The sequence below is a fragment of the Ptychodera flava genome, chromosome 21 (genome assembly GCF_041260155.1).
Source record: "Ptychodera flava strain L36383 chromosome 21, AS_Pfla_20210202, whole genome shotgun sequence".
Lineage (NCBI taxonomy): Eukaryota > Metazoa > Hemichordata > Enteropneusta > Ptychoderidae > Ptychodera > Ptychodera flava.
Window position 1 is genome coordinate 13,422,920 of NC_091948.1, and position 227,074 is coordinate 13,649,993.

The window sequence follows — 227,074 nt, forward strand, 5'->3', positions numbered from 1 at the left end:
TCGTCAGAATTATGCAAATTATTGGTTACATTCAAATGTTTGATCGACATTTGTATGAAAAAAAACTGTACATAAATTGCAAACCTGAAGTTAAAAAAAGCCACTCAGACAAAAAGGAAAAGTTGATGATTGACAATACCAGCACCACCAACGTGCCCGCAACTGTTTCAGACGCCGCCGTACAGGTAAGTTCTAATGTACTTTATGTAAATTAATTTTATACATACAGTCACTCATTCGCCTTGAGTGTCACTCACACCTTTTAAATCCCATCGGGATACAAGGAAGTATTAATATAGTACCTGTCATTCTATCGACAGGTTAATTTCATTTTACGGTTTGAAAAGCCGTGAACGCAAAAGTGTGCCTTGAACTCGTGGGAACTCGGACAGGGGACCCCCGGCTTCGTTGCTATTGTTCGTTTCTCTGCAGAGCAGCCACAGGTCAGAATGTTTGAAATAAGGTAAGCGTCTTCATTCATCTTGCCGTATCTAAAATGATTTGTTTTGTTATACACACTAAACTATTCCCAGTTATCTGAAGGCAGCATTTGCAGAATAGAGCCATGAGTTCTCTCCTTACCGGCGTCAAAATGTTACTCAGCTCGGAATTCTATAATCTTCATTACGCTATTCCACCGACAAGAAAAACAATTTCTTCAGACCAACCCAGGTAAAATTTATTTTGAAGGTTTTTAGTCTGTCACCCATAAGCATGATAAGACGACCTACTGACATATATATATATACACAATAGTTTCAGAGCAGATGCTAGTCAACAAGTCATGCAGTGATGCAGTTGGATAGAAATTCGCTGTCTTTTTTTTACATGTCAAACTGGGGTGTACTGCGATATACAGTCAGTGGTTTCTTATGAAGGGTTATTTTTAGACAGGGTTAACCGATGTCGTCATTTTCCCTGTTTTTCTTAGCCGATATTCTTTCATGCCGCACAGCCTCAAATGTCGGTGAAACGGCTGGCTCTTTGCAACGAGTTTAACGAAACTCTTCACGTTCTGATCATGCATTAAAGCACGACCTGGGCGTAAATAACACGTTTTAAAGGAGGCAGAAAACCCGCAGATTAATCTGGTATTCCCGTAATAGTGACGCAAGTACCGGCAAAGCAGCCGTTAGCAGATGGTTCACGTTTGTATTAATGCAGGGCATGACGGCATGAGAGCGACATAGTAGCGAGATTAGAGATGGAGATTAGCTCACTTCTCCAACAACATCCAAATCCTTCCTCACTCACTCACTCACTCACTCATCATTCACGACAAACACATTCGCCTGTTTGAATACAAAGAGGTCCGAGATGCGGTAAGAAGTTGACTTCCAAGTCGGAGCTCAACCGAGACGGAAAGTTAATGAAAGCAATTAGCGACCAGATCACCGTGTATGCCTAGCTATGGTCCATCGGAAGAGAAAACTATTATATCATTATAGAATATAAGTGCTGATAAAATCGATCAAATTAGTAAGCGAATTATAAATTGACATTTAGCTCAGGTTTTTCTAAATGTTGAAATATGGTCGTCATGACGTAGTTATATCAAATTAATCGAAGATTAGCTGTCTCGATGACGTCACTAAAGCAAGATAAAAGGAGTGATGTGAACTTGTCAGATATTTAAGTGTATCACTGTACTAGTTATGTATGAAGCCTTCTTTTTCAGTTTACAAAAAAATACGCCTTCTATTCGTGTCAAGCTCGTGAAATTACATGCTATTTTTTCATGACAAATTTCCAACTTAAAGGTTGAAAAATTGAAGCACAGGAAAACGGGGAATACATCGACTGAAAAACAAAAACGCTCATGGATACAAATAGAACAATTCTTCGAGTATATGAGTTTTTCGAGGAAACCACAAAATGTACGTGATAACCCATAAAATGACGCCATAATATGTTTTGGCCAAATTTGACGTAATTTGCGATGCCATAATGAGATTAAACAAAGCATTCGCCCTGTCTAATAGCCTACAAATAGAGAAATATATTTGTTAAAACTAAATCAATTTATTGAGCAAATGTTGTGAGATATGAGAAGACGCTTTCTGTAAAATAATAGCGTGTGCATCAATATTTAATATTTGCATCGACCCAGAAATGACAGCTACACCTCTTAGTTATCTAGATCCCTAAAAGGCGGCAACAGTTAATGAGAATACTTATTTCGGTCTTCTGGGACCAAGGTGTCGGTCATTGGCTTAATTCCTGGCATCGCCACTTCTCTCGATCGTTTTAGCTTGAATTTTGTATTCATGGCCAGGGCTTAAAAGTGTAACAGCATATCAATCGTGCATGAAAAGCGGTTTGTCCGAGTAAGTTATCGGGCGATTTGTCAGCGACGATGACCTTGATTGTGGAGGTATTTAGTGTATCGATCTCTCTTTCTATCTGCAGTCTTCTCTCTCTCTCTCTCTCTCTCTCTCTCTCTCTCTCTCTCTCTCTCTCTCTCTCTCTCTCTCTCTCATAATATCACCGGCACAATTTACTGCGTTCTGATGGAGTGATGCAGAGCGCAATGTCGGTCAATTCGGATAGGCTCGCCAACAGACTGGGGATAGATAGGTTGAGTTTGTTGACATCTTGAAGGGCTTGTATGCAATTGATTGATCTATCCGCCCGGGGATTACTTTTCCATTTGCGAATCAAGTACACGCTGAATTTCCACTTTTCGTTTTAAGCCTATACGATACTTAATCATTTCCTTCTAAATGAGACTTGAAGCGTGACTTTGATCATTGAATTCCCTGGTGAACTTGCATAGGATTGGTGCTATACTGAAGACATCATGAAGAAGCGGAGGAGCTGTGCGTTCAGCGAGGCATGCAGGGTTTCATGTTCACGTCTCAGATTATAATATTCGTGTTATTATGATCACAGACATTAGAAGCGACACCGTCTATGTTTTGATATATCTCGCGCAAGACCGGTAAAAGGGTTTTCTTCGTGTATACTGAGAACGAGTGCAGAAATGCACATGTCCCGAATGGCAAGTCGAAACAGTGTCGGCTTGCCGTATCGATTCACCTTGTACATGGAAACCTAGCTCACACTTTAAGCATCACATACTCGTACCGCATTTTCAACGTAGCAAAATACCTATTAAAATGGCATCAGGCGAACACCGCTGTTGCAACTTTCTCAAGGATGCTGTCAAACGCAAAGACTCTTTGTACCTGAAAAAGAATCTTATAAATAAGACATAAGAAATTCAATGCTCATCGCCAGTTTTAGTTTTCACATACAAACTCACACGACCAACAACCACACAAATACGCGGCATTAACGAGAGAGAACAGAAAGAAACAAAGCAAGGAAACATTTCAGAAATGGGATAACTTGCGCATGCTGTCGGATTTTTAAATAACTAGATGGAACGAGGTAATGAGCTACAGTCAAATGAAGTTACTGGAATCCTCTGATCCTGACGTATAGTATGATGAAGTTAAATGTTATAATTTTCGAGTAGTATAAATAAACAACGGTTCTGGTGACACGTTCCATTTTCCTGGTAGTACCAGAGTGGCACACGACAGAAAAATGAAAAGACCCAGTGTCGGTTTCATCAACAGCTAGGCAACAAAAACGGTCGGACGTGAAACGAAAACCATCCTCTGAAAGCGTATGCTAATCGCTGATGTTCCATTTTAAGGTTTGTGATTTAAGGCGGTACAAGCTTAAATCCAAGCAGCGTGTTGCCATTCAATCGTGCTTCATACACAAATAACTTTAACTTTTTTCATTAATCTTCTGACAATTCTGGTCAAGCGTTGACGGTATAATGGCTATGCAGAACATTAATACAGCTGCTCACTTTCATCAATTACGACATCAAATCGATGTACCCACGGTACTTTCGAACACTGATCGGGAATATAGGTGTCGCTGTCTGCAATAAATTGCTCGATAATCGTGCACATGAGACATTTGTTAGCGTTGAAAAAGTGGAGCATTTTTGACATTGTAGACAACGTGATCGGCTCAGACGTCCACAATCAAACCGTTTTCATTCCTGAATCACACGCATTTCTTTAACGTTTTACACCTTGGCAAATATCTGACGTACATGGTAGGCAACGTCATCTGTTCAAATGTCCACAGATGAACCGCTATTACTTATGAGTCAAGGGCATCAGCGCTCGCTTCAGTGATCTCTTTGAATGCGGAATGGATTCGTTTTATCTCAACAACCTGAAAGCAAAGGGATGTGTTCACTGAGTATCACTTAAACAACCTACATCATTGAAGAAATAGTCCTTTACGACTCGCGATGGCTTCAAGTGATTGATTGATGACGTGCACGGTGCTTGGATGTGTGCCCGGCCATTATCTGTTATCAGAGCACTCTGTGCCAACGCTAAAAATAGCAATGGCACAATACGGTGACTTGATTCTATCATGGTCCTTGTTTTGTATCACAAAGGCGACCAAGAAAGTCCTTTTCACAACTTGCCACTTTTGATCAATCGTTTTTAAGCCCTGGTCGCTTTGTTTAGTAATGTATGCACGCCTAAATACAGCATATTTCAACAGAAAATCTTTCATATGGTGACTCAATATTTGCTATAACCTATGACCTCCTTGAATGACGCACAGACGGCCACTGATATGAACCTCTAGCATCTGATAACAATTTTAGAGAGACCCTGATTGCAGTAAATAAAGGCAGAATCAACTCGACTTGAAAGCTGTAATGTCTGTCAGATGAACTCTTAGGTTTCAATGGTTTGAAAAAGCTTAAATCTAAAAGATTCAAGATTCTTCATAACGATGCATGTGCACGCATAAGCTACCATTAAATCGGCGAAACTGTTGCCTCGCATTGGTTTCTTCTTCTCCTTGTGTCCCTCAGGGATGTAACAGGCTATGATCAAAAATATCCCCTGCGCCAAACCATTAAAATCTTTCAACGCGCGCGTTGTCTTAGAAAGCTAAACGACCTTTTACCTTGTAGACGGACTTTCTATTGTTTTCTACTATTGTACGCCGGAAATGTTAAATGAAAATACTGTGTGTGTTTGACATAAGCAAGATAAGATTTGCGCATAAGAAAGAATTTTTTTAGGTTTTCGAAAGTCACGCGGTATCGATAGGACGAGGTGGTACCGTCACGCATACCCCGCTGCCGGGTGTCAAGTTGAAGCCTTATTCACTGCCTATAGTAGCGCACGTTGGATTTTCAGTGTACAATGTAAACGCAGTTCAGGGAGAAATATGACGCAGTGACGTTCCCTTGATGTCAATCACAAAAGGTCATTATAGAAGAGACTGTATTGCACGTTTACAAGACTGTCCCACCTTGATTGGTTTCTTGTCAATCATTTGAATGTCACTGTCCGTGATTTACTTGAATGTGAAACCACCAGATTGTATTTCTCCATGGAGTTGTACGTACGCTGTTCGGCGATTAGTGGGGCTTTAAGTGGATTCCCAGCTATATGCGTAAATTTAGGGAAGGACAGAGTCAGCGTAATGAGACAAAGAGCGGAATATTCTCACCTTCAGTCCTTCCATGTACTCCCACTCTGTGATCTTGTAATTGACATTGACAATGTTTGGGATTGTGATTGCATACTTCACATGTTACCGATAATACACGTAATACGGTACAGAAAAAGTGCCAGTGCAGAAGTGCCAGTAATCATGTTTGATTAAGCATGACATGATTGAAATCATGCTTAATTTACTGATAAATCTCGCTGGATTTTCTTTCAAGGGGAGAGAGAATGTTTTGGGTCGAAGCTTAAACCATCTAAGAGTAGTCAGGTTACTAGGTAAACACAAAGTTTTTTTCTAGACTAATATGATTTCACTTCTTTAAACCTATGATATCATACAAAAAGAGTTGCTTGATTCCACCTATTATTCCCCAGGCTACACGAAGGGCATTTATAACTTAAAGCAGCACGCGCCTCGAAAGTGAAAGACTTCAGACTTTTGCTCAAAAGTAAGGCAGTTTTAAAAATGTAATATTTTACGTGTGATTTCCTAGTTCCTACGTTCGGCACAAAGCCCTGATCTGACATATGTAAAGTTGTCACCTAATCTGGCCTAAAAACTCTCTCATGTTAGACGTATTTGATTGCAAAATGCTAGTAATATAAGTTCCGTAATCTATGCAATTTGTTTTATCAGATTCGACGAGGGACTGTGTTTTTATGAAATGAGTACTTGTTCTCCTTCTACCCATAGTGTGTTTGAATACAACGTGGTATAATTGTGTACCATATTCAGGTGCTAAAATAACATTAGACGTTTTACAGTAAACACATACAGGCAGTGCGTTGACTGTTTGAACCCTGGCGACATGAATAATTACTTCGGGGTAGAACGAGAAATGGTGTTTACAAATAGGAAAAAGACTGGAAAATCCATTAAGCGTTACAGCCAATGTAATATAAAAAAACACACACCTTTCAGCTTCCTTTTTGATAGAGCCGTACCACAACAAAGTCGTGTAAAGGTATCACTGCCAACTGCAAAATGTGTTTGCATGTACGTCACATTATGAAAGAATACAAAAATTTGTGTGTATTGTTGCTGAAAGTGCTGGTTTCATAATCTCTTTCGTTAATCCACGATGGGCTACGCATTGATCCATTGCTTCCTTAAAGAATGATTTGTTTGAAACTTAGATTATCAGAGAGGAAGCATAACAAAAAAACGTCACATTTAGGGAACAAGAACATTGAAGGGTATCACGTGATTGTCCTGGCAATATATGCGCTCTTCGGGTATCATTACCATTTTACAAAGACAATGTCAACCGTATAGCTGACGTATTATCATGCTAAAGTAGGAATTGTTTACCATCTAATTTTTCAACTCGTTTTCAGTGAACTCAAAATTATTTATGTTCGTCGCGTCGCTATAGACCCAAAGGATTATTGTAATCGGATATTTATCTCATAATTTTAGGAAGATAAGTCTAACAGTTCCTGTTGGGTGTGAACAATCGACAATGAGGGAAGATAAGATCAGCACCCAGGAGGTGTCAGTTTCTATTGATAGGGAATTTCTCCCACAAGAGAAGAAAGGTCCATGTACTCTCACGAACAGTAAAACGCCCTCGCTCGTCGTGAGACGCGTGTCTGTGCTCCGTCGAATACCAACGATTATAACAAGCTTAGAAATAGAAACAAATGTGAGGTCATTAATATTTATTATGCCATGCTCAGGTCCTAGTATCTTCCGTCAGCACCTCCAAGAATTCTAGCTAAGATAAATATAATTTATCACAGCAGAGTGAAAGAAAATGCATACGAAAGATAAGTCGTATCTGGACGTTCGAGGCGCCCTGTCGAGGATTAAATACTTCGTATACTTTCTCGACTGTTCATGATATAACAAGATGAACGACTACCTTCGTATATTATTTGTTTGTTTTGGCCTGCTACAGTCAACGCATAGCTTTTCCTACGCTTCTTGTCATTCTGTGCCTATTGTGTGCTTAATATACATACCGTTCTAGCTTATTGAATTCATGCTTTGCATGATGAGATTATAGTTTTCAAACTCAAAACTCCGAAAAGATGACGCAAGGAGAGGAAAGGGGAGAGATATCAACTATTAGGAAATACAAAGACCGAGACACAAACAGAAAGAATGGTCGTGAACAAAACAATCACCATATGAGTGAGTGAGTGAGAGACAGACAGACAGACAGACAGACAGACAGACAGAGACAGAGACAGACAAAGACAGAGACAGAGAACAAGTGCATCTGTAATCATTCTGTTATAAGTCAACGTTTTGCTGAGACCCAATTTTATAGACTGAACAGCGAGCTAGGTTTAGGCACTTCACTATGTGTGGACACAAGAGCTAATCGGAACTTCACTTACACTGATTTTGAAAGAGTGCGTAAAAACTCAGATAAACTGGTTGCCTGGGCTAAAGTGCAATGAAGTACCTGAACCGATTATTCATGACTGTAGAAAAGCCCTTCTGTCCTTGTAGCTGGAAAAATACTTTTCGAAGCAAGAGGAAGAAGGTAGAAACATTAAATCTGCACAATCTAGAACAGTGCCATCTCAGCGGCTACTTCCACGACAGACTCAATTGCCATTCGACTGCACTTGATTTAAGAGATGATTAATTCAAATCCTTGGAAAAAAATAAACCTTTCCTTGGCAGTTACATGAATTATTCAGCCAACGACATGTCCAATATATCTAGCGATGCGTAGATTCACGTTTTAGGCGCTTATAATACAGTTAATTAAGACTGTCCACTGGGGCTTAAAACATTTGAAGTATGTACATTTCCGCAAAACATCGTGCAAAAGAACAATACACTATGTTATGCGTATGATTTCGTTAGACACCGTAGTCTCCTAATGCAGTACAGTCTAAGAACACCACAATTGCATATATACATATATATATATATATATATATATATATATATATATATATATTATACATATATTCTCTTTATTCGAGCTTTGAGGTGCGAGAATACATTGGAGGTCGGTGACAAAACAGGCATCAGATGTAACAGTAAAGCATTTGAGACAAAGATTCATTATTTTCCTCGTGAAATTTGATCCACTGTTCAATCAAGAAATAATTATTGATGTGCCATCGAATATCGATGAAATTAGCCATAGATGACGATGGTGTAAGTTATGGGTAGTCTGCTAGAATCCCATATTGCCCTTGTTGAGTTAATTTACGATTTTCATGATGCCCTCTTAATTTTTCTTTTTTCCTTCAAAGTTTAAACCTCCCCCACGACCGAATTCCATAGTTCCACGACTTGAAAAATCGCTGTTGTATCACATCCAATCAGGGTATTTTCCATTGTCTGCTTGAAAGCGCAGGGGGCGGGAGGCGGGTAAGAAGAAAGGGTGGTTTGTTACCTGTCGCCCACGTTAATTACTTGTCGTCACCAGACGTGCTGGTATGATACACTTCGCAGTCACTCAAACAAAGAAAACACTTAACATACTGCGCCGAAGCAGACTAGGCATCGTTGGTCGTCTCCTTGTCTGTGAGATAGGTCAAGCAAAGGTAAGCGCATCTTCGCTGTCATCTTTTGTTTGACACGAAGATGTTTTTGATGTGCTCTTTATCTCTATATGATATGATTCCTTTAATTTTATTGTACACTGGCGTGGCAACCCTTATGCATCTTCCATTCAGCTCGAGTTGACAGCCTAGGAGTCTGAAAGGAGATACTGAGGGTTATCATTTCTAGCACATTATAAACACGCAATTTTATCATCTTCCGATAAACGCTCGTTTACATTTAGTTATCTTTTAAATATTTACAATGATTTTAAGTCTCTGTTATCAATTGTTATTATGTTGCAACAAATATATTGTCGCAAATCTCAGACAGACGAGCCAAAACCAACGAACAGAATTGTTCAGGAGTGGAGAAAACAAAACACAAACCTGAAAAAGATTCAGAAATACGAGGTGCCGTCTTGGTGTCGTACTTTGCACTAATGCTCAATGGAATTAAGATGAAAATGTTGCCAGCATGTTTGTTGGTTGTCCAACCAAGAGGACAATTAACTTTTCTAAATGCGCAAATTTGCACTACCGAAGGTAATTAGTAAATTACCCCTGCCTACAATTAGCTTTTATCGGGACGACGTCCGTAAACTTCGGAAATTTTCTGCTGTGTTGTTATATCATTGTTATACCATTGTTACCTTGAAAAGTTTAGTATTCATTCCTACTGGCGGAATAATCGAAAATTATCTTAACATTCGGCATGTTAATGCAGAAATGTTCTGGAAAATGAATCCACATCCAAACTCCTATTTAGTAGAAAAATGAAAACCCAGATGATGAATAATTCGTGTTGAAAACCTGAGCACCCTGTATTAATGTGCTGTTGGGTAGACAATAGAACGCTGTGCTGTTCGGTTATGCATGCAGACAAAATTGCCGATGACAAATGTCTGGCAGTGTAACACCTCAGATTTTCTAAGGTTGTGTGAAAATAGACCATAGATGCCATTTTAAAACAAAACCGTATTGAAAATTCCTTGAAATTTTGATGTACGAGTAGTGCAGTCATCGGTATGTTGTTCAGTTACGGTTTGATCGGTGCCCACAGTTCGACCATTCGACATTCAATATTTGTATCATATCAGTATATTGATGGCGCAAATACTGCGATCTTGATTGGTCGAGACTTGAAAACACCCGCCCTATATTTGCAATGTAGCATGGTTGGAACAGGAACGAGCTCTCAGCTAGCGAAAAATTCCCTTTTTAACGTTTCACGCCACACTTATTTTTCAATATTATCATGTTATAGCGATAAATGACCTCTGCAGAGAGTACTTTATATCACTCGATTTTGACCAGTTCACACCATATATGCACTCGCTGTCGCTCGTGCACATATGGCGTGAAGTCTAATGGTATACCGTCGCTTAGTGTGTTTTGTTGCTTTAAATAGAACATCGGTTTGTGCACGCTGGATAGGACGGAAAGATAGCTTCAACATCAGTATAAGTACTTTCTGCTCTATAAATGCCGCAGTACTGGGCATTTGGACACCCTATGAGAACATCATTTTCTCCATCTCGACTGCGTTGTTGATAGCAGGTACGCTTTGACGGAGCAGTAAGTGCTGCTCGTCTACAAGCAACCATACCTTCGTATTGTTACACTGCTAACGACTTACTATTCGACCGATAATTATTGACTGGAGGGACGTTTTAATAAACACCATCTGTAAGGTGCATATTGCCTTCAGGAAATAGGTGTGCAACATCTCGTCGGACTGTCTGCCACGTCTGGCTAATTTTGTCACAGTGTTTGAGAATTGATATGACGTAACAATATAAAATCTTTGCATATGTCAGGTAGAATGCTACTTCCATGATCGATACAGCAGTCATTTTTATTCTGGTATGAGTGTGGTGAGGAACTCAGCACCGTATCTTGCAAGTTGCGTTCATTTCGGAATTATTGATTGGTAAATACTACGGCTCCAGAGGGATTGAAATTACGGTAAGCGCAGGTGTGCCACAGAACAAACTTTAATATCCTGACGCTAAACCTTTACGACTGTCTAACCCCGCCGCTATGGATGTCACACTATTTTCAACGTCAATAAATAAATTATGAGACGGGACTCAAGTGAGCATCCCTACGGCACATCATCGACCTTGTCGAGTCGTTTTTCCCCGAATCGCTCCTATAATTTGGATACAAGCAGGCGCCGGTGGCACAGTCGGACGGATGCTTACCTTGTACTTCTTGTAGAATGCGACGACATTTTGTCTTTGATTCAAGGAAAAAATGCCACGCAACCAACTTGCTTTGACTGCAAACTCAAATCACGCGTAATAGCCTAAGGTTTCATTACGGCTAACATGTTGCAGACTGATTAACAATTTCGTACAGAATCGCAAAATACCGTCCTATACTAATACAAAATAAAATAAGATTTTATCGTACTTTGCAATGTAATGTTCATGCTGAATCTATTTTAGCAACGCCAGGCTAGAAAATGGTACAATGATACTTGACTTGAGATCCACATGCCAGCGATGAAAATAGGCACGGTTGCTATGGTCGTTATTAAAGAAAAATGTTAAAATTGTCTTGAGCTGATAGGCTGTATGTCTTGAGCTGATAGGCTTACTCTCATCACCGACGGCGATTACACTGTATTTTTGTTGCTGATGGGACCATGCTACAAAACGTCAAGTTATTCATAGCGTCAGCGAGAACAATGTATGGGTAAAACTTAAAACCTAGTGTGCATGATGCAAACCCGCCATTGGTTTCTTACAAAGGTTGTAATGGTGCATTCTATACAGCCCTAGTCAAGGTGTTTCTAGTTTTCAACAGCGACCTTGTGAATGTGAAAGTGTAAAAAAGGCGTCCAACTACACGACACCTTATGTGTTCTAGTCGATAATGTGTATAAGGGGTATTACATGTTCACAAGCGACCAAACAGACGCGCGTTGCGCGACTCCAACCCTCTCGTCACTAGCTGGTGTTGACACATATGTCCCGAGTGAGTGTTTCGATAATTGAGCATGTGCAAATTTAATCTATCTTTTGAAAAATCAAATTACAGAGTAAGCTTACGCAAAATACTTCAACGAGACAAGTGGACAGTGGCCCATACTCTATCGGGGACCCTCCCAGAAGCAGGTGTGCTATTATCATTCAGAGGTTGGGAAACAGTCTCCTGACAATCAGCGAATTGAATTGAACGTTCTCCGCTGTTCGGCTATACTTTCTCATAGTATGTCATGATGGCCAAATATTGTTGCCCTGATCATGAGTTCTAATGTCTGAATGAGTTAGATTTGACAATTCAGCATTCCAATCAATATACATGTTCCAATTTACAATTTAACAACCAACTTTTATCATGGTTGGATTTTATCACCATGCAGGCTTATGAAAGTTTATTTATTTGATTTTTATTAGTTCCTCGGGTTGTTATCGTTTATTGTGTTCGTTTCACAGGAAATAAATACATATCTGAAGACACATTATAAAAACTGAATTCCTAACGAGGCTTTAATATACGCGGATCGTCGTCAAGATATGATATATAAAATAAAATACATTTTTTTCAAACTGGCGCAAATAGAACAATTCAGTGTGATATGCATATGCAAGATTGACGTCACGTATATAGGGAAGGTATGCAACGATAAATTTGAAGTTCTGAAAGCATATTTCCACTTTTTGTTTTCTAAAATAGTTTAGTCGAGTTTCTAGAATAAGGCTACGCAAGGCTGATGGCCAGCACCCTTGTCATCTTTGTCTGGCTTGGACTCAGAGCGAAATTTTGGGAAGCCAAATTTTACAAGCGGAAACAGAACGTGTAGGATTCGGACAGGAGCAACCATATATCGGAACAAACATTGCGGCAACCTGCACTGTGCTTCAACGATAAAACAATGATGGTCACAACGTGACTTCGAAAGTTTAAATGAAAAGTCTACATAGATCAGCACTATATGAGAAAAAAAGTATTCTTATTTCCATTCTTAAACAATTAACCTTCATTACGCACAAGAGAAGCCTAGGACATACAATTAATAACCAAATTACAGGTTTTTCCAGTTTTTTTCCGTTGTCGTTGTTGTTGTTGTTGATGTTGTTTCTTTCTCTAATGTGAAGCTATCCTCTAAAAGCTACAATACTATAAATATCAGCTTTAATATAACTATTATTATCTACATTGCTTGTTTTCATCGCTAGTATCTGCATCCATTTCAGGTGAGGTTCTATAACAATTCGATTTCGATTTCATTAATCGTCATACCTTTGCTTTTAAACGAATTACTTAATTACTTAAATGTCGGTACAAAACCCATATTGTCAAATTAAATGTCAATAAATTGAATTCAGGACATTTTTGTTTTGCTAGCATCAATACTGCATACCCCTATGATTAATTACCAGGGAGAAGTTTGGACTGGCCTAGAAAACAAGCTGAAAGTACACAATGATCTCGAATTAAAGGGAGTTTAAATCCATACGAATTTGATATCCGTTGTCCTCAGCCCTCGAAACATAACAGCAAGATAAAAGCAAATAAAACAGCCCCAAAGGAAATATCCGGAAAGGTTGCAATATCGATATCTATGACTAACTTGTACGTTTTTAAAGAAAGAGCTTCATGAGTCCGCAAGTTGGTCCGTTTACCTATACCCGTTGCATTCATTGAATGGAGACAGAAAATTAAAGGGAAATTAGAAAGACATGAAAGGTATGGAATCTAAAGCTTGTTCGTCATATGATCTCCTTGAGAATTATTACCTTTCAGGTAGTATGCACCTCGAAAGTGATTTTTTAAATGTTATCTCAAACCTTCCTCAACGAAACTTTCAACAATTCTCTCACCAAATCGAAAAAGGGTAGGAGTTACCGCGCAAAGTTTGGTATTAGAATAATAAATAAACGCTTCCATGTAAAAAAGACATCTCAAGGCGCCTTACAACACAGTTATTAAAATGGAGTAAAAGAATATAGTTAAAAATCATACTAGTAACTGTCTAATAAAGGTAAGTTTTAAAGCCCCTAGTATCTTTTAGCATTATTTTTATGATTCTACTTTCAAGCTAAAATAAGTTTGAGAGAATGTACTAATTTAAATGTGTGAGTACTCTTATTATTAACTACCCGCCAAGACTGAATATGCAGTTTTTAACATGGTAAAGTTTACACTGCGATTAAATGTTTGCTAAAACATTAAACCGCAGCCCCATGCGGAAAAGCAAAAACCGTGGATACTGTGCATATCTGCACTGAAATCTTCACATAAAATGCATATAGTCGAATGTAATGCATGGGGGTGAAAGTTTTGAACTGTGACATAGCATGTTCTGTTTCCTTTGTGATATTACAATTTTTTTAAAAAATGGCAGGAAATCAAAATGATCTTTAAAATTTGAATTACTTGTCAAATGTTTCACAAAAGAATGGTATCCTAATGGAATAAAAGCCCATATCCTTTCAGAGGGTAGAATTCAGAGAAAACCAGGAGAGAATAGGAAGATGTTTTGAGGTCAACAAAGTTCAAGAGTTACAGCTAGTGGGGCTTTAAAATGAGACTTAAACACATCAACATTATCAACACATCGGAGTTTAGATGGCAGTCTGTTCAACAGCCGCAGGGCACATACAGAAAATCGCCGTAAAACACAACGTTAGCGATAGACTGGTGTAGACTGATCGCTGCACCCTCAGCTGTCGACCTAATAGCGTGCCTTAGATCACGAACGCATAGTTCATAGCATTGCCTGATATTTACCGATATTTGAAAATGCAATATGGCCGCCATTACTGTATCAACTCTATGCGGAAAAATTAAAATTTCGATTTCCAAAAACTAAGAGTTTAAAATTTATCTTACTCTAAGAGCTTTAAAATGAGGCCTCATAAAATTTAGACCAGAAAAGTACTGATCAAATATGAGAGTCCGAATATCTGTTCTTGTATTTTTTTAGTATACAAATGATATGACTGCAACTCAAGGAAAACATTACAATAACTTGCCCATTACTTTCTGTTGTCACCTCCTTCTCATCCTTTCCCCTTCCTGGTTGTCATATCTTTGACAGTTCATTCACGTTGAGGAATCATGTAGAAAACAAACAAACAGACAAACGAACAAACAAACAAACATAACAAGCAAACAACAATAATTAAATAAATAAATAAACAAATAAATAGATATTTTTAATCTCAAAGGCATTGAGCCAAGCATTTGAAAGAGGGTATCCACATTTATCATGGTGGAGAATCCGGAGTTGTCACGTCTTTGGTGAATGTTTACACGGTGAAATTACTTCTCGATATCGCGATTTGATTTGCATTCTGTTTGACGACAGTTTTTACGCTTTCGTGCGTATAATATCGAAAAACACACGGATCTGTAAAGACAATACGGTCGGTTCTTTACCATTGGGAATTCCTTAATTACTCTGTAACTATGCAACAGCCTCTTTTTCCTTAATAGCCATGTCTGAAAATATCCAACGTTCGCATGAGATGAACTTTATGCTCGTTTAGGGATCCTTGCAATAAATAAAGCTGGACCACTTAAAAGCCATTTTTATGAAAACAAATTCTACAGTCAAATCCTCCTTAATACGGGGTAAAGTAAAAATAACGACCATTTATGAAGGACTTCCGGATTGTCCATCACATTTTTCCTGGAAAACTGAATGGCAACTGTTCCTTATAGTTTAATTCGCCAGACAAATTCGCCATGAGATTGAAACTGTCGAAAATTACTCGTACTCCTCCAATGTTTCGTCTTGGTCTATAAAAGAGATCTGTATACGAATGCTGATCACAGGTGTCACAGAAAAATTACAAATTTAGTTTTCTTTACACTGTGTGATATACATGTACACAGGGTTGAGATAGAGTCTGTTCACAGATCAAATTAAAACAATGCCTTTGTAAGTATTTTATTCTTACTAGTCACGATCGAGTCTGGATCGTGTACAATCGGTGACACGGAGCACTATTTTAAAACATCTCATCGAAATTAACACGAGCAATCGGAAATAAGTCGCTATAGAACATTTCAAGAATAGACCATCCAATAGTCGTGACGATATCGCGCTCTGATGCTGCAAACATCTCTTTCATTTTGATTTTTAACCGATTCCTGTGGTTTTCTTCAAGTTCGGAAAACTTTGATCAGCAATTTGAATTATTTGATATTCCTTTCAAGGGACGAAACGTTAACACCGGTTCGATCAGTGACGATGCGCTTCCCCTACATGACAATTTCCTGGCAACATTTCAAGAAGCTCTAATCACATAAGTGATCACGGAAGTGATGAAATGCCCAAGGCTGTGAATAATTGATGTTGGGAAAGATATTAACTTTTCATAGACGTGTTTGCCGGTTCCTTTGTCTCGTCGCGGTGATGGATTGGTTTAATGCGTGTTTGCGTGTCCATTTCATGGCACGCACGACGTGTTCAGTTTGTAGACCGGGATACATAATAACGAGCTGTCCGGTCTCTCCACCAAAATGTTGACATGTAACCAAACACGATAGCACTGTTGACTGGGACTATTGATTTTCAATAAACTAATGACTATCCTATAAAGGACGTCGTCGGTGGCGGTCGCGATCATTCAGTGAAAACATAGTTCGAGGAACCAACGTATTGAGTCAGGCACGTTATGTGGTTTATGGGCCTGAATATTGAAACGCAAACGTCATAAGAAATCAATTATTGGCGATATGGCTCCTTTTCCTCGCTAACACCCTGGCTTCTTCTGTAATTAATATATATATATATATATATATATATATATATATATATATATATATATATATATATATATATATATATATATATATATATATGTATGTGTTATATATATATATATATGAGAAAGACAGACAGAAGACAGAAAGACAGACAGAGACAGACAGACAGGCAGACCGACAGACAGGGGGAGTGTTTCACTCGTTCCTCCTTGCTCTTCCTGTCACCTTTCCTCTCGTCTTTCTCCTCTTCCCTTTTCCAGTGAATAATCATTTCTGTCAAATTTTGAAGACTTCAAAATGACAGTTCACATCATTTCTCAGGATCAAATTCAGAAAAGGTGAAGCGACGGCGACCTGTTGCCTCAACACAGCGCTATCTAATAATAAGGGTTTCAGTACTGTGACTTTCTGCCCAATTACTTACCCTATTAAACCACCCTAACCATACATGATTGTGCAAATGCCCAAGTTGTTAAAGGAGTATAGCGTTTGTTTCTTGTTCTCGTAGATATTGCCTTCTCCATAATATTGATATCTCTTGCTGTGCTCACACTGTAGACTGGAGAAACTCGAATTCTGAATAAACTGAAGATCTGATCTAAACTCATCGACTATGTTCAATATCAGACTCACAGAATATGAATCAGTACAAAGGAATTCAAAGATTTTATTGTCGGCGATGTGTCTTTGACAAAATGGAAACCTTGCATTTAGCAAAGTCGGCCATGAAACCTCTATATTACAGTATCCTGGTCAGCATGAAAACTTCAACCTGGTTTAGGAAAACCAACAAAAAATGTGCTGCAGTCAGCATGATTGGTTAACTGATAATCAAGTCCTGCATCTGCCAAAAAAAGAAGTCAGTGGTCTGTCCTCACTGATTTACATGTATGAACTTCGTGTGGCATTTCGCTCGTGTTTTCATTTCTTCTTGAAGTTTTCTTTGTACACATCCAAATGACACAAGAATTGTAGGGTCATATTTGTTTCCATGGTTTTCAGACGCAAAGCGTTTATGGTTTCAGTACTCACTGCGCTACCTTGTGGGGGCGCACTCCAGTAAATGAACCACGTTAATTTACCGAATTCTTAAAAGACCTGCATCTTAATAACCTCCAAAACATCTCAGCAATTGCATCCTTTAAGTCATGTTTTTTGAGCATTTAAGTAGCTTATGTCGGCATGTGAGGCACGTATGGGTATATTCTATCAAGGTTTAATGTTTTCACAGCCATACTATGATGCATTATTTTCATCGTATGGCACTTGCACGTCTTTTCGAGTATTCGTGTGTGTATTTGGAATAACATTACGGATGAATTTATCTGAGCATCGAGGGCAATGAAGCGTGGCATGGCGCTTGTATCGAAGCAGGCCGTGATGATAGCGCCAGATGATCAATAGCGCACTGGGTTGTTGATCGACCATGTTGAGATCACACTAGTACTATACTCAGGGACCAAGGGTCTCCACAAATTCTGGTGGTAATAACAAGAGCAATACCAATGAGAACGTAGGCGCAATAATGACCGAATTACTTCCCACAGAATTGATGTTAAGTCATTGGTTTCATTCAATATCAGAAAGGTTGCCGTAAAAATGTGGGGATGAGCGAACGTGTACAAACTGTCGATCAGTCGTGCTTCGGAAGGTTGCGTAGTAACGTTGCTGATTAGGCCTATGCTTTTAATTTCTGCAAGACTACATACCCGTATGTTGGTTGGTGGGTTACGGTTTAATGCTTTACCACTGAAAAGGCTTTCTGAACGCCCCGTGGTAAAATGTCTAGACATAGGCAATCGTAAGTACCGCCAACACTAGCCAAAAGCCCAGCCCCTTTTAGATCGTCAAACCCCATCCATGGAACACAGCGAGATTTGAAACTGTTGTAGATTTGGGGAGGGTTGCAGAGGAAGTCTTGTTCTGGAGTCAGTACTTGATTTGAGAGGGACAATTATGTACACTAGTAAGTGAACGGGCGAGAACAACGGTTAAACAAAAATGATTTTATCGTTATCATTGTAAAGCAATATTTAATTCATAGACATATTCCCAATATCTCTCGTCACGCTTATTACACGATGCGGGTATCGAATAATTGAACAAGTGTCTAGTCATGAATTGAAAATGTCTATAATCAAGACCATTTTTCTAATGAATATAATATTTTAAAATTTAAAATTTGGAATTTGAGGTTCATTTTGTTCAGATACTTGGGAAAGCGTTCCTTTTATCATGGGAAAACCCTAGAAGTAGGAAAATGTACGGTTTTACGTGATGACCAACAGACTGAGGGTCCGTCGGCATATGTTTTACGTTGAGCTCTCTGTGCTGTTGTTGTATCTCTGCTTCATATCAGGGAGGGATTCGTTGCCTCTCTCATCTAAATATTTCGTTTGTCGACGCTGTCACGGTTGTCCGGAGCTCAATCCTTGAGCCGTTCATCAAGTTTGACGATGCTTTCAATTGCGCAGACGCGTATTCCACGTCATCTGAAATGTCTGAAATTTAGAAGCACGGTATATAAGCCTAGTGAACTGTCGTGTAAGGACAGGTGTTAATTTTTACTTCGAACATTTTTACTTCGAACCGATCTACAATGAACACTCGGTGACGCATAAATTACGTTACTACGGTGGCCCCTACACGCCACGGAACTCTATTACTTTTGAATATAAACTCTTATTTTCTTGACAATATCTTTAATATTTGTAAGAGATTTTATTTCTCCACCGCAAACTTTTAATTTTGTATGGGCAACTTTATCTTAACATTATCTTAACTTTAACTTCTCGAAAGTAGTTTTAGTTTTAACAATAAAGAAAATATGTTTCTCAAAAGTATTTTTTATTTTGTAAAACAAAAGTAAAATTTTTCAAGATAACAAACTCCCCTACACGTCATGGAAATTTATTACTTTTGAACATAAACTCATATTTCTTAACAATATATTTAATATTTGTAAGAAATTTTATTTCTCCACAGCAAATGTTTATTTCTGAACGGAGAAACTTTATTTTTGGGGTAAACTGTTTTTAAAAACTTTAAACAAAAAAAACTTTAACTTTTAAATTTAACTTCAACTTTAACTTTGAACAAAATATTTATTACTCAAAAGCGTTTTTTATTCGAAAAGAAGCAAAAATTGTTCACAGCAAGAGTTGAAGATTTTTGCTAAGCGCGAACTGAGTTACTTAAATGACATAACCTTATGTCTTAAGAGCAGAAAACTTAAATTCTTAAAGAAAAGTTTATTTTTCCAAGAGTAAAATTAATTCTTTATGGAAAAAAGATTTTCTCAGAGCAGCAAATTGAAATGCAGAGAATAAAACTTTTTCTCAATGGCGAGAAATTATCTTCTGAAGACAACAAAACTAATTCATTCAAGATATATTTTCTACATATGAGTGTGGTTTAAGAATTTGGTAAAACTGAACTGAGAAAGAACGAAAAAGGAAGGATGAAGTCAAACTTACTTTTCTTCAGAGCGAAATTTATTTCTGAGAGGAGAAATATTTCATGTGAGGGCGCAATTACCTATAATGCATAGCAAACTCTTTCTAGCGAGAGTAAACATATTTTGGGGAAGAGTAAAACATTTTTTCGACGAGCAAAACTTTATTTTAACGGCGGCGGAAGTTAAAGTATCCCATCATGCAACACCCAAGTTTGATGACCCAGAGTCTCCGAGACAACCATGACTGACTTCATCGGCGATACAGGCACACTAGCCCGGATCTAGCTGCAGTTCAGTACCTCGAGGTTTTACCTGGGTCGGACGGTTTGCCGTACTGTACTGCAGTTAGCTAGCCCGCGCCCGGCCTTACCCTGCGTGCGTACGATGCTGTGTGTTGGGGCCGTATAACGCCGGGAACACACAGCATCGTACGCAAGGCTATGGGCACGGGCACGTTAACGAGTCATTTCAACAGTTGCCACTTGTCTGAGTCCCCAAAGAATGGTTTTGTGTTTGAGTGATTCGTCCTGACTGCAGACCACAGGCGTGATGTTTTCTTGGTAGTTTCTATGAGTGTAGTTTATGCTACGTTCCGACGTTCTCTTCCGTAGCCTAATCACCCTGCCATGCAATGATGCATAGCCCTGCGTACAGGTCTGATGTGTTCCCGGCGTATAACGCCGGCAACACACAGACCTATGCCATGCAGAGCTAATGAAGAACCCCAATGCGGTCCCGTCGCACACCGTCTGCCGACAGGACGAATCAATCAAACATAAAACCGTTCTTCGGGGACTCAGACAAGTGGCAACTGACCCGTTTGCGTGCCCGTAGCCCTGTGTACGACGTTGTGAGTTCCCGGCGTTATACGGCCCAAACACACAGCATCGTACGCAGGCAGGGTAGGGCCGGGCTGGCGTGCCCGTATCGCCGATGAAGTCAGTCATTGTTGTCTCGGAGAGCAGATCGTCCATTTAGCCGACACAACACGAACTGTCTGATACCGGCTACCAACTCGGAGACTCCGGGTCATCAAACTTAGGTGTTGCATGGTGGGATACTTTAACTTCCGCCGCCGTTAAAATAGTTTTGCTCGTCGGAAAAATGTTTTACTCTTCCCCAAATATGTTTACTCTCGCTAGAAAGAATTGCATGCATTATAGGTAATTGCGCCCTCACATAAAATATTTCTCCTCTCAGAAATAAATTTCGCTCTGAAGAAAAGTAAGTTTGACTTTTTCATCCCTTTTTCGTTCTTTCTAAGTTCAGTTTTACCAAATTCTTAAACCACACTCATGTGTAGAAAATATATCTTGAATGAAATAGTTTTGTTGTCTTCAGAAAATAATTTCTCTCCACTGAGAAAAAAATTTTATTCACTATATTTCAATTTGCTGCTCTGAGAAAATCTTTTTTCCATAAAGAAATTAATTTTACTCTTGAAAAATAAAACGTTTCTTTAAGAATTTAAGTTTTCTGCTCTAAAGACATAAGGTTATGTCATTTAAGTAACTCAGTTCGCGCTTAGCAAAAATCTTCAACTCTTGCTGTGAACAATTTTTACTTCTTTTTGAAATAAAAAACGTTTTTGAGAAACAAATATTTTGTTCAAAGTTAAAGTTATTTTTTAAAAGTTAAAGTGTTTTTGTTAAAAGTTTTTAAAAAAAGTTTACCAAAAAAATAAAGTTCCCCCGTTCAGAAATAAAAGTTTGCTGTGGAGAAATAAAATTTCTTACAAATATTAAATATATTGCCAAGAAATATGAGTTTATGTTCAAAAGTAATAAATTTCCATGACGTGTAGGGGAGTCTGTTATCTTGAAAAATATTTACGTTTGTTTTACAAAATAAAAAATACTTTTGAGAAACATATTTTCTTTATTGTTAAAACTAAAACTACTTTTGAGAAGTTAAAGTTAAGATAATGTTAAGATAATGTTGCCCGTACAAAATTAAAAGTTTGCGGTGGAGAAATAAAATCTCTTACAAATATTAAAGATATTGTCAAGAAAAATAAGAGTTTATATTCAAGTTATAGAGTTCCGCGGCGTGTAGGGGCCACCGTACGTTACCTATTAGCTCCTTAAACAAATTCATTAGACAATATTCGGCGTTTTTACTGTTCGTAAAGCTATTAAGGTGTTTTATGTCATGCAAATGTTTTATCGAATGGGAGATATAATTTTCTAATTAAAAACGTTACTCATAGGGAATATTTTGCGAGGCTGTGCTCTACAAATACGAGGTAAAGAAATATAATGAAAAGGAAATAAGGACTTCTCGCGAGGTTCTTTCTTCGTCACCGTCAGCAGTATCATCATCGTGAACAGTCGGGTAAAATTTTGGCTGCTCTGTCTAAAGAAGTTCCAAGGAGGTCAAGGGTCAACGACATATCTTTTTATGTTACCATCGCAAAATACTGAGAACAAACAAAGAAAATGATCACAAGAAAAAAGGCACAATCTACTTATCAATTTTATACGATCCGAATGTAGAAGCTTGAATTAGGAAGAGACCCAGAGCCACGTTGCTCATCACTGTGGTATTTCAAACCAAAAACACCAGGCTATCACATGTCATCACCAAATTTATGACTTTTTAGCGTTTCACTTTTCAAAGCAGATGAGGCATTTTTTAATTGCAGTACCCTCATATTGTCTGTTTGGATGTACAATGATGCAAAACTTCGACCAGGGTGTTAATACTTGCCTCATTCAGGGATAAATTCACTGATTACATTCCAAAGCTGGACTGTTTAAGGCCAAGCTCCGCCATATATTGGTGACTTTGTGGGTAGTTAATTTTAGATGCAACGTACAAAAATAATAATTTGAACAGAAACTTAAGTTTTTATCATATATTATTTTATCTCTGTAGTCTGGCTACGATCCTAAGAAAATAATTTTTTGCATATCACGTATTTGGTCATCTGATCAAGGTTGCTGCTTTACTTTTGACTCGTGTAGGTACGTGTGGTGCAAATATGCTTCCATTTATACTCAGAAACAATGTTCGACACGGTCTGAATTAGTAAAGTGACTGAAATAGCCATCTTAATAGCCGATCATAAAGCTCAAATATCCTCAACTGACATTTGTTACAATTAAACATACTGTTCAAGTCCTCAAAGGTTCTATAAGGCAGTGGCAACTTGATAAAAAGTATCAACAAGCTCTATTAATTCAGGGACTAATGATACAATTTTGCTTATAAAGGTAGGAAATCAATCTTCCGCAGACAATAGTAGCGCCTGCATATTTGTTGCTGCGTCTTGGTGACCTGCGCGTGACCGACAACTTGAAGTGAATATTTGTCATAGCAATAAAAATTGGATGAGGGTAGTACGCGCGCAAAAGAGTAATGCCACGTGGGTGCAAAATTATACCATTTGGGTATTACATAATGCCAAACCCTAACCCCTTGAGGATGCTTGGCCCAAAATGTTGAGAGAGAAGTAAGGCCTTTTTAAAAAGAAATCCCTAACCCTAACTTGCAACAGTGACGCACACTTGACTTGGCACTTTGGCGCCCACATGACAAGTCTAAGAGACGCGCGTACTGATTACCTGCAAAATGGCGATATATATATATATATATATATATATATATATATATATATATATATATATATATATATATATATATATATATATATATCCTACCTTTATATATATATATATATATATATATATATATATATATATATATATATATATATATATATGTTATACATATATGATATTAGAACACGGTGACACAAAGATCTCTCATTTTATGTTTTTTGTTCATGTCAGCAGGTATGTCGACTTCAAAGATATGCATGTTAGACGTCCTTCTAAAGAAAGTGTAAATAGATAATTATCCATATTTCCTTTTCAATTAGAGCATATCACACATTTTTACGGACGACTGACATATTTCACATACGTCATAACGTCATAAACTCGGTTTGACATATTTCCGCTGACTTTTCAGAGAGACATAGCTCCAATGCCTGGGTGGACAATTTCATAAATTACAGTAGTAATGTTGTTATCTTTAATATGAATATTTTACACGGATAAAGGCATTGACCCGTAGATGGTGATTATAACTTCAACGCAACTCAACAGATGAAAAGCTGACCTTTGACTTTTGACATTATTCTGTCAGCACATTATTGGCAGGACTCTGTCTCACCTGACGCATTCAAAATGAGGTCATTTATTCACGCGCTCTTTTTATTTCTCCTAAATACATTTTTGCTAATTGGCTGTGGGTAATTACATGGGGGAATCGAAGTGCGTGTCGTCACTCCACTGGATTGATAAGCGTTCCTTCGTTTATATGCTGTTCGATAATGTAACAGCCACGCTGGCTTGGGTTTTGCTGAGTTCGGAAAGCTGAATATTCGTTGTTTTCTTCTTTGGTGAATTGGCGGGGTCACAAAGCCAGCAGCATGCCTTTCTCCGACCATATGAGGTAATGTGACTTTTCATCTTTCAGTTTAATTGTTCTCCTTTTTCCTCAACAAACTACACAGGTTCAGATAAACGACGCCGGTATAAAGTGCATTGACCGCGATCAAACAAGTATCCACAATAGTTGAGCAAATGGATATTTATATAGCGTTTTCCTGTCCAACTCGCGCTTTTACCTCGACGGTACCATTCATCAGAGATTGTTCATGAACCAGTAGCCATGGTAAGAGCACAATGCAAAGTAGAGCAGGCGAAAGAGAGACAGAAAGAAAAACTGTGCCAGACTAACTGCCCAACCGACAGACAGACAAAGAGACAAACAGACAGACAGACAGACAGACAGACAGACAGACAGACAGACAGACAGACATATAAGAAGACCAACGGAAATTCAGACATACAAAGAAAGTGATCAATAGCTAGTCATGTTGCTCACGTACTATTTGATCTTTCAAGTGAATCCAAATTTACGAACATTCTTTCAAATATTTGTTGTGGATCGCTATGCAGTCGAGATAAAGGACATAATACATGCATTGGCTTCTCGTTGCCAGTATGAATAATAGATATGATAAAATGCCGCCATGACGACCCCATATAAACTACCGTGAAAATTGTTGTTAAACCCACAAAATGCTAACCCCAATTTGCGATATCGTTAATTACATCTGGATGAGTAGTGTGATATCATTTTAGAGAGAGAATCAGTCAGTTAATTAGTATATGCGTTAATCAAAAGTCATTATCTTAACCAGAGCCCAGGAATGTCTCCGAGGAGAAGAGACGAATTCCAGACTTTACCCAGTGGAGAACGGAGATCAGGCAATTAATAGGTCTCATTGCACAGGGTATTTAATTTTCCAAAGTGCAGAGTAACTTGAAATGCGTGCAAATCATGATGCCATTACCAATTCTGGTGTGATGACAATACGAGAAACTCTACACGCGATGTTATATGAGTCAAGGACTATACCGTCACTGATATCAAAAATGAGATTAGAGTTTTAACAATTTTGTATGATTGATTTTCTTCTGTACGTCACAAATTATTTTGTTCTCGCGTCGCATTTTCGCTCATGTGCTTGTAGGGATTATGATATTGTTAAACTTTTTCGTTGCACTTTACAAGACCGTGTTTGTACTGTAGGTCCGGTTCCCATAGAATCTATAATTATGTTACCCTAATACATACACACACACACACACACACACACATATATATATATATATATATATATATATATATATATATATATAATATATATATATATATATATATATATATATATATATATATATATATATATATATAGGCAGGCAAAATATAATACTCAATGCATTTCTGTAGGGCGGTAATACTGAGAATCTAGGAACTTGTAGTTGTCACTCTACAGGCTGTTTCATGCGCTAAGCAATCATCAGATGATTGCTTAGCGCATGAAAATAGCCTTTAGAGTGACAAGTAAAAGTTCCTAGATTCTTAGTAATATATATATATATATATATATATATATATATATATATATATATATATATATATATATATATATATATATATATATATATATATATGTAACACAAATTACTTCGAGTACAAAGTAATATAATAATATCTGTTACTTAATGTCATGCATCCTGCAATCTTCAGACAGAAGATGAGCTTCTACATATGAGTCTTTTTATCAACAGAATGAGTTTAAAGTCAAGTCAAAATATGGCATCTGAATTTTGCCCTTCATAGTTAGCGTAGAGTTTTGGGCCTTCCGAGTACCGGTACATATTTTTAGTTACAGCGATTTGCGTTGAACCGTTGACAATACAGGAACTATACTACCTAAATTGAGGTGTTGCCAATACTTTTAGATGTAAATATCATCAAGTGCTAATTATAGTCCAACAAGAAGAAATCAACACTGCCAAGTTAGAACCATTGTTTGGAAGGAGGTCAGATGAGGTCAAAACTACACGACCAGATCCGAACAAACTGCACTTGGGTGTGTGTCTGTGTGATGTTGCTTTGACTACGTGACCCCCTTCAAGACAATATTTCAACATTCGCAGAGTTGAGTTCTATATTATTGATTGATATTACCGCCTTAACGATAACCCTGACAGTGATAGCAACTCCTCTATTTATACAGTATGTCTATAATTACCGTATTGCCAACGGTTCAACGCAAACCACTGTGATTTCCAAGGTTTTTATTCGCACAATCAACTAAGCCAAAACAAGATGAAATGTCCTCTTCCCTTTCGAAGGTCACGTGAAAAGTATTTGTTTTTGTTGTTTACTAGTATACTGTCGGTTTATGCTTATAACTGGCTGAAACTCCAAAACTGTAAAACTGGCACGCCATGCAGTAGCGAGCAAGAAAAATAAACCATTGAAATTCTTCAAAAAGCCTAGCCCTGGCGTTGATCACTCAGCAATAGACTACAGACCACAAGGGTCTTCGAATACCCTCGCGCCATTTGTCGAGCAGTCTGCCCTTGTTAATGAATATTCTTCATTATGCAAATATGGTGCAATTACACTGATAAGAAATTGTAGCTATTAGTTCAATGCCCTGTACGTTCAATTAAAATGACGTACCGCAACAATTGCGATTGACTGACACGGGGCAATAAACAAAACAATTATGAACGGCGGGACAAAGAAGTTTTAATCAATGTAAAAAGGCTTAATAACAGAACATGCAAAAGGTTTAGGGCTAATTATTGTAATGCAGACAGCACCAAGAGATCATCCGTCAGAAGATGGCTAGACAGCGGTGAGTACAGGATAAACCAGTTGTTGTTATTTCTATGTCCCGTTCCCAAAGAAACATCCAAACAGATCATGTACATTTAGGAAAAATAAAAGTCTAGTTGCCCCATTTTGTCAAGTAACAGTTTCCGTCGTTTCGCTCTTATTGATGGGATGTAACCTTGAAGTGGTAATTGTTTTTTCCCGTTTGCCTAAAGCCAGAGGAAAAGCTAAAACAAACTAAAACAAGATTAACCTGTAGTCATAGTTATAATTTTCATTGTCTGATAAACACAGTGCTTCAGCTTTGCCCCGGGTAGCTGTCCCGATACAAATGCTATACGTTACGGCACGCCCTTGGTTCGTCTTTCTTGTAAATCATCCTTCTTTTTTATGAACTCTGAGCAAAGGGCGATCGCAATGATATTAAGGGACGTGTCTCTTATTGTCCTATTACCATTCGTACAGTTACAGTGTTATGGTTAATGAAACCGAGTCAGATAACGCAGTATTGGACATCAATGTACACGCTTATTTCAATGCCACACGGGCAAGATAAGCAGATAACTGAAATTACTCATTTGCCTTATCAGTCGTCAGGATCGTATTTTCATAATTCACACTGCGCATACCATAATTTCAATTGATAATATTGTTTCACTGTGTCTTCATTACGCCATTGAAAAAGCTAAATTATTATTTTTGTCTTCTTTTTCTTGTCACGCCGCCATAGAAATTCGGTAATTTTGTACTTATAAGGCGCATCATGTCAGGCGGTCACATTGTTTTTCGGGTTTTGTTACTTTATTGTTTTGCTCTCTTTTCTTTCGTTACGGAGAAAAGATAAAATATGTCTTGACGTCAATTATTGAAGGATCATAATTAATAACTTGTGCGATTCAACTGTTTTCAAAATGAGATGACAACTCCTATTTGATCAGGGTGTAAGGCAAGTAAGGATCATCGAAATGACGCATTCAAGCGGTGACGGATGCCGAGTACGGCCCTTGCGATAGAGGTGTGAACTTTTACACAAGTCTTCCTTCAATGCAGTAAGCCCCTCGAAAGTGAAAGCCTTAAACTTTTTCTTAATCTTTCCTAAATGAAACCTTCGACCATTCTCTTACCAAAGCAAGAATAATCAAAGTGAGACTTGAGTGGACACCGTGGGTCATCAGTATGTATTAGGGAGATGGTGCAGTGGCAAAGAATGTGAAATTTTCAGAAGAGTTACTTTCAGAACGTGCTTAGGAATACAATTCAGAATAACATTCAGACACTCACTATGTGAGATAATATTCTGTATATTCCAGAAGAGTCCTTTCAGAATGTGCTTTGGAATACAATTCAGAATAATATTCAGACACTCACTATGTGAGATAATATTCTGCATATTCTAGAAGTAACAAGTCATTGACAATGACATAGTCCCCACTTGTAATAGGAGTATTAGTCTTGATGGGGCAGGGAAATGAGGTCATTAAGAAGTATCACTGGAGTGTATATGTTCAGATCTATGGACACATAGGTCTATGTCATTGTTCCCATTTTGAAACAAGAGGCATGTCTAAGTTATGGTTCTAAATCGGGAAAAAGATCAGACCTCTAGCTGTATTGGCCTGCCAAGAAATACATATGTGCATAATAAAAGAGGTACAAGATGTGACATCTTAAGGTCTACTATCCTATCAAATTGAAGCGTAAAGAACTTGTGGTTACTGAGTTATGCATATATATGCATATTCAAGGTCAAAGGTCATCAAGGTCACGTGACATTTTGAAAAAACCCATTGTATTGCTAATTAATCCATATATGCCAAAATTCAGACCTCTAGCTCTATTGGCTTGCCCACAATTATATATGGGCATAATTAACGAGGTAAAGCATGTGTTGTCATAAGGTCTCCCATCCTACTAAATATAAAGGACATAGCACTTGTGGTTACTTATTTATTGACATAATCGTGTATTTTAGGTAAAAGGTTATCGAGGTCACATGACATTTTGTCAAAAATTTCTATCCTATAGTCTGTCCCTATATACTAAAAATCATACATTTACCTCTATTGGCTTGCTCAAAATTAGATATGCACATAATTAATGAGGTACAATATGTGGCGTCATAAGGTGTCCCATCGTACGAAATATGAAGGGTGTAGCACTTGTGGTTCCTGAGTTATGGACAAATATGTATACTTGAGGTCAAAGGTCATTGAGGTCACGTGACATTTTTTCAAAAAAATTGTATTGCTAAGTTATCCCTACATACCAAAAATCAGACCTCTAGCTCTATTGGCTCGCTCAAAATTAGATATGTGCATAATTAATGAGGTACAATATGTGGCGTCATAAGGTGTCCCATCATACCAAATATGAAGGGTGTAGCACTTGTGGTTACTGAGTTTTGGACAAATTGTACATTTGAGGTCAAAGGTCACCGAGGTCACGTGACATTTTGTCAAAATAATTGTATTGCTAAGTTATCCCTATATACCAAAAATCAGACCTCTAGCTCTATTGGCTCGCTCAAAATTAGATATGTGCATAATTAATGAGGTACAATATGTGGCGTCATAAGGTGTCCCATCATACCAAATATGAAGGGTGTAGCACTTGTGGTTACTGAGTTATGGACAAATATGTATATTTGAGGTCAAGGTCACCGAGGTCACATGACATTTTGTCAAAATAATTGTATTGCTAAGTTATCCCTATATACCAAAAATCAGACCTCTAGCTCTATTGGCTCGCTCAAAATTAGATATGTGCATAATTAATGAGGTACAATATGTGGCGTCATAAGGTGTCCCATCATACCGAATATGAAGGGTGTAGCACTTGTGGTTACTGAGTTATGGACAAATATGTATATTTGAGGTCAAAGGTCACCAAGGTCACATGACATTTTGTCAAAAAAATTGTATTGCTAAGTTATCCATATATACCAAAAATCAGACCTCTAGCTCTATTGGCTTGCTCAAAATTAGATATGCACATAATTAATGAGGTACAATATGTGGCATCATAGGGTGTCCCATCATACCATATATGAAAGGTTTAGCACTTGTGGTTACCGAGTTATGGACAAATATGTATATTTGAGGTCAAAGGTCACGTGACATTTTGTCAAAGCGTCTGAGATATCTGCGTGAACGAATGGACTCACATGAATGGACTAACGGACTGACATGACCCAATCTATGAGCCCCCTGGACTTTATCTGTGGGACTAAAAACTGTGTCACTGCATCCTTTTTGCAATATGAATACGATGAGAAACTAAATTTTTATTTTTCTTGGCCTTATACATGGGAGTCTATGGACTACCTTATACATGGGAGTCTATGGACTGCCTTAAACATGGGAGTCTATGGACTGCCTTATACATGGGAGTCTATGGAGGTGAAAACTAAAAAGTCCTCTAACACGGCCAAATTTGATCGCATTGTGAAACAAATCAACGTGCATCTGTATGAGGTAGAGTACTATCCTTGTACCAAGTTTGAACGAAATCGCTCCAGGCGTCTCTGAGATATCTGCGTGAACGAAAAAAGTCATAAAATATGCAAATGAGCAATTAATTAATAAGCCACACCCACCAAAATCTAATCAGATCTAAGTCTCATCATGATAATACCAAATACCAAATTGCATGACATTGGACCTAAGGGTTCTTAAGTTATGAGTGGAACAAAATCTGTCTACGGACGGACGGACAGACGGACGGACGGACAGACGGACACACACACAGACATTGTGGCGACATAGGACACCTTTGGTGCTTCGCACCACGGTGTCCAAAAACTGGGGGTCACCGTGCAAAGTTTGGAACTCGCTAAACAAATTACCCAACATTTAGCGAGATTTGAATTTCAAAATGGCCGCCATTCCTGTGATAACTGCATGGCAGAAAATTAAATTTTATATTTTCGAAAAACTAAGACTGTATAAGTTTTTCTCTCTCAAATAGCTTTAAAATGAGCCCCCGCAAGTGGTAGATCAAAAAAGAATTGTAGAAATTTGAGTTTGAATATCTGTCCGAGAGATGCGTTCTACCTTAAAAGGTCCAGTATCTAATAGATCAACTAAACCAACCCCGTCGTTGCATTCATGATGTATCATTTCCTCTCGGGGTCGTTCAGCTTCCCTGTTTGTACGCAGCTTTGTTTCATCGTAATTCTTTGCGATGAATATCGTAAAAAATAAAAGTATCGTCGACACCGACAATCGGTCAGTATGAATCAAGGCCCGGCATTTGTATCATTAATTTCGCCCACCGCCAAAAGATAAAGCTTCCATTCATGAGGTTTTAAGTAGCAAGGTAGGGTGGTTTGAGATAAAATTCAAGTTGAGTAGATACATGTACCCCTTCAGTCGTCTCCGTCGCATTGAACTCCACCGTAACACTCTGTCTACATCTCTGACATCGATCAGCGCCTTGAATTGAACACAAGAGTATACTGTTCTACCACAGGTACAGTAGCTGCGAACACTTGAAATCACAAAGCAGCAAGTAAATTATTCGTAGGGATACTTTAAGATGCAGGTTGCTCATCATTCTATCTCAAAACAGTCAAACTGATAAATGGACTTAGCCTATTGACAGTAAAACAGCAGGGAAGCAATATATATATATATATATATATATATATATATATATATATATATATATATATATATATATATATATATATATATATATATATATATATATATACATACATATATATATATATATATATATATATATATATATATATATATATATATATATATATTTATTTATTTATACAAATAAATAAATATAAATAATAAACAAATTTTTCAGTTTTTTACATGAAGCGCGCCGAATACACAGATGGTTTTCAACAGGCTCAAAAGTAGGAAAATATACAAAGTGCATTAAAAGCAAAAGCGATGTGAAAATACAAAACGGAAGATTTGAGATTTGATATTCAAAGGTCGGGCGGCCAATGGATGCAAATCTGATCTGAGAGCTTCTAGTAATTAATCATGAAAACCGTTATACTTACGAGTTTGCTTTCAATGTACTGATAACGGGACACAGCAATGTCTTCAAGTTCATGCAAACTTCTCAAACATAGGTCAAACTATTTTATTTCAGACACAACAACTAATACGATGGATGATCTAAGTGTGTTTCCTCTACTAAAGCTTGGGAGGGTTAAAGCCCCTATAGCTGCGAATTTTGTGCATCATTTTCATGATTTCATTTTCAAACTAAAGTCGGTTTATGTAAACGTGCTAACTGAAGGACTGCTCCCTGATTTGGACTGTGTCTACGCGTTTAACAGGTTAAATAATAAACGAATATCGCACTCATAATGGCGCCCTCACGGAAAAGTACAAAAAATGCACTGTTTCCTGCACAGACATATCGTGATCATAATGGAAACAAGCATTAAGCCATGTTCACCCGTGGCCACTTTGGTGTTGATCAAGGCTACTTGATACAGACAGAAAATCTGCTAGTAGCCAATAAAGACAAAACAGGCCCTGCTAAGGGTTGTAAATGAGAGCTAACGGTTGGCACCCCGTGTTATTGAGACACAAAATACCACTTGCATTCATGAAAGCTTCTACTTGATAATTAGTTTATTGAGGCAACACACTTTTATGAGCTCACTGCTATAGTATCAAGTAAAATTGTATGTCCCATGCAGACAGTGTGTCAGGGGAAAGTGAATAAACAAGACTTGTACACATGGTACATGGACCAGTGCATGATAATGTTATATTGTATCTCGATCTTGAACATAGGGTGCCAATCGTAAATTCTCATTTACAACCCCAAACAGAGCTAGTTTTGCCTTTGTACAAACAGAATTTCTGTCTGTATTAAGTAGCCTTGATGAACACTAAAGTGGCCACGGGTGCATGCACAACACACAATGGCCAACATTTTGTTGTTGTAATCTTTATTTTTTCTGACACATAATTAGTTTTTGAAAATGGCGGGAAATCCATTTACATGCCACGTTCACCACTTATGACATTGTTATACACTTTTCAGCTTTTAATGGGTCTTATTCAAAGAAAACTCTTGACAAAACTTAGGATATTTGGAGATCGGTTTATTACACATTCGCAGCTATTGGGGCTTTAAGCCAACAAGCCCTGTGGCGACTGCTACAGTACTTTTCATAATTAGGTTATCACATGTAAAATGATTTCGCTTGAATGTGTATACATTTCTCCGCTAGCACTTCGTCCGTAGGATCTTGAACCCTCAGATATGTTCCTAATTTGTAACATAGTTATTATATCATAATTGGAACAACCACCGTCAGCAGGGAATACAACACTTACAGTCAGGAAAGTGGCTTGCACAACGGCGACGACAAGGACAAAACCATACGTATTACTGATATGAATGACACCATCCCGAGTAAACCCCATCCATCCAGTAACTTTAAATTATCAGCGGGTGTCATTTTCCACCAAGGGATTTAGGGCAGTCTTGATAAAAAGTCGGCCAAATAATTCAAATGCAGATATTACTTTAATAATTTGCCATCAAAATTGAAAGAAAAAGAAGTATTGAATCGCAGCAATGTTATAGGCAATTAATTTTCAAATGACAAGACACTCATGTAAGATGACAATATAAAAAATTATACTTTTCGTTGACCTGTTCAGTAGTATGGTAGATAGGTAGAGGCCTTAACTTGCCAGGGACACAGCTTTAACCAGTCCAGTAACGACTTAACACTCTTTCAAACATCGATGATTTCTTCGCACTTTGTGTCACTGCACGCACCGAGTGGCATCGCCAGGATCGTAAGGCTTATGAATTTAGAATTCCATGACCAAATTGTACTGTGGCCCAGACGCCTAGTTTATTGATGATCACAAATCGGAAAGAGAATCACTTGAAACCTTTAACACAGGTGACTAACAATATTGGAAACATCATTTCAAGGGCAACTAACAATCGATTAGTTAGACAGCCAGTCAACGTCCTAGGGGTCACACTTTCATTTTCTGATCGCATCTGCGATTTGAAGTGGACTTCTCCGTCCCACGGAGAGTCGTCAACGAAACGTCATTTCCGGTGTTAGTACTGTAATCACACCAGGTCCAGTCGACTGAGTATTTGCAAGGCGCGCAACAGGTCACGTGACTTATCCAAGGAAGAAGCGTTCGTGTTGGTTGAGTACAGTTTCGCGTTCAACTCCCAAACAATGTCCGATACCATGACGATTCAACCTGTGTGTGAATATGCAATATGCAATATATTTTAACAACAGGACTTTTGTCCGAATCAGACTTAATTATCAGCACATTTTGTATACAATGGGTTATACTTGCCGCCGGCTAACGATTTGTGTTTCAAGTATGTCAACATACTTAATGAAACAAATGAAAAGCATGTTCTCTATCATAAATGTAAAAGAGTATTAATAAGAATATCATTAAAGTCACAGCTATTGTTCCCTTTAATTGAAAAGGCTGCGCCGATGCCAACCTCACAATGGCAATTTTTGAAAGATAAATTGATACATGAATTAACAATAATTGCGGAAAACAAGGCTTAAGGAGACCACACATTCTTTTATCACATGTATTCTATTGAGCATAGTAATCATCGTCTTTGGAAGTATTACATTTTCCGATACTTGCGCCGCGGGGTTGATAATTGTCTGAGTGATTGTGTGTTGCGAATGGCATAGATAGATTGTGGCAAATTTGACGAGGGAGATCAGCAATCGGCGATCTGCAAGGCCTTCCAATTCGTATGTCTTAAAATTTTACGGAAAGCTCGCAGTCTGCATGCAGCCTACTACAGTAAAATATACCCGCTTAGGTAGCATACCTTTAGTTAATTTAGGTAGGGTTCAGGGTTCGTTGATTTAAGACGAGATTATTGAAATATTTCCCCACATCGACGATGGTCATAGGGTCTTTGCTAGATATGGCTAAGTTAAGAGCCCACTAATTCAAGTCCTTTTCGCTGAAAAGCCATGCAGCTAGTATGTGGCAGGCCCTTTAATTCTGTGTGCGGTGGTTGGGTAGGGGGGGGGTGGGGGTCAAAACGATAATGCATTCCAGCGTACGATAATTAAGTACAGAAAAAAACAATGGTGTCAATTACAGTATGTCAAACCATTACACATATTTTCGACAAGTAATTTCTCTGAGTGCCCCAGTGTTTGTCTTAATAAACATGATTGCAAAAACTGTCTGTGGACACACATTTTTAATCAACATAAATGCAAAATATCAAGAGTAATGAGAAATAGCAAATAGAAATTTGAAATGGAGGTTCTCGACAAGTCATATGTCTCGGTCTGTCGCTGAGAGATCATGCGCACTGGGGGAGTTAATTCTCAAAATGGAAAACAAATTTGATATTATATTGGAGATGTTTTTGACGACCCATCGGACAAATTATACTGTTTCCGATCCGTTGTTCGATGATTGAGGCTTCTTTGCCCTAGTCATTGTAAGACGGTTGCAAAATCCCATGCAGTCATTTTTGTATTTGATGAGAACATTTCAAATTTGATCCCTAGCGTTAACAATGTAGGGTTATTCTGAATTTATATTTTCTCATAAAAATTGAGATGAAAATTCTAGGATAAAGAAGTTCAGACTTTTTATTGACAAGTCACATGTCGCTGTACTATAATTGGAAAAAAATGAAACTGATCGTTAGTGGCAGATATACATCAAACGGAAATCGGACCCGACTCCCACTGTGAAACCTGCCAATTTGATGACGCTGAACAAACAGGGTGTCACTGGTTTTCCCAGTGAAATTACTACACGGTGCAGCCACAGGGAAAGTCGGACCGAAATAAGTTAAGTGTTTAAAGTTGAGAGTAGCTCGTTTTCGCCAGGCTTTTCGATGGGATTTCACCAAAATTGAAAACAAAACTTCTTGTTAAAATTTCCTTCCTTGACCGGTGTATCGCAAAATCATACCCTGGCCTTTTACTTCGTTTATGGTAATCGGGTTGAAACCATAGAACCATCAATCAGTGTGAGGACTTATAAAGTGGTGAGCTCTGAGAATTCTTTGATACGCACTTGCTGCACTTCATTCTCTATCGCTCTTCAAATTGAGAAGTCAAATCACCCGCATTTGATCTTCCTTCCTTTTCAACTGCTCAACTGATACCTTATAATTTCAAAATATTGATTGAACGAATGACTGAGATTTACTTGTTTTTGGTTCGAAAAGCGCCCGTCATATGCGACAATACGATGACAAGAAAGGTTAAGTATCGGGTTTGGACACAGGGAGGTAGAAAGCCAGACAACTTTGGTGTGCTTTATGCAAGGGCGGTATAATGGTCTTCAATGGTATACTGTCACCTGTTCCAATTTTGCCATACTTACCATAGGAAGAGAAAATCTAACCAATCACAGATTTTAAGCGGATGGCCACTTTTTAAAAACAGCACCCTCACATGGGCATTTTAAATACCAAAGAACCCCCTTCGACCATATAGGGGCATATTAAGATTACAGGTGACTGTATACCTTTAAGTCGCCCATACGTTTAAGATTTACTTCTATAGGTACTAGGTCATTCCTATTTTTATTTGTCAGGTAGTACGCGCCTTGGAACAATTTTTCGAAAACTTTAATGCGTAATAATAATTTTCTTGTTTACTTATTATGTGGTCTAATTATAAAAACAGGAAGTTTTCATCGTTACAGTGCAGTGAATCCCGATTTTTTTTGTCTGAATTATAGAATGATTTAACGTTTCCTGGGAAAGCTTAAGGAAAAGATTTAATCTTTCTGTTTGGACGCACTCGTTACCTTGGTAGCAGATACTTCCCCTGCTCGTTACAGTCTTTTTCTCCTCTCTCCTAAAACTAGTGCGCCATCAACGATGTTAATAGAACTGTATGGTTCATGCATGGTGTTGTAACATGCTAAGAATGTTTTGATATCCGTCATCGATGTCGTTTTTCATCGTAAAAAATGTAAAAAACTCAAGGCTAGGCATAAGATTAAAAGTTCATTTAGAGAGAATCATTCTGAAAGGTGGATAACCTCTTACGTCATTGCCTAATCATTTTGAATAATTTGCCTCATTCTACAGTGAAGCGTTGTTGTAATTTTTGTTTATTTTACAAGAAACTCATCCCGAGCATTATAAATTCAAACTAAATCAGTATCCCAATATGCTTCCTTCAGTATGTTCTCGCTCCATGCTTTAGCATACAGAGTGTAAAAGTTGAATCAAATATCGGGCAGCACAGAGGAGAAAATGTTTTTCCGGTAAATGGTTATACGGAGATTTGTAAAAAAGGTGCATATCTGTCTTTCTCATCATCCCCCGAAACCGACTCGGAGGTAATTATTTAAATGCAATGCCCGCTTGCAGAAGATGATGAAGGCAATATTCTGCTTCTATGCAGTCCACGCAATAGCTACTGAAGGATGCCCTTGCTTTTGGGTAGTCTATGGCTGGCCCCAAGAATTCCAGAAAGGAGTGTTTCTGCAATTGGACTTCTGAACACCCTTCAAACAGCGCCGACAATGGAATCATCCGGAGAGCCTCGATTCATATGTTTTATGGCTTGAATTTAACGATAAATTGGTTCAGTTTAAGACACAAATTAAAATCATATTAATCAACCCTCGAGGGACACAAGGAAAATTTGATGTATGATGTCTGTCCGAACTCCAGCATACAGACCATCAAAACCACCTGTCACAGTTTAAATTGTGCATTCGCCATTTTCTCTTTCTAGATGTGTAAGATTCTTTTATTGACAGAGTACCTTACCTAGGATTGAGCCAAACATTTACATGTGTTACGTTGGTGGCATCAGTGCGAAATCTCACAGGTGTCCTCGAGGACCGCGTAAATGGCAGTTCTGACTAAGAGAGAGATAGAAGCCACCTGGACGTGTGATATTGGATGAGATTTACACAAGATTCGCAGCCTTCTCTCTGTATAATCTAGATCCACCGCGGCCATGGTTTTGCCCTATGTTATTGATAGCTCCCTGAACGTTTGTAAGTCGGAATGAAAGAGTCAACCTTGGCGCATGACATTGTCAGCTAATAGTCGACGTCGTCATTATTGCATAGAATGATTATTAATTGATAAATTGATTTACTGCAATTTGCAATTTTTATTTTCAGCACCGTAAGAGCAGCTGCGTAACAACCCTCGATCGGGTGATATGTATATATATATATATATATATATATATATATATATATATATATATATATATATATATATATATATATATATATATATATATATATATATATATATATATATATATATATATGATATATATATAAATTTGAAGTAATTAGTGTAAATATTAATGATGCTCTGGCATCGAGCACTGTAATTTCCCATAAGGACATTTGTATACTTATATATAAGTATATATACATATATATATATATATATATATATATATATATATAATATATATTATATATATATATATATATATATATATATATATATATATATATATATATATATATATATATATATATATATATATAACACCAATAACCAATATATTTAACCGCACTCTCTGTGACCAAGTTCAGAGGTTGCTATGAAGCCATTATGGTGATAACCGGGAGGGCACATTGTATACATTTTGTGTATATATATATATATATATTATATATATAATATATATATATATATATATATATATATATATATATATATATATATATAATAATATATATATATATATATATATATATATATATATATTATATATATATATTATATATATATATATATATATTCCGGTTATTCATAGTCAAAGCTAGTTCAATTTTCTCTCACGGACAAAAAAGATAATACTAACAGGAACTATCATCTCCATTGACACTGATTAGTTAAATGCGACAATCGGTAAGTGAGTAAGTGCAGTCCCGCACTGTGAAATAGTCAAGAGTAAAAGTATCGGGTAAATTGTCTGTTAATTGTTTAAATATTAGGTTGGCTAACATTGTCTGAAAAGCATTTTATTACTATTAAGTAAAATGGTGTTATTGCTGATTTGAAAATGATACTTTCATGGCTCGCACAGCATTGAATTCTGTCTGATATGTTTACTATGTACTATCTGAGAAGGATTGTTATAGAGTCGGTAAGGCTATTACAAAATTCATGATGGGCAAAGGCAGAACTGTACATACAAATGAGATGTGTCAGAGATCCAGTTTTCTGGGTGTATTGTCAAGTTAATATCAACATTACTGGCTTTTTCACAGATTTTTCCATCGGAAAACCAGGAAACAGGTCTTTTAAAATTGCACAATCAAAATGTTTTAGGAAATGACCGATTTCCTGGGAAGGAGATGGCAATTTTTATCGGATCTTTTTTGAGATCCATAATTTCTATACCCTGCGAGGTTTTGTAATCTAAAACGTAATTTGTAACACAATCTTGAACGTTAATTGTAGGCATAAACATGTAAAGATATACCTTTGACAGACTGTCATCTCGATTAATTGACGTCCGATTGCACAAATCGACGAGAATTGTGGGTAATTATCACTCCCTTCGTAATTCAAGTATCTGTTAAAACTCTAAAAAGGAGATTTCTCGTGAGCAAAGAGTGCATAAAATGGTGGATTTTGAAATATGTCCACGATTGTCCGACATTTTAACATATGCTAAAAGACGTATTGAAACAGACATGCGGCAATTTATTTCATGGATTACGTTAAATACAATAGGCCTACCCGTCTTTCGGAGAAGGTTAAGTTGGAAGCTCTGGAAATAGAAAATAATTTACACGTATTGTTCAATTTTAAAAAGCACTAATGATGCAACATGCCGTTGCATCATATTAAATCATTATCATTAGGGAGCTATCGTAATTTACGGCCGGGGGTCGGGAGAATGGGAGGATGGTAATGAACAGATGCTTATGTGAATGATAACTATTACTAAACAAAAAGTGCAGTCTTGGGAAATACTCACGTGTGAATTTTGTCTTGATTATCACCAAAACGCGCTATTTTAATGTCACATTTTCTTAAGTTTCTGATCAGAAGGGGGACCCTCTCCTGAACTCCCCACGTATTCTCTGCTTGGCAGCTGCCTTGTCATCAAACACACATACCGGTATATAATAATGCAGTTACCACACATCACATCAAGCTTCAAACTGTCCCTGTATACTTTCATGCAATAATATGTTTACCTTTCGTAGCATCCTACTGCTGGAGGATACTGGGTAAATTTAAATTGATATAGATTCACTGTATATCAACAAAAAATAATCAAATTAATAAATGTCTGTTTAATGTACAGCTCTAACACCTATCCCGCCAGGTAGCATTACTTCCCAATACGCAAATTAAAGTCAGGGAAAAGTAGTAATATTAAGTATTTTCTCCTACTTGACATAGTATGCGATCGCAGTCTGTAAAAAAGGCTAGTTTTCAATCGGGTTCGAACCCACAACATACGGCATCAGTCGCCTAGCGGAGAGGCCACAGAGAGAACCGCTCGTGTAAAAAAGGTTTAAAGTTTACAGTATTTATGTTTTCACGGACCTTCTGATTTAAGTCTATTCAAAGTGCAATAAATGGGATATGTTATGCCTCAAAGTTTTTAACCAGTTTGATCTGATGATGACATGAACATGGCAGGATAGTGTAAATTTGGTGTTGTACCTTACTTTAACTGAGGTAGGGAACTGCCCACCGATAGTTCAGTATCAGCCGATTCCATTGGTTTGCACACTAATTGGGTTTTTTTATTTCATTAGAAACTTTCATTGAAGACTTGCAAAAGAGTCCCTGTTTTAGATTCCAAAAAAGGGTTGATTATCCCTTCATGTACCAAAAAACCTGCTGACTCAGCAGTTTTCTTTACTCCGTTGATGAATACATCACTAGTTACCTTCATTGCGGGATCGCAGTTTTCGTCATACAATCTTAAGATAAATAAATGTTTTAGAACTCAACTCTGCAGGAATACTTATTACTCTGCAGGAATACTTATTTCAGTCTTAATTCGCTGCTTGCATGTTTTAGGGATGAATTCTTTTCTTATAAAAACAGTGTGAACTGCATAAAATCAAAGGGTACGAACGGCATATTTTTTAAGATGTGTCTCCAATAGTTGGGGACACTACAGTTTCTCATAAATTCGTGTCTACTCACAGTGTCATACACAACTTAATTCAAAAATCAGAAAAATTACATTAATCTCCGACAAGTTTTATGTTAAAGTCGTCAAAACTGAGAATAAATGTTTTTTAAAAAATGTCCTGTCGACAGGGAGTTGGTTCAAGTGGAAAATTCGGACGTGAAGAAGGGGGATACTGAAGATTTCGAAATGCCTGGGGCAGTTCTTCAGACCCCCGGCCGTAATTAATGACGGCTTCCTTACAATTGAGAGAGAGAGAGAGAGAGAGAGAGAGAGAGAGAGAGAGAGAGAGAGAGAGAGAGAGAGAAGAGAGAGAGAGAGAGAGAGAGAGAGAGAGAGACTCTGAAAGGATATATCATGACGTGTCAGTTTCCAGCGCTGAGCAGACAGTCACAAATACCAATATGCTTAACGATGCTATAAAATTCTTTTATAACCAGTTACGCCACTTTCATTGTACGCACGCGTGAATTTGTCAGAAGGTGAATGGAGCATGCGACCTCAGAGCCTTTGTGAATATTTCGTATAAAATAAAATCATGTTGTCCTTATGAATATGCCAATCACAATAATCCGTATGAGCCCATGGAAACGGAAACCTCCAATTACTGCCCTTGTAATCAAGGCGCATTGTACCATATGCTTGTCACGTGACTTTGCTGGTACAAAGTTTGGGGTGTTAGCCATTAGGGAAGTTATTTTGGTATGTAAATTGGATATATTATGCGTGGTACTGACAAATACAGCTGCATTTACTGAGGTCCTGGGTCAGTCGTGTGATCCGTACCATTCCTCCACAAACGCTGCGAAATAGGTCAGTGATCTGTCTCTTACCTGAAAACGTCGTTGTAGAATCTGAAACGGTCGACTGCCAGGTAAGAACTATGTCTTTGTGTTTTCTCCTCCCCCTTCGGTTTCTCTTCGTTTATTTTATTTAAAACAACGGTCGAATTTCGAATTTGTGATTCATGTCATTTCGACATCTCGGTTAATTCGACTGCAATTTGACGTATATTCGGATTTGCCCAGTACCAGCGCCTTCAACGCCGCTTTCATCAAGCCATGGCGCGATTTCATCTCTGCAAAATGCTCGCCACATGACGAGTGTGCCGTGTACCATTACACGGTCTCCTGTGATTATCATCTGTTTTGTTGGATGTTAATAACTAGGGTGCAACCGCCGCAGGACTAAAGATTTTTACAGTATGAGTCGTAATTGGCAATCTGCTGTAAGATTAAATTAAGGGATAGTACGCATAGTACGCGATTATTGGGAGTTATGCATACAAATTAGGAGAGAGAGAGAGAGAGAGAGAGAGAGAGAGAGAGAGAGAGAGAGAGAGAGAGAGAGAGATGAGGAAGGAGAGAATAAGAAGAACAGATAAAGACAGACGAAGACTGACACCTGAGGAATACTAGATACAAAAAGAGACACCTTTTCCAAAACTGATAATGTATTCAAAAGACAAACCATAAGAGAGAGTCGTCTATTTTGTTCCCTATACTTCGATTCGACGATTCCAATTACGATATTCTACTGTCGAAAAGGTAGAACTGTTTATTGCAATATTGATTTGAAACTTTTTTCTTTTAAAAAGGAGCACGGGTACGTCGCCCGTTGTACTTGGCATGGCAGACTATGACAGAGATATGTCTTTTGAATGTCTTTCTTTTCTGAAACTGCCAGGACAGGTGCTGGTGATAATTGAAACTGACTGTACGATAACTGCTGACATTAATTTGGTATCTTGTATAAATACACCTCAGCTCTTCTAAAAGTTGTAGCATTGATGAGTTAATGGCAGCAATTTTGAACATTTTTTATTAAAATTCTTAAAAAACTTTTCACTCAAAAACAGACGGATACTAAATTTTGTGTTCAGACAGATGGAGGCGGGACACACAGGTAGGGTATATAGAAATGTAGATTATCGGGTTAACAGATACATGACGGAATCAGTACAAGTTTAATTTCAAGGCTATTGATCTATTTTTATGCGTTAAAAGAGTATGCAAATTTCAAAGATTTATCTTCATTTAAAGGTCAGAGTGATCTTCAAAAGAAGCCCGAGGACAAATTTTAAAAAACATGAATCTCTCTGTGATACCTTGTGAACATGTCATGCCGTGCAACGCGACGGACGGTTAGCCTTGTGTAACAATCGTCAATTACTTTATCTGCGACCTCGTTAAACGTATGTCATTTGCGACGAACTTAATTTGGAACATTTGTTTTGTGCCACCTGCCGATGTCATAATCATAGACGTCCAACTGCCTACTATAATTAAGAGTGTGGACGTTCGACTTCAAAATTCAAAGGCGTCCAGGATTTTAATTGGTGGCACAGGTACTGCCGTGGGTAATTAGTGATAAGCAACTTTTTTAATGTCATTAAAAACAAATGAAGGTAATTTGAAAATTGCAGGACAATGTCGAGCCTTGTAAACGAGAAAATTTTCGGAGCATTATTTTTAGTGTCATTAAAAAACAAATGCAGGTAATTTGAAAATGGACAATTTCGAGTCGTACGAAGGAGAAAACACTTGACTGTGAAATGTTCCGTATCGAGAGAGCTGTAGCAGAATCCACTTTGCAAAATCCATTTTGATATACAGTATATAATAGATAAAATAATGGATTCACTCAGTTTTCAGCAAAACTGCCAAGTAATCTTGTAGAATCCAAAATGGAATCCAATACAATCCTTTGTGGACTCAGCTCTTTTGGCACAGGGGAATGGAAATTTTTGAGAATCGTCGAAACAATCTTCTGTCATTACTGTTCGGGTGACGAAAAAAGCAGATTGATACACGTCGCAGTGCACACTCGGCCAGGCTCTCATGAAACCCATAAATAGATATACAGTATGACGTAACATCATTGTCGTCTGAAATCATAATTACACATGTGAATTTTGGTAAGTCGAACATCAAGCAACGTAGCGCTAATCGGCAGGACCATAAAAGCAGATCGGCTCAATGGATTCGCTTAGTATTCTAACATCCATAAATGCTAGGACAGGAAAAATAGCAAAATAATTTTGATGCAGCGTTATTGTTGAATTTAGATTATGCCACTTGATAATGATAATTGTGGATGAGATTAGTCACAGCTTAAAATATGTGCATTTAAAGGGAGGGATCGTCCCGCGTGCGGCTGCGCAACTTTCTTGTAGACAAACATTGCTTCAAACCAGAAATTGGGGCGAATGTCGAGCAAAAGTGGGGGAAATTCAGTATTTGATGCATGTTCATTGATAATCAATTTTGTGGCTTCCAAATTAATGTGAGACCTTACGAAATAAACTCCGACCGTAGTCACCAGTTTCGGTGCAGCCGCCATTATAATGTTAAAAAAAGTCATATGCATACGGGATGTTGTGGTAGGCTGCGCATAGCAACAGACCTGTTGTGTGTCCCATGAGCGCAGCCGCAGACGGGAAGACCCCGTCCCTTTAACTGTCGAGGGTATCGCTTCGTTGTTGGTTGGGATTGAGTCTTTATCCCGGTCATTCTTTCTCCTAAAGCGCGCCTACCGCAGTCGCTTCTGGTGGTGAAAATATCACTGCAAAATCCTTCACAATTTGAAGTCGGAATCGATTCAGATGTTTTTACACGTCACTTTTCGAAGAGCGTATTAAAGAGGCACTCCCACTTGGTAACATTTTTAAAACACTTTTTTAATGCCAACGGTCGATATTTGACGTGGCAACTCCGCGCGGATCGCGATATATCGATAAAAGCATGTCATTTCCCGAGCGTATTTTTCACATCCCGAAGTTTTACGATCGTTTCTGGTTATGACCCGAAATCCCCCGAAAGTGTGTTGTTGTGCTGATTGACGATATTCTAAGGAGTCTGAAAACGTTCGAATGACGCAATTAATTCACCTCCTGCTGCGATGACTTTATATACATCATTATCAATGCCTTTACTTCTGGTAATTCTGTTTTAAAACTTCTCCTTAGTTTTTGTCGTTTTCATTATTTTCAATCAGTTGTAATATTATATAGGGCTCAGCCCTTGGTGTCGCGCCAGGGGTTATTAAAGATTGGCAATGTTATTTGTATTGATTCATGATAAAATGTAATTAATTGTACTTCATAAACGTTTATATGACAACTATGCCCAGTTTCCCTCTGATGAAAGCAGTTCACGTACGTACACGACGTCAAACCCTGCAGCAGTGCAGGTATAGATTTTCTGTAACGTGTAAACATTTTGGACAAAAATTGGCAATTTTTACAATGATAACAGCCTATTGCGTTAAACAAGGGACGTATTATGCAATCATTATCATTGCAATGGTAACCGCACTGCCCACCTTCCACTTGCAAGCTGAAAACTACAGCGTTCCGTCTAAAAACTGGCAATTTTTGAATCTAATTATTGACACAGGGGGCGCTCTTCTATAATTCAATCCCAGCATTCTTTGCGTATGCCCCCGTTCATATGCACGACAGTTTCTCCCTTTATCTATATTAACGATACTTTGTATCAGCAACAAGGTGCATAATAACTTACTGGCTAATAAAAGAGGTATATTTTATAAAAGGCATGTTATATCATAGTAATTTGTTTCGTATTTGTTTATTTACGAGTACTCAAAAAAAAAAAACATGGTGGCGCCCACGAAAGAAGGGTACACTTCCGGTTACTCGCATAGTATATTATGAATAAGCGCATGCGTAGTCAGTAAGCCGCTGGCGCGACTATTACATTTTTAAACAATACCACATAGATATCAGTTTTTACGTGTAAAATATTAGTTGCCTCTGATGACTACATTTTGTCGTCTGCCACACAGTTACGCGTGGTTCGATACATAGCGGCCGCCGCGTGTGGTATGCGCGCATACCACGCGGCGCGGCGGCCACTGTGCATACTATGTATCAACCGCACCTATCTGTGCTAGTCACCTATGCGAATTCTGGTGGAATCAGCAAACTTTGTTTTTCATTTTTTTGCCGAGTCAGTAGGACTCGGCTTTCTCCCATGGGACATGACCGCTCACCGACGCGAGTGGTACTGCTGTGGCGTACAGCAGCGTCAGCGTAGACTCGTACTCCATAGCTTAGTTGACAATGGCCCCAGTGTCGAACGTTCTATGTTCGGAAGCTGAATTCAGGTGGGCCACCGGAATTCAAACTTTAACTTTTTTGAGGACATGTTTTTATCGATATCTCGCGATCCGCTTGCAGTCGCCATGTCAAATATCGACCGTTGGCATTAAAAAAATGTGTTTTAAAAATGTTACCAAGTGGGAGTGCCTCTTTAATATTTGTCTTAATTAGAACCCATTACAGTTAAACTTTGAATCCATCAATTACGCAGGTGTGAAAAATAAGTTACGTAAACAGACATGTACGCACCCTTCTCCGCCGGCCTTGGTGTACATACACAGGGGCATTGCGGACCGAAAGTGCAGGTCACTTTGTCAAACAGTAAATTTGCATAAATAAATCTAACCTGACCAATTAAGACTTTAGCGGATGTCTATGAGTATCGGTTCAAACCCTCCTCACGCATCAATATGAATCTGACAATGTGCAGCGGCTCGGAAGCTTTTATCAAATTGGTAGACTGTCGGTACTTACAACCTGCAACATAAGGAGTCTGAAACCAGGGTTGCTGTCTACCTGATTTTCTGTTGGAAATAATTAAATAAGAATAATGACTTTCAGCTTGCTAATTGGATACAGGTTTCCAATACGCTGCACGGATGGATCATTTGCAACGCTCTTCGATTCTTACCTGTATGTTCGTTTGTTTGTTAGTTTGTTGCTGAAAGATTTACTGACTCGTATAACATTCTACAGGCTCACAATACGCGTAATATAACTGTGTTTTACTTATGTACCGAAAAAATCTGTATGATTAGACCAACACATATAGTAACGTTCTCTTTGCACTAGCGACACCAATACGTGGTAATCACAGTGATTCGAACTAGAAACCACTGATGACATTTTCGCTAAACAACTGTTTGTGAGCCGAAAATATTATACACGCGCAACGGACGACCGATGCCTTTTGGGAAATCAAAACTCTTGATTGAACCGACTAAAACTATCAAGGACCCTTTTTGACAAACTATGCATTTAGCTAACGAGACTACTGTTTGTGGCTGTAGATTATCAAGGGCGTTACTAAACAATCGATAAACTTTTCTTAAATGGTTAATGGAAAAAAATAATGGTCTAATTATAGTCATTTGTGAAAATTGACCTTACAATTTTTTCAATGTTTGTCCTTTCACGCCATTGTTCAGTGTAACCTTTCTCAGCCTATTGTCATTCGATTTCTACAGAATCTGGTTCATAGACGGACGTAAACACAAACCGTCTGTTGTCATTGGGCGCCTGAAAAAAAACAGGAAGAAAATATCATTAACATTACTATGTATTAAAATGACCTTTCCCATTCATCTGCTGGGCACCATGGACGTTCGCTTGTTCTTTCAATCGTTCCCTTTGTTGCCATCTTTGAAATTTTGTGACCTGGCTTAAAGGACATTTGTTATCAACATTTTTTATTATAATCGACATTGCCTTCCACGTGTTGAAATTTTAAAATTTCTATTATGGCCTTGATGCCATGCCAATCACAATAAAGTTGCTGGTTTTTAAAGAGTACACTGGGGAAAAAAGCATATTGTTATCACCCGTATCATTACAAAATGATTGGGATACGTCTATGAAATTTTAATCTAAACTGGTGAGACTTTCATTAATTTTCCGAACAAAAACTGTATTGAACCTAAGAAGCAAATGAAGAAGATACAATATAATTTATGTTTACGCATATTTTAACATATATTTGGCAAAATAATGAAGTTGTTAATATTGTGGAACTATACATTTTGTTGGTCCTGACAGCATTTTGCTTTATGACTATGCTTATTATTTGGTTTCAAATTGATAAGGTTACTATGTCAGTAACTTTCCCTGCAAAATTCCCACTTTTTGGGACAAAAAATATCAGTCAAAATTATTCCAACTCCCTTGTAAATGAAGTTTGTTCGTGCTATGCCTAATAAACACCGTCGCAGTAAATAAAGAGCTGTTTCCATATTTGTCAGGGAAAAGGTACATTACCTAGCATATGCATATTGCATTACTTGAACCTTATGCGCGTTTGTGTCCAGATCAGGGCATGAATTCAATACCTATAGCAAAACTTTCTAAAGTGCGACGCATTGTACACACCAGCACCGCTGCACGGTGAGAAATATAATGTGCTTGAAGGGGTGACCAGCCAATGTCGGCTGGAACCCCTCAGCTCCGACTCTGAGCTGAAGATAAATGTTTCAGTATTGCTATTAACAGGGTAACATTAGTAGAAGGAATACAGTATTCGTCAAATTGCATAAGCTTTCATATCGACATGTGACCCTTTCAAAGGTAAATGAATAGGGAGTATATGTGAATGCAGAATGATGGCGCTGTTTTCGCACGCAAAACTTAGTGTGAATAGATGTACAGCCGGCTCAATAGCAAGGATGCCGTCATAATGCCCTCGGTGTAACTGTACTTTTTAATGAAAACCGTTGAATTCAACATCACAATCCTTGACGTCGGCAGGATTAAAAAGTGTAGGTTTCCTCTATTCAAGATGAAACTGATGAAAGAAGGGAAAATGCGCAGATGCGATGGAGCCTTTGTAAAGCCTGGTAGGGATTTATAACGGCAGATTTTAATATCAAATGAAATCGATAGCAAAACTGCGGTATCTTTTTTTAGATGGACATATGGCACATTGATAGCTCAATATTCATACTGTTGGTGTTGAATCATATCTTGTGATAAAAATAGCGGGCAACCTTCAAAGTACCAATATATGTAATCGAAAAAATTGTTTCTCAATTAAAGTGCACATGCAATTTCCATGCGACCAGGGCCGTCACTGTCGCAGCTGTATCTGTGATGATGCTGACCTACATATCTAAACGTTAGTAATCGTTTCAATACATACAGTTGTAAAGTCATAGAACGCAACGATTAGTGTTATTTGATTGCTGTTAATAAATCGAGCATCGCGGCATGAATACAATTTTATATCTGTTGAATCATTATGGTTGTAATCAGTTTCAAATTTCGGGTGCAATCATGCATAAATTTCCAATATGATTATATATATAAATATATATATATATATATATATATATATATATATATATATATATATATATATATATATATATATATATATATATATATATATATTGAAATGAAGTCGTATCTTCGCTTGGCATTTACTGTGCTCGATGCAGTCTCGCAGAGCGATTTAGAGTTTATTTATAGTAGAGTACATAGCATGAGCTTGTGTTCCCCGCCTTTCGCGCTGTTAATTAAACGACCATTAGACAGAAAACAGCACCAGACTCCTCAAATATAGCTTGGACTTTTGAACAAAAGGGTCACGAGTTCAAGATTATCTGGTCTATTGTCTCCAAAGCAGCATATGATTCTACACCAACGAAAACAACCCATGCAACTTGCATTGTGCCTCAGAAAAAAAAAGTCCAGATCATGAAACATTTAATTACTTAACAATTGAGGACATAAATGGTGTCGAAATGTCGTCAGGAGAACAAATGGCTTCATTAGCTTCACCTACGTACCTCAATAACAATAGACATCTGTGTACAATCTCCATGTAAAGTACGTTATGTGCTGACAACAGAAACACCAGCTTTCTGATGATCATGTAATAGTTTGAAACTCGGAGTCACAATTGAACAAGTTAATGGTTATTACTTGACTATCAGGATATATATATATATATATATATATATATATATATATAATATATATATATATATATATATATATATATATATATATATCATAAATATCTTCAAGAACAAAGTAATAATATATATCACTTAATTTCCATGCATCCGTATTTATCAGACAGACAGAAACAGTACAAGATATATAAATTTGCGTATCACATAGTTTCAAATCATTTTTGATCGTTTTTATAATATCCTTCAGATCTCAGTCTTGACTTTATTGGTATTTTTTTCAAATCTGATTTCTTAGCCTGAAAATTTATACACTAAATAGTCAATTTTAGGGGAAAAACACTAACTGTGATATATATATATATATATATATATATATATATATATATATATATATATATATATATATATATATATATATATATATATTTTAATGAAATTTTATGTATTTTATGAACGTTGTCAGTTTGAAACCTCCGACAAAAACAAATACAACACTTATGATGGGTCATCCTTGGGGAATTGTATGCACAGTGCTCGATGCAGAATTGCAGAGCAATATAACGACAATAATACAATAATGAGAACAGTCATACACTTCATGTCTATTATGTACATGTTCCTCGAGTTTCACAAATTTACGATATCATCCACAATACAGGTAATTTTTTTCTTCCGTCTCTCCAGTGTATATACCTAAATTTTCAAGTTTGGTCACCCATAATAGCTGTTAGGACTGAGGTTCGACAGGTAAAATTTGTTTGAATTCCCTGGCGGCATGAAGAGCCACATGTACTTAGAACGTCTGTGTCATAGGTTTGATTTATCTGCAGGATTTATGAGTACTTTCTCGGTGACACAACTAAAAGGACAAGATAGCCGTGTTAAGAGGTCATTTTTAGAGTTAATTAATTATGAAAAGGATGTTCATTGTTTCGGTATACAAGACTTGTCCACGCCGCAAATATAGAAAGTTCGTTGATATTTTCTTGCCGATATGAGGGACCGGAGGAAGTGATGATATTCCAGTTGTTTCCGGTTTACATCAGAAATATCTCTGCATGAGTTAACGACTGGAAGTGCTTCAGAATACTGAAAACCTATGTAATCAATGGTAGTGTTCCTTCGAATGCAAATGAGCCCCCCCCCCCCCCCCCCCCCGACGACACGGATTCTAATTTACACATGCGTGTGCTGTTATCCACAACAGGCGCATAGAGCCGCAGTTACTTTTGGAGTAGAGTTACCTTGCCACGGCTTATATAGATCAAAGAGCAATTTTTTATGACGTCATATTTGAATTTAAGTGATATCTGTGTTTTAAAATGAACTCAATACATCAGTACAAATTGTGACACGTGTCTTCCAACCGGAAGTTGAATGTTTCATACCTTCATTTACAATGCATGAGTTTCGTAAGTAAATATTTGAACGCCCCTTTTAACCCACACATGCACTCTATGTGCTCGCCTGTTCGCAAATATTTGTCACATGAAGTTACATTAGGAAAAAAATCAGAAATAAGAAATTCTTGCATATTTAATGACACGATTCTTTCTGAAGTACAACTTTGTAGGAATGACCTTATTTTAAGGTTACTTCCTCGGGAATCTCTTTGACCGTTGAGGCATCGATGGTTTTTTTGTTTGACTGCACGAATAATTAGTCAGAATCGCATCTTGTTATCGTCACTAGGGTGAATAAATAAGTACACGTTACCTTTATGAACTGAATTAAGTTAGCAAAGAAAAAGCTGGTAGACTGTGTGTAAATCAACCATGTTATTTTAAGGTTAAAATGTTGAGTCCAATTCATGCCAATGCTCTCGACAGTATAGATGAGTGGCAAAGATAGTGCATGTACAAATTTCGACTTACAGCGTCCATCTGGTAATTTATTTATACATCTCTATATAAAAAAGATCAGGTGTTTTGCTACAGTCAATCGTGACCTTAAATCATGTAGAAACATGCTGTGATGTGTGTCGACATTGTGAAAACAGCTCTACTCGGTACCAAAGTTGTGGTCTGGTACAACAGACGATACTTTATTAGCATGTATTACTCAGGCATCGAAAAAAAACTTAATATTATTTCCTTCATCTTGTCTATATCGAAAAGTAGTCATGAAAGTTTATTTATCAACGATCAAATTTTAAGATACTGAACAATATAAACGACGTGACGTGACGATAACGCCGGAGGGGAAAAATATTGTTCATCAGATATTTTTGGCATTGCTACAACGCCGGCGATGATATATTTACAAACCAAGGAAAGCTCCCTTTAGTTACGTAGTTACTGATGATCTATAGGTTCTAGATTTTAGAAACTGTCTACAATAACAGAGACATTGCATAGACACGCAGTGGCATGTTCTGAATAAATTCTGAGCACTCCAACATACATTGTACTCCCAGAAAAAAACACTGTTAATTTTTGCACCACAAAATGTAAAACAAAAATGCAAAATGTAAAAGTAAAGCAATTGCAACATTGTCTTTGAAATGTTCTCAAGGCGGGGTCTAAACTAGCGCTTTTCCATGTTACTTTGAATAGATATTTTAAGTTCTTTACGACAGCACTAAAATAATTACAATGCGAATGTATAAGGTTGCAGCTATTTAAAAAAATTGAAATCTGCTAGAGCAGAAGCGGCGATTCCATGACAACTAAATTATTCTCCCTTGCATAATGATCTGTAATTCTGAGACTGCAACTTCTTCCCTCCAAGATTGGCATCCAGGATTAATAGTCCGGCGGCCAAATCCACTTTCTTCCCTTGTTTCAGCTTCTTCAGTGTTTTTATTGATTTTGCTTGACAAGCTCATCGAATGGGAAAATACGTCTGCTAGCACTCTGTGAGCATTGGACAATTTGAGATAATTAGCTTAAACAAAATGACCGCCAAATTGTTATAGATTTCCAAAGGAAGAAATACAAATAGACTTCATATGGTTCAACTCTGCAGTAACTGCATATTTCTCTTACTACTTCAGTAGGAACAAATTAGTTATCGAAAAGTATCAACTTTGAATTCTAATTTGCATAAATTAAATATCGCTTACTTGATATGCTCGAAACATTTTTGACAGAATAGCGCGAGCAGATTAGAATAAGTTTTCTTAAAAATGTTTTGTTTTATGATACGAGTATGTCACTGAACATGAATATTTATTCCATATCACTTAGAGAGAAAACAAAATTAGCCTCCACGAATTCCAAGATGGCTGACATTTCCAAATATGGCCGCCTTGCAGTAATTTCAACTGGATACAGTAAAATGACTTTGTCCCGATTTATCCGAACGACATGTCATTTTTATGTCACGGTGTTTTATACTTATACATCCGATTTTGTGATTTTAAAGACTTGTCTTTTCATTTAAGTTATTTATTATACTGCCGAAAACATTGATTTTAGAGGAACCTCCTTAGTTGAAGGCAGCATACACCTCGCAACTGAAAAAAGTAAACCTTATTAGTGTGCATTTTCTTAGATCAGTCCCAGACTAAAAAAAAATTTAAGGCTCATGGACCAGACCCAGATTGTTAATAATATAATCTCGGATCAATTCCGTTTGTGAAAAATAGTACTTTTGGACCAGCAAAAAGAAACGTGATATTTCAGTAGTAAACTTGGTGTCCAGGTTTAATGTCCGAGATTATGTTTTTAGTGCCTGCATACTGATAAACTAAATGTTAGGCACATTATATGAGTACTTATCGAGTTGAAGGAATTAATTTCTAACCTATCTTTAGCAAAATCTTGGCAAAAAAGAATAGAAACGAATGTTGCGTTACTCATTATGCAGAAGGGAATACAGCTGGCCGCCATCTTGAAATTATGCAAATTTGCAAGTCATACAAACAATTAAATGGTAAGTTATAATTTCATAATTTCAAAATTTGTTCTGGCAAGATCCTGGTAATAAAATGAAGGTGAAATAATGAAATAAACCGACTATTTCAATCCTCTCTCTGAGACAAAGTGTGACAAGTAGGCGGCCATTTTGATTATGCTAATTAACCTATAATGCCCAATGCTAACAGAGTGCCGGAAACTATATTTTTTTTTGTGGTGGGCTTTCCAAACAAAATCCAGCGAGAAAAAACTTAAAAAGGCAAAGCCAGGCTTACCCAACCGGCTGTTGGACTATAATGGGGTAAAAGTTTGTTAACAAAGAAGAAATACGCCTTTAACTTTGAATGGAGTTGTTTGAGCGATGTTTAATTTCCGGAATGCTGTGAGGTCGTGGTACACGTATGCGTGCGCCGATGATAAGTGTAGGAATGGGACTGTCTGCTGAAATCAACAAGTGTTCGGGCAGTCTTGTCACGGATACACGAGGAGAGGTATCAGTCTGCAAAAGGGACACATCCAATACTGCCTATTGTCCTTCTACGCCTCTGCAGACTGACTGCATTATCTACGCGCCGCCATGGAGGATCGTAAATCGTACAGGTATGTTCTCAGATACACGTGGCATTGGATATGCTGCGTACACCTGATAACGGTATAGTATCGAGAATAGCTGCAGTTACGCGCCTGTCACCTCCAAGGCTGTCACCCGTGTAAAAAGATGTTATACATGTCGCTTGGACAACAAAAACAGAGTAACAGTGAAAAATGTAACAAAATCCGTGAGACGACTTTGTGCCGTTGAAGTGACTTCAAAATTGACTTCAATGGCGTGGCAGCAAACATCCACGTTTAGAAAAGACCCCCAGGTTAGCGGGAGGGTACTACAAGCTGATCGAGTTTGCATCCCCGATATAATATTGTAATTGCATTAAAAGTTAAGACAATGTGTGCTGTCATTGGTATACTGACAAGATACAGCGCATCTCCAACCAACGTGTCATCTGAAAAATGTTTTGTTGTAGAATTTCAATGGAGTCCAGTGTACAAAAGCTTTCAAAGCGAAATCCACTCTCCGTGGGAAAAAGTATGACGCCAATCGACTCACTAACCACCGTGCATATGTTTGAACTGACAATTAATTAGAATGAAATGAAAGATGTCTTGTTTTTGTTTTGTTTGGCCGAGGATAACGCGCAAAAGGTGACATCCGTTGGGCTCATTTTTCAATTGCGCCATTATGCGTGACCGTGAGAGCTTGTTATTCGTCATTTCTATTCAAGGTGGGGGGGGGGGGGGGGGGGGGGTGAAGTAGTCAGACACTCGATTGTTTCGTGTGACTGTCGATAAAAACGGGAAAAAAGCATTGCTGGAAGACGAATGACACTGTACTATAATAGCTCCTCGAAATTGATGAGTCAAAGAAACACTCCATTCATCGTTTTCATGAATTTTCTTTGGAGGGAAATCTGTGCGTACACACAGAATGAACACACGCATTGTACGTTTCAGATATCTGCAAGACGTGCGGGGAACGGGGGAAAATGGCGAAATCATTGACATTCACTGAAATTACCGAATATTACTTTCTGCCATTTTCAGCGTTCTGATGATAATCGTTCTAGAGGACTTCAACAGCTTAATTAAACACGTATGATGCATATTTGAATACAAATTTGATTTTTCATGATAATCATGAATATTATTCATAACTTTCAATAAAAACTATGTATTTGGGTTTTACAGAAGAAAAGCGCTGACAAAACTATTCATTGAATTTATGTTGCCTATGATAGGCATAGCACGTTTTGACTTCCGATCTTACATGGACGCCTTTCTCCTTTGACAATTCCAGCATATAGTCTAATCGGGTAAATGAGATTTCTTGTATCGCTGTCCAGTTTTATAGACATGACTATTTTCGCAAGTATCAAAGATAATTTCAAGTCTACAGCCCTGTTTGAACACACATACAAAGTTTTTGTGGCAGAGTGTCTCTCAAGTTATTAATGTTTGACTGTTTTTAAGTTCTATAGCAATACTTCTTAACCGTCTACGGGCGAATTCAGCGACTATAATTGTCTTCGATTGCATTATGGGACTTTGCGTGACAACGTTTTTTTTCTCACGCACTGTTTGCCTCCCGGGTTTGCATGAAACTTCTAGTAACACCATGGCCATTGTATGTCCGACGACGTTATCCTAAATCACTCAATCGGCGGAATTGGTACAGAATGTACAGTACTGAAAGGGTTCCGAAAACACGCTCGAAATCCTCTGAAATCGTAGTCTAGAAGGGATATCTCTCAAAACCGTCGCGATATTTTCTATGCAAATCGGCCGTGATTTGTTAAAATTGGTTCAGTGAATAAGCGACGCTTCTACAGTGTCTATGAATATACATGTTTAGAAATCGACATTTTAGTAGACGTCAGGAGGCGTGTTTAAACTTCGGGCAACGGTCCCGTCATACGATGCACATTCGCAATTTATCTGATAAAAACCCTGTGTTAAATCAAAATAAGGCAAAACTGAAGTCAGAAGGCCTTTAAATCATTCAAATTGTGAGAGAAACCCGAGTCGTCTTTTTCATTCCGACGAAGTAGGTTGGGTATACACTTATCGTATAGACGAGCAATAACGTTGTTTGACACAATTTGAGGGGGTGATATAGCATTCAGCTTTGGTACACCTTCACTGTCGATGAAAGAATCAGAGTGATAGTAAAACCGTGAATGGCAAAAGAACCTGCCTGAAAAGATCACGACCTGGCCAATGTGTCTTACTAAAATGTCTTGTTTTGGCGTAGCGGGTAAGACCGGGCTTTAACTCTGTAAAATAGACCGTGTATTAAACTGCAGTTTCTGTTGTACAAGTGCATCGAACCAGAAATAATGTCACACCGTTAAAATGCGCCTCTCTGTGCACCTATCAAAAGACTGCACAGCCCAATGGGCGATCATTGCGTATGCTATTTAGTTGTCTTTCTGATCTAAAAGCGCGAATCATCGACGCGTTTAGTTCCGGACACAAGAAACCAATTTACTAGCTATAAATCAACAAGATAACGTGCCTTTCCTTTTTCTCATACGAAAAGCATTGCCAACCTTTAGCAAGCAACACTAGGCACATGGATTGCGTTAATACGTTTCTTTCACTGGAAGGGCCCGAGAGCCAAGGCCGTGTCAGGCCGTGCCGTGTGATCATCTTAAAGCTATACAGAGATAGACTTCAAAGTTAAACTGGAGTGTTGAAACATTCAATTCAAAAGATTGTCTAGTTTGAAGTAACCAGATATGAACTGAAAATGCTCACGTGTTTCATTATATATTGAAGTTATGTGTATATTTGAACCTTGCCACATGTTTGCAACTTCATTGGAAGTGTTATGATCAACATAATGAACAATATTCACCTCAGATTAATTCTAAGAGTCATTAAGTATTCAAATATGTAATTAGCTGAAATAAAGATAATTAATTTCTTTGACTGCTGTCATTGTATCACCACTTTATATAGCAAGTGTAATTCCCTTTGGTCAAGTCTATCAAGTTATATATGCCAAACTGTGAAAGCTCATTAGACATGCAAATTATAAATTAGCTGACATGAAAATACGAAATAACTTTCAATATTGTTATAACCTGGTATAATCATCAATATACATAGCATGTTTTGCCAACTTTGATCAAGTAAATCCAATTACATATCCCAAATTTAGAAAGTTCATTAAATATGGAAATTAGCAATTAACTGAAATGCTCTCATAAAATATGCAAATTAGGATTTTGCTAAGTGAAGTAAAAGTTTTAAATCACTTTTAGTAACGTTGAATCACAGTAAGTTTCATCAACTTTGGTCAAGTCAATACAAATAAATATCCCTAATTAGGAAAGTTCATTAAATATGCAAATAAGAAATTGGCTAAAGTAAAAAATGCTCAATTGCTTTCAATGATGTTGAATCATAGTATCTTTAATGTACATAGCAAGTTTCGTCAACTTTGGTCAAGTCAATTTAGATAAATATCCTAATTAGGAAAGTTCATTAAATATGCAAATTAGGAATTGACTGAAGTAAAAATGCTTAATGACTTTCAATATTGTTGTATTATAGTATCTTCAATTTATGTAGCAAGATTCATCAACTTTGGTCTGGTCCATTCAGAGCATATCCCTAATTAGGAAATTAAAGTTCAGTAAATATGCAAATAAGGAATTGGCTGGAGTTAAACTCTTTAATGACTTTCAATAATATTATATCATAGTATCTTTAATGTACGTAGCAAGTTTCATGAACTTTGGTCATGTCAATTAAGATATATGTCTGTAATTAGGAAAGTTCATTAAATATGAAAATATGGAATTGGCTGAAGTGAAAACAGTTAATGACTTTCAATAATGTTATACCATTGTTTCTTTAATGTACATAACAAGTGTCATCAATTTTGGTCTTGTCAATTCAGATATACATGTATATCCCTAATTAGGAAAGTTTATTAAATATGCAAATTAGAAATTGGCCGAAGTAAAAATGCTTAATGACTTTCAATAATGTTAAATCATAGTATCTTCAATATGCGTACCATGTTTCGTAAATTTTGATCGAGTCGATTCAGATATATATCCCTAATTAGAAAAGTTCATCAAATATGCAAATTAGCAATTATCTTTCATGTCACCCCTATATGTCTTTCAAGGCTGATATATCTTGGTGTGATCAACATTTGTAGCAAACCTCATTGAATTATGTGCAGTCGTTTTCACTGTATATCCGTTTTTCCTAAAATCATTAATTATGCAAATGAGCAAAAAGTAATCAAGTCGCACCCATTAAAAACTAATCAGTTCTTGTCATTTGCAAACTGAATCTATGTACTAGATTTGATTCTGATCTTACGAGCCGTTTTTGAGATATCGAGCACACAGACAGACAGACAGACAGATAGACATCACTGCGACATTAGCTCACGTGTGTGAACACGAGAGCTTAAAATAGCAGGTTGTGTGTACCCTGCTGTGCTGTGAATCCCAGTACCGCAGGGGCAGCCAATCAAGCGATATGAGAAAATGCAATGAAATACGTATGAATATACCCTTGTAAAGTAGTATTTTTAACTTTTAGATTTTGGATTGGAAAGTATATGCATTTCGTTATAGTAATTTTCTTCAACTATAGCTCTGAAAGTATTTCCTCTGACTATTTCAATTCCCCTTCAAGTTCCCAGCGAACACAGTAACCCTCCCGCTAGCCATATCCCCAAGTTCGCACCTCTCCGCCCCATGACTTTGTTTTCCCTGTCATCAAACCCTCGCGAAACACTGAATCTCTCTCCCCTGCCCCTTTGGGCTTTATTCATAGTTGCTCGATGAGCGAAGGAATAAATTTACCTGACATGCAAAAATATCTGTCATTCCGTTAGAAGCCATTGTCAAATACTTGTTTCTCTGGAAAGGAGCTGATATCAGGTGCATCATAGTGCTAAATATGTTGCGAAAGTTTCATACAGTAACAAAATATTAACGAAAGCTGCAGCTTCGATGTTTTACTTTACGGATGAGTAAGCAGTGCCATACAACGGCATGACACAGAACAGCTGTTAGGCATTTTGACGACGGATTTTCGAATAGAGTAGTCTTGCGTTTTTTAAAGCAGTCGGTAGCTTGGAATACTGCAGCTTTTCATGCCCGGTGCCGTTATTGGTCCCTGTATGTCAGTGAATATATCTCACAAAATGTCCTAGAGGTAGAGTCTTTCCGTACGTGGCCTGCGAAAGCGCAGTTGGAACGGAACCCACACACTTGTTGTTCCGAAGCTTCTACACCCACTTTTCACACCCACATGTAGTAATAATCAATACGCAATGCAAATGAAGGGCCGCTTATCCATTACCAAAGCCGGGACTCGTACTATGTGTGGAAGTTAAGAAAACAAATAGAAATTTACAAAGCTTCTGTCGAGACACTGTGTTTACACTGATTCTTATTTTTTCAACCTTTTGCTATTTTATTCTGGAAGGGGATTGGTTCCGAAATTGTACATCAATTTCAGACATGAATGTCATTCGCTTGGACTGATGTTCTGAGAAAATGGATGTAAACCCCTTGCTGTGTTCTCGCTCAAGTCACTTTACGTCTTATGAAAGGAGTCATGGGCTAACGGGGTCAAACTTTTTTTGCGTAATTTCGCGCCGAATGCAGTTCATTCCTATCTTCTGTTGACCGTGGACCAAAAAAAAAAATAAAACGAATACGAGTGTAGGAGGGCAAATCGGATTGTTCAATGCTCTGAAATCGTTAAATGTCACGTTAAAACTGTCGCTACCCTGGACCAATCTAGACACCCGCACGTTATGGCTTTGTCAACTCCGACCTAGCCCGCAGATAATCATCAACCAAAGCGTTAGTGCAAAATGTTGTTCCACGTGGGCGAGTACTTCTGACAAACAGTAGTAAAATTTAATTGCATGTATGCATGCATCACGTGGACTTGTTTCCCCGGGAAGAGCAATTCAGCAATGAACTGTACAATATCGTGGCAATAGCTGTGACCTTCATAACATTTCATTATGTTATTCAGATAAAAGTAGATATTTTTTGTTCTCCACCCGTAAGTGTTTTGAAATGCAAAACATTGACCTTGTCGGCACAATACTCTGCGTACAATATGCAATGTTAATTTTGACAAATAAATCATACTACTCGGGACTGGAATTAACTTGTAAGCAATGACTCTGGACATTACATGCATATAAGCCGCGTCGCCAAATAGGAATTTTTACATGGTTTTTTGACTGAAACAATAGCTTGTATTCATACTGAGAGTTACAGTTAATAGAACTTTAATTACCTACTTTACTTTGTATTATGCCAGAAAGAACTGTCTGTCCGCGTATAGATTAACTGTCGATCCCTGCAGGATACTACAACCATTTTCAGTAATAGAGCGCGAAGCCACTGCAGTGAACTGCAATAAAACTGCCAACACTAATTAGTTTCAGCTGTAGCCGTGGCCACTTTGGTGTTGAACAAGGCTACTTGATAAAGACCAAAAAGTCTGCTTGTACAAAGGCAAAACTAGCTCTGTCTGAGGCTCGAGTTGTAAATAAGAGTTTACGATTGGCACCCTGTATTCAAGATTAAGATACAATGTAACATTACCATGCACTGGTCCATGTAAAAATCTTTTTTATTTCAACTTCCCCAGACAAACTGTCTGCATGGGACATACAATGTTGTCGACTTTGCCAGCTAGCTACAGCTGAAACTAATTAGTGTGATCAGTTTTATTGCAGTTCACTGCAGTGGCTTCGCGCTCTATTACTGAAAATGGTTGTAAGCCAATGTATCTGCGAAGCAGCACTGACGGACACAGAGAGTTACAGCTGTACGTAACTTTTACATTTTAGCATGTGCTGGTACCACAACTGTTAATGTAGGTTATATATTAGCATGTCAAATTATGTAGCTATTTTTACCAATTTTAAATTAATAATAATAAGAAGAAGAAGAACAAGAACAAGAACAAGAACAAGAAGATTGTTCTTGTTGTTGTTGTTGTTGATGATGACGATGATGATGATGATGATAATGATGATGATGATGGTGATGATAATGATATTGATGAACAAAATGACCTATAAATATTTGGTTACGTAAATGTTAGGTTAGTATTACATATCGGATTAATTATTTCACATTAGGGTAATATGCAGGATAAGCATCTTAAGCAGATATTATTACATACAAATATAACTCTCAAGCGAAATATTATCCCCTTGCCATGTTTTCAAGCCACTTCAGATCCGAGCGAGCAATGATACTGAAAGATCTGAACACGCGATTCAATCATTCATTATCCGACTTTCGATAGGAAACGTTTAGGCTGCGTTCTCAAAAAAAAAGTGAGGGGGCTGGAGAAATTCAGGGGGATTCGGAAATTTTCAGGGTAGTAGAGTGGGGACTTAAAAGTTTTGCTTTGCCTAAACTTATAAGGGGACCTGAAAATATTTTGGTTCCCTGTTTTTTACAAATCAAAGGTTTGCAGGGTAATTAAAGGAAAATTTTATAACATTTTAATGTCATCCGATTGTTCTTATGTTGGTAATAATCAAACAAGATGCAATACCATTTTGTCACATTTCATTACTTTTGTCTTGAAAAAATTTGAAAATGTATGAATTTTTGTAAAAACAAACAAACAGGGGCGGAAGCTGCAACTGTTGATATTTTTTCAATATTTCAATGCAATACATCAAATACAGTTTCTTGCTGTCTCCCTACAGCATGCTAAAACATAGAATTCAGTTTTGTCAACAAAACCTGTACATGTAAACACTGTTAGCGTTAATTGAATTAGAATCCAGACTGAAAGTCTTTTGTCAATGATACAAATGCGGGGCACATATTCACAGGCTGTGTTTGCAAGCTGAATACTGGACAGTTCAACATGCTTTAGGGAGAAGAACAAGAATGCAGTTTATAACCTGAACAAAACTATTGTCAAAATTATCAAAGTTAATACAGCTACTGACTACGGGCAGTGTCACTGTCACTGCAGACCGGTAGTTACAGAGATAGCTCTGACTATGAAGTAGCTGAAGAAGAGTTCGAGTCATGTGACGCCCATGACAGTGAAACGTACTTGTACACAAGCTCAGGCCAGAAAGCAACACATGAAAGACTAGAACACTTGAAAGTTATCAGGGATTTTTGAATTCCCATATGAGAATAATCAAATATTAAAGGAAAAAGACGGGGGATCACCATACTTGATTTTCACGTTCTCATCGTTAAATAAAGTAAAACTTTTACTGTGAAGACTCTAATTTAAATGAAAAAATGTGTGACTAAATGGAATTATACATTTATTTGATGAAATATTTTAACGTTCCAGTATTTTCAATTTTGTAAAACTTGCAAAGTAGCATCTAATGTAGCGAGGAATTCACAATTTGCATACTCTCTCGTGATCTTCATTTTGTGAAATCTTCAGCAGGTGCCATTACCTGACGAGGGTTGGATTCACTGAAGTTGGCTTAGACTGATAAATCCAAAAAGCCACTGATACATTTGAAAATGAATCAATTTAAGAATTTGACTCTACAAACTACTAATAATAACAAGTAGTGTCGAACATCTTGGAGCAGAACTGCCCAATACATATTTATTTTTACTTGGCGTGCTTCCCTAATAAATATGCGGCTATATGACAATTTGGGGGACTTCAATTTTTTTTATCATAAGCTTATAGAATTGGGGACTTGAAAATTTTTGAGGGTATTGAGGGAGATCTGAAAAAATAGGATTTCAATCGCAATTCCCCTAGAACCCTGACCGTCATTTGTGAACGCAGCCTTAAAAGCTATTTATCGTTTGAAGACACAAAAACAGAACGTTGAGACGGTTTGGAGAACATATACAGAAGGTCATGTACAGAGGAGATGAAACCCAAAGAGGACTCGTTATTTGTCAAAGAAAATTTGACGTAAACATTGACCTCACGACAGCGCCACTGTCCTACCAGTTAATGTACGTGTCGTTCTATAATAACATAAAATAGAGCTCTTGATTGTAGGCATCTGTATTTGCAAATATGACGATGAATATCACACTGGATATCCGCAACAACACATTGTCTCTCATTTCACTTATAACAATACTCCCGGTCTCCGAGCTCTTTTTTTTTTTTTTTTTTTTTTGAAAAAGATAAATTTATTTCAACATAGTCACAAATAAAACAAATCTACATAACTGTGAATGCGTTAAAATTACAATGCGTCTTGTGTGAAAAAAACAAATAATTATCTGTTTGATTACAAAGATCATCATATGAATGCATTCAGGATGCATTCTTCTCCTTCCAGTCTTACAAGGCTTGAAAACTTTGTGATAAAATCCTCACTTTTGTTCATCATCTTATAAATGAAATACAATGTATTCATCCATGAGGAGAGATGACATTTCAATTGCATGACATAGGATTGAAGGGAAACTTTAATCCCATCAAGAGTAACCGAATTTCGAATATTCCAAACTGTATATTTTACAAAGGAAGTAATACAGTAAATAATGTCAGATGTTGCATTATTATCATTTTCGATTCCTGCAATTGCTAATCTTTTGATATTGATATTATTATCAAAGTTGTGGTTTCTGACAAAGAAAGAAATACATTTCTGCCAGATTTCTTTAACATATTTACACTCAAATAAGATGTGTTCCAGTGTTTCTTCTTGGCCACAAATATGGCATTTCCCATCACTTAAATTGAAAGTTTTGGCCAAGCTTCCTGTGACTAGGCCTCGATGGAAAATCTTCCAATTTAAATCATTTACTGAATTGCTGACAATTTCTGTTGAATTAAGACGGCTGAATAGAGTAGCTTTGTAACTGTCAGTAAGACTTAGATTCTCAGCCCATTTTTGACCAATCTGACCTCTGACTGCATGCCATTTCTTATCAACTAATTTCCAATAAAGTGACTTGGTTTTGACCTCACGGTTGTCAGACCATAATTCTCTAAGTCTAAGATATCATAGTTTTCTTCATTTTGGATGTTTGAAGAAATGATTTGTTTCCAGGAATCTGGAATAGCATTGAGGAGTGTTTCATACTCTGTTTTGATTTCCTCTTGCACATGTCTATTTGTACCTCCTCTAATTTTTGCAATTATTTCCCATTGTTGAAGCCAGTCATTTCTGTCATCATTCCAGATGTCCCTAAGCCTTAAATTCCACTCTTTGACCATTTGTCATAAAAGAGGACACTTCCTTCATTCTTAATATTGTCGATATACCACAGAACTTCTCTAAGAAGATTCTGTTTTGATGTTGGCAGATTCACTCTTGTAAGTCTAAGTGACTTCCAGGTATTTAACATATCCCCATACACCATTGGGGTTGGTTTGTTGTTGTCTTTGAAATTGAGATGGAGGTAGTGATAATCACTATTAAGTTTATTGTCATAACTCGCTATGAAATATTTTGATAAGCTGGCCCATTTAGGGGTCCCCTTATCTGGATTTTTCTCAAATAGTTTCATAAGCCACTTTAATTGGAGTGCATTAATTTTTTCTTCAATGTCGACAACTTTTTTGCCACAGTCATCATATCTTTGAATGAAAATACTCCTTTTTATAACTTCTCGTTTACCTCTCCAAATAAATTTCCATAATTTACTATTTGCTTCATTAATAATTTCCTTAGGTACGTGATCAAATGATGCCAGGTACCATAATTTTGATGCAGCCAGCATATTAGCTACTATTGCTCTGCCTTTAAACGACAGATTTCTAGTATTCCAGATCTTAAGGCAATTCGTAAATTTTTCCATCACTGTTTTCCAGTTTTCTCTTAGATGTGTTACTGTTTCCAAACCCAACTCCCAAGATCTGTAAAACCTTGTTTGAAAAATCGATCCCTTCCACTGAATCAGTGCGGTTTTTAAAACTCCCAGCCATAAACCTTTGGATTTCTTTTTGTTCAGCTTTGCACCTGTTGCTTTTTCATATTTGTTGAACATTTTCAATGACTGAGTAATGCTTTTCAAATTTCTCAAGTAAAGAGTCGTATCATCTGCAAAACTCTTAATTTTTTCCTCTTGTTTGTCTGGTAGTATGAATCCTGATATGCTGTCATCTTTACGAATATTTTCGGCTAGCACTTCTGCTGCCATGATATACAGTAACGGTGATAAGGGGCACCCTTGTCTCACACCCTTCTGAAGTTGAATACTGCGAAAAGAAAGCCATTACACTTAATTTGCATGTAGTATTATTATAAAGAATTTTTATCCACTTGATAAAGTCAGTGCCAAAGTTGAATTGTCAAGGACTTGAAAAAGGAAGTCTCTGTTTAACCTGTCAAAAGCTTTTGTTTGGTCAATACTTACGACAATAAGAGGTTTATCAGTAAAATTAGCGTATTCAATAATATCTCAAGTAAAGACAATATTATCACCTATCTCCCGCCCGGGGATGTATCCACATTGATCTGGGCTACATATTTTGCCAATTACCTTCCGCACCCTATTAGCAATTACTTTTGCAAGAATCTTATAGTCTACATTGAGGAGACTTATCGGTCTCCAATTGTTTAAGTCTGCCTTATCTCCCTTTTTATAGAGCAAAGAAACTAAACCAAGTTTCTGGCTGTTCGTCAATTCCCCTGAATTAAAGCAAGCGTTAAATGTTTCAATTAGGTCAGACCCTAAAATATGCCAGAAGCATTTATAGAATTCCACTGAAAGGCCATCAGAACCTGGTGACTTATTGTTGGCCATTGACTTTAAAGCGTTAAGAGCTTCTTCCTGTGTAATTTGACCTTCACAACTCTGTTTATCTTGATTACTTAAAACAATGTTGGTTTTATCTATTAATTCCCTCTGTAGTAGGATGTCAACATTTTCTTGTTTGTAAAGATCTTCATAAAATTCTGCTTGTATGTCTAATATAGAATCAATATCAGTGACTATTTTGCCACTCTTTTCTCTGACCTCCTTGAATAGTGTTTCTTTACCTCTCTGTTTTTCTAGATTGAGGAAATATTTTGAAGACTTCTCTCCTTGTTCAAGCCATTGGGCCCTTGATCGAATTTGCTGTCCTTGTATTTGATTTAATTCGTATGATTTTAACTGGTTTTTAACCTCTTCAATATCACTTGCGGATTGATCTGATGTCATCATATTGTGCAGTCTTTTTTCCAACAGATTACGGTGTTTCTTATTACTTCTGTTTTTCTGTAAACTATACTTAATGGCCAATTCTCGAAGTTTATCCTTGCCTTTGTCCCACCAAACTGAAATGTCATCAAAAAGGGGTTTCTGACTTTGCCAAAATTTCCAGAGGTTTTCTACTTGGTTTTTGAAATGAGTACATGACAGGTGACTGTTATTGAATTTCCATGTCCCTTTCCCACGTTTTACACCTTCTAAAGATTCCATATCAACTACAACTGGTTGATGATCTGAAATAACACAAGATAAAATTTCACACTTTTTAACCTCAGTAAACAAGTCACTCGTGAAGAGCCACCGGTCCAGTCTGACTTTTGTCTGATAGTTTTTTTTTGTCTTTGCAAAGTCTGTGCCACGTGTATTGGAGAAGATGTGGGTGTAATCTTCTCCAATCATCAGTCAGATTGAACTGATTCATCATAGCTTTAATCTCCTGTACACTACTATCATTACACAACCTAGCTGAGGATATCTTATCTTTGGATGTATCTACAACGCAGTTGAAATCACCGCCACATATTATGGAATCTGATTCATGATCTCGTGAGGCTTTTTCAATTTCCTCACTGAGTAAATTGAAATAGTTTTTTCGTTCTTTAACAGAGTTTGGAGCATAGATGTTCAGAAGTAAAATATTAACATTGTCATATTTTAACATAGCAATAATAGTTCGTCCTTCGTGAGCCATTTTAATTACCTTAATGTCAAGTTCGCAATCTTTCTTCCAGAGTATGGCTGTTCCTCTGCTATTGTTTTTATAGTTGTTCCATATTCCCTCACCACCTCATTCTTTTGTCCATGCGTCAGCTTCAATCTGTGATGCACAGTGTGTTTCCTGTAGAAATATGATGTCTGCTCTCTGTCTTTTTATGAATTCAAAGCATTGCTTCCTTTTTGTTGGGTTTCTTAACCCATTTGTGTTAAGTGTTATCAGCCTGTTCTTCATTTATCTTAGTAGTAGTTGTTATGTTGTTTTGCTTTATTCCACCATTTTCGTTTTCCGTATCCACACTATTCACACTTTCCACACAATCCATGGTGTCCTCTTCTCCTTGCAAGTCACCATCTTCCTGTTCATCATCACCATCACCTTCATCTTTACCGTCATCATCGTCACCTTCATCTCCTGATGACAGCAGGTCATATTTGTTAGATGTATGTACCTTAAATTCTTCTCCATTTTGTTTTCTATTTCTATGCCTGACTCTTCTTCTTTGACCTGGTGGTTTGAATGGTGTCATTTCTGTTTGTTCATGAGGTCTTTTTATCTGGGTTGTACTATCTTCCCGCATGGTTGCCTGCATGTTATCGGTTCTTTTCCCGGTCTCCGAGCTCTCACCTTGAAGACAGACAGGGAGCGCCCTCTACGCCAAAACCCGACATTTTCTCCCTCCATAGTTCAAGACTCAAAATAGATTGCAATAACTGATTGAGGCAAGCAAACCAGTTTATTACATGTATCTGTCCGTCAATCCAGCCATAAACAGAACGCATTGAGTAGATCAACATAACAGTCCGGCGATGGCATACCCAGGACTGTTTGATGTACATTCTCCTCTGCAAAATTTCAGGATATCCCCATATCCTTGGAATTTTCAACAAAACAATATCCTTTGCTCGAGAAATGTGGAAGAAAATTAGACGAGAACATCGCCTAAATTAAAGAAATCTAGGAGGGCGAGATATAACATCACAATATCCACAGTAATGTAAATGCTAACCAGAGCAATGAGATATGTGAACATATTAGTGTAAAGCACTGCTGTGCATTAAATTTCGAACCCCAGGTTTGAACCAGCTCATAGGCGACTCAAACTTAAGCTTTTTCGTGAGCTTGGGGTATCCGATAGGTAATATAATCCTTCCACGGGCCATGGGTTTGGAAACAGTGCCCCTCTTTCTTGTTTTAATGGACCGTGTGACAAAACAACACCGTCTTTTACGTGATTTGGATACTCGTTTTCTCCAAGAGCGCCACGAACGGGATACGGAGTCAAGCGAAACAGTCAGACAAAAGAACATTCATCACCAACGAGTAGAAGTTGTAAAGGTTTGCTGACGTTGCAACAATCTTCGCCGAACCACTTCAAGTGTATCGTGAGACGTTATGCGCCGTGATTGCGCTCCTTCTCCGCCGGCGGCGGTGTCAATAACTTCTCTGAAGAGCGAGAATGTCTGATTGCGTAGCTATTTTATTGAGATGTCAAGCACATATTGATCTGCGGATCAGTCGAGGGTATCGTGCTGGAGAGCGAATAGTCATCTCGAAAGCGATAGTGCCTGGAAGAGTAATGATTTTTACGACGCTTGAATTGTGCGATTTCGACTGATTGGGCCATGAATATGCACAGCCATACATCTCTGTCATTCATTGAATAGTTCCCTGAAATTAATAAGCATCCCTGTAAATATTTGAAGGGACAGCATTTATAACTTCTGATGATATTTCATAAATGTTGCTCCAGCACACAAGTACATATTATTTCATTCTCCTTAAAGTAGCTTGAAATACGCTTTTCAAACACAAAAACGAAAGTGTGCATATATGTCATGCAATTGTATTGTTGACAACGGAAGACGAGCAATTGTCGGTAGTGATATGGACATTGCACTCATATAGGCAGTGTTGACATATTCAAGTTGACATAAAAAGCATTTGAACTTGATTTGGGAGTAGAACTCACACCAGCGATTGGCTTGCGTAGAAAATAACTCAAAGGTTAAAGCTGATGGAGTTAAGATGAAGATGTGATCTATACATTATACATGTAAAGGGTTGACCTCTGACTTCGTGATTACTGAATCAAATAACGAAAGAGAAGCTACTTCTCAAAGTTAGCTGTGAGCGACACAGTCGTTTGGAGCGAACATTGTAGATTGTCTGTGATTAAATTGACTGAGAAGAATTAGCTTGCCAGTGTAAGCAGTGCTTCGATAATTCACCCAAAGCACAGAGAATCCAAATCACGTGCAATGATAGTTTTAATTAAATATGTCAACGTAACGTTACGTTGCGTTACACGCCAGTACGTCTGTGACTTCTGTCGATAAAGCAAAACATATACCATACTAGAGCAGTGACGTCACGTTCACGTCATGTCGTCTGCTTCGCCCCAACGTAACAGTAGAGCGCGCAGGTTCTACTGTCATTACATCTCTTCTTTTCGGATAAATATTCGGCAAATTTCACCATAATCTCTTTCATGATCGCTTTCCCGAAACAAATTAAACCAAAATATTGAACAATATAATGTAACGACATCATAAGGGATGTGTGTTCAATGTTCACTTGCACGTATATCTTCATCGAGACACATATCCTCGGGGTCACGACCAGGACAGCACACGTCATACACTGTATTCATATATTTTGGGTTCAAGCAGGGGTCATTATTGCACACTGTGTCACCATGACCAATGTTATCACACAGTCGCTGGAGAAAACAACTCACTAACAAACGAAAACCAGTGTCTTATCCCACAAAACCGATAACGTCATCTGTGAAGAATGAGAAAGGTGACAACGTCGAGCGCTATATCACAGCAAATAGAGGACGGTCATTAATATAAAAATTCTTATGATACAGCATGCCTCTTCCGTATTTTTGTCAGGTTAGATTAACAGTGTAATGTAAGACAGGAAATACCAAATGATCATATTAATATGTTTACAATGTATCATTGAGTGAAAACATTTCATTTCACTTTTCCATCATGCACTGCGTCGTATGGTATCACTAATGACCAGCTTGTCGCCGTATAGACAATATACAAATAATCGGATCACATCGCGACAGTCTTACCACAGATACTTTGTAGTCAATTATCGCGGTGGTGTGCTTAATTAAGATTACAAATATGCTATTATCAGCCGGCACGCAATCGTACGGAATGCCTCCCTTGGTGATAATAATTTATTTGCTTCAAGAATTTAAATTTACAAACAGTAATATTATAAATCAGGTTTGAGCAGTATCTCCACAAAAAGTCATGATATCAACTATTGAAATTGCTACTTTCATGACGCTTTTTTGATTCATCCTTTCCTCTTTGCAAACTATAAGCTACAATAAACTTAGATCATATTTAAAATGGGGCAAGGCCTGTTAATAAATCATAAATCGCATGCTTTGTGACTGGGATAAGATAAAATTTCATGTTGTTTTCAAAGAAGTATCTAAGTGGGGGATTTTCTTGCTGACAAACCAGTTCATGCTTCGTGGATGTCGTTCTATCAAGGTAAAACCTGCTTCTCTATGACAGAGTTGACGAACTGAAAGAAGATGTAACAAACCTGCGAAGTGAGTTGAAACAAAATTTCCAGGACTGTGCACGACTAGCAGAAGAAAAATAGGAACTGAAAGATAACGTCGATAATTTGACCAGATAATTGACCAGAGAAGTCCGACGACATCAAAGCGAGAATGAAACGTGACAACCTGATATTCTATAATATTGACCAATCTCCATCGAGACCTGGCAAGATTCAGAAGACAAAGTAAAATCTTTCATAGTGATCAACTGGACATGGATGCCGAATCATTGATTTGAGAGGGTACATCGTCTTACCAATGCCAGGACCCGTCCACAACCACTGGTGGCTAAATTTTCGCGATTCAAGCAGAGGGATCAAGTACTACAAAAGTCTCGAACAGCACTGAAGAATTCACAGTTTAGAGTTTCTGAAGATTTTTTCCGCCTAGGGTCAGAGATACTAGAAGAAAACTTGGCCCTTTCCTCAAGCAAGCCAAAGACAACGGTAAACGCGCCTTCTTGAACTATGATAAGATTGATGGAACTGTGTATGTATTTGACGAAGCTTCAAACGATATTCGCGCTGTAGACTATAACCGTAGATAGGTGCTCGGCCAAAGCCAAGATAACCAAGTCAGTGATTATTTAATCGACTCTTCTTGTACCAAGGATAATATTAAGTTCATTGTTGGAATATTAATGGTTTGAGTAACAAACTCATTGATACAGATTTTGTTACCTATTTAAATAATTTCGATATAATTTGTTTCACTGAAGCTTGGGCAAAGAATCCTTTACAATTTTATATACCCCGTTTCACTTCTATCAAATTAGCTACTATGGGTAGATAAGGGGTATGACTGCTGGGCATTGAGAATTAAAAATCTTTTGTACAGCTATGGTTTTGGTGTTGTTTGGGGAACTCAGAATGTAGGAGATGAAAATCAGTTCTTGTCAATTTTTAAGCAAAGGACACTCGATATCGGATGTCAGCACTGGTCAGCTAGTCTTACTGAATTTTCTAAGCTGGATACTTACCGTTTGTACAAAAATAGTTTAATGCTTGAGAAATATTTGTCAGTTATTGATATACAAAAATTTAGAAGAGCTCTATGTATGTTTAGAATATCTAGCCATAAACTGCGTATTGAATATGGTAGACGTGAAAAGCTATGTAGAGAGAGAAGAATATGTCAATTGTGTAACATGGAACAAGTTGAATTTCATTTTAGTCTTGTATGTCCTGTATATAAAGATTTAAGAAAGAAGTTTCTTCCATCTTACTGTCATGAATTCCCATCAATGATAAAATTTTCATCGCTTTTAAAGTCTCAAAACTCATGTACTTTATCTAATCTGTCAAAATTTATCTTTTATGGTTTCAAACTAAGAGATCAATTGTTAAAAAACGGGTAAATTTTCTGGCTTTTTTTCTCTGATTTGTATTACAAGAATTGCCTGCTATTTGTACAACCCTATCCCCCCCATTAATTTATGTTTCTGTTATGTAGCTTTAAATGTATCAGAGGCTGGAGGCCTAGCATACTAAATAAACAATGTTGTTGTAAAACCTGCTTCCAAGTTCTTTTGGTAAACTCAGATACGGCGCAAAAGGCGTTTCATGAAATTATTTACACAAAAAGTACATATCTATTCCATATAATGAGGGTTTCCTTTCGAGGAATAAAGTAGTCGAAATGACATACGACTTGTGATACAGATCCATCCGATCTGTGGAAACTAGTCTTAACAAGAATAGAGTTATTTCGTCGAACTTTGCACACATTAGGCTGTAATGAAACTTTGAACGTTGAATGGGCGTTGAATGGGCATTTCGTTAGATTTTGGACCCCAGTGGAAAGAGAACAAGAAAATAGTGATTAATACACCAAACGTTGCGGTTTATGGAGATATAACCAGCTTGGCATCACATCACGACTATTTTGTTGTCAATTTATTTCGATAGCGTGCTTAAGTTTGAAGAAAAATATGCCCCGATCACCAAGCACGCGATAAATGTTTGCTGTGCACGTGGGTATACAGCCATGCAGTTTGTTTTTTTACGGGAATGCTGGGTACTAACTTGGAAGGATTACAGCCTTGGTTAAATTTGTATTTTGCATCAATTTTTTGTTGGATTGCATATATCTTTCTGTGGTGAACATAATAAATTAAAAGTCAGTCAAAATACTGAATGTTTTAAACAATTATGAATTTATGACGAATTTTTAGAAGCTTTTATTCTGAGTAATAGTATCGGGAAATGCATGTCTCTACAAGCAACATGCGGTGAAAACATTCGCGTAGAACAAAATACCCATTCATCAGACGTGACCGCCTACTGCAACCTTCACATTCATCACCTTGATAAACATCTAATCAAATACGCAACATATCTCAGAACGCTGCACCTGAGAGCTATGAACAGGATTGTCAGCATACACTAAAATAATATCCACAATCATCTACAGTTGAAGTCACTGTGGGGCAATGCATTAATATGCTCGACACCGACCTATTTTTTTATTCAAACGCCATCCGCATTTCTCGATCAATGCATCATTATTCATGGCTAAGATTACATTTGATATGACCAGAACTACATCCTTATTGGTTCTTGTGCTCTGTAAATACCTGCCAGAAGAAGTTACGGTGAACCGGCACAGAGCCGTCGGCAAGTCGTCTTTAGAAAACTGTCTTCATCCGCGGCCGATTAAATAAATCCAATTTGAATCAGACGCGACCAGATTCACATCAATCTGTCTATTAAAAACAGAAAGACTAATTAATTATCCCATCAGTTAATTAATCTCGTTGATATTAACAAGACTAAATCAAAGCGTGATATATGTAACAGCGCGTGCACAATGGCGTGACATTCATTTACATGAGATGTTTTAATTAAGCAGAATTGCCTTTTTCGTGGAGTGTTCGATAACAGATGAGCAAGGACATTAAATCATTATTGAGATTTGTGGAGGTGTACTTAAGCTTGGCTAATGATGTAAACCATCCTACCGATAAACTGTGTTTTAGGTTGTGCTTGGAATATCCAGTTGATTATAAGTGTCATCCGGATGAGTGGATTGCACAGTTCAGTGCATGAGCTAGCTCTCTCAGTGATCAAGAATGCAAATGATGTCAGCAATTCTCGTTTCTGTGAACTAGGATGTATCATTGCAAATCTTGGGACCTCGGTCGTGCTGCCGATGACCTGCCGAGGCTACACTAGCAGGACGCCTGAGGCAACTGACTCTGTACAAACAGTTATGCAGTCGGTAGGCATTAATTTAAGTAAGGGAGTAACATTAAGGAGGGGGGACTAAGTAGGTATTTCAGTTAGTGCGGGGGAAAGAGGTAGAATACAGGGCTAATGGGTTTAACGTAATTTTTCTTATAGTCGTGCAGACAGACGGACGAATTTTATCAAAGTTCGTATATAGCGAATATACCATGGGTCTTTTCACGTATCGACCAATCAGATCGCTGTATTTGCGCCATCAATGTGCTTGTACGATATAATACGTAATCAATCAATCATGACGTATTTGAATTGGTGAATTAAACCATAGCAACTGCACAAATGCCATGGGCAGCATCAAGTTGTAGTAAGTGATAGAAGGAAGTCAGTGATTTTATTTTATAATCGTGTGGAGCGGAACGATATATATATATATATATATATATATATATATATATATATATATATATATATATATATATATATATATATATATGTATATGTATATATATAGTGCTAGAAGTTTCTAAATTCTTTCTTTTCTGTTTTTTATTTGAGATAATATCTTGTAAAAACAACAATAAATTCGAACATTGAGATAATATCTCGTAAAAACCATCATAAATTCGAACAAAGTCGATCATAAAGTGACTACCAAACAATGTCTCACTGAACCATACACTGAGGCTATCAGACTATCAGAGCAGCCTGGGGCACATTTCGGCACATACGTCTTGGAGATACCAGATGCTATGTCACTACACTCGCTGCTAGAAGTTTGAATCAGTTGACTACTCTTTTAGCATACTCCAATGTTCTGATGAAGAGAGATTAACTCTTAAACAATACCAGCGATATCGGCAACTATATTCGAAAGATGTTTTATCTAGACGTTTTTATCAAGGGCAGTTCTCGTGAAAAGAGCTTGCTAAAGCCTGATAACAGTTGTGTCAATGATAACCATTTTAAAAGTTGGGCCTTATTCGCCGGGACCCTTGTTTCCATGGGAGTGTCATTATCTCAGAGGTCATTCACCACAGTGCACGATGACATCAAGACACATTGAGGACGTCTCCGTTGTTTTACATGTGCAAGGAAGCTACTGGCCACTGAAGGGAAATATAAGTCGCCCATATTAAATTATCATGCAATTTGTATATTTTCATCGGTTGTGTTTGTAGAGTGAGGGTTGGTACCGCACGCTAAATTGGAGCTGAGGCTCGCCAGGGTCTATGACCTAGACGAGAATCGACCAGCATTTGTTGCTCCTAAGTCCGCAATTGACACAGCCGGCTTTATTTGCATGGAAACACGGGCAGGTTTCAAAGTTTTGCATATCATACTGTTTGATGCTGTAAGAGTGAAGTGCTAAGCCTATAGTAAGCCTTATTTCATCAAAATACGACATACATTGATCATTACTCACTCATTTGTTGACGGTACGTTAGGAATGCTGAGCACCGGGTATCGATGACGACTAAAATAAATGTTAACCCACTTGTCACTCTGTTCTGTTCAGTGCACAGCGATAAAAAGTGGCCCAGGAGCATCATATTAAGTAGCCAAAATTAATTGCTCATTTCCAATTCGACCTTGTTTTAATTTATGGAACGTACTCATATCTTTAAAAGCGCAATTAGGAATAATGATCCGTTTCCTGCGAGCTCTGTTTGCATAACCCCGAGAAGAAGAACGGAAAGAAATGTTGACGGAAGGCAATAAAACATCCAATAATTAATGGAATTAATTCAATCGGAAAAGATATGTACACAAGAGAGATAGAAATTCTCATGATTAAGGTAATGCAACAATAGTCTAGGGAGGGCATCGATAGGGGCCGCTTTCTTTTCTTTGTTTCTCGTGACAGTGGGTGGAGATCCGGGGTGGAGATGGCTCGAAAGGTCGGTTGGTTAGTCAGATAAAATACAAAGGAAAATGAAATACTTGAAATAGTACCACTTTGTTTTAAAGTTCAAAATTACAGTATTTAAATCGAAAAAGATGTCAACAGAAACGTAGAATATCTAAGCCTATCGTCTCGCCTGGATGAACGCAAAAGCAAGGCTTGAATGCGTCGACGCCATTTTGAAAACGATAGTTTGGAAAAATGCAAATTGTTTATAGCGGCCGTTGGGGGCGCTGACCTTTAACTTATTCTCATCTTCCATCGGGTCATGTGACATCACTAAACATTAAAATAGTCCCTATGAGGTTGATATGAAGAGAGACTTTCTGCATTCTTCACATAAGTAAATTTAAAATCAATAGGTAAGGCGCTGAAGACGAAATTTACAATTACATGTACATATTAATAGCAAAAACAATGAATATGATAATATGTGCTTAAACCGAGTGTACGTTGGTCTATAAGATATACTTGGATAACAGCCTGTCTCTATATCTTATTGTATGGTTACAGAGCTAAGTTCAAAGAATGATACCTGCAAATATACCTTTTTAATGTTATTACTTTTTGCATTGCGTTAGGTTATCTATGGGATGTATACCAAGTGAGAAAATTACCAGCACAATAGATAAGTCAAAAGAGAACTGTTTCAATGGTTTTGATACGCTAAGAACTTAAGCAGGATGGAGATAAGAAATAAAGCTTGGTTGAGAGAAGATAGTGCGCTTTTTGGAGTATTCTAAGTCGGTAAAATAAGAGGACGTACAGGCGCCAAATTTAAGAGAATGCGACAAAACTTGTAAATTTTTTTCTTGTAGGAGTAATACTGGACAACTGAAACCTAATGAACACTAATCTTAAGATTTTTAATCGGTGAATTTACAGAATTAGCTATTTATGGAAATTTTAACGCCAAACTACAATTTGACATTCATTTCCCGCTAGAGTGAGTTTTTGTCCCAAAGGTGGCGTGCAGTATACATTGAAGGTCCGAATTATCGCGAAAAATAAATGATCGACTCCAAGAAGTTTGTGGCTGGACATGATCAGTGCTAGAGGTTTATCTCGACATACGTCCAATCACGTGTTTGAGCTTGTTGATGATAACACAGGATGTGGACATGTGTGTACTGGAAACGGCCGGCCATCGTTGATGTCAGAATATCTTTACCAAGTATCATGAGGCATGCCTTAACTGTTTATTTCGAACATGACAGTGTAAGAAAATCATAGTATTGCATCATAATGTCTCATCTCTCATTTTATTAGGATTTGCGGTAGCCACACTCATCACACTACCACTTATCTTGGAGGTTATTACCCAATATCGCCTGTTCCTGTGCCGTATCAGCATGAGTGTCATTTGTGCTGTGTCAGACACGAGACGAAGTCGAGTGTCTGACGCAGCACAAATGACACGAATGCTGATACGACACAAGGAACAGGCGATATTGGGTAATAACCGATTTATCATATACCCATGCCCATAATTTTAGGGAATTGTTACTAATAGAACGAAAAACCTTTAATTTGTAGGCTTTACTTTATTACGCCTTGCGCATAAATATCAGAATGTTTATGTGAAAAGGCTTCATTCATAAAGTATACGAAGATGTCAACATCACGCGCGACATCGCTGCAAGTCGTCCATATCTCAATGAAACCCAAGAAGAAAGACACCGGGATACAAAAATCGTCATACAGAAGGAACATTTTAAGGTGCAATATGCTATTACAACTGTAACCGATCAAAAACTGCTCAGCTTTAAATCTATCCTGATTTCGATCGTCGTACGGCACGGATCCGGAGCTCGCGCGGAGAGGGGACGCCATTTTGTTAGTTTACCTTTAGAGTTGCCATGTCAACAGTCGTCGCGCGCGCGACATCGCTGTCACGCCACGCGCTCACTACCTGTTCGGTGGAGACCGTGCACAGTGCCGGCGCCGTGCGAACGGCAGAATGTTTGCTAGAACTTGACCAAAAAAATACCATGGGAAAACATTTCAAGACTCAACGTGATATTTCTGTATTTTGCAACCAGAAATACCCGTTTTCCTCGAAGCCCTTCAAGTTTTTACGTCGGCGACATCGCTTCGCAGACGGGGAGCGGCAGCCATTTTGTTGTTTACGTTGTTTACCAAGAAACTGCTAATGTAGTTCGGGAAAACTCTAAAACTGATGACGTTCATCGTGCATATCTCGACGTTTACCGTGAAATATCACGGCTGATATTTTACGGTGAACGTCACTATAGATGTAGCAATATGGGCATGGGTATATGATAATACCACTTATCTTGAATTTATGCCAGCTGTCCGCTGTAAGCGAGGGCACAGCACGGCAGAAACGATCACGATTTACATGCACGCATAAGGAAACATTCCTCCCGGCTGAATGTTGATATTACGCTGAGGGAATTGGTTGCATCAGTATTCGCGTTGATATTTGCTATATGTCTCCGGGGAGAAAATATTGACCGGTGACACTATAGTGTTACAATCACTCCAAATACTTAAGAAGTCAGACAGATCGATTTCCAGTGTAATCCTTGTTGGTATTTCTGAAAATATTATATCATAAAACATTGTATCAAATATGATTTATCTTCTAATAAGTTTGTGGAATAATTCTCCCTTTGGCTGCGTAGCCGTACTAAAAAAAAAAGAAATGTTTGTAACGAAGAAGTAGACTATGTATCTTGTCTTTCTGACAAACATGACCGTTTGTAGTTGGTGTTCTCTGTGGTTACAGTAGAATGCGCCTCGGGGACAGTAACAATATTCGTTCGGCCTATTACTTGTGGAGGCACATTTTGAAGCTTATGGATTGAGTAAATAAAGTTTTCACCGGCTTAGTTTTGTGAAAATCGGGAATCTTATCCCCCTCCCCCTTGGAGATAACCATAATTTTCACAATGACCCTCAACTTTTATTCTTAATAATGAAAGAGAATGATTGAAAGTTTGTTTGAGGAAAGTTTGAGCAAAAGTTTAAGTCTTTCATTTTCAAGGCGCAAACTACTACCTTTATATCATCATAACATCCACAATGCTCATAAAATTAATATATTAATTTTTCGTATAATGTCACACGAACGTTTCAAAGTCTTGGCAAGAATAATGTTTTTTATTCACGTTCAGTTTGCTTCGATTACATTTGAAAGTGAACTGTTTTATTGTAAAATATGTAAGAAGGATTACGTCACACTGAAAAAGCACATTTAAAAAAAGGTGGTTGGTATAAACACGGTCACTCAACAAATAGAACAAACTTGTGGAGTGACCGTGAAAAGGACTGACACCCTCAGAATCACCGCTAATGATGGCGATGGTGAACAGGTGGATTTCAATAGAAATCAGGTCAAGCTAGGAGAGGCGTCCTTCGCTGATTGTAGTGGTCAACAAGCCTGCGACGACCCTCAGTGCTTTCCTTGGAAAACGTGATCACAAATCAATGAAGCGTAACGCCGATGACTCAATGCATTGAATGAAAACAGAAAAGATGACACCAAGATGCTTCATATTCAACCATGAGAAAGTCTATTTCGATGAGCAAGCATCTCATTCCTTCTTGAATACTTCATTTTCCTCTGTGTCAGGCAACTTTATTGGGCGTCTGACCTTTGAGAGATCCATCAACACAGCTGTAAATTCTGGCGATTATTCAACCCTGGAAAGCTCGCCGGATGTCAAATACTTTTTGACTCAATACATGCAGGCAGTGTCTGTCGTTGACGACAGCGATAAACACAATCAAGCGAGATTCGAAGATGCATCAATTTTTAATGACATAGCTTTTGATGAAAAAGGGGCTACGACCTCTATTTCAAAACAATTTTTATCACTAAATCCCATTAATTAGCACGTAAATGACTCGGTAAATAACCGAAGACGCTCTAAAATTGCTTGCGTCATAAAGGTCAGTAGTCCCTATGGTTACTCACAATCGCACGTATTAATTACTGTAAAACCCGAACTTACAAAGTAAGCAATTAATCGAACAGCCGTAATATCGGACGCCAAAGGTAGACAGTCACAGTTTTTTCAGAAGTTTCGACACGTCGGTGCCTTTTGTCACAACGATAGTGGGCTGCCATTTTCTCACCTTGTCCGAGAATTCCAAGGACAATGAAGCGGACAAACACACCAGTGGCAAAAGGTGACGCACTGTTTTGCCTTGACTTCCACAGCTGTTATGCGCCGTACTCGAGCCAAACGATCGTTTTCATACTCATGGCAAGCAGAGACCAATACCCCTTGTTCCAATTTTTTGTTCATAAATGTAAACTTCGAAATTTCGCCGGAAGAGAAAAATATATATATATATATATATATATATATATATATATATATATATATATATATATATATATATATATATATATATATATATATATATATATATATTATATATATATATATATATATATAGGATAAAGCCCGAGTATGAGGGCTCTTCTGGTATAATAAAGTCCAACCCAACGATAAAATGTCGAGGCGCAGGCCGAGACATTTTATCGTAGGCTTGGACTTTATATACAGAAGAGCCCGAGTACGAGGGTTTTATCCGACTTAAAAACTATCGCCCCTAACTGATATATTTTCGTTTTCAATGTGTTTACGTCAACCGTCCCCTTTGTCAATGTAACATGTTTAGGACATGAATTAAAACTTTTATTTGTGAAATAGCCTTCCAATGTAATGGAACATCCAATAAATGCCCTGGGCACATTATATAAATGCCCTAGGGCACAGCAGATTTTGTGTTGCAGCTGGTTTCCGCTGTGTTACCTAATTTGAATATTAAAACGTACCAGATGTCTACAGAATATGACATGTTCACTTTTGATTGGACAGTACTTTACTACGGCGCTGTCATTCGTTTAATGGAATTTGGTGACCAAGGCTTTACGAGTAAATAAAATACCCTGAATTGAGCACTCTGATTGGTCAATCAACAGTAGATAGTTTTTAAATATATTTAAAAACTATCTACTGTTGATTGACCAATCAGAGTGCTCAATCAGGGTGTTTTATTTACTCGTAAAGCCTGGTCACCAAATTCCAGAAACGAATGACAGCGCCGTAGTAAAGTACTGTCCAATCAAAAGTGAACATGTCATATTCTGTAGACATCTGGTACGTTTTAATATTCAAATTTGGTAACACAGCGGAAACCAGCTGCAACACAAAATCTGCTGTGCCTTAGGGCATTTATATAATGTGCCCTAGGGCATTTATAGGATGTTCCATTACATTGGAAGGCTATTTCACAAATAAAAGTTTTAATTCATATCCTAAACATGTTACATTGACAAAGGGGACGGTTGACGTAAACACATTGAAAACGAAAATATATCAGTTAGGGGCGATAGTTTTTAAGTCGGATAAAACCCTCGTACTCGGGCTCTTCTGGTATATAAAGTCCAACCCTACGATAAAATGTCTCGGCCTGCGCCTCGACATTTTATCGTTGGGTTGGACTTTATATACCAGAAGAGCCCTCGTACTCGGACTTTATCCTATACAATAAAACGCTCTGCTATAGCATCGGGCACTGATATCCCACGGCGACCCTGTAAGCTTATATATATATATATATATATATATAATATATATATATATATATATATATATATATATATATATATATATATATATATATTCATTTCTTATAATAAGAGCCCTGTTGTAATTCTCCTTTCTTATTTGAGTGTAAAGCGGTTTACGGTTTCGCAGAACAAACTAGAAACGATAGATAAAATATTTGAAGTCGAACAAGTCAACCGTACAGCGTGTCCGGACAGTCTACTTTAAGTCTGCATACCGAATCGCTATCTGTTGACACGTATTAAAAAGTGCTATCGTTTTTTTATCGTCTGCGCCCAGCCTCCTTCCAACTAGGTCGCGACAGCTGTAACCTCACATGTATTCGGCGACATTGCGATCTGTTCTAACAATCCTCAGAATGCGAGACCGGAATAATTCACTAGCGATGGCACGAAACCCTGCTACCAAGATCACGACCAGGCCATGCATTGTCATGACAAAAACGGTTGTTTACAACCCCGGCTGCCGCAAAACACCTGTGTACATTAATAAAAGACTCCGCCATACGGCGTGACGTAATGACCTGCGAACACAAATTCGTCAGACGTTTTTAGAATGACTGTCAAAGCGCTGGTAATTCACTATGAACAAGCGGGCTAGGGAGGGATTTTTTTGTTGGACTCTTCAGCACAACCCCAATTAGTCCAGTCCATATATAAGAGTAGACAGAGCTAGGGTTGGGTATCATTCGACACTGTGACTACGCTGTGTGGGACACGATGGAAAGCGACAAAGTTTCCGACAAGCCGATAGAGTCAGATAAAGAGGACACCGAACAAACAGGTTCAGAGACAGGGAAAGATGTAGAGCGACCGACAGAAGAAGTTCAAAACACGGCGGGAGACAAAGTCAGTGAGAAAGAAATCGAGAGAGACGTAGAAGCCCAGGCGGACAAAGCGGGAAAGAACAATGAAGGGTATACCGGTAGCGACACAGAAGACAATGATAGGTATGGGTGGTGCGGTTTATGTTGGCATTGTCGCGTTGCGTAGCTTGCCCTATGGTTGGCCTGTTGGTAGAGAGGCGGTTAAGTACCTTATTTGATTCGCGTTTTTGAGACTACGTTATCATTAACTTACATTGCTCGCAGAAATAGCCGTTCCAAATTATGGTCTAAGGGATGGATCAATAGCATTGGAGGGGATAGTTCGAATGAGGGCATTCACCATTCGCTGGGAGTTCGCCGATCATACAACCCCCTCCCCGTATTCTACAATCTTTTCACTTATCATTCACGTCATATATTGTAGCAAAAGCATCAAGGGTGGGTTTTTCAATTAATATTAGCGTTGCAGGGATTTTTTAAAATATTTATAACATCCCTCAAAAAGTGTAATGGTCGATCCCTAACAATTCCAAGTGTCGATGAGACCGTGAACGTGTGTTGCTCTTTGCACATGACCACAAAAACTCGTGCTTGCGTAGAGAGTTAGGCCTGGTTTCCTTTTGATGTCACGGGGGAGAATCTAAAGGAACTGATCGTCAGAAAGCCGCAGTGTCAAGATTTTGAGGAAATCTTTCGACTTGGTCCATCGTTTCGACTTGGTTCATCGTAATTTGCAATCTCCATCTACACGAGAGAGCATCGCTATAGAATCACTGTTATTGCTTTAACTTCATTTTTGTCACTTGATTGATGGTGAAATTTGATTCTTTCTCATCACATATCAGGGTGTGAGATTGATTCTTAAAATAGCCGAAAGTCCTTGTTTACATTTTCCCAGGGGACAGCTTCAGGCCTCTGTTTCAGGTTACTTATAAGCCATCACAACACAAAAGTTCAACCTTAAAGTGTGCATATCGATGGTGCCATCATCATTTACAAATGTATATTTATAGCTCTGAAGATTTGGACAATAGGTACGGGCTCCTCCACGTCATCGTGATCGACTATCGTGTCGATAATGGTACATAGAAGCGAACACGAGAATATTTTCGTCATGCATTTTTTGAATAACTATCCTATTCTGTATGGACTGTCAGCACAAAATTTTCTTGTTTGAAATGGGACAGATCCAAGTGTCTCCCAGGAGGCACTGAACCAAATCTTGGGCAGATAATAAACAACGCTTACACGAGAAATGAAATCTAAAACCCCCAATCCTACTCGATATTAAGCACAGGGGAAAATGAATAAAATCAAACATTCTGTTTGTATCGAGGATAATATTTATTCTGTTTTAAGCAGTAGCCAAAACATGACAAGTATAGGAAAAGCGCGGTGAGTTACTTTGTAGATTGCTAAGATTTAGTCTTGACCTAAATTTGACATTGACACGGTCATTTAAAAAACTTGATGTGCAATCTATGAAATATATATTCAGAGGTCAAATTCTTCTTACTTGAAATGTCATAATTCCGCTAAGTGTGATCTCTGCGGATTGTCTTACCCTTAATCATTGCTAAACAAATTTAGCACTATTTCAGGACCAAGTGTTATCAGAATACGAATTTATCGTGCGATAATATTACCAATTTCTAAAAAATGAGAGAGAAAATAATTAGATAGTGAAAAATACTACCTTTAAACATGGTCTTTATTCTTCGGCAAACTGCTCACACATATGACTGTAAGCCGCCACCAACGCTATATATGCGAAAAATGCCGCCTGCAGTTTTATTTTAGCACGCAGTACCTTGAAGTAAAATCCCTGCAATTTTAATCATTAGATGCTGAACGCAAACAGCAGAAAGAAATGATTATGTCTGTTATTGAAATCCCCCAGACACGGCTTTCAAACGTGAAAGAGAGGGCGCATGCGTGCTGGCTCTGCAATAAAAAAATCACCTCGCTTGAAATCGTGCCATCTGATGATGAAGTACACGTTAAGCATGTGGAGGACACTTATACGTAGGTAATCGGTCAGTCACCGAATTTAGAAGTACTCCACACGCGCATACCAGGAAAAGGAGCGCAAGTGAAAATTTGTGGACACTTCACTTTCGAAAAGAACGAAAATGGTTTCCTTTGGGACCTCTGTCTATGTACCCGAGCCAAAACCCTAGCGATTCCCGGCGATTCTTGCGATGATTCGAACCGCTGCCTGAGGTGTCTAATACCTTGAACTCGTGTTTTTGGCCCCACTATTTTTGTTACTCATATACAGAGTATAGGTGCATTGTGGCGAAATTTGATGGTATCAGGCTATAACCGTCTGATACCATTAATAGACATTACCTGTGAGTTCTGATGTCTCCGCTCCGTCGAGCGAAATCAATTAGTCTGGGTAAAACACAAAGATAAGACAACCATGACGCTAACCCATTGTCGTCGTATGATGAACCCGCCTTTCATGAATTCAGTAAAATGTTGATATGATTTCCATTGCCTTCGTTTGAAAGTTTCTCTATTATTGTGCTTTCACGTCATAGGCGGGGGAGCAGGCTGTCATAACACTGCCCCAGGTTATACTGTTCGATTCGTTTGACTGTTGTGCTCCCAGGCGAACGTTCATTAATTGCATAAGAATGGAAGGAAGCATCAGCAAAGATGGGACTTTTGAAAAAAATGATTATGTGTAAACCTGCTAATCATCGGCGAGAGGGTAACCTTTGAGTCAAGACAGATCAAATTTCAGCTGACTGAAATTGAACATTATGTTACTTACACCTTCGATAATCCGAAAAAAAAGCCACGAACTGTGGCTTTTCAGATCTAGACAAGTCTTCCCGATTGTGAAATAAATTTAGACGCTTCATTCGATCGTCTTCGGGGATATCCTCTTGCCCTGTTGTGATGGCCTCCATGGCAACCGGCATATACAACAGATTGGTGATCGGAATGGGTGGGCCCATTCTTAACCTTGCACATGTCGATTTTGCGCGGAATCGTCATATTTATTGTTGAGCGCCCTTCGCGTTGATTGGTTACGAATAAGCAAAGACCTTTACATATATATTGCACATGGTGCAGAGATGTATAGTTGTACGGAGTGACGGCCTCAAATACCTCCCCGTCCATCGCACGTGAGCCAGTCAGAAACTGCTGGGATGCGGCTGCACATTGACAGACTTAAACCGCGACATTCGGTTTCCCTGTAACCGGTGATTGTAGGAGCAGACGGCCTCTCTGCATCGCCAACCGAACACGTATTATCGCAAAGGCACGTGTCTACTAACGTAAACGCACTCCCCTGTTCTAGTTTATCGCGTGTTACTGTAAGCTAGTATAATACGTTATCACTGTTTTTGCGTTTTCCTGTCAGAGAGCGCTCATCACTGACTGTACACTGTCGTCTCCATCAACAGGGCACTTTACCGGAACGGGCGGAAGCACTTCAGCATGGAGGATGAGAACACGAAGAGGAGATGCCGGTGTCGCTTCGGGCTGAAGTGTAAGTTCCTGGTGCTGACCATCCTCGTCATCGCATACGTCGTGGGCGGTGCCTGGCTCTTCGTCGGGCTGGAGCAAGAGAACCAAAAAAACCAGCAGAAAGAATTCGATGGCGCGAGGGAAAACTTATTCAAGAACTTGTCGGACATTCTGGACGGTTACGATGTGGATAACGCCACCAAGATTCACATCAAGAAATTGATAGACAACTATGTGGATCCTATGTATAAGGCCTCGGCACCGCTAATGTGGGATTGGACCTCCGGATGTTTTTTCTGTATCACAATCCTCACCACCATAGGTAATTCAACTTTTACCAAATTCTGTGATTCCCAGAAGTCTCCCCTCGGAGTGATATTATACACCTTGTAAAACGTTTCGCACATTTAGTATCAGTCAAACGACATCGGACAAATGATTCTTTGTGCTTAGTTTTCAGGGTTAAAATATATGACCCCATTTTCTTTTATTTCTTTTCATTCACGATTGGGTCTTTGGCGAAAGAAAGTACAATGCTCGGGCGCGTCTGCCGTTTCCCAGCATTGAACAGGTAGTGTGAGCGAGTTGAAAATAGAATACAACTATAAAGGCCGGGTATTGATGACTTTTGCATCTGCTACTGTTCTGCGTTCCAGAATACGAGGCTGCAGTGTGACGTGAATAGACGACCAGCTGACTGACCTCGCATGGTTGCATTTCAAATGCTACTATTAGGAACGAGAGAGAGAGAGAGAGAGAGAGAGAGAGAGAGAGAGAGAGAGAGAGAGAGAGAGAGAGAGAGAGAGAGAGAGAGAGAGAGAGAGAGAGAGAGAGAGAGAGAGAGAGAGAGAGAGGGGGGGGGGAGGGAGACAGACAGAAAGACAGACAGACAAACAGAGTGTGTCCACATCACAAATAACAAGATGTTAGCTTTATATATAGCATTGAAAGTTTTATTGCTAAATTTGCCGGGTAGAACTCAATTGAACTCTTCGCATAATGTCACCTACGCTGGCAAAGCGCCCATTTCATGTTTCTTCACCGTAAAACTTGTGCAGAGAATGGGTAAGACAGCCAGCTACATACACACCCTGACAGAGACACAGTCATCTAGGAAATCTCGAAGTCACTTGGGAATACCGACAGCATTTTCTTTTACGTTCTCCAAGATTTAATTTTCCTTTTGAAGAAACACGGAAGTCAATGGCTGATGCGATCACGCAAACGCGATTTAAAACAGCCCCAAAAGTGGGCGTTTTTTGTCCACGTCGCTGATTGAGACGTACCATAACACAGAGATTTTCACCGAATGGAATTCATATCTGACAACTCATGAACATGACATGTTTTTCGTAACATTAGTATCGCCCCATTTACCATTGCTGACTCGACAACACCAAAAGTGCTTTACAGAAATGATAAGGCAAAGGCAAAACTCTGACTCAATGACCATCTTTTCCAGTTCGATTCTAAGTGTAAGTCGGATATGTGTCTCGATTCTGAAGGGGCACGCGCAAAACGACTGCACGCGTTGATTTCGCATTTTTGTTGCTCTTGTCGAGGGTGGTTAGCTGGCATCGACCACGTCGAAAATGTCTTCGGATTTAAGAAACTAATCGTACAGTATTATTTGTTGGGTTATTTCTTTCGAAAAAGGTGACGTTAAAAGTATACTAGTGTGACATGTAAAGTTATGGAGCAGAGCAGGGATTACTATGATTCTACTCATCAGAACTGCACGAAGACGCTCGGGAGGGGGAGGGGCCGTGTGGTGAAGGAAACATTGTAGGGGTATTACGAGACCGTTTGAAAAGATAAAAACACAGAAAATGGATGTACGATTACACCTAGCCCCGGGACAGACAAAGACAAATACGAGAAGAAAATGAGATCGTTTTAAGATGCGCATTTCGCACGCGGGGATCAATGTTTCCGTGCCCAACGGGCTCGCGCGAACAGGAAAGCCGACGTTTTAGGCTCTTTATCGCTCTAATGAACTGCACGTCGATTGTAATACATCCTAGCTTCGTGAAAGTGTCACGCAAATATCCATGAGCATTACCCGATAAAAAAGAACATAAAATGCCATTTTTCCTTGGGAAAAGTAACGATTTCGTATAATTGAGATGTCTATCTGACAGTCTATACAAAGGAATGCATACAGTCGGTAAACACACACACCTATATATTATATATATATATATATATATATATATATATATATATATATATATATATATATATATATATATCTGTGAGTGTGCGTGTATGTATGTATGTATGTATGTATGTATGTATGTATGTATGTATGTATGTATGTATGTATGTATGTATGTATGTATGCATGCATGTATATATGTATGTATGTATGGGATAGATATATTGTCATATAAAATATATACCCATATCATCTCCCCTGTACCTTAGTCATTTTATACATATATTTTATCTGTAATAATAATTAATGACCTTTCCGACGTGATCGTATTTAGTTTCATTGCTCCGTCATTGCCATATTTCTGGCTGAGTTTTAGAGGTCAAAGGTTTACCCAACAAGCATCTGTTACGCATGTCTGTTTGTTCATGCCTGCAATAAGGAGGCTGTCAGGTGTGCAGGCTATTTTAGGCTTAAATGCTATCAATGTTCTCTCACCACACGAATGTTGTCCACACCCATATCGACGCGACGAAAAACCACAGAATAGCTTTCCGAAAAGCATTGTACGGTCACACGTCCGGGGCACAAAAACCCATACCTTTAGGTCCACATTGTAGAAATGTGTGGTATTAAGCATGGAAGCCTTGATTTAGATAAAGCTTAAAATTACTAATTATAATTTTAAACAAGATCGCTCGTGAAATATATTTTGTTGACCAGAATGAATCCTAGTTTACCTCTTAAATAGTCGTCCATTTACAAGCTCCAAAGATATCAGTTGCTCAATAACCTTTACCACATTTAAGAATGATGAGACAACATTCTTGCAGCACACACATACACACACACATACACACACACACACACACATATATACATATATATTTATATTTTATATTATATATATATACATATATATATATATATATATATATATATATATATATATATATATATATATATATTCGTGCACAGCTTCTCATTGTAAAGTACACGTGATCTCTACTTGTTCTCTCGTTTATCAGGTTGCTTGAATAACCGATGACATATAAACGATGACATAAAAAATAGCTTAACGTGCTTTTGAACTGTGCCGAGAAATTCAGTCGGACTGCTCTCTCCTTAGTGTCATTAACCGGTTTTTTATGCCAATAATTGACCCATCTTCTCGTCGTTATCTAGGCCAGCAGCAAAAGTAATCATAAAAGTACCTTTCTGATGGTTTTCCGACTGTTTACAAAAATATGTGGCTGCATATTGTTGTGGAAGGCAGTTAGCCGCGGCTTTTGTGTCCTTCTAGGCTTTGTCCTCTTGAATGGCCGACGCACTATTGCTTTCAAATAGAAATGGGCATAATAATGCAGGTATGCTGAATTTGAGGGTCGTTCGAACTTTTGTATTGCTTTACCTTCCATATTCAATCCACATTTTAAATTCACAGCCACGTAATATTGGTTTGTTTACGGATCTATGCTCTCCAACTTTCTGGTCGATGGGGAGACGATAGCGCCAAACATCTATACACATCATTACAATTTGATTTCAATGACCATAAATCATTCACATTCGTAGGTTTGAAGGAGCTTTGCGATACATATTTAACTATATCCTCTACGACCCTAAACTCACACATACATTTCTGTAATCGTGATCATGCGCACTTCCATGTTTCTGCTCATGTCCGCTCACGTAACTATAAGAGGCATAAACTGGTAATTCTTTCCGAGAGCACGAACTCGTCCCGTGGCATTGCTAAGGATTAGTTTAACCAAAGGGAGCAATAAATCCTAAATTAAAATCGGAATGAGGTCCGCTATGCATATAATTCGAGCATCAAATCTCTAAATAGAGAGAAAAAGATTGAGGCATTTTTCATTATGGTTAACTTTCGCTGCTGCTATGGCTGTTCTTTGCAGCTGCGCTTAGTCAAATGTGTTGATAATTTATCTTGTGGTAGCGACTTGCTTTGAGAAAAGAACGGAAACTTTTAGTATCAACCTCTTTGTCTTTTTTGTTCTCTGCGGAGAGCACTTAGTAGGCGGAAGAATTTAATTGTCAACGATTGCCCCTGAATTGTACCATCTCCACCTTTGTTTAATTCAATTTCTCTTGGAAATGACAGAGTCAGTGATTAACGTGTACGCACCCGAACAATGACAGTGACGTTGACTTTCCAAATGGACATCGATTTCACGTTGTTAGTCCGCAGACTTTATCAGTCTCATTGACTTGCACCGTTGACACAGAACAGATAAGAATGCTACAACTGTAAAGATAGTGTAAGAATAATTTGTGATACAATCGATAAAGTTAAAGTGGACGCCTAGTTTCCTCCTCAGGGAAAAACAAGCTCAATACTTTCTTTCTGTAGACGCGAAACTGGTTATTGCATCCACTCACTATGGAATAATCTTTCGCGTTCTTTATTGTTTGAAACAAGCAGAGAACTCGTAACTTATACGGTGGAGTCAAGCCCGATTGAATTTTTAATGGCTTTGTACCTAAGAGGTAAATAAAAGCAAGACATTTCGGCGGAAATCAGTTTTGTAGGAGGCATCATGGGCCAGTGCTAGAGCAGTGGACTCACGATCAAAGGATGGTGAGTTCGAGCCCCGCATGGCTGTGGTGTTGTGTCCTTGGGCAAGGCACTTTATTCCTCATTGCTTCTCCACACCAGGAGTGATGGGTACCTGGTAGGACAGAGGTTGTTATGTGTGCGTTTAGCTCTGCTGCGCTTATTGGCTGCACATGTGAGCTGTTGTCTGCTCCCCAGGGAGTTGAGTGGTATCATATTAGGTCCAGTGACCAGGGGTAATAATAATTGTAAAGCGCCTTGATCACATCTACTTGTGGATATGTGCGCTATATAAGAACCAAATATTATTATATTATTATTATTATTATTTTAATTTTCTCGATAGCGAAAATAGGTACATGGAGATTTGATATCGATGGCTAACGCTGTTGACGAAGGATATTTGAGGTAGTAGTGCAATAGATTTGGGTTAACCGTAAACCGTTGATAAACTGACATTGATTCGTTTATACTGCGATGTTATTCGCCATGGAAAGTCCCTCCAATCAACAAAGCTTGTCAAAGAGTCATGAAGTTAAATGTGTAATAGGGAACCGTGATCAGTCATCTCATAGCAATGTCATATTCGCGAGATGCGGTAGCAACAGAGACGTCATACGCCGGTGAAACACTCTCGTTGGAGAAATGTTTCGAGTCGTAATCCATAGTGATAGTTATTTACATGAAGAAACACGAGGTACATGAACAAACCTTTATCAAGTGCAGTGTTTGGTAGCATGACGTCTCATATCGTTGTAACGTAACGACTGCTGTAAGTGCGAACTTGGCAAATCGCCGGGGAATCTATGTAGCATAATAACACCGTTGGAAATCCGTGTTTGAAATATGAACGCTATCGGGATATACCCTCTGACACACCCTGACATACCCCAACAGCGATTTACAATGGATCTTTTTAGCCTAAATTTTTCTAGTGTATCAATCTACGAGCGAATAAAACATAGTACAATATCATAGTAGATCACCCGAATGCATATGCCTTCTGGAATTAGAGGTATGAGTAAACAACCTACTTAATTCCCTATCGATAACATTCAAATATAAATATTTGTACATCAATTTATTTTAAATTCGCTTATTTCAAACTCTGACCGAGGATTCTTATGACGTCAATCATTCATCTCCCTGTACTTTACACAAGAAATTTACGGCTGAGTATTTACATATCAATAAAAACGTGATTTGCATATATGCCAAAGGAGGCAGAGGTTCATGGTCTCACAGCCTAATATATAGGGGCAATGAGCACCATTACGTTAGGCAGAAGTAGAGGGTGCCTCTTTGTGACCGTGTAAAACAGTGATGATTCCAGCTTTATACTATATCGTGAAACAATAATTTGCGGTGTGCCATATACCTATTGACATCAAGATACCTGGATCGAAGGAAAGATAGAGGGAGATATATACAGACAGAAAAAGAGACAGTCGGTCACTGATTCAGTCAGTCCGTCGGACAGACAGGTTGACACATAGAGCTGCAGAGAGATGGGGCCCTACTAGGCACACACTAATGAACGTACGCAGAAAGACACCAATGAATAGTGCTGCTACATATTGCACTTGGAAGTAACGTTGAAATTGACAACGGAGTGAGTTACAGCAATGAAGGCGGGCGAGGTTTCTCAGTTATGATGCCGCTGGACTGTCTTCACGGTTGGGTCCGAAAACACTGTTACAAAAGCAAAATACCTGACAGTGATGGAAGCCCGAGAGTGCGGACGTGCCAAGCGACTCACATTTTTCAACCTCAGTTGATGTGATTTCCACGAGACGTCTTATTGAGTGTAGCATATCAAAACGTATATTTGATAGCTATCTACTCCAAGTCTAACTAGGTTAAATTAAAGTCAGCTATATTTTGCTCGAATCACATTCCATTCCATGGAGGGTGAAAAGTAGAATCAATTTGCAAGAATGGCATTCATTTGCCAAAGAAAGTGAATTATAACAGCGACTGGTTTCACCAGATATTTTTATGTAATTTACTGCAGGCATCTGAGTGATGTGTGTACTAATAATGACATTGTGTATTTTTACAGTCTTTCATTTGCGACCTTTTCTCCTTCTCGACTTGCTAACAAGACGAACGAGCAAATGTCTGCAATCTGTAGTATACGATCACGCGACTGTGTGTGAACTCAATTTGGGAAAAAAACAAAATTAATATTACTCTTGAAAGAGTCGTTCTTCGTGATGCGAGTCCCTTTTGAGTGTTCCATTGACCAGACGATCGAAGGTCAAAACTTTTTTATGACTGTTCCGATCACTACAGCCATCCATTTATGCGAGTACTTCACCCCAGGAACACTTGTCAGCAGGCCCATTTCGCTTGATAGCGCGCCGAGAACGACAGATATTTACTTTTAATTTCAAATGGAGAACACCAAACCAAGTCATGCCGTGCTTTTACCTGACGTAGAAGCTTGTCGCTTAAGTTACACACTCATAAATACCTCGACTTTTTCGCTCGAAAATAATTAATTCTGGCGGATTTTTCGCCTAGATATCTGAGTATCTGATAACATTATGTTGCTGGGTTTCACTTCATGCCATCAGCACCAATAACGGAGCGGCGTGCAAAGTAAACAGCTCTCATTCCACTGCATAAAAACTGACGACGCCCTCGCTTTAAATCCCAAGGTGTCCGCACCTATAGTTGATTTTCGATCTTAAAATCCTACCGTTCAAATCCCAAGGTATGAATGCGAGAGTCAGTGATACCAAATGCGTACATGCATTTTAATTGCATGACCAGAATTATCAGTAGTGCAGTACGCATTTTTGCTGAGTGACTCTGACAATAGAGTACATAATACATATTCATAATGCAAGTTTTCCGTGCAGTGTGCAGCGGCTCGAAAGGTTACGTCTGATAGGTAGATTTACATTATTAGCAGGCATCATGGAGTCTAAAACTAGGGCTATTCTCTACAGCTGATTGGCAGTCAGAAAATGATTCAATGCGAACGAGTTTCAGCAAACCTACTATGAATTAGCGAAAAGCTTCCGAGACGATACATATTAGTAACATGATGTTTTCATCGCGCAGTCTTGGTATCCGAGTCGGGCCTTTGGCAAAGATACTGTGAAGATTTTTTTGTGCCATATTGTGTATAATGAATGGATCAAACTGAGGCGATTGACAAGTACTCTTATGTCAGTTGATGTTATAATAAAGTCAAAAAATGACAAAAACAGTGTCTGACGTTCTTGAGGTGAATATTATGTCTCCTTTAATATCATTTACCGGTGCTGTTTTTAGATGACCTAAGATGATGAAGACCATTTAGGCATTGTGCTACACACCAAATGTTCTTCAAGACGTGTTTGACAGTGTCCTTAAACAAGGAAATGAGCCTGCAAGAATTTCACTTTGATATATTCCCTTGTCCCTTAGATTTGACAGAGAAGGAGTGGACAGAAATGGGCGAGTTTATGAAAAGGTCTTGACCGTATAAGCGGTTACTTGGTTATTAGAATGACAGCCATTGTTCAGATTCGGTATACGAGTCAGTTTTAATTTAACAATTTTATGGAGACCGTAGCTAGCACATTTGCATCCGTATTTACGTTTATGATAGTACAAATGATGCCATGAGGACGCCCATTACTTCGAGTTAATGGCTATAGCTTCTAAAGACTACGTCAGGCACCCAGGGTGGGTTTTTTTAACAAAGTTCACGAGTTTCATTTGCACACCTTATAGAGATGCAGACAATCCGCATGCAAGTTGGGTTTTTAGCGCTTTGTGAATTTTATTCGATTGTACTCGCATGTTCCACCTAGCCAGCAAGACTGCAAAATTTTCATCGTCTTGTTATACCCAGGAGCCGTGGTTTTGGGCTCATCGGCTTTCACAGTTCCATTGTGAGCCGGAACACGTGCTGTTTCTTATGTTATATTGTCAATTTCAAAAAACCGTGACTAGTCCTCTGTAAGTTTGGCCCATGTGCAATTCGATGAACGTTTTCGACGGACTCGGATTCCGGCGGCGCTGAACATCCGGACGCCCCGAGATGAACACTCCAGATCTCTAACGCCCGTACAGCTCAATAAAGGCCAATTACCCGACTCAACTGTGCCTCGATATTACAACTACAAACCCAACATGACAAGTACAAACCAAACATTCCGTAGCTACAGGATGTGTATTATGACACAATCCCAGTCTCATAACGCATCAATTGGCAAACATGTCGCGTTTTCTTTGAAAAGCCGAAAACCCGACGTGAATACAAAATAGGAAAATCTAATCATACGGTTTTTGCCCTCCTCATAAAATATGCACCGCCTTGAAAAATTATTCAGAATTTCACTGCATTTGAAGGAGATAAAGTCCCATTAACGGAATACTCAAATAGAGGCAGTTACAGGTTAACTTGACCTTGGCAATGTTTTGAATTTACCAAATAAAATGCACCGTCACATGCTGTAACTGTGCGTAGCCTGTATACACTTGTGCCTGGGGCTTATCGGGGTCGCATAAAACATTTAACCCCGTAACGATATAATGCATATTGATCTTGTAAATTAAGATATATATATTGATACGCTGTGCAGATGAAAATGATTAAATTTCTCAGGGGCTCATTTAGGATGATTAAATCTGCCCAAATGGAAATTAAAGTTTCTCGCCGCTGATAAGCCAGTTGATAGGCTTGGATGCTTTTGTCTGCCCACAGTTTGCACCGTGAAAGTTTTAGTAGCGTACATCGACAGAAGTTCAAGCAACCTGTTAGAATTTACCGCGTCAACTCGACGAGTACGCGAGGCACATCGCAGTTGGTATCCGTGAGCAGTCAGGATTAATATGCAGTTCTATCAACCTGAACCCCCCCCCTCCCCTTCCCCCGAAAATGGTAGAAATGACAAGGGGGTATCGTAGAACCCGAGTCACAGTACACGAGAAACACCGGAAAGTCCCAAAATCGCCCAAGCTGTTAAGGATCTATCCCTCGCAGAAGACGGAGAAAACGGCCGTGAAACGCAGAGCTGGAGGCACTCAGACTCTTCAGATATAGTCCATTAGAACATAATTTACCAAGGATTGAAGTAATACCCGAGCTGCCAATGTGTTCCTAAATAATCGCGATCAAAATGCTCTGGCAGATTACATCTGCTACAATAATAACATAGCTGCCAATTTTGCGATAAGCTACCGACTGGCTGTGCGGCGACTTAGCTTCTTTTACACACAAACCTTGCAATAGGGACTTTTGCTACTCGCCAACAAAATGAGGCTGTAGTCATGGTGACGCTCATTCAAACACTCAGAATGGATATTTCGTTGGTCGACAAAGTGAAGGCATTTTCACACCATAAAGGGTTTGTAGAATTGCATGAACGCGTTTATGCGACATAGTCAACGTCGACCCGACACAAAGATGGCTACAAACCCGAAACGGTGACTCCGCCGCCTTGCGTTCTTGCTAAGGAAGTAAGCCTTTGCTGTTGTGACAGGAAACCTCAAATGACCGCAATTTCGTTCTTCCGGTTTATTTGCGCGTATTGAATTTGAACCTTGGTGTTTTTTGTGGTTCGTCAAATTGTTAAGACAAAATCAGGTAGCGATTGTCAAAATTCATAGCGTTACTACAGAGTAAAGACAGGGTGTGATAATTGGCATAATCAAACACTATTTGCGGAAGGCGTATGGTTATTACGAGACATAATGATTTGTGTGTATTCAGGTTGCATGTGCTCATTCTAGCTCGTTTAATGAGCATGTTTTCCATGGTACCACTGAACAGATATTATGACTGCCAATCTCTTGTATTGTTTTCAGCGAATCCAACATTCATCGCTTGAAGTCCAGTGCCGTTCTCAAATAGTATAAATAGCGTCAGCTTCCTTTTCTGACATACATGTATACTGTACTCTGTGTACTGCAGCGTTGTAACGAAACAATGCCATAGACGTTTGGGATACGTCTTGTCGGGCATATCGGATAAACCTCAGCTCGCGATGGACGCTAAATCACCAAACAACAAGATAATCCAGTTGTTTTTCGCTTCGTAAAAGCCCTAAGCTTTATAGCGTGTCTCTCATTCATTTATCACCCAGAGATTATGCAAACGTCAACTCCTTGCTCATTTCTTGTTTTAATAGATTCCAGTGAAAAACAGAGAGGAAAATGAGTTGCAATTGTATATTTTACAAATCCCGATTTATCTCGGAGAAATATTTGCTTCAAATTTGTAACATTTGTTGTTACCTCGGTGTTAAAATTATAGTGTTTTGATAAAAGTTCTCGAAATGCCATATGGCGGATAACATAATAATCTAACAATATATTTTTTTCAAATGTCTATTTTATGATGCTAAATCTACCTTTTCATCGAACACACAAGGTTGGCTCACACCGAACGAGCGATTAATTTGCCGTGCTCGTAACGAAAGTATCACATATGGTTTTTATGGATCCGTACTCAATATCGGACAGAAAAGCTGGATTTTATTTTTACAACGCCTGATCCTATAGTCGATGAAATGCACAACAGTTGTTTGCGCGTTCAATAGTAACAAAAAATTGCGTCAATCGCACTGGAACGCTTGCAAAAATAATGAAGATAATGTGTGTTGTTGCTAGTGAGGACAAGTGGGTACATGTTTTCGCTTTTTTGTTGGGTTTATTCATCATGCCAAAAATCTGATTTCCATAAAAATGAAACTCGCAGCAGCATACGTTCAATTAATGTTAGGTCAATATTATTGACCGGAACAAATGTACGAAAAATACACATTTTCACTGTACAGAATGTTCAATGAAACTTGTTCTGTCGTATTGAAAAAAAAGATACAGATCATTATTCAATTAATCACAAACTGTGCAATGTACCGTTCCCGCACTTTCGTGATCGGGGACGTAATCAAGCTGCGGCTAATAATAGGTCGACCCCGGTAGGTGTGGCGCCACATCACCACTTTTCGTTTGCGTTACACCCTGCGAGAGCGTTGGCTATTTAAATCTCTGTATAATATGACGATTACACATATGACGATGTCGTGGTGGTTGTTCACTGAGAATTGGCCAAATCTGGGTCGTGAGTGACAATGTCGTCAGCTGAATTTCCATCGATTAAGATATGTTCAGATAGCCGAAAATACCAGCAAAAACTTCCGCATATTTACTTGTCTCAAGGGTATGACAGCTTCCATATTCGGAAAGCTTGATAATGCATGTATGTTATGTGTACCCTTGTTTATAACAAATACCGGCCTGGAGTGACATCTCGTTCCAATTGAGACTCTGTGGTCCATACACTTATACAAGTTTGAAATTAATTTCTCCCCCAACAAATACCGTACAAACCTGTACACATACGAGATACGTTTCATTTGTTGGAAGTTTTACATAGTAGTCTGATATATTATGAATCAGTACGGTTGTTCCATTGAAATTAATTTTCAAGGATTTCTGGGTATCACTCATCAAAAATTAAAGAAAAGTTTCAAAGAATTTCAGGAGACCTGAAGCTAACATAAAACGAACAAGCACGCCTCGCTTAAGAACCGGGCTTTTTATGAAAACGAAGAAGATTGAAAATTAGGAAAGGGACTGATCATAAATGGCTTGATCAGCCAGCTTACAATCCATTATCACCTGTAGGGATGTATGCAAGGCAATATTGCCGTCAGTGAGAACGCACTGGGTGGTTATGATTGACGACTCATACTTAATAAAACTGTCTCGGTTTAGCTCTGGACGACGCCACAACACTGGAATCCAACGTTGACCGCAATAGTCGTCACATGACGGCATACACTGTATGCAGTGATAAGATGTCCCCGCTATTGGGTTTTAGCATCGCAGCAGTTCTTCAAGGCTGTCAAGCACGTTCGATATACCATGATTTGACACCAAGATGAACAAAAGACGGTTCTAAAATCAGCAGTAGCACATATACACGTCATTGAAAACAGCTGCTTGGCATAGATATATAGCTAGGTTACATGTCGGATCCACTCAGCGTTGCAAACTACACAGCGCCTAACTGACGCATACTAATCTCTCTTCTGAACACTTACTGAAATATAAATCAAATGATTTTTTTGTGTTATTTAAGGGTTTCGAGATGAGCAAACAGCTCGATAAAAACAGAACTGGGTTGAATGACTCAAATTAGTCAAGCCAACTCTGGATTGTTGCAGTGCTGCACTTCGGTCTATGGTCGGATTTTTATTGCGCGTGGGAAAATCATTTTTAATACCGTATACCATCAATCAATGCAACTATAATACCCGAGCGTTCAATCATAGACATTAGCTTTCCCCCTCTACTGTCTATGGTTCAATACACTACTGCAGAATAATTTCACAAGCGGAGTTCACCTTCATGACATTTTTCAATTCTTGAGATGAGATGTCAGCGACCTGGGAGCTGTGTCGAGCTAACATCAATGGCTGATTCAAATATATTTTTCCATTAACGTGCACAATTCATTCTTACGGCTCTATGTTCCACGCATCCTCAGTCATGAAAATTGCCCGATAAATGCATTTTTGTTGAGAAATTGTTCGCGTTCCTATCTTTTTTGTTCGCGTTCCTATCTATCTTTTTGTCATGACAAATCTGCGTCCGCTGTGACAAATTACATTGGATTCATAAACGGGTAGATAAGGAAACCTGGTTTTCGACAGAAAGAAGTGACACTCTTAGCACGATTTGATTGTAAAAAGTACTGAAAAAATATGTTTCATTCTGTGAAAACATGGCCACATCCTTATTGCCGTGATTGGCTTAGGCTTTGTTTTTGGCTTTGTTTCGAAATTCTTCAACCACAAGAAAAGTAAAAATTCAAGTACAATTTCATTTATCGCAAAAATATCTTTAATATTTTCTGGAAACCTTCAACAAGTGTCACCAGATCTGACTTCATTCAGGTATTATGAAGGCTGGCTACATGACCTGTTTTAGCCAGATGTATTTTTGGAACATCGGTCGTATTTTTGGAACATCGGTCAAATGACCATGCACACTTGATTTAATAGCCACATGCTCCTAGGCCTGGCGGGTGAAAATTGCCATTTCCATGCAAAGAGACATTTCTTTCTTTTCGCTTTGCCAAATATAGGGCTTTCCTAGAGAAAGAAACGCACCTCGACCTCTGGTCGTCTCGGTCGGTGTTAAACTATGATCAAGGCTTAAATAGAGACATTAAAATTACCATATATGGTAAAAGAGGCGTGTCTGCCATTTTACATATTGGATGTAAGTATTGGTTGGCTAGAATAAATGAGCGAGGTCCTTTTAAATTGATCACGACGACTTGGCTGTCAATCATGTCAAATTAAATTAAGCGACTATAGGCTAAATAGAAGACAAAAAGATTATTAGCTGAAACTTTCATTTGGTAAAGTTGTTTTTTATGTCTCTTTCTACTCTCCACTGAATAGAGGTGGTTCCGTGAATGGCTTAGCAGTCATATTATTAATATGCATACATTCATCAAAGCAATCTTGACAAGACTTTCTAAATTTACGCGCTCAAAATTTGCAAAAATAGTTTTCTGTTCTTATGTCATAATGGAAACTAATACATTTGGTATGTTAGCCTTGTAAGGTACACGAATCGACCGCACACTTGACAATATAGAAGCGTAGTAAACGCAAGTTCAATATCATAATCCTACAACGAAAATATGTTCGAAATTTTATCGACATTATAAAATGTGCACACTGTGCTTTATTTAGCTGAAAAAAGTCATGATCGATATTTGCAAATAAATGGCCAGCGAATGCAGGTCTGAGTTTGGGAAACCAGTCTTTTAGCATCGTGCTAAATGTATACTACTTAAAACATTGATGTATAAGTATAATGGTGATAACAGTTTAAAGCGAAAATCGATCAAATTTACCCCTTGAGCGCTATTTTGTCGCTTATTGAAAGATGTTTCGCGCACTCATTTGTCACTCGAAGTTAATCAGTGACCTATATACAGAATAGATGAAAAAAAAGCTCGCGTGCTCCCATAAACTTGGTTTTGAATACGCGACAGATGATGAAGTTGCTTCATTCTTGGTATGGATAATGTCCCTCAGAATTTATGAATGAATGCCTTTGTCGTGACATTTGTCATTCATAGCAATGAAATAACAGTGAAGGGGCTAAAACTGAAAATTGCAATCACGTCAACTATCGGATACAGTGGGAAAAAGTGCAGAAAGTAATTATTTCTAAGGCCCGTATCCAAGAACCAAATTTTAGTAATGCGTTATATCGACCAATCAAACTAAAGAAATTCGTTCACACATTAGCCAGCTATTGATTTTCAGTTCGCGTTGCCACGCAATAAAATTGCACAGCCAACTGTATAATCAACTGATATGCCACAAAGAAACGTCTACGACACGCCTCTTATATCAAGTACAGCTTTATGCAAATTTGCGTTGATTGGTTAAGATAGACACACGTGAAGAGCCAATTCAATGGCAAATCAGAACCGGGTTAAGCAAGGTGCGTGTATATCTTTCAGATGTGTATGCAAATGGACGTGTAATTCTTTGACTTGTAACTTGGGAGTCGTCGCTCGAAGGTGCGCAACTGCGATGTCTGAGTGAGATACAAGGAGACAATTACGTCACCCTTTTAAAGATTACTGTCACGTGGAGGGACATTGCAGCTCTGTACAAAATTACATTACAGCTGACACAGCGCAAGTATAAAACTACCGACTTCTTTGAACTTAGACATGGAGCAAAAAACTTTTCATGAATTCAGATTAGACCGTCTTAATTCCCATAATGCAGTTGTTTTTTTTCTCCTAGTTTAAATAGTTCGATGGCAAATATTTCGGAAGGGCAAGGGCGATTAGAGCGCCAAACTTCAGCACATGCCAATCGAATACCTTTCTGCTACAAATCGAGTCATCACATTTGTTCGATAAAATGTGAAAACCAACGTCTCCTCGTCCACTTTCGCCCTCGGGGATTATATCACTAAAACTTTCCACGTTAAGACATTTTTGCTAGGCTATGCACACCACGTTATCGCTCTGGGCTGAGGAGACAAGAAGGTTCATTATTTTCGTCAAAATAAATTGTTTTTATGCATAGAAAATCCAATCTGTTTGCTTTGCTGGTCAGAATGACGATGCATGCATACTGACGTCAAAGTGGAGAACAACCGAGCCATGACTAAGACGCGAACCCGTACTTTCAGTGCAGACAAGATACAAATTACATTCTGTCTGGATTGATAATGTCACTCTGCAGCCGTCGGCATGCGCCTGACAAAATTTTGAAAATCAAGTTTGAGCATCAAAATGCTAGCTAAGGAACACACTCGACTTCGATCTTTATTTTAACCTTTGAACTCTGCTTTTATAGTAACCAGCACTTGACTTGACGCTATTTTCAGATTTGAAGGAAGTTTATCAATGCTTTGAATGCAGAGGGTCATTATGGGGACTAATTACACCACGCCGGAAATCAGCAATATTAATCCTAACCGCTTTGAACTCACTCAGCCAAGATAATTGACTGAGTAAGTTGGATCAAGAAGTGTTAATCCCTCGCACAATGCTCATCCCAAGTGTATTTAGCGGCGAGGTCGATGACACCGATGGTGAACGTGAACTGGCAGATGTGCTGAGAATACAGAAATCGGACCTGACCTGAGAACTCGCCATGTGTTTTGTGGATTCTTTCATAATCATTTCACACAGAAGTGGCCTGTAAAATTCAAAGTGTCTCTAAATGTTGTGTGGCGTATTACTCTATTACGACAAGCCGTCTGCATGAACAAGAGCGCCAGCACTCTTAAAGTTAGTGCTTATTGACACAGGCATAAAAATGGTATTAAGACACAGAAAGTCGTCTTGAAGGCTGTCACGCTGACTGAAGTTCATGTTGTAGTCAGTGAACAGTCGACTCAAAATTTTACACCTTTGAGTTTCGCATTTTCTGTAATGTGAAGTCGTTAATTTGTAAGGTCAGAATGCGCCTCTGGAGAGATATTCAGCCTCTTAAACGTTTAAAATACATATTTGGTCTTCCACTTGTGGGGGGTTCATTTTGAAGTTCATGGAGTAAATAAAGTTTTCATCAGCTTATTTTTATGAAAATCGAAAATTCAATTTTTTATCCAACAACACAGGAATGGTGGCCATTTTGAATTTTAAGTATATCCGGTAAATACTAGATTTTGCAAGGTGACCCCAAATTTCTATCCTCCATTTCGAAAGGAAATGGGTTAAAGTTGCCTTTAGGAAAGTTTGAGCAACTGTTTAAGTTTGTAAGGTTCGAAGCGCCAACTATCTTACGTCAACGGACTCCAGTAATTCGAGCGAAAGCTATCGGGTATCAAAACGATTTCTACCGTTATTGGTCGAGCATCGCCAACACTAAAATAGGAATCACACGAGATTATGCCAATATTAGAATTAGAAATGGAATTAGAACTGGCTAAGTGTGAACTGCCTTTTGGGGAAAAAAGCTACCCGAGGGCTTGTAATAACACGGCAGTTAAACGAAATGGGTTTTATCTGCGACAAGGCGCCGATGAATCACATTGACACGGTCCGTGCGGTCAGACGCTAATCTAAAATGCTGTTATTGGAATTTAATTTACGTCGGAATACTTATCAATACCTGCGGCAACCGTCGCTTGACGTCGCGAAGCAACAGGAGATGTTATTATGGATGAGATTCGAAAGTGTCGATGTATTTTTAATTCGATGTCGAGTTTGGAACACTGTATCAAAAAATATGTTGTACCTTCAGATATTTATTCATTTTCAAACACGAATAAAGCGAAAGAATGAAACCGAAACCTTGGAAAGATGTAATAGAAAAATGTAGCAGAAGAAGCTAATTAAGAAATCTTACGCTAGCTTATATGCTAGAAGCATGCCAATTATTGTATATTACAAATTGCGTGTAATCAGGAATGCCACAATAAGACTTCGTTAGCAAGATTAATCGGAAAACTCCCAGGACTGTGAAAAAGGATATAAATTAGAAAAAACATCATTACGAGCACATGATTGCGAATTAAAATTTAAATGCTGATTAGCAATTATTCAGACGAGGACATTTCAGAAACATCGTCTTAAGAAATACATATTGCATGATCATTTGCCTTCGAGATTATATTACTTTGGAAGGCAATCAATGAAGACAGGCCTTCAGAAAGCGGATGGTTATAAAAAAAAACTAATTTTCTTTTGAATGAGAAGGCGAGAAACATCGATCATGTTTCAATAGATACAGTTTGTCTGCAAGTTACGGTCGTATTGGCAGTAACTTCACCTGCGTTCATGTTCCACACTGTGACATTATACTTTTACGAACATTGAAAACAGCAGAGACAGACATATAGACCGCCCAGCAAGGGTCATCATTACAATCTGAGTCGCAAATGTATCCTGTGCTACAACCCAGGGCTATGTTGGCTTCACATTCACAACAGACATGCACAATCAAACAAGAAGTTCGAGGTTGCTCCATATTCACGCCATGAAAAGTATCGTTACAAGACGCTTTCCGAAATTGCCTGCACTTCACATAGCTCGAATATTGAAGCTTGCATTGATACCAACAGCAGCGGTATTCCGTTCTTGCCTTGCACAGAGGCACTGTCAATCAAAAACTGTTGCCTTCAAGGGCTTGGCGGTATACCACACAGGACGATCTAGCTTGTAATATCTGTTGAGGCTCATCGAATAGTCTGGACTCGTGGCATCATCAGTAATTCTGAGCAATAGCTATACCAACGTGACTAGAAACCCCAGGCAGGTGCACGCCAGAATTAAATTATCTTTAAATTCCCAAATGATGCCATGGACGTGAACTCCCAAGAGAAAATGAATTCTGATTACGCTTGCAACAAGGACTAAGCTAACGAGGGAGATAATGCAACCGAGGAATTATGTATGTGAACCCTTCGTCCATTTGTGAAAGCGGGGCATGACTGAGTTCAGTTCTCTTTCCAAAGATACCGACCAGCTAGAAGGCCGCAATTATTATAACTTTCGTTGAATCGGACAAAGTATTACCAAACAAACAAACCTTGATTTCACACATACACACGCGTCGAATGCCCATCCATACAGCCATGCATTCAGCCAGCCGTCCAGCCAGCCAACCTCAGCCAGCCAGCTACATGTTACGGCCCTTGTGTAACTTAATTTGTCTTCAACCAATGCAACAATATCAAAGCTTCTCTGAGTTTAGGAAATTCCAAGATGCACACATGGTAATTTTAAGAAATCTTTGCCAATTTTGTCAGAACCACATCAAGGGCACAGCAATAAATTCCCATTTGATGCACACTGATCCGTGAACGTTACATTTGCTACACTCCTGTACTCCATTGTATACCTATTATCTCATTACAGCTCACCTTGGACTTTGAAACACGCCGATAGCAGTCCACTTTTGAGCGTTTCTAATTAGAACAGCACCCGTGGTGAGCTATTGAATTGAATTCTGTGTACACAAATACGTCATCAGGCTATTTCCGACCTTGGGTATAAATCACTTCCCTATGGTACTGACCTAACTCGAAAGGAAAGAGGCTTTCCATTGACATTGTGGCAGGATAGGGATAGCGACGTTAGTTCCCGGTAAGAACAGTTGAAAAGCTCTCCTTTTCCTAACACTCTCAATTTGTAGAGGCAAATTGCTAACAAATGAGGATAAAATGAATAGGAAAATACAGTAACGCAAGTAGACTACATTAATTTCTCTGCAAATCGTGAGGGATTTAACAGTTGAGTTGACGACTCCCCCCCTCCTTTTGCCATTTTGATCGATAATCCAGTGTCATTGAACCAGCGTGAGATAAAGGTGTCTTCTTTCCAGTCACTGCGGCTGTGACACAAAGCTCCCGTACAACACTCATGACTTCTATCGCGAAGCTTATGTCATAAATCATAGGATTTTTACTGTCTATAGCGAAGACTTCCTCTCCTGAGATCACAATTCCGCTGTCATTTTCTTGCAAACGGGAACTAAATGATTGGAAAATCTCGAATCGCCTAAGATTTGACTTTTTTCGCTCGTTGAATTTCAACTACGAATTGCTTCTGGCGTTCCGCCACGTATTTGTCATCAGAAATGCATTTGCCGAGCTACATACTGACATTAAGGTATTGATGCTTAATGTTGGGAATAAAATCACAGTGAGAACATAAAGCAGAGAGCTATTACGAAATTCTCTGCCTTTCCTGTGACCCCAAGCAAAACCTGGGTTTCCTTTTTGGCACATAAAAGACTCTGCCATAACCATCAAATATGTGTAGATTATTTGACGCGCGACAGAGCGCCGCTCTCAATAGTAGTAAAATCAATTCTGAAAAGGCTATGTCTCTTCTGTGGGCATGGAATACAGACTCCCCGGAATACGCGGAGGTATAGCGACGTCATTCTGCGAAAACGACAGGGATTTGTAGCACGAAGAGTGCCAAAACCGCCGTTAGCAGTAAAATGGCAAGCTGGGCTGTGATTGCTACGACACAGCGTTCTGCAGCAATAACATAATTGACAGACCGGACTGATTTTCAGTAGAATGAACTTTGGTTATGACATTAAGACGCCAGAACACGTATAGGTGCATGAATATTGCCTTTAGGATCTGTGAGAAAGGTTGCTTTCTGATCAATCCCGCACGCCTCTTCTCGAGGTTACCATGTCCATGCCCCCAATTACAACATATTTTCGCTCTAAATAGTTATTTAAACATGTATGAGCATGTTAATTTAGTTTTGACCACATAATAATGTTATTTCAATCCAAACTGGCACATATTAAAATCAATGAACATCAGCAACTTGAAAAAAGGTAATGGAAAAGGGATCGGTGTCATTTAGCGAAGAAACATGGCCTGTGGCTATTTCTAGACAGAGTTTATGATTTTGCTTGAAATAGAAAAGTGGATATAATGCGAAGTTTTAGATTGGATGATAGCACACATATGTTCTTCATCTGCGTCAATTTTCGTTGCTGTTTATTTTAATCCCGATTTCTGTACAAATGTTAGCCATCCCACGGGAAAAAGTTACCATTGTCGAGATTGAAATATGTCTATGACGTCATTGTTCTTCGCGAAATGTGTTGTGAGGGTGCGGGCATACGGCTCTTCACTGCAGGTCAACTCAGGCAACTGTTAACTTCGTTAACTGAGTCGCCATACGACCTTTGTAAGTGTTGGAGTCTCTCGTAGGTCTGATCTAAAATTAACATAGTTGGCAATTTTTGGTTTCACTCAAGGTCTTCTGTGATGTTGATTTGTGACTTATTTTGTGTTTTTTCTCAGTGCATTGTGTGCGTATAGCTATCTAACGTCTTGCCGACATATTTCACCAGATTGAAGATAACGCCGCCTCAATAGTTTCTCAAGTTTCAATCTCAGCGCTCGGGGTTTGTTTTCTAATGGCGATGATGACGACGATGATGACAAGTTCTCCGTTGCCAACGTGCGCTTTTTGAGATGTAGTACTTTATCTGTGGACTAGAGCTGTCAGGCTGTACCCAATAAGACACTCGATGAAATGAAATGAAATGAAATGGAATTTGATAACATCTACAGAAAAAGAAAGAAACTTGATCGCATTTGTCGAGGAGCTACTTTGCATATCAATAGGCCATACATCATGCAACCAATGTGCCCTATTTTTTACCCAGCATTTACTCTTCAATATTCATTCGATTGATAAATTGAAGTGATCAAGTCAAACTTGATGCAATCACACTAATTGTAAAGTACACGGGAACTAGGCCGCGCAGGCGCCCTATCACTGTTCAGCGACATCAAACCACATCAGACTAATCGAATGATCGATTTGTTCGGTATTTTCACATGAAGACGAGATTCTTAGATAAATCATAGATATTCTCGTACAAAAAATGACATACTTTTTGAAAGAGTAGAAGGAAGACAATTACTCTTAGAAATTTGTCTAACCTTTCAATTGTTGAATTTGGACAGAGAAATTTGTTCAATCTTTCAAATTTGTATCTTGAGAGAGAAATTTGTCCAACCTTTCAATATTTTATTTTGCAAATGAGTAACAAACATGACATATTTAGTTTTATAAATCATGTCATCCGGACAAACACTGTCAATTTCAAGATCGAGTCTCAAGTGCCGAGATAGTTAATCGGGCGATTAAAAATGTAAATTTATATAATGTATGCATTTTTAAAGTGACGCTCTGTCAATTTAAGATAGCTGTAGTACGTGTCGCCGATTGTAAATGTTCTAAGTCGCTCTATTAAATATGAAAGAGCTGTATGCAAAATGTTCACCCAATGCTGAAATATATAGCTTCGAATGAAAGAGACTTGTGATTAGTTTTGCTGCAGTCGTATCCCTCGTTGCAACATAGACCCTCCAAAAAAGGATGGTTGCAAGGCGAATAAGTATCTACGTGTGAACACAGTAGTTCCCTTCGGCACGCACGTTCTAATGAGAATGACAATTCATGCGGCGGTTTGGTTGCTGCCTTTACCAACGTTTCGCTCCATTGAAACCGCGGAGGCCAACTACAGAGAATGGATGAAACGGATAGCTTTAGAACTCATTTACCTACTACAACCCCCGCCTACTCGAAAGACAGGCACTTGCAACCGTCCATGTGAAATTAAAATACCGTGCCATACATGCAGTGCTGACTTCGTTCATCGGTAGCGTTCGCGTACGGCTGACAAACGCTGCTCAGTAGCCACACACCACTTGACCCGTCTCTCTGAAGGTACGGCATGAACGCAAACTTACACTAAGCCGACCAAAATCGTCCAATTAACCGGCATAGTAAAAAATCAAATCTCTTTACACGGAGACTTTATGGAGTCAAATAGCCTCCCCAAAGCCAAAAGGCATCAACGACCATCCCAAGAGAAACCACAGTATAGTGCTCGAGAATATATCTTTGAAATAAAACGCATCATTTGGTGTTACGACTACACGAACTCTGTGCCTTTTCGGCGACACGATCAATAAACCTGTGGTAAGCCATCGCCGGTAAATAAGCCCTATTAGTACATTCAGTAATTCTAACATGTTCAGTTGCTGCTGTGACACGTTTGTGATAGCTCATTAGAGCAATCTGCAATCGCTGAACTGCTGCTAAAGATTTCCGCAGCATCGCTGGTGAGCCATTTCTTCAGCGTTCTTCAGACGTCCTAAGATTTTCACAAGTCTGTCCTGAAGACCTGTTCTAAACCTGTGCGCTGATTGATGACATCTTCGCCACGAGACTAGAATTCCTGATGAGTGATATCGTTAGCCACATTCTTCTAACCCTAAAGATGTTAGGGTTCAACCATAAAGTCGGGTAGCTAGCCGCGGACTTAAAAAGTTATTATCCAAAGAAAGGTGCGAGTACAATCTCCTTTTCTTCAAATTAAAAATATAGAGGCAATACTTTTTAAAGAGAAATTTCGTCTCATCCTGGATAGTTAAAGATGTACATGCACTAGATTTTACATTTGATTAATAATCAGACTGATCGTCATATTAACGATTCTCGTGAGAGTGAATACGAATCAGTGTCCAAGGTCGAGGCTGTTATGACAGAATCAAGCACAACGCCATCTCCATATATAATGAACTCCGCTAGTACTGAAGTGGAACAACTGTAGAAGGTTATTTTAAGCAGAATTGTCATCAACATTAGAGTGTCCCTGTAATCTATTAATATTAAACATTTCGTTCTGTGATTTTTACCAAAATGATAGGGGAAAGTGTGAAAAAAGTTACACCAAAAAAGTTACATGTGTTAAGAGGGTGGTTTAGATAAACAGCACTACTATAAGTGTGGTTATGGGTCTCTAGTTTAACAGATTTTATCTCCCCCTCACTCGCTTATCGTTTTGAATCTACCCTAGGCTATTTTATGACTGATCTGCATACGGGACGTAAGGAATATTGATGATGTTAGCTTGACGGCAATGTACAGGCAGAATTTAAACAGTGACTTATTTTAAATTCAATATACGTGAACGTGAAAATAATTGACTATAGGATTGATGTATGGGGGGATAAGGCCTTGTCAATCAGAATGTGGGAAAACGTGTTTTTCTGCAGTCCTTCGTCGCGAGAATGAGAAGCCACTTGACTCAACAAAAAGCTCGCATCTCTCGAACCCATCATGTGTGTCGAAGCGTAACAGCACTTAGTTAAATTCTGAGAAAGAACTAGCTAAATAAAATTGGAGACAAATCGACCCGAAAGTGCTGTATTCGAGTGAAAAATCAACGCTGCCATGTGGAAGAGTAAGCCAGCCGCTTGGATGAAACCACGCGAAGGGAGTCTCTCTGACTCGAGTTAATATACTTTGTACCTAGAGCAGGTGCTTTGCGGCTTGGAAATCACTTTAAGTATATTTTGAGGGGCGTGGTTTTTCGTTCCATGGTCGCATTCATCATCATCAGTTCGATTTGTCGATCTTTGTTTCAACAAGCCGGCGCAATAAAGCAGTTCGCTTCGATGTCACTTTGGGTATCGCAAGTTGTTCCCGATTGTGCGGTTTTAAGTATACTGAATGACGTCACTGCCCTACCTTCTCCGCGAGTCCTTATTGCCCAACGACTCTTAGCCATTAGACTTTTCAACATCCACTGATGAACTGAACATTCCACGGTGAACGTGAAACTTCAAGATCTGGTTTCAATATGGCGTGTTTCAAATGACAGTCTTGATGCGGTTTAAAATTGTCCTAAATGCTATATAGTTAAAATTAATACAGAGCCATCAATACCGGGTACAGGCGCGGAACACTTGACATATATCATCACAATAAATTTTATGACCCACATAGGAATTTACGATTGCATTTTAGGGTCATTTAGGTCATTTGAGGAATTATATGGGGTCATGCAAGAAGTGCATGTTTTCGAACTCAACCTATGATGATAGGAAACATACTGCTGTATCCTTGTCTTTGTTTACCGATCGACATTATTACACAGCTCTGTTTAACCCTCTGAGTGCTGTAATTTTTTCCCACCAAAATTTTAGTGCAACGTTTTACCAATTTTTATGAACTTTTCTGTAAGTTTTTGATAATTTTGGACCAAATGGATATAGCATTTCATTGGCTAAAGTTTTTTATCAAAATTAAGGCAGAAATCTGAAAAAAAGTTGACTGGGGTATATTTTATAAAGGCGTCAGAAATTGACGTTGGCGCTCAAAGGGTTAAAGAAAGCTGTTTCTGGAATAAACCGTACTTCCATTTGCGCTGTACTCGCGTGTAATAAGTACAGTTAGTCCGGCGCCATTTCTTGCTTTAAAATGAGGCTGATGAAATTCAAAGATGCTGTTTATGCGCCGCTGTAAACTTCGGTTGATGATGTGACATCGGACTGGCTATTAAATTTTTTGACATGAGCGCGCTAAAGTTCGTGATTTTGCATATATAGATGAACACGTGTAATATCCGAGTCGTCATCGTGTCATTGTCTTTACCTCATGTCAGAGCTTCATACGTTGCCATTGTCAATGACTACTTTATTGCTGTTCGATGGGTTATTTAATATAGTAATGGATTTCACGTTGTGACCTAGCATTAAGCCTTTGAATGCTGAAAGTTCCCACCAAAATTTTAGTGCAACATTTTTCCAATTTTTATGAATTTTTCTGTAATTCTTTTGAAAATTTTGGAACAAATGGACAGCACTTTTCATAGATGCCAGTTTGGATCAAAAGTTTGGGGAAAATCTGAAAAAAGATATGTAAACCTGAAAAAAATTGTCTGGGTTATATTTTATAAAGGTGACAAAAATTGACTTTTGGCACTCAAAGGGTTAAAACCACCATATAGCGAGTACCTATAATATTTCTTTCCGAAAAATGGGAACAAGAGGGTCGTTATTTAGTATGTGTGTATTGTTTCGCATCCACCACTCTGCTCGTTTGTCCTATCCTATTTAGTCTTACAGTCACGGATTCTGCGCATGTTTGCCATACTCATCTTCTCCGCCAATTTGACGCAGTGCAAACAACTGTGTTTCGCTTTCCTCCCACTCAGATGCAAAACAGGACCAATTAGTAAATACGCTGACTGGTTTTCAGCGGTTGAGCATCTGTAATATTGCTTTAATGCAGTTAAGCGATGTGCCAGGTAGCGACCTCGATAGCCAGTAGTAGTATATTATGTACATAACTTATTTGAGTGTGTTATTATGCTTTCTGTTAAATTTATGTGCTCATTTGTCTTAAGAGTTAATATTCTGCCAAAATTACTACAGTGATGACCTGAATCTTGAAAGTACAATGACGCTGGGGCAAGACATTCCAGACCCCGAATAAATTACAGTTACTGTTAGTTTGTTTAGTCATTTTCCATTCAGTGTTACAGTACTAGTGCTGCTATTGCATATTAAAGGGGAAATGTTTGCCTTGCATTCAGCTGCGCCCACGAGTGTTCTCTCCTTCTTGAAAAAAAAACGCATACATTCGTGTCAACTCCGAATATGGTGTCTGTGGGACAAGGCTAAGGAACAATGCTTGACAAATTTGTGGAGAATTTTGCGTTTAACAATCTAAACAACAAAGATGACTAACCGACTCATCGGGTGGGAACTCTTTTGCTCAGTCTCAGTCTGTTTGCATTGTGTTGGCACTAAACTGAGTTAATTTGTCTGTTTGTTTTTCCAGACATATCTTCCCCTCAAACTCTTATTAGAAATTTTCCGATGACTGTTAGCAAATGCCATTATTTTAATGGTGACTTATTGTACACTGAATTAAGTCTCCTATTTGCAATGTAAATTCCAAGCATCGTTTTGTATATATACTTTCATAAGTACATGTAGTAATATTTTGTGACATTTTAAATTTTACAGATGAGCAGAGAATCGTTATTCCGACATGCTTGACCCAGTTTGTGACTGTTGAGCAGTTTTCGGGTCAACATATCTTTTATGTGACAGTATGTTTTTGAAGCCAAGGCACTCCTTATCGAATTGAGTGATCAGTGCACGTAGTTGTTGCATGAAGCATTGACGTATTTACATGTAATGTGTTCGCAACTCGCATGTTAATGCATGATCCACATGATCACAGTGCCCCTCCACCACTGGTTACATGACCAGTGTACATAGAAAGCTATTACTGATACCAGTCAATGCACCATGCCCACCCCAAACCCGTCCCCTTTTCTGCGAAGCATCGATACAACTGGATTGTTTTAAGTTTCAATGTCCTGTATTATGTGCGTCTTCAGGATTTCTGAGTTCCTAGCTCACAAGCTATTTTATCTGTCTGATGCCCACACTCTCATCCTGTCCCAGCGGCTGAGATAACGCGTACTCCGTGATCCCATATGGTAAAGATTGGCAACTACCGCCAAATAAAATACAAGCAGACGACAGAAACAATTGCATCTCCAAGAAGTAATTTAAGGGCGAAGTGCTATTTGAAAGGCTGAAAAGGACCAGCTCACAAAATTATGGCCAGTCATCGCCATGACGGTGGACTTACTGTGACGCATGCTATTGGTAAAACCTTTCACTGACCCTATCCAGCTGCACATGTCCATTCGATGACAGGCGAATGCCGTACGGCCATTCTAAGTGGCAAACGCTGGAATTGATTGACCGGTTGTACTTTTTTTCACTTTAATGCAAAACGTTATCTAAATATACCCAAAGTGTTGAATAGTGACGCCGTTGCAACAACACGGAGTTCTTTTCACGTTAATTTTGGACGCACGGCATCTTTTATATATCGTGTCGGCAAGTAATATTGAGACTAATTGCACTGATCGTTGATGTTGTATGTGTGTTTGCACATGCGATTCATCACACTAGGTGGTCCTGTTTTATTTTAAACTGACATGGTTATTTCAATGCCATTATATGTCTAATTGATTCAACGAACACGCTCACCTGTCATATATCAAAGCTGGTAATTGATGAGTTCGAACGATTCCTTTGTAACCTGACTTTTTGTACGTCTAATGACAAGTTTCCGTCGTGTCGCTTAGCTTATACGCGTAAAATTCAGCAACCCCCTCGGGCCATGCGATCATCTGTCAACCTGTATTGCACCAATTTAGCGTAGCGCCTTAATGACTGTCTGTGTATGCCTTTAATGCATATGACACGTATAGGGAGTTACTATTAATAACACTACTCATTTGCGCTGCGCTTTGTATCGACACAAATCAAACAATCCCCCGTTACGGAATCTATGAAAAATGCAACATTGCCACTATAAGATGTAAACTATGGCATACATCTCTTAATGGACTATCCGTAATCGGCGACGTAATAAAAAATGAAGATCGAAAACGTCAATCAACAAAATACGCGTAATGACCATAATGTAAATCTTACCAAACCGTTATTCAAAAGTTTGTGTTGCCTTTAGTGCGTGTGCATTTATGCTCCTATATACACATTAACATTTAGTCGACTGATGTGTGTGATGCAGAATGTGTGGTCGGTAACACCGAATAGCTTGTGTAGGAGGCCCCAGAGTTTGGCGATCAGTTCGAATGTTGTGCAGAAAGCATGTGATTTGGAGTCTCTGTTCTCACTGACATCGCATACGAGCGGGCAAAAAAGGGAATCTCTGATGCCCAGACAGCCATTGTCGTTTCCGTGTTATTTTTAAAACTTTTGTACTCAATCAAGAATCGACGGTTTCGTGTCATTGTGCAATGAAATATGCAATCAGCAATCACAAGACTTGAGTGAGGGCGTCGACAAATTTAATAAAGGAATAGACGTCAATTTCATGATACGATCCAACGCGGCTGCCAGGCGGTCATTTGTTTATTTGTTGCCAGGGAAACAACCGTCAGTAGACAGCAGATAAATTTGAGCATCTTTCTCTTGCTTCTAAGACGTGAACAATCGAAACAGAAATTGTGAACTCTTACTGAAACTTTGAGGTTCTACGATGGAACTTTTCCTAAACTATTCTCTTAGAGTTTTAAAATACTACAGACGAGGTGTTACAGTACCCACTAGCTCTGTGTGTTTATTCAAGCAGAGGCACGCTGACGCCAGCAGACATGTGCAACAAGTATCTCGTTATAATAATCTTGATTCGATCAAGAAATATAATACACGTATTCCATGCATGCTATTGACCTTGACACTGCTTTTAACCACTGTACAGTTGAATACATTCATCGCTCTCACAACTTCAAACTTCGTAGATTTATAGGTGATAATATTTATGAGTGAAACTACAAACCACACTATCACGTTGACATCTCCTAACGGGGTTATTTTTCAATGATAGTGTTATTATCATTATTTTTGACAGCATCGCTTCAATTACAACTCTCTCCCGACACCGTACAAGTGTTCTTTACAGACTTGACGTTGATGCGTTCTGTAAATTAATGTATCGTGTTAAAATTGTTGTTACAATCTCGTTGTGTCGTATCCTCAAAAGTACGATGATAAATTAGTAGATTAGGCGGGGACGTTTGCTAGACGGGCAGACAGGAGCTGCGGATGGACAGAGAGAAAATTTAGCGTAACGCGCGTTGTATAGGTGGGTAGTGTAGAGAGGGCGCTGCTGACTGGTGCCATGGTGTAGTATAAAGGAGGGGGCGTTTGCTGATACCCAGTGATAGATAGGGGGAGTGAATGCTTCCTCTGTTCTTTAAAAATGATGCAACTCGATGAACGGTTTGTGTATGGCTTTCTGTACTCCGGAATATTGTAAAAAGTTTAAGATTATGAATAGAGGCGCATGTTTATCTTCACGCTGACTTGACCGATTATCCGTGACTGTGTTATTTTTTTTATCTGTGAAAGCATGGACAATAAAATTTACACTACCTGTATATCAAAGACAGAGGAAAGTGTCAAAGCACATTAATTTTTTACTTGAAGAGCTACATTAGTCACGATCTTATCTTTTTCAAACTCTAGTAAAATGTTCGTGACCTATTTAACCTGTCCGCCATCGGACGGTGGCGCCCTCGTCGCCATAAAAGTAACACGTCGGTTCAGATTTACGGGATGTATCTGCGATGCATCTATCTGTTCAGTGCGTATCATTCTCTACAGCTAAACAGCAATGTTACCGCCAGCGATCAACACAGGTTTCTCTGATTAGAGGAATTTCCCTTGGCACAAGGGGGAAACAATCGGCGTTGCTCTCTGCGTAAATCGTAATTAAGAAATATTTGCCGAACACAAAGAACTTTTATCACGCTCTATTACACTTTTTCCTGCTATCTCTGATCTCTGCTTATCGGGGTTTTCTTTCCAAGGTTCACCGGAATGATCTAGTTCGTTCAGAGAGCCATGTCAGAGACAACAGTCAACTTCAAAATTTCACTTCACTGCTGATGTACTATATATAAAAATAGCTTTTTCTTTCCATGGAAACGCATTTTATATCTTTACATTCTGGCTTAGCATGCTACAATATACAAAAGCATCTAACAAGGTAGCCCTCTATTCGTTCTTTTCCAATCCACGCACAAGCGATTTTAGTTCAAGTTGTTTCCCTCTGGCTGGGAACGCTATTCCGTTTGCAAAATTACAAACCGTCAGACACTTGACTCCTGAACACCTTGGGCTAATATCTTTGATAATCTCGCGCTAATGGCGGGTTGATATCCTTTTTTGGGGAGCGATTGCTTGCCAAGGATGTTATTTGGCAACGTATTCGGCAGGGTTTTCAGCTCAATAGTCTTTTGAAGGTCAACGAGTATCTTATCAGCATCTTACGACACTTTGGATTGGTCCCCGTCGTTGACCGCTAACGAATCCTCACGACTTATGAGACATTTGCAAGGAACGTTGCTGAGTTTTGCATATAGTAGTATGTTACGAGTCATGTTGTGTTTAATGTAACTGCAAGCAACGCGATTACAATTCTTAAGACCCCCTCGTGAAAAGTAGGACGTTGAATAAGACTTGTCTGACATCAAATTGTCTCTCTCTCAAGTCACCTGAAACATACTTGTAAGCTGACTAGACGTTTAGATAGTGCTCGACTTTAGGCCAACAAATTTTACCCATTCGTGAACAGCCAATATTTCGCATTTCAGTGCGCGAACCAGTACGCATGCGCACAACTGTCGTACTTTGAAAAGTTTTGCATGCCTTTCGTCCAAGTGTAACAGATCTTGTATTTGAATTGACGCAGCACGACTTATCGCCCGGGAATCCTCGGAAAACATACAGTCAAGCTAAGCTGGTTGGAGTGTGTTATCAACAAGTCGTTTGTAGTCCATATGGCGAACAACTGAAACAAGACATCCTCTGCATGCTTGTAATCATAGCCTGTAGAGAAAACCAGGGGCTATGATGTAATGGGGCAACTAGCTGCCGTGATTACTGTTAGACCAGAGTGGTCATACGCCTGATCCGTAATGTGTACGTGACTTGGAGTCCAATATTCACACCGTGTAAGACGGAACTGCGCTTATCTTAGGGAAGATTTCGAACAATAAAAATAGCCAGTAAATCTGGTTTATCTTTTTCACCGTAAAACCAAGTCGCACAATTTGGTCGATCTCTTTCAGTTTGGATATCTCATAAAGGTGTCACTCGTACGCCGACCCCCTCAATCATTCTTGAAAAGCTGGCTAATCACCGTAAACATGGCCTCTCTCTTCTGTCGGAGCCGGTGTATACGTTGAATTACGGGGCGGGAAATCCGCTACAAATTTCAATTGAGAGCTGTTCAGCCGATTTTTTTATTGGACGTCACGAAAATTTGAGGATATAATCAATCGCTGTATGTGCGAGTATATCCCGCCACATAATCGCAAAGCCGATACTGACGTCTAGTCTAACACGTCCTTCGAAATCTTCCTTTTTACAACCTTTCTTCTAAAATGCACAGATTTTATTTGTAGTATTAGTAAAGAGTGTTATAGGATTTCCATACCACATCATATTTGTAAGAAACGCACTGTTCTCTCGATGATAGTGAATTGGTGATATTTTATCAGCGATTAAAATGAACAAGAGTTTGTTAAGAATGCAACTAGTAAACCGTGAGACACAAAATACATCAACATACTTCACGTCAAAACATAGTCAGCGTTCTCATTCTCTCACTATAACATTTTTCGTTATCGGCTCTTCGACTACCTTCAAGAAAAGAAATCGCGGTACACAGGTGAAATCCAATATTATAAAAATAAAGACATTTTTTTTTAAAAATATGATGGAAAAATGAAAAAGCGCCAATACGCGTTAAAATAAGTAATAGACACAGTTTTGAAATCTTTGCAAAGCACCGTTGAAAAGATGAATAAAATTGCCGTAAGCAATCTGATCAATTTTGTGAACTTTACTAGTTCAAACGTCGAAGTGATATCTTGTCATGTTTCAAAACATTGTATTAAACTTTTAGGACACTTTGTACTGATCGCCGTATAGTAGCTCTGTATTTTCACAAAGAAACAGAGTGGTACGCTCCTGACTGCTTAGCGCAAATAGTACCGCCCACGCGAAAACGGCTTCGCTCGACATATAAACCTTTCATCCGATTCACAATTCTTTCTTTGTAAATTTCTGATGGAAATCGTCAAAAAATACTGTCACAGCGGGTATTGTCAAGCCAATATTTATTGTAACTCACTGATAACAATCAAAAGAAGCCATCATAACTCATATCCCTAATTTTGTTTTGTACACTCAGCGCCACGGGTGCATCATCTGTCTCCACGCCAAGATGTTATTACGATATTTTCCTCTCAATGTTTTAAATATTCATGCTCGTATTTCAAGAGGGCTTTGCTGTTCATTGAATTTCCGATGGAAAATCAGTCAATAAAAGTTCACAATGTTATGAAAATCCATATTTTTTTACACATGACTGTGTCATAATCTCTTCTGGCTTCGAATGAGGTGACCCGAGATAACCCTAGATTCCGAAATCTGGCTGTGCGAAGCAACTTTAAGAACTGTGCGTGGTTAAAGATATATCTGCAATATCATCACCAGGAAAGAATTTTGTAGCAGGATAGATTCCCTGTGAAAGATATTTATTTGGTTTATAACCGTTCTTCTCTAAATTCATGCATGGACACGATCTTGTTTCTCTGTTTCCTGGTGCTGTGACATAATGCATCGTATTTTTGACTTTAAGGCGAGACTGACATCCCGCTAGGCTTTGAAGATTGAAAATTCCGCCTTGTTATTTTGTGATTTAGCAAAAAATACATTTTACAGCGTCCTCGTCAACATTTGAGGTCAGCTATTACGCCGAGCTTTTGCATCGTCGACATTGTGGCCTCGTCTTCTTTTCTTGAAGCATGTTACAATAACTGAATTGTTGACAGTGTTGTCCTCATGCCTCCGATAAGTCGTGAATCGAGAGAGAAAGAATGCCATTTCATAGGCGAATGTCTTTCGTCCTGAAATTAGCTGCTGGGTGATTCGCGTCTCCATAGTAGTCTGTGAAATCATGACGCTATCTGGGAGGGAGCTTTAGTATGGTGCGGGCGCATCCTTTGCCCGTAGCAGCGAAATTTGAAGATCGCGAATATTGACGGCGCCGTCACTAAGGCAACACGCGCATCAGTAGCTCCGAGCACTGAGTTTCTGTGTAGGTCTTCTCTTCACTACTCACTGTCGACGGGATAGCCTGTGAATACGACTGTTCAAGTTCTTCCTTTGATGTGACGCGAGGCTCTGACATGCACATTGTATGCGTGTGCTCAATTAAGTTATGGTTCCCGGTGTTGCTTCGAAAACGCAACCCGGCAGGCATGTTAGCCGCAGCAATCGGGGTTATTATGCAAATCGAAATTGATGTTTACAATGTCTACTTCGAATCGTTGGATTCTGTGAGTTTACACATTGAAAAGAACAAGGGCTTGAATCAAAAGCTGTACTGTTTTGTCTACTTGTGTCATTCTCGTCGCAAATGTAGTCAAAGAGCGGTGGGGACCCTTCGTTCGATTCTCTGTGAGTCAGTAGAGAAAGCAAGCTGCAAGCCACAAAGATAAAAAATCTTCACCGGCCACTGATCGCGCGAAGGTCCGCATTATCAACTATAATCGACAATGACATAAGATAGAGAGTTAAATATGTGGCACAAAACCACGTGACTCATGACGTAATTCTAATCTGCATACTTTGCCGCAAACTGAACATCCCCTCGAGTAGCCAGCTTGTCTATCAATCACATGAAATTTTAAACCGACAAGCAATTCATCCGACAACTAAATTGATTGATAAAATGTCACTGTATAAGTATGTGGAGAGCAAAAATACTACCGATAAATCCATAAAAAATTGATTTATTCGACCAATCAATCATGCATCAGTTGATCTATAAATCCATCAATCAATCAGTCGGTCAGCCAGTTCATAGAACAGTTAATTCATACTATAAGTGAACCGGAATAGTGATTGAATGAAGCATTGAATAATTAATTAAGTAATATAACAATTGATCATATGATCGATGAGATATGTTCAAACGATCGATCGATCATTGGATGCATCTGTTAAGCGTTTAAGAACTCGTATAAAAGCAAGTTTACGGCTCTACTTTGTTACTGTGACGTCTGCCCGCTCGTTTTTGTTCGTTTCTGTGCATTATTCGACCAATCAATTATGTCCGCATTATCTACTATAATGCACAGACTTCCAGTGAACTCTGATGAAACTATGAGTCAAATCATCCCTTACACTCGTCTTCAATAGGGTTTTTGGTATCAGTGTTGCTGCAGTTCTGTGTGTCAATGCATAGACATCAAATAAAGACAATGGTATTTTACAGTGTCAGCACTTTGCTCTGCGTCGCCCCAGGACACAGATTGCTGCCATGCTTTAACAGCAGCGTGATGGCAAAAGTGCATTGGCCATATCGATATCGATTCTCCTTGTTAGTTTAGCTCGTTGAAGTGGAATGCCCCGATAAACTAACATCGTTTTACGTTGGGGAAAAAAATAAACATGATTAGTGTGGCCGACTAATTTTGCCGTACTCCCTGTATATAAGAGAGAGAGAGAGAGAGAGAGAGAGAGAGAGAGAGAGAGAGAGAGAGAGAGAGAGGAGGGAGTGAGACGGACAGACTGACAGACAGATATAGAGACAGACAGAGACAGCGAGAGAGAGAAACTTAATGAACTCTGTCTGAAATACCTCAGTTCTTTCGACATTCTGTCGGTTTTTGCACAAGCTAAAATGGTCGAATATTCAAATCCAATCATCCGGGCGACAACTTTGCGACAAGTCCCGCCGTCAGCAGAAAACTACAACATTCCTTCAATGAATAACGTAATTAGACTCTATCCTGACCGTTTTGTTCCAAAGAGCTCTTATTTCATTCAAACCACAGGGGAAGTTCATGATGTAAAAAACATAATTCTCAAGATGAATAAATGACAGATGATCTGAAATTTATGATTTCATCAGCGTTAAGTCATCAGGGATTATCTTTACGGGGAACCTGAAAAGCTAAAGTATCATTTTTGTTTCATAGGTCGCACACGAAATTTCTCAAGCTGTATGCACTCCGATGAATATTTACTAGCGTGAACTATTTCTAGCCCAAGGCCCCGCAAGAATCACTGAAACATTCAAGCATTACTTGAGATGTGCTCGTCGTACCGTGTATGTCAGCATGCATTTGACTGAAATGCAGAGTACTATTTTATGTTCGCATAAGGGTTCACCACCTTTAAACCGTTTATTCCAGAAAAGAAGGCTGAAACACTTTGTTTTACTTTCGCAAAGTTTTTCGCCCGCGTTGATATTCACAGTCATCTGCAAACGTACGTATCATTGTGTCCGTGTTTGTCGTTTTTGAAGTGCATGTTCGTGTTTATAGGATGTACGCACGGATGGATGATGGAGGGATGAATGGATGGATGGATGGATGGATGGATGGATGGATAGATGGATAGATGGGTTGGTGGGTGGATGGATGGATGGAGTGTGTGTGTGTGTGTGTGTGTGTGTGTGTGTGTGTGTGTGTGTGTGTGTGTGTGTGTAGGTGTGTGTGTGTCAGCACGTATTTGGTGTACACGCGAGTTGTGTAAGTGTGGTACATGAAGAAGAATGCGCGGGCGTTATTAAGAAATGCGGAAGAACATTGTAGGCGGACTTTGATCTAGCTGTTCAATTTCAGTTTCGCTATCCGCGGGCGATATTCCTTCCCACAGAACATTTATCCTGGATCCTGAAATCTATTTCAAAGCTGGCCAATCTGCAATCTATTTCAAAGCTGGCAAATAAACAAACTGAAGTCTCAATAGAGGGCGCATGTCAGAAATAAGCAACATTTTCGAGAAACCAGCTTTTTTCATTTTCGACTTTTCTTTTTTATCTTCATAGGGTATGGTAGAATGGTACCACAGACTATGTGGGGGAAAGTTGCATGCATCGCCTATGCAGTGATCGGAATACCACTATTCCTCATCTTTCTGGCGAAACTTGGTGACATCTTGGTCAACGCCATACGACGGTGCCACCGGAAGTGCTGCGTTAAGAAGAAGAAGAGAGCCTTCTCCTCGGGATTCAGAAACGCCTCGTCCAAACACGGCAGCAAGAAAGGTAACGGCCATAAAGACGACGACAGCGACGCGTACGCCGACACCGATATTCCCATCAGCCCTTTCATCGTGGTGTTCATCCTCTACATCGGCGCCGGATCTGGGATTTTCTATAAGTTGCAGGACGGCTGGGATTTCGTCGACGCCATCTATTTCACGGTTGTCACGTTCACCACCATCGGGTTCGGGGATCTGGTGCCGGCCTACGGCGAAAACCAACGGGGTGGTCTTTCGTCCATCACCGATATCACGCAAAAGTTGTCCGGCGACTTGAACCTTAATGTGGACTTCAACATCACCGAGAAGCAAATGGAATATATTCGCCACGCCGACTTCGCACTCCTCATCTGGTACATCATCATCGGCATGGTGATTATGTCTTGTATATTCAACCTGCTGTTGGTGCGCCTGAGACACCTGAGCGACCTCTTGTCCACCAAGAGGAGGCGAGACAAGTTCGCCCTCAACCAGAACACCTTTGATATGTCGGGGGAGGGTCAAATTCGGAAAGTACCAGTGAAGTACTAATATTTAGCGTGACATTCGACCTTCTCTAGATTGTAAATTTGTACCATGCAGACCCACCCTAACCCATCTTCCTTTGCTAGATATCACTAGGGACGGACACATATGGAAAGACAATGATGCGTTCACAACTTTCCTCGTCATAATTTTCACTTTTTTACAAAAAACAAATTGCGAAAAAAAATATACTTCTTTGAACGTCCTTGCTCACTTGTAAATATACCTTGACATGATAGATAGGAAAAAAACTTTTGTTTTTTGTTTAGCTCTCTCTTTCAACTGAACTTAGCATTTTTTATCGTTGACTGATATGTATAAAGCTTTGAAATGTTAATATTAAATTAAGGTTATTAGTGGAAGAAATTAGAAATCGTCACTAATGTCACGCCGCCAACGGCCAATTTCTGCTACCGAGTGTGACGAATCGGCCTCTTTCTGCATTTACATGTCAACCGCGAAACTTTCCAAGTCTCATGGTCAAACTCAGGCTGCAAGATTTAGAGCGATGACAATTGATGAAATATGCATGTCGTTGACTTGGTTCCTGTAGTACTTCGCGCTAGCCGTAGCGTAAACTTCACTAATTGGAGTCACACTCCGTGAATGGTTGAGAGCAACATGTAAGGGGTTCCGTAACCGGTGTGTTTTGAGAGAGATGGATCGACTGTAATCAGAACTGACCTGTCTTGTGACAGCACTGAGAGCTGAGTTAGCGTCAGACGGAATGGATGCCCGTTCGCAAGAGGGAAAGAGGCGATATCCCGTAAGTACTTATCGGTTCTAACAGACAGAAGCCCATTCACAAACCCTGAGGCCATCTATCCGCCGGCTAGTCGCATTCCCGCCGTGGGAACCGACGCCCAGAGCCAATCGAAGATTCCAGTGGTGCGTCTGGACGATTGTGTTTTTCCGTTGAAAGCCGCTATTGCCAATATCACTCCGAGTGAAGAGCGGGGATGTACACTTGCCGACGACGTAACCGACGAACAGAAGTTGTCCATCTCCGAACGCGAGTTTCGAAAAAAATCTTGTGCCCTACAGGAAAGTCAGCCGACCTTAGGATACATATATTGAACTGGAATTCAAACACCTTTAACCATCAACAATCTTAACCTTGCATCAACAACGGCCAACGCATGTCGATTACACTAGTACGTGATTTTTATATGTTGTGTAACTGTCTTTAATGTAGCATACACATGATTCGACGTCAATCTTCTCTGTAGGTTAAACAGTGTTAAGTGCACACCTCAGAGACGATGAGGTATTAGGAGATTCCGACGATATTAAAACATTACGATATAATATGGTCACACACGTGGCTCTAGACAATCGCTTTCTCTAGAATTCGCAGATAACGAGATAGATTCGAATATAGACAAGATAGGCTTAAATGGGAATACTTAAAGAATCAGATTAATTCCGAGGGCTGGGAATTCGAATAAACCTAAGGCTGTCAATGGAAGGCCTTACGGTGAACTACCATATTTGGCGTTCTTCAAGATACATGCACGATTCAAACGTTTTCTAAAGGTAATTGCACAAAGTAATTTCTACAATATGACTTATATTTTAAACAGAAGTAGATAAGATGTTATGCTTAGATGTCTTCTCAGAAAGAGTCGGTAAACTGCAAAAAAAACTATCGCTATCCTTGGGCTTCAATATGGTACGCTGACGATCTCCCACGCACGTTTCCGGTGGAGTTCCACTGGAAAGATGGCTTCATGTCCGAACAAAAGAAGTCAGTTGAGGGCGCTTTCGGATCTCATGGGCGACGACCACCCTCTTACAACCGTATATATCAGTAAAACATCATGTATCGGATACATTGCAATTACTCAGATATTTTAATGTCGCAGCCTCGATTTTAACGACTGTTTATTTCTGGAAGAAATTTGCGCCATTTCTCAGGTAATGTCAAAATGAACTAGAGCATCATCGAACTGCGGGTTGCAATAGGTACGTGCCAAAGTGAAGAACCGGAAACGCCATCTTTTCGTAAATTAACGGCGTTCGATAAAAATTGTTCACACATAGTCAGTGAAAACTAAATAAAATATATTTAGTGATCTTAAATGCAGATATAAATGGATTTATTAAATCGATGTATGTTCAAACCGCGCATACGACATCAGGATATAATTAATACAACAAGCATGTACGTACCAGGTCTTGGTAATTGGCTGAAGGGCTTCGCTCATAACCACGGCAGTAAAAGTTGTGGGTGCCGGCAAGATATAAAAGAACGCTGAAAGTAGGCAGTATAACAAGTTTGCAATATTGTGTAAACAACAAGTGACCCACATTAAACTGAATGACTTTACCTCCTTTAAAAAAAACGGCAATCATACGGAGAATGATAAACGGCAGCGTAACCGACCTAGTCGGCGCTGTTCATATAGTGTGAGTTCCGAAAGCGTTCAGTGATAGCTAGCGGGGTCTGCAGTACCGCCACGGAGCCCGTGAATGCAAATATGTATGTCTTGCAGATTACAGACCCTATCATGTGTAAGGGATCTTTTATTCTAGCTCTTGATTGAAATCTTGGCAAGATACGACCATGCATTCATAATCAAAAGCGCATTCGTCGTCTCTGATTTTGTTTTAAAATCTGCACATGAATCACATTTCATCCGCACACATTTTTAAGCAATGCAAACATGAACTGTGTAATTAAGCTCCGTTACAAATTTTTCAATTACTGAAAATTATGACGTAGACTACTGTCAAATCGACAAATTTGACGTGAATTTTAAATATTTTGCGTAGTTCTTCCAAATCGTAACTGTACATATAGATACTTGTGTGTATGTGGGGTTTTTTATTTGCGTAGAAATGCACTCCCAGACTTACATTGTGCAATAAGACTTAACAGTATTTTCACCGGTAAGATATGGCAGCAAGTTGCAATATTACATTTTTCCTGATTTGCGGTGAGGCAAACCCTTACCTTTGCAGATATTTGATACCCGACGTAAATATAGAGAGGAGAAAAACAAGCTAGTGTCTTCCTGATGAAGACGTTATCTGCTACAAATATCATCCGCACGTCGTTGAGGGCGCTTGTCTCCATCAGCAAGGTGAAAGCCAGCGGTTTACATTTTAAGCTATGGCCGAAAACTGGTCGACTTGTGAAAATGATGTATCTTGCATAGATTATCAGTACATGTTACTACTAATAAAAACACAGTAAAATATTTACCTGAGCTTATTTCGAAATTGTAAGTTTTTTTCACGAAGTTCATCGTCAATTATCTTTTATCAAATCAAATCTTTTGAATGAAAAATGTCTGAATTAAATGTATGTTTAACTCAAACAATTCTAAGTCTCCGAGTCTCAGTTTTATCCGACGCCCTTGCGTACCAGCGGTGCTGTTTAAGGTAGAAAGCGCCCAAGGGACACATATTCGGGCTTTCAGATTTTCACAATGGTATTCTGATCTACCACTTGTGTTGGTTCATTTTGAGCTCGCGAAGTAAATCAAAGCCTTGGCAGCGCTTATTTTTGTGAACATCAGAAATGTAATTTCTCCCCTTAAAAAGTTAAGGCAGGAACTGGCAGCCATTTTGAATTTCAAATTTCAGGTAATTTATTAATTCTGGTGTCAAATTCGCACAGTGACGGTGTCGCCTGATTTTCATTCTTGATTGTGAATGAGAACGGTTCAAAGATTCCTGGGGACTACAGTTTGAGAGAAAAATTTCACGTCTTCCGATTTCCAGGCGCACACTACCTTTATGAAATACTAATGACTTAATATGATGAAGGACGAAGCACATAACAAGAACATGCCTGTCTTAACTTCGCAAAACGATAACAGGGAAGAGCAAAGAAGTGGTAAAATTGTGAAATTTGTTCTCTCTTACGTTCGGACACATTGCTTGACGACATCCATGCATCTGTTTATTGAGGATGCAATTACGTTTTGTTTGTCGAATAGAAAATCAGGTCATGTCCGGAAAAAAACAAACAAACAAAAAATGTATTGTTTATGAGTAGTACGTGCCTTGAAATTAGAAGCTAAACTTTTGATTAAGCTTTCTCAAGGGAACTTGTGCGCTAATATAACATTTTGCAGTGGTCAAAGAAAAATCTGTTAGTCCACTCAGCCTGCAGTTATTGAGCCATGAACTGGCTGGGTCAATGAGGTCAGCTGAAGAGCGCCCCTAACGACGCCGGATCATTCGAGGGTATGCAATGTGTGAACTCCCGGCTACATTTTGCCAACATAGTGAAAATTGAGCAAGGTGACCTACCCGAAAAGTTATGTTTTTGAAATTTACATGGCAAGACCAAACATTACAACAGGATTTTGTAATTTAATCAAATAAAACTTGAAACCCGTGAAATTTAGGGTAGGCCTACACTGAACAATAGCAAATTTTCTTTAAAATTCAAAATCTTTACTCAGGCTGTTCTAAGTTTTAATTTTTTGTTATTCTACATTGACAGTGTGAAAATTTAATTCGCTGCATGAACTTGAAATGAATGTTTGTAAGCTATTATATTGACTTTCAGTGATCTAGTTAAAAACACTGCGACTTTTAATCGACGTTTTATAAAAAATCAAGGACGATGACTCCATTCTTTTTCTCTGTTTTCTGATACTCTCATATCATGTCAGAGTTCACACAAGGGATGTTTGCAAATGACGAAAATCTCGCAAGTTAGTCATTATTTTGAAAAATAAATATTCGTCCGCATTTTTTAATTATAATTTTTCAAAATAAAGCATGCAAGAATGGCAAAAATACAACTTAGTGGGCGACGGCTAATGTAACAAAATTACGGCGCAGACTACAAGTTGCAGCTACAGCTACTCATGCAACACCGACACCATTTGTCCGCATTGAAAGAAGAAGTGTCTGAAGTCGCGCGCGAACAGTGCTATTGCATCGAAATTGCTAAAATCAATGCTACTATGGCAACTTGGAATCCAAAACGTTTCAAAAACTTTCCGGTTCCAAGGCAACCAGCAAGAAACGCGCAAAAGAAGTTAAGGCGCGCGACCTTCTACACCACGTTGTGAGCGTTCGCGAGCGTCTGCACTGAATGCTCAAGCTGCGTGCTTTTGCGCGACATAACGCGCTCTGCCATTGAAGAATTCTGTCACATTCTATCGTACGGAATTGTACAGTTTTTGTTCTCTCGTTATTCTCGAATGGTGATGACGATCTCACTATTCCATCCATGGAATACAAGATAACAGAATCTACTGTTATATATTCGTGTTGGCTTGAACTCTACTGAAACCCCTCGACGACAGGGGACCATTCCTAACCCAAATCCACAGTCTGGTTGCGGAACAAATGGGATCTGGCTTTTCACGGTCAAGGTCGAAGCAAAGGGGCCAAGGGAGATACGATGTGTGCGCTGGTGTAGATGCTTCCGGGGAGAAACATTCGGAAGCAGACATCACCAAGAAAGAAACCGTGAAGGTTGAGGAACCTGTATCTTGTCATGTTTGTCCTGAGAGAGAAGATGGGATCGCTCAGCCTTCCCCCGATAGCAAAGATGGGATGATACAGCCCGCCCCTGTTTCCCAGACTGAGATAAACAGTCCGGAAACAAATAGCCTAGAAAAGCTTATTGAAACTGTCATGACTGAAGAAACGACTACTAAGGTAACCCCTCAAACGGATTTCAATACATCTTTACCTGGGTACCATTCAAAGCCTGAAGAAATTGAAGGAACAGCCGAGTCGGAGGACACAAAACACGAACCGAACTTGGAAGAGGTCGTCATGAAAGCGGATGGAGACTCCTGTCTCCTTCAACAAGACGCATCGAATTCGTCCACGTCGACGGAATGCAACACCTCAAAGTCGGCATCGGACAGTGGTGTGGTATCTGAAGACGATTGCAAAATCAGCACTACTACACTTGCCGATGGCGGCATCCCGTCTGGAGAGGATCGAAGGAAAAGTGATGGCCGTTCCGCCAATCAGGCATTCGACGCAAATGTGAAGTTTTTCACGTATCCTGACAAAACCGGCTGTCCCAAAATTCAGGAGAGCAAGTCAAAAACGACAAAGACTTTTGACGACTTTGTAGAAATAGCCTTGACCGAGCCTGATCAAGCAATGGTCCGGGACCAGACGACCGACGGTGTAGGCGGACAGGGCATCCAACTGTCAAATCCAAACACGGTGCACGTCGGTAAAAAATCCTCTCGAAAAGACATCGAGACGAAGCTAAAAGAGCCGAACATGACGGACGTGACGTCAGAGAAAGCCGAATTTGACGTCAGAGTTTTCGACCACGTCGGTAATAAATATGTAAAAGAGCAGGATTCCGTGAAAGAAAAACTTGACGCGTTTATGGAGGCAGAGATGAGATTTGCAGAGCGGAGATCGCATAGCAAAGATCGCGCTACTTATCTCAGAGAAATGAGGGATAAAATTCGTCAGAAAACTGAGGCCAAGTTGAGAAAAAATCTCGGTGGTGATTTTTGAGAGTTTTGTAACATAGTAGGTCTGTGACCGACATGAAACTTTTCAGGTGATTAAATATTATTGAACGATTTGTGTGTTGTCATTGCCTGTCTTGTTGATAGCAACCAAACCTGTTTTGAAGCTCCTCCGCCTCGACCAAGAGGTGAATGTTTCAGCGGTACCTTTAAATTTCAACTGGTTCCCGCCCGCTGGTGGCCAGAGTCCCGCAGCGACAAACGATATGGAATCTCAGGTTCTCCTTACAGTCACCACACTAGAGTGTGCTCATATTCTAGGAGCAAGCCCGTGATGAAAATAAGATCGACATACGCAAGAGAATTCATTTTTATAATTCATCTCCTATCCATTCTTCTCTATTGTTCAGTGTTCGTATATCTGTCTCTTTGTTTGTGGTGTGAGTAAGCTGTAGATATATAAGCGATAGAGCACTTTTAATGTTATGACATATGCTTTTAATGAATATTTCGTGCGTTTGACACGCTTCATAGGACCCATGTTAAACAAAATGACAGTTACAAAGAGTTGGTCCTGCAAACTTACAGCTCAACTTCCATAAAGGTCATGACTTTACGGCGAGCGACTGTATGGTCAAGCAACGGCCTATACACACACACACACACACTCTCTCTCTCTCTCTCTCTCTCTCTCTCTCTCTCTCTCTCTCTCTCTCTCTCTCTCTCTCTCTCTCTCTCTCTCTCTCTCTCTCTCTCTCTCTGCTTGAGATGTTGTTACGTCGCCCACTATACCTGCTCATGTAAGGTCGACCAGGTGCTGAACTTTGATCACAGGCAGCCTCCGACGGCCAAACATGATAGGGGAAAATTGTTGAAAATCCCCTTTATGTTATCTGGTTTGGGGCATGTGAAATGTTTTGTTTGCCTAATAACTCAGTTTCTTCCACTCACCTAAGTGCAGAATAGTGTCATATCGTTACTTCTGCAAGGCCTGGTCAAGAATTGTGGACATGAAGGAGGTATTCCACACAGATGAGTTTCAAGTCCATCTCGGTTATAGGTCGAGCATCACGAGCCACTTACCTGGTTATTGTCATTAAACCATAAATGCTGACTTCTCGTGACAGGTCATCAAACTCGGCCCTTGTGACCAGCCCTTTTCGAATAACATGACGACATCTTTATGGCCCCAAATCCTTGATTTTGAGGGGCGGCCGAGATTAAATTAAAATCAAGACAGACAAGACGGAGCCTAGGACAATGACATAGCAGAGTTATGAGCTTCCTTCTATCCCATAGGATTGAATTGAAATGTCGACACAAAAAAGTGACAGCGGCAATCTGAAATCTTAAATCGCAGAACTCCTTTTATAATGTTACATAGGAGGATGTTCCGAATTCCGAAACCAAATACCTGAAGAGCAAATCTTTTTTCAACAACACTATTATATATGATTGTTTTCCTGGTTGTACCAACAAGTGATGCTGAGAAAATTATTCTGTTTCACGCGACAAATCAGCGATATCAATGCTTTAAATCTATATTTTTGAACTCTTTCATGAAAACTTTGCCGGCACTCAACAAAGTTGTATTGTGCGGCAAAGTCGTTGAATATATAGAAAGGAGCGAGAAAAGTGAAGAAATACTGTGAGAAGTAAGAAAGATTCCATTAACAAAAGGTGAAGACGAGCCCTCACTGTTCGATATACAAAAGTGCTCCGGATACATATACATACATACATACATACATACATACATACATACATACATGCATGCATGCATGCATGCATGCATGCATACGTACGTACGTACGTACGTACGTACGTACGTACGTACGTACGTACGTACGTACGTACGTACATACATACATACATACATACATACATACATACATACATACATACATACATACATACATACATACATACATACATACATACATACATACATACATACATACATACATACATACATACATACATACATACATACGAAGGGAATGACAACTCCTTCCATCTAGCATTCACTCGATATCTTTAAATTACGACATTTTTTTAATATTATTTTTCATCTATTCATAGTAGGATGCTCTCATCTGATTGTGGTCCGTTACCTTTAACCTACTAAGGCGGTGCAGATTAGCATTTCCTGACCATCATGGCTAATAGAAATATAGTGCTGTGACTTCTATCTTGAAAAATGTTTTTATACCTTGGCATTCATCAAAATTAACAGACTGAAAATGTTCTACAAAAAAGAAATATGATGTTAGACTAACCACTTTCTATCTGTCCGTAAGTTTCCACGAACACGGGTTCACTGTTGACAATTCTTTCGTTTTTGAACGAACAGAGAAGCTCTTTCCATCATACGAAACATTGTTTTAGTTTTTTCATTTTAACAACCACATAATTTCAATTTTTCCCCACATCTGTTTGATTCCTTCTGTTCTTTACATATTCAATGAAATGAGCTTGACAACTAAAACAAACTCATATTTTTAGCCGGTTTTCTTCTTTCACGTCAGGTATAGGTGAGGTAAACATATATGTGGCCCATTCCTTTACCATCGATTTGCTTCGGCTGTGATGATCCGTTTATCTGCCAGATGAGTCATAGCCGTTCAGGAACAATGAATTTCATAAATTGGTCGATGATATGATTTTTACCAATATCATTTTGTCATATAAAAGTTTAAACTTGATGTTTTCTCTTCTCTTCCGATCTTCTCTTTCTCTTATTCACAACCGTACGGTTAGCGATTTTCAAACACATCTCCATTTTTAAGAGTTAGTTTGCACTTGTGATTTAATAATTTTTTTGCCAACCCAATTCAAATTGATATTTAGATGTTGGAAGTTTCAAATATGTTTAAAACGCGAGAAAGCCCATAATCGCCATCGGATACCACAAGTGTCGCAGTAATGTAGCACTGTATGGTATAATTTAGCAAAACCTACCGTGACTGAAGCAGAGAGAGAGAGAAAGAGGGGCAAGGCGCTTCAAAAAACTAGCTATGTACAAGTGCCTTCAACTTTACCCTAAACATGTGGTCGAAGCACAATAATTTTGATTATGATTGCGAAGATCAAATATAGTCTGACGGTTTGTGTTTGTTTTTGTTCCACCTGTGGCCAGATCACACGCTGTAACCTTTAACATTTATGCGTTATGATGACATTTTTTAAGTCAGATCACGTACCCGGGCAGGTCACGTGACGCTTGTGCACAGGTCGGAGATATCCTCTGTCGCTGTAACATATGAATTAGGTATCCTCCACACGTACAAAAATTCAACAGTGTGTTCAGAATTATTCGAAATTATGACTTAAATTTCTGCCTTGTCTCGCGGGTAGCAAAGTTCGACGCTTGCGGAGACATAAATTTGACCAAGGCTTAGGTCGCGATGTTTGGATGAGCGATCGAGCCCCACTAGAGAATGCCGCGCTGGCGCGACCTTTATGCAGACTTATATTTTAACGCAGCCAAGCACGAATTGCTAATCTGGATAGAGTCAAGTAATTTCATAAATTCCATAATCTGCAATGACAATATATGACACACCCTACAGCATCTCGATAAATCTTCGAGTGGACCTGGGTATTTGCCGTGAAGACCTTTCGCACACTGCGTATACGGAATCATCGAAACAAAGTTTGACTCCGGCGAATTATCAAAGACAACTTTTGAAATGTTCATAAAAGTATGAAATAATTGAATACAATTCTGAATGTATTTTAATCGTAAGCTACTTTGTAATTTTCTACTGTAAGAACTGCAATTCGATTAAATTGAGAAACCAGAAATTTAAATGAAAATCGTGTTCTCTGCAGGGCTTTAACTTAGTCGAGGTCATTGCACTTAAGTGACTCACTGACTTGTTTTAAAGCTGCAAAAGAAATTGCAGTAAAGATCTTCGACGTCTCATCAAAGGTGCCCTAGCACAGATGCAAATTTGTTTCGTTTACTTTTCTTTCTGTATCTTCCAACATTCACTGTGACCATGAGTTTTGGCAGTGAATCTTATAGGAACTATAGTATTAGAACAAATAATAAAGAATTTTTGATTCAGGGTTCATGCCCTTCATATTACAATGCCACAATCAGGGAGTAACCTTCTTTTGTTTTGTTTTTTTCGTGAAAGGCACCCCGAGAGAAGTGGTTGTGGACCCACTATTCTTTGGAAGCGCCGCAACACAGTAAACCAAAATAAAAGTTGACATATTTTATTCCCATCTTTACACATTTTAAATACATTCAAGAATAAAGCTTCAAAAGATTTAAAGGTGACCCTGATGTAAATTTGACCCTGAATCAAAAATTCTGAAGTGTTGGACCACTTGATAATTTACGTATTGATGTATATCGCTCTACGGTGCCTCCTCTGAAAAAAATGACAATTTCCCCGCTTAAGAAATCGGTATGAATTTTGAAACGTCAGGTTGATGATTCGGACATATTTTAAACAAAGACGAACTGGATGCATCAAAATGGTAGACATTTCGAAACAAACGGACTTATTTACTTATATTAGGGCAACCGCAGTCTTGGTAAAGGTCGAACAAGGATTGACTGTCACGCCTGAAAGTTGTAAAATACAGCCGTTTAAAGATGTTTCTCGGGATGGTACCAACAGTAATTTTTATCACAAAATTTAATTGATAGACCTCATAAATTTTTGATGTCACTAATCGATCATTTCAGGTTGGCAATATTTTGTTTTGGGGTTTAACTACTTCTGTCGAGGGGAGGATGTGTGCGATTGTGTTTTATGAGAATATGTATCTTATGCAGAAATGTTATTTTGAGATGCAGCTTTCTTACCCAAGACATAATAGTAACATTCCCTCATTTGCATAGCGGTTTCAATAAATTTGTGCGATTTTCGCTAAATCTTCACTCCGATCTGGTTGGTCATCTCTGCTCTACAGCAAGAAGCTCCCGCATCTGACACCGTTGCCTACTACACTCATATACCGACAATGGCTTTCGCTGGTAACTGGACCGTGTACAAGAGCGAGAACGTCGAGAAGTTCATGCTTGCCGCAGGCGCCCCCGCCGACAGAGCCGCCAACGCCGAGAAAGCTGTCACCACCCTCAGTTGCAAGAAGGACGGTGATTTCTTCATACTGACTTCCACCGGTCCAAAGGGCAACACCATCGAGCAGAAATTCAAGCCCGGCGTGCCGTTCACCGAGTCCTTCGGACCCATCGGCAAGGAAAGGCAGGCCATCGCCAGTATCGAGGGCAACAAGCTGGTCATCAAGTCGGCCGACGGTTCCGGAGTAACGGAAACCCGTGAAGTCAACGGTGATGAAATGGTATTTTCCATCTCCAAAGACGGCATCGGCGAAGTTGGCAGACGCTACCTGAAGCGCTCTTAGACTCGCTCATGTCAGCTTGCAAGAAATATCTACCATTTGATATTTAATTACCTTTTTTAGGTTCATTTTTGTGACAATGACCTTAATTTGTAGATAATTCCACGTAAAAAATGTTGAAAATACTTTTAAGTTCGTAATTCTTTCATGTGCATATATCTTTACTGCTGTAGATTAACATTTATTTTTACGCCGCCAGTCTTTCATACCATTGATAGACAACGACTTTGACTTTTGGTATAGGTTTATATTGTACTCTTTCTGCATACTTTCGTGAGAAACCACCCGGTGAGACCACCTTGTAGATCACGGTGTCCGCAGTGAACAAGGACGCGAGAGACAGTCCGTGACAACTGAGGCTGCTTTACGGAAAGATCTGAACGAAGGGCCTCTCCACAAGCCCAGATGGCGTTCCGTGTGTGACCAAGGCCGTGCCGGTGCACTCAGCAAAGTGTGTTGTAGAAGCTGGAGCGAACAACGACGACGACCACGCAGCCTCAAGAAAAATCACCCATCGTGTTCATCGTCATTCGATTTGACAACCTTGTGACGTATGTCACGTGCATGTTGGCTTCAGCTTTTCAATTTGTTCGAACTTTAAACTCACCGTTTCAAGTGTTGGACTGAAATAACTTACCGGGTTTGACAAACAAGCTTCACGCCAGGAACCTACAAGATCAATTGTCATGTTTTGTTATAAACGTAAAACTTCAAACTTTTTCACCCCAAAACCTCGTTAGTCGTCTTTCATGGTACTCTAGATCATTTCTTTTTTGTAAAAGCTGCTATTGAAAACTCAGCAAAGTCTAATTTAGCTTAAGTGGTGCTATGTGAATATCTTATGAATGGAAATTAAAATATTGATGAAATGTTAAATGAATATATACATTTTTCAGAGTATTTTGTTATCAATATCGACTAATCGCACTCATACATAATTTCATTAAAATTGCATATGCCTCGCTTGGAGATGCTGTGAAATTTAACAGTTCAGCATTCATTGAGCGTTCTCATTCTACTCTTGGCCTCCTCTCCCCTCTTTCTCAGTCTCTGAGTGTCTGTCTATGTCTCTGTCTGTCTCTGTCTCTGTATGTGTCTGTCTTTCTCTATCATGTGTGTCTGTCTGTCTCTGTCTCTCTCTGCCTGTCTACGCCCCCCCTCTCTCTCGTGCTACGCGCATACACGCGTGTAACCGAGTACCGATAGAGTTCGATTGACGCCCGCAAGTTGCCCTGTAAAGTAATTGGCGGAGACAGGCGTCAGATAAAGGCCAAAACAAAACTCGCACACTGGTGACTCATCGCGTCCCAGGTGTAATACGTTAGACAATAGGCGATGTCGGACGGTCTCTCTAGCAGGCACTTAAAATGGGCCAGCTGCTATGCCAACACAAACCCCCGCTTCAATATCATATATCGAATGATCTCCACAAGTGCTAAACAAATATGGGTGATATTCACCTCTCGAGACATACCGAACCTGCACTGCTGCAAATGTTACCTCTTTTTAAATATCAAGTCGTCAGCTTCCGGAAGTGTTTCACCATTTTCATTTTATCAGTTTCACGCAAAGTACCGAATGCTTCGGGGATGCGTGTATGAAACTAACGGTGAGCAAATACCGGCTACTTGTCCTGACTACGGCAGTATGCATTTATGATGTGTGTGTGTATGTGTGATGACAAACAAGTCAGTTCAGCGATAACACGGCCATATTTACTGTTCAACATTTCTAAGTCTGGTTTTCTGTCAAGGGTGTCAATAAATCTTTTCGTGTCATGTAACTGGTCGTGTATGCCACAATTACCCTCAAGAAATGAGAATCATCGGCTGCTATAAACTTGCTTACATTTTCTGACGGTGATTTTTTTTCCATTACGAGCATAAATAGAGTGGCAAACGGTGGCTTTTGTTGGTCTGCCTGGTGTTTTGTCGTTTATGCTGTTACAGCTCAGGTGCTCAAAATATCATTTAGTGAACGTCAAAGAACCATTTACACTCAAAAACGTAATGCGACTTACAGTCCCTCAAGGGAGGGATACGATCTGTACACACTCTGTGCTTTACGGAGGAAGCATAAAAACAAATATGCTATTGTCCTCAGTCAGGACACAAAAATGTTATTGCAAGCGCCCTCTTCGGGTGATACTTGGCACTGATTGACCCGGTGTGGGATAATGGTTTCGTGACGTGACCGTGAGACAATTACCCGGTATGGGCTCGTCTTCAGACCATGCACGTGTGATGTGCATGCTCCCGGCCCTCTACAGTTGTGAAACCGACACAATGAAGGACTTCACCGTACAATGGATGCCGCTTTCATAGAGTCAGAAGAGTTAAAAAATCCCAAACGTTTATCGGTTGATTTTTCATCCCATTATTTTATGGATGCAAAGGTTATATTTTGTCTTCAGTGCTCACATAATAAATGTTTTTGCAGACATGGTTAAATATCAACATGACTTCGAACTTCCATTGGGATGATAAGTTGCTTTATTTGAAAAGTGTCAGTGAATATCCATGTTTGGAGACAGAAACCTGGAATGAACAGATAACCAGACAGGTTAGAACGACGATGCAGGAAGGCGAATTCACATACAGTGGAGTGAACACTTTGCCACAATCCGACAACTTTTGCCATTTTTCCGAATTCTACTCGTCATCTACGAAAACAATAAAAATATGGCTCATAATAATAATAATATTTATTTCTTATAGAGCGCATTACATTTTTAAAATCTCAATGCGCTTTACACATCACTAAAAAAGAGGTAAATTATAAATAAAAAATTACGAGAAAACACCAATAAATGCAAAGGGATAAAATTTTAAAAAATGTCTAGGAATAAAATGAGCTACAAGATAAGTTTTTAACTGACTTCTAAAAAAATATGGCTCATAATAGGGGATATTTAGCAATTGAACGACGATGTACTCTTAAAGTGACACCATTTCTAACCTCTCGAATGAAGTGGAAAAAAAATGATTACGTAGTCCTTGTCCGTTTACTGCGGGTAGATTCAAAGGCTTGTCTGTGTGCTCATTAGATAAAAACGGAGCGGTTCCACGTAGAGGTATAAGCTCGTACCGATCACGCACTAATTAATTTACGGAAGTAGGTCATGGAAAGCCATTGGTAAAATTATGTTGTTTTGGCAGCGATGATAACACTCTCTGAGTTCCTTAAATGAGTATGCAATGTATGTCAGCGTTGAAATGTATCTCTATACTTAATTTGTAGTTTCAAGTTTTATACATCTAACGAACATGTTTCTTACTATAAAACAACCTTAACGATAGTCCTAATTGCATGTATACATGTACGCTCAGTAACATGGAAATACTCTTGGCTAGAAATGGTTATAAAAATCTTTGATGAACGTTGATGGTGCTTTTTTGCCGCACATGTGAACTTGATTACTACATGGCAGCCCCCCCCTCCCCCTAAAAAAAACTGCCCGAGAGAGAAAAGTTGTCTACTAGTGGTTTCTTGGCAGGCATGTGAGCAGTTTTTCTCGCATGAGCGCACAGGTAAAGGACGGGTAGGCAAGGTCTTTTGTGCGCGCGATGGGACAACTCAAAACCTATTGCGTAAGTAGGGACGTGGCATTGGATCAAATTACTTGCGAGGTTTTGCAGAGAACAGGGTTCGTCTCAGTAGAAGGGAAGGGTAGTGAGGAGCTTTTGCAATGGGTAGGGAGCTAATGGGGAGTTTTTCTGGTGGAAATTGGAAATATGAAAACAAGTTAGCGGATGTGGAAATTTCAAATCGTAGCAATAGCGAACAGCATTCACTTTTCGCTCCTATTTTTATTTTTCCTCGAATATCTATGGATAGTATTGTACACGTGAAAACAGTTCTGGTTGCAATTTTTGATCAAAATTGGCGAATACTCGGCTGCCTCATAAATTCCAGATAGACTAGAGATGAACATACAACAAGCCACACACCCACGCCAACATCCGGGCTATGCACTTTCGTATCACGTACCTTGGAGTACGTGGGCGTAGTGTAGCAAGCCGTCACGGTTGAGACAACGGGCCAGGCTCGCATTTCTGCACCTATGGCACAAATGCATGATGCGATACAGAGAGTTCATGGTTTTTGGCACTGGAATGGATAGACTGGGTGACCGTGAATGCACATGCATTTTACCGTAGTCAACATTAGCTTTCGGTAATATCGACCTGTTTCAAATTGTTGAACACTTCCGTTATTCTGATCAGACAAATATTATAGTGCGCTGACCTACTCTGATTGGGGATTACATTCACGACCGAAGCATTTTGAACCGATAAGACATGCGTATATGTGTAGCCTAAGTGCCTCATATATATATATATTATATATATATATATATATATATATATATAATATATATATATATATATATATATATATATATATATATATATATAATATATATATCTATATATATATATTTGTGTTTGTTGGAGACGTCCACTGTAATAAACAGGCGACTGTCAGTGTTTTCCAATCACCGATGGAAAACTGGGTCACGATTAGTGCTGTCGCCGTTTATCTTAAAGCTGGATGCGACATTCATATATAAAACAGCCGAGATGAGTCGAATTATGATGTTTAATGGCCATCGCATCAAATGATTTCTTATTGTCGCAGGTGACAAAAATAATATGGTAACGTGTCAAATATTAAAAGTTAATCTGATGTTCAAGTCACAATATGATAGTGCAAATACAAGCCTCCAGTCATGGCCTCTTTTCTTCATGATAAGCAATTCTTTCCGAATATGGTAAGTTGAATTAGAAACAGCGTAAAAGGAGGTAAGTACTGAGCGAGTTAATGATACTACACCAGACAGTTCCCCATTTCCAGAGATACTGAGCATAACATTGATTGGGTGCAGATGGAACAAAACAGTTCACATAATTCGTTCATAAGTGAGTAATAACAAAGATATATCAAGTAAAGACCCGACGAATGGAATTTTCCCGATAATACATTTTCATTAGTGCCCACAACATGCACAAAACACTTAAATGGTCAGTTCCTCTTTTCGTATTCTGTCCAGGGTGTGTGTGTGTGGGGGGGGGCGGGTGCTGTTAAAAAGTTTTGTATCTAATTTAAACACCTGGCATATGCTCGACGCGCCGAGAATAATACTCGCGCTGTCAGAGGTGATCGGCACTGGCACCTCGGTGCCGCGATGAATGACCTCGCTGCTATGGATATTACAAAGTCGGTGCACATTTGCACCCATTATAGCAAGATAATTATCATGCATGCGTATTTATCATTATCAATTACATATCCATCTCTTAATATCAATATGTTCAGATCCCCATAGGTCGTTTGGTGATCAATGCGGGTAAGAGGCTTGCACGTACACATCCGTTTAATAATCAAGCGACAAGCTGTTGCAATCTGTTAACTTCTAGAAAGGCTGTGGTATACTAGGGAGTTTGTCAAGACTGTTACTAAATTTATGATCATTTTCTAGATAATGCCACTCATTTCTCCCATTTAGTACTTGGTTGAAATTTCTTAATGAAACTCGTTTTTTGGGATTTTTTGTCTCTTGAACATTTGCAGAAGTGGTTTTTTCCTCCGAATTGAGCAAAATATAATAATATCCCACAGTGCATTCTGCTCAAATGACGCTTGTTGCTAAGGTAGTTTGAATATTACTGGCCATCGAGAAAAACTAGGTTATCCGTTCTCAATAAGCTAATAAATACCATATGTTCCAATTTCAGTCGTAATGCGATGTATTCTACGTGGTCGGACGTTCGCGTTGTTTTCATTTTTGTCGAGAATTTCAGCCTTCTCATCGTCATGGCCGTAAATTTTTCAATTATCAATTTTGTAAAATACGTAAAGTTTGACGTCTCTGATGCTATCTACAACAACTATATTTAAAGGTAAAAGACCCGTTTACGGCAATTTGAAACTACGTTTCACGCGATCAGCTTTAACCAATGAGCAAAGTCACCTAGTCTCTGTTGCAAATGGTAACATTTTACACTTTCCGTTGTTTAATTATTCGATTCTTTTTGAAACTATATGTTTTCGTTCCAAAAACAAAAGCAACTAATGTATCTCACCGAATTTACCAGAAAAGTCTCATGACTGCATGCATAGATATGAAATGTATAATGACGACAGAAATATGTTCGGTAATCATGAACATTTCGTGTTGTACGGTGACTTGTACTAAGAGTGTCGAGTTGTTTGCAGAGCGGCGCGAGACACTTGTTACACGGAGATTCTTCGTTAATCTGCTGCTACCTGATACTATTTATCCCGTGACATCCGTATCATTTCTGGTTTTTTTTAATTAATAAGTAATAGTTGACGTAATTAAGTCCTATAAATGCCGAACGCCGATCTGTCATATGCCAGTCAATTGCAGCTACAGCTCGACGACTGACGCTTAGTTCAAAGACACAAACCTTGGAGAATCACCACCTTTTGAAGAAAAAAAGAAATGGCTTTCCTGGGAAGTTGGAGATTCGATAGATCTGAAAACCTGACCCCGTTCATGCTAGCAGTCGGTGCTCCGCCGGAGGTGGCGAAAGCCGCGGGCACCATGATATCATTCTTGGAGTATACGAAAGACGGCGACAGCTACAAAGTCAAGATGGAAACCCCGAGGGGTGACATGGAGTACACCTTCAGGCTCGGCATACCTTTCGACGTCGAAGTCATGGGCTCCGGGAAGAAGTTCAACGTGACGGCGTCGGTCGAAGGCAACAAACTGGTAATGACAGGCACAGGGCCGGACTCCGTCACGCAGACCCGCGAAGTCGACGGGGACACGATGATCATCACCTTGACCAAGCCTGGCGTGGAGGTTGTCGGTAAACGATTTCTGGTCAGAGTTTAACACCGCGATGAGGATGGAAACGCCGGTTTGATCACCACCACCGTTCAGAAGTCTATCGCCACTGCTGGCAATATGAGAGATTGTAAAGAGTACTGTATTAGCCTGGTCGATGATAAAAGTTCATATATTTGGATGTTTGTGCGGTGTGGCCCTGTCATGATCAATGTGAAACGTTGGCTTTGACAATATTTTGAAAGAGACTCGTTTTATATTTAGCATTATAGGCTTGGTTGTTCTCGGTGTTTGTATTTTCATTTTTTGTATTACCCTGAAATGGCATATCTTGATAGTGCTCTGTTTCTCAGTTTAACAAGTCTGGATCAAAAATAGAAATAAAGACATTTTTCATCAAATGCGCAAATCCTTCATTGTATTGATTTTGTTTCTCGGGATACCTCTCCCTCCACCCCTCCCCTCACCCCTCTTCACCTCTCTCTCTCTCTCTCTCTCTCTCTCTCTCTCTCTCTCTCTCTCTCTCTCTCTCTCTCTCTCTCTCTCTCTCTCTCTCTCTCTCTCTCTCTTCCCCTTAGTCGGCTTTTTTGAGCTAAGTTAGAGCAGCCATTAGTCTCTCATTAGCATACCTACTGTATAACGGTAGACACATGAAATTATGTCATCGGTCTGATCAGCTATCCTATCTCCAAGTGGAGCCGAAGGTTTGTATTGTCATAGAATTATTTCAGGGCGTTTCAAGTTCTTTCCAATGTATGAGACTTCTCAGACACGGGTAATAGTAAACGGCAGAAGTAATGCTGACAACTACTCCATCAAATAAAATTGTACGATCGTTTCATAAAGAAAATGATGTACACTGCCACTAATTTGTAGATTGCGCGAAAACGAAATTATGATCACAGTTAACGTCAAGAAAAATAAAACGTTTGTTTCTCATCCTAGACATATTGCAAAAATGATGCGGTGACGCTGTTTTTTGTCTTCTCAATTTTTTTATTTTTCAACGAACAAGAACGCGCAAAAAACCAAAAATAATATAGGAATGCATGCAGAGATAATTGCACAGCAGTGCTGACAGCTTAAATTAAAAAGTAACATCCGTGTACATTTCTGAAAAGAATGTTAGTGTCAGTTATTTTGTTTACAGTTCTGTTTTACACAGCACTGTGTTATGCACTAGCGTCGCGTATTTTTTTGTTTATTTTTTTTTTTCATTTTATTTCCTCATGAGCAGAAAAAGGAAGCAGCGGGTCTGAATTGACGCGCGCGAGGATGAGAAACAAACCTTTTTATTTTTCTTGGCCTAAAAATCGATGGCACAGCGCAAGAGGGGCGTATCCCCTCTGTTAAAGCATAGAAGATATGCCCCTCTTGCAGCGGGCAATCTAATTTTTTTTTCTTCCGTGAAATGAGCGTAAGAGTCAATTTGAGGACAATTTAGTAATGGCGATATTACTTCTCAGATATGCTCCTTCGTCCCCAGGCCCCAAATATATTTACTTTGCAGATGTTACAGGTCGAGGATGATTAAAATATGCACATAACAAAAACCCTCATCGCGTTTTCAGGAGGGAGTCACTCTATTTCGATTATTATGCACAAATTCGCATGAAGTATAAATCCCATAGTTACACAATGATCAGCGTGACATATCCGTGATTCTCAATCACGGTCCAGCTTCTATTTTGAAATATTTGTCGTCCATAAAACTTTCAGTGGCTTAAAATTCTACCTATTTCAGCAATGTACTCATTTATTTTTTTAAATTTGCCGTGTTCAAATCACTAATTCGCAATCGGATTGTTTCACTTCCAAGCGTCGTTCATAAGGGAGGGACTTGAGGCCCAAAGGAATGACGTGCGTGTCCCTGTAAGATTTACGCTTGGGGTGTCATCAAAAACATAGCAATCGTCATCGTTATAGCAATGTTTATTAAGGTAGAACGCACCTCGGGGACAGACATTCGGACTCTCAAACTTTTACAATTCTCTTCTGATATACCACATGTGGGGGTTCATTTTAAAGCTCTTGGCGAAAGAAAACGTTTCACCGGCTTAGTTTTTCGAAATTCGAAAATTTTTATTTTTCTCCATAGAATTAACACAGGAATGGCGGCCATTTTGAATTTCTAATATCGATAAATCTTGGGTAATCTGTTTCTCTAGTACAAAAATTTGCGCAGTGACCCACTATTTTTTATTCTTGATTTTGAAAGAGAATGATTGAAAGATCCCTTGAGGAACGTTAGAGCAAAAGTTTAAGTCTTTCACTTAAGAGGTGCATACTACCTTAAATTATATTAGGCCTAATCGCCTAAGTTTTATGTACACTTTTCAAAATATACTCAATTCCCCGTCGAGATTTCTTTTCCTATAAACATGAACTGTGCGTGCCACGAGCCCAGTATGCATCTTGATTGTCTTTTACCAATTCACGGTTTGCGGTAATTTGTGTGCAGTTAGACGACATTGCAAAGGTGTCAGAAGTGACAGAATGATCAGGAACTAAATCCTGCCCTTTCGAACCAAAAAAAGATCCACCGACGCGAAACTGGATAACTGGAACGAATATCGATAACCTATGCCCGATGTTCCTATTACAAAAGTACGTTCGTAGCTTTCCGCTCATTGTTTTGTCTCTGTTCGTAGTTCTGTCGATGGACAAGTACGATCGACGAATCTTTGCTGTTTTCAGCTACCACGCTTGACTAACAGTAATAAATTCTCTACTCAAAACAGGTTTTACTATATGTTAAAAGCTTCGGCGCCTGTATTGTGATAAAGTTTGACCTCGTTTTACAGAGAAAAAATCAAGTACAAAACGTTGTCGGGAGTCGCGGTACATTCTAAAAGAAATCTAGTCAAAAAAGGAAGGATTTTGGAAGCGGCGACTAGATATATTCTTCATAATTATACGGGTGTTGATTATATGCGGAGATTGGTCTCTGCTAACCTTAACCTCTGTCATTATGCAGGGAAGTGCTTGTCATGACCTGATATTCTTTCATAAATGTATTACTGGGCTTATATTCTATGAACATATACAAGTTTCTTGAGTTTTCATTTTCAAACATTCACACCCGTCGACTCCGTGCTGATTCAACTACATTACGATTAAATCGCTTTAATACTCTTTCTTACCCACACCTGTTAGTCGCATACCCAATTCATGGAATAATGTACCCGTAGTATTAGGAAGTCTATCGATTCAACGCCCACATTTAACAAAACATGGTATTAGAACAAATTTTACAGTTCGTCTGATCCATGGAACACCTTTGCATGGATAACTAACTATGTTTGTAGTAATTGCTGAAATTTATAGATTTTTTTAAATTTTTCATATATTTTCTCAATGTGTTCTGCTTGAAATTGTGGTACATCTTATGCCAATTTTTCATTTTGTTCGTTGAGCGTCTTCCATATCTCTGTGAGATGCCGACTTTGTATCGGTTTTAGTCATTCAATCCTCAATAGAGTTTTTAGCTTTCATTGTTTACTTTGAATAAATGAAAAATAATATCCTCAGCTGATTGAATCATTCTTAAAGGCCCAATAGGTGTATCTTTTAGCATTATTTTTGTGATTTTACTTCCAAACTAAATCAAGTTCGTAGGAATGTACTCATTGAGAGGTGTATATACGAGTATAAACTGTCCACTGGGACTGCATGTGCAATTTTGAGCAAGATAAATAATAAGCGTGTGTCCAAACATAAAATGGCGCCCTCATGCAAATAAGGCAACAAAATACTGTTCAGTGCATATTGTTACGTGCAGAGAAAACGAACAAAAAGGGTGAACTCAGCAATTTCCGTTTAAACAAAATTTATTACGAAAATAAAACTAATTGCTAAGTCAGGGATAGAGTAAACGCTTCAAAAGTGTACAGACTACTTATCTCAGCTGGGACAGCAAAGCTTCAGTCTCAGAGTTGTAACAGTCTGTCGGATGAATGAACAGTCCTTTGGCTTGCAGGCTTGAAGTTGCACAAAGTCCACAGTATAAATCCAGCGTTGGCAGTGAAGGTCTTGAAAAGTCTTGAGAATGACTACTGCTGGGTTTCCAAACACATGTAGTAACACACAAGAGACACGATCCCAAAAGTCTGACTGGAAGCTGTGCACGTCCCTTTTATACCCATGTGCTTACATAAAGGCATATAAGAACAATCTAGAACTTTTATTGACATGCTAATTACTGTTCTAAAATTATCTCTCTTACACAACTAATTAAATTTCTAGAACATTCCAAACATGACTAATTGAATTCAAGGTTGTGAGGTCATTAAGGGCAGTGACCTTGAGAATGTTCTAGACTAATTGAACTCAGGTCATGATGAGTGTGGGGGGAAATGACCTACATAACACACCCCCTCTTCAAAAAAGAAAATTTTTCAAAGAAAAATCTTTCTTTTGCAAATGTAATCTTGAAAAAGATTTAAGTACTCAATTTTTTTTTACTCTAAAGTAAAACTTCTTGAAAGTGAACAACAATAAACTCTAAATACGAGAGAGACAGTCTGCAATTAAATTGTCTCTGCCTTTGATATGTCTAATATCAAGATTAAACTCCTGTGACATTAAACTCCATCTTAACAATCTCTGATTTTTGCCTTTAAATTTCTGCAGAAAAACAAGAGGGTTGTGATCAATATAAACCACTATTGGCTGATTTGAAGAAGTAACATAAACTTCAAAATGCTGTAAAGCTAATATCAAAGATAAACACTCTTTTTCAATTGTAGAGTAGTTTCTCTGGGATTGTTAAATTTGCGTGAAAAATAGCAAACAGGATGATCTACACCATGACTATCCTCTTGCAATAAAACAGCACCAGGAGCCGTATCACTAGCATCTACAGCTAATTTGAATGGCAAAGTGAAATCTGGTGCAGACAACACTGGAGCACTTTGCAGTATGGCTTTAAGTGTATCAAATGCCTGTTGGCATTGTTCTGACCAAACAAACTTTACTTTCTTTTAAGTAAGTTAGTCAAAGGCTCAGTAATTGTGGAGAAATTTGGACAGAATTTTCTGTAGTAACCAGCCATACCGAGAAAGCGCATCAGTTGTCGTTTGCAGTTTGGTATGGGAAAACTTGAAATGGCACTGATTTTGGCATCAACAGGTTTTACCTCACCCTGTCCTACAGTATGTCCGAGGTAAGTCACCCTCGCCCAACCAAACTCAGATTTGGCAAGGTTGACAGTCAACATTGCTTTGCTCAGTCTCTCAAAGAACTTCCGCATGAGCTTGATGTGTTCCTCCCAGGTGTCACTATACAGGACGACGTCGTCAACGTAAGCTGCACATCTGTCTAGCCCGGATATGACGTCGTTGATGTCACTCCGGATGCACCTTTTAAATTCCTCAATCAAAACAAGCTGTCGTAATTTGTCATAATTCTGACTGACCTTTTCAGAAGAACACCACCGGTCGAACAGTTGTTCTTTTGTCCGAGCGAATTCAACATAAGTTTGATCCTTCACCTTCTCACAATCCCTAAATTTCTGACGGTAAGCTTCAGGCACCAACTCATAGCCCTTGAGAATTAATTCCTTCACAGAATCATAATTTGAAGCCTGCTCTACTGACAACTGAATATAAATTTCTCTGGCTTTACCCACCAAAGCACTCTGCAAAAGCATAGACCAGGACTCCTTAGGCCAATTCAGACTCTGAGCAATTTTCTCAAAATGAAGGAAATATTTATCAACATCCTTTTCTTGGAAAGGGGGAACTAACCTGAAATGCTTAGTGATGTCAAAACTGTCTGAAGGGGAGAATTTTCCTGACTGTCCAAGCTCTAAACGTTTCATTCTAATCTTTCTTTCATTTCTAATTCTTTCTCTCTCTATCTTTCTTCCATTTGTAATCTTTCTTTTTCTAATGCCTGTCTCTCTTTTTCCTTTTGTAATTCTTTTTCTTTCATTTGTAATTCTTTTTCTTTTTCTAATGCCAATTTTTTTAGCTCGAAATCTGCCTGTATTTCTAATTTTCTTAGTTCAAAGGCAGACTCTTGCTCATAATCTTTCAGGGTGGATTCCTCAAATTGGCCTAAATCAACTAGATGTTTGGCAATACGGTACTGTATTTCCCTCTTGCGCATAGATCTTTTGACTTCTACTTTAAGGAAATTGGCCAGTGTTATGAGGTCGTCTTTTCTGAGGGAATCAGATGTGTCCTGATCAAGGTCATCCATTTCCTCTGGTTTAAATTCCGCCATGATTAAATTTCGCTGAGTTCACAGTATACAGTAGTTTTGAAAAAGCTGCCAAAATGTTGTCAAACGGCTCAAAATATTCGTACCCCGGACAAGCCCCCAATTTTGTTACGTGCAGAGAAAACGAACAAAAAGGGTGAACTCAGCAATTTCCGTTTAAACAAAATTTATTACGAAAATAAAACTAATTGCTAAGTCAGGGATAGAGTAAAAGCTTTAAAAGTGTACAGCCTACTTATCTCAGCTGGGACGGCAAAGCTTCAGTCTCAGAGTTGTAACAGTCTGTCGGATGAATGAACAGTCCTTTGGCTTGCAGGCTTGAAGTTGCACAAAGTCCACAGTATAAATCCAGCGTTGGCAGTGAAGGTCTTGAAAAGTCTTGAGAATGACTACTGCTGGGTTTCCAAACACATGTAGTAACACACAAGAGACACGATCCCAAAAGTCTGACTGGAAGCTGTGCACGTCCCTTTTATACCCATGTGCTTACATAAAGGCATATAAGAACAATCTAGAACTTTTATTGACATGCTAATTACTGTTCTAAAATTATCTCTCTTACACAACTAATTAAATTTCTAGAACATTCCAAACATGACTAATTGAATTCAAGGTTGTGAGGTCATTAAGGGCAGTGACCTTGAGAATGTTCTAGACTAATTGAACTCAGGTCATGATGAGTGTGGGGGGAAATGACCTACATAACAATATATGCATTGGAATCTTCACAGAAACAACAGAGTAGTCCAATATAATGTAAGCTTATAGTGCTGAATGTTTTCCACTTGGACATCATATGCTTTGTTTTCTTTCTAATATTACCTGTTTTTGAAAATGGCGGGAAATCAAAAGAACGGTTATAATTTAAATTTATTTGTTCAATTTTTCAGTAGTAGAAGACTATATCCTTTAAATTTATAGACTTTAAAGAAATCAGAGAAAATAGAAAGCCTTTTTTAGGTCAACAAAGTTCACGAGTTACAGCAACAGGGGCTTTAAGGTACATTAACCGTAAATTTATTTATTTATTTATCTATTTATTTATTTATTTATTTGGTGAAGAATAAAATCTGCCTGTTCTACTTTCAGAATGATGTCTTACTGTTCAACTTGTCACAATTCATACGTGTGTTATATCAATTATTATTGTTGATAAATGAGTTGTTATATTAATCAGGACTAGAATGAACTGGATTTTCAACAATGACATTAAGCTTACACATTACGCACATTTGAAAGAACACAAAGAAAACGTACTTGAATGTTATCAAGAACAAAATAATTACAGTATCATTAAAAGTTAAAGCAAAAGTTTCTCAAACAGAGGACACTCTTTATTTGAAGATGTTTCATTAGTAACAGTATAGGAAGAGTTACAGCGCATGTCAGAAAGGTGTAGCAGTACAGCTCTCAATTATCATTTATCGTAACGGTTGGTAGTACATAATCCATTTACAAGAATATGTCTCTTACTTGTTGTGATTCCTATTGTACATTTACATTTGTTTTTGTCGGTGTTCTTGATCAGTACCATCCTAACAAATTAATCTGTTTGACCTTTAAACACTGCAAAAGAGGGCCTACTCTTTGCTTGTTCACAGCCTCTATAAGACAAACTGGCGGAAATAAATGACTAAGAAGCCGAACAGCCATTAACTTCTAATACATTTCAGTATTACGCAAATATGATCAGATATACTTTAAAGAACGAAAATAATGACAATTTGCTCATATCATTGTCCATATACAGTATAATATTTTTGATGAACACGTGTTGTATACATTTTAAATCAATAGCTTGATATTATACATTTTACAGAAATGTAATATTGTCATAATTTGGTTGTTATCTATGGGAAATTAACTTATAATGTTCAAACAAACATAATATGACCCTAGTGACACAATGTTGTTGTTTTTCTTCAGACCATTCCTTTCGAATATATCTGTCACAGTAACAGTCTGGTATAAAATAGATATCAAAATAAGAAAGTACCAAATTTAGTACGCTACATCAAGCAGATAATGGTGACAAAATGAAACTCCATTGATCGAAAAAAAAAATAAATAAAGTAATTTTAACTTGATCGGGAAATGTACAATGATGCTTCCAAAATGTCAAACACATACTACATGGCAGTTTGTGTATCGACCATGGAGATCCCTATTGTAGGTTGCTGGTTTAAAGTTTGGATTGGATGGAGTTATGGTGGTAGTTAAATATCGAATAATGCCCTACCATTAGGATATGTCTACCCATTTTCAGTACCATTGAACGCCTTCACGGGATGCAAAGTGGGTGATTCTATAGCTTCACCGGTCTGTGTCTTTTCAAGCATACCCTGTTAAGCGAGCTGTCACTCCTTTGAAGTGATTGACGTGCTGACTGTCTGTGTAATGAATCACAGGTCAAAGAAACAAAAATATTCAAAGGTCAGATCAAGCATGGAACTCGGCAATTCTCCAAAATCTCAAATCGTAGAGTTGACGGGGATAAAGTTTTAAGTTTATCACTGGGTAGGGCCTATTGTACAATTGGAATCTACAGTTACCAAAATGTCAGCGTACCTAATTTGAATAGTTTTGGATCAGTCTGCTTGTCGAACATTAACAGTCTCTAAGGCAACGCCTGTCGACATTTTCCTGAATAACCTTTGTTATTTACTGATGGGGTGGCATCGACATTAGGTCGAGTGCTAACCTTTACAGACAGCGTTGTAAAATTTATTTGGGATTATCTTCGGATCTTGTAATTGTTTTAGAAGTTTGTGCCAGAAGCTGTCACGATTCATCTGTGACCTTTACGAGGAACAAGTCCACTCAATGGCTTAATCTACGGACAAATATAGCAAAATCTTGCACTGTAACTGAAATTTCTACAAAGGACAACAAACTTTAGAAATTACAAAAAATGCTTAAGAAGCCGTCAATTCGGTCCAGGCATCGTTAATTGTATGTGTAAAGCAGACGGGAGAAGCTGATTCTCATTGGCGACAAGCAATTAACATCTGACTATTTAAGATGACAATTTTAAGATCACAATCTTTGCACATTACGCATAATGTGATTAGAATTATTTTGAGATAACTGCATAAAGGTGGAATGAAATCTACATATTCAATTTTTGCCTTTTTTGTTTTTTGACATCAGGTTCCTAGTATCTGAAGAAAATGATGATTGAATATCATTTAAATCTAGTCCTGTGTCACTGTTATTCTTATAAAGTAAAATAACAGGGGTGTACCTTTCACTTCCAGCAATCGTTCAAAAATACATGTAGCTCCAATTGTGTTTACTTTGATATCAGTGATAATGAAGAACGGTGACTTTTGAACAGTTGGTAACAGCGAAAGTAGCCAGAGATGATTGTGCTTTCAGTTTGACAACGAGGTCGTCGTGATCATCTTCAACAAGTGCGAGTCATAAGCTCTGGCAATCACTTGCTTCAAGGATACAGCCGCATATTCATAATGGGACAATGGACCCGACTGTATGCGTTTCCTAAGGTACAACCGAAGCCCGAAAGTAGGCTTTGGCCTATAAGCAATGCCCTTTGCTAAGATTTCTTACAACTTAAAGACAAAGATAACAGTATGTTGTGTCATTAGTGTGTCAGTTCAAGAAGCGATACATCGATGATAGTGTACAACCGCAGCTAAACCACTCTTGACAGATGTCATATTTTTCATTTTATAACATGAGAAGAAATAATCTTTTGGTGAAATAAAACAACGATTCAGCAAATGTCCCATTGAAATTTCATATTTGTCGCCACGACCTGGTTATCGGTCTCCTTGACCAAACTTCTAAATGGCCAAACACGATCCCTTTAGAGAGGAGCAATGCCACTTTCGGATTTTCTCAGTGACTTTTGCATTTGTCTGCCGGGAAGAGTGTTCAAAGCCCATCCTTCCCGGCACACTTACCCTGTGAAATATAGCATATCAAAACTGGCATATACAAATGTGAGTGTATTTGTATGCTCATGTAGAAATATTGTGAGGATATGATGATCAATCGGCTAGTTACTTGTAATATGCGCTTTTGCGGACTTCATACTTACTCGATTGACATTTTATATTATTTTTTTCTTTTGAACATGTGTGACATGTGTTCTTTTTTTCTTGATTCATTTTTTTCTCTTTCTTTGTTCTTTTTACTGTTTCTATGAACATAAGTCTGAAACAACGATACAATATATATAAACATCACTTATTGTTGTAATAATCGATGCCAATCTGACAACCATGATTTCAGCTGAGGGATACCTTCAAACTTATTTTCTCCTCATGCAATTGCTTCATATCTCCATGTCTAGCGATATATACACTACTATGTATGATCTTAAAGTGTCAATAAGGAGCAATATTGTACCATGGCAAATGCCGTTTCGTAACTTAACTTTTCAATGAATAACATGAACCGTTATGGTACAGGCTGATTAACCGTACCTGCGACTTGGGCGTACTTTAAAGACAGAGGTGTCATTTTTTGAGTCACAGTAAGGTGTGATGAAATTCAGCCAATGGGAAGAATTGGAAAGGTAATTAATCTATGGCAGCTATCGAGACGAGAAGATGTCATTCCTAACTTTTACTCTATAAAAGAGACGAGATCTGACTTGGAAAGAGCAGACGCATCGTGTACAGTAAAGCAAGTGCAGCCGTATTGCTCCTGTGACAGATCGAATCTAGAGAAAAAGACTGCAACATGGCTTTCGCCGGCAAATGGAACTTCGACAGATCGGAGAATGTGGAGGAATTTTTGATCGCAGCTGGGGCACCTCCCGATGCCGCGAAGCAGGCCATCTCGCTGACGGGCTCTGTGGAGTACTCCAAATCTGGAGACAGTTACTTAGTCAAGACGGTCTCCAGCGGGGGCACTTTGGAACGCACCATCCAGTTTGGCCAGCCGTTCGAGATGGAAATCCCAGGATACGGCAAGAAAGCCACGGTGGTCGGATCGAATGAAGGAGGCAAGCTGGTGTTCAGGGGATCCGGTGCGGATAAAATCACCGAGACTCGTGAAGTCCAGGGCAGCACTATGGTAGTCACCCTCACCAAGCCAGGAGTTGCCGTCGCTGGGAAATCTTTCTTCAGCAAAGCCTAAATGGAGATAACAGATGCACGTGGAGCTGTCACGGTGGAAGTCTAGAGAGCGCTAGAAAGTGATTGTTTGTCAATTATTTTGTATAACATGAAAATGATGTAAACAACTTTAATGCCTTTTATACATTCACAGTCACCATAAAGGTTGAAATATATTTTGAAAACGTTGTCTTTTGCAGATAAATATTGAATTTTTTGATCTCTGAAAATAAACGATATAATTTGGCTTTTCAATATAATTCATAATGTGTTCTTTGTTTCTTTATAGTGCGTAAAGTGCAAAATGTTTGTGTTTTGCTGACTCGTTTTGTCCCGATTGTGAGTGCTTCTGTGTGTTATCGATAGTTGGGCCTTTTCTCAAGTGTATATCTTGCCAATGGGCTTACTTTACTTGGTTCAGGTAGAGATATCCCATCAATATCGCTATCCCGTGAACTTTATGGACGTTGCACAGAAACATAAAAATATATACAAAAGTTGTGAGCCTTCAGTAATACAGGAGGTGCGCTGGGTAAATTCCAAGCACACCTCTACTGTAAAATGTGACCCTTCCCTATCTGCCTGTCTAAAACTTGACCTCCCCCCCAAACCACTGCAATATTATCCTCAGGAATAACTGAAACAGTACCAGCTAATTTACATACCCGTTGGTTTAATTGCTATATAAGTTAGGGACAGAACTTACGGGGGGAAAGGACTTGCTAGGGACAGAACTTACAGGGGGGGAGGATGGCGTTTTGGAAGGAAGGTCGCAATTTATCAAGCAAGCATTTTGAAGGGACATGATGCTTCATACATTTGCGGGAGCGTCATTATACTTTGTGCAACTAAAAGAAGGCAAGATGTGGCTGATATAGTGCTTCAACCAAAAATATCATATCATAATACATGGAGTCTATCAGGAAAACTATTGACAATTTTCCCAAACAAAACAAGCTGCATCTGTACAGTTATATATGTTTTACAATATATTTAAATGTATTTTATAATTTGCTTGAAGTGGGAAGTAAAAGGTGCATTTGTGTACAAGAAATTAGATTTTGTATTTCATCGAAAATTTTGATTCATTTATATGAGGAAGCTATGAATAATGGGTTTCCATTACAAAACTGGATAAATTTGTGTATTTATGTATGCTTGATTGTTGATATTAACGTTCTTAATTAGACTAGGGTGGTTACAAGTCTATGTGTATGCATCAGTTTTAACTGTTCAAGATGTCTAATGTAGGATACCATTGCATCTTCTTTGCTTGTGAAACTTGTTGACCGTGTATTTTAAAGAATCGATGTATTTCGTCGGTAGTTTTCTATTCAAGAAATATCATATGGACAATCGAAGGTTTGGCCATAAAATCAGTTTCTGTTAAAAGTGACTCCCCTCTCCCAGATAGGTTTATAAAAAGTGACCCTCCCCTTGGACAGTTTCAAAAATGTGACCCTCCCTGAATTCCTCCGGCCCACCCCCTGTAATTACTGAAGGCTCCCTTAACTTGTACTGGATTCGTGTATCCTGCAAGTAACTGAAGCGGACACAGGGGACCAAGACTCATATTCAAATGTTGATAGGACTTTGCACCCTAACAAAGCGGTCACATGATATAGTGCCATGATGTAATTTCTGTAGACTTGCACTACAGTCTGTTGCAAGTCAAACGAATAATTCTAACGAAAGGTCGGGGAAAGGCCTACTTGTCAATGCGAAGAACGTTTGGAAAACGGGTCACCCCTGACATAAGAATCTTCTCTGTTGCTACGATTGTACTTACCATTATATGTCGTTAAGTGGTTTTTGCCTTTGCCAATACATTTTTCAAAGCAGTGATGGAAATTTGGTTTTGTTCGAAAGAGTTATATCTTCAGGGTTACATAAGTGCGTACAGCCTGCAATATACATCGTACCTCAAAGTTATTAGTATTTAAAGAACCTATTAAAGTGGCCTTTTGACAGATTACTATGTACGAATGGTCACACAGCTGTCCAACTCCTCTACATTAGCAAGCTTTTGGGTTAAACTCTTGTGTTGTAAATATTATTAACTTTGCAACGCAAAACGTGCAAAAATGCATGATGCAGTCTTCTGCGTCAAGGGTCGTGTCAAGTCGGTCTTTGCTCGACATATTCGGACCTAAAGTTAACATCAATACATGTCGCGCCCTAATACCACAATTAGCGTGCAATTAAGCAAGCTAAATGTCTCCACCAAATGAGCAACAGTGTCTTCCCGTTTTCGCGCCACCAACGACAGCGTTCGTAAAATTCCTGGCCTCTTTGTGGCAACAACGTCAATATGTTCCTCCGAAGCTTAAAGCGCAGTGGTCGTCACGCTGCGCGTGCGCGATTTTTTGTTGTTGATAAACATACATGTTTGTAAACATAAGTCTTCTCAACTTCAATCGGAGGTGAGATTGGAGCGGTCCCTCACTTTGTTAACGCCTTTGTAAGACTCAACATCATGCAATGGTAAAATATTAAGATCGGAAACGAACTTCAGTGGTGTATTTCTATTTATAAACTAACGTAAGGCTACGAACATTGAGACACTACACTCCGCACATTATGTCGCTGAGTTTACTGCACGCAATCACAGTGAACAAATGGGTTTGATCGCGCGCGGTCACGCTGGTTGTACACAATGCTATGTACAGTACAGTAAAAATACATCACTAAAATGATCAACATTGTATAATATATATGTAGACCAGCAACAAGCACAATGCCTAACACAAAAATTACACTCAAGACCATGATCGGCAAGCCAGAGCAGGACACGGGAGATGCTGTTGCTTCGATAAGGGAGAAGGTCACCGCGTTGACGTACACGGATATAAGAGAATCCGGTCCCACAACGTACCGGCCCCGCGACGACTTGGCCCACGACCCACTGTTGATCACCATTTCTTACTTCTTCTAGTAATACGTGGCAAGAAATAGTCAAATGACAGGACACAATAGACAAAACGAGCGGGTTTTCACGGCATTTGGCACGAAAATTGCACGGCTACACATAGGGACGCATTTAGAGATCCTGTACACCGTCATGGCAGTGATCCAACGGCTATAGCTAGTGTAGGCCTACCGGTGCTAGGCAAACTTCGTTGTTGTACCTCCTGATTGCCGGGTAGGTCTGAATCCTCTTTCAAATGAGATAACCCCCACATAACAAGAAGACCTATGGAAGGTCCTTCGCTTGACTTGATACCTGTACTCGGAATTCTCGTTTGCACCCCCCAAACGAGACGTTCATGCAGCCACAGTCACCTCTATATGTGCGCCCATACACATATGCCTGAGAAGAAGAAAGTCAGGAAACCAAAGAGCTATTTCGTATAGGGACTATGCCACCATATCATCTTCGACGTTCGATTTTACTGTGAAAATTAGCAAGTTCATCTATCATGTAACCGTTGATCGTTCCCTATCGTCCTCAAATTCATACGTGATACTTAATCTGCTTCAAAAACGCTCGTTTCGTGAGATTTCCGGCCGAATTCGACGGTTACATCGCCAAGACAGAAGCGTGAGCAACATTGTGGTCGCTTCTTGGGCACCTCTACTTTACTGACGTCGGCGCCGCCTATCCAAGCGGGGTGAACGGAATGTTGCTCAGTGAACGCTTATGTTTTTGCGATGTGTCTCTCGAAATCGGCCGAATATCACACGAAATGAAATTTGTAAGCAGATGAAGTATCCGGTGTGAATTTGCATGTGATTTTCGGCCGAGTTCAGAAGACACCTTGCCAAAACATTAAGCGTGAGCAACATTCCAGTCACCACTCATTGGTTGGCGGCGCCAACGACAGTAAAGTGGAGGTGCCCAACGTTCACTGTGAGGTGACCAGAATGTTGCTCACTGCTTCTCAGGCATATGTAGACACGTCTATGGGGCGCACATATAGACGCAGATCGGAATAGACCACAAACGACTGTGTGCAGACCACGGAACAGATGCTTCTTGCTGCAGCGGGCATTGCCCTGCGAGCTGTAGATTTCTGTAGCTTGTGTTTTTGTCAATCGTACCACAGTCACTCGTGATCTATTCAGCTCTTGGACTATTCACCCAAAGACGTCTGTACATAAGTGAGAAAAAACCCAAGTCAGGAAACCAAAGCGTGAGCAACATTTGGTCACCTCACAGTGAACGTTGGGCACCTCCACTTTTACTGACGTTAGCGCCACGTACCCATGAAGGGTGACTGGAAGGTTGTTCACGCCTTATGTTTTGGCGAGGTGTCTTCTGAACTCGGTCGAAAATCACACAAATATTCATACCTGATACTTTATCTGCTTACAAAATGCTCATTTTCATGTGATTTTCGGCCAAGTTCGAGAGACACCGCGCCCAAACATAAGAGTGAGCAACATTCCAGTCACCCCTCATAGGTAGGCGGCGCCAACGTCAGTAAAGTGGAGATGCCCAAGAGGTGACCGGAATGTTGCTCACGCTTATGTTTCGGCGATATATTCGGTCGAATTCGGCCGAAAATCACACGAAACGAGCGTTTTTGAAGCAAATTAAGTACCAGGTATGAATTTTGAGAATGATAGGGAACGATCGACGGTTACATGATAGACGAACTTGCTACTTTTCACAGTAAAATCGAACGTCGAAGATGACATGGTGGAATAATCCCTATAGGAAATAGCCATTTGGTTTCCTGACTTAATTTTTCTCGCTTATGTACACACGTCTATGGGGCGAATAGTCCCAGAGCTGAATAGATCACGAATGACTGTGATTGTGAAAGTTCTCGTCCTTGCTAGTGATGTCGTAGACTAGAGTCTGGTCATTGATAGTATGTTGGCATATACACGCGTACGGGTAAGTGTTTAGCTCCACGGCTCGAGCAAGCCCCATTCAACTGATTCAAGAAAATCATGATCAAATGTCATATCAATCCAGCGTGTAATTACTGTTCAATATTCAGCAGATATTTAACTTGGATTAATTGACCTTTTATTGCATGTTAGATTTGGTAAGTTGGTATTCTTTTGACAGATCAGCCGCCATTTTAACAAGCGGCAACATCGCAAACATAATAATAAACTTGTAACCTCGTGCGGCATTCTCGGATATATTGTCAACAGGGGGGGCCCCTCAGGAGCATACGCAGCGCGACGACCACTGCGCTGTAAGATTTCTTTTGGACACATAGAAAGACAATATATAACAGTTTTTAAGTTATGTGCTGGTCACCCAATCGTCTCTGAGCCCAGTTTATTGCTAGTCCAGATTGATTAAAGCACTAACATTGGCAACACAAATACCTTTATTATACCATATATCAAACTGCATGTTTTAGGACTCAGGAACTGTAAAGTATTTGGCAATTTTGTTCCATGACATAAAGATCTTTAGCATTTGCATACTGTGCATTATTTCCAAGAGAGGACGCAATTTGTTGTAGTAGACATATATGGCTGAGTTAAATAAATTAATGTACGCTTCTGTACAATTTTCGCAAAAGGCTTGAATATTAATATATTTAAAGCTTTGTCGGAATAGCGTGATTACGTGATCGCAACATATAAAGAAAGTAAAATCGGCAGGCTTGCCATTCTACTCACAGTTATATGGTATACGAGGACCGTTAACTGGCCTAAAAGTTTACTCTCAATTGACTATCAGACTGTTCATGGCAACTGCGAAAGTTAGTCCCAAAGTTCACATTTTGTAGACTTTTTTCTATTTGGATGGTCAAAGGTAACAAAATGACACTTGACTATTTAAGTCCAAAATATTGATTGGCATTTCATTGCAAAGTCCAACATTACTAGATTTTGTCAAAGTCTTCCAAGACAAGACACATACACATTCTCTACATCTCTCTCTCTCTCTCTCTCTCTCTCTCTCTCTCTCTCTCTCTCTCTCTCTCTCTCTCTCTCTCTCTCTCTCTCTCTCTCTCTCTCTCTCTCTCTCTACCAAAGTCTAAAGTGCGAATGAATCTTATATCCACGTTTCACCTGAAGATCTCCATTCTGAGCACAACGTTACTATCTGCTGCCGTACCTTTATGTCGCAAGAATGTTTGGAAAACAGGTCATCTGCTGACATAACAATCTTCTCTGTAGCAACGATTTCAGTAACCACTATATATGACGCTAACTGTTCATTGCATTCGACTATTGATCAATACACTTTTGACAGCAGTGGTGGATAGTAAATTTTAGCCTTACATTAGCGTGTCCCGTCCGTCAACGGTGCTAGCTTTTTGGTCACATATTCAGGGAAAGCTGTTTTTGCCATTTATTACAAGAGGCTGTGCGTATTTGCATAACTTTGTTTATGTTCTGCGAATACGCAGAGCCTGGCGTGAACGTGAGTGAGTGGATAATGATATACGCATCGGAAGATGGTCCCTGTCATGTCATGTGATGTAAGCGCCGAGCTTGTCGCTTTCTTCTTTTTGTAAAAAATCGTGCGAGTTATAAATGGCGAAAACTGATTTTCCGGAATGAGTCATCCAAAATCTTGCACATATTTATAAATCATTCTCGGTGAACATCCCCTTTAAAAACGAAAATTGTTTAGTATTTAACAAACCTTTTAAAGTAGCCTTTTGACAGACAACTGCGTCAGAATGGTCACACATCTGTGTGAGCAAGATTTTGGGCTAAACAAAACGTGCAAAAATGCCCTATGCAGTCTTCTGCGTCCAAGGGTCATGTCAGGTCGGTCTTTGCCCGACATATTAGAACCTACAAGTTGACATCAATACATGTCGTGCCCTAATAAATGGGTAACTGCTTCGTTCCGTTTTCACGCCACCAACGACAATGGTCTCTTTATAGCAACAACGTAAATCTGTTTCTCAACATATTTGTCATGGACTCGCGGAAAGACCATAAATAACAGCTTCTGCTTTTCTTTTTTCTGCTGATCGTTGACATGAGACAATGATCCTGAAATTCCGGATTCGCAACAACAACAATATAATAATTTGCCCATGACTTTCTTTTCGATATGTGGTAAAATGTAAGCGGAACACTATTTTGGTCATTTTTAGACATCTAATATAGGAGTTTCATCCTCAACAAAAGGATAAAGACAGTTATTACGAATGATAGTTGAAAAAAATACTTTCACTATCATTTGTAATAACAATCTTTATCCTTTCATTTACAGCAATGATCATGTCGTTAAGGCTGTTGTTATTGTTGTTGTTTTCATGGTTGCCGTCATTGTTGCCGTCGGTCGCGGTAAGGTTGTGGTTCGCCTGGACAGTGACCAGTTTGTCGTGAAGTTCAACTCTGACCTGTGCTTTTGCAATTTTGACTTGTCGAGATGGGAAAATGGCGCGGTAAGGAATCACACGTATACTGACACGAAACAAGTTTGTGAAACTACGACAACATAAAATTGGCAACTCTCTCTCTCTCTCTCTCTCTCTCTCTCTCCTCTCTCTCTCTCTCTCTCTCTCTCTCTCTCTCTCTCTCTCTCTCTCTCTCTCTCTCTCTCTCTTGTAAATGTAAATGTGGCAAAACTTCTTTCTGAAAAGCTCACATACCACTTCACCAGACAAGAACAGCGGATTTTTATTCGATCAGCAATGTTGATAGTGAGGATTTATGGGACTGCGTATAGGATAACCAATCAAAGCAAAGATCCGAAGCTCCCAAGATGCAACCAGCTTACTTTAGCTGCACGGTCGATTTTATTGGGAGACAAAGACGTAAGCGAGAAAATTAAACCGTCAACAAGATAGTACACGTTATAGAGGTCATGTTGACAACACTCCAGCGTTTAATGGAATTCTTTAATCATGTTCTATTTAGTAATATTTTGTTATATTCATTCCCTATCTGACCCGGGCCTTCGGAGATGATGAAGTATAAGATTTAAATTCAAATGCAATATGTATGCCAATTGCAACTGCAATGGCCCTAGTAACATTTAATCACCACCGTTCCAATAGTATGTAAACTATTCCATTCCCGTCGTACATCATCGTCTACGGATACTTTGACTGTCGATGAGAAAATGACCATACCTATCTGCTGATAAATACATTCAAGTACTTTAAGCCTCCATGTATGATCCTGAGAAAACCGACGACAGAGTTCGTGACTTAAAGTGAAGTCACACAGTGATCGCTGTAAAAACTGCTGAATATTTTTTCGCTCTTTTCCCTTTAAGTGTGAATATTTCACTTAAACATAGGGGACCTCACTGGCTCTGTACTAGACGTGCGAGGTATCGGGGTCGAGTACGTGGGTCTGACATCTGATACGTGTCTTTAATCTGAACGCAGCCACGTGCGCTGTATGAGACATTAGATGTGACTTTATTTTTCTAGCGTGCTACTTGCTTCTTGTTCCCTGATACAGACTTTTTTGCGAAACATATTCGTTTCGTAGTATTCATTCAACGTAAAAATCACACTATGTCCCCATAGGTTGCGTGGCAAAACATGTCGACGCAACATGTGATAGGTCGTTGTCGATGTCGGCATAAACAGCCGCTGAAATGTTCTTGACAACACTGGTAACTTTCTCATGCAACAAGACTTGAAATCGTGTCTTCAAACAAGAAAATGACATCTACAACAACATACCACGTAAACGTATGTATATGGGGGTGCTTGTCTTCCACTGTTTGGAGAGGGACAGTCAGAAGGAGACGGACACAGATAACACGAAAAAGAAACATTCTAGTAAACTATGTTCTGCTAATCTTATAACAACAACAAGAACAACAACAAGAACAACAAAAGCTGAACGACACGTTTCTCTAGTTTCCTTTCTTTTTTCTTTGTTTGAAATCTCTTCGTCCCCTTAAAAGCTCACATCAACGTTGCATTTGGCCCGGTCCCTAAGGACATCTTACAAACTGAAATATTTGCCGATAGCAAGAATTATACTTGTACGATGACAAATGCCCTTTCGAGATGTAAGTTTAAATAACTTGAACCAAGGTGGTACCGGGCGATTAGCCGTACCTGCGACTCAGGCGTCCTTTAATGAAACAATGGCGTAAGCTTGCATTCTGTGAGTCACGCTTAGTTGCAGGTGTGTGATGAAGTTCTGCCAATGGAAAAACATCGAGAGGTAATCAATCAATCAATCAATCAATCAATGGTATGTAATTCCAAACTTCTAATCTATAAAAGAGACCAGATCTACCTTTGAGAGCGCAGACGCATGTTGGACAGAAAAACAACTCCATCAAATTCGATCCTGTGACAACCTAATCCCGTGAAAAATGGCTTTCGTCGGCAAATGGAACTTCGACCGAGAAGAGAATATGAAGGAATTTTTGGTTGCAGCCGGGGCACCCGCCAGTGCAGCAAGCAGCATCGGTCGCACAAGAGGCTCCGTGGAATACAGTCAAGCAGGCAACAGTTGCACCATAAAGACGGTCTCCAGCGAAGGCACTTTGGAACGCACCTTCCAATTTGGCAAGCCATTCGAGATGGAAATTCCTGGATACGGCAAGAAATCCATGGTGGTTGCATCGAATGAAGGAGGCAAGCTGGTGTTCAGGGGATCAGGTGCGGATAAAATCACCGAGACTCGTGAAGTCCAGGGCGATACCATGGTAGTCACCCTCACCAAGCCAGGAGTTGACATCGCTGGGAAATGTTTCTTCAGCATAGAAACATCACGAAGGAGAAAGTGAAGATGAGACAAGAAGAAGACTAAACGCAGAAGGTATAGAGCTATGGAGATGCGGATTATTAATCACATTGCACGGAATGAAGCGATGTTACGTTAACTATAATAGGTTAATGTGTTCATTGTAACAAATATTTTAAGAGCGTTGTACACGTTTTACATTGAAGCTCACTCATTACACCCGATGTTTTATACTCATGTTCAATATTATGTTTTTGATCAATAAACAAGAAGGATTCTGCTTTCTAAAACACTGTATTCCTTGCTTCTGTAACATTACTTTAACGCGAAATGCATGTGTTACACTGAATGTGCGTTTGGTGCTGCCTGGTCTTATCGTGATTGTTTGCTTTTATGTTTGTCGTTATTGTACATTTGTGCAAACTTCAAGTAACTTGCGGAAAAACTTCAACTTTTAATTTCCTAGATTTTGAAATCTCGCAAAGACAACATTGTATGCCATGGGCGATGGACTTTGGGGTCGCTCTTGTCTTGAAGAAGTTTCCACACAGAGATGCCACCATGCGTCATCATTTTGATCGGCGAATATGTGTCCTGCATATCATTAACAATCCGTACAAAGTCATAGCGACAACGAAACAATCAGTTTTAAGTTATGTGCTGGTCACCCAATCGTCTCTGAGCCCAGTTTATTGCAAGTCCAGATTGATTAAAGCACCAACATTGGCAACACAAATACGTTTATTATACTGTATAAATATGCACGTTTAGGACTCAGTGACGGTTAAGTATTTGTTCCGTGACTTTAACAGCTATTATAGTATTTTCATACTGCGGATTGTTCGGAAAGAGGACACAATGTGTAGTAGTAAAAATACATGGCTGAGTTAAATAAAATGAAACATGTAAGCTTCTGTACAATTTTCGCAAATGGCTTGAATATTATTTTACTTACATGTAAAACTTTCTCAGAATGTAGCGTGATTACGAGATCACAAGACATAAGAGAGTTACATCGGCAGGCTTGCCATTATCCTTTGTGTTAAATGGTATACGAGGACCGTTAACTGGCCTAAAAGTTTACTGGCAACCAGAATATCAGGCTATTCATAGCAACAGCGAAAGTCAGTTCCTAATTTCACTTTTTGGTAGACTATTTTTCTCTATTTGGATGATCAATGATAACAAAATAACAAAGTGACGATTTCAGTCCAAAATATTGATTGGCATTTCATCTCTCTCTCTCTCTCTCTCTCTCTCTCTCTCTCTCTCTCTCTCTCTCTCTCTCTCTCTCTCTCTCTCTCTCTCTCTCTCTCTTAAATGAGTCAAAACTTATACTTTAGGCTGCGTTCACAAATAACGATTGGGGGGGGGGGGGCTGGAGGAATCTCGATTGAAATTTTTTTTTTCAGACCCCCCCTAAGTACCCTAAAAAAATTTCAAATGCCCCCCCCCTCTATATGGTCAAAATTTTTCAAGTCCCCCCCAACTATCACAGGCCCCCATATTTGTAAAGGATGTGAGCGCAGAAAAAATAAACATGTATTGCGCCGTACTGCTAACAGGTGTTCAACACTACCTGTATTAGCACTTTGTATAGTCATATTCCAAAGGCCAGTTCTTTAAATGCATCAGTGAAGTTTTTAGATTTATTGGTCTAAAAGCCAACTTGCTCCTGTTGAAGAGCACACAAAATGCAATCATGAGAGAGCAGGAAAATTGTGAATTCTGGCTAATTGCCGTATTGCACAGTGACCTACCAAATAACGATCTTTTCGTGACGTAACTTACATAACTTGAACCTATAGGCGGTACAGGATGATCGGATTAGCCGTACCTGCGACTCATGGACTTTCATGACACACTGGCGCAGGTGTGATTTTTTTTTAAATTACATTCAGGTGTGATGAGGTACCGGGGTGAAGTTCCGCCTCGAACCTCGAGAGCTGACCATTAAAAATCAATCAATCAATTATGATAATGAGATGTCATTCCAAAATTTTACTCGATAAAAGAGACCAGATCTACCTTTGAGAGAGCAGACGCGTGTTGGACAGAAAAGCAACTCAAGTTGTAGTATCAATCCTGTGACAACCGAATCCCGTTAAAATGGCTTTCGTCGGCAAATGGAACTTCGACAGAGCGGAGAATATGGAGGAATTTTTGGTTGCAGCCGGGGCACCCTCAGATGTAGTAAGCGATGCCGTTCGCAAGAGAGGCTCCGTGGAATACTCCCAAGCTGGAGACAATTGCACCATCAAGACAGTCTCCAGCGAAGGCACGTTGGAACGCACCTTCCAATGTGGCAAGCCGTTCGAGATGGAAATTCCAGGATACGGCAAGAAAGCCACGGTGGTTGCATCGAATGAAGGAGGCAAGCTGGTGTTCAGGGGATCAGGTGCGGATAAAATCACCGAGACTCGTGAAGTCCAGGGCGATACCATGGTAGTCACCCTCACCAAACCAGGAGTTGACATCGCTGGGAAATGTTTCTTCAGCATAGATAAAACATCGCGAAAATTCTGATGAGACAAGAAGAAGATCATGCGCAGAAGGTGTAGAGCTATGGAGATGCGGATTATTCTACAATATTAATCACATTGCAATGAAGGAAGAGATATTATCATGATAACTATAGAACGATTAATGTGTTCAGTGTTACTTTCACGTTTTCTGAAATATTTCAAGGGGTTGTAGCTCACAGATTACATGTGATCTTTTATACTCATAATTTTTACGAATTATGTTCTTGATTAATAAACAAGATAGATTCTGCTTTCAAAATTAACGGTGTGTTCCTTGTTTCTGTAACGTTACTTTAATGCAAAATGACTGTGTTACACTGAACGTACGTGTATACGTGGTGCTGCCATAGTCTTATCGTGATTGGTAGCTTTTATGTTTGCCGCGATTGAACATCTATGAAAACTCCTAAGTTTCTTGTGGCAGGACTCTAATTTTGAATCTGGGAGATTTTAAAATCCCGCTGACACAACATTGTAAGTTTGCTTACACATAGCCACCATTCCCCATAATTTCGATCAGCGAATTTGTGTCCTTCACATGATTATACAATCAATACATATTCATAGCGACAACGGATAATCAGTTGTGTTTATAATATTCAATTTATGTGCTACAATCGTCTCTGAGTCCAGTTTATTGCGAGTCCAGAGTGACGAGGCACCGAAATTGCCATAAAAAATAAGTTTACTATACTATATACGTATATATGCACGTTTTAGGACTCGGTGATGGTGAAGTATTTGACATGTATTTCCATGATATTACGAACTACTGTATTTTCATACCAAGGATCCTTTCCAGAATAGGACACAATGTGTAGTACTGAACGTACATGGCAAAGTTTAATGAAACGGTTAAAGCATGCAAGCTAATTCTCTACAATTTTCGCAAAATGTCAGCATATTACATTTAAAGTTTTGTCATTAGTAGCCTGATTACGTGATCACAACATATGTATTTAATATAGTAAGATCAGCAGGCTTGCTATCGTACCTACCGTTACATGATAGTACGAAGACCGTCAACTGGCCTCGTACTTTACTGGCAACTTGAAATGTCAAGCTGTTCAAGTTTTTGATGTTTGAGATGCATTATTGACATCGCTGATTGATTAGCAGGCTTCAAGTGCAGACAGACAAGTACTACCCCACCCTCATCATTAGAGTCGTATGTTCCCTTTAGGAGGCGTTTAATAATTATGGCCAGTGAAGGACTGACAATTTCAGGGGTCATCTGGAATTTGAAAAGATCAAAGGGGCAATCATGTTTATTTCACTTTGATAGCACGGCGGCAGGGGGCAGTTATTTTCAAAAAATATGTCAACCCACTGTCTTCTTTCAGCGCTTAAAAGAAGTATTGGAATACGGTAGACTTATGCGAAAATCATACAGTGTTTACAGGTTTTAACCACTTTATCGTTGTACTCTGCCGTTCATTGTTTACTACTGCAAATTGTGTCCTATTGAATGTGGGGCCACATCAATCACAATCATGTGAAGGCCTACTGCTTTTTTCAACCACAGTCCCTCTGTACACGGACTGTGTTTCAAAGTAATTGTAATTATCGCAAAAAAAAACCCCGACAAAACCATCAAAATTAAAGGGGCAGTTCTTAATCCCTGGTTTTCGGATTAGTTCTTGTAACATTGAGTACTTACATAGTGTTAGCCCTTTGTTTTCAATTGGATTTTTTATCAAGTTAGTCAATTTACTTTTCAATAAAGCTGATAAGTGACCTGCCCCTTAAATGAAGCAATGACACTTTTGGAAAGGGCCATGAAATTTCTCCCGATGGGTCACTATAAAATGTTTTATTGGGCGGAAAGTTTACTTATTTTTTTGACTTGGGTAGGAGAATAATTTACTGGCTCATTGCTACCATAATAATTGAATACTCCTTTAATCAAGGTATATCGTAGAGTCAATGTATTTTTTCCTCTAGGGCATACATATACTTGATATGGTGTATTGCAATCTTTTGTGCGGCCAGCTTGATCTTAACTTTACCCATTCTGGCGTACGAGTCGCCCTCAATGTATGTCGTTCCCAAAAATCTAACTTTGAGCGCCATCCCATGCAGCAATCTCCACCAATTTGCGATAACAGTTTTGCGCCACCAACGATGATTATCGTAAAATGTTAAACCTCTTCAAAGTGGCACTATGAAAATATATCGCCGAATCTTCATTGCGCCACCAACGATGGTTATCGCCAAATTTTAAACCTCTCGACAATGGCACTATGAAAATATTTCTTCGAAGATGTGTACTGAGGAACTGAATACTCAAAGTCGTGCTCTTTCTTTCATTGGCTTAAAGTTATGCCAATCCTTTTCTAACCAGACTGAGTCTTGTCTTGCATTAATTCAAGTCAGTCCATCGCCTTATGGGGTGAGGTTATAGGCTCAATACATCTGCTTGAAGTTTTCACACGAAAGTGACTCATCACCTACGTGATCTTTAGTCATAAGAGCAAACGATGAAATATTTGAATTGATACTACAAGACATCGAAAGGTCGGAATTATGTCCCTTAAATAGAAAGTTGACCCTTGTGCCAGCCAGCCACACACGATTATCGGTCACACTGACTTGGACACATCAGATTTTGCTGAGCTGTTTTCACTGTGATATTTTCGCCAGGTGATTGAGTACCGTACGTAGTGAGTTCGAATCCGATGGAAAATCTACTGAATTTTCTACCCTGGGTTAATAACTCTGCTGGTGGATAGAATTGTCCCCGAGGCTGTCTTTCGCCCAGTGAAGCAATGGATTCATTGCTCTGATAAAGTTTGTGTGTGATGTGTGATAGTGAGTATGTGAGTGCTAGTGCTTCATGTGGAGGGGTCACATCAGAATAATTGTAACAACTTAGCTCGGTTATTGAACCACTCTTTCATAGGGTGGGGATTCGGCCAAATGGTTTTACTGTGATGTCTTCGCAAGGTGACTGGGTGCCGTACGTTATGAGGAGAGTTCAAATCCTATCGAAAATTTTCTGAATTCTTTGAACTTTATTATGCATAGCTTTTGTCAGTCCCAAAGTTCACTTTTTGGTGGGATATTTGTTCTATTTTGATGATCAAAGTAACAAAATCACAAATCGACGATTTAAGTCTTAAAATATTGATTAGTATTTCATCACAAATTCACGAGTAGAATTCCAACATTACCAGATTTAGTTTTCAAAGAAACACATTGTCCTTCTCTCTCTCTCTCTCTCTCTCTCTCTCTCTCTCTCTCTCTCTCTCTCTCTCTCTCTCTCTCTCTCTCTCTCTCTCTCTCTCTCTCTCTCTCTCTCTCCAGAAAACCAACATTCTTAGGCCAATTAATCTAATTATATCCACGTTTCATCTGAAGATCTCCATTCTGAGCATAATATTCACAACGTTGCGTATCAGATTCATAATCGATCTACTGTCGGCCAATTACCCGTCGCCTTCTATAAGATTACACTCTGTCGTCTTCAGTGGTATAGTGAACCCATCACTTTCGGCATTTGTCACATCTTGACATTGTCATCTGGTGATTTACCCTTCTCCAAAGCAATAATGGGGTAAGTGCAAATTGATTGCCGATTTTACACGCGAACAAAACATGATGAAGTAATTTGCTGCAAAATGAATCGAGTACATCTGCCCATCTACGGACGCAACGAGAGTTGCACTCGCCGGTCATAATATTATTGTTGCACTATAATACTAGGCTTATAGTCTTTTATTGTCGCTTTCTTATGTTCCAAATAAAATAATTGTGTAGTTCAATCACATCAAAGACAACTGGCAGTTTCCATACAGCGAAGAATGTGATTTGCTTTCCATAGACCAAAACTTATAAAACCTGAGGCTCAGTTCTGATGTAATGTTTAAAACCGTGTACCTTGTGGTGTAAATTGTACAAGCATGTACTTGCCTTTGGATCAGTTACTGGTTGTCACTTTTGCATTACATGAATTGAATTCAGGTTTGGCAGCAGCCGTGCCTTTACAGACTACTGTCTACAAACCAAATTGCTTAAGAGGAATATATGAGTTCATCATGATTTATCTACTTGTGAACTCGTTCGAGTGCCGTAACCCTTTACAGTCCAAAAATAAGCCATAGTACCACACGACTGTCACAACATGCGGAGGTGCTTTGAAAAAAACCGCAAAACACACCTTCAACTGTATTTCATATACGACGTTATTATGTTACAGGATTTAGCCTTGTGCCGAGACGTCATATGTCACAGGGATTGATAAGACCTGTCGCAGCGATTGTGTCTTCCGAAGTGATATACAAAGGAGGCCATTGTACGCCTTTGTTGTACTTTACTGATTTTTGACTATTTGTTAAGGTTTATACACGCATGGCTCACAATTAACAGTATGGTGATTATTTTCCTAATAAATCCTGTAACAGTGAACTAAAACATGCATGAGATACCCAGCTATCAAGTTGATGAAATGTCATTTTTTCGCAATATGTCTTGTCAACCAAAGTGCAAAGTGCTAAAGAGAGGCACAGCAGTCTGACATACAGCAAGAATGGTATTGAAGCAACTTGTAACTCGTGAAAGGTCGTCACTTTTTCGTTCGGGCGGCGTGCGACTCACACGCACCTGACTTGAATGATTAGGTACTCCCGATTCTGACGTGGTGTAGGGACTGAGACTTTAACAATTTTTTCTAATAAATCCCCAGTGAACTAAACCTATGGGGTACCCAGCTGCCATCACAAACAAATGAAACGTCATTTCTTATCGTATTTGCTATCATATATCTTGTCAACCAGGGTAGTAACGACAGACACACAGACATAGCAACAGTTGTATCAAAGTAACCTCAGCCTAATGAAAAATAGCCATGTTTTTCGCTTGTTGTATACATATTATCTCTCAGACAACGCCAGTCAGAGTTTTTTTATTTAACCTTTGCTATTTACTCAGTCGGCTGACAGCCAAGCTTCCTTAGGTTGAGTGTTTACCATATACACCATGCTGTAAAACATCATTGTGGATTATCTTAAGCCCTTGCAATTGATTTATAAGTAGAATGAGAAGACATCATGATAAACCTTTGGCCCCTGCGTGGAAAATATATCTCATACCTACTCGAACGTACATTTTGCAGGCCGATTACCCTTACAGACACGAGGGCAAATTCTGTGAAGTTAAGCATTGTGACTGCAACCTCTTGCCAAGACCACATAGGTCGAAAATTATACAAATGCTAAACTTTAATACCAATGAGATAGTTCAGGCATGATACCGAAAATGTATCTGTCGAATGTATAAACATCCTGCTTTGTTCATCAGTAGCAAACTCTCTTTACTCGACTATCTGTGCGTGCGTGTGTTCAGAGAAAAGGAGTGGCGTAAGTTATAACTAACAATAAACAATCCAAGCTGAAAAGCAGTCTTTCTAAACTTGCTTGAAATTTAATCTCCTGTTGTTCCCTAGCGTGTACAGTGTGATATCATTGTTTGTTTCATGTTCCTAAGTTAGTAATACCAAAAAGGAGAACAGTTTACATTATATAAAATAAAAATCTTATTTAAGCGCTTAGCTTATTTTATAACGTGAACCTAGACAGTACAGTCTAATTAGCCGTACCTGCGGCACGGATGTACTTTGATGCAAGAAGTCTGTGTTTGCGCATCTAGTGAGTCATATTTACGTTTGATGAAGTTCAACCAATGGAGAGACTTTAAGGAGTGACTGGTCTAATTAATAAACCGAGATAATGAGGTGTCATACCAGTCTTTCGCTCTATAAAAGACACAAGATCTGAGTTGGTCAAGCAGCTGCAGACAATTCGTCCTCATCGGAAGAAGATTTCAGCAGTGCTTCTCCTCTTGACTTACTTGGCAAGTCGATTCCCGTGAGAAAAATTACAAGATGGCTTTCCAAGGCAAATGGAACTTCGACCGTGTGGAGAAGCTGGCTGAGTTTATGAAGGCTGTTGGAGCACCTGCTGAGGCGGCAAACGAGGCCGCTTCCCTAACAGGCTACGTGGAGTACTCCCAAGCTGGAAGCAGTTACACCGTCAAGACCGTTTCCAGCGGGGGCACCATAGAACGCACCTTCCAGTTCGGCAAACCGTTCGAGATGGAGTTCCCGGGTTACGGCAAGAAAGCCATGGTGGTCGCATCGGACGAAGGGGGCAAGCTGGTGTTCAAAGGGGATGACATCACAGAGACACGCGAAATCAAAGGCAACGCCATGGTAGTCACACTCACCAAACCAGGAGTTGACATCATCGGGAAATGTTTCCTCAAAAAGGCCTGAATGGAGACTGACCAGGTAAACTGCGAGAGGCATGGCGCTGTGGATGTAAAGAATGCGGTAGAAGATGAATGAATGCTAATCAACGATATCGATTTACTGGAGAGACTTTACGAAAACCGATCATTTTGAGTCGTCCGATTCCATTTTTACAGTTTGTTTTCAGTAATTTTCATGTGTTGATAACTGTTCGTTTTTATAAGAATTATCATTTTTAAGGGAATAAACAACTGTTACGGTAGCTTTGCTATTCGGCTCCTTAAACCTTCTTGTATCATGATTTTTTTCACAACCTTACAAATCACGGGATCGCATGTTACCGTTGTGACAGTGATGTTTTTTTATGCGCCTGTCCATGTTGTTCGTGAATTTGTGTGTGTGTTATGTGTTTTGCCCTGTTTCGATCGTATGGCTCTCTTCCCCTTCTCTGAATTCGGAAACATCCAAACTACATTTAACCTGTCTCGTGTTTAGAATTGATCCGGGTAGTAGTCATTCTGAAAGACTTTTTGGATTCAATTATGATTTCATGTGAAGCTACTCACCTATGAACGTCCACACCGTTGCATCAGTTACGGAATCCGAAAAAGTCACATGACACTGTAATGGTAAAACCTAGTGTTGTTAATCTGTGAACACAAACAGCGTTTTCATTTCCAGTTTGGAAAACTCCATCCAAAATTAAAGGGTATATGCATTGTTTGTTTAGAGGGATACATTCATAGAGGGATCCTATTTGAATTTGGTATTTTCGGCCAGTGCTTTAGAATTGATCCGGCTCGTAATATACTGTTCACTAATATTACCCGTTTATTTCTGGACATGATACGCTTCTGTGCGAATTTCTATGCAAATTTCCCAAAATAGGAGGAAAAGCGAACACTTCCTACTCTTATACGAAGCAACATTTTTGCCCTTTCAGACTAAACTGGCGTGAGCATGAGACACATGGTGCAGGACACCGTATTTAACTATGGCTGTCCTGGATCTACAAGACAGTAATGGAGACATGTAGTAAATGCACGCGCAAAACTGTAACTACAAAATTCTGTCGTACATACTAAAGTTTGCAATATTAGCTATCCTAACTTTGCAAAATTTGATGAACTCGGAACCTATTGATTTAAGCAGAACTGGTAATCTAAAATGCTTGATTTGACGCACTCTTGCATACACAAAATGACGTTGCATGTGTTTTGGCTCTATGATAATGAAACAAACTTTGTCTTCACGTTTTCCCCATCTGGATCATCATGTCCGCAGGCATTCTCGGCAATATTCATGCGGTGAATTTGGAAAATAAATTTATGAGCTTCACCCGGAGGTGTAGGCCAATCGACTTCTAGCCTGTCCCTAAATGTCAATTACACTAACACTATCACAGTATCATCCATCAATCAAGAGCTGAGACAGGTGTCGCTCGCTTAGCAAACCAGCGTAAAGGTTTCTGTATCCTGGCACTAATGTCACCATCTCCCGTATCGAAATTACCATCAAGATCGATTGTAAGATTTTACCGTAGAACCCAGGCCAGAAAATAGATGCCGGATCTGCTATGCTGTTCACTCAAAGTCATACCAGCCGTATGTTCGTTCAACGTTTTGAGCATTATTTCGATCGTATCACAAACCGTCTTCTTCGAGGAGTGCAAGTTTGTCAGTATTTTCTCAAAGTCTGCAAATTTGTCGTTTGCATAAAAAAGTTTAAAAATATGAGCGTATAAAGGTGCTTCCGAAAACGGAAGAGTAGCCTAGACAGACTTCCTTTTCACTCGCCAACACACAAACAAAAAAAACCCCGAAAAATCGGCAACAGACATGTTTGGAGTCATTAATTTATGCACGGGTCATCCAATGGTCTCTGAACCCGGCACTTAAGAAATATTTAAAGAGACCATAAACATAACTTTTGATAATATTTTCATTATTGTGTTCTGATAACAAGTTATAACATTCTTATCTTCTTAAATTCTGCTGAGATACAAAGTATTAGAATTGTCAACACGCCAATATGAAATTATCGTTTACAAATAAATTATGGTCAGAGGTACATATGTTCTGTTGTTAAGGTATTAGGCGCCTTAAAATTGAAAAACCTTAACTTTGGCTCAAATTTTCTATAGTGATACTTAAAATCATTCCATTTCGAAATCAAGATTAACAATCAGAGGTCACCATGCAAAATTTGGTACTGGGGAAGGAAATTACCAAATATTTACTGACACGTGAAATTCAAAATGGCCACCGTCCCTGTGTTAACTCTGTCAGAATATATTTAATTTTCCATTTTCATATAAAAAGAGAAAAACTTCAGTTGCTCTATGAGCTTCAACATGAACCCCCTAAAGCGGTATATCAAAATTGTAAAAGTTTTGAGAGTTCAAACACACGTACAGATGTGTTGAAAAGTGTAAGACTTAGCATTTTGACATGAATTTAGGATTGATAAAATGCATTTTTCACACAGAATAACAGTTAAGCTTTGAGGATAAATCATTCTTATGCCCTGTTTATATGCGCATGTTGGCGTTCAGGACTTGTTAGGGAACAGGCCACTGTCTATGTTCTGTATAATTGAAAACTACCGCATATTTTCACAATCATCTGTGACCATACAGGATATCGGAATGTTTTGTTTGATATAAGCCGTAGCTTGCCTCGTTTTCCCGTGTACCTGTTACTGATATCCGCAGGATACAGAGCTTGTTTTAAATTTAAGCGATTAATTGACACAACGCCAAGTGAATCACAATGAATCAATACAGTGCTTGGTGATCAGGGGACTGTCTATTGCAAGGAGGTTAGTAGGTTACCTCCATGGTAGGGGAGCCGCCTTCCGCCCAGACAATCCCGGCGATCCTTGGTCTCTCAGGAGCAGCCTATTTTGAAAACTGTGGATGCTGAAACAAACTTCCATCGTTTAAGGTGAGGTCATACCTAAGTTCATTTTCCATACTCAGTAATCGCAATGAGGGACATAAAAACAAGGCCGCACAAAAAGGACAATTTTAGACTAATGGTAAAAAATACATGGAAAACTCGATAGTGTGAAGAACGTACTTTGTGTACAATTCACGCAGCTCAAAACCTTTGATCATTACGTGCATTGACGCCTGATCAGTTTATGTAAATCTTTATATGTGATGTATATCATGATCTCATGAATTTTGTTTTGAACCAGCCCTGACTTCGTGACTTTACTCCCTGACGCAACGACATTTTAAAAACAATTCAATAAACTTCAAAGTTAGATTTAGCCCTGCTAAACATAATTTGAACTATCAACGAGAGTAATCGCTTGCATCTTCCAGTTTTATAAACTGTTTGACTCTAACAGTCTCCTAGTCTACTGTAGGTTATCAATGCTGCAAACAAAATTAATGGCGAATCTCAGAAGACAGTTTGGTATTCAGCAAGCAAGAAAAAAACATGTTATTACATGAGATCCATTAATCTAAAACAATGCAGCATGCATATGACATCGATCGATAGAAAGCTGGGAATTTTTACAATATGAAAATAATGCAGTATTCACAAAACATCAAAGTTAGGGATTGAATAGATAACTCACCAGACAGTGATGCTGCTGATGTCAAAAGTACGGCAGATTGTAAATACCTGGCGCTATTCATCAGTTGTCAAAGAGACCAACCACTGTATCGTTATGAGATATCATATACGCTATCTGAATATGGAGAATTTTGCACACATGGGTGTTACTGTATTTGAGAAATACTTCAATAAACCACTTTTTACTGGCTTATGCAATAGACCATGCTTATTCGTTTAATTGCTTCTAGAATCAAAAATCCAGGGACATATTGAATTCATTATTACTAATTTGGCACTATGTTACTGAAAATCAGAGCGACCTGATCACAATTCATCATTTTTAGAAACCTTGTAAGTGTCGCCAATGTTTATGATTTCATGTTGTTTGGGTAGCAGGGGTGTCACTCTGAAAGGCTTAGCAGATTCTCGTTCTGCTTTGTCTTGTTAAAAGAAGCAAAACTCCTACAATAGCTCTTAATAACGGCAGCTTTTGGCACGCACTGGCATTGAATAGTCTTACCGCATGCACCAGTACCCCTCTTGTTCAACAAATCTATTCAAAGTTTATTAAATACCTTTACATTACAAGAGGTGAAATATCATGATATGATGCGGTCAGCCGTACCCAAGCTTGACCTCAAAGTGACACCGTTGAAGGTTGAAGGGCGCTATCCGCTATTAGACACGACGTGTACCCATCTTGTACACTCGCCTTCAACCACGAAGAAAATGTATGTACTCCTACTCTTTGCTGTACAGTCTTTCATAAGTTCATCCCCAGCATTTCCACTTATAGTTTCCTGCCTTAATGGCTAGACCAGTGATGGGACGTTGCAGGAATAGTAAACCTGATAGAAGATATGTATAAGTATGGTTTTGTTGTCTGTCTGTCTGCCTGCCTGCCTGTCTCTGTCACTGTCTCCCTCTGTCTCTGTCCCTCTCTCTGTCTCTGTCCCCCCCCTCTCTCTCTCTCTCTCTCTCTCTCTCTCTCTCTCTCTCTCTCTCTCTCTCTCTCTCTCTCTCTCTCTCTCCATAAAGGTTAAAAACGAATAAATTGGGCATAGCGTACGTTGACACACAACTGACAGTATCTGTCACAATACTTTGAACCTGCCAGACCATCGAAACTTTCAAAACGATCGACAGGGCACGGTTCAGATCAGCAGGTCATGCTGGTAACATGAAGTCATCTTTATGTTGGCCTCTGAGGTCATGAATTTAACCCGTACTCTTAGGATGGCGCACTATTTGTTTCAAAATCAAAGTCGAAATGTACAATGATTGTAACTCACTTACTGAATAACCTTTTGAGATGCATGACAAAGAATATCACGCGCAATTTGGATAACATTTTTACCCTATAACGGACTTTCTGACTGCCGATGGGAAAATTAGCATGTTTATTCAATGGGTAAAGCCTCACATCTCGTGAAATTCCTAGGCTACTGCGCCAGAGAACGAAACCCTGTGCAGCCTGCACGTCAACTCAACAAGGTATGAAAACAAATACCCGTGAGCAGAAAAAAATACCCGAATACCCGTTAAAGGTACATAAAAGTACACTCAAGTGCTGGCCACAAGCTACACGTAATATTCTGACTCTTCTATCAGGTATAGCTATAGCAGTGACTTCCATTCCTGTATAAGTGACCTGCCACTTTTGGCTCTGTGCCGAGATGTTTGAGGCACGGTAGAGGAGCTCATGATCCTCTTGAATCGTGTACCCCAGCGGCGAGAACGAAAATAGCATTGGGCCCATTACACAAGAGGGATGCCTCATTTGAAGAGGCTGGTGCAGTTAGTTCAAGAGAAAATTGTACAACAAAGAACTTTACAATATTATTAACCTTTCGTTATTGACGCAATAAAATCTTTTAAGAAAAATCTTACCATCTCAACCTTAATCATTTTCAAAAAAGACTACTTTCATAATATTACATCGATAATTTCTCAAAGTGTTGATAAGTGTGACAGACCATTCAACGTAAATCAGTTTAAAACCTCTCACTCTTTTAAAATGTAAAATTTTACTCCGTGGCTTTTGGTGCCTCTATGGTGCGTCTGTTGAAGTTTAATCGCTGTACGCCCCTACATCTAACACCAACAGACGGTTGTAAATCCGTGTCACAATTCGGCCAACCAATGAACGAATTTGCATTTTCAAAAAAGAAAATCGAAATGGAGCTAATTTTCAATTTTCAAATGGTTTTATCATCTTAAGTATTAACTTTTAGGCCTATTTCTAAAATTTAAGATCTTTGGGCTGAGATTGAAATATAGGAAACAGGTGTATACTGCTGTGAGGATGGCACTTTACGGCCATTCAAATTTACCTCTGACAGACTCTCTTTCCCACAATGCCTATTTCCGTTTTTTCAATTTCCAATACACCAAATGTCTGATTTCCCATTTCATTTGGGGCGTTGCCCAGTATCTTTTTCATACTATGGCGAAATAACTGTATCGAATTGGAATTAAGGTGCAACATTTATCTCAGTGTGACCAAATGTACTTTAGGCGGGGCTTGGTTACGATAATTGGCACAAGATACTTTTAAAAATTAACGGGAATGAGGGACTGGTCAGTTTCTTTGGCCTTGAGGCCCGTGGATTCATGGGGTCACCCTGTTTTTCACTTTGGTGATGGGGTCACCTATTTTGAAATGCCCAATAAGGGGGGGGGTCAGTGTGTTTTTAAATTTCGACATGGGCTCATACTTGCCTAAAATGCATCAAATGCATCGTGCTAGCCATGAATTTCATCATTCAGTTTCATTTTTCGGCGCGCCCGAAGGGCGCGTAACTTTACTAATATGAGGTTATTACATAAATACCGCAAAGGATGCACGAGGACATTGGCACAGCGTATCGCTCGACGCGAAGCGGAGGGTGATGCACGGCGCCAATGTCCTTGTGCATCCTTTGCGGTATTTTCGTGTTAACCTTACTATTATACATCTTACATTCTTCACAGGGACATCAAATTGTCTAGCTTTGGAAACGCAGCTATCTGTTGGCAGGGTAGGGTGCGTGGCTATGCAGGTCATCAAAAGGTCAACATCGCCTTTTGATGACCCGCATAGCGGCGCACGCTACCCCGCCAACAATAGCTGCGTTTCCACAGCTACAAATTGTCTGAGTAGTGACCGTTTTAGTGCAATGTAATCATTTTTTCTTCCGATTTATAGTGCAAATGTAGAACGCTATCTCAGACGGCTTCTGAAAGCTCTAAAGTGTGTGTATTACACACGTACGTACAGAGCGCGCGAGGCTGAACAAACTATGACCAGTCCCTAACATCGTCTCACATACTGGAAGAGAAGAAAAAAAACTGTTTTACGCGCTATCCATCAATGTCGCAAACTTGTACGGTGTAAAAATTGTGACAGCCATCAGCCAAATGAGAGTGCGGCATCCACGTTTAATTTATTCATGATCAGCTGTCAATCTTTGTATGCAATGATGTTCTCTGTACAATGATCTAAGTACCCCGTCATAGTTTTTAAACCGTATGCCGGCCAACTTTATGAATTGCATACACAACCCTATCCAAATCTTGACCTTGAAGGCGATGATATCATGTTTAAGATAGTATCGTCGTACACTTCGTTCCCAGATTAAATCATAGACAGTAGAGGGGGATTCCCCCCCCCTCCACTGTCTATGATTAAATGGGCGCAATTTGTGGCGCAATAAGCAACATCGCGCCAACGGAAACAATAATTTTGCTACGTGCAATCGCGCCAAACGGAGTTAGGTGATGATATGAATGATAGGGTTGGCAACTTGGCAGTCCATCGCAATTTTTTCAATTTAGCACAGAATAGCAACCAAATTACTTGTCAGCTTGAAAGAAAAAAGTGTGATGTTGGCTTAGTGTGAAATACGTTCAAATTATGAATAGAAATGAAGTTTATGAAATCGAATTTAGGACGATCGGTGTTTGGTGATCTCCGTTTTTAAAGTGCACCATTCCTAGTCTGCCCTGCGTTCAGTGATACCGAGAGGCGACATCGGACCTGTGCCCCTGCAACTTTCAGTGACCTTTCAAGAGTACAGCCCTCACAAAACAAAGTCTATCGCTCTAAATACATAGTTGTCATTATACATTGTACCATATAACGAGAATAAAAATTCGGGCATGACATCTGTGATTTAATTTCAAACTTCAAACTTATACGCATGGAAAGAACGGTAAAATTTGAATCGCACTTGGTTGCAAACACATCTTCGTGGTAAATCACAGTGATATTGGGGAAAGGGTGACGGACATTGTTTTCATTACCAGAAAGTTGCAATGAAATGTTACCGTGGTAACAGTGTGTTGGTAGACAAGTTTGCTACAGATGGGGACATGTGGATGCGCTATCCAATCATGCGATCTATAAGTCGGAAGCAATCACACTCAAAGTCTAAGCCGAAATGACAAAGTAAAATATTATTGGCTGATAATTTTGTGCAATTATCGTTACCGAGCCCGCCCCAGTACATTTGGTCACACATTTGGTTGCACTTTAATTCCAACTCGATACAATTATTTCCCCCATAGTATCCAAAGATGCAGCAGCCACTCCCCAAATGAAAGGGGAAAATTGGTTATTTGGTATATTGGAAATTGAAAAAACGGAAATTGTGCATTGTTGGAAATAGAGTTTGTCAGAGGATAATTTTGATTGCCGCAAAGTGCCATCCTCACAGCAGTATATGCCTATGTCCTACACTTCAATCTCAGACCAACGATTTTAAATTTAAAAATGGGCCTAAAAGTTAATAGCCAAGATGGTGAAACCACTTGAAAATTGAAAATTAGCTCCATTTCGATTTTCTTTGCTGAAGGTGCAAATTGGTTTATTGGTTGGCCAAAATGTGCCACGGATTGTTGTAGCCTGTTTAAGTTCCTACCTTTCTCCAAAGTTAGCCGATGTTCCCACTTGTTAATGATATCTATAGTTTTCTCATTATACCAAATGTTAGCCTAAAATTGAAAAGTTTTGCCTCGTTGACTGTCATCTGACATTACACGAAGCATAAACGTCATTTGCTGTCCCATTTACGTCGTATCTTGTTAACCTAAACGCGAACGACAGACAAATTGACAGAAAGCTTATGAAAAAGTTGCAAGTCAACTCAAATCAACTCACCCAAAGACAGCGTTGACGCCAAACCAACTCAGCACACTTTCTATCCCGACTGAAAAACAAACTTAGCCCATATTTGACTTAGCAAAAAAGACACAGTGAAATTTCAATTTTCGTTAGTAACGAGAGAGTTAGACATGAATTTACCAAAATCATTGTTTTGCTTGAAATTACTGACTCTCTTGAGATTACCTGTGTACCTTTCCTGTCCGTTAGACGTCGCTCGAAGCCATGCTATTGAATTCCCATTCAGATTCGGATTTTGATCGAATTCCGCTAGCTTACGCTTGACCCATCTCCACCGTGTCAAATACCTAAATACCTTGTGATGAGGGAAATTTTAGGTAATTCGGTTTTCTGATCGCAAGATTCGCAGGTTGTCCTATTTGGTAATGAGAGGGGATATTGAAGTTTCTTTAAGTACAATTTGAGAAAAATCCCCACCTTCATTTACAAGCACATCCTGACCGTAAAAACAAATTAAGCACTACTGCGATTAATTTGTAACCGGAATAGTACAATCTAACGGTGAAACTGACATTACTGGTTATTCTCTGAACCAAAATAATACTATCTAAGGTTTCTTGTCTCAGGTGATGTGAACAGATGGTTTTAACAAGTCAAATGAAAAATACTGTTAAACATTGTTTGAGTGCAATAACATGCAATCATTTTAGTACTCTTTTTATAGAAAAGAATTACATAAAAGCGATTTAGAGTAATGCTAATGATAATCAGAGAAGATAGAAAAGTTGTTTTAAACAAAGGGAATTACATTTGACAGCAAGTTAAGAAACTAGTCACAAAACTGATTGTGCTTTCATAGTTCCCATTAAAACTGCAGCAAATGACAAGAATCAGGTGAATGAAATCTTCCAGAGTCTGCTGAAAAATTCACGATAGATCAGTCTGTTGGCATCGACGGCGGTCGTTGTGCACTTGCTGTTTGAAGTATTTCTACTTATACACGATTCAAGATGCGTTTTCCGACGACGGAGACTCCAGGCTTGCTGACGGTGATGGTCATGGTGTTCCCTTTGACTTCACGCGTCTCTGTGATGCCTTCTCCTCCGGTGCCCTTGAACACCAGTTTGCCTCCTTCGTCTGATGCAACGACGGTGAATTTCTGGCCGTAGCCTGGGATTTCCATCTCGAACGGACTACCAAACTGAAAGGTGCGGTCCAGACTGCCTTTGCTGGTTTGTGTCTTGATGGTGTAGTTGCTGCCTGCTTGGGAACATTCAACCATGCTGGTTAGGGTGCCGGCGTCCTGTGCTGCCTCGGGCGGTGCGCCGGCGGCAAGCAAGAACTCGGTCATGTTCTCTGCTCTGTCAAATTTCCATTTGCCAATGAAAGCCATGTTGAGGTCTCCACACGGGGAAGGCTTTGCCGTCAATCAGTGTAGTCTTGGCAGTGATCGGCGATGTCCGAGTCAGTTTGGAGTTATTTGTGCAGAATTTGGCCTTTTATACAATAAGTTAGCAAACTAATTAATTAAAAATACTGAAGATGGCACCGACATCGCGATAGAATGTCAAATTTCTTATAAATGTTTCTCTCCTCGACGAACTTTAACAGACATAAATATGGTTCACCTAATAAGCAGTAACTCCTGTCTTATTTAATCCAAACTGAGATCTTTTGGTACGGGTCAACACCTCTACCTTATGATGGCCAGGTCTGTACAACAAGACCAAACAGTGTTGACATTATTGTACAATCAAACATATCTTTGTTTGACCACAGGAATACTGTGGTTTTATATTTCCACGAAACAAACTGGATATGTTTATTGCCTACATTTTCGTTACTTGACCAACATCCCTGCAATGGAAAATAGTTTTGGTGTCGTTCTGTATACCTAAACACACATAAGATGTTGGAGGGGATCCGTTTACAGAATATTCAATGTTCTAGTTTAATATTGAAATGGTTAATTTACATTTTATGGTGCTGTACTTGTTCCATTTTCATACACTGAATTTGCAAACACAGACAGAAAATAATTATATATCTACGTGCACAGACAGGTGAGCATGAGTTTCCGACGACCATCGACGCTTAGTTTTGAATTAATTAGTACAGTTGAAATCCAAACACGTATATAATGACGATAATTCAAATCCAAAATGCAAAATTAATAGCCACAATGGTTGTGATTTAGCCACATTCAATCGGAGTCAGATGTTGAAACAATGTTCAGTCCCGCTCATCTGTTTTCTGTTTTTACTCATTTAATGTCATTAAATGTTAAAGATCTATTAATTAAAACAAGAATACTGGTCTGAGACAAGTTATCATGGGTACGTATATTCTTGTCTCATTGTGGTAGAGATACCCCTTTTATACAAGCCACACAGCTGAATTTGTCACCTTTCCCCACCCCCACTACTACCCCCCCCAAAAAAAAAATGTCGGAAGAGACCCTGTCTTTCCCACGGTTGTAATTTTAATTTCTTTCAATCCAGTCTCTTCAATAATGACATCCATATCTTCCTTCGCTAAACTGATCTCGAAATCACCATTGAATGCTAGGAAAGCATAGTCTAAACATCTCCGCTCTGTAAAGTTCTTAATTCGCATAAAGTGTAACTGTACCTTGACATGACGAAGCTTGAAAAAATACTGGATTAAAAATTAAAGATTAGCTGTGGCTTGGCTACACGATGATTTATGTGAAAAAATCTTGTGCGAATACTCAGGTTAATCACGTTACCGAAATTCCTCCACAAGGTTGCTACCTGCACACTCAGCGATACAGTGGATGCTGATGATCCTGGCTTCGGCATTACGTCAATACATTACTCAATAGCTGCGCCTAATTTATCTTGAAACTTGCAAATAATTGATGGCCGGAAAACATATGTCCTTGGTGTTATCGTGTTCACCTGGCTAGTACGATGTTACGGAAGTGTGCTTAACCAAGCGATCTGTCCCTCTAAATATGATTTCTTCTTTTTACCCGCAGTTCCCTCTTGATACTATTATTTAATCTAAATTGATCCACATTTTTGGAGATAGCTGTAAATTTCAAACATTGAAATTTTACTTCTTCTAAGCGATCTAGGTTGAAAAACTTTTCAACCTCTTAAAGAGGCGATGGCGCGCACACTGCGAACCACGTGACTTTTGCTGACGTCAAACGCGACGTGACTCGTGCTAAGAGGTAAACTTAGACACCAAGCGATAATCAGTGCAAGATTTTTTTCATTTGATGGCGACCAACATTCCCGCTATGACCAAACAATCCCTCCCGAGATTCCTCTTTACATTTTGTACAAGAAAATACCCACTCTTTACAGAGACTGGCGCTGACAACTCGAAGGAGACGCTCGCGCCCACCACGCCTAACTTTATAGCTTTATGCGCACGAACTTCGAGGAAAGAGTGTATTTCAGTGGTGAAATTGTGGAATCACTAGGTTTTCTGACCGATGACTTTGAATTGCACAATTATAAACTTAAGACAACTATCACTGTTGTGAATACAGCGGCTCTCATTTACGAAGATGTGAGCAAACCGTGAGCATGACAGTACAGCGGCCACAGTGGTGTCGTTGTTTTAGGGCAAACCAAAAACACTAGGCAAAAGAAATACTTTATAAATGGCATAGGTACATTGCTATGTAGAACCCCCTCTCTCCATGCTAGAATCATGGAGGTAACCTCCATGCTAGAAAAATCTGAAAGCATCTGGGCACATACGTATAGCTCGCGAAGCATTGTTCAAACTTTTACATGTTTCTTCGCCGTAATTCGGTGTTTCGGTGTCCGTACAGGTAAGAGATGCTCAAGTGTGAAAAGTCAGTAAAGAAATCATCACCTGAAAAAATTAGCTTCAGTATATGGTCCAATTTCAAAACTCCGTTACATATGCACACAAAATGCATATGATTATTATCTTCCTTATCAAAGCTGCATCAATAGCATGATCAATGCACCTCAAAGTCTAGCAATATTCAGTGCAAAAATTCATTGGAAAAGAAAATGAAATGATAACAGTGTGCCACGTTCATCGAAATTCATTCGAATTTAACTAATGAATAAATAGTCAGTCAAAATTAATGCATTATGTTTTGATATTTTTATGTCATAAAACGACTGATTCATATAATATGCAAAGTTATGCTACGCAAACTTAACTTAATTTATTACCGTACCATGACATATTAATATGATTTCAAAGTCACATCAAGTTTAATTCACTACTTCTTCAGATGTAATCGAGTGTGGGCCAAAATTACTAGTTATGCAAATTTCTCTAAATTATGCAAGCTACTGCCTGCAGAAATACATTAGATGTAGACCTATCCATGAACATGCCAAACACAGAACTTCATCAGTTTAGGTTGTAAACCTTATTAGTCACTAACAGACACCCGCCCATTATTCGATAACAGCCATGGCACAGGCTGCCTGAGGGGGCTACCCCCCAGATGCTTGCCAACAATACTTGTGTTGTCTGTGCCTAGTATACAGTTTCCCGTATTTGGACCTTGTCACGGGTTTTGCACGACCAGTTATTTCTATAAAACATTAATTTTAAATTAGTTAATTTGTTGAAATGTTGTATCATTCAAAATGAGAAAAAAGCAGTGGCCTTACTCGTGAATCCTAGTTTTCTGTATCTATCGTGGCCGCTCAAATCTTTTTGATCGTGCCAACAGCGGTGGTCTGAAAGAAAGGCGTTTGAAGTCCTAGGTTTGCTCATCAGCATGGTCTTCCAAATAAACCCTTCACTCACCGTACAAGCAAGATATCCAATGGCCGATATGATTAAATGTATGAGAGTTCAGCAATCGCTACATAGAGCCCTGCCTTTCTAAATATTGCAATATTGATTCTTTCTTGTTTATTTGTAAGTACGTTCTGATGCTTCATCTCTTCCAAACCAATCAAGATACAGAAGATCATCATCACCTCACAATCTCACAGTTTGAATACACACAGATATAAGGAAGTTAGTGGTGAAAGTAAAAATGTGTTAGCTGACCTCCGAATGAGACTAATGGTGGAGTCCGCTCGAAGGACAAACATTAAACAAACGAATTATGTTCCAAATTATTATACCAGTCTCTCGATATCAGACTTTTGCACAGGTAATCATGAATTTGCGGTTTAGAATTATATATGTTATATATATATATATATATATATATATATATATATATATATATATATATTATATATATATAATGTTATATTATATTTGTACGTATAATATGTATGTGTATGTACAGAAAACTGGAGTCAAGCGATGGACAAGCCTGTGAATGTTACAAAAGCATAACATATTATCAAAAAATACTTGACGTCAATAATCCTTTGGAATTTCCCCATTTGAATGACGTATGTGATATACATGAAGTGATTCATGACGTTTTGTGAGGTAGTACGGTACACACTGTTATCATATCTTACAGTGTATGCTCTCATAACATGCCGACTTGGCCTAGCCGCTGAATGGCAGAATAAATTTGCAAGCAACAATGGATTTTTACATTCACTGGAACAATGTCGGCATCGATACACTACGACGAATTGTTGCAAGCTCAGATCCTCGAAAGCTGCAAGTTGGCCTTACAAATCTTAAAATTGGAATAGCGAAGCATATTATTGTGTTGAAAGCAATCAGACCCTACTAACTTTTTTATAACTCTATACATATTAAAAGTAAAAATAACAGCAGCCTTGTGATTATCTTGACTACACCATGTGAAATTAAATATTGAAAATTAAAGGGCCAATTAGGTTAGAGTTATCAAAACTCCTTGGGATAAATTAAAGATAAAGACAGAATCTTGCATTTGTGGTTTTTTATCGTACTGAAACTATATAATCTGATGTATAAGCAAAATATTAGGAGACGGGCAACGATGTAAGTCGTAGCTGCTGGTAGCGATATGTGCATTTATGCTGTACGGGTTGTTGTCTGTAAATGGTGGCGCCAGCCGGACAAGGAACAGGTATTCGAGGTCAACGTGGGTCATCTAAAGGAAGAACTTCGACCCCAAAATCCAGGGTCTATCGTTCTGACATAAAGTTTACCAACTAAACGTACGGCGTCGAACTTTAGCAATAATAAAATAGTTTCTATTCGTTTCAATTTTTCACGTTTTGACAGCCGATTTCATAAACTACTCCGTCACTAAATTTGAAGTACCATTATTGGTTTGCAATTTAATGACCCCCAAAGTATCTATACAACTACGGGCGTCGTCTAAATTGGTACTTAACACAACGATGCTCTCCAAATCATGTTTGGAAGAAAATGGTTCGTATTAATCAGAGACTGTGGTCAAACTGACTAGACTATTTATCGAAAGACAAAATATACCTAAATAAAAGACTTCATTTACGTCACACGATGGGAGCTGTAGTTGCAGAACCGCAGAGCTCAAGTAACCTTTGAGGTCAGCGAATACGTCAAAATGATCAACAGGACACGGTCCAGCGACCAAACTGATAAAATAATGGCGCCTAGTGGCCGGTCTTAGTATGACTTTGTGAATTAGAAATGTCTTGCTAAGACAACCAATGCATATAACATCTATATCTCCACAACTCTACTCATGTTCAAGGAATAGCTGTAAATCTCTTTTGTGTTATCCACGCCATAAAAGCTCGAAAGGAAAACCCTTGCTGTCTCTAAAATTGTCATTTTCTCAAATCTTTACTCAAAAACTTACGATAATTTCTACATGTAAATTGACAAGCCCAAGAGAAAAATTCAATGTAAATTATTTTAACACTCTTTACGATGTTTCCAATCTAAATTTTGCATTTTGTGGCCTTTCGGTGACCTAATGGTATGTTTGTTCATCTTTGATCGTTTGCACGCCCTCATTTGACCATTGTGAGGTTCTGACTCATTTAAATTGTTCCTGCCTACTTCTACAAACAATCCATGATCCAAATTGCCAATTATATCTATCTTTTTCTCATGATACCACATGTTAGTACACACTACATTGGTTGCCGCGTTTACTTTCATTACATCAGGATAAAATATCATTTACGATACATCTTCAACCAGAGCGCTAATGACAGACACACTGACTTATGAAAAAAGTTACCAGTAAACTGCAATCAAACCTCGGCCCAGCAGACCAATCCGTCCAAAGACAAAAACCAACGCAGCCCAGTATCTATCTCAGCTCAAAACCAGCGCGGCCTACATTTGACTCAGTTAAAAGCCTACCAGGTCGCTCCGTCTGCTGGACCTCAATGTCTTGTACCCGCTAACAGTCATCTACAAAGAGTACGCAATCAAAGTACAATCTGTGACAAAAAGCAAGCCGTCAAAGATTGCGAATGCGTGCAAACTGTGGTGTTGTTTTATTTAAATACTGTATCGAGCACTGCGTTGGTTTACGACAAGTAGTTGGGGCCAAATTGTAGAAATCCGGCAACATTGCCACTCATGAAAGACATAATCGTTTGTCAAACAAGGCAGAAAGCATCCTTTAGTCACACATTTGGACTTTCAAAATGCCATGACTGTTCTTTACAGCTTGCATGGGCTCATTTTTAAAGTCATGGGAAGAAAATGAGTGTTTTAATGCTGTAATGCTGTCATGTATTTTGGGTTTCGCTAGTATAGTTTTTGCTGAGTCATTTAACGTTAAATTTAGATTAAAAGAGAGATTATAATTATGTAAAATAACATTTTAACGGTGTGTTTGCTTGACTTATCGGTATGTGTACCTGTGTTGCAATATATTTTATTCTGCTCCTCTGATAATCGAATTTTGACTGTGATGACTCAGCAAAAATCTTAATAAGCGAAACCCCAATACATGAGCAGGTGTTTAAAGTAATTTGTTTTTATAAAGATTGTAGAGGAGCAACATGAGAAAAAGCGTTTCGTTAGTTAAACTAATTCAGCATTCAACCAGAATAGTATACCTTGGCAGTGAAACGGACATTACAGATTATTCTCAGCGAAAAATCTTCGCAATAAGATCTTTGTTACCCTAGAGGCAGAAGGATGGCGTCTACTACATGTAGCTAAATGAGAAATACTCTTTACAAACGAAGAACAACGATACATAAATTAACGTTCAAATTTTAATACTGAGTCTCTTTCTATAGAAAAGCATTACATTACATTTTAAGTGACTTTGACTGTAATTTCCGACGATTGAACTGTTATAGTTAGTACACACAGGAAACATGGAAATAGAAAACCATAGTCATACAACTGATGTGCTTTGCTTATCTATGAAAATTGAAGCAAATGACAATAATTTGATTCGAACTGACTAGATGAAATAGACAATGCTTGCTGGAGATCACTATGTATCAATCTATTGACATCGACAGCGGTCGTTTTTTGACTGGCTGTTTTGAAGTCTTTCTATACACGATTCAAGATGCGTTTTCCAACGACGGAGACTCCAGGCTTGCTGACGGTGACGATCATAGTGTTCCCTTTGATTTCACGAGTCTCTGTGATGCCTTCGCCTCCGGTGCCCTTGAACACCAGTTTACCTCCTTCATCTGATGCAACGACGGTGAATTTCTTGCCATGGCCCGGGATTTCCAACTCGAAGGGACTACCAAGCTGGAAGGTGTGCTCCAGGCTGCCTTTGTCGGTTTGTGTCTTGAAGGTGTAGTTGCTGCCATCTTTAGAGCATTCCACAATACTTGATAGGGTGCCAGCTTCCTGTGCTGCTTCGGGAGGTGCTCCGGCGGCCAGCAGGAACTCGGTCATGTTCTCTGCTCTGTCAAATTTCCACTTGCCAATGAAAGCCATGTTGAAGTCTCGACACAGGGAAAACTACGGTCAGTCAGTCTTGGCAGCCGTCGGCTATGTCTGTTTGGCGTTACTTGTCCAGCGATGCTCGACGTTTTATAGAGCAAGTTCGCTAGATAATGAAGAGACTGAAGATGGCACCGATAAATGTCAAATTTCACATAAATTTCTGTCTCTTTGATAAACTTTAGCAGACCTAAATATAACCTAATAAATGATAACTCCAGGTTTTTAAAACTAAACAACCAGGGATCATTTGGTACGGGTCGTCGCTGATATTATCGTCCCGTAGAACGCATTTTAGTTTGACCACAGTGGGGACTGATGTGATATATTTTCCGATAGTCAAAGTGTATATGCATTTTCGCATACTTTTTATCAGTATATTCAGCAAACGGTAATAGTTATGGTGTCGACGTGTTTCTGAAGATATAGTGCATACACGCTGTTAGACGGGGAGAATGTAAAGTGACAAATTTCATGTGTCATGCACAGAGTACACAAGTGCAGATATGTACAATACAATACCGTAACGATACAAAGCCTCACAACTGAAGGTTAGCTTCAGCTATTGACCAACAGATCCTGTCTTCGTCATGATTGTGATTCCAATTCATCAAACCCAATCTCTGATCTCTATGAAGCCAAAAACACTGTCGTCTGCAGACGTGACACAGTCCGCTCAGCAAGTTCATATAATTCAAAAATCATGGAACAGAATATATGGTGAAGTAGAAAAAATATAGTGGATTAAATATCGAATAATTAAATATCATAAATTGGATATTTGTACAATGATATATGTGCCAACTGTTGTGCGAATACTGCTGTAACCTAGTTAAATTATATTGACCGAAATTTCTCCAGAGGTCGCTATGAGTACAATGGTATGGTTTAGGCAGATGGTCCTGAATTCGAAAATGTCATTATATTACTGGAACTATCTCACTCAGCGTTTTGAAATTCCAAATACTCAGCTTGTCGATATGGACTGTATATGTATCTTCTACATTAATCAAATTCAGTTCCGGACTTTGGTTCTTAATCGTCAACGACAATGCATTACACACTACACATCGACACATTGATACGCAGTGTAAAATTTACAAACCAAATACTTGCCACTGCAAACTGCTGCAGAAGGAGGACCAAGGTACGTTAGTGGATTCGACGAAAACGATATTGAAAATATTGCCAGAAATTGCAAGCAGCATTTTCTTTAGCTTTAATACACAGAACAAAATATTGAAATGTGAATGTATAACAATTTGCTCAAGCAATGGAAATGCTTATCATCTTCTTTCGGGTGGTTATCATTTCCATATAATGTCTAAAAGATCGATAATTTTGACTGGGGGAGAGAATTTGCCGGATCAGCCAAGGCCATGGTAAACGGATTTTCCCCTTAAAAGTTTAAATTGCTAAACCAAATCTAGTCTCTTCGAAAGGAACATGATAAGACAACGGCACACACAACGCAAACCATGTGATTCATTGATCGCACAAGACGCCACTCAATCGTCTTCAAGAGTAAACTGCCGGTGCTTAGACGCTCTTCAGAAAACTGTTATTGGAAAAGATTTTTATTTCATGGCCTCAAACACTCCTGCTATGACCCGCAAATTCTGCTCAGGATTTGCCTCTGCCTTTTGTTAGGTACGGCATATGCATTTCAAATAATATGTCACAACTATCAAACTTTGGCATATGTCAATATACCTAGAAAATCCGGTCAAAAATTAGGCGCACTCAGTTTTTACACACGTGGGCTATTGTCATAGCGATGTCTGTCTGTCTGTCCGTGTGTGTGTGTGTGTGTGTGTGTGTGTGTGTGTGGTGTGTGTGTGTGTGTGTGTGTGTCTGTCTGTCTGTTGCAAGAACTGATTAGATTTTGGTTAGTGTGGCTTGCATATTAATGAAGTTATGCAATATCGTTTTTTCCGTACAATGGTTTCCTATGGAGACGGTAATGACACTGTAGACATATATCAAGAAATACTGCACAAACTTTCATGTAATTTTCACAGATGACAATCTCAGAACATTATGATGATACTGTGAGTGTCATGTCAAATACCTTCTCATTTGCATATTTAATGAACTTTTGTTATTAGTGAGATAACTCTGAAGTTCCTGCACCAAACTGATGATACTTGCAACAAATATTGATCTGATATATATCTAATTATACTTAGAAGCATTGGACAGTGTCAAGTTAATAATTAGCTCATTTGCATATTTTATGAAGTTTTGTAATTAGTCATATAACTTCGATATAACTTCACCAATGTGATGAAATCTGCTGCAGATACTGATCCGACTGATATCTAACTGTAGTGTAAAGCATTCAGTAGTGTGAAATTAATTAAAGGTTCATTTGCATATTTAATGAACTTTGTAATTAGGTATATAACTCTGAAATTACGGCACAACAGTCTTGGAAATTGGGTACAGATATTGTTTTGATAAATACCTAATTGTACTGAGAAGCATTTGGCAGTGTCAAGTTAACAAATAGGTCATTTGCATATTTTATGAAGTTTTGTAATTAGTGATATACTCCAAAATAACTGCACCAAATGTTATGAAATCTGTGCAGGTACTGATCCGATAGATATCTAATTGTGGTGTAGAGCATTTAGTTGTGTGAAGTTAATTAAGGGTTTATTTGCATATTTAATGAATTTTGTAATTAGTGATATAACTCCAAAATTACAGCGTTAAATTTAATGAAACTTGCTACAGATGCTGATCTGATAAATATCCAATGGTACTGAGAAGCATTGAACAGTGTCAAGTTAATAATTAGCTCATTGCATATTTCGTAAAGTTTTATAATTAGTCATATAACTCCGAAATAATTGCATCAAATGCGATGAAAACTGCTGCATATACTGATCTGACAGATATCTGACTGTGTTGTAAAGCATTAAGTAGTGTAAAGTTAATTAAGGGTTCATTTGCATATTTAATAAACTTTGTAATTAGGTATATAACTCTGAAATGACGGCACCAAATTTTGTGAAACGTGCTACAGATATTGATTTGATAAATCTTTAATTGTGCTATGAATCATTGAACAGTGTCAGGTTGATATAGGGATTATTTGCATATTTAATGAACTTTGTAATCTGTGACATTACTCTAAAATTACTGCATTAAATTAAATTAAACGTGCTACAAATGTTGATCTGATGGATATCTAATTGTCCCATGAAGCATTGAGCAGTGTCAAGTTAATTAACAGCTCATTTGCATATTCAATAAAGTTTTATAATTAGTGATTAAAATCTGAGAGTACTGTGCGATGTTGAAAAAAAAACTTGCTTCATTTAGTGATAACATATATCTTATTGTTCTGTGAAGCGTACTACTATTAATGAACCTGTTGTAAAACACGTGAGCATATTCAGTTCATATCTGGTTATATGAGGCCTAATGACAGAATGCTTAAAATCTGCAAATGGGTGTTTTTTACTTTTCTTTACTCGTACATGTAGATAACGCTTTATTCATTCTTAATGTAAACCTTGACAGGTATGAAAGTATTTAACGACTTAGCGATACTAAACTAAATGTACCTAATAGATCTTGTAAAACATTAAACTTAAATAGATTGATTTACTTGAAGGCTTTGAAAGAAGTTAGAAACAGCGCCAACCCTACTTGTGACTCGTAGAATTGAGTATCTTCAGTGGACGATACTAAATGCGTTTTCGCGCCAACGGCTGTGGTCTTATTGGACGTTCCTCATCAACGTGATCTTCATGAAAGATTTCACCCTCCCGGAAATAACGATATCGAACGGCCTCCATTATTAAATGTTTGATTGGGTGTTATGGTAGCTATGTTCTTTACTATTGTAATTGTCCTTGTTGGTTGCTTAATTTGCCCTCTGTTAGTTTATTACGTCTAAAGCAATCAAGATTCAAAAGAAGAACATCATAGTTAACTTGCAGTTTGAATATATGCAGGCATGAGGAAATTATTGGTAAAAATAAGACCAAAAAGTATACCCCATATTCAAATAAGCCAATTGTGAGGTGAACGGTGAAATCATGAACATAGAAACGAACGAAGTAAGTTTTCAAACTATGGTGGCGATCGTCTTCTCGCTTGAAATATTTTAGGGAATATTTTCTACAAAGGAGACGAGTTACAGCAAAGTGTGGCGGATTTGTCAGATAAGTACGTTTTGTCAGATCTTACATATGAACGATGATTGCGTATATACAATAATTATTGTTTGTGGAAAACTTTAATATAACGAATAGGTTGCACCATCATACAATTACTGATTAGATTACTTTACCTTTCATATGATAAAGTTCGTGATATGCTTGAGAGTCATATTTACGGTCAGCGGAGTATCAAAATGGCTATGGAGGATAGGGCAGCAAATGTACACCGTCTGTTTCATATCTGTTTAAAAGTGTGGTCCGGTCGAACCTGATAGTGTAGCTGAAAATCTGTTTAACAGTTATAAAACTCAATTTATTGTTATGAAGTACCTTTGGTCGGAAGGCGTTAACTTTGTCGTGGTCTCCTTCCTTTGCACGACAAAATGTACCCATGTTAACGAACAGAGGATAGGATGTGGCTACGTTGACATACACTGTGGAACATAGATGCGCCTGTATAAGGACGCTAGTATGTGTATAAATCTTGACTTACAACAAATCCTCATTTCTTGCATATGAATGACGTTTACACTATGATTTTAAGCTTGAAGAGTCTAAAACAAAATATAGTTGTTTTTTTTTTTTTTGGACCTGACATTGCGATTGTGCGGCAATACAATACGCTTTCCGCACATTAACTTTTTTTCCAACGATGTGCCGTTTAGCTTACATACCTGAATAACTGGATAATGTACCAATCTGAAACGGAGTCCAAGCCACGGTGTTGCAAAATTACATTGTAAACCAAATTACGCCCTCAACCGAACAGTGTCGAAACTGATGTTGGGTACATGTAGATTTCAATGGTGGTCATCTTGTAAGCGTTGCTATATGCGGACTTTTGAGATTCATGTCGTATATTTGCTTGCGTTGTATTATTTGACATTCAATAACGGTTATGAAAAATTACAATTAACTGTTTTCCGCTCAGTAAAACGCCACAAACGGCCAACTAATTGCAAACCTTTTGGTTGAAATGGCTGACACAGTCTAGAAATAAAATGAAAAATAACATGTACGCGTCACGGTGGTTAGTTCCGTCCCACTCGGCCAGCTAATTCAAGTATATGAACAATGTAACTTCACTTTATGACTGAAAACTAATTGCAGCCTTTGAGTAATTTAAGGGCCAGTTTCTGTATCGTTAAGAATTTTCACTTGCAAGCTCTTGTTCACCTATTCTCCTTGTCAACACAATTACGTATAAATGCACCGTTAGTGTTTGAATTTGAATTCTAGTCCGGACGAGAATTTTCTTGTCAACAACAACAATGCTGTTCAACATAATCTTATGTACAGGCTGATTTGCATATTTTGCATCTCAAGTGCAATGGCCGAGGGAGTAGAACAAGAAACTGTACTTGAAATTATAAAACAAATATAGTCAAAAGTACTTGAAATTATAAAATAAATATACTGGAAGAGTTACAGTTACTGTGACAGTCCATTAAAGCGTATTTGCCTTCAATAACAGGGGATGTGAGCATAAATGTTTGGAAAGTAAAGGGTAAATACATTTGCCTGATTAAAACACCTTACGATAAATCGAAGACACCTGAATGGTCCTGAGCTGCATTGAAAACGCCAGTAGAAGAGAAAATGTGCTTAGTATTTGTGATATTTGATCGGAGTTAAACAATAGAATCAGATGTATGAGCTGGCAAAATGTTAGGCAGCAGGCGACGAGAGTATACTTATGAGCTGTTGCTGTGCACTTGTGTTGTGCGGGTTGTTGACCATCGACGACACCGACATGCCGACAACCACCTCTCTCACAGGTATTTGAGGTCAAAACGGGTCGGCGACCCAAAAAAATCATAGACAAAAGAATCCAGGGTACATCGTATAATGTCGAACTTTGAACAATTATAAAACTCTTTATGGTTCTTTTGAATATTTTATGACCGACTTTACCGTCTACTTCAGTCGCAAAATTTAGAAATAGCATTGTACTGGACAGGTTTGAATTTAACGACCCGCCAATACCTCTGTTGTCCACCAGTTGATTGTCTCAAGTCTCCTCTACTTTCAAAATCGTTTTTGAAAAGACAGCGCATCGTTAATATAGACTGTGGTCGAGCTGAATCCATATCTAAAGATGGACTAGTTGCATCCGGACGAGAGACTTCACAAAGCTATCGCGATAGCGGTTACATACAAGAGTTCCCGGCCGTCACGTTTATTTAAAGGCTGCATATCGATAGCCATATCAGCTAGCTCCTGGTTTATAAATAATCAAATAGTTGCACTTCATTTCCCGGCCCTCCTACGATAAACATACCTCTTGTCTTGAACATGGAACAGACGGAATATCAGAATGATACACTCCTATCGATAAATTCAATCACTCAGATTTAAATAGGGTACAATGATTTGATAAAGAGGGTTATAAAGTCTGACAAGCACGGACCCCGCTAATGACGGCCATGACATCGCGAGAATTAAATAGTACATTCGACCCTGAATACGTGTACACTTGGGATGTGACCCCAAGCGTATACTGTAGAAGGTGACGATTGGGCGATGACACGGCAGCGGTATAACTGTTATCATCTTAACACATCTTAACACATTGTTACTAAGGCAAACAACATAATGTATGCAAACACAATAACGTTCACCATGGTCTTCCTCATTTTACAGTATTTTGACAATGCAGAGAAAAAGGACTGAATTCAAGATTACTTTTCAACGAACGGCGACAGATTCCGTACATACTCACTAAAACCAGAAAGGACAGAAACTTTGATAAATTTAAAGGCTCTGAAATGGACTAAAACATTCAATTATACATGCCACGGTATTGAAAGACTTCCCACAACTCTAATTTTCCTGCCCATATGTACGATAGTTGGAGTTTTCTTATATCGTTGTGTGCTTGCCGGTCTGTCTATCTGCTTGCCGCTGTCTTTTCAGTCTGCGTTCCCTTTCCCTGCTTTATGCTGTTGTTGACCTATCTCCTGGTGTCTCTATCCGACGACGGTGTGTCTCCCTCATCTACTGGTCTCTGCCTGCCCTTGTAATACCTTGTCTACGTTCCCTTGTTCCCATCTCTCTCTATCTCCCTCTACCTCCGATTTCATCTAATAGTATATGACTCTGTCTGTAGGCATACTAACGTATGAGAAATCATCGCTGACTGGTACAATCATAGACGTCAGGTTGTTGAGCGTTCGAAAGAGGTGTTAGAGGTGTTTGGTGTCTTTCCACGACTATGACGTGTCTCCTAATGGCAGTCTTCCATCCAATTGCCGATTTTTGGAATCGGTGAATTTCAAATTCAAACAATCAAGCGCCATAGACACTGGGGCAGTTATTATACCAAATACAGTACCAAAGTTCATATAGGTCGTTAAACTATGATCCAAATAAACTATCTCAGACATTGAGAGTTCAATCAGAGGTAATTGGAGTGACCTTATTAAAACCCGTTCGTAACCTCAAGGATACGATTTCGCGTCCCTGTTCAGTACTATGGTCAATTTATATTTCACTGTCACCACATTTTGACCAAATTGTATTCTCTGTGTTAGTGTAAGGTACAGGTTCGTTGCTTTTAGCCATAGCTTTTAGCACAAGTTTACTAATTTTCATGGTTGTTTCTTAAGTCTTTCACCATGATAGGGTCAAGTGGGTCAAACGTACACACAAGAGGTCAAAGGTTATTTGTACCTAACATTTACCCATTTACCTACTTATCCTGCCAAAAAAACGGACTTACAGAGGAATGATGAAATCACACCATACTCATTCCAAAAGTTGTACAAACAACACCATACATGATAATTTCAAATGGGGTTACATGATTGGGTCATGACGTGTTATACTGACAAATGATAGACATGCCCAAACATGTGATCCAGGTTGGGTACGAGTGTACACTTAGATGTTGGCAACTTTATGACCAGGTGTACCTTAACACCTGGCACAATCTATACTTTTTTTAGCATTTGTAATAGTTCGTCTGAGTTGAACGTTTTCACCGATAAGGCAACAAGGTGTCAAAATTCAGACAGATGTCCCAAGCATCGCTGTTGTATGATAGGGACCAATGCGTCGACCTTTTTTCGTCGATATAACGATACAGAACACGCTACGTGACCGTAAGATAATATAAGCAAATATGATCCGAAATGTAAATACTATCATATTCAGTATTCAAGTAGGCTGAAGTAGACCACTGTTCGGCTGGATGGACGGGATGAGTAGTTTAGGTGATGTAAGGTGGCTTAATCTCAGTGAGTCATCATCTCGTCTGAATGATGTGAGCAATGTTCCATGTGAGCGGTAAAAAGTGAAAACGTTAGATGATATTACATTTGAAGATGATATAAAGAACACCTTGACCACTATTCTTACCACAACAAATGTTATGGGTGCATGACGACTACATATACTTCGAAGTTGTCGTCCCTCAGTCTGCCTAGCCTGAAAATGCGAAGTCGTCACTGTTTGTTTTCGACTGCAGGTATTTGCCGAAATTTGCCGAAATTTGCTTCGGATCTCTGTAAGACGGTGTCGTACACAGTCGTTGCGTCTTCTTACTAGGATTGTACCATAACGGCAATTTTATGTACTTTCAACTTTCAGTACTTGAATGAATATCTCTTCATCGTTAGTAACAACGTTACTTTACGTCGGAGAAGTTTGCCAAAATCTTTCCAACATTTGGTTTGGAATGATACCCCCCCCCCCCCCACACACACACACACACTTTTAGTATACGTGCTTGGTTAGGTCAACCGAGTGAAGTCGCTAAGGTCATTGCTATGGTCAGCAGGCAACAAAAAAAGCACATTTGCACTGTGCATTGTTGAGCAGCGTTTTACTTTAAACAAAATAAGCAGTTTAATTGCATACACTCATTCCTTTCCGCGTCACGGTCTTTTGAATTGCAAGCAAGAGGCAAAACAAGCTCGACACGAATTTAACAATTTTTAAAAAGCTTACGACGTCTTACGGCAACTATGTACCACACTGTCGAGGGGGAAAGTTTGTCTCAGAAAACTGAGCAAATTTGTCCAGCTGATGAACCATTTTAACCTGTTTTTCTATCGAAATTCTCTGCTCGTAAACGACCGAGGCGTTTACAGGCCGGTATCATAAAATGTGACCTTGTTTGCCTGTCGATAGATATAGTCTGAGGAGTAAAAACTTTGTTCTCTGCTAGTATTCTAGCGACGTGACCATTTCGGTACCATACAGTTTATACCGACCGAGAGAATGTAGTAAAGTAATGACAAATTAATCATATTTTGACGAGTATATGATGACGCGTACCTTAGCATATATTAATCTGCATGCTTCGGCTACTAGTGATCTGAAATCGTTGCCATCAAGTGCCTAGGGTATACAGCAATAATCTGAACAGCACATTGCTAAATTTGCCGCGCCGTTCAAATCCGTTAACTTTCAATTTCCAAAATGACATGAGTTTTTCAGCTTGGTTTGAAGTTTTTTCCCGTATTTCCAGAACGGTCGCTAAGACAAGTGCGCGTTTTCCTTGATTCGATACAGACTGAGTCGTTCAACGACATCATATTGGTTCGTCGCCCCGGGTGCTATAATGGTAGACTGCTGCTTGACAATAACAAGCACCGTAAGCAGTGATTCTGTGAACTCTGTTGATTGGATGGTTCAGTTCAAGTTTCTACTTGTCGAGGTGAATACCGGGATGGCGTACAGCATGTATTTACAATTTAGCTCCTACTTTCATAGCATTATCCCCACTCGTCTCTAGTTATCACCGTCAATCTTTGTGAATACGAAGAACCACATTGATTCATAATCTATACCGACTGATAATTAGTAACTTTTTTGTCTTTTATTAGTAAAATTCCACATCAAGATAGAGATGAGTACAATTTCATGTATTACAGGAAAGGATAAATATGTCAGAATTACATAAGTCTATCAACTTTTCCTAAAATTTCTAACATGTCATCTCTTCTGTTGATTTCTTTTTCAAAATTATATCTTAACACAAACTCATTCTTAAGTATAATTTCAACAGGTGTATTCATTTCTGTAACCCAAAACTTGTGTATGCTCCATTTTCCTAGAAGAATCAGAAGTTTAACAACCATTTGATAATTTTTTGGAACCGTGCCATCAGAAAAACATGAAAAGATAATATGCGATGAAGCTATTGTGATCGTACGACCAAGTAGGCTGGTTACATTATATCTAAGATAATTAGTAACTTACTGTCAGTCGCTGACATTCATTCACACCAGACATTATACATACGTTCAAAAACAATTAGGAAAATGATTTCAAGTTGAGTTCCGTTCATTTTTCATGACGTCAAAGTAGACCAGAGTGACATCTATCATATAAAAAGGTTTGGAAAGAAGATAACTCCGGATCCTCTCACCAGTTAAACACTATAGATGTGTTAAGACCGTTATCATTGTCATTGACAACAAATGAATTCTTTACCGGTCTTGAATTCAATTTTAAACAATAATAATGCAGACTGTATACATATGGCTGTCTTGATAAATTAAGAACTGGTCCCAGGACCTTCATCACGTTTCATGGAGTATAACAAGAAACTGCAATGGCAAAACAAAACCACCAAAAAGTAGACAAATGTTACAGCTAAAAATGGACAACCTAACATATATATCTCTCAAAATGTCTCTCAACATAATATACCCTTGATATTTTCAAATACGCCATCAATTCTTCCGCCCGCCCCCTTCAGAGGTGGTTTGGAATGCAGCCTTATTCACTCGTTTTCTACGGGTTATTTACAGCAGATAGCAAAGAGGCCAGTGGATTGGTTACATAGCCGCAGATGTAGGTTTGAACGCTCTATTCACTGGGAGGTTACATTCACGTAACAAGGCTGACTCGAGTCGATTTCGCTGCCCTACACTGTCTGCAGTTCAGTCATAAGGGAAAACTGTACCAGTTACACCTACACAATTGCGCATGACATATTATGACCAACCACACATTTTCATATCATACAATCTGGAGGACAATGAACTGTACATTTAAGCACAACATGATACGAGAGTCCCATAGCGTATTAGCGACGAAGAGAAGTAGAAAGAAGGGGAAACTTTAACACATGTCTTCAGTGTTTTTCCATTCTTATGTTGTACTCCACTTTTCTAGGTCATATCTGTCGAAGTGTTCTTTCTTTTGAATTAAAGCAGAGTCATTCAGGTGGCCTGTACTGAAATAAGTACGCCATACTCTTTGAATTCACGCGACTCAGTGATAATTTGATGAATTAGGTCGGGAAGACAACTGGACTAATCACCCTATCAGAGTTAATCCGTTTGCAGTTTATAGATATGTGTATTATTTAGGTCAGACAACGGTGGCCGCCACCAAACTTATCACAAAATGCTTAAAACGGCAACGGTCGTTCAGAGCTGACTTTTTCAATCCAGGTGTCATGATAAATTATTGTTTGTCTGTCGTAAAAAAATAATGTATGTTGTAAATAGCAGACATAGGTACTTCTTGTTACTCATAACATGTTCATGCCCCGAACGATGTTTATATCAAGCTGAGACAATTATGCTTCAATCTGTTTCATACTTAAAAATCACAGCCGTCTTGCATATATCCGAGAACAAAACGCTGTCAACCACTGCCACTTCTTGTCCTTTTTTCCTGCTCAAGGGGACATCAAAAGATGCATAAAAATGTGGTCCAAAATAATACATTTATCAATCAAGACAACCAGCTATTTTTATTGCGTATTATATAAATCATATATTAATAACTGTCATAAATAGCACTAATTTACAAAACAATATTTTGAACTCCATCAAATTCTTGTGGTGGACTACAGAACTTAGAGAACAAGCCCGCCTATTGGCTATTTGTATTCGCATGTATGACATTAATTAACGTGCATTTCACTATAAATATCTGCGTCCTTCTGTAACTGACTAAATTTGCAGCTCACCAGGCTTCGTGCACATACCAACAATTCGCAGAAGATAGTACAGCTCTCTCTCTCCGCCAACATGTCTTATGAAGGAAAATGGAAATTTGAGAAATCCGAGAACCTGGAGAAGTTTCTGGTGGCCATAGGGATCGCCGCCGACAAGGCCAAGGGAGCAGATGCTGTTGAAAGCGTGGTGGAGAACTGCAAGATGGGCGACACTTTCTGCATCAAAACCACCGCTGGAAGCAAAGTGAAAGAGCAGAAGTTCAAGATGGGAGAGCCCTTCGAGCTGGAGCTGCCCATGATCGGCGTCAAAGACACTGTGGTTGCATCGGTATCTGCTAACACCCTGACTATTAAAAGCACTACTGACTTAGCCGTCACAGAAACCCGTGAAGTCAAGGGAGACACCATGGTTGTCACTGTATCCAAACCCGGCGTGGACGTGGTCGCCAAGCGCTACTTGAAACGAGTCTAGATGCCCGTCTATGATGGCCCAAGTCGTCGAGGCCAGCAGAATGGTGAAATATTGTTATCCAGAGACTCTTTTCATTGCAATCACAATTTGTAATGCTGTCGTTTCATTAGTTTTTCTGTTTTTGATCATTTCCGATGTAAATTTCCAACCATACGAAGTAGAAACAGTTTTTAGAGATATTAAATTGTTCATCATTATATCGTTGATAAAAATTCAGCTGCGACTTTGTGCCTTTCATTTTTTACTGTAGACATATTTTCAGCTATTTGTATTTGCAGTCATCCAAGTGTTAAACCTGTAATCAGAGGCTGTAAACAAAAATGATGGTGTATTTTTCCCCAAAACGTTGCAGAAAACGTACAAAAGTGCAAAGGATTCAGGGAAAGGGTCAATTTCTGTATATAGCATTTCCAACCCAAAGAGATTAAATCTTTGTCACAGGCTGTCAGTGAGTATCAATATACATAGTCCAATATATTAATGTAATTTACAGCATATGAAAATTGTAAGCAACCAGGCGTTTTCGTACGCTTACGGTACCATAATGTCTCAAGAACAAGTGACTGTTCATAAAGCACACTATGATACAGGTGTCAGTCACACAGTGTATTTAGCGACGCAAAGACCTAAAAAGATGAGGAAACTTAAACACATGTCTTCATTGTCTTTCCATTCTTATGTCCTTCACTTTTCATCTAGGTCATATCTCTCGGAGTGCTCTTTCATTTTAATTGAAGAAGAATCATTCAGGTGGTCTGTACTGAAATAAGTGCGCTGTACTCTTTGAATTCACGCGACTCAGTCATTATTAGATGAATTAGGTCGGGAAGACCACTAGACTAATCACCCTATCAGAGTTATTCCATTTTCAGTTTATAAGTATATGCATAATTTTGGTCAGACAACGTTGGACGCCACCAAACTTATCACAAAATGCTTTAAACTGCACCGGTCATTCAAGGTAGACTTTTTTCAAACCAGGTTTTATGATAAATTATTGGTTTTACGTGGTAAAACATGCATGTTGTAAATCATAGACACATGTACTTCTTGTTACTCATAACATGTTCATGCCCAAAATGATGTTTATATCAAGCTTAGACAATTATGCTTCAAGCGGTTTAATACTTAAAAATCACAGCCGTCTTGCATACATCCATGAACAAAATGCTGTCAACCCTTGTCATTTCTCGTCCATTTTTCTGCACACGGTGACATCTAAGAGGCATAAAATGTGGTCCAAAATAATATGTTGTATCAATAAAGAAAATGAGCTGTTCTTATTACGTGTTATATAGCTAAACTGTCATAAATAGCGTTAATTTACAGAACACTAAAAATTGAACTCCCTAACAGTTGTGGTGGACTTTAGAACTTAGAGAACAAGCCCGCCTATTGGCTATTTTTGTTCACGCGCATAGCATTGATTGACATGCACTTTCCTATAAATTTCTGCTTTCTTCAGCAACTGACTAAATTTGCAGCTAGCCAGGCTTCGTGCACATACCAACAATTCGCAGAAGATAGTACAGCCCTCTCTCTCTCCGCCAACATGTCTTACGAAGGAAAATGGAAATTTGAGAAATCCGAGAACATGGAGAAGTTTCTGCTGGCTATAGGGATCGCCGCCGACAAGGCCAAGGGAGTAGATGCTGTTGAAAGCGTGGTGGAGAACTGCAAAATGGGCGACACTTTCTGCATCAAAACCACCGTTGGAAGCAAAGTGAAAGAGCAGAAGTTCAAGATGGGAGAGCCCTTCGAGCTGGAGCTGCCCATGATCGGCGTCAAAGACACTGTGGTTGCATCGGCATCTGCTAACACCCTGACTATCAAAAGCACCACCGACATGGCAGTCACAGAAACCCGTGAAGTCAAGGGAGACACCATGATTGTCACCGTATCCAAACCCGGCGTGGACGTGGTCGCCAAGCGCTACCTGAAACGAATGTAGTCCCGTCTTTGATGGTCCAAGTCGTCGAGACAAGCTGCAGGCTGAAATATTATCCAGATACTCTTTTCATTGCAATCACAATTTTTAATCCTGTCTGTTATCAATTAGTTTTACGTTTTTGATCGTTTTGTGATGTAAATTCCTTAACATACGCAGTAGAGAAAGTTTTCTAGTGATATTAAATTGTTCATTAATATATTGTTGATAAAAATCAAACTACGACTTTGTTCCTTTCATTTATTAGTACAGACATACTTTCAACTATTTGTATTTTCAGTCATCCAAATGTTAAACCTGTAATCAGAGCCTGTAAACTGAAATGATAGCATTTTTTCTCCAAAATTGTTAATTTTGAAGAAAGGCGTAGAACAGAGCAAAGGGATAAGGGAAAGGTAAATTTCTGTATATATCATTTCCAGCCCAATGAAAAGGAAATCTTTGTCACACGTTGCTAAATTTCATGTGTATGGATGAAACATATCTTAAATGTGGCTGATTGTCGTGACTGACAAACTATATTTAGCTCTTTGCTTAAATAGGTTAATAGCGGGCTGCTATACATCCGATTTCAACGTTTATCGTGATCTTTATTTCAATATTCAAAACTCGAAACGATACCAATATAGTGCAGAATCCGGGTATAGCGTCCTTAGCAACGCAGACTTACCGTTAAGCATAAAGAAAACTTAACATGCTAGATGATGTGTTCAAACTCTATATACATGAAGAGACCTGTTGTTATGCAGCGTGGAAGGGAGCAAAAAGAGAACGAAGTTATCGTGTAAAGCAATTTTAAATTTCGGTCTCATTTTCTCCCAGAATACAACCGATTGTGTAAAAAACCAAAGGTTTACTTACTCAAAAACAAGCCTTGGCCAATATCAGGTGAATCGATCGGCGTATGTTTACCTAGAGTAATAAAACTGACTCGACTGCTGTATTTATAGACTTTATATTAGGGACGCTCGTCAAGGCTTAAAGCTGTAACTATGTTTAAATTAGGTCATTCTGGATTGAATTGAATATATTGTCCTAAATGTAGTCTTCATAAACCGGAGAATTGTGCCACTTATGATTTAATACAGGGTATATACCGATTGCGACAAAGCAACGCGTGACTCTAGTGTTCCTCGCTGTTATTCCTTAGAGTCATGATAATGCAAATAAGCCACCCGTATATGCGAATAATAATGTCTCGAGTATACTGTCATTTTGCCTGTTTGAAATGGAGACTCAAAAGAGAACTCTACACCTATTTCGACGCAAAATAAAATGATGGATAAAGTTAGAAAAGCAACAATCATGTATATCTACCCGATTTGCCTTTCGCGGTAACTTCTTTGCTTGTGGGGTTGACGACTGTATTAGTAACATTTTCGTTATCCAAGGCCATCATCACTCATGAAAAACACTAGCTGTAGAATTTGGGCGGCCAGTAGTTGAGGTGATATAAATTAGCATCACAATACCAGTGTTGTTGGGTAGGGATTAGCTCAAGAGGCCAGACTGCTGGCTGGAGAAGACCCTGAACGAGGTGTTGATAGATCTGCATATTAATACCATGCCAATGAACTTTTGAATCAGTCAGGCCATAAACCCTTTATAGGCTATGGTCAGACCAAGCTTGAAATGCTTGTTTGTGAGCAGTAACATAAACGGGGAGATCTCAATTGAAAGTTTGGGCGTTGTAATTGTGAAATTTGACTTAGCTTTTGTTTTTGACAGCAATTTCATGGACTAGTGGCAGCTAGTATAAATGAAAGTGGCAGAAAATTTTGAAGCAAAAAATTAAACGATTGGCACCAATGCGTGATTAAGTCGAACGTATGTTACAGTGAAAGTGATGGCTAATATTGACAGAGTAACAAACAGGTAAACGACGACACGAGAGAAATTTCTTCTTACTACAGCTTATGTTCACCCCTTGCTTCGTCAGGTGTTGCATTCTCTCTGACATACCAGCTTTTTCTCATATAAACAGGCAACGAACATTCATTAAGCTTTGACTGACAGATAGATCAGTGATATCGAGTTGGGTTACAGTACGACTATAATACCTAACAAGTTAAAGATATCAGTGACTTTACAACCAGGCCCTTCAATGTACTAAAACCCTTGTATTGCGTGTTCTATAGTAAGTAGACAGATATATGGCTGATAGACATTTTGATATGCCCAATGTGATAACATTTTTCACACGAGATTATCTCCTGTATCAGTACGATCCTGGTACAAAGGGATGCATTTTTCATGAAAACCCGCCAGCTGCAACCCAAGCCAAATTTGCAGACTTTTAAGACTGTTACGCGTCAAAAAGAAATTTCGGATCATCGAATGTGCTTCTCTTAACTGCTGGTCTTCTTTGTATCTCTCGCGTTCACTCAGGGGAGTTCATGATGTAGCAGTGTGTATCTGTCTGTCTGTCTGTCTTCCGGCTGTTTGACTATTTGATTCGATATTTCTACATTAAAGCATATGAGAAGCTGTGGCTTGATTTACGGTACTTTTTCTGTCGGAGTAACACATCGATATAATATTCGGGGTATCTGTTTAAGAGAGATTTTCTTCATAAGTATGAATATTTTCACAGTTGCATACTAAGCACGCTTTGAAGGCTCAGACATTGCGTATTCACCAAAGAGCCACTCTTGGCATGTGCCTTGCATGACTGTGCCAAATTTGATAACACTTAACAAATATATCAACTTCAAAACGATATGATTGCACTGAAAGATATAACCATGTGTTTTGATAGAAGGTTGAATAATTTATGAAATCCGGCATTGAGTGATATGTATCACTACATACTGTTAGGATTCCAACTTGAAATCTGATGAAGTTTCAACCATGAAACAGTTTAAACCATGTACTAGGTCTAATTATGTCCCCCTCCCCAACCGAGTCGAATATGCCTGCCAGTGGCAAATTACAAATATATTTATTTAGCTATGATTGTCTTGAGGAGGATTTAACAGTGCCTGGTGCACGAAATCGATACTTAACCCTTTTTAGAAGTTTAAATTTCGGGCAGTAAAAGTGTGATCAGAATTAAAACACCAAAATATGACGGAAACTTATTAAAAATATTGCCCTCAAACTATGCATATTTTTGTAGCTTTGCTCTAATATCCTGACTAACTACTAATATCCACTATCAACAATGTTTGTATTAAGCACATTTATACATGTATCCACGTCACTGCAACGAATTTGTTCAAATTTTCTTCAAATGATAATATCACTTCTATCGATTGTTATTAATAGTAAACTAGATTGTGATCTGGTCAATCACACTCAAAAAGTTTCAACCATTCACCAGACATAATAATACCCCCTTCCACCGAGTAAAATGTGCCTGTCTGTGACTAATGGATTTGTTCGTAAACGGAATTCGTCTGAAAACGTTGCATTGTTATGATGTCAGATCACCATAGTAATACAAGGTTATACTGAATGACCTGTCGATAATTCATGAAGAAGACAGTCTAAACCGCTAATTTACAGTTTGAATTTTGCTTTGTTTGCGAGATAATAATCATTCAAAGTACTACACGCAAAAATAAGTTGTATTTTACCTGTCAAGATCGATATTGTCTGCGACGAAGAACGTATTTTATCAGTTTGATAAATGATTCTGAAGGCCATAAACATACCATATACGTCAATGCTGCATGACTCTGCTGACTCTCTTGTAAACGTTAGTTCGGTTAAATGACTTAGACTACACGCAACTTCCTGATATAGACCTTGCTCACCATGAGTTTAAAAAAAAAATCCGATACATGCGGAACTTATTAACGATCCGATCGTTCCGCACCAGTGTAATTAAGCCTCAGTATCACTTAATGGCGACATTGTTTCAACCTTCAATTTTGTCACGTGCATCCTCAAAAAGCAGAACACACCTCTCAGGAAAGACGAATAATTTGCAGTAACTGGGCCGGTAGGGACAACTTGTAAGGAGCGGAAACCAATATCAAATTAAAGTTCAAGAGAAAAAATTGATATAGATCAGATAAAAGAGGAATGTGTGCGCGAAACCAGACTTTCAAAATTAAAAGTGGTTTGAGATCTAATGCTTGGGCGTGTGTGACATATTTTAAGACGTCAAAGGTGTCCCTGACCTGAATGGTGTCCTCATGCTAAATGCGCACCAGGATAGGGGATTGAACGCATGCCTGACAATACCTGCCATACAACATGAATGGGACGGTTTTGTATTCACATTGACATCATGGTAAAGAACAAGAAAAAGCGCTATGCAATGAAACTTGATGTATTGTTAAGTATAGCGATAAATTTTATCATTTCTTCAAAGGAATAATTCGCCGATAAAAACTCGTTGGCTAATTCATCCGTCAGGTCGACAAAAAGTCAGTTAAAATTGCAATTATGTAGCGAATACAATTTTTTTTTAAACTCGTTTTATTATACTCTAAACGAACTTTTCGGACTTTTCTACCAGTGGTTTTCGATGACCGACGACCATATTTTGCTTTCGTACTTCTAGTATCATTGCTATTTTAGTTTACGGGGTCAACTTTGCCCTGGCCTGAATCAAATAAAAGAGATAAGATATCATTCCTTGTCTGCTTCTTATGTCCTACCCATCAATACGGCGATAAAATGATATCTAGTTATATCTGGATGGTATTAATTTTGGTTGTCATCAAAAACACGATTTGAACTAATTTGGGATAATTGGAACTCAATATTTTTCAAATTTCTCAAAGTGTTAGTTGCCTTTAGCTGAATGTTGAACTATTATAAATTACTCATAAAACAAGTGTGTGACTTAAAAAGAAGAACAGATGAGGTTATATTTGCCGATTAAATTGGCATTACTTCACCATCCAATTATCCCAAATTAGTTCCAATCGTGTACAAACCTCTTTTCGGGTGAGAGGTGAATCAATTGATATTTTTTTTAAATTTATCGTTGCGAAGTCACCGAAACTGTACATGAAGATATCAAGTTTCGACTATTAGCATTATATTGTCTTTGGATTAGTGTTTTATTGCTGTGGGCCGTTTGATTTTGAAAATGACAGAAGGTCAAGTAAACGCGATATTCTCGGGTGCCACGGCTATAGTGTTTGAACGCCGTTTGGAGCGAATTCACGGAAAGGTAAGTTGAGGGCGCTTTAATGCGACCGCTTTTCTCAAGAGTTTTCTCAAGAGTTAAAATTAAACTTTTATCATTTATTCCATGAAAATCATCTAGCAGTTTCGTTTCATAAAGCATTGCTATGAAACTAAAACTAATCAGTAGAGTGGATAAAATGAGAGCTTATGTAACTCAGCTATTTAGCCGTTAATTTTATTTGATTCATTTGTTTTACACTTTGAGAAATCATCACAGATCATGAATAAAGTTTGTCATAAACCTTCCAGTTTCATTTTTTTAAAGAACATACACATGTTTATTTACAATCAAGAATGTCGAAAGCATTGTCATTTTCACTAGACACTCTTTAATGAAAACATTTCGACGGCAAATCATTTCACATAGGTGTTTCTCTCCCGTCTTGATAGGTTATATTTTCTGTACTCGACAATGAACACTCTTTAAACATTAGATTTTATTTTGCCTTGTCTTGTCTCTCTGTCTGTCTTTGCCTGTTAGTGTGTGTAAATATGTTACGGTTTCTTGTTTGTTTTGCCAAAGAATTCACTTTTATGGAACGCAATAACTTTAGGGTAATGTAATGCGATTGTGAGCAGGTGTGCGAAATTAACGTCGGTCCGACGGTCCGAGACCGACAGATTTCTCGTCGGGCCGAAAGTTTTTAGCAACATGTCGGTCCTTATGACCGACTGAAATTTGGAATAAATGATGAAAATTTCTCCGTCAAGACCTGTAACAGATGCAGATGATGACTGACTCTGAATCATGTGATTCAGACTTGAATGTCATGCACCTATCGATGTTTTCCACGGTGGGAGTGCGGGGCAACAGGGGATATTGATCGCACTTCGTGTCCTGGTAGTGGGGAATTCGATCTCTATGGTACGCCAGATTTGGGGGGGGGGGGTTTTGACAATGTCGCAACATAGTAATTTTTTGTCTTGCAACTTTTTTGCATTTACGAATTGTCTAATCCCTCCGATCGACGCGCATAGCACGGTGCAGCTGATTCAGATCAGTATGAATTACGTCCGTGTATGCAGATTGTAGCAATGGAATGGATTGATTTTGATGCAACGATGTGACACAATATCATAATAATACTCGTCTAGTGAGTGTAACCCTGGTAATGTTAGCATATCTGTGTCATATGATAACAACACCCAGTATCACTTCACTAGTTCCACACTTTAAGTGTTCGGAATTTACATGTACACAAATATACATAATACAGCCCTTCATTTTATCAAACTGACTCCGTTTTCTTTGCTTTGATTTTCCATTGAAGCGTTCAAAACATAAACGGTTCATAGAAGAGTTTAAGACAAAAACCTACTACGAGAACAGTGCTGTTGACTAAACATATTTGGTTTTGAACATGGAGGTATTTTTTTACCTCTATGGTTTTGAACTACGCCCGATACAAGGACTAGATGTTACACGACAGCCCAATTGTGCTACCTGCAGTCGACAGTCAAGTTCACGTTTCGCTGTGTTTGTTTGTGGACCGCTAGAACATCTTGCTTGCTCGTTGGTCTTTAACCAAAGTTCACAAGGCCGACTGTTACCACGATATATCGTGATAACAAGTGTACATTTTATAAAACAGAGCGGCCTTATCATTAACAGTTTTGTCGAGTTGCACAATCCGTCGTGTATACTCTCAGAGGCCGAGAGTAGGGCTTCAAATTGTTTCGATGTATACTGTTTTATGACAGGCAGGCAAAACTCACCGTCATCCTGGACTGTAGGCCTAAATGTCGCAAAAATTACGTCTTTTAAGATTTACGGTATCATTAACTGATCGTGTCGATAGTTTTCAGCAGTATCGAGTGTCTGTCAAACTTTTCAGAGTCATTTTAATAACTTTAAGCTTTCAAAGGGCGATGAGAACACCATTCCCCATATAAAATCATGAGAGACAAACGTTCTCGCTTTCATCAGCAACATGTAGCACTGGCCCCTGGGTGTATGACATCATTGTATAGTCCGAGAGTGGGGTATTTGACATGTTTAGAAAAAATGTCAAATTCTCCTGTAGACCAATAGTCCCCCCCCCCCCCCCCTGTGGAGAAGTAGACTTTAATGGTCGTTAGCAACTGCCTTTATTGAGGACCGACAGTTTTCTCTAAGGACCTGAAGCTTTGGCTTTATGCAGGTCCTTATGACCTGAAGCTATTTTCTCTTAATTTCGCACACTGATTGTGAGTACGGCAAAGTTTTGACACTGTAATGCTTGATTGCCTTACTTGTCTCTGTAAATGTTGTACTCAGAGCTTTACGACTGAAAAAGAGTCAACACTTTCCAAATCGGTGTGACACAAAGTAAAAAAGAATGCCCGTGTCCGAGGTCCCCATTACGAAACAAAGAAGGAATCATGAAAAAAGGGATTCAACATTTGGCAATTTCTTTTGCTGGCTATATTTGGTAAATTCTTTTGCCGGCTATGCAATTCTTCCGTACAGGTATTTGTGATTCTTAAAACACCAATAGTAACCTATTTGCTCCGAAATAAAATTGCAATTCGTGTTTTGGTTGGTTTTTTTCTCTCTTCCAGGTAGAACATTTATCGACAATTCAAACTTTCGGTCGAACTTCGAAGGCAAATTGATGCATATTCTCTACTCACGTGCATGCAAGTTGTTAGCTAGTCAGTCTGCCAATATTCCGTGAGAGAAAAATTCAGCTTCAGATTATAACACGATTGGAACTAATTCGGGATAATTGAATAGTTAATTTATGTCAGTTTAATCTGCAAATGTAAGATCATCTGCTTTTCTTTTTACGTTATACACCCGTTTTTATGAGTAATTTGTAATATTGCAACATTCAACGATAAGGCACCCAACAATTTTGAGAAGTTTGAACAGTATGAAGAGCCGATTCTCCAAAATTAGTTCCAATCGCGTTTTATACTCAATTTCTTGTAATCACACATGTTATAGAAGTACACGTAAGTCTACTTTACGGTAACAATGAATGTTTAAATACCAGATAAAATTTTGTTTACCTGCTGACGAACAGAAAGTAGGAAATCTAACAATCAAAGTTTAATGGGTTCAACATAGCCACGAATATGATTCTTTGTGTGTGCTTATTGTAAACCCAATCAGGCCTATATCAAATCTACTGACCGCAAATTTGTCTACATAGACAACATTTCGTGACAGTCAAAAAGGTTTCGACGTTTTTCCTTGGAATCCTGCCTCGTTCAAAGTTCAGAATATAGAAAGGCGAAAAGAGAAAACCACAATTCAAGCCATGGCAATGAATCTACAAGCGCCCTCAACCTCTGCGACCACATTTTTATTTGAAAATAATTCAGCAGAAATTCTTAACTTGTACCATTCGAAAATTATGAGCATTTTTTATGCAAATGTCAGCCGACAATTATTATAGGGTGTGGAGGGGTCCCGGTTATAAACATTTTAACAACTTTGCTCCATTAATGAATCCCTTTTTAAAGGATGGGGATTTAGCCGAGCGATATTGACTGTAATATCTTCGCTAGGTGACGTGTTGCTGTATGTTGCGGGTTCGAAATCGATCGAGAATATGCTATAATACACATAACATTACCACTGCCCCCGATAACAGCACTTCCTATTTCTCTCTCGTGAAATTTGGAAACTGCTCGACTTTTGAGTACCAGTCCTTCGTAGTATTTTTGGCTCTTAGTTCCAGATCTTCGGTAGTTATGTGGCCACTCTCTTGACCACACTCAATCAGGTCTTGAGCCGCACGCAAAGCTATATCACTTGCACCAATTAAGTTGAATATGTACGCATATTTACCACTTGGCAAAAATCTTCATCCAAGCTCTTCATACACAAGGCCAGTGGAGTCTATTGAAAAGAAACGTTTGTGGAATCTCCTACATAGATGACAAAGATGTTGCAGAAAAATAACTACAGATGAAATAACAACAATTGCATCTGTAGTTGTTGATGTTTACTCAGTGGTTTTGTTCTGTTCGTGTATTACATTTTCTAGTTCTACTCCAAATCATTTAGACCTGAGTGTGCCCAACCTGTCAATGCAATCCGTATGTGTCTAATGTCAAATATTATTGGTGTAATAGCTGATATTATATTTACACACAGCATTCCCCATCGATGTGTTTCTACATGTAGCTATTCATACAAGACGTCTTTCCCTTTTCCTATACCTGTATCTATGTTTGTTTCGACCGTTATACCACACAACCGAAATTATTAATATTGATATAACTGTCGACAACAGAACGTATACATAGCCATGAAACGTATATCGCCCAGTATATCGGCGATATGCTGCTCAGTATCCCATGCAAACTGTTCGGAACGTGCAGTAACGGTACACTTGTCAGCAGTTTTTATCTTGTGCTTAAACATAAGTTTTGCGGGCCAGGGACAGAGACCGTCACGATGTCAAAATATCATACCTCGACCTTCATTGATGTTACTAGTGTCGATACTTCTTTATCGTGACTGAGTGACTCTTTATATTCTCTATGCAATGTGTGCATTGACAATAAATGTCGAGCTTGATGCAAAACGCGGATCCTGGAGCGGACCAATCACAGTTGAGTTAAATGGACCAATCAGCTTACATTACGTAGTCACTTTAGGACCAATCAGAGTGAAGCTGTAATCTTTGTATCAATTTTCTCATGTTGTTTTGGCTACAATTTTTCCCGCCTTACGAGCTCTGTAGTTTTAGAGATTCAAGCTACTTTGGGGAGTTCAGAGTACCAGTTCTGTTTGTCGTTTTCTATGCAATAAAACCTCAAGTGTTTTATATGCTTTACTCCTACTGCCGGTGTCCGAGACTCGTGACTGCCATCAAAGAACCTGCTTCATCACTCCCCACATTCTTTGTGTAGGCGCAGCAAAGGCGCCATGGTAGCAGCTCAGTAAAACTAGAAAGGGACAAAAGTTCGCTGCATTGCTCAATTGAAGTCAACCCTGTCAATCGTCCGTTCGAATTCCCGCTTTGACTGTGTGAGAAAGACTTACGTTTCAAATCATGAAAAGCAGGGAATGCTTTCTCTTGAAGATATTTGTCTGGACAAAACTTGTCTCTGGTGCTTTTCAGTGGAGAAAAATGAATTGGCAGGAAGTCAGCTTCAATTAGGGATACTTAGCACTGGCCCGTCCAGGTGCATGGTGGTAATGCAAAACATGGATATATGTGTAACCTTGTGTTAAAGCAGGTAATTTCATACAGGCTGACATATATAGCAAAAACCTGAAGTGGGTCAAATAATTTGAAATCAGTTGAGTCTAACATGACTTATTCACGATTCAAGTAAAACTTCACGTCAGATCTGCCCTGTTACCAAATAAATCTAACTACTTTCGAACTTTGGAACACATATCGCTAAATTATTGTGTCGTCTGCGTCTTCATTAAATATATACTGTGACAAATCTTTGAAACCATAGAACATAAATTTAAAAAAAGGGAAATCAAGGAGAGTTTTTGTTGTTCAGAAACGGAACGCGCCCTACACATATTTTCATGGAATAATGTGACTTATTCAACAAATGATCAATGCACTAAAATAACATGTCTTTTAAGCATAGAAGTTCTAAATGCGTGCTCAATTTATACATGTATATACTGAACGGGAAGAACACAGCCACAGAGAATGTTTAAATATTGGCATTACTTGTTAATTTTGGTTGATACTATACCAGGCCTCTGTCAATCCATTCACGTAAAAATAACTTCAACCGTGACCTCCCCTCACATGGATTTTACAGGTCTCAGAAATAATATACAGTGACATGCGTGCACGTGAGTTTATAAATGTCATTTGGAAAAATTATCATGGGACGAGCCAGTTAAAGGCTCGGCCGTCACACAGTCAAACTTTTATAACTGACAGTGACGAATAGTTCGTTACACTTTCCACAAACTCTATGTAAGTAAGTATTAACGAAGGTTTTAAATGTAAAATAACAGTTCTATAATGTTTGATCTTAAAAGTGGCGTGAATTCCGTGATAACAAGAAACCGGATTTTCTTGCTAGGGTTCGATACGGTTGCTCGTGTTTCTACATCCACTTTCCAATCACTCCTTTTGTAGATGGGTCGTTTCGTGATTTTGGTCGTAAAACGTATATGCCTATTTATGGAGTAACCATATCAATAGTCGTATGTAACACATTTGTATCATCGATTTCCCCACTGCCACATGCCACGTGGATTGTATTCTTAAATATTTCAAAACCCTGAATTAAGTTTCAGATGTTGAACTGCAATTATAGCGACTACGTACATAACGCCAATGTTTAAACTATTGTCACATTTCTATCATTTTGAACAGTTACTGAATAAACACGATTGGAACTAATTTGGGATAATTGGATTGAAGAGTAATGCCTGTTTAATCTGTCAATGTCAGCTCATCTGCTTTTCCTTTAAGTTACTTACTTTTTTATGATAATTTTGTAATATTGCAACATTCAGCTATAGGGCACCTAACATTTTTTAAAAATTTGAAAAAAAAATTGAAGATTCAATTATCCCAAATTAGTTCCAATCGTGTTAATAATAGTTTTTCATGAGCAATGTCAATGCGAACCTGGGCCTAATTATTTTTTACTTTCTTAATAAAGTGGTTCAAACCATGAGAGAGAGAGAGAGAGAGAGAGAGAGAGAGAGAGAGAGAGAGAGAGAGAGAGGAGAGAGAGAGAGGAGAGAGAGAGAGAGAGAGAGAGAGAGGAGAAGAGAGAGAGAGGAGGAGAGAGAGAGAGAGAGATTGGGAGGCACAGAAAGAGCAGCAAAGAGAGGGGACAGAGAGACAGCGAGAAACAAACCAAAAATATTTTCTTTCAATATTATACAGTTTCTTTCTGTTGACCTTCACTGTGTATATACCATAATGATGATTGATTAAGAGTTCAAATATCAGGTCACTTGTCAGTTTGACAGTACACATACACAGGCTGTATTGCTAAGCTGAATAATGAATATTTCTATACGATAGAAATATGATATGGTGTAAAGTAAGAAATCGGAGTTGATAGAATAGACAAAATACTGAAAAAAGCAACATTCCAGTTTCATATCATCGGCTTAATAAATGTTGGAAAAAATTATTGTGGGCAGCTTTAAATATTTCTGATAATTTAGAGGGATGGAATTTGAAATGTATGTGAGAATATCGAAAGGGATCAAAAATGAACTAAGGTTTTAATCACGATTCCTCAAACCCCCCCCCCCTCAATCAAGTATTTAAAAATGCAGCTTTATCGTTTTTCTAGATCTCATACCACAATTGGCATACTGTTTGCTTCCGTCAATTGATATTTTGTAGATCTGCCTCAATGATCAGACATCACAGTCATAAAAGTCAATTTACGTCACCGTGACTGACTAACACGTGAAAATGTCATGCACGAAAAACATTCGTGTGCATTATTTGAATCCGACGCATCGATATAGTTTTCTTGTAAATTGACAACTCTACCAAACAAGATAGTTAGTAATGATTGTTAGTGAAATTTCTACGACCTATTAATTGCAAAGCACTGTTGTGTGCAGTATGTTTCTACTTCTATTTCTCAGTGTATTCCTTTGCAGATGATATCGGCCAATCAAACGTGGATATTATACGCAATTTTTACAACATGCGCACTTTTAAAAAAGCTCAGCTGTATATGGTGCAACAACTCCGCTGGTTGTACTCAGAATGTTGTACTCGCACTCAGTCCTATCATATTTGTTTTTTGCTCTTGGACTTCTTATAAAATCTTGAAAACCAGCATATGGACTTTGAGACGTTACGATTCGATGGCGCTAATTAAATTTGGGGATTGCATTTCTACTCTGAAGAATCCACGGGTACCGAATGATAGTTTTCCATAAAAACATTAACGCAAATTAGATATATAATGCAAGAGAACAAAGAAGTACAAACAGACAAACGGACAGACATATAGAGAGAGACAGACTGACAGAAAGACAGACGGACAGGGACAGACAACATTGAAAGTTTAGTGATATTTACGGCACTTCGCGTTGCAGGACTGAGTATCTTACTATTTCCGAAGACCATATGCCGCGATCGGCATTCATGCACTGGCATCTTGGATGACTCATATAGCCCGACAGAGAGCGTACTGTGTTATGATTCTAAAATATCTTGAGTAATAATGACAGCCTTGTCAGCAAACAAGTCAAAAGTTAAATATCTAATGGTTTTAGCTATTGTGTGAACTTGATAGGTTAGTGGATAACATTGAATAACATAGAATTATAGGAATATGCACATCCACAGTATATGGTTCGGTTAAAATTGAAGAACTTGTTCCTCGGAATCTCCGCCCTTCCTTTTAGCTGCTAGCTGCTACCGTCAACAATTCCGCAATGTAAGGTTTTCATGATTTCTCATCTTTAATTACACAGCGTACTTGTTTTGAAAATGTTCAGTGATCGTTTCTATTAAAGGATATATTTTGCAGTCATTTTATAGACATTCAACATAAATTTATCAGAATGCTTTATTGATACTTAAAATATCTGGAGAAATTGTCGGTAACAAGGTACCTTAAGTATGAAAATAATCGCAATCATACCAATCCATAATCCAATGACAGTAGGTCAGAATTCGCAAGACAATAGTTGTAACATAGACACAAAACAGCACAGAACAGACAGTAAATAGACGGTACACAAACAAAGTCATATTCATGAAAGAAAGATATATGGACCTCTGGCTAGACGACCAAGAAGTGATGTCAGGTGTTTCGAAAATAGTAAGCGCATCCTGCCCCACATGTGGCACCCGCCATATATCAATCTATAAGTCAGATAGGTAGTGGTCACTAACTAAGGCGCAATGTCACCGATGCAATCAGTGATCAGCTTGCGATACCTGCCAAAAAAGCGTTTGAATGTAGAGACAAGTCTTGCTCTGGTGTAACCTTGATTTAATAGTTTGTAAGAGAGATGGCCATGTCTCTCACCCTACAAAATCACCATATGAACTGCATGCTCTAGCATATCGAATAAGCTGGGAAATATATACCCCATAAGTGGTGAGAGTGGAATATACTTATGAGGTGTGGAAAATTGATGATACTAAAGTTGAAATCATCTCTCTTGTCATATAGCCTAATAGAAAGGTGACCATTAGAGTCAAATTCAAGTAAAATGCATTATACATGGAGTGTATTCATCTTTGATATCGGTCCATCGTAATACATATTCATCACCCTTAGACAGGGTTCAGCTTAGTGATTTCAGTTGTTTCCCGTGTATTTGTAATCGCTTGCAAGAAAATGTTTGAGTAGGGGAACGCGTACAAATGGGCTCAAAATCACGTCCAGGAATGTCTAATAACATTGCGCAACTGCACAGACTCCACTTGGATACATTCTCCCAGTTACAGCGCTGGTGATAAAGTTGCGCTGATGGAACCCAAAGAGTTTGTGTGAAATAACAAACAGTAGATGAAAGGCTAATTCAAACGATTGAACCGTGTTTTTAGTTACAGAGATAAACCAAGTCTACATCAACCACTATTCCCAGAACGAATCCGTTACTTTCTCACCTGTCTGATTTGTTCATATTTTATTTAAGCTACATTCCCTAATATGATGATCAAATGGTTAAAAGTGATAACTACGTGGCTATGATAATGGTCTGTGTATGATAATATTCGAAACGTAACGTTCACCTAACTTTCCTGTTTATTTTAATTATATCAAAATTTGCTGCGACGTTTATATCAGTGAGTTTCCGAGCGAGTGCTTGAGTTCATTCACACATTAATCCGGAACGCAGATTCACGCGAGTTCGCCGATCTGTTAATTTTCAAAACCAAATAGGAATAAATACTCCAAAAAATAAAGTCATTGACAATGACATAGTCCCCACTTGCAATAGGAGTATAAGTCTAGATGGGGCAGGGAAATGTGGTCATTAAGAAGTATCACTGGAGTGTATATGTTGATATCTATGGACACATAGGTCCATGTCGTTGTTCCCAATTTGAAACACTTGAGGCATGTCTAAGTTATGGTTCTAAATCTTGAAAAAGATCAGTCCTCAAGCTGTATTGGCCTGCCAAGAAATATATATGCGAATAATAAATGAGGTACAAGATGTGACATCTTAAGGTCTAATATCCTATCAAAATTGAAAGGTATAGAACTTGTGGTTACTGAGTTATGCATATATATGTATAATCAAGGTCAAAGGTCATCGAGGTCACGTAACATTTTGAAAAACAAATTGTATAGCTAATTAATCCCTATACGCCCAAAATCAGATCTCTATTCGCTTGCCCAGAATTAGATAGTGCATGATTAATGAGGTAAAGCGTGTGTTGTCATAAGGTCCTCCCATCCTACTAAATATAAAGGACATAGCACTTGTGGTTACTTATTGACATAAACATACATTTTAGGTAAAAGGCACGGACGGACGGACGCCGGGACGCACGGACGCACGGACATGACCAAACCTATAAGTCCCCCCGCACGGTGTCCGTGGGGACTAATAAAGCACAAGGGATTGCGAGAGTTCAGAAATGATTACTGTGGCAAGTTGTGCTGTCTGAACTGGTCAATTACCCGCACACTTTGCAGTGCAGACCAAAGAAACAAACAGAAAATTCTAGAAGTGCCGAAACTAGCAATCTTTTCTATATGAGGTTGTGGTCGAGCAAGTCAAATCTATACTGAGAAAATATTAGCAAGGCTTTTGTATTTATGCTCTGTGGAACTTCATTAACTATCTGAAAGATACGTTCTCACTGCGTACGACGACGGCCCATTGTCACTGATTGACTTACATTAGGCTGCGCTTTTCTTTTATTCTAGCTGGTTATACAGTGGTGAGATTAGCGGTGCAGGGAATTTCACCTTACCATGAACATAAAGAGCTGGGAATACAATATAGGCGGTCATTCAGAGTTTGATTAAAACTAACGGCGTGAAAAAATCTCCGAAATCATGTGCGCTGGTAATGCTTAGTCGAGCGAAACCTTCCGATTGCAAACTCCACTATCGACTTGAGTCTATACTCTCTCAGAACACGCGGCCGTCGACGACAGCCCGCATCAGTACTGTTCTATGCTACGGCATGTGTGTTAGTTCATGGAGCTAGAAGTTAGTTCGATCAAAGAGGGACTGTGCATGTGGTTTGAAAATATCGGTACTGACTTAATGTAAGACAAGAACACACAAATAAAGTTTGAAACTTGAAATAACACTAGTCAATCTCTGTCGTAACGAAGGGCGACAAGTCTGCAGCTGAGTGCAAAAGATAAGAAAACTTTACATTGTTACAACTTAAGTCTTTATGGTGTCATGAGTAATTAATCTCATCTTTAGGTAGAACAACTAGCAACTGACATCCATTGTTTTTACTCTATTGCCCCTCTCCCCTCCAGAGGTATTGTGTGTGCAGCCTCACTGAAGCAATGGGGGGATAAAATTTTTGTCATCTTAAAAGAGGGGATTTATCAATTTTTTTGTGCAATGTGTTCATTTCGGCTGATGCATAAGAAGAATTTGCCGGCCCAACCCCGGCCATAATAGCTAAACACTCCCTAACATGAACTTGACAATTACTTCTAACAAAGAAGATGAATAAATTGCCGATCTCGGGACAGGAAGTTGACCACTTGAGCCAAGTTGAGAACAAGTGAATGCCCGACGTGACGACGGCACACAGATCTTGATCGGGTATAGATAGACTATTTTATACTAAGTTCGACATTTTCATCTTGGCCGTGAACTCTGGCCACCAGATTGTAACAGTTGAGACAACAGTATACAGTTAACATGCTAGTTTAGCGTTCGACAAATGGATTAAACCGTGAATTTATACTTTTCTGTGTTTGTTGTGTAAATACCACCCACTGGTGGCACCAAGCAAAAGCCGTTTCACCGTTTAACTTCTATTTTACACGATCTGCGATTCGAAACATGTTTCATGACAATTATTTCAACTTTGTACTGGTGTCATAAGATTTGCAGAAAATCGTGTGTGAGTTGGACTTCTTCGCTACGATGTGTAACTTAGGATCGTCTACATAAATCGTTGATTTTCTCAGAACCGTTTTTGGCAGTGTGTACTTCATTCAAATAAGTGTAAGTCGGCGGCGCCTGGACAGATTTCTTGCCTGATTTTTCAACCATGGACAGTGAATGAACACATCTCATTGTTTCAGATTTCCGGCAAAGGGCCTGCAAGTGAAGCTATCTTGACAAACGTGAACATAGGGCGGTAATTTATGCAAAAACCGTCAAGTTGGCACTTTGAAGGCTCATTGTGCAAAACCAAAAGCCAATTTCAAAAATCTAAGACATGGTTTTTGCCCAGTATACCGAGCTCTCGATTGCCGTAGACAGATCACCAAGGTCGAATGTAGGTTTATACTAATACACTTGTTTGAGTAAAAACACTTAAAAAGACGCGTTTTTGAGTAAAGCAACTGTATATGCACATTTTTTTTTGAAAAACTAACAAATTTTCTGAACTCTTCGGTGACCGAGCTGATATGCAAAAAGTGTGAAAACCACGCCCTCTACGATATGTTCAGTACCTACCAGTAACGAGCTGCACCATGGAATACCGAATGGAATAATTAAAGTAAAGCGCCTTCTATGACAGCATTCATTGTTATACCGTTACCAGAAGCTGTCAACAGAGTGCAATTATGGCTATGCAATTATATAACTTACACTGAAAAGGATGAGCGAAATGATAGGAAGGTATTGCATATTACATACTTCTTTAATCTTAGCTCTCATCATAAGGACCCAGCAGTCTTCCTCTGATGTAGCACTTGTGCTAAAGGACTAGAAAGAAGTTACAGGGCGGGAAGTCTAGCACAGATGTTTTCAAGATGACACTTCGTGAAAAATAGTGACCCTCGGAAAGTGTTTCGAGAAAAATAGTAACCCTTCCCAATTTTCATCTGCAAAACACAGTGACCCTCCCCTGGCATGTTACAGTCCGTATCAAAAATATCTTATTTGACATGTTATTTCTCATTTGACCTTTGATCTTTCAAAGTATACTTTACTGCTTACAAATAATCACTTTTATACTACCTGATGTACAATTGGCTATTTAAAATTCAAAGGGACCATTGCGATAATGTTTTCTGTCATTTATAGTTTGCTTGTAATTTTATAGAGAGCATTGTTGTAATCGAGAAACTTACTGCAACCTTAAAGTCAATATGTACATTAAATACCTATAAATGCACAGGTATAGCAAATGGGCGAATAATGTTAATAGTTTACCCGTAGATAATCATGTGAAGTGAATCGATATGTTTGCTTGAAAGTTATCGAACATGTAAGTGTACTTATAGGTCAGTCCTATGAGCGTGATCCCCTGACAAGTCGGCTCCAAATTACCCACTTGGACAACAGTAACGGTGGCGATATTCTCCGTAAACATTAATTCTACAGTTGTGTAAACATAGTTTCTCCAGACTGGAGAAGTTTTGAATCATGGCACCAAAAAACAAGGGAGCAAAGTCTGGAACAAAATCTCAGCGAAAACAGACGCAGAGACAGCTAACCTTTAGCAGCCATACTGGTACGACACGTGATTGCGAGCAACAGGTGTCAGATTCCGATGGAGAAAGTGCGAGTGGTATCGAGTGTGACAGTCCTCCAACAACGATGCACAAGAAAGGAGATTTCGAGCATTATATGAAGACTACCTTGGAAAGAATGGAAAAGAAGTTGGACCGAGTGGCCGAAGAGCAGAAGGAAGTGAAAAGGCGAGTAAAGCTAGTGGAGGAAAAGCAGGTAGACTTTGAACGGTCTTTAGAACATTCAGCAGAGGACATAATGAATCTGCAAAGTACGCACGTGCTTCAGAAAGCGAATTTTCGAGCTCGAAAATACAGTTCGTAGTCTCAATACTCAGCTCAAAGATACGAGGGAAGAAAACCTTCGTCTTCAGCGTTATTCAAGAAGCTTTAATCTCAGAGTTGGTGGGATTAGAGAACAGCCAGGTGAAAACTGTATGGAAATTCTTACAGAACTTTTCGAAAACAAGCTGGAGATTCAGAACGGAGCGACCATGTTGGAAAATGCCCATCGTGTCAGTAGAGCTGCCGAACCAAACTCGAAGTCTGGGCCACCGAGTCATATTATTGTGAAATTTATGAGAAGACCCGACAGATTGCAAGTAATGAGGAAAGCAAAGCAAGCCTTACAGGGTTCTGGTATTTTTGTGACCGAAGACTTGTGTCCATCGGACTACAAAAAGAAACGTCAATTTAGCAGTGTCATGAAGAAGGCGTATGAAGAAGGAAAGAAGGCAAGGTTTGTCAACGGGAGACTTTATGTTGATGGAAGACTGCACCAATGTAATGATGACTGTGAACATTAGAGATTGGCAACACCACGAAAAAGCTATAAATCTGGTTATGATATAACCGCATGGACATTTAAATTGGACATTTCTAGTATGTTTTTTTTTCGAAGTCTTTATTTACGGAAGTTTATTAGAGTATTTATATATTTATTTAAAATTTATTTAAATTTTGAAACCACATTTAAGTTACTGTTTATATATACAGTTTTTTCAATTTTCTGAATTTTTCGGGTAGGAGCGTTTTTGAGGTTTGAGCCTTTTTTGTTTTCTGTTTCTGTTGCGCGGTTTGAGTCTCTCCGTTTTTTTTGTTCTTTTTTGGGGGTTCTTTTTTCGTTGAGTGTTAATGTTTTTGTCTGGGGGTTTGTTTATTTCTTTTTCGTTTTGTGTCACTTTTGTTCGTCTTGCAAAAAATAGAGTTACTATAGAATCTGGAAAGCATTTTATTTACAATTATGCATTGATTGCTAATTATGTCTGAAATCAAAGTTCTGTCATTGAATGTAAGAGGTCTTAGTAGTTTCAAGAAACGTAAACAGGTGTTCAAATGGCTGAAAGATAGTAAAGCCAATATCATTATGTTGCAAGAAACTCACAGTACAATTGATTCCGTAAATATTGGACAAGTCAACTTAATGGTCATATGGAATTTTCCCATGGTACAAACCTCAGTAGAGGTGTGGTGACTATTTTTAGAAATATCGATTTTGAGATCAGAAATACCATCACTGACCCACAAGGAAGATTTGTCATTATAGATACTTACTTAGCAGAAAAACATTTTATTTTAGTCAATTCATATGCACCTAATAATCAGGGCAGTCATGTCAGTTTTTTAAATGACTTGCTTTCTAAACTAAAGAATATTGTCTCAGACCCATTTGCTTATATTATTTGGGGAGGCGACCACAACGTTGCTTTAAACACGGTGTTAGACCGATATGGTGGAAACCCAGACCCCTGGAAGTATTCAATTAAGAGTTTTAATGAAATAATGGAGACTTTTGACTTAATTGATGTATGGAGAGTTTTGAACCCAAACAAGAAATCCTTCACATGGAAACGTTTCAACCCAAATGTAGTTATGAGTAGAATTGATTATTTTCTGACAACTGATAATTTACAGTCTGATATCACAGACGCAACAATTGTGCCATGTGTTTGCTCTGACCACTCTGCCATTGTGTTATCCATGAGGTGGGAGCAGACTAAAAGGGACCATCATACTGGAAATTTAATAACAGTTTATTGAGGGATCCTAACTATGTAGAGTTGATGGAAGAGAATCTTATTCAGTGGACAGGTAACCCTGAAATTACTGATCCTGCTGTAGAGTGGGACTGGTAAAGTTTAAAATTAAGAAGTGTACAATGAACTATAGCAAAAGAAAGGCTAAAGAGAGAAGACTTAAGATCTTAAAACTTGAGCAAAGAATTAGAGAAATTGAAAATTGGTTAGAAGCGGACCCCGAGAATGAACTAATTTCCCGGGAATACAACTTAGTCAAAGAGGATTTACAGACTGAAATGGACTATATTACAGAGGGTTGTATTGTTAGATCTAGGTGTAATTGGTATGAACTTGGGGAAAAGAACAACAAGTATTTCTTAGGTTTGGAAAAGGCAAACTACAAAAAGCTGCAGATTAATAAATTACTTTCCATGAAGGAAAATTTAATTCTTGTTAATCCTATGGAGATAAACCAAGAAATTAAAGAGTTCTATCAGGACCTGTACTCTTCAAAAATACCGTCTGTCAATGTGAATAACGGTACTGATCAGAATTTATTTTATAATAACTGTAATATTCCAAAGCTGTCCCAGGAGGATTCAGATTTCTGTGAGGGGTTAATTACCTTAGAGGAAGCCACAGTTGCAATGAGAGATTTACCAAATAACAAAACACCTGGTAATGATGGGATAACAGCAGAGTTTTACAAACAGTTTTGGCATATTCTGGGTACAAAATTGGTCGCAGCTCTAAATAACGGTTTTGAAAAGGGGCAGATGTCACCCTCACAAAGACAGGGTGTAATTACTCTTTTGAAAAAAAAGGGGAAGGATCGTAGATATATCAAAAACTGGAGACCTGTGTCATTGTTAAATACGGACTACAAGATTTGTACAAAGTGTTTGTCAAAGCGTTTAGAAAAAGTTCTTCCAAGAATTATTCATGAAACTCAATCAGCATTTGTTAGCAATAGATATATAGGGGATGTTATACGTTTAATTGAGAATATTATGTCTTATACACATGAAATGAATTTACCAGGTATACTTTTGACAATCGATTTTGAGAAGGCTTTTGATAGTTTGGAGTGGGATTTCCTATTAAAAGCACTTCAGGCATTTAATTTTGGACATTCATTCATTCATTGGGTGAAGTCTTTATATACTAACATTGAAAGTTGTGTTATGAACAAAGGCACGACTACAGGATACTTTCCATTGAGTAGGGGTGTGAGACAAGGTGATAGCATATCCCCAGCACTATTTATACTTAGTTTAGAAATTTTTTTGATAGAGTTACGTAGTCAAGAAGGTATTAAAGGTATTCAAATTTGTGGTAAGGAAATTAAGAATGCCTCCTTTGCTGATGACCTAACATGTTTTTTAAAGGATGTGAGATCAGCGAAAAATCTGTTTACACTCTTAAATGCATTTCAAAGTTTTTCGGGTTTGAAAATTAATTATGATAAGTCAGAAGCACTGTGGCTTGGAAAAATGAAAAAGTGTAAGAAAAAGCCATTTAAAGTCAAATGGCCTGGAGAACCAATCAAGATTGTGGGTATTTATATCTCATATGACAAAGAAGCTGCTTCCAATATGAATATTGCAGGACCAATCGAGAAATTAAAAACTTCGCTCAATTTTTGGAAAAGTAGGGATCTTACACTGCTGGGAAAGATACAGATAATTAAATCGATGGGGCTGTCTAAAGTTCAGTATGTAATGTCAATAACAGATATTCCCAATGTAAAACTTAAGGAAATTAATGGTATGTTGTACAAATTTCTGTGGCGTGGCCCAGACAAAATAGCGAGACACACTGTTATAGGTAAAAAGGCAAATGGGGGACTGGAAATGCCAGATATTTATGCTAAATATAAAGCAGCGAGAGTCAATTGGATAAAGAGATATTGTGATGATTCTTTAAAGCATCCATGGAAATTGTTTTTGAAGAGAATTTTATATCCATTAGGAGGTATAGATTTATTGTTGAAATGTAATTTTAATATTGATTTACTTAACATAGAGGTAACTGGTTTTTTCCATAGCATGTTAAAGACTTGGTCAGAGTTGCAAACAGAACAGCCCTCTTTAGACCAAGTCTCTCCACAGAGAAAAATTATTTGGAATAACAAAGATATTTTAATTGCGGGTAAATCAGTGTTTTATCGGGATTTCGCAAATATTGGCATTTATTATCTTGACCAACTCTACACAGAGAATGGCCATAAAATCAGTTGGGAAAATATTCGAAATAAGGGAGTTCCACAGTCTTCAATTCTGAGGTGGTTTGGGTTAATGAAGGCCATACCAAATAGAATGGGCCAAAATGTAGATTTCCATGAACCCGAAGGGGAAGCCAGAGTACAGTTGGGGAATGATTCGGTAGCTTTAAGTAAATGTACGACAAAAATGATCACTGAAAAAATCATTGAGAATATTTTTATTAGACCTCGAGCAGAACATTATTTTTCTCATATATTTGATTTGCATTTTAACTCCTGGGGTGAATTTTATCAGTTGCCACAGAAAATTACTATTGATACAAAACTTCGTGAGTTTCAATTTAAGATTCTTCACAATATTTTAATGACAAATGTTAAACTGTATAAAATGAAACCCCCAAGAGTGGAAAGCGCTTTGTGCACATGTTGCAAACAGGAAGAGGAAACTTTGATGCATTTGTTATGTGAATGTGAATATGTTATGTTATTTTGGGATATTTTTTTTCTCCTTTGGGGTTGTAAACTAGGGTTGCAGAGTAAACTAAAAGGTTGGCAAATTGTTCTTGGAGATCCAAGTCTCTCATGTCTTGTAAACTTTCTTATTCTTCTTGGTAAAAGGTTTATATACATTAGTCGCTGTAAAAAGGTGAAGATAGAATTTATAGCTTATAAACAATATGTACAGTCAATTCAGAAAATCGAGTATAATATTGCAAACAGAAAGAACAAATTAGACTTTCATATAAAGAAATGGGCTGGATACCTAAAACTTGTTACTTAGGACCAAACATTCAATGCAAACAATTAACAATGTATGGTATTTATTTAATTGTTTTGATTGTATAACTTTCCAGATATTTCCAGATTTAATCAAACATAACTTTGTAAAAGCATTACTGTAACTCAATAAAAAACTAATAAA

At 38.8% G+C, this 227,074-nt stretch overlaps 11 protein-coding genes across 15 annotated transcripts; 9 read left to right on the plus strand and 2 right to left on the minus strand.

Moving 5' to 3' along the window:
* Positions 1-251: 251 nt before the first annotated feature.
* On the plus strand, positions 252-124,258 carry LOC139121466 (TWiK family of potassium channels protein 18-like). 5 transcript variants are annotated; one of them, XM_070686366.1, is made up of 3 exons: positions 252-463; positions 86,155-86,540; positions 122,201-124,258. In XM_070686366.1, exons 1-3 carry the CDS (start codon positions 450-452, stop codon positions 122,944-122,946), a joined length of 1,146 nt encoding a protein of 381 aa, XP_070542467.1. In that variant the 5' UTR covers positions 252-449; the 3' UTR covers positions 122,947-124,258. The 5 variants fall into 5 exon arrangements, with proteins under 5 accessions (XP_070542467.1, XP_070542466.1, XP_070542468.1 ...); XM_070686365.1 differs by lacking the exon at positions 252-463 and adding an exon at positions 24,414-24,672; XM_070686367.1 differs by lacking the exon at positions 252-463 and adding an exon at positions 42,267-42,428.
* A 9,986-nt stretch (positions 124,259-134,244) lies between these two features.
* Positions 134,245-135,618, plus strand: LOC139121467 (fatty acid-binding protein 2, liver-like). Its single transcript, XM_070686368.1, has one exon. The coding sequence runs from the start codon at positions 134,340-134,342 to the stop codon at positions 134,739-134,741; it is 402 nt and encodes a 133-aa protein (XP_070542469.1). The 5' UTR covers positions 134,245-134,339; the 3' UTR covers positions 134,742-135,618.
* Positions 135,619-141,207: 5,589 nt separating this feature from the next.
* On the plus strand, positions 141,208-141,606 carry LOC139122209 (fatty acid-binding protein, liver-like). The gene has a single exon (XM_070687632.1). It carries the CDS (start codon positions 141,208-141,210, stop codon positions 141,604-141,606), a length of 399 nt encoding a protein of 132 aa, XP_070543733.1.
* A 10,789-nt stretch (positions 141,607-152,395) lies between these two features.
* Positions 152,396-162,505, plus strand: LOC139121469 (fatty acid-binding protein, liver-like). Its single transcript, XM_070686369.1, has 2 exons — positions 152,396-153,059; positions 162,418-162,505. Exon 1 carries the CDS (start codon positions 152,494-152,496, stop codon positions 152,890-152,892), a length of 399 nt encoding a protein of 132 aa, XP_070542470.1. The 5' UTR covers positions 152,396-152,493; the 3' UTR covers positions 152,893-153,059; positions 162,418-162,505.
* Positions 162,094-162,510, plus strand: LOC139122210 (fatty acid-binding protein Fh15-like). The gene has a single exon (XM_070687633.1). The coding sequence runs from the start codon at positions 162,094-162,096 to the stop codon at positions 162,508-162,510; it is 417 nt and encodes a 138-aa protein (XP_070543734.1).
* A 1,986-nt stretch (positions 162,511-164,496) lies between these two features.
* On the plus strand, positions 164,497-165,255 carry LOC139121470 (fatty acid-binding protein Fh15-like). Its single transcript, XM_070686370.1, has one exon. It carries the CDS (start codon positions 164,577-164,579, stop codon positions 164,991-164,993), a length of 417 nt encoding a protein of 138 aa, XP_070542471.1. The 5' UTR covers positions 164,497-164,576; the 3' UTR covers positions 164,994-165,255.
* Positions 165,256-170,873: 5,618 nt separating this feature from the next.
* LOC139122211 (fatty acid-binding protein 2, liver-like) lies at positions 170,874-171,263 on the plus strand. The gene has a single exon (XM_070687634.1). The coding sequence runs from the start codon at positions 170,874-170,876 to the stop codon at positions 171,261-171,263; it is 390 nt and encodes a 129-aa protein (XP_070543735.1).
* Positions 171,264-180,909: 9,646 nt separating this feature from the next.
* On the minus strand, positions 180,910-181,308 carry LOC139122212 (fatty acid-binding protein 2, liver-like). The gene has a single exon (XM_070687635.1). It carries the CDS (start codon positions 181,306-181,308, stop codon positions 180,910-180,912), a length of 399 nt encoding a protein of 132 aa, XP_070543736.1.
* Positions 181,309-188,306: 6,998 nt separating this feature from the next.
* LOC139122213 (fatty acid-binding protein 2, liver-like) lies at positions 188,307-188,705 on the minus strand. Its single transcript, XM_070687636.1, has one exon. The coding sequence runs from the start codon at positions 188,703-188,705 to the stop codon at positions 188,307-188,309; it is 399 nt and encodes a 132-aa protein (XP_070543737.1).
* A 12,175-nt stretch (positions 188,706-200,880) lies between these two features.
* Positions 200,881-201,279, plus strand: LOC139122214 (fatty acid-binding protein 1, liver-like). The gene has a single exon (XM_070687637.1). The coding sequence runs from the start codon at positions 200,881-200,883 to the stop codon at positions 201,277-201,279; it is 399 nt and encodes a 132-aa protein (XP_070543738.1).
* A 1,552-nt stretch (positions 201,280-202,831) lies between these two features.
* On the plus strand, positions 202,832-203,230 carry LOC139122215 (fatty acid-binding protein 1, liver-like). Its single transcript, XM_070687639.1, has one exon. The coding sequence runs from the start codon at positions 202,832-202,834 to the stop codon at positions 203,228-203,230; it is 399 nt and encodes a 132-aa protein (XP_070543740.1).
* The last annotated feature ends 23,844 nt before the right edge of the window (positions 203,231-227,074 follow it).

What these genes read in the sequence shown, in the direction of transcription:
- LOC139121466 (XM_070686363.1), top strand. Translation starts at nt 82,626, where the DNA reads ATGGAAAGCGACAAAGTTTCCGACAAGCCGATAGAGTCAGATAAAGAG. An exon ending in GACACAGAAGACAATGATAG is followed by an intron (nt 82,856 to 86,154) that starts GTATGGGTGGTG and finishes CTCCATCAACAG; the next exon opens with GGCACTTTACCGGAACGGGC. An exon ending in CACAATCCTCACCACCATAG is followed by an intron (nt 86,541 to 122,200) that starts GTAATTCAACTT and finishes TTATCTTCATAG; the next exon opens with GGTATGGTAGAATGGTACCA.
- LOC139121467 (XM_070686368.1), top strand. Translation starts at nt 134,340, where the DNA reads ATGGCTTTCGCTGGTAACTGGACCGTGTACAAGAGCGAGAACGTCGAG.
- LOC139122209 (XM_070687632.1), top strand. Translation starts at nt 141,208, where the DNA reads ATGGCTTTCCTGGGAAGTTGGAGATTCGATAGATCTGAAAACCTGACC.
- LOC139121469 (XM_070686369.1), top strand. Translation starts at nt 152,494, where the DNA reads ATGGCTTTCGCCGGCAAATGGAACTTCGACAGATCGGAGAATGTGGAG.
- LOC139122210 (XM_070687633.1), top strand. Translation starts at nt 162,094, where the DNA reads ATGGCTTTCGTCGGCAAATGGAACTTCGACCGAGAAGAGAATATGAAG.
- LOC139121470 (XM_070686370.1), top strand. Translation starts at nt 164,577, where the DNA reads ATGGCTTTCGTCGGCAAATGGAACTTCGACAGAGCGGAGAATATGGAG.
- LOC139122211 (XM_070687634.1), top strand. Translation starts at nt 170,874, where the DNA reads ATGGCTTTCCAAGGCAAATGGAACTTCGACCGTGTGGAGAAGCTGGCT.
- LOC139122212 (XM_070687635.1), bottom strand. Translation starts at nt 181,308, where the DNA reads ATGGCTTTCATTGGCAAATGGAAATTTGACAGAGCAGAGAACATGACC.
- LOC139122213 (XM_070687636.1), bottom strand. Translation starts at nt 188,705, where the DNA reads ATGGCTTTCATTGGCAAGTGGAAATTTGACAGAGCAGAGAACATGACC.
- LOC139122214 (XM_070687637.1), top strand. Translation starts at nt 200,881, where the DNA reads ATGTCTTATGAAGGAAAATGGAAATTTGAGAAATCCGAGAACCTGGAG.
- LOC139122215 (XM_070687639.1), top strand. Translation starts at nt 202,832, where the DNA reads ATGTCTTACGAAGGAAAATGGAAATTTGAGAAATCCGAGAACATGGAG.